This window comes from Hypanus sabinus, chromosome 20, assembly GCF_030144855.1.
Source record: "Hypanus sabinus isolate sHypSab1 chromosome 20, sHypSab1.hap1, whole genome shotgun sequence".
In the NCBI taxonomy this organism is placed as follows: Eukaryota; Metazoa; Chordata; class Chondrichthyes; order Myliobatiformes; family Dasyatidae; genus Hypanus; species Hypanus sabinus.
The window spans coordinates 19,501,342-19,789,699 of NC_082725.1; the positions used below are offsets into that span (position 1 = coordinate 19,501,342).

General features: G+C 41.3%; 3 protein-coding genes and 1 long non-coding RNA gene across 8 annotated transcripts; 3 read left to right on the forward strand and 1 right to left on the reverse strand.

Annotated features, from left to right (window-relative positions):
* Positions 1–257: 257 nt before the first annotated feature.
* Positions 258–77,659, forward strand: LOC132378349 (phosphatidylinositol-3-phosphatase SAC1-B-like). Of its 2 annotated transcripts, XM_059945186.1 has the most exons (21): positions 258–358; positions 19,790–19,887; positions 24,503–24,577; positions 26,492–26,619; positions 28,759–28,908; positions 29,911–29,970; positions 36,993–37,026; positions 43,127–43,228; positions 44,162–44,247; positions 45,882–45,968; positions 47,669–47,719; positions 47,939–48,007; positions 48,097–48,176; positions 56,289–56,387; positions 56,542–56,680; positions 58,249–58,318; positions 58,749–58,821; positions 62,058–62,151; positions 69,641–69,733; positions 74,549–74,606; positions 76,190–77,659. In XM_059945186.1, the coding sequence occupies exons 1-21, from the start codon at positions 327–329 to the stop codon at positions 76,324–76,326; spliced, it is 1,815 nt and encodes a 604-aa protein (XP_059801169.1). In that variant the 5' UTR covers positions 258–326; the 3' UTR covers positions 76,327–77,659. The 2 variants fall into 2 exon arrangements, with proteins under 2 accessions (XP_059801169.1, XP_059801170.1); XM_059945187.1 differs by lacking the exon at positions 47,669–47,719 and having other exon boundaries at positions 259–358.
* Positions 77,660–81,919: 4,260 nt separating this feature from the next.
* On the forward strand, positions 81,920–95,615 carry snrpd1 (small nuclear ribonucleoprotein D1 polypeptide). Its single transcript, XM_059945189.1, has 4 exons — positions 81,920–82,003; positions 91,931–92,007; positions 93,843–94,034; positions 95,435–95,615. Exons 1-4 carry the CDS (start codon positions 81,990–81,992, stop codon positions 95,509–95,511), a joined length of 360 nt encoding a protein of 119 aa, XP_059801172.1. The 5' UTR covers positions 81,920–81,989; the 3' UTR covers positions 95,512–95,615.
* Positions 95,616–120,149: 24,534 nt separating this feature from the next.
* LOC132378351 (sodium- and chloride-dependent transporter XTRP3-like) lies at positions 120,150–171,538 on the reverse strand. Of its 2 annotated transcripts, XM_059945191.1 has the most exons (12): positions 171,232–171,369; positions 161,391–161,513; positions 159,364–159,504; positions 159,187–159,278; positions 156,967–157,194; positions 155,513–155,623; positions 152,336–152,577; positions 143,933–144,095; positions 139,930–140,137; positions 138,144–138,303; positions 127,338–127,503; positions 120,150–120,338 (listed from the first exon to the last, which is right to left on the reverse strand). In XM_059945191.1, exons 3-12 carry the CDS (start codon positions 159,476–159,478, stop codon positions 120,198–120,200), a joined length of 1,626 nt encoding a protein of 541 aa, XP_059801174.1. In that variant the 5' UTR covers positions 159,479–159,504; positions 161,391–161,513; positions 171,232–171,369; the 3' UTR covers positions 120,150–120,197. The 2 variants fall into 2 exon arrangements, with proteins under 2 accessions (XP_059801174.1, XP_059801173.1); XM_059945190.1 differs by lacking the exon at positions 161,391–161,513 and having other exon boundaries at positions 171,232–171,538.
* Positions 171,539–172,732: 1,194 nt separating this feature from the next.
* On the forward strand, positions 172,733–214,862 carry LOC132378356 (uncharacterized). Of its 3 annotated transcripts, XR_009506993.1 has the most exons (5): positions 172,733–172,855; positions 180,744–180,871; positions 186,485–186,556; positions 204,236–204,486; positions 209,028–209,062. It is a non-coding gene; the product is annotated as an uncharacterized LOC132378356 (long non-coding RNA). The 3 variants fall into 3 exon arrangements; XR_009506994.1 differs by lacking the exons at positions 204,236–204,486; positions 209,028–209,062 and adding an exon at positions 214,555–214,862; XR_009506992.1 differs by lacking the exon at positions 209,028–209,062 and having other exon boundaries at positions 204,236–208,993.
* The last annotated feature ends 73,496 nt before the right edge of the window (positions 214,863–288,358 follow it).

The following is a 288,358-nucleotide window of genomic DNA, read 5'->3' on the forward strand; positions in this document are numbered from 1 at the left end:
AACACATTCGCCTTCACGTTTTGCCAGCTCTGAAAGAGGGTTTGGGGGCCACCGTTTCCACCTTCGATCTGCTGTGGGCAAACCAGAATTAGTTTTGGATTTCCTGCAATGGCAGATTTTGTTCCAAAATGCATTAGCAACCAAAAAGGCTGCATTAACAACCAGCAGCGGGTGGAGGTAGACATCTTCTCGCCTACTTGCACCTGGGCGGAGAGTGCAGCCTCCCCGTCGCCTGGCGTCCTCCGTCCAGCCGGCACGACGTGCCACGTCATCGCGTCACGGCGCCAAGGAGGTCAGAGGTCGAGGCCGGAGGCGGAAACAGCAAGATGGCCGTCGCCGCGTATGAGAGTTTGAAGCTGTGAGTGAGGGACGAGAATGGTATCGATCCACTGGCAAGGGAGGGGAGGGCAGGGGAGCGGAGGCAATGAGAAGGAAGGGAGAGTGCTGGTGGGAGGTGAAGAGGGGAGGGAGGGGTAAGGGGAAGAAGGGAGTGGAGCAGAGAGAATGGGATGGGAGGAGTAGGATACAGGGAGGAGCGGAGAAGGGTAGGGTGGGAAGTGTGTCGGAGGGGGCTGAGGGAAGGATGGGCACAGCTTTGGCATTATGGGGAGGGAGGGTTCGGTGTATTGGTGAGTCACGGACACCTTGAGGAGGGGCACGAGAATGGGGCAAAACGACCATTTGCGAGGGAGAGCTGGATACTCAAGTGAGTGATGGGAGACAATCCACTCAACAGGTCAGGGTGGTGGGAGGGTTGGTGGTGCGTATATACGCAACTGGGAGAGATGTGAGAGGATCTGAGGGATGCACATTGTGCAGATGAGAGGAATTGGCATTACCTGAGTGGGTGGGGAAGTGAACTGTCAACACCTGGTAGTGGGGAAGGAATGGATTGTAGTCACCTGGATAGAGGGTGAGGGAGTGAGTTCTGGACACCGCAAATGTTTTAGAAAATTGCGAGGAGGATGATGGTTGAAATGGGTTGGAGTGTGCAACAAATATGCTGGAGGATGAGGGGTGTCAGACGTAGAGAGGGAGAAGTGGAATCTTTTAGAGTGGGTTATGGAGATTCACACCAGAGTGAAGGGTGACATGGTGTGGAGGGATAGGACTCGGAAAGCAAAGTTGGCATTATTGGAGGAAGAAGAGTTAGTTATTCTCCACTCCTCAGTTAAGTGGAAGAATCAATGCTGATTATAGGGACTTAATCTGCTGAGTTCATTTCATAGATTGAAGCATGCTGTGTTTGGGGAAAGGTATATTTCATCCCTTCCTCGTCCCTGGAGTACAAAAGTGAAAAGGAATGGCAATCCCTCATTGTTGAGAAGTCTTGTTTCCTTGTGAAAATGGAGCGGGAGTTAGGGCTGGCTTACATTTTGCAATAGTTCTGAAATGCTAGTTTTAACTCCTAGTTTATGAAGCAGCAACATGGAGTTGGAAAAGCTATGTTGAATGATTGGAGCATGTTAATGCAGTTTGCTTTGTTTAATAACAAGACATGTTCATTCAGTCTCTTTATACTTCTGTATTGCATGGGATTTTGGCAAATCTCTGCTCTAAGTTAGTTCATCTAATTTATTCTTCAGCCTTAAGCATTTTTGGTTAAGAAATTGTTAATAATTGGAGCAGTGTTGCACCAACTCATAGTAATAATAATACCTATGTTGCACCAATACGTAGTGATAAAGGTTCTGGTATTGCATCAGTGCTCAGTGTTCAGATAACAACTTAGGGATTTGCTGAGAGTCATTTTTTCCCCCTGTTGACATTCAAAGTGTTAAGAAATAGGTTAAAAGGTTGGCACAACACCAGGGGCTGAAGGGCCTGTAAGGTGCTGTAATGTTCTATGTAAATACTGACCAATAAACTTCAGGATGATGGATCAAAGTTTACCGAGGCCAAATGATTTTCCAAATTGTAATGATATTTTGACAAACTGTAATGATTGTTAAAAAATTGTTTGAGGTTATTTTATATCTACAGCTGTAATTTGATATCTTTGACAGACATTAAGACAGCCTGTAGGTTCAGGATCGTGTACTAATTGAAAATCCACATGACAGTAATATTCCTTCCTATGTTGCAGTTACCTGCCAAATGATAAGGTGACAGACTTGTTCACAGTGCCAATTCCAAGTGCAGCCTGACCAGTGTCTTATAAAACCTCAATATTATCCCCTTGAAATGAATGGCAATAGTGCATTTGTCTTTACCACGGACTCAACCTGTGAATTAACCTTCTGGGGATCTTGCATGAGGACTCCTAAGTCCCTCTGTACCTCTAATGTCTGAATTTTCTCCCCATTTTCATAATAGTCCACACTTTTGTTCCCTTTACCAAAATGCATTATCGTACATTTCTCTACAGTGCATGCCATCTGCTATTTTTTGCCCATTCTTCCATTTTTCCAAGTCCTTTTGCAATTGCATTGTTTCCTCAGGATTACCTACCCCTCTACCTATCTTTGAGCTATCTGCAGACTTTACCACAAAGCCAACAATTGACAGACAATGTGAAAAGTAGCGATCCCAATACTGACCTCTGAGGAACACCACTAGTCACTAGCAACCAACCTGAAAAGGCCCCCTTTATTCCCCTTCACTGCCACCTGCTTGTCAGCCATTCCTCTATCCATGCCAGTATCTTTCCTTAATGCCATGGGATTTTATCTTGTTAAGCAGCCTCATATGTGGCACCTTATCAAATGTTTTCTGAAAATCAAAGTAAATGTCATCCACTGCCTCTCCTTTGTCCACCTGCTTGTCATTTCCTTGAAGAACTCTAACAACTTAGTCAGGCAAGATTTCCCTTTACAAAAACCATGCTGACTTTAACTTTATCATTAGTCTCCAAGTATCCCGAAACCTCATTCTTAATAATGGACTCCAGCACTTTGCCAACCACTGCAGTTAGGATAACTGGCCTATAATTTACATTTTTTTGCCTTCCTCCCTTCTTAAAGAGTGGAGTGACATTTCCAATTTTCCAGTCCTCCAGGACCATGCCAGAATCATGTGATTCTTGAAGGATCATGACTAACGCATAAGTTATCTCTTGAGCATCCTCTCTCAGGACTCTGGGACGTAGTCCATCTGGTCCAGGTGACTTATCCACCTCAAGACCTTTGAGGTTGCCTAGCACTTTTTCCTTTGTAACAGCAATGACACTCACTCCTGCTCCCTGATACTCATGGACCTCTGGCATACAGCTAGTGTCTTCCACAGTGAGACAGATGCAAAGATGTAAATGACAAAAACTTTTAGTATCCTGCTTTATATTATTGGCTAGTTTGCCTTCATATTTAATCATTTCCCTTCTTATGGCTTTATTGGTTGCCTTTTGTTGGATTTTTAAAAAAACTTCCCATTCATCTGACTTCCCACTCACTCTTGCTACATTATATGTCCTTTCCTTGGCTTTTATGCAGTCCTTAACCTCTTTTGTCAGCCACGGTTGCCTCCCCCTGCCATTTGAGAACTACTACTTCTGTGTGACATATCTATCCTCGGCCTTGTCAACTATTCCCAGAAATTTTAGCCACCTCTTTTCTGATATCATCCCCGTCAGTATCCTGCTCTGGTCCACCTGGGCAAGCTCCTCTCTCATGCCTCTGTAATTTCCTTTATTACATTGTGATACTGATACATGTGACTTATACTTCTCCCTCTCAAATTGCAGTATGAATTCAATTATATTATGATCATTGCTTCCTAAGGTTTCCTTTACTTTCTCTCTAATAAAGTCTGGATTATTACACAATACCCAGTCTAAAATAGCCTTTTGCCGAGTAGGCTCAACCACAGGCTGCTCTAAAAAGCCATCTTTTAGGCATCCACAAATTCCCTCTTCTGCAATCTGACACCAACCTGATTTGCCCAATCCTCTTGCATATTGAAGTCCCTCAAAACAATTGTGACATTACCCCTCTTGCATGCCCTTTCCAGCTCCCTTTGCAATCTCAACCCTGCATCTTGGGTACTATTTCGAGGTCTATATAGGAATCCCATAATGGTTTTTTAACCTGGCCGTTTCTTGACTCCACCCATAAAGATTTGACATTCTCTGATCTTATGTCACCTCTTTCTAAAGAACTAATTCCATCTCTTACCAACAGAGCCACACCACTGCCTATGTGTTCTTGCCTGTCCTTTTGATATAAAGTATATCCTTTGATGCTAAGCTCCCAACTATGACCTTCTTTCAGCCACAACTCAGTGATGCCCACAAAGTCATACTGACCAATCTCTAATTGCTCACCCACTTTATTCGGAATACTACGTGCATTTAAATACAGCATTTTCAGTCCTGCATTCTTCACTTTTTAAAATTTTGTCTCTGTGGTGCAGTTTAACTCGTCGCACTGTCTGCATTTGTGTGCAGTCATTGAATTGAATTAACTTTATTTCTTACATCCTTCGTATCAGTTCAGTTCATTTTCAGTTTATTGTCATTTAGAAACCACAAATGCAATGCATTTAAAAAATGTGACAGCGTTCTCCAGAATGATATCACAAAAGCACACGACAAAACAGTCTACACCAGAAAATCCACATAACGTTTGGTAATCACCAAATCCAGAGTCCAGAGAGGCTGCTGTGCATTAATATTGCGCTACCATCTGAGCGCATTCCCCATAAATGAGCTCCAAACCCACCAGACCAAACAAGACTACCCAGACACATATACATGAAGAGTAAAAATCTTTACATTACGTCTCCGTCTATATGTGCAATATGCAATTTATAGTAATTTATAATAAATAGTATGTACAACTGGACAGTCAATATAGCATAGAAATACAATTGTATCAATCAGTCTGATGGCCTGATGAAAGAAGGCCATCCCTACTCTTCTCAGTAGGCTGTCTCATTATTATTTGAGATTAGGCCCAATCAGTGTAGTGTCGTCAGCAAATTTAATTAGCAGATTGGAGCTGTGGGTGATGACTCAGTCATGGGTATACAGAGAGTAAAGGAGGGGGCTTAGGACACAGCCCTGAGGGACACCTGTGTTGAGAGGCAGAGGTGATGGGACCCATTCTTACCTCCTGCCGGTGATCTGACAGGAAGTCCTGAATCCAGCTACACATCCTTTCTTACATTCATATTACACCCATCATAAATCTGCTGGCTCATGCTCAGCTCTATCATGCTTGTTCTTATCCTCCTGCCATATTAGTTCAAACCACTCCCAATAGCTCTAGCAAGCCTGCCCAGAAGGATATTGGTCCCCCTTGGATTCAACTGCAATCTGTCCCTTCTGCCCCAGAAAAGGTCCCAATTATCCCGAAATCTAAATCCCTACTTCCTGCTCCAATTTTTCAGTTACACATTTATCTGCCACCTCATTCTATTCCTATCCTCACTGTTGCGTGTGGCACATGTAGCAATCCCGAGATCACTATCCTTGAGGTCCTGCTTCTCAACTAGCTTCCTAACTCCCTGTATTCTATTTTCATGACCTCCTTCCTTTTTCTACCTGTGTCGTTGGTACCGATATACTGCTCTGACGCTGACCACATCGACAATGACAGCTCTGCTAGATGGTACCTCTTTTATGGAGACTGGGATTTTCAAGCTCCGCTCTGGACCTGCGTGGGAGAATTTCTACTGTGTCTGCGCCACTGTCCAACCAAAATTTATATTTGAATGCACATAGTATATGGAATAAGGTAGATGATCTTCTTGTACAATTAAAAATTGACATGTATAACGTTGTGGACATCAATGAGTCGTGGCTGAAAGAAGGTCATAATTGGGAGCTTAACATCCAAGGACATACTGTCGTGGTTTCTCGTGCCCCAGAAATGACCAAGAGACGCAGAAGATTCTTCAAGAAGGGTTAAACTTTAATTTGCAAATCAAAGCTGAGACAGTCATTGAGCTGGTCGCTGATTGCCCACCGATCCCGCCCCCCCCCCCCCCCCCCCCCCGACACAGCATTTTTTATAGCAATCTCCTGGTCCAGTTTGTACCACAGGTAAGTCCCATTGACTTAATTATGTTCTAATCTACATCTCTTAGCTACCTCTCATTAACACACCATTGTCTTCTACATTCTTAAGATTTCATTCTCCTACTAAATAGCAAGTTTGCATTCTTAATACTTTATTCTCCTGCTAAACTGGGTACATGCATAGCAAATAACAAGTTTCAAAGCTGACTACATCTCTTTAGCTACCTCTCATTAACACACCATTGTCTTTTACATTCCTAGGATTTCATTTTAGTTACATGCATAGCAAGCTGACTACATAGTTTTGGTTACACAGCAAATAATAAAACTTTTTTTATACTCCAATAATACCTGGTATTGAAAAGACAGGCACATAGGCAGAGGGTGTGGGATAGCTCTGTTGGTTAAAAAAAAACATGAAATCATATCCTTTGAAAGGTCGGAGAATAGGATCGGAGGATGGAGAATGTTTGTAGGTCGAGGTAGGAAACTGTAAAGGTAAAAAGACCCTGATGGGTTATATACAGGCCTTCAAATTACAACAGGAGATAGAATAGGCATGTAAAAAATGCAATGTTATATTAGTGATGGGAGATTTCAATATGCAGGTAGATTGGGAATAACAGGTTGGTGCTGGATCCCAAAAGATGTAATTTGTACAATGCCTATAGGATGGCGTTTTGGAACTACTTGTGGTTGAGCTCACTAGGGAGTGTTGTGTAATGAACCAGATTTGATTAGGGAGTTTAAGTTAAAGGAACCCTTAGTTATCAAAATATGATAGAATTCACCCTGCAGTTTGAAAGGAAGAAGATAAAGTCAGATGTATCAGTATTACCATGGAGTAAAGGGAATTACAGAGGCATGAGAGAGGAGCTGGTCAAAGTTGATTGGAAGGGGACTGCAGCAGCATGATGGCTGAGCTGCAATGGCTGGAGTTTCTGGGGCAATTCAGAAGGCACAGAATAGATACATCCCAAAGGAGAAGTATTCTAAAGGGAGGTTGAGGCAACCATGCTGACAAGGGAAGTCAAAGACAACATACAAGGAAAAGAGAGAGCAATAATACAGCAAAAATTAGTGGGACGTTAGAGAATTGGTAAGCTTTTAAAATCCAACAGAAGGCAACTAAAAAAGCCATAAGGAGAGAAAAGATGAAATTTGAAGGTAAGCTAGATAATAATATCAAAGTGACTATCAGAATTTTTTCAAATATATAAAGAGTAAAAGAGAGGCAAGAGTGGATATCAGACCAGTGGAAAATTATGCTGGAGAGGTAACAATGGGAGGACAAGGAAATGATGGATGAACTTTTTTGTGTAGGTCTCCTTTGTTGAAGACACTAGCTATATGCCAGGAAGTCGCGACTGTCGGGGGCGGAAGTAAGTGTTGTTGCAATTACTAAGGAGAATGAGCTTGGGAAGCTGAAAGGTCTGAAGGTAGATAAACCACCTGGACCAGGGTTCTGAAAGAGGTAGCTAAAGAGAACCATTGGTAATGATCTTTCAAGAATCACTATATTCTAGAGTGGTTCTGGAGGTCTGGAAAATTGCAAATGTCTCTCCATTCTTTAAGAAGGAGGGGAGGCAGAGAAATGGAGATTAGTCTGACCTCTGTTTGGGAAGATGTTAGAGTTCATTATTAAGGATGGGGTTTCGGGCTACTTGAAGGTACACGATAAAATCAGCCAGTGTCAGCATGGTTTCCTTTAGACGAAATCTTGTCTGACAAATCTTTTAGAATTCTTTGAGGAAGTAACAGGCTACACAGATAAAGAAGGTGTTGCTTACTTAGATTTTCAGAAGGCCTTTGACAAGTTGCTGCACATGAGACTGCTTAACAAAATAAAAGCCCCGTGCTATTACAGGAAAGTTATTAGCATGGATAGAAGATGGACTGACAGGCAGGAGGAAGAGTGGGAATAAAGGCAGCCTATTCTGCTTTGTTGCCAGTGACCAGTGGTATTCCACGGGGACCTGTGTTGAGACCACTTCTTTTCAGGTTATATGTCAATGATTTGGATGTCGGAATTGATGGCTTTGTGGCCAAATTTACAGATGATTAGAAGGTAGGTGGAGGGGCAGATCCCGTTGAGGAAGCAGGAAGTCTGCAAAGGGACTTGGACGTATTGGGGAATGGGCAACAAAGTAGCAGATGGAATATAGTGTAGTGAAGTGTAAGGTCATGATGCACTTTGGTAGAAGGAATAAAGGGGTAACTTTTCATTTGGGGAGAAAATTCAAAAATCATTTCAGATTCAGGGACACAAAAGTATATCCAACAGGTTACACTGCAAAGGGACTTGGAAGTCCTTGTGCAGGTTTAGTCGGTCTCAAGGAAGGCAACTGCAATGTTAGCATTCATTTTGAAAGGACTAGAATATAAGAGCAAGGATATAATGCTGAGGCTTTTAAGACATTGATCATACCTCATGGAGTATTTTGAGCAGTTTTGGACCCTTTGTCTTAGAAAATATGTAATAGCATTGGAGAGGGTTCAGAGGAGATTCACGAGAATGATTCCAGGAATGAAAGGATTAACATATGAGGAGAATTTGATTGCTCTGAGCCTGTACTCACTGGAGTTTATAAGAATGAGGGCGGGGGGTGGTGTTCTTATAGAGACCTATTGAATATTGAAAGGTCTGGATAGAATGGATGTGAGTAGGATGTTTCCTATAGTGGATGAGTCTAATACCAGAGGGCACTGCCTCAGAATAGAGGGACATCCATTTAGTACAGATGAAAAGGATTTTCTTTAGCTAGAGTGTAAGTATTCTGTGGAATTCATTGCCACAGACGACTGGAGGCCAAGTCATTGAGTATATTTAAAGTGGAGGTTGATGGGTTCTAGGGCATCAAAGATTATGGGAGAAGGCAGGAGAATGCAATTGAGAGGGATAATAAATCAGCCGTGTTGGAATGGTGGAGCTGACTCGATGGGTTGGATGACCTAATTCTGCTCCTATTTCTAATGGGTCACAAGCAGAAATTCTGATATGGATCAGTCGATAAATCTATGGTGATAAACTTACGGTGTAGGCATGCCTCCTTCATTATTTAGTTTTGAATGGCTAAGTAATCTAACCCTGCTACTACATTCAAATATATAACTTACAGCAGGAGCACGTTCAGTGATGCTCTCTGGCTTCTCTGTAAAGCTATCCTCACAGAAGTTACATAAGGAAGATAACTGTAGATTTCAGGGACACAAAGTATATCCAACAGGCTACACTGTGTAATAAGATCTGGTGTACCTCCAAAGAGCCTTCTTATTTAGTATTTTTAATGCAAAGTTGAAGTTTAATTTGGAGCACAGTAGCAGTTTGCTAAATTATGGGTGCTGTTTGGACAATTCTGCCCTTCATATAAGGTGCAAGGTTCCATCACTGATCAGACAGCTCATTAGGCAGTCTGGAGTTATTTATAACAATAATCCATTTCAACATTGTAAACCTCCTGTTTTAATCAAAGAATTTGAATAATTTTTAGCCAGCAGCGAGGAATGTATAGATTATAAACTTGTACTGTATTTGACTTTTAGTTAGCAGTAAGAGTTTTCCAAACTTTGAAAAGTTATTATTGAAAAGTCATTTATACTCGTGTTGATATTTGAAGATAATAATCATATAAAAAGCAACTATATCAAAAAAACAAACTTCCAATGTGTATTTTGTTGCATTATCCAGCGAATTTATTGTTCCTATGTAAAATATAACTATTCTTCTGATTGACTGTGACTAATGAGTGTTCCTTCATTTCCAACTGGATTGTCTGAATATTCCTACAAATAAAAATACTTGTGCGTATCCCTGTAAATAATAGTCAAGAAACAACATTTAACCACAAATGTTCATCAATCACTTAACTAGTGCAGGTCTTATTAGATATTACATCACAGCTAAGTGAAAAATGCCAGTGATGCTCTTTTTGATGTTTATTTCAGTCATTCACTTGCCTAATACGCTATGCATCTTCTCAGCCTGGTTATCAGTCTGCAGGATGCATGTTTCTCCGTTATGAAAACTGCTTCCTCGTAATCTTGTTACCTCCCTGCCTGTGAGGCATTTCTATTCAGTGGTTCCTCAAACTCTATATTTTTGTTTTTGAAGACTTTAGCTCTGAGATAGCTGCAACTTCTTAATCCTTACCTTGAAAAGGCATAGCTGTCTTTGTCTCCATCAGTACTATATAGGTACTGGTTGTTGGGAATGTAGTGTACTAAATCTGATAGCTTGTGGATATAATATCATAAATAAATACAAATACTTTCCACACCTTTTAAAATTTAAATTTAAGATTATAGTGTATGGTTAGTAAGGATGCTGTGCTAGCTTTCAATCATTGACCTTGTGAGTACATGATAAGAATTTGCCAACAGTTTCCAGATATTTTATTTCTATGTAAAGAATGAAGAGAACTTACATTGTCTTTTATATGATAGAGACACATAGTTGCTTTTTTATGATACTGATACAGTTCAAATGATTCATAAGTATGTGTATTTATATATATATATATGTGTGTATGTGTATGTATGTGTGCACACGCGCACACACACAGTCAGCTGAGGTTACACTTAAAGTTTTCAAACCATTATAGGATTGGTTGTGTTAAGGTTATATGAAGAGAATCTACTTTTACTGGTTAGGAAGAGTGTAAAGACTAAAAATTGGAAGTAAGCCAGGAATGAAATTAGATAATTTTTCAACATGCAGAAGATGGTGGAACTTTGAAATTCTCTCCTTGAACATTTTTAAGAGATATGGGACTAAATGAAGTACAAGTCGGCCTTCTATAATCTGGTACCATTGGGACCTGAGGAGTGCTGGATTAGTGAAAATGCCGAATTACAGAAGGATTACATTAAGCAATAGCTAACTGCTTCATCATACTTTTTTTTTGTTTTTTTTTTATTGAAGGACTGAAACAATACAGAATACGTAATGCATTACATTTTCCTCCATTTTGCTTTTATTTCTTATCCCTAAACAAAACTCCCCTCACCCGCCCTCCCCGAGCATACCATTGCAGCTAATGTATTTACAATACAACACTTCACAAATACAAGTACGGACATTTCACAGCCATACTCCAACACTCCTTCAAGACGAAGGCCCACACACATCCACAACACGTCAGATGATCCAGAATACACTCATCTTACAATTCATCAACCACCCTGTGAGGTAAACCATATGTGTGTTAAAAGGGGGCAAATTCCTAAGTACAATCAAATGCCCTCAACTAGTAGGTAATTCCTTAAGACTTCCAAAATATGACAAGAAAGGTCCCCATTTTGAATAGAACTTTTTCACAGACCCCCTCAGAGTAAATTTAATCTTTTCTAGTTTCAGAAAAAACATTACATCCTCTAACCAAGCAGCAGCAGATGGGGGAGTGGCGGATTTCCAGACCAGCAAGATTCTCCTATGGGTCAAAAGCGATGTAAATGCAATGATATCCGATTGGTTTGCATTTAAACCCAAAGCATCATCTGCCACACCAAATACAGCTGCAAGCAGGCAAGGTCTCAGTGTCACCCCCAAAACCTCACTGATAATTTTAAAAACCAGTGCCCAATAGCCATCAAGCTGAGGGCAAGACCAATATGCAAGCACTAAACGTCAAAATGCACCTTTAAAATATCATGTAAATCAGTACAAGTTAGATAATAATGAAACAGAAATATTAGATGAGTAGCAAGTGAAATTTTAATATAGTAATATACTGTACAGGCACAGATAAAATAAAGAGTACAGGTAGATGTATAGGAATTAACTTAAACAGAACAGTTGAGTACTTTTGCTTCTAAAGTGAGATGCTTAATATACCTTCAGGCAAAGTTACATATCTGCAAGTGTGGGGTCGTCAGGATCATCAACATCTTCATCTTGAAAAATGAGTGAAGCATCAGGAACTGGTGCTGAAACTGGTACAACAGTTTCTTCAAAAACCGTTGATGATGGTGGCAGCACATCTGGGTGAGCAGAAGCAGAAGTCGGAGAAAGGAAGTTTTCTATACGAAACATTTCATGTGATCGCCAGGTGGCCAGGGATTTGGTGCTGGCTTCTCTCTTCACTTGCACTTACTGAGGGAATCCTCATTAGTTTCTTTTCCTCCGCTTAGTAATGTGCTTAAATTCAGTGGGTCGCCACATCCGATCTGAGGTCGTAGGCAGAAGAGAATGGATCACAGGCCGGGCGACGCCGGAGGGTAGTGCGCTACTGCCGGCAGGTGGGCGAGAAGGCGAACCGACTTAGCGTGTGCCAGCTCACCCTCCGCTGGCAGGTGAGACGGGCAGGGGCTGGGCGGTCGCGCTTCATGCAAATTATATTAATAAATGCAGGAAACAAGCACGAATCGCCTGCCTGTGCTTACAAGAGCGCGCCAACATGTGAACAGAACTAGCACGACCAAAACAATGCGCAGCAGATTGGTAGGGTGGCCCGGGAAATTTTAAATTACAGTTGCGTGGAAAATTTGAAATCAGTGCCGGATTATTGAAGGAACTGGATTACAGGTAGTCGGATTAGTGAAGGTCAACCTGTATATTGCATTAAAACACAGAGGACCCATGATCTCATTGCTTGATAAAATAGAAGAGCTAATTGTTCTGCTCATGTGCTCTGAAAATGATTGCGCCAAGTTGTGCTCTACACACCAGAAAATACAGCTAAGTAGTAGAAATGGAGAGCTGGATGTTTTCCAGAAGGGAAACTGACTCACCAGTGATGTTGTTGTGTGAGTGACCTGCTTGATGCAAATACGTGTTGAAGGTTGGCAGATGACTAAGTTTCTTGCAGCTGCTTGGAAAGCATTTGTTGCTAAAGAGCTTTATAGTTGCCAGGATCATCCCTCTTTGGAAATAGGTTCTGAGTTTGGTTGTACATGTCTGCTGTAGATTTTATGAAGAAAAGCAGTTTTTGGCTACAAGCATCTTTAACTCCAACCCTGCACAAGACTCCAGCTGTGGCCACAGAAGTAACAGTAGAGGGTAGTTGCTAATGGAGATTGGGCTTGTTTTCATTGGACCAGAGATGGGTTAACTTTTGAGGGGCCTTGTCAGAATATGCAGAAAGGAGTTTTATCATTTATCCAAGAATTCAGAAACCAGAGCTTTTATAATAATAGCTTATTTATAGAGAACTTTTCATATAGAGAATATGGTTCAAAGCATCTTACAATAGCATAAAGTAAAGACATGAAAAAAGACAAAATAAAAGTAAACCTGGAATTAAAAGGCAAAAAGATGTTAAAAGCAAGGATAAATACAGTGGATTCGGGTTAATTGGGCAGTCAGTTAAATAGGACAGCCGCTTATTTGAAACAACTCTTAAAGAGCAAAAACATTGAAAATAGCCGGGATTCCCTTTCTTTATTTGGGACACCATACCGCTTAATTGGCACTGGAAGCTTGTTGCCGGACAGTTTCTAACTAGCGTTACACATGTGCATTCGTTATCAGAGAATATATGCAGTATATAACCTGAAATACTAGTCTTCATAGACATCCACAAAAACAGAACTCCAAAAGAATGAATGACAGAAACACGTTGAAACCCCAAAACCGCCTCTACCCTCTCCTGCACAAGCAGCACCAAGCATCAACACATCAGACTCCCCCGCCCGTTTCAGCAAAAAGCATCAGCACCCACAATGCAACAGCAAGACACTCAGAGAGACCATGATCTGCAGTCAGCAAAAACTATTGCTTAGTTTGACTTGCCGCAGGCACTCCCTCTCATGAACAAGGCACACAGATATAGCACCTATTTTCACAGTGATAGGGGAGACTAGGATATTACGTTCAGCCGCCTCACTTTTCCATACATCTGCTGCAGTGAAATCCTGCTGTTCCATCTCCTGCGATGCCTAAGTCAGTAGCTCAAGCCTGGAATCAGTTGTCTACAGAGCCACACTCTGGAGGTGCCATCTTCCAAGCTGAGCCTGGAGAATGTCGGAAAACGGACAGCTGACGAGCTCCAAGAATGGGAAAAAGATGCAGTTTGTATGCCACTTGCAGATCAGGACCTCATTAGAACCCCAACCACCTTGAATAGGTAAACGAGTCATTGAAGAGAGGCATTTAAGCTGCTTCTGCAGATGAGCTCAAAGAGGCAGCCACTTTGTGCCACTTGCATGGCCGTTAGACACTGCACTGTGCTTATGGCGAGCAGTATTTAAATACCGCCAGTCACATGTGTTTGTGTTTAAGAAAGAATGATTTTTGACACTGATGGTTGGCGAGAAATAAGCTGTAAGACGGTTCAGAACTGTTTTGTTCACTGCATTTTCAGGAATTCAGGTTTGGAGATGTCAGAAACAGCCAGGAGTTAAAATGAAACAATTGAACTATGAAGAATTTGGTGGTATCAACAATCAGCTTGAATGTTACAATGAAAGTAATGATTTGGAAGATGCAATTGTCGAAAGCATTATTTGAAGGCAGTCCATTACCTACACTAGATGTCTGCACTGATTTTGTTCATTTACAGTCAATCAAAAGAATGCAACAGTGTACCCTGGACTGAATTCTTCAGTCGACAACTATTCAAAACTAATACACGCCTTTATAGTACTCTAGTAGTATTGGTAGTATTCTAATTTGTTCTGTATTTCATTTAAATATATAATCTGTTACTCAGTTAAGCAGTAGTTTGTATTTTTATACCTTTTATGAAACTTTGGCTAATTGGGTCAGCCACTTAATTGTGCCAAGATGTTCTGGTCCTGATATGTATCAGTTAAACAGAATCCACTGTAAATAGTTTACAAGTGATGTTTAAAAGTGTCAGCTGAGTTTATAGTTTTCTGTTGTAGGTTTAGGCATTGAATTCCACAGCTTACGAGCGTAGTTCAGAAAACCTAACCTGCCAACTTTCTTTGTGAGGTTATTTAAATTTAAGAAGAGAGCGCAAGCAGGATTATGAAATGAAAGTGATTCTGTGACGTACTCCGGTCCCAGACCATTAAGAGCTTTAAAAACAAGTAAGAGAACTTTTAAATCAATTCTAAAAGATACAGTAAGCCAATGAAGAGTAGTTAGGGTGGGAGTGATATGCTCCCTCATCATGGTTTTAAGTGAAAAGTTTGGTGGCAGTGTTCTGACTGAATTAAAGCTTGTCATTGGATTGCTTTGGAAGGCCAGGAAAAAGTACATTGCAAAGGTCTAGTCTATCCGATGCAAAGGCGCGAAATAGTTCTTCAGCTTCATTATGTGACAGAAACGGGCGTATGCTTGCAATATTTCTTAAGTGTAGAAATGCTGCTCTGATCACTTTCTGTATGTGGGACTTACGGCTGAAGGATTTGAAAGTGGCAGGAGTTTGGAACTCATTGGCTGAAAAAGATAACAGAGGCAGAAGCCCTCAGTATATTTGACAAGTGCCTTGCTGAGTGCTTGAAGAGATGTCCTGTTTGGTCACGTATCAAGTGCTGAAAGGTGGAATTAGTAAGATGACTTTTTCACTATTGTGGACGTGATAAGGTCGATGGAGTCCTGGCTCGTGTATTGTTCCAGTTACAACACTGTTCTTAACAATCAGGCAAAGCTGACAGACACTATATGTCTAATAAAGTCTGATATAATTATCTGTGCCTTTAACTTCTCAAGGACAGAATATAGCACAAAGCGTTGGGTTGCAATAGCCTAACCAAAGAGATGAGCCCTCCATGGAATGCTGATATTATTAATCAGTTGCATGAACTGTGTTGGGAAGGTGTCCTGCCAATTGTGGCATGGTAGCATACTGGTTAGCAGCACACTTTACAATGCCTGTGTTCCAAGTTCAATTCTCACCACTGTCTGTAGGGAGTTTGTATGTTCTCCCTGTTGGTGTCCTCCCGTTGCTCTGGATTCTTCCCACATTCTAAGGATGTGTGGGTTTGCTATATTGGCACTGGAAGCATGGCAACACTTGCGAGCTGCCCCCAGCACATCCTTGGCGTAAATGACACGTGTCATTGCATGTTTCAATATACATGTGACAAATAAAGCTAATCTTTCCTTCTTTCAATTTGCAAATGTTTTGTGCCTTTAGTGAGCTTAACAAACAATGGAGTACAAAACTGGTAAATGCAACGTCATCCACTTTGGAAGGAAAAATGGAAGATTAGATTACTATATAAATGGTGAAACATTCAAAAATAAAATTATAAAAAGGATAGATAAGGTAGAGGCAGGAAAGTTGTTAATACTGATGACTGTGATTAGAACTAGGAGGCATAGCCTCAAAACTCGGGAATAGATTTAAAACAGAGATGAGGAGAAACTGCTTTTCCCAAAGTGTAATGAATCTGTGGAATTCTCTGCTCAGAGAAGCAGTAGAGTACCTCATTAAATACACATAGATTTTTGCATGGAAGCAAAAGTAAATGTTATGGGGAAAAGTAGGTAGGTTGAGTTTAGTCCACAACCAGATCAGCTATAATATGGCAGCGTTGACTCAAGGCTAGGTGGCCTACTCCTGCTCCTGTTTCAAATGTTCTTTTGTTCACAAAGGGAGGAAGTTTGATGCTGGTGAAGAGCAATGGCAGAAATAACAAGAGCATACAGTTTGGAGTGTTGGCAGCAGATGAACTGAGATAGGGGCATATTATGAAGGTAGAGCTAGGGCATCTTACAGCTGGCACAGGTATGTGCTTGGGCATTTCCTGGGATCAAATAAGATTCAATTACCCTAGATTAGTGTTTTTCTCTGATTATTGCATGGGTCTGTGCCATGGAACGTCAGCAAGTAATTCATTATATAAAAGGGAGTCTCAATAGGTAGTATCTTTTTAGCTTATGCAATTTGGAAGAGATACTCTTTAATTGACTTTGGCACTTGGATCACCTTTTTTCCCTCTAAAGTAGCAGATCTACTGAACCTGGCATTCCAAGAGGATCTTCAAAGTACAGTATTTAATTGGTTGCAGTCCACATGAGTACTCATGTGAACTGTGATGCACATACTGATTCATCACTTCTCAGGTGGAGTGTGTGTTTGAAATGCAAGTGAAACAAAGGCCTAGATGGGGATTGTGTAATTGATAAAAGCTGGTAATGAATTTGAAAGGAGAAAGTCTGTTGGTGACTATTAATTTTTAATATATGAGAAGGTATTTTACCTTTTTTTCTCCTTACTAAACAGCTTCGGGCTTGGTAGGGGTTAGATTCTTTTTGTTGTAATAAATTAGTATATTTCAATGTAACTATTGATTAACTTACATGAATATGGGGTAATGAGATTGTTCTTGTGATCAGATATAATGTAATTCGTAGTTCTTTTTATCTTTTTTGACCTTTTATATATGCTTTCTTTTGTACTCTGTATTCTTTTATGTAAAAAAAAATTTGGAAAGAAAGGAAAAAGTCTTTGCTATAATCTTCACTGCTGAAGGATTCTCTGCATTCTGGTCTCTGTAACACAGGAAAGATCTGATGCCATTGTAAAAACACAGGAGATGCACAGGGATGTTGACAGGACTGGAGAATTGTAGCAGTGGGGAAACATTGGATAAGTTAAAGTTGTTTTCATTGGAAGAAAGGATAATGAAAGGAAACCTATCTGTGATTTATGACATTGGGGTGATTTGGTAGAGTTATACAGTACTGAGCAAAAATCTTAGCCGTCCTAGATTTTTTACATGAATTTTGATTTAGTTCTTTTTTTTTGTCTTCTGTGTCAGTAGAAAAGAGCAAATTTTAGATTTCCAAACATTCAATTTCCAAAAAAAATTACATGTGACAGAGAAATTATTGTATTTGATAAAGGAAGTAACATATTAAGTAAAAGACCACTTTTCAATATATAAGAAAAACTTGACTACTTTGTAGGTAATGATTAAACAAAGAAAACAAACCAATGCAGATAATCAATGACATAATAAGTTGAATTGAACTAAACTGATTAACTGATTAACAGGTGTAGAAGGAATCAAACTGGCCAAAGGATAACCAAACTAAAAGGTGAGGGTGTGGCAGATGTGACACTTTTAACATTCAAACATCAATTCTTACACCATGGCAAGTGTGGGCAAAGCAATAGACATAAGGTGGTTGTCCTGCATCAGTAAGATCTCTCCCAAGCAGAAATTCAAGATGTGCTGTCCAAGCTCTTCTAAAGAAGTACAAAGAAATGGGCAAAGTTGAGGATCAGAAACTCAGTGGTTGGCCATGAGTGTAGCAGTTGAGAGAAATATCAAACTGACATTTAGAACCATAGAACACTACAGCACAGTACAGGCCCTTCAGTCCTCCATGTTGTGCCGAACCATATAATCCTTAAAAAAAAAGTACTAAACTCACACTACCCCATAACCCTCCATTTTTCTTTCATCCATGTGCCTGTCCAAGAGGCTCTTAAATACCCCTAATGTTTTAGCCTCCACCACCATCCCTGGCAAGTCATTCCAGGCACTCACAACCCTCTGTGTAAAAAAAAACTTACCTCTGATGTCTCCCCTAAACTTCCCTCCCTTAATTTTGTACATATGCCCTCTGGTGTTTGCTGTTGGTGCCTTGGGAAACAGTTACTGACTATCCACCCTATCTATGCCTCTCATAATCTTGTAGAAATTTAGATTTCTTCTAAATCAGAATTAGTCCAGTACTGCTATCACCTCTGAACTCATAGAAACCACTGGAACCCAATTATATCCTTCTACAGTCTGGAGAATACTTGTCAGAAGTGGTCTTCAGGGAAAAGTTGCTGCCAAAAAGCCATTCCTTCAAAGTGGAAACAGAGCCAAGAGTCACAAGGACTGGGGTGCTGAACAATGGCAGCAAGTGTTCCAGGCTGAGAAGTCAAAATTTTAAATTTTTGGCTCAAATAGGAGGCAGTTTGTCCATGGAAGAGTTGGAAAGCGCTACATGGATGAGTATCTGCAGCTAACAGTGAAGCACGGTGGAGGTTTTGTGCAGGTTTGGGGCTGTATTCTGCAAAAGGAGTTGGAATCTTCAATGCTGAGAAGTACAGACGGATTCTCGTCCATCACATAATACCATCAGGGAAGCATCTGATTGGTCCCAAATTAATTCTGCAGCAGGACAATGAGCCCAAACACATTCCACCCCAACGGCTGAGCTGAACTTTAATGAGGCTGTCTGGGATTACCTGGAGAGAGAAAAGCAAGTGAGACAGCCAAAGTCTGCAGAAGAATTATGGCAAGTTCTCCAAGATGCTTAGAACAACCTACCAGCCAACTTTTTTTTTAATATAAAACTACACAACTGTGTACTTAAGAGAATTGAAGCAGCTTTAAAGGCAAATAGTGGTCACACCAAATATTGATTCGATTTAGATTTTTTTTTAATTTACTGCTCCTAATAGTAAACTTTTTGATATTTAGAAACTTTTCATTTCACTATTGTTGAAAGCATCTTTGCTATACAAAATGCTCTTTTGCCTTGTGCCTAAAACTTTTGCACGGTACTGTATTAAATGCTATTCTTTGGCCAAAGCTTCACACACCAAGGTGTATGGATTTAAATTAATTAATTGAGTGATGGGAGGAAGATGAGGAAAATATTTTCACTGAGAGGATAATCTGGGGTCACTCTCTGATAGGGTGATGGGAAACATCACATGTAGTCAGCACTTGAATCTGTACATGAAATACTTGAAATTCATAGTCATGGATCTAACAGTGGATGGTAGAATTAGTCAAGGCATTCTTTTTAGACTAGCAGAGAAATGATAGCCTTGTATGCCATGAAATTTCTATGATTCTGTCCTCATTTATCTTCATTCCATGGTCATCCATAATCTGTTGCTTGCAGAGTACTTTTTTGGCAATTAGATTAAGCTTTGATATTTTCTCATGTAGTTTTCAAAATTAATTTTTAAGGCACACAACTCCGGAAAAGTTCTACTTTGAGGCTTGTGATGATGGATCCAATGATGTTCTCATGATCGACCGGGTCTCTAATGAAATCACCCTTGGAGGTAAGACCTGCATTTGAAGCAAGGTACTAATTAACTTTTTGGCCAGCAAAAACATTTTAAAATGGAATTTAATATAGTCAAGTTGCTAGAAGTAGGTGCATGTAATTATAACAGGGCTTGACAGGGTCAACGTAAAGAGGAAGGGCCTGACGAAGGGTCTCGGCCCGAAACGTCGACAGCGCTTCTCCTTATAGATGCTGCCTGGCCTGCTGTGTTCTACCAGCATTTTGTGTGTGTTGTTTGAATTTCCAGCATCTGCAGATTTCCTCGTGTTTGCTCAGTGCAGAGAGGGCTGTTTTCTGGCTGTGGAGGCAAGGAGTAATGGTTGCAGTCTCAGAATAAATGATTTAGAAGTGATATATTAAGAGTGATAGCTAGAATGTGGTGAGTCTCTGATAATGTGTACTCTGTGTGGTTATGGAAGATTAGTCACTGAGATCATTAAGAAATAAATACATTTATGGTTATCAAGGGTTAAAGCGATCAGTGGATAGCCCAGAAGAATGGACTAGAAGATCAGATAAAACCGGAAATTAAAGCATGTGTAAGGGATAGGCATTTGGTTTTGTACGAATCTATTATGTTTATGGGGAATTACGAGTGAACAAGAAAGGATGACGAAAAGGACGTGAAATAGTGGAGACTTGTGGAGGGGTACACTGATATTCTGAGACAAGACTATCTTCTTGTTGGGACTCTGGAACAAAGTTCCTAGGGGCGATGTTGTCCCACCTTTTGAGCCTGAGTACAAATCCGGCTTTAAAAGCTGGTGGGCGTGGACTGGTCAGTAATAAACAGGCTCTGCTATTGATACAGGTGTATCACTTAGAACTATGTTGCCACATTATACTGGATTGTCATTTAAAATATCAGTATTTAGTTTCGATTGTATATCTGACCTTTCTGAATTAGATTGATAGGTGTAAAGTTATCTTCTGTTTATGTCCTCTAGTTCCATGTCATGCAGATAGAAGAGACTGTGTACTCTGTACATCAGAACTAATTCAAGTTCAAGTTCAAATTTATTGTCTTTTCGAGTATTTTTTTTTATTGAGATACAGTGTGGACTAGGCCCTTCCTGCCCTTTGAGCCACAGTGCCCAGCAATCGCCCAATTTAATCCCAGTTTAATCACAGGATAACTTGCAATGAACAATTAACCTATAAAACTACAGTCTTTGGACTGTAGGAGGAAACCGGAGCACCCGGAGGAAATCCACACAGTTACGGGGAGAACGTACAAATTCCTTACAGGCAGCTGCAGGAGTTGAACCCTGGTCGCTGGTACTGTAAAGCATTGTGCTAACCACTACGCTACCCTGCCATCCAGTAGCACAATACATTACACACATGTCAAACGTAAATTACATGAGCAAATCTGCAGATGCTGGAAATTCAAACAACAACACACACAAAATGCTGGTAGAACACAGCAGGCTAGGCAGCATCTATAGGGAGAAGCGATGTCGACGTTTCGGGCCGAGACCCTTTGTCAGGACTAACCGAAAGGAAAGATAGTAAGAGATTTGAAAGTAGTGGGGGGAGGGGGAAATGCGAAATGATAGGAGAAGACCGGAAGGGGTGGGATGAAGCTAAGAGCTGGAAAGGTGATTGGCGAAAGTGATACAGAGCTGGAGAAGGGAAAGGATCATGGGACGGGAGGCCTCAGGAGAAAGAAAGGAGCGGGGGAGCACCAGAGGGAGATGGAGAACAGGCAAACAACTAAATATGTCAGGGATGGGGTAAGAAGGGGAGGAGGGGCATAAACGGAAGTTAGAGAAGTCAATGTTCATGCCATCAGGTTGGAGGCTACCCAGCCAGTATATAAGGTGTTGTTCCTCCAACCTGAGTTTGGATTCATTTTGACAGTAGAGGAGGCCATGGATAGACATATCAGAATGGGAATGGGATGTCGAATTAAAATGTGTGGCCACTGGGAGATCCTGCTTTTTCTGGCGGACTGAGCGTAGGTGTTCAGCGAAATGGTCTCCCAGTCTGCGTCGGGTCTCACCAATATATAAAAGGCCACACCGGGAGCACCGGATGCAGTATACCACACCAGCCGACTCACAGGTGAAGTGTCGCCTCACCTGGAAGGACTGTCTGGGGCCCTGAATGGTGGTGAGGGAGGAAGTGTAAGGGCAGGTGTAGCACTTGTTCCGTTTACAAGGATAAGTGCCAGGAGGGAGATCGGTGGGAAGGGATGAGGGGGACGAGTGGACAAGGGAGTCGCGTAGGGAGCGATCCCTGCGAAAAGCAGAAAGGGGGGGAGGGAAAAATGTGTTTGGTAGTGGGATCCCGTTGGAGGTGGCGGAAGTTACGGAGAATTATATGTTGGACCTGGAGGCTGGTGGGGTGGTAGGTAAGGACAAGGGGAACCCTATCCCGAGTGGGGTGGTGGGTGGATGGGGTGCGGGCAGATGTGCGGGAAATGGGAGTGATGCATTTGAGAGCAGAGTTGATGGTGGACGAAGGGAAGCCCCTTTGTTTAAAAAAGGAAGACATCTCCTTCGTCCTGGAATGAAAAGCCTCATCCTGAGAGCAGATGCGGCGGAGACAGAGGAATTGTGAGAAGGGAATAGCCTTTTTGCAAGAGACAGGGTGGGAAGAGGAATAGTCCAGGTAGCTGTGAGAGTCTGTAGGCTTATAGTAGATATCAGTAGATAGGCCGTCTCCAGAGATGGAGACAGAAAGATCAAGAAAGAGGAGGGAGGTGTCAGAAATGGACCAGGTAAATTTGAGGGCAGGGTGAAAGTTGGAGGCAAAGTTAATGAAGTCGACAAGCTCAGCACGTGTGCAAGAGGCAGTGCCAATGCAGTCGTCGATGTAGCAAAGGAAAAGAGGGGGATGGATACCGGTATAGCCTTGGAACATGGACTGTTCCACAAAGCCAACAAAAAGGCAGGCATAACTGGGACCCATACGGGTGCCCATGACTACACCCTTGGTTTGGAGGAAGTGGGAGGAGCCAAAGGAGAAATTATTGAGAGTAAGAACTAATTCCGCTAGACGGAGGAGAGTGGTGGTAGAGGGGATTTGGTTAGGTCTGGAATCCAAACAAAACCGAAGAGCTTCGAGACCATCTCGGTGGGGGATGGAGGTGTATAGGGACTGGACATCCATGGTGAAAATAAGACGGAGGGGGCCAGGGAACTTAAAATCATTTAAAAAATTCAAAGCATGAGAAGTGTCATGAACAAAGGTGGGAAGAGATTGAACAAGGGGGGATAAGACAGTGTCAAGGTATGCAGAAATGAGTTCAGTGGGGCAGGAGCAAGTTGAGACAATAGGTCTACCTGGACAGGCAGGTTTGTGGATCTTGGGTAGGAGGTAGAAACGGGAAGTGCGGGGTGTGGGAACTGTGTGGTTGGTGGCAGTGGATGGGAGATCCCCAGAGCTAATAAGGTTGGTGATGGTATAGGAGACAATGGCCTGGTGCTCCTCAGTGGGGTCATGATCAAAGGGTAAATAAGAGGAGGTATCAGAGAGTTGTCGCTGTGCGTCGGCCAGGTAGAGGTCGGTACGCCAGACAACAACAGCTCCCCCTTATCAGCAGGTTTTATAGAGGTTGGGAAGAGGTATAGAAGGAGCGGAGAGCAGAGCGTTCAAAAGGAGTGAGGTTGGAATTGGAACAGGGTGTGGTGAAGTCAAGACGGTTGATGTCCTGTCGGCAATTAACAATAAAGAGATCCAGAGCAGATAGAAGACTAGAGCGGGGTGTCCATAAATTATGTGAACTTAAATTATCTTAATTATATATATTCTGGCATTTTTATATTAGAGGGTCATTATTTCTTGAATTACTCCCTGTTTGGGATTTCATGTTGATAAATACTTTCCAAATTTGCTGAATTTTATACAGAGAGGATTCCCTGGGAGAAATTAGGCTGCATAATTTGATCTGCTAATCTGTGTTTCAGATGCTGATTCTGCTCAAAACTGCAGGGAATTTTCTCTAATTGACATCATGTCCACTAGCTTGTTTGTAATTAATGAAGGAATTTTTTTGTTCGCTACACACACACATGTGCATTTCTATCACTAAACATCAGATCTTGCCATAAATTATCCATCATTATCTTTTAGTGTGGATATAAAATTAGATGCTTAGGGCATTTTTTTTAAATTTAAGAAAGCTGAGTGGTTGGAGTACCTACTTTTTATTGGTTTTAAAATCTTAGTAATATGTTAATTATAATCTTTCTGATTGTATGCTTGTTCCTTTTCCAAACCCATCCGATTACTTTCACCACAGAAGTAGGTCATGCAGTCTTCGTGCTTGTCTCGGTCCACTCTGTTCCTTCATCCCTTAATTCTCCTTTCTTTCAACCTTCCATCCTTCACTTTTGACCTAATCTCTGCTGTGGTTACTAAGTCCTGTAGTATGGCCTTGTCAGATATTTCTCTTGCTTGCTATTCCAAATCTTTTAAATATTTTCTTAAAAATTGTGACTCCCTTAATGATCTAAAATATTGCAATTGCTTTTCAAAGAAAGACATCCTTAGCATTCAAATACTGTGTTGGGCTTTATTCTGCATTTTGTATAACACTTTATATGTCTAATATTGAAATCCAAACTATTTAATGTATTTTTCCTTGTTATATTTTTCCTCAGTTAAGAAAGATGTCCCACCCTCTGCAGTTACCAGATCAGTCTATGGAATCATGGGAACAATTCGTCTGGTGGCAGGTGCGTGGTTTTTAGAAGTAAGATAAGTATTTTCAAATTTTAGTTAGCTTGAACATTAATCCTGGCATTGATTTCATTTATTGTTGCTGTAGACCTAAATACTGCTATTGTGAGATAAAATTACTATTTTCGGATTACTAAGCAGAAAGGTCAAGGAAAGGTTAAATGGATTGGCAGGGAATTGGGTCTTGAGAGTGAAGTTAGTGAGAAGATAGGGGTACATACAGCAACCAAAGAATGTAAGCTGGCAATCAGCATTGCCGCGATTACAGTAAAATGACAGATGGGATCACTGCTTTAAATTGCATTGATTTCATGCATGTAGCTTAACAGGTAAGACAGACAAACTGAGGGTGTGGATTGCCTCAAGAGACTGGGATATTGTGGCAATAGTAGAAATGTGGCTGAACCAAAGGCTGGACTGACAACTAAATATTCCAGGACACTGATGCTTTTGGCATGAAAGAAGACCAGGTGAGAATGAGGTATTACCTTTTTGAATCTCTTGGAATATTTTAAAGAGGCAACTAAGGGGATAAGTGAAGGTTGGATTGTGAAAATAGGAACTTCAGAAAGGCCTTAGACAAGGTCCTGCATTGCAAGTGATCTGGAGGGTTAGGTCATGTAGAATTCGGAGAGCTAGCAAGGTGATGAAGGACCTTGGACTGCAACATGATTTTTTTTTGTGCTACATTGTGAGCATAATTAATAATGCTTTCAAGAATATTTCTGTCTGAATGTGTGATAAGGTTTTATATTTTGAAATGCACAAAGAACATTTTGTGCAATAATGAAGTTGTTGGCTATTTGGCAAGTTAAGCTATTGCAACCATTGAAAAGAATTTGACAGTTTTTACATTGTCTGAAATTTAGGAAAGCAGTTCATACTACCAAGTTAATGTATCATTTTCACTTATTACTTTTAAAGAAAGAAATCACTAATTCGTTATCATGAATGTCTACTGGCAAAACTTGCAGAATTCTGACATCTAAGATCATTAAACCTTGCATTAATTATTTTTACTTCAAATGTTGGTTGTTTTCCCAGAGAATTAAATTCACAACATGATAAGGTTGGCAGTCATAGTCTTTTATCCAAGGTTGAAGAGTCCAAAACTAGTGGGCAAAGATGCAAGATGATTGCTGTCCTGATGAAGGGGTCTCAGCCTGAAACATGGACTGTTTATTCCCCTCCATAGATGCTGCCTGATTTGCTGAGTTCCTCCAGCATTTTGTGTGTGTTGTCTATGATCAGATCATTTGTTTTTCTGATTGAGGGATAACATTGGCCAGAAGCAATTGCTGCTCTTTAAAGTTGTGCCACAAGTATAAGAAGAAATGTTTATGAAACGAAATAAATTTTGTATCCTTTGTGAATAAAACATTTAACTATTGTTAAAATCACAAGCAATTTAATTATGCCAGTAAGAAGGGATGTGCAATTCCAATGACTCAAACATTTCCATAATATTTGCATTAATTACCAGATTGAAAAAGTTAGTGTGACGGGGCAGGAGGAGAAGGGTGAGCTCACTGATTTGTGAGGTTTACTTGTCTCCACCCTGAACTAAGGTTGTGGCCTGCAACCAGCAGGCTTCTGAATCGGCTGCAATAATGCCTTGCTGTGGTTTTACTTTAATGAACTTCAGTTCACGTACATTGATAATAAATGTATTTTAAACTTAAAAGAAAGCAAAATTAGGGGAAAAAAAGTTTCTGGATTAAGTTGTTCCTACTTAATCTACATGGGTGACAACTTTCGTGTCTTGGTTTAGTCGATTCACCTGGAGATGCTGGGATTATTGGGTCTTTAAGCCTAACATTTTGAAAATGTGTAGAAACCTAAGGTTGGTCGGGATCTATTGTAGTTAGCACTACTGTGTCTGATAAAATCCTTTATCACTCTTCCTACAGGCATGTACCTTATTGTCATTACCAAAAAACATAAAGTTGGGGAGTTGTTCAGTCATTCTATCTGGAAAGCAACGGAATTCGATATAATTTCGTACAAGAAGACAGTGTTGCACCTAACGGAAACACAGGTAATAGACACAAGTAATAATCATAAAGCAAAACTTGCAGATGCTGTAAATCATTAATAGAAACAGAAATTGTTAGCAATTCTCTGCAACAACACACACAAAATGCTGGTGGAACACAGCAGGCCAGGCAGCATCTATAGGGAGAAGAGCTGTCGACGTTTCGGGCCGAGACCCTTAGTCAGGACTAACCGAAAGGAAAGATAGTAAGAGATTTGAAAGTAGTGGGAGGAGGGGGAAATGCGAAATGATAGGAGAAGACCAGAGGGGGTGGGATGAAGCTAAGAGCTGGAAAGGTGAATGGCGAAAGTGATACAGAGCTGGAGAAGGGAAAGGATCATGGGACGGGAGGCCTCAGGAGAAAGAAAGGAGTGGGGGGGGAGCACCAGAGGGAGATGGAGAACAGGCAAAGAGTGATGGGCAGAGAGAGAAAAAAAAAGGAGGGGAGGGAAAATAAATAAATCAGGGATGGGGTAAAAAAGGGAGGAGGGGTATTAACGGAAGTTAGAGAAATCAGTGTTCACGCCATCAGGTTGGAGGCTACCCAGATGGAATATAAGGTGGTGTTCCTCCAACCTGAGTGTGGCTTCATCTTGACAGTAGAGGAGGTCGTGGATAGACATATCAGAATGGGAATGGGACGTGGAATTAAAATGTGTGGCCACTGGGAGATCCTGCTTTCTCTGGTGGACTGAGCGTAGGTGTTCAGCGAAATGGTCTCCCAGTCTGCATCGGACACCCATTTGCGTTTAGATTAGATTAATCTTAGACAAATGTTTTCAGCTTTTAATGCAATGTAGTACATCCCCACTGCATGTAAGTACCCTTTACCATCACTGAAATCTTCCCCTAACTCCTGTAAAGCAGGGCTTTTATCCATGAAGGTCTAGTTGTTTACGTGCATTAAAAAAAATCTCTACTTGTTTTTGTCTGGGAGATAATATCATTGATCATTAACCTTTCAATATGGTGTAATCACATAATTGACACCAGGCGATTTAGTTAACTACTCGCCTTCATCTGGCTCAGGAACTGTTGCTACTTCAAATTTTGAAAGCACATAAAACTAATGTCACATACTTAAGTCAGAAAATATTTTTCCCAAATACACATTTCTGTTAATTAGCATTTAGAAATACTGGCCGCAAAACAACATGTTACGTAAGCAGTGAAGGCTGCAATTAATTGTTCATTCTAAAGTGTATGTTGTTTTTGTATTTAATAGGAAGAATTATCTATTCATCATTAATATTTCTGTTGCATCTGTCTCCTTCTTGATACAAAATACAAGACTGTTCTGGAGTTCACAAAATCCAGCAATGCATTTACCAGACATTTGGGATGTGGAAGAAATTGGAAGGTTGTATGACCTATCCAATTTCCCACACGCTACCACCAAACAGCAACTCATCAAGCTTCCTTTCATGTGGTACTTTTCTAACTGATGTGCAAATGTTGGGAAGTACCCAATTTTTCAATACATGCAGAACTTGTTTTAAAATTGCCTGTCTTCTGATGGTGTTCACAGCTACACTGAGCTTCTACAAACCTGTCTTCCTTTAGTTTATTTGAAAAGTATTGTATTGTTCTGCCCAGAGAGCACACAATTCAAGACGATAGTTGATACTGTAATACTTCGCGGTTCCTAACTTGTTGAAGGAATGAAATTGTTTCATTTTCACTCCCTGTTGTTTCTGGCATCTCCAAGCCCGAAGGCTTGAAACTGCAAAGCAGAACAGTTCTGAATTGCCTCGCTGCTTATTTCTCGCCAACTTTCAGTGCCAAAAATCACTATTTTTTGACGACAAGCACACACAACTGACACTGTTTCAAAACCGTACATTTTAAGCACAATGTAGAACCTGACAGCCATGCAAGTGCATATGACTGACGCTAGTTAGAAAGTATTCAGCAACAGTCTCCTTCCCAAATTGAGCATCATAGTGTCTCAAATAAATTAAGGGAATCCCAGCTATTTTCTTGATTAGCTTTTGGTATCTTAAATAAGTGGCTGCCCCAATTAACTGAAATCCACTGTACTTATTCACTAATTTCATGTCTTGCTTTTTATATTTAGCACCCGCACAATAATAATGTTGGAAAATGTTTATCAGAAACTATTATTTTGTTTTTATTCAACAGATGCTAGATAACAAGACTTTCTTGACGATGCTTAACAATGTGCTTAATACTGATGGATTTTACTTCTCTACAACCTATGACCTGACTCATACATTGCAACGCTTGGCCAACACCAGTCCAGAGTTTCAAGAGATGACTCTGCTGGAAAGGGTAAGGTTGATTCAGGGTAGGAGGATCAAAAACAGGAAGCCATATTTGTGCAGTCTCCTCCAGTTTTGCTTTCTGTAGTATGAAGTTCACATTACACACTGGCGCTATATGTTCCACTGCAAAAGCAATCAAATGTGAAATATTCATCCTGGATCTTTTCAATCCTGGGCTTTCGTATTTTATAGCAAATCCACCAAATTTCTTAATTGTTTTGCAGAAGTAAATTCTTGTGCTCATTAATTTTCAGTATATTTCCTTCCACATGTAAGGCCCAAGCATTGAGTTTTTCATTTTGGACACTGGTTATAAGGACCCAAGTGCAGTATTTTTAGCATTCAGTCCACAGAAATAAAAGGTATCATAATGGACACGCATAGTTCTGAACTAAATATCGGCACAAAGGTCAACGGATAATAATGGCAAGTACAAAATCCAAATAAAAAAGGTTGTTTTAACTGTGTCAATCTGAAGGTTTGATTAAACTAGTGTATATTGGATTGTGAAAATTTAGATAGTTCGACAGTAACTACAGTAATGCCGCTTTAAGACTTATAGCAAAGCTCCAAATTAAGAATAATGTCAGCTTTGCCATACCTTGTGTCTGCAGGGTGGTAGCTTTGAGAATGTGGGAGGAGGAACAGTTTGTCAATATTGCCAACAGCATAATTGCTTTGCTTGTTTGAATGCCAGACTTTAACTAACATTAACACTAACAGATAAAGCATCCCACTATGCTTGTGTGTTGGTTGGCCTTATGCAGCTGAATGTGTTTCCCTATAATGCTGGTTGGCACCATCAAGTAGTTTTCGTTTAAATCATTATCTCTTAGCATGGGAGTTATTCTGCATATGTTTCATCAGGAAAGATAAAGACAGATAAATCCGTTATGTTAATTGCATGTTTCAGTTTGCACCACCAAGCTGCATTTATTTAATTAAGTGGTGTCAGTTGCATGGATATGTTTACCTTAAATTTGTGTTTACAATGCCATTATCCTCATAGGCAGATCAGCGCTTTGTATGGAATGGGTACCTCCTGCGGGAATTTGCTGCGCAGCCAGAGGTAAGTTCTTTGGTAGGGTTTGAGAGAAGAGGAGGCTGGTTATTCATTGCTGATGGTAGCATGTGTACCTCTAGCCACACTGGTTCACTTTCACTTTTGCATTCAATTCCACTAATGAACTTACTCAACAATACACTGCTCAAGTCAGCAATCTTGACCAAAAAACATTTTATTAATTGTTGGCTAATTCTGATTTGGAATTTAAATTAAGGGCAAGAATGACTTTCTCCATTCCAGTTCTGTAGGTTCTGACATGGCTACAGGAAGTTCTTGATGGGGTAGCTGAGTGAGAAATGGTGGGTTCCTTCTCCTTATGTTGGGTTTCTGTGTGCTGGTGCTTAAAGGGCTCAGATCTCAGTGCCATCATAACTGATGCTCATGTTTTCCTATGAGATCTGTGAAATGTTACAGCTTTTCAAGAAGGTTTGGAGAACATTCTTACACAATTTCTTCTGGCCACTGGATCTTACACTTGGGGGGGAAAAATTGTCTGCTTGAAAACTTGAGTGTCAGGTCTTAGCTTGGGAGAGGATTTTATATTGATTTATTTATCCTACCAATGGATTTATGAGGTAGTATTGGAGAATACTTTATAATACTTTGAGGTGCCTGTCTCAGAATTGAATGGTAGGACAAGGATCACTGCCAGCTGGTTGGTAATGAGCTTTGGGCTGAGTTTGAGATCTTGATCTTCAAGTACCCTTTTCTTCCGACGGTAAGAGGTTGTGCTGACTTAACTGATAGCAATAGTGAATCTTACCATCGGTCTGTCTGCATTGAGAAGCAGCATGTAAAATCTGAGAAGTGCTTCATATTTTCCAGACATGTTGTTAGAGAGTGGTGATTACTGACCGTTTTTTGCAAATATTTTGTGTAAGACCACTTTCTAAAGTATTTGATGATGATTTAGAGCTTTTATTGTGGCCATGTGCAAGTATAACCTGCGTTCTGCATCTTGAGACTTATGTTGAGCTGACGTTGGTTCCCGAACTGTTTCCCAGTTGTCCTGTAAGTTAACTTCGCTCCCATTCGTTGGTAAAGACGTGCAACACTGCTACCAGTCACTTGGAGAAAAGTATCAGGCAATGACATGGCTTTGCTTGACACAGACCGTAATAAGATTGGATCTGCTTTTAATCCATTACTAACCATTGCAACAGCTCTGAGGATCTCTGGCATTCCACCTCTTTTACATATATACATGGTAAGATGAAGTGACTGAAGTTCAACTGCCAACTTGTGGAGCTTCAGATCTAATTTTAAGCTGGCATAATGGCCTCTTCATGGCATGTTGGCCTTTGGCAGCAATGAAATTAGACCTGATTACAGTGCCTTGTAAAAGGGTTCAGCCCCAAACCCTTTGTTCACATGCATGACTATTATAATCAGGGATTTTGATCAATTTAACTGAAAATTTTTATCTGTGAATCACATGCTGTGTTTTCCACAGTAGAACCCCAAAAAAAAGGGAAATCTGTGAAGTATGAAAAACTGAAATGTCAGCAGTTCAGAAGTATTCATCCCCTTTGCTCAGTATTTAGTTAAGCCACCACTCACAGCTATTACAGCCAGCAATCTTTTTGGTTTTTAACTTCTATTAGCTTTGTACAATGTGATGGAGCAAGATTTGCCTCTTCCTCCTTGCAAAATAGCAGGTAAGTTGGGGAGTGGTGGTGGACAGCAGTAAAGGACAAGACTCTGGCCACTCAAGGACATCAGTTTTCTTCATTTGAGGCCATTCCTTGGTCGCTTTGTCAGTGTGCTTTCGGTCATTGTCCTGCTGAAAGAATAGCTTCCTCCACAGTTTAAGCTTCCTGGCAAAGGCCAGCAGATTTTTATCCAGGATCTCTCTGTATTTAGCAGCATTCATTTTCCCGTTAGTCCTGACCATATTTCCAGTCCCTGCTGCTGAAAAACATCCCTTTAGCATAATGCTACCTCCACCACACTTTACAGTAGGGATGATGTTACCTGGCTGATGTACTGTATTAGATTCACTCCACTCTTACTGCTTAGTGTTGAGGCTAGAAAGTTCCATTTTAGTCTTACCCTACCGTAAGATCTTCTTCCACGTATTTACAGTATCTTGTAAGTGATTCTTTGCAAAGTCTTTATGGGCAAGGATATGTTTTTTTTTAGCCAGGGCTTCTTCCTTGCCGCTCTTCCATAAATACGGTCCTTAAGAGACTGTGGACCCATGAACTTCATCTCCAGTTGCAGCCTCTGGCTTCTGCAGCTCACTCAGAGTGACTGTTGACATCGTAGTACCTTTCTTACAAGTGCAATTCTTCAGCAACTGCATTTAGAGGGGTGGCTTGACTTAGGCAGTGTGACTGTGGTTTCTTATTTTTCCCACCTGTTCCACAATGGACTGCACTGAGCTCCAAGGTATGTTCAGTGCCTTTGAGATGGTCTTGTGCTGTTCCCGCTTCTCTATTGTCATTTCCACAACTTATCTTGAATGCTCTTTGGTCTTCATTTTGGTTTGGTTTGGCCTGTTGAAAATCTACCGTACTGTTGGACATTATAGAGAGAAGGGATACTTATTCAGGTGATCCTCCAATTTTCTGCATCAAAAAATTTGGTGAATTGGTTAGGTAACATACAGTATTGTGCCTGAGGAATGTTAGTTTAGTAATTACAAGAGGTTGAATACTTTTTCAGTCTCAATTTTGATTTTAAATTTTTATTAAATTGACAGGCTTTGGAATTTTTCTTTTGATTTGACATAATACACAATGTTTTGCAGATTAGCTCAAAATTCTACTTTAACATACTTTAAATGTAGAAAATGGGCAGTGAAATGTGAAAATTGTTGTGACTGAATACTTTTTCCAAGGCATAAATTTGTTTTAGGATGAAGTCAGACATTCACAATAAGGGGTGTGGTCATGGCTAACAGATGCTTGGGATGTCCTTCAGCTGACTGCACCTTTGTTCTCTAAATTCACTTCCAATCTTGGCTCTCAATGAACACCTTTGAGTTTTTGAGCTGGGGTTATATCTTTGATAGTGCTGAAGAATCCACACATGTCCCAGCATCATTGACTTTATTGAAGTTATTCCCTTCTTTCAGTTCCTCTGTCTCTATCACTGTAAACTCAGGTTAGAAGAGCAACACCTCATATTCCATCTGGGTAGCCTCCAATAGATATGAACGTCTATATCTCTAACTTCTGATAATTTCTCCCCCTTTCCTTCTCTCTTTTTCCATTCTGGTTATACTCTCAATTTCCATTTTCCATTCTGATTATCCTCCCACCCCTTCTCTCTTCTCATTTGCCCATCACATTTCACTGGTTTCCCTCCTTTCTATTCTGAAATAGTACACTGTCCTCTCCTGTTAGATCCCTTCTTCTTTAACCTTTTACTTTCTCCACTTATCCCCTCTCAGCTCCCTTCATTCCCTTTCTCTCCCACCTTCCCTGTCACCTGTTCACCTATCACCTGCCAGCTTGTACTCCTTCCCAGCCCCACCTCCTTATTCCAGCTTCTGCTCCCTTTCCAGTCTTGATAAAGTGTTTCAACCCAAATTGTTGATTGTTTATTCCCCTCCATAGATGCCTACTGAGTTCCTCTAGCATTTTGTGTGTGTTGTACAAGATCAACAGTATTTGCAGAATCTTTTGTGTTTTGTGATTGAATTGTCAGGCTCTTTCTGCCCACCATCTCATTCTTTTGGGTCACTTTTTTTCTTCTTTGGACCTTTGCCTTCAACTGCCTATAAAACTATTTCTTTTCCCTTTGACTAGGGTGGAGATTCCAATCCAAGAATTCCTTCTTCTGGAGTTAATTAAACCCTGGATCCCCTGGTCACTCTCATCACACCAAACCTAGTGCAACACACACAAAGTGCTGGAGGAACTCAGCATGTCAGGTAGCATCTATGGAAAGGAATAACAAATCAATGTTTTGGGCTGAGTCTCTAGTGTTTTCTGCTAATGGCTCTTTACAAATGCTAATTTTAGTGGACTCTTGAGTTAGTCTTAATACTATTGGCACTCATAGATTGTGCTAGTTGAGTGTTGTCAGGTGCCTACGAGATACTGTTTGAGAAGGTGAACTTATAGACACATTTAGTATTGATTTTGCTATGGCAATACTTCTGTAGCTGCTGCTCTTTTGGGATCCAGAATGTTGAAAGTAACAGATTAAATTAGGCATGGTCAGTTCTACAGTCATTGGTACTTCTTTTGATGTCAGTAATGTAGACATCATATTGTGCCTTTTCTGACCCTAACAGGTTGCCAGGGAGGATCAGTTTAGTTCTCTCTGGGTTGTGGGAAAAGCTTTCTGAAGATCAGAAAAGTGCTCCTTGGCCTCATTTGTAGCTCACATGCTGAAAATTGCAATGTCATGGTTAGAGTGAACTGGAAGATCAGGGGCATTCATGTATACTGCATAGGGCGTCCTAGAGAACATGGAATAACTGACTTTTACTGACTGATCCCCTTCTCATGAAGGCAATAATCCTGTTTCGTCTTGTCTTTCTGAGAAAAAGGGGAGTGCAGTACCAATGGGTATAAGTAGGGATGAGAGAGGGTAATATGAGGCACCATCTGCAAGAGCACCTATGTCTGAGGCACGTTGTGGTGTGCATGCAAGAGAAAACAGAACAAATGTTCTGGTACCTGCTTGTGTGTGCAATTACATTCGGTGGCCACTTTATTGGGTATTCCTGTGCATCTGCTGGTTACTGCAAATGGCTAATCAGCCAATCATGTGGCAGCAACTCAGTGCATAAATGCATGTAGACATGGTCAGGAGGTTCAGTTGTTGTTCATCAGATTGCGGAAGAAGCGTGATCAAAGTGACGTTAACTGTGGACAGCGGAATGGAGTGGTTTGATTATCTCAGAAACTGCTGATCTCCTGAGGTGTTCATGCAAAACAGTCTCCAGAGTTCACCGAGGATGGTGTGAAATACAAAAAAAATATATAACTAGTGGCAGATCTGTGGTGAAAATGCCTTGTTGTTGAGAGAGGTCAGCAGAGAATGGCGAGACGATTTCAAACTGAGAGGAAGGGAGCAATAACTCAGATAACCACATGTTACAACAGTGGTGCACAGAAGGGCATCTCTGAATTTTGAAGTGGATGGACTATAGCAGCAGAAGACCACGGACATACAGAAATACACTCAGAGGCCACTTTATTCGGTGCTTTGTGTACATGATAAAGTGGTTACTGATTGCAGACGTGTGCCTTTGTCCTTGCAGCTGAGCTTGTCACCAAACCACCTGGATACCTTTGCCATTGGATCGAGGCCTCACAGTGTGAAATCTGCTTTTCCACAAGTCACACGTGTAATCAATGTGCAATAGTTGTTCCACAAGTCACATACAGGAGAAGTTCACTGAATATGAAGCTTGGGATCTTGAATCTCAGGACTTTAATGGACAGTCCCACCAACCAATAATGTCAATTCTGAACAATGCTCTAACATCAGAACCTCACTTCAACGGTTCCATTAAAGATCAAAGAATGTATACAGTATATAACCTGAAATTTTTACTCTCCACAGACATCCACGAAACAGAAGAAAAGACCCAAAGAATGAATGACAGGAAAGCACTAGCACCCCAAAACTCTCCCCTCCCACACACAAGCAGCAGCCAAGTATCAATCCTCCCCACTCCCCCCCCTCTCATCTACCTCAGCAAAAGCATCACCCCACCCCCCACCAACACCCAGCATGCAAGCAAAAGCAAAGCCCCCAAAGAGACCATGATCGCTTTGCCAGGGTCAGGAACGTCTCGGATCGCATCTACAAGATTTTGGAAGGGGAGGGAGAGCTAGGTTGTTGGATGTATTTAAGGCAGAAATTGATAGGTTCTTGATTGGCCACGGTTTCAAAGGTTACGGGTGAGGACCGAGGAATGGGGCTGAGGAGGGGAAAAAGTATCGGCCATGATTGAATGGTGGAGCAGACTCGAGACAATGGCCTAATTCTGCTCCTGTGTTTTCTGGTGATATGGTCATATCTAGAGTCAATCAGAAACTACTGTTCATCCCAACAGTTCGACATGCCACAGGTTCTCTCTGTCTCACTAACAAGGGAGGGAGAGGTATTATTCCTACCACAGCAAGAACAGAGACCACAGCTCGCTGTTTCGATGTTACAGTCTGTAGCATCATTTTATTTCGAGTTTCTCTGACTTGAGAATCAGTAGCAAACTCTCTCTAACCATTGAGAGAGAGAGAGCCATTGCTCGAGTGCAGAGGCCTCTGACAGCAGCACCTGCTGTCTCGATGTTCCGATCTCCTGCAACGCTTCAGTTAGTGACACCAGCAAGGAATTGGGATTGTCTACAAGGACACACCCCAAAGGCGCACGACTTCCAGGCTGCTCCTGGAGTATTGAAAAAGCTAGGCCACTCGGTGAGCTCTGAGAGTGGGAACCCACTGCTGTGAAGAACCACAATTTGAGTGCAGGTATAGATAATGGACTCTGACAGGACCCCAGCCACCTTGAAAAGGAAATAAGAAGCATTAGAGAGAAGAATTTAAACTGTTTTGCAGGTGGACTGGGAGAAGTTGCCCTCTTGCGTCAACTTTAGCTCCTCTACTTTGACATCAACATCATTGTCCTGAGACAAATAAGTCAAGGATGAGGCTAATATGTGCTCTTAGTTGGGAAAAAGGAAAGCTCAATATTATTTTGAATACAATTTTTAATATTTAACTTTAGAACTTTTGCTAATGCTGACATCTATGACCAATTCCAAATTGCCATCAAATTGAGATAGTTAAGAATTAAGCCTGATAGATTTGAGTTGCATGTAGTACAGACTGGAAGATGTTGTTGAAACAGCTGGGTTTTCACATTGATCTGGTTGCTTCCTGGTCATATTGGCCTTTCATTTCAGTTCTGATTATTTGAACTTATTCTGCAACTATGTCTTGCAATTTATACACGTATTTGTGGATAATGGTGAAACAGTGGTATTGTATTCATAATGTTATGCCAAGTCACATGGTGTTAATATTGCATTGACTTATTTTTTTTTATCTGTCCGACAGCTTCACAGGTTTGCTGTGCCAGTGATTCATGGGTGTATCCTTTCCTAGAAATGGATTGGTAGCAATAGCTACTGCAAGTGACTAAAGTGTATCTAATTGATTGATGTGAATGAAACATTTGCACAGGTAATGGAAGTTGGCTTTTACAGAATTCACAAATCGTTACCAAAAATTGGTATCTCAAAATTTGTATGAAAAGGAAACAGTAACTAAATACTACTTTTTTTTCCAGCTTGTATTTCTTATCCCATGTGCGGATGACCCAGCTTTGTGCTATGGAGAGCTTTGTCAAAATATAACACCACCCCCCCCCCATTCCTCCCCATCACGTGACCTTTATTACTTCCCATGGAAGAGAATTTCACACTGAAGAAATTTCTCTCCGCAAGCTTAAAATTTTTGCCCAAACTTTTGAGGCTGTGACTCCATGTTCTTAACATCTCAGATATTCTTGTTAGTAATGTGATACACCCTTCTTTAACAAACATTTGTGACATTACAAAAATATTGTGATTGCTATAAAACCTTTCATGATGGCACTGTAACCAGAATACTGTCTTTGTTTGATTTTCTGAATGATGGCTAGTGTTCATTCTTGTATTAACTTTTAGAAGTCTAATTCTGACAGATTAAAATTACTTGTTTTCTTGACCTTATTATCCTTGCTATCCTAGTTGCTTCCTGCTTGCAATCACTATTACTGTTGACCATATCAGTAAGCATTCGTAGCTCCCAATTTGGAATTGCAATTGCAACTTATGCAGTTGTGGACTTCAGAATAGGTAAGATGAGGGAACACAAGCCAATTCTCTTACAGGATCAGAAGTGGAGAGAGTGAGCAATTTCAAGTTTGTGCGTGTCCATATCTCTGAGGTTCTGAGCTGGTGCCAACATACAGCTATAATGAAGGCAAACAACAGCTATATTTTATTTATCACCTAAAATACTCAAAACCTTCCACAGATGTACCTTGGGAGAGCATTCTGACTGGCTGCATCTCCATCTGGTATGGGGGAGGCGGGGTGGGCTACTGCACAGTTTTGACGTAAGCTGCAGAGATTCTTAAAATTAGTCAGCTCCATCATGGGCGCTAGCCTCCATAATATCCAAGACAAATTCTAGGAGTAGTGCCTCAGAATGCTGACGTCCATCATTGAAGAGCACCACCACACAGGACATGCCCTGTTCGCAATGTTACCATCAAGAAGGAGATCCAGAAGCCTGAAGGCACACAGAGATTCAGGGACAGCCTCTTCCTCTCTGCCATCCAATTCCTAAATGGACATTGACCCATGGACACCACTTCACTGCTTTTCAAAATTTCTGTTTTTGCACTACTTAATTTAATTGTTTAGTAGGCATATATGTGCTTTAATTCGGTTTTTCTCTCTATATTTATCATGTATTGCATTGTATGCTGCCACAAAGTTAACTAATTTCACAACATATGCCAGCGATATCAAACCTGATTCTGATTCTTATTAACAACACACACAAAATACTGGAGGAGTTCAGCAGGCCAGGCAGCATCTATGGAAAGGAGTACAGTCAACATTTCAGGCCAAGACCCTTCCTCGGTACTGGAGGGAGAAAAAGATGAGGAGTCAATGTTAGAAGGGTGGGAGGAGAGGAAGAAATACAAGGTGATAAGTGAAACTGGGAGGGGAGGGTTTAATTAATAGATTGGTGAAAGAGATACAGGGCTGGAGAAAGAGGAATCTAAAAGGAGAGGACAGAAGGCCATGGAAGAAAGAAAAGGAAGAGGAACACCAGAGACTGCTGGCAGGTAGATAAGGTGAAAGAGTGAAAAGAGGCTGGGGTATGGTGAAAGGGGTGGGCGCTAGCCACTACCGTAAGTTCGAGAAATCGATGTTCATGCCTTCAGGTTGTAGGCTACCCTGATGGAATATAAGGTGTTGCTCTTCCAACCCTTGCATGGCTTTATCGCGACAGTAGTGGAGGCTATGGATTGACATGTCAGAATGGGAATAGGATAAGATGGGTGGCCACTGGGAGATCCCGCTTTTTCTGGTGGATGGAGTATAGGTGCTTGGCGGATAGGTCTCCCAGTCTATGTTGGGTCTCACTGATACACTGAGGCCATACCGGGAACACTAGATATAGTAGATGATCCCAACAGACTCACAAGTGAAGTGTCGCCTCACCTGGAAGGTCTGTTTGGAACTCTGAATAGTAGTGAGCGAAGAGTGTAACACTCGTTTTGCTTGCAGGGATAAGTGTCGGGAGGGACGAATGGACAAGGGAGTCATGAAAGCAGCAAGTGGGGGGGGAAGGGAAACATGTGCCTATGGTGGGATCCTGTTGGAAATGGTGGAAGTTATGGAGAATTATGTGCAGGACTCAGAGCCTGGTGGTGGTAGATGAGGACAAGAGGAAATCTATTCTTGGTGGAGTGGCGGGAGGATGAGTTGAGGGCAGATGTGTGAAATGGAAGAGATGCTGTTGGGAGTGGAGGAGGAGAAGCCACTTTCTTTGAAGAAGGAGGACATCTCCTTCATTCTGGAATGAAAAGCCTCATCCTGAGAGCAGACAGAGCGGAGACGAAGGAATTGAGAGAACGGGATGGCATTTTTACCAGTAACGGTGGGAGGAGGTATAGTCGAAGGAGCTGTGAGAGTCTGTGAGTTTATGAGACATCAGTAGATAAGCTGTCTCCAGAAATAAGAGACAGAGAGATCGAGAAAGGGGAGGGAGGTGTCGGAAATGGACCAGGTAAATTTGAGTGCAATGTGGAAGTTGGAGGCAAAGTTGATGAAGTCAACGAGGTTGGCATGGGTGCAGGACACAGTAGCAATGCAGTCATTGATGTAGCATAGGAAAAGTGGGCGAGTGACACCAGTGTAGGCTTGTAACATAGATTGTACCACGTAGCCAACAAAAAGACAGGCATAGCTGGGACCCATGCGAGTACCCATGGCTACCCCTTTTATTTGAAGGAAGTGGGAGGAACAAAAGGGAGAAATTATTGAGAGTGTGGACAAGTTTTGCCAGATGGAGAAGAATTGGTTGGGTGTGGTGTCCAGAAAGAAACGGAGAGCTATGAGGCCTTTCTGGTGAAGGATGGAGGTGTATGGGGATTGGACATCCATGCTGAAAATAAGATGTTCAGGGCTATGGAACTTGAAATCATTGAAAAGTTCCAGAGCATGTGAAGTGTTACGGATGTAGCTATGAAGGGACTGAACCAGGGGGGATAAAACAGAGTTGAGATATGCAGATATGAGTTCAGTGGGGCAGGAAGGAACAAGCTGAAACAATGGGTCTACCTGGACAAACAATTTTTGTAGATCTTGGGTAGGAGGTCCAAGGTGCAGGAACTATGAGGTTGGTGGCAGTGGATGGGAGATCCCCAGAATTAATAAGGCCAGTGATGGTGTGGGGAACAGTGGCCTTGTGCTCCTTAGTGGGGTCCTGTTCAAGGGGTATATAAGAGGAGGTATCTGACAGTTGTCACCTGACCTCTGCAAAGTAGACATCAGTACGCCAACTACGACAGCACCCCCTTTAAATGCGGTTTTAATGATGAGGTTAGGATTAGTGCTGAGGGAGTGGAGAGCAGAGCATTCGGAAGGAGTGAAGTTGGAATTAGAGAGAGGAGTGGTAAAGTCGAGAAGGTTGATGTCTGGTTGGCAGTTAGCAGTGCAAAGATCCAGAGCAGGCAGAAGACCAGAGCGGTGTGTCCAGGAAGAGGAATGTTGAAGACAGGAGAAGGGGTCATCGGTGCAGGGTGGAGAGTCCTTGCCAACGAACTAGGCCTGGAGATGGAGACGGTGGAAGAATCAGTGTGGAGCTTTGATTCTGATCATAATGGCTATCAATAGAAGGACTTCATGTACTTGAAGAACTCAAATTCTTTTGAGTTCCTCTAGATGCATTATGGGCATCATTCTATTTCTACCATAGAACCATAGAACATTACAGCACAGAAACAGGCCTTTTGGCCCTTCTTCACTGTGCTGAACTATTTTTCTGCCTTGTCCCACTGACCTGCACCTGGCCCATATCCCTCCGTACACCTCTCATCCATGTACTGTCCAAGTTTTTCTTAAATGTTAAAAGTGAGCCTGCATTTACAACTTCATCGGCAGCTCATTCCACACTCCCATCACTCTGTGTGAAGAAGCCCCCCCTGATGTTCCCTTTAAATTTTTCCCCCCTTTACCCTTAACCCATGTTGTCTGATTTTTTTTTCCCTTAGCCTCAGTGGAAAAAGCCTGCTTGCATTCACTCTATCTATATCCATCATAATTTTATATACCTCTATCAAATCTCCCCTCATTCTTCTACGTTCCAGGGAATAATGTCCTAACCTATTCAACCTTTCACTGTAACTCAGTTTCTGAAGTCCCGGCAACATCCTTGTAAACCTTCTCTGCACTCTTTCAACCTTATTAATATCCTTCCTGTAATTCGGTGACCAAAACTGCACACAATACTCCAACTTCAGCATCATTAATGCCTTATACAACCTCAGCATTACATTCCAACTCTTATACTCAATACTTTGACTTATAAAGGCCAATGTACCTAAAGCTCTCTTTACTACCCTATCTACCTGTGATGCCACTTTTAGGGACTTTTGTACCTGTATTCCTGTTCTACTGCACTCCTCAGTGCCCTACCATTTGCCTTGTATGTTCTACCTTGGTTTTTCCTTCCAAAGTGCAATACCTCACACTTGTCTGTATTAAAATCCATCTACCGTTTTTCAGCCCATTTTCCCAGCTGATCCAGATCCCTCCGCAAGCTTTGAAAACCTTCCTCACTGTCCACTACACCTCCAAATCTTCGTATCATCAGCAAATTTGCTGATCCAATTTACCACATTATCATCCAGATCATTGATATAGATGACGAATAACAATGGACCCAGCACTGATCCCTGTGGCACACCGCTACTCACAGTCCTCCACTCAGAGAGCAATCCTCCACTAACATTCTCTGACTTCTCCCATTGAGCCAATGTCTAATCCAGTTCGTTACCACCTCAGACATAGCTCCCATTTTTTTAAGAATTGAAGATAATACAATTGCACTTTGTATTTATATTTGACTTTTCCGTGTGATTTTTGAAATATCATTCAAAGTTACAGTTTTTGATCTGGTGTCACTGAAAATTGTGTAAGTGCTGTATACTACATTTCACAGTTTAAAGCAAGACAGACAATGAGTTAGATCAATTTGAGTGGTTTTCTTCAGCTATAGAACATTTATTAAAATATAGTTATTGATTGATAGTTCCATGTAATATCTGCAATGGTGCAATTGTCTTTCAATAATTATAATCAAATCAGAAATCAGATTTTCAGTAAAGTGATAAATCTGCTGTTCATAACTAAACAAACTTGTAAACCTCCTTATCGATAAAATAAACAATTTTTCATATTCTACATGTTACTCCTGAGATTTAATTGGTTATTTAACATTTAAAAAGAAAATAGATTTATTTTTAATACATCCAAAATGACCTTTTAACACTGGAGCATCTCAATTACTCCATACAAAAGAAGGCAAAACTGATATTCTCCAAATCAAATAAAATACACTCTTCAAGCATTTTTTCCTTTTGATAGTGAATAACAAAAACAGTGCATCAGATCAGTATAAGAAAGAGTAGTGGGACCTTTGCCCTTCCAACTTGTGTAACCTGTCCTCTCCTAAATGCTGATATCCTCTTGATGCAGGTGCTTGTCATGGCTTCATGGTAAAGTTTGATTTTGATGCTGATGCTATAACATGCCCACTCCTGGCTGCCCTGTTGGGTATTGATATCTGTTTCCAGTTGGAGTCCTGATAGCGATCCCAAGATAAAATGCATTCAGTGCTCTATTGCCACTTTAAACTATCTAATTTTTATATACTGCGGTGTTGTCCCAGTTATTTGACATTTTGTTTCAAGGTGAGTCATTTGTAGGAAGCCACATGCTTCACAGTGGAAAATCTTAATAGAATGTTCTTAATGTTTTTCCCTTAAACTATCTTGCATAAGCTATGAGATAGCTTTAAAATTAACTGCACAATGTTTTATCATGCTGTTGTTATTCCTTCTAAAAGTGGAAATTTTATTGTTCTTTTTAAGTTAAGCATCCTTAACCATTCACCTCTTACCTCAGTCATTATTGTGAAATGTTGTAGTATAAATGGGAAATACTTTGACTGGACGCTTCTCTCCAGAAGAAGCTGTTTCAGAGCTGGGGTTCGATATTACGTTAGAGGTAAGTGGACAGATTGTGTCCTGAACTAGTCAGCCAATGAACTTTCTGCTCTGCGTGTGTGTGTGTGTGTGTGTGTGTGTGTGTGTGTGTTTGTGTGTATATATATCTATTTGTATATGATTTTTTTTTAGAAAATTTTGGTTACTAAGGTAAAATATAAAGTTAATTTTGAGACCATTGAGTGGGCACAGAGAAAATACAAAGTTGATCCCTAAGTTTTAAACCATTGTAACAATTGGAAAAACTATGCATATTTTGCATAATGAAATTGATGAGAGAAGAATATCTGGGGAGCTTAGGCAAGACTGTATGATGAAATTTAGAAGCACTATGTGACAGTAGAACCATGTAATTGAAATGGGCTCCTGTGAGAAAGCTGGTAAAACTTGATTTGGATGTGAAGCCAAGAAAACAAAGTTTGATCAAAATAATCTTAAGGATAGACTTATAAAAGAAAATCATCAAGCCGGATGAAGTAACTTGAATCCAATATTTCACAAGTAATGGTAGTTAATTTCAATAGTGACGCTGGTTTCCTTTGGTTGTACATTGTTTTATTTTCCTGAATTGTCATGGTGCAGCATTTGGCCTTTCTCATGCATTTCTTAAAGATTTTAACTAATTGAGGATGTCTGTGCTACAAAGTATTGGTATGGTAGGGTGCTTTGCTACATTCCAGCAGGATATACAGTAAGTTTCCATCAGTTAGTTATCAATTAATTGCCGACAGTTGACTATTTTCAAAGGCCTGTGGGTTAGGTGTGTTTGAAGTAAGTGTAGGAAAAATGCAAGGAGTTGCGTTGCAGAAAACAAAATTTAGTAGTTGAATCTTCCACATGCAAGTTCTAATTTTATTTCAGTGACTTGACTATAGTTCACCTAGGATTTCTTTTAAATTTCTAAGCTTCATGTTTTTAAAATTTTTTTAATTAGGTATTGACTCTGAGGGGCATGCTGCAAACTTTGTGGAGACAGAGCAAATCATCCAGTACAATGGTTATAAGGCATCGTTTGTACAAGTGAGTGATTTCTACTGCATTGTACTAGTCATACAACAACTTGCATTTTTACAGCATTTGTGAGTAAACATCCATTCACTTCCCAAATGGAAGTGAACAAAGAAATGTATAATGAAGCATGGGTAAAGTGAACAACCAGCCTCTTAGGAAACTTTTACTTTGGAAGGGCAAAGTAATAGGAGTGAGAAATTCAAGGGATTGCAGGCACTGTAACTAAAGACCGTTCCATAAAGAGTCAGGCAATGTTGGCATTTATAAGCCAAATTTTAGAGATGAAATCCAAAGGCACTCAAACATTACCAGTATTATGAAAAGTGATATGAAAGCAGATGATTAAAACTTAACAGAGAAGCTGGTTTTAACAGTGGGTTTTTCCCTCCAACCTTCTTTCTGCACAAAGATTATGGCCTAGAGCAGGGGTTCCCAACCTTTTATTATGCTATAGATCCCCAGCATTAACCAAGGGGTCTGTGGACCCTAGTTTCAGAACTCCTGGGTGTGGACAAAGAGAATTTCCAAACTGAGGGGATGGAGGCTTATCGAGGAGGGGTGAAGTAGGTTATAGAGGTGAGGAAGTATTGCAGCAATGAAGGAAATTAAATACCAGCATAAGTGATTATGAATTGGATGTGTTGAGACTGGGATCCAATGTAGGTTCATGTGCCTATAGCTAATATATAGCAAGACTTAGAATAGAGTCAGATATTGGCAGTGGCATTTGAGATAATCTATGGTTTGTGGATGTTATCCAGCTGTACATTAGAATAATTCTGAAGGTGATAAAAGCATGAATGATAGTAGCAATCAGAAGTGATGTTCCTGAGTAACAATATGTGGGTTGGGCAGTTTATTCTTGGAGAACTTACTGTCTAATGTGGCAGTACATTGGTTATATAATTTGAGTTTGTAACAGAGGCTCAGAGGGCTAATGAGTTGTAGTACTTTAGATATTTCCATTGTGCCATTATTGCATCTCGGGAATTTGGTTTCTGCTCTGGCACTGACTGACATACATTTATTCTTGCTCTGGCAGTGCCTCAATTTTTAACCTTTGTTTATATTTCCTCTAAATTTGACCTGCTGCATATCTCAGAGTTTTACTTTTCCCCTTGTTTAAAGTGTTGGCAGCTGTTCCTTCAGCTCCCTTCACTCTGGAATTCCATTGCTAAAACATTATCTTTCTTTCTGTCTTTCGATAACACACTGCTTAATACCTGTCTCTTTGTTTGGACTTTGTTTCACTTGCCCCAAAATCTTCATATGCAATTTGGAGTCAAGTTTTCTCTCTATTGATAGTGAAGAACTGTGATTTTTTTTTTAAATTTCAAAGAGTATATGAATATAAATGAATTAAGGGAATAAAAGAGTATTTTATTCCCTTTTGAAGACTTGCTCTGAATGGAGATCAAGTAAATCTTGTCCAAGGAAAGCACCTTCATTTAATGAAAAAAAAGGGTTGAAATGCAAGGATGATGGAAAAATAAGGATAAAACCATATATTTGGAATTCTTATCACAGTTTTAATAACTTGCATATTCGTAACTAATCTGCTAAAAATTGTTCTAGAAGTCTGATTAACTGAGAAAGATGATTCTTGATTATTATCTGCTATTAAATGTACTTCTGCTTTCCAGACACGAGGTTCGATCCCCTTCTTCTGGTCTCAGAGGCCTAACTTGAGGTACAAACCAAAACCGCAGATTAGTAAATCCATGAACCATGTGAGTACATTTCAAATATAATGAAGTGTTTCATTAATTTCTGCCCTGCAGTAAGTGAGCTGTTCTACTGTGATATATGTGCAGTTTTATGTTGTATGAAAGCTTTTTTTCAGGGATGATTTAATGTATATTTTACTAGATGGAATTACACATAATTGGTGACTTAAGTCTATTGATTTGCATGAGAAGACAGTAAATTTGTGTAGTTGAACAAAATTCTTGAAGTAAGAAAGTCTGCAGTTAGCATGTATTCTGAAGATAATCCTTTGTCGGTTTTTCAATTATGCTCAGGGAACCTAGCTCCATCTATACCACCCCCAATTCCTTCCTTGCTTGACCGTTCTACTATTGTAAGTTGCCACAATGTTGGTCCAATGTTATTGCTTGATGAGACCTGATTTATTCCAAGTAAATCCTGGGGAGGCTGCAACAAATTGTATTCTCCAGCCACCAACTATTTCTCTAACCACACACTCGCACTGTCAATTTTCTGAGTTCAGAACTAGGCTGTTCAAAGCCTTGCTCATTATTTGAGCTTGAGAGGGCTTTACACATTTCTGGCCTGCCTGCCTCTTTCCACTATTCATTAAAAAAAATCGCAGTCCCCCCCTCCCACCCCATCCACTCACACTCTTCGCAGCCCCATGTTTGTTGACCTGCAAAATTTTTAAACAAAACCTCAATTTAAAACTTATCACCACTGCCATCTAGCCCAATGGGCAAACCTCCACAGGCCTGTGTGTACTTGCTTTTTACCCCCTGCTGTTTAATAAAGAACTGCCAGCAAAGTCAGCTCTTGTCATTTACTCACCTGCTGTCTATTATCCTGCCCTGCCTCTGGATGCAATAATGAGAGCACAGGCAAATCTCAGGCGTGCTGAGCTGAGAAATCAGATGCTCTTTGCATCTGTTTCACGACTGGCCCATTTGAAATGGTTACTAAATTAGATTGAATGGATAGAAGAGGTTTATCTTTTATTTTACTTGATCTTAGTGCTTTTAGTTCATTAAAGTGCCTTTAAATAATTTTGATTTTCATTGTTTTGAATGAATTTTAAATATCTACAATAATTAGGAATGTTTAAAACCAGTTCAGCAGTCTTTGAGAGCAGCAAACTTTCAAAATGCCATTCAGATGATCTGTGGTGGTGGTGGGACTCAGGATACAGTACCTGAGGTCTAGTTTGCTGGTTGTACTGCCACAGTAGAAATGCCTGGAGTTTGTGATGCCACAATTACTACGTCGGCTGAAAGAAATAATTGATTGTAAACGCAAAATGCAGTCTGGATCAAGCATGATCCAACTTATTTTCTTCAGCTCTACAACCCTCTAACACACCTGATTTAATTCTCATCCATGAATATAAATCAGCCACCACAGGTATCTGTGCCTTCAGCTTTTGAGGCCCAATGAAGCTTTAAAACCTTGACACCCACCCTAATATCTTGTGTGGCTTAGTATCAATATTTCCATGATACCTGTATAGAAATGGAAATTGCTGTTGTATGTCAGTGTCAGTTAAGCTCTTGTGTGTATAAGAATGGTGAATATTTTACTTTGAATTCAGTAAAGTTTTCACATAGTGTTTTTCCCTAAGTCTCAGTCTAATACAGCCATGATACTTGTAATCTTTGTTAAGTATTAGAAATAGGGAAAATGATTTGTTTTGGCTCAGAAATTGGCATTTTCATCCCTCCAGGAATGTTTGTCTAACAGTACAGTACTTGGGCAGCAAATTGCGCTCCGTGCGGTAAGTGTAGAAGTTTGCAGAACGTGTCAGTGTGCCGCATCAAATTGCTTGTCCTGTTAACAATCACTGCAGTCATAGAGAACAGTTCTAGAGCATTAGTGCACTACCTAGATCATTGGGATGTTTTGATGCATTAAAAAGTGCTCTAAAGTTGTGATGTTTTTAACTGGATTTATCATTAAAGAGGATAATAAGCATTTTATTTGTTTTTCGTTGCAGATGGATGGCTTTCAAAGGCATTTTGATTCCCAACTTATTAGCTATGGGAAGCAAGTGATAATAAATTTGGTATGTATTTGCTTTTATTTAATATATCTATACTAAAATACTAACTTTGATAAAGTTCTAAAGCTTTGTTTTTATTAATTTTTTAACAGGTTGATCAGAAAGGCCCTGAAAAATCTCTTGAGCAGGTTTTTGCCAAAATGGCAGCAAGCTTGGGGAATGGAATGGTTAAGTACGTTTCCATAATATTTTCAGAACTGAGCACCTCCTAGCTTTTATGCATACATTTTATTTGAAAAATGTGGCTTACTTGATTTACAAATTCCTCTTTCTCGTGTGCCCATTTACTGTATAGGAAGGAAAACACTTCAACAGAAAGTGCTGCTATTCTTGCAAAAGGGAAGTGGAGCAAGCATTTGGGTTTGAAGTAAATTTATTATCAAAGTACATCTGATGAGACCTCTGCCAGTTAGGGTCAATGATCGATGTTGCGTCCTAGCTTTCTAGATATGCAAGCCTGAGCAGTACAATATGGAGAGCAAGCTGTTACCCATGAAGCAAGCTGCCCCTCTCCAAGCACCTGATGAATCCAAAGGAATGGCAGAGGTTGCTACAGCTTGATACCAGCAGCATTGCAGGAGTTGCCAGTCTGTATTGAACTCAACGTAGGACTGCCTCAGGGACTCCAGCTCAAGATTTTTCCCTCTCGGTTTACTCCCGAAGCCACAAGACAGTGAAGGTTTGAGATCAGAGTTTTCCTTCTAGATGAGCTGCCAACCATGGCTGATGAAGCACGTCTGCCCAAATCGACTGGTTTTAAGACGCCAGTAACCTGCCTTTGCCCCTTTTGTCAGTAAAAATGGTTCTGCTCAGCTTAGTAGCTAAGCTACATGTGAAGGCCAGGAGCAGGACTTGGTTGTCGGAGGGTATTTGAGCCGCATGTTATTGGGAGCATTTATTAGATGGGGGGGTTCATCCCCACTACCACCCCCCCCCCCAGCTGTAACAGTCTTAAGGAATCATATGTAGTAAAGTAGATTTATATCACCGTATTTTACCGTAAGATTTTTTTTGTAGGCATTCACAGTAAATACAAAGAAACACAATAGAATCAATGAAAAACTATACACAAGCCAATGTGTATAGACAAATAGCCAATGTGCAACACACAACAAATTGTGATGTACACCAAAAACCAAAATAATAATAATAGATAAATAAGTAATAAATATTATTGAGAACATGCAGAGGCCTAGAGAGTGAGTCCATAGGTTGTGGAAGCAGTTCAGTGTTGGAGTGAGTGAAGTGAGTTCAGAAGTCTCATGGTTGAGGGTAATAACTGTTCCTGAACCTGTTGGTGTGGGACCTAAGATTCCTGTCTTATCATGCCTCAACACATTTTGTAATTAGTGATTTCTGTATGCAGTGACATGCTGCAGAAATGTACAGTGATGCTAGAAAGTGTGTGAACCTTGTAGAATTTTTTTACAGTATTTTTGCATAAATATGATCTAAAATGTGATCAGATCTTCATGCAAGTCCTAAAACTAGATAGAGAACCCGATTAAACAAATAACACAAAAAACATACCTTTTCATTTATTTATTGGGAAAAATAATGCAATATTGCATGTATTTGTTGGAAAGAGTATGTGAACCTTTGCTTTCAATAACTGGTGTGACCCATTCGTACAGCAATAAGTCCAACCAAATGTTTCCGATAATTGTTGATCAGTCCTGCACAGCAGCTTAGAGGAATTTTAGGCCATTCCTCCTTACAAAACTGCTTCAACTCTGGGATGCTAGTGGGCTTCTTTGCATGAACTGCTTGCTTCAGGTCCTTCCACAACATCCTTGTAGGATTAAGGTCAGGACTTTGACTCAGTCATTCCAAAATGTGAAATTTCTTCTGCTTTAACCATTCTTCAGTAGACTGACTTGTGTGTTTAGAGTTGTTGTCTTGCTGCATGACCCACTTTCTCTTGAGCTTCAGTTCACAAATGGATGTCCCCAACACTTTCCTGTGGAATTTGCTGGTACAATTTAGAATTCATAGTTCCATTAATGATAGCAAGCCTTCCTGGTCCTGAGGCAGCAAAGCAAACCCAAACCATGACACTGCCACCATCATGTTTCACAGATGGGATGAGATTCTTATGCTGGAACATAGTGTTTGCTTTTAGCCAAACATAGCGCTTCTCATTTAAGCCAAAATCTGTCCACAGAACATTCCTTCAGTAGCCTTCTGGCTTATCCATGTGATCTTCAGCAAAGTTCTTCTTGAGGAATAGTGGCTTTTTCCTTTCAATCCTGTCACGTACACAACTGTCGTTCAGTGTTTGCCTGATGGTAGACTCATGAACACTGACATTAGCTGCTGCAAGGGAGGCTTGTAGCTCCTCAGATGTTTCCCTGGGGTTCTTTCTGACCTCCTGGAATATTGCATGCCTTGCTCTTGGAGTGACTGTGTGTTGGTGGAGCCCAAATCTTTAGAAATGGTTTTGTATCCAACCTGGTGAACATCAGCAACTTTTTTTCTGAGGTCCTCAGCAATCTCCCTTGATCGGGGCATGGCACTCTTTCAGAAACCTGTGTGGTGAAGATCAGATTTTTAGTGAAGACCCAGGTTTATGTTCTTTAAATAGGGCAGGGCCTCTCACACTCACATTGAAACACCTAATTTCCCCTTTAAATGAACTGAAAATCCTAGAGGTTCACATCACTATTTCCAACAAATATATAATATTGGATTGTAGCGCCTCTTTTCCTAGCGTATCCGAACCGACTCACAATTAGATAGCCTACGGGGGTTTGCGAGCACAGAGCTTTGGAACCTCTTCGCCATGGGGGGCCGGTTGACAGAGGCTTAAAAGTGAGGCTGAAGTTTTCGAATAAAGTTTTTCCTTCGACTGCAGTTACCGACTCCGTGTCGTAATTCTAGCGCTGCTTGTAGCACACCGCTACAATTGGTGACCCCGACGGTCCAAACGATTTTTGGACCAGAAATGACCGACGCCGCCTCTGTTCATGCGGTTTCATTGAAACTGCCGGGTTTCTGGACACAGCGCCCGGACCTATGGTTCCAGCAAGCCGAAGCCCAATTCCACGTTCGCCGGATCACCTCAGAAGACACCCGCTACTACTACGTGGTGGGCTCCCTCGACCAGGACACAGCTGCCCAGGTCGCGGAGTTCGTACAGTCGCCCCCGGCAGACGGCAAGTACACGGAATTCAAAGCCCTGCTCCTCAGGACTTTCGGACTCTCACGGCGCGAGCGGGCTGCCCGTTTACTGCACCTGGACGGCTTGGGCGACAGACCTCCATCGGCTTTAATGAATGAGATGTTGTCTCTGGCCGAGGGACACACAGGCCTCATGTTTGAGCAGGCATTCCTGGAGCAGCTGCCCGAGGACATACGCCTGCTGCTGTCCGACGCGGATTTCAGTGACCCCCGGAAGGTGGCAGCCCGGGCGGACTTGCTGTGGAACGCCAAAAAGGTGAGCGGGGCGTCCATCGCACAGATCTCCCAGCCACGCTCCCGGCAGCAAACCAGTCCAGGCCCGGCCGCAGAGCCCACTAACCCCCGGCCCAATGACCACTGGTGCTTCTACCACCAGCAGTGGGGCGCAGAAGCCCGCCGTTGCTGCCCGCCCTGCAAGTTCCCGGGAAACGCCAGGGCCAGCCGCCGCTGATGGCTACGGCGGCTGGCCATCGGGATAGCCTCCTGTATGTGTGGGATAGCAGGTCGGGACGCCGGTTTTTGGTCGATACTGGGGCTGAGGTCAGCGTTTTACCTCCGATGAGTTACGACACCCGCAGCAGGGCACCGGGTCCCCCCCTGAGGGCCGTGAATGGCAGCACAGTAAGGACCTATGGCACCCGTCAGGTGCAGCTACAGTTCGGCCCCAGCCAGTTCACGTGGGACTTCACACTGGCCGCCGTAGCCCAACCGCTTCTGGGTGCGGATTTTTTGCGAGCTCACAGCCTGCTGGTTGACCTGCCCAGGAAGAGACTGGTACACGCCGAGACCTTTCAGACGTTCTCCCTGGGCGCGGCCCAGTTGCCAGCCCCTCACCTCGGCTCCATCACGCTGTCCGACAACGATTTCACCAGGGTCCTGGCGGAGTTCCCATCGGTTCTGGCACCGCAGTTCACAGCAGCCATGCCCAGGCACGGCGTACAGCACCACATCCCGACACAGGGACCACCCCTCCATGCCCGTGCTCGGCGGCTTCCCCCGGACAAGCTCCGACTGGCGAAGGAGGAGTTCCAGAGAATGGAGGAATTGGGGATCATCTGGCGGTCCGACAGCCCCTGGGCTTCCCCCCTGCACATGGTGCCCAAAGCGACGGGGGGCTGGAGACCGTGCGGCGACTACCGCAGGCTGAACGAGGCTACCACACCGGACCGCTACCCTGTGCCGCACATTCAGGACTTTGCGGCAAACCTGCACGGCGCCCGGATCTTCTCCAAGGTCGACCTTGTCCGAGGGTACCATCAAATCCCGATGCATCCTGACGACGTCCCCAAAACGGCTCTCATCACCCCGTTTGGCCTCTTCGAGTTCCTCCGCATGCCGTTCGGCCTGAAGAATGCCGCACAGACGTTCCAGCGGTTAATGGACGCGGTGGGACAGGACCTGGACTTCGCGTTCATCTATTTGGATGACATCCTCATAGCCAGCGGCAGTCGTCAGGAGCATCTGTCCCACCTCCGTCAACTCTGCGCCCGACTGAGTGAGTACGGTCTTACAATCAACCCTGCCAAATGCCAGTTCGGACTTGATACCATTGACTTCCTGGGCCACCGGATTACTAAAGACGGGGCAACCCCTCTGCCCGCTAAGGTAGATGCGGTCCGCCACTTCCCCCGACCCACCACGATCAAAGGCCTTCAGGAATTCGTAGGTATGGTCAATTTCTACCGCCGCTTCCTCCCTTCAGCTGCCCGGATCATGCGCCCCCTGTTCGCCCTGATGTCGGGTCCGAGCAAGAACATTACCTGGGACGAGGAGTCCGCCGCCGCTTTCGTTCAAACGAAGGAAGCTTTGGCTGACGCCGCAATGCTAGTACATCCCAGAATGGACGCCCCTACCGCCCTCACAGTGGACGCATCAAACACGGCAGTCGGTGGGGTGCTGGAGCAGCTCATCGCAGGTCGCTGGCAACCCCTGGCGTTTTTCAGCAAACACCTGCGGCCACCCGAGCTCAAGTACAGTGCTTTTGACCGGGAACTGTTGGCGCTCTACCTGGCAATCCGGCATTTCAGGTACTTCCTAGAAGGCCGGCCCTTCACCGCGTTCACGGACCACAAACCGCTTACCTTTGCGTTTACGAAAGCATCTGACCCCTGGTCATCCCGCCAGCAACGCCACCTGTCCTACATCTCTGAATACACAACGGATGTCCGGCACGTCTCGGGTAAGGACAATGTCGTGGCGGATGCACTCTCTCGCCCTACCGTTCATGCCCTTTCCCCAGGGGTAGACTTTGAGGCACTGGCAGAGGCACAGCAGGTAGATGAGGAGATTCCGAGTTACAGGACTGCAGTCTCTGGTTTGCAGCTCCAGGACTTCCCCGTGGGCCCAGGTGAGAGGACCCTACTCTGTGACGTCGCCACCGACCGGCCCCGTCCGGTCGTCCCCGCAGCCTGGCGGCGACGTGTTTTCGACTCCATTCATAACTTGGCGCATCCCTCCATCCAGACAACTGTCCGGCTGGTTTCCAGCAGGTTCGTTTGGCACGGTCTCCGCAAACAGGTCAGTGAATGGGCCAGAACGTGCATGCACTGCCAGACGGCCAAGGTTCAGCGGCACACCAAAGCCCCACCGCAGCAGTTCCATCCCGCCCACCGGCGTTTCGACCACATTCATGTGGATATCGTGGGCCCCCTGCCAGTGTCGTGCGGAGCGCGTTACCTCCTGACTATCGTGGACCGGTTCACAAGATGGCCAGAGGCGGTCCCGCTCACCGACACCACCTCCGAATCTTGCGCCCGAGCCCTGCTCGCCACCTGGATATCCCGCTTTGGTGTACCAGCCCACATTACCTCCGACAGAGGCGCCCAGTTCACCTCCAGCCTGTGGTCAGCTATGGCCAGCCTTTTGGGGACTCAGCTGCACCACACCACTGCCTACCACCCACAGTCGAACGGGCTAGTGGAGCGTTTCCACCGTCACCTGAAGTCGGCCCTCATGGCCCGCCTGCGAGGGGCCAACTGGGCGGACGAGCTTCCCTGGGTCCTTCTCGGCATCCGCACAGCGCCCAAGGACGACCTGCACGCCTCGTCGGCCGAGTTGGTATACGGCGCGCCCCTGGCCGTCCCCGGGGAGTTCCTACCAGCCCCGAGGGGGCAAGAGGAAGAACCCGCTGCAGTCCTGGGCAGACTTCGCGAGAAGCTCGGTAACCTGGCCCCCATACCCACGTCACAGCATGGGCGGCACCCGACCTGCGTACCCAAAGACCTACGGAACTGTAAGTTTGTGTTTGTACGAAGGGGCGGGCATCGGCCGCCGCTGCAGCGGCCATACGAGGGGCCGTTTACGGTGCTCCGGAACAACGGGTCCACGTTCGTGCTGGACGTTGGGGGGAAGGAGGAGGTTTTCACGGTGGACCGCCTCAAGCCGGCCCATGTGGACCTGGCGCAACCGGCCGAGTTTCCGGCGCCTCGGCGCAGAGGCCGACCTCCCAAGCAGGTTCTGGCCCAGGCTGTGGACATTGGGGGGTGTATCGCCGGTTCTGGGGGGGGGTTATGTAGCGCCTCTTTTCCTAGCGTATCCGAACCGACTCACAATTAGATAGCCTACGGGGGTTTGCGAGCACAGAGCTTTGGAACCTCTTCGCCATGGGGGGCCGGTTGACAGAGGCTTAAAAGTGAGGCTGAAGTTTTTGAATAAAGTTTTTCCTTCGACTGCAGTTACCGACTCCGTGTCGTAATTCTAGCGCTGCTTGTAGCACACCGCTACAGGATCATTTATCTCTCTATATAAATAAGTGAACAAATATAATGATTTTTCTGTTATTTATTTAATTGTGATACTTTATCTAGTTTTAGGACACATGAAGATCTGATCACATTTTAGGTCATATTTATGTGGAAATAGAGAAAATTCTTCAGGGATCACAAACTTCCTAGCAGTGCTATATATGACAACCTTGTGCTCATTGACAGCATTGAAATCATGCCCATTTACTGTGCCATTGATGTTGGTAGTGAGGGAGATATATTGGGTAGAACAGAAGAATTTCCTATTTATAAAAAAGACAAACCATTTCTAATGTTCCATTTATGGCCTCTGGTCAGCTGAATGTACATTTCAACCATATTTGCAGTATATTCAGTGTTGTGATGAAGAAGTGGCAGCCAGTTCAAGCTCTATAATTCCCACAGTTACTAACAACAACCAGCAAATTGGCTGACACACAAATATTTTATTGGCATTTTTGAAGATATTCATCACTGTTCAGTAAAGAATTCTCAGTTTAAATCTATTTATTCGTGATCACAATCTGTGCAGAAACATACTGTTTCTGTAGCCTTGAAGTGTTATTCAATTTAATTTAATCCAGTGAATATTCAATTAGTCATCACTCTATAAAATTGTGACATTATATCCTGCATACCTTTTCTCTTGGGCTGTTCCTCAAAGCTGAACCCTTTAGTGCCCAGGATTAGCTTGTCTTGCTCTACCATTTGGTTTTGTCTGAATGAATCAAAAGCTAGGGATTGAAGTCCCACTCCATGAACATAATCCCAGAATATCCAGGATTCACATCCATTGCATTTCTGGGTATGTGGTGCATTACCTGGTTCCCTATATTTTAGATGAGATGTTAAACCAAGACCTCCTCTGCCCTCTCAGATCGACTTCAAAGATCCAATCTCAGAATTTCAAAGCACAGTGAAATTTCCTAACCTAACTGGGAAATGTACTGCTGTATTTCCATCATTAAATTGCTGGAACAATCTACCTGCAGTACCATAGGAGTATCTTCACAAGGAGGATTGCAGCAGTTCAAGAAGATGCCATGCCACCATCTTGAAGTATCAGAGATGTGCGTTAAATATTGATTTTTTTGCTAACATTGTTCACAGTTTAAAGAGTTAAATATAAAAAAGGGCAGCCTGATCCACATCTGCTGTTCCACGCAGAAAAATGAATATTGAAGGTAACTTACTGCTTTGTTTTTAAGATGAAGAAATTAAGCAATAATATCTCTAAAAGGCTATTTTGAAAAAATTAAATGTATCAGAAAATCTTGAGGTACACTTTGTATTCTCAATTGTTCTTTCTTATTTTAATCTCTTTATTATGTCTACTAATAACTTTAATGTTATGCCTGCAGATACTGTGCATTTGATTTCCACAAAGAATGCAGCCACATGAGATGGGATCGACTTCAGATTCTTTTGGATCGGGTGGCAGATCAACAGGATGAATTTGGGTAGGTAGTTTGCCTAATTATTTAAAGAAAGAACCTTTGCTGTTCATTAATATTAAAGTTGGATATTTGGTAGTTATAGAGAAGTCTTGATTATTTCCAGTTACCTGATGTTGTAAAAAAATTTGCTTGCTTCTGCTTTGTTTGTTTGCAACAGTTATTTCTTGGTGGATTCTGATGGGAAGATGGTCTTGCAGCAGGATGGAACTTTCAGGACCAATTGCATTGACTGCTTGGATCGAACGAATGTTGTGCAAAGTTTGGTAGCACGTCGTTCTCTTCAGTCACAGCTTCAGGTTAGAAGTTCTTTAAAAGTTGTTTAATGTTGATTTAACATTCAGATGCTTTTAACTCAGAAAGAGCAGCATGTAGCTTCAACTTGTATTAATGCAATGTCTACAAATTAGCCAAAATATCCAAAAAAAAAGTGTTGTTAAATTGAATTTTACTCTGAGTCACGGGTCAAAATGAATTCAACCAATCTTTGATTTTAACCAAAGGTAGTACCTAATAATATGCATCATAAAAGAGTTGTTTATTTTGGTCAGCTCTTGAATAGGAGAGAGACCAGGCACTGTATGATGTATCACCTTGAAAGCATATGTTTGCAGAGCAGAGAAAACTTTTGCAAACTTCAGTGATTGTAATATCAAGGTAGCAAATGGCAAAAGGGTACTAAATGCAAACACACAAAATTGCTGGATTTCCAGCATCTGCAGATTTCCTCTTGTAGATGGTAGTAAATTATTGATTTCTTATTATTTATTTTGGAAAGGAATTTGGAGATGAAAACTTATAGTCGTCTGCACTGTTAGGATTTGAGTTTGCCTGGTACCGCCAAAGATCAAATCTGCGGTGCATATTTATGCTGGGGATGCATGAAATTGCTACTTAAAATGAAGATTTTGAAGATTTGCTTTATTCGGCACATGTACATTGAAATGCATCATTTGCATAAATGACCAACTCAGCTTGAGGATATGCTTGAGACATCCTGCAAGAGTTGCAATACTTCCGGTGCCAATATAGTATGCTCACAGCTTACTAATCTGTACATCTTTGGAATGTAGGAGGAAACCAGAGCACCCAGCGGCAATCTACACGGTCACAGAGATAACATACAAAACAGTTTTCAAACTTTGTTTCTTGATTTCAGTGCCCATTCTCACCTCCCATCAGTTTAGTATTTTGCTCTTATAAAGGGGGAGGTGCAAAGTAAAAACAAAAATGTTAAACTGAATTATTTCAGAAATAAGGTGGAAAAACTAAAAGCATATTTGCATCCTGTCTTGTTGAGGAGTTAGCCTCCACAGAAGAAGTAATTGTATTCTTGGTGACAAGATGCTGTTGGGGCTAGTCACACCGTGTCACGGTTTTATCTGTACAATAACCAAAGGCCTGACTGGTTCAAGCTGACAGTAAATCAAATAACCGCGCGTTACAACAGTGATGTGCAGAAGAGCATCTCAGAATGTACAACATGCCAAACCTTGAAGTGGGTGGGCTACAGCAACAGAAGACCACACCAGGTTCCACTCCTGTACCTAATAAAATGGTCAGTGAGTATATATTCATCCTTTCGTAAAAACTAAAACTGCTCTCAGTGCTCTTGAGTATATGCATACTAAGCTCTGTATGATGATAAACAAGGGAAAATCTGCAGATGCTGGAAATCCAAGCAACACACTGAAAATGCTGAAGGAACTGAGCAGGTCAAGCAGAATCAATGTAAGAGTAAACAGTCAATGTTTATGTAATGATGCCAAGATTTCAATACTCCATAGTCCTATTCCTCTGCAATATCAAGAACAAGCCCAAAACTCATACATTAAATTATTAAAATAATTCTTTCTGTTGTGTTTAGAGGCTTGGTGTTCTTCATGTTGGCCAAAGAATTGATGAGCAAGCAGAATTTGAAAAGATTTATAAAAATGGTGAGTTTGTTTATTTTGTTGAAAAGTTTTCATATGAAAGAGTGGGCTTCTCCAGTTTTGACCCGTGTGCACCCCATATGATGGCTGAATTCTCCGATTTCACCAATAAGAGCAGGATACTTATGATGGAGGAAGGGAGAGTTCTTATTTGTTATTCAAGACTTTGAACAAGGTGGATATTGGGTGTAAATAGAGTGGGAATGGCTGTGATGCTTGGGCAGTATTTATGAATACTGCCCAATTAGACCACAACTCAAAAATGTCCAAAAGGACTATTAGATGAAATACATGCATTTTGAATGTGAGGGATTGCAGTAGAGAAATGTAAGGCAGACAATCTAGCTGAAAGTGAAACTAGTCTTTGTTATTTTACTGAACACTGAAATTAATACTTTTGCTAAAGTTTAACAGTAATTTGATTTGTCCATAGCATGGGCAGATAATGCGAATGCATGTGCCAAACAGTATGCTGGAACTGGGGCCTTAAAGACTGACTTTACAAGGTAATAATCTTTGAGATTAAGTATGATTACTGTAGTAAGTTTATCCAGTTTTTTTCTCTGGCGTGAAACAGAAAAAAGGCAACTTTTCATGATTTGAAAAAAAAAACTGATTTTGATTATATTTATTGGTGTTCTGAAATTTCTCTGTTGTATCTAGTTTTATATATTATTATAGTATTATAGAAAAACTTCTGTATAGTAACTGTTCCAGATGGCATTTTCATTCTGCACTTTAGGAAGAGAAATGTAAATAATCACAGTTTAATATCAAGTTCAAATATAAGCAAGCCAGAAATAAGATCGAAGAAGGCTTTCGACTTGAATGGTGCCGCATGTGTTTAAACAACAGCTAACGTGTGTAGTGCCTTTCGCACAGCAGAGCATCCCAGGGCAGTTCACAAGATTTTTGTCAAAGATCATTTTGCCACTAAATAGCAGATAAGCTTCTAAGTTCAAAGTAAAATTTATTATCAGAGTATATATATGTCATCACATACAACCTTGAGTTGCTTTTTTTGCTGGCATACATAGCAAATCTATAAAACAGTACCTATAAAACTGTAAACAAACTGTGCAAATGCAGATATAAACAAATAGCAAAAAATAATGAGCATGGAATAACAACATAACATTCATCAATATAACCGAGCCGTTAAATGAGTGTCGCTATCCCCTTTTGTTCAAGAGACTGATTGTTACGGACTAGTAACTGTTCTTAAACCTGGTGATGTGAGTGGTGAAGCATCTGTACCTTCTGCCTGATGGCAGCAGCGAGCAAAGAGTATGGCCTTTGATGATGGATGCTGCTTTTCTACGGGAACGTTTCATGTAGATGCACTCAATGGTTGGGAGGGTTTAACCTGTGATGTACTGGACCGAACCCACTACCTTTTGTAGGATTTTCCACTCAAAGGCATTGGTGTCCCCATACCAGGCCATAATGCAGCCAGTCAGCACACTTTCCACCACAGATCTACAGCAGTTTGCAAAGTTTTTTGACGACATGCTGAACCTCCGCAGACTCCTGAGAATGTAGAGGGGCTGTTGTGCTTTCTTCGCAATAATATTCATATGATGGGTCCAGGATAGATCATCTGAGATAATGACACCCAGGAATTTAAAGTTGCCGACCTTCTCCACCTCTGATCCTCCGGTGATTATGGCTGATAGACCTCTGATATCTCTCTCTTGACGTCTGCAATCAGTTCCTTGGTCTTATTGACACTGAGAGGTGGTTGTTACTGCACCACTCAGTCATGGTTTCAATCTCTCTCCTGTATGGTGATTCATCACCCCCTTTGATACAGCCCGTAACAGTGCTGTCATCAGCAAACTTGGATATGGTGTTGGAGCTGTACTTAGCCACACAATCATCGATGTAAAGTGAGCTAGCAGGGGGCTAAGTACACATCCCTGCAGCACTCCTGTGCTGATGGAGATTGTGAAGGAGATGTTTTTGCCAATCTGAACTGACTGGGGTCTATAAGAGAGGAAATCCAGGATCCAATTGCCCAGGTCTTGGAGTTTACTGATTAGTTTTTGGAGGGTGATGGTATTAAATTCCGAGCTGTAATCAATAAAGAGCGTCCTGATGTATGCATCTTTGCTGTCTAGCTGTTCCAGGGTTGTGTGAAGAGCCAACGAGATAGCATCTGCTGTAGACCTGTTGCTTCAGTAGCCGAATTGGAGCAGATCCAAGTTATCACTTAAGCAGGAGCTGATGTGCTTCAAAACAAACCTCTCAAAACACTTCATCAGTGTGGATGTAAGTGTCACTGGGCTATAGTCATTTGGACAGGTTACCATGCTTTTCTTGGACACTGGTACGATTGAAGCCTACTTGAAGAAGGTGGGTGCCACACACTGCTGGAGCGAAAGGTTGAAGATATCGGTGAATACATCAGCCACATGGTCGGCACAAGTGTTCAGTACTCAGTCAGGTACTCCTCCGGACTGATGCTTTCTTTGGATTCACTCGCTTGAAGGCAGCATGTATGTCATCTTCGGGTACTGAGATCAAAGGATCATTGGGAGATATGCCTTGCACGGTGGTTCCCCTCTGTTCTGGAGATCAACGCGCGTATTGAAGGCATTGAAAGCACAGAAGGCGACAAGGCTCTGTTGTCCCCTTGTTCAAACAAGTAGGTTTTAAAGGAGCATATTAAAGAAGAAAAGAGGACTAGTGAAGGAATTTGAGAGATGAAGGGATTTTGCCACAGTGCAGTGAAATGTCGATGAGGAGAAAATTAAAACTGAATGGATCTCAGAAGGCTCTAGTGCTAGAGGAGGCTGCAGGGACTGGGATAATGATAATCTCACAGCTCCTGTATTCATTTTTACAGTTGTTTTTGCTGCTTGTAAGCATTAAACCTCCTGAAGTGCAGCAATACATTAACTTCAGCCCTCAACATTGCTGCCAGCCTCTGGGCAATGGAGTACCTCCTAAATTCTCTACTTGATGGTTGTTGAATTGTATCTATTTACACTACCCCCCTATTCTGGAATTGCCTAGATATATAAACAAATCACACCATTTTGCTCCTGTGGAACCTCAATACTGTGTGTATCAAAATAACCGGGCAAAACTTGCACGTTATTAGAATGGCTGCCAATGGGGAAAATTGGAAATGATCTTTATCTCAGTGTTTTGGATGGTTCATCCCATTGTAAAAGTTGTGATTGCTGGGTGATAGTACTGATGGTTATGCCCTTGCCAGCTTTAAATTGCTCTGAAGTTCAGTCCCTTTTATGTTTTATCTCTATTTCCTTGCAAGGTTCTCCATCCATTATTTACACATGTTTAAACATTATTAAACATTCTTTCGTCTTTTAAGCAGTATATGCCATTGTGTAAATTATTATATTGCTAACAGCCATAACTCTTTTAGTGTACTTTTAGGCAATATATGCTATTGTGTAAATTATTATATTACTAACACCCATAACTCTTTTAGTGTACTTTGCCTTCTGCTGCAAGGAAACATTTCTCTTTATTTGCTAACACAATGTTACATATTTATCACCGTTATCAAATCTAATTTTAAGCTTCTCTCCCAATTACTGAAATCACTTGGAAAAGTAACATTATCTTCTCCGAATTTAAAATGTAAAAAGTTGCCACCTACTAGATTCTTAGCCCTTTTTGAAATTTACCGGCTGCTCATTAACTGCTCATACAACTTCAACTTAAGTACCTACCATTGTTTTAATGGGCTTCATTTGTATGTTTTCTTTAGGACAGGGAAAAGAACTAAATGGGGTCTTGTAATGGATGGATGGAATTCAATGATAAGATATTACAAGAATAATTTTTCTGATGGATTTAGACAGGTAAGGCATTATTCTGCATGACTTTCCCATGGATCTTGATTAACAATACTTGTGCATTCCTATCCAGGTTTTTGTGCACTTCTGTTTTTGTAAGCAACAATGTGGCAAAGATTAGATGAACTCAAATTTCTGTGGGTGCTTCATGTTTCATCTTGATAGAAAAAGACAAACACTTTTTATGAAGTCAAAAATGAACCTGTATAATAGTTGATGCCGCTCCCTACGTTTCTCTTAAAGTTGTCATGTGATGAAAGTCAGCTTGTACAGGAGAGTAAGGAGATAATCGATCAGGGGACGTAGTCTTAAGTTGCCGGAGGTGACTAGCTGGGTGACTGTCAGGAGAAATGGAAATGTGAATAGGCAGTTAGTGCAGAGCACCCTGTGGCCATTCCGCTCAATAATAAGTATGCCATTTTGGATACTGTTGTGGGGGATGACCTGCCGGGGAATGCCGTGTGGAGACCAGGTTACTGGCACTGAGCGTGGGTTGTGGTGCAGAGGGAAAGAGGGAAAAGAGGGAGTGGTAATGATAGGGGACTCAATAGTCCGAGGAACAGACAGAGGATTCAGTGGACGTGAACGGGACACCCAAATGGTATGTTGTCTCCCAAGTGCCAGGGTCAGAGATGTCTTGGTTCGCGTCCACAGCAGTTTGGAGGGGGGAGGGAGAGCAGCCAGATGTCTTGGTATGTATTGGTACCAATAACATTGGAAGAGAAAGGGAAGAGATCCTGAAAAGAGAACTTAGAGACCTAGGCAGAAAAATGAGAATCAAGACCTCTGGGGTAGTAATTTCTGGATTGCTGCCTCTGCCTGTGTCACACACCAGTGAGTAGAAACAGGATGATTTGGCAGATTAGTGCCTGGCTTCAGGTCTTGGATCATTGGGGTCTCTTCTGGGGGAGGTATGACCTGTACAAAAGTGAGTGGTTGCACCTGAAATGGAGGGGGAACCAATATTCTTGCACACAAGTTTGTTAGAGTTGTTAGGAAGGGTTTAAATTAATTTGGCAGGGGGATGGGAACCGAAGTGAAGGGACTTAGGATAGGACAGATGGTGAAAAAGCAAATTTAGCATGCAGTCAGACTGTCAGGAGGGGCAAGCAGATGATCGAACAAAGTTGCAGCCAGCAGGGTGAGTATCAGTGCAATAGGGATGCAGAATTAAAAAGGGCAACACATACAGTGCTCAAAGTGTTATATCTCAGTGCACGGAGTATAAGAAATAAGGTGGATGATCTTGTACTATTACAGATTGAGAGGTATAATGTTGTGGCCATCACTGAATCGTAGCTAAAGGATGGTTGTAGTTGGGACCTGAATGTCCAAGGTTACACATTGTATCAGAGGGATAGGAAGGTAGGCAGAAGTGGTGGTGTGGCTCTGCTGGTAAAGAATGGCATCAAGTCATTAAAAAGATGTGACATAGGATTGAAAGATGTTAAATCCTTGTGGGTTGAGTTAAGAAACTGCAGGGGTAAAAGCACCCTAATGGCAGTTATATACAGGCCTTCCAACAGAATTTGGAATGTGGACCACAGATTAGAATGGGAAATAGAAAAGGCATGTCAGTAGGACAAAGTTATGATAGTCATGGGAGATTTCAACCTGCAGGTCAATTCGGAAAATCAGGTTGGTAATGGATCTCAAGGGAGTGAGTTTGTTGGATGTATATGAGATGGCTATGTGAGCAGTTTGTCATTGAGCCTATTAGGGGTTCAGCTATACTGGATTGGGTGTTATGTAATGAACTGGAGGTGATTAGGGAGCCTGAGGTAAAAGAACTCAGAGGAGTTGGTGATCACAATATGACTGAGTTCAACTTGAAATTTGATAGGGTGAAAGTAAAGTCTGACATAGCAGTATCGTAGTGGAGCAAAGGAAATTACTACAGCAGTATGAGGGAGGAATTGGCCAAAGTAAATTGGAAGGAGATGCTGGCAGGGATGATAGCAGAGCAGCAATGGCATTAGTTTCTGGGAAAAACGAGGAAGGTGCAGGATAGATGTATTCCAAAAAGGAGGAAATACTCAAATCAAGTCAAAGCTAATGTAAAAGAAACAAAGAGGGCATACAACAAAGCAAAAATTAGCAGGAAGATAAAGGATTGGGAAGCTTTTAAAAACCTTCAGAGAGCAACTAAAAGAATCATTAGGAGGGAAGTGATGACATATGAAAGCAGGCTAGGATGAGAAGTGAGTGGATTTACTATTACAAGGGAGAAGGTGCTCAAAAAGCTGAAAGACCTAAGCGTACTTAAGTCATCCAGACCAGATGAATTGCACCTTAGGGTTCTGAAAGAGGTAGCGGTAGAGATGGTGGAGGCATTAGATATCATCTTTCAAAAATCATTGGACTGGTGCCAGAGGACTAGAAAGTTGGAGTCTTTAAGAAAGGAGGAAGGGAGTAGAAAGGAAAATATAGACCAGTTAGCCTGACCTCAGTAGTTGGGAAGATGTGGGAGTCAGTTGTTAAGGATAAGGTTATCAAGTATTTGGTGACACAAAACAAGATAGGACTAAGTCAAAATGGTTTCCTTCAGGAAATATCTTGCCTGATGAACCTTTTGGATTTCTTTGAGGAGATTCCAAGTAGGATTGATAAAGGGGATGCAGTGGATGTTACATATTTGAACTTTCAGAAGGCCTTTGACAAGGTGCCACACGTGAGGCTGCTTACCAAGTTAAGAGCCCATGGTATTACAAGAAAATTACTGGCATGGTTTAGAGCATTGGCTGATTGGTAGGAGGCAGTGAGTTGGAATAAAAGGATCTTTTTCTGGTTGGCTGTCGGTGGCTTAGTGGTGTTCCACAGTGGTCGGTGTTACGACTGCTTCTTTTTATGTTGTATATCAGTGATTTAGACGATGGAATAGATGGCTCTGTTCCCACGTTTGTGGATGATATGAAAGTTGGTGGAGGGGCAGATGGGTTGACGAAGCAGGAAGGCTACAGAAGGACTTAGACAGATCTGGAAAATGGGCAAGTAAGTGGTAAATGAAATACAACGTTGGAAAGTAAATGGTCATGTACTTTGATAGCAGAAATAAATGTGCAGACTATTTTCTAAGCAGGGAGAAAATCCGGAAATCTGAGGTGCAAAGGGATTTGGGAGTCCTTGTGCAGAACACCCTAAAGGTTAACTTGCAGGTGAATGTGTGGTGAGGAAGGCAAATGCAATGTTACATTCATTTCAAGAGGTCTCAAATACAAGATGTGTTGGCTGAGGCTTTATAAGGCACTGGTGAGGCCTCACCTTGAGCATTCTGAACAGTTTTGGGCTCTTCATCTAAGAAAAGATGTGCTGGCATTGAAAACAGTTCAGAGGAGATTGCTCAAGGATGATTCTGGGAATGAAATGATAAGCATACAAGGAACTGGGTCTGTATTCACTGGAATTTAGAAGGATGAGGGAAGATTTCATTGAAACCTGTCGACTGTTGAAAGGGCTAGACCAGTGGTTCCCAACCTTTTTTTGGCCGTGCCCCACCTAATCACCTCTAAAATCCTGATGCCCCCTGTGGTGATATATAATTCTTATTATTCAAAAAGTGAACTCCTATTCATCTGGAGGAAGCCTAAAAGACCATTAACTTGCTTTAAACAAGCTTCCAAAGAACATGGCATTCATGAAAGAGAAAAAGAAAAGAACCAAAGGACTGTTAGAGTTCTGAGGAAGAAATTACTAAGAAATTGCAAACAAAAGAACATTAAGTGATATTAAAATAATAATAATAAATAAATAAAACAATGCCGATTCGTTTCTACAGCATACAAAGACAGATACACTGTTTAAAAGAGATGACGCAATGTACACACCTTCACACCACCAAGAACAGAAAGCTACTGCAAAAAGCAGCATTGGCGCGACCTCGTACGAGTTTCTTACGCGTTTAGACTTGTTCATTCGTTCCTTCCTACATCAGTCAATTCATTAATTTAATTATGAAAGCCATTTGATAGTTGTAATGATGGTGATACACTATATATACAGTACATACGCAATTACACATGTACATACACACAAATATTTTTATGTATGCGTACTGTATATACACATATGTATTAACTCGCACACACATTCATACTCACACAGACTTACTAGAAAAAATTCACTGTTAATAACTCATTCTCAAATTGCCCCCCTTAAAAATCAAATTACCCCCCTGTGGGGTGTACGCCCCACGTTGGGAACCACTGGGCTAGACAGAGTAGGTGTGGAAACAATGTTTCCCTTGGTGTGGGAGTCTAGAACAAGAGGGCACAGTCTCAGGATAGAGGAATGTCCATTTAAAACAGAGTTGCTGAGAAATTTATTTAGCTGGAGGGTGGTGTGTTTGTGGAATTTGTTACCACAGGCAGCTGTGGAGGCTGTGTTGTTGGGTGTATTTAAAGCAGAGCTTGATAGGTTCTTGATTGGATATGGTATCAAAGGTTCTAGAGAGAAGGCCAGGGAGTGGGGCTGAGGAGGGATAGAAAGGATCAGCTATGATTGAATGGTGGAGCAGACTTGATGGGCCAAATGGCTTATTTCTGCTCCTGTACCTTATTGTCTTATGGTCTACGTCCATTGTGCCAGTAGATGTTGAGAATCTAGACTGTGAATCTAGAGCAGCTCTTCAGCCACTGGATGGAGGCAGCAGAGGAAAGACCCTGGTGAAGATTATCCCAGCAGAATGCAGGGAATCAAGCCTGGGAATAGCACCTCTGTAGCTACTGCAGTCTGATTTTCTTTTCTTTTCCTGCATCTGGTTCAGGTTACCGTGTCTTTGAGGATGCTTAAAGGATGTGAGATCAAGTTGAGAAATTGTGACTGAAGTTGCTCTCTGCCAGATTTTTGAACTTCATTGGGGATATTGTTGATTCCAGAGACCATATTGTTTTTAATTTGGTGTTTAGCTTTTGTGTATTCTTCATCAGGTTGTGGTGGCAAGGCAAGGGTGGATAGTTTGCTGCATGATACAGTCAAGGACACTATGTCATAATTCCAGCCAGTGTCATCTGCCTTTTGTTCTTGGCTGTCAATAGAATGAGTCAATAGGATGTTTGGGACATGAGTTTGTTAGTGTTGAAGAATCCAGATGTCAGAGCAGTCAGTAAGTTGCTAGATCACCTGTCCCCTTTCCACCATGATCAGTTGTTTTCTGTTGAACTTTAGCCTTCAAGTGCCTGCTTCTTTTCCTTTGAGGCACGGTGGAGTTTACAAACCAAGAATGCCTTGTTGATGATTAATACGCTATTCTGATCAAATCCCTGGTGTGTTTTGTCAAGAAGCCAAGGAGGTTCAATGGTACTTTGGGCATACCACTCATCCTGTTGGTCGGGGCTGAACAGGTAATATGTGAGGTGTTGTCATTTTGGGTTTCTTGAGTCATTAAGTATTGACCTTCTTGCAGCAATATTTCTGTTGTTGCAATTGCTTTAGACCTGGATTGATAGAGAACAGAGTGGATTAGGCAGTGACTGATTCATGGTGTGGTCACACTACATCCTTTTATCTCTCATTCAGATAATGATGTAATCTTATGTATCTGGAAAAGGTGTTGCCATGAAGTTTTGTATTTTACTCTCTGATGAAATAGTATCGATTATGGTAGTGGTCCCTGCCTTGATGACCCTGCAGCTGATCTAAGGGCACTGAGGTTTGGCAGGCATCAAGCCAAGCAGGAAACATCTTCCTATAAATCTCATTGACAGCATGAGGGTAAAGTCCATCTTTTTCAGCATTCTGAATCATCACTTTGAGTAACCACTTCTACTTTTAATGCCACTATTGAAGTTAAAGCACCATTGTTCCGGGTCCAAGCTTTGTTTATATATTGATGATATCACACTGATACCATTGAAAGGCATAGTTTATTCAATAGAGCTGATGCAAATCATATACAGATCAAGAGTTAAAACTGTAACCTTGTAGAGCTTAACTCATTCCTCACTTGAAGTTCAGGGTTGCAATAGAATAGAGGCTATCTGACAGGTTACCCATGTCTTTCTGGATCAATATCATTTTCTTCCAGCCCTCCTCCTATCTGCATGGTGAGTGCTTTTTTGTCCTAATATGAGTCTGTTTTTGTTTTGTGCCTTTAATGTTCAACCAAAGCTGTTTGATTTTAAGTAACACTAACTGGCAGTTCCAATGAATAATAACAGCCCCTCAGTTGTAATGTTTCATTCTTAATCATCAAGAAAAAATTTTCACCCATTACTTTCTACCAACATTGGATTTCTTTATTCTAATCTTCTTCCCATCTTTCTGATCCAAATGATTGAGTCAAGAATTGAGTTCAAATCTCAATTCAGTGACATGAGCACATTAGCCTATTCTGACATTTGAGGACAGTGTTGAGAAACTGCTGTATTATGGAGGTTACAGTTTTACATATGAACTATTAGACCAAGGAGGATGTATGACCAAGTCTCATTTCTAAAGAATAAGGAAGATAGCATAAGACAACAGACAGCACAAAAAAACTGGAATGCATTTTCTTCATTATTTGAATGACTATTATACTGGCTGTAATAAAAGTGGAAATTATTAGGAATACTTAGCAGATCAAACAACATTTGTGAACAGAGAACCAAAAGCTAATATTTCAGGTCAAAGATCTTACCTGTGAACTGTTTCTTTCTCCATGCATTCTATCTCATCTCAATATACACTAAATGCTGGAGGAACTCGGTGCAGCATCTATGGAGGAAAATGAACAGTCAATGCTTCAGGCCAAATCTTGAACTGTGACTCCATTATACGAGGGGTGATTGATAAGTTCGTGGTCTATGGTAGAAGGAGATGAGTTACTAACTTCAAACTTTCTGCATAATCACTCAAAGAGTTGAACTGCATGTGCATATAACGAGAGCTGTATAACTCATCTCCTTCTACCTTAGGCCATGAACTTATCAATCACCCATGCTGTGTACACTTTCTGGAGGTCCAAGATCCGTATGCTCCATGACCACTGGACTGAGTGTGTAAATGTAGGAGGGACTATGTTGAAAAATAAATGTGTTAGGTTTTCTAAAATTAGCTCCTTCTACATTAGGCCACAAACTTATCAATCACCCCTGGTAATTCTACATCATCTGTTGTATATTTCCTGCATTTTCTCCTTTTATTTTAGATCACCTGGAGCTTGCTGTATGATGAGGTAAACTCTTGACCTCACAATCTATCTCATCATGCCTGCACATTATTGACTACCTGCACTGCACATTCTCTGTAACTATCACTTCTGTAATTGCTTCTCCTTTGTACTGCTTCGATGTACTGATTGGATGAAATGATCTGGTTGGATGGCATTCAAAACAAAATCTTTCGTTGTAACTCAGCACATGTGACAATAGTAAACCAATTTACTGATTTTTATTTTTATTTCACATGAAATGTGCCTCGGTATGCAGAATGAGAAATAAAATATGCTATATGGAACTCCTTTTTGAAGAAATCCAGTTTCTGTTTGCTAATGCCTATATATTTACGCCTCTTCTAGGATTCAATAGATCTGTTTCTTGGAAACTATGTTGTGGATGAGGCAGATACTTTGGCATTTTTACATGATCCGAAAGAGTGGAGGTTTCTAGCGGTGAGTTTGGAATAGCTGTGAATTTTTAAAAATACCTCTTCTAAGACACATAAAAACTGTAATTTTGTAAAAACTTTTTACATTGTTTAATAATGTTTTTGTTTTTAAAACATTTTTTAAAGTACTATTAATATTATTTTATGCTACTTTGGTTAGGCAATGTCCATCCCTTACACAACTTAACACAAAGTTTAAAAAAAAAATTTCACCACATTACTGACTGGGAACTTTTGTGTGAATTAGCTGCTAATTATAAGACCATAAGATAAAGGAGCTGATGTAGGCCATTCAGCCCATCGAGTCTGCTCTGCCATTCAATCATGTGCTGATCCAAATCTTCCAGTCATCCCTTCTCCCCATACCCTCCTGCCTTCTCCCCGTACCCTTTAATGCCCTGGCTAATCAAGAACCTATCTATCTCTGCCTTAAATGCACCCAATGACTTGGCCACCGCAGCCGCTTGTGGTTACAAATTGCACAGACTTACCACCCACTGACTAAAGTAATTTCTCCGCATCTCTGTTCTAAATGGATGTCCTCCAATCCTGAAGTCATGCCCTCTTGTCCTAGACACCCATACCATGAGAAATAAATTTGCCATATCTAATCTGTTCAGGCCTTTTAACATTCTGAATGTTTCTATGATTCCCTCCTCGTTCTCCTGAACTCCGGGGACTATAGCTCAAGAGTTGCCAGTCGTTCCTCATACAGTAACCCTTTCATTCCTGGAATCATTCTCTTGAACCTTCTGAACCCTCTCCAATGTCAGTATTTCCTTTCTATAATAAGGAGCCCAGAACTGCACACAATATTCCAAGTGTGGTCTCGCGAGTGCCTTATAGAGCCTGAACATCACATCCCTGCTCTTATATTTCACACCTCTAGAAATGAATGCCAGCATTGCATTCGCCTTCTTCACCACCGACTCAACCTGGAGGTTAACCTTTATGGTATCCTGCATAAGGACTCCCAAGTTCCTTTGCATCTCTGCATTTTGAATTCTCTCCCCATCTAAATAATAGTATGCCCGTTTATTTCTTCCACCAAAGTGCATGACCATACACTTTCCAACATATTATTTCATTTACCACTTCTTTGTCCATTCCCCTAAACTATCTAAGTCTTTCTACAGGCTCTCTGTTTCCTCAGCCAATACCTGCTTCTCAACTTATCTTTGTATCATCGGCAAATTTAGCCACAGGTCCAGTAATCCCATAGTCCAAATCATTGACATACTTTGTAAAAAGCAGTGGTCCCAATACCGACCCCTGTGGAACTCCACTGGTAACAGGCAGGCAGCCAGCCAAAATAGGATTCCTTTATTCCCACTCTTTATTTTCTGACAATCAGCCAATGCTCCACCTGTGTTAGTAACTCCCTTGAAATTCAATGGGCTCTTATTTTGTTAAGCAGCCTCATGTGCGGCACCTTGTCAAAGGCCTCCTGAAAATCCAAGTACACCACGTCTACTGCATCTCCTTTGTCTACCCTGCTTGTAATTTCCTTTTAAAAATTGCAGTACGTTTGTCAGGCAGGATTTTCATTTCAGGAAACCTTGCTGGCTTTAGCCTATCTTGTCATGGTCCTCCAGGTACTCCATAATCTCATCCCCAGCAATCGATTCCAATAACTTCCCAACCACTGATGTTAGGCCAACAGGTCTATAGTTTCCTTTCTGCTGCCTCTCACCCTTAATTATCCTCCATTTGCAACAGTGTATATAAAGTGTTCTTGGATATTCTGAAAGGAACATAAAATACCATATAAATGTCTGTTTATTTCATAAGACATAGAAGTAGAATTAGACTATTTGGTAGATAGAATCTGCTCCACCATTCTATCATGGCTGATATATTTTCCCTCTCACACCCATCCTCCTGCCTTCTCCCTATAACCTTTGACACCTTTATTATTAAGTACCCATCGGAGTACTATTGAAGATTTGTAAAGTAGGCAGGAAAGAGCTTAGGAAGGGATTTAGGTGGCTAGAAGGGGGCACGAGAAGGTCTTGGCAGTAGGATTAAGGAAGATCTGAAGGCGTTCTACACATAAGTGAAGAACAGGATGACTAGAGTGAAGTTAGACTATCTAGAAATAAAGATAAAGGGAGAAAATAAGTGCCTTGAGGCCCTTAATGAATATTTGCTTCACTGCTCACCAAGGAGAGGGACTTTAATGAATATGAATTCAGTATAGAATGGACTGATATGTGTAGTCAGCTTAGAACAAGCTAATGTGCTGGGGCAGGTTGAAGTTAAGAAAGAGGTAGTCTTGAAGATTTGGAAAAACATTAGGATAAATAAGTGCCTGGGTCAGACAGGATACACCCCAGGCTTCTTCAGGAAGTGAGGGACAACATTGCTGAGGCATTGATGATGATCTTTGCATCCTCCTTTGCCATAGTAGTAGCACCAGAGGATTGGAGAAAGAGAAATGATGTTCCTTTGTTCTTAAAAGGTAATGGAAATAATACTGGTAATTATAGACTGGTAAGTCTTGAGGCTTTGTTGGGCAAACTAATCGAGAGGATTCCTAGGAACAGCATTTATGAACAGTTGGAGAAGAATAGTTTTATTAGCAAGAGTCAGCATGGCTTTGTGAGGGGCAGATTCTGCCTTATGAGCCTGATTGAGTTTTTCATGGAGGTGACAAAATACCATGGTAGCATAGTGGTTAGTGTGATGCTATCACAACTTGGAGCATCAGAGTTAAATTCTGACGCCATCTGTAAGGAGTTTGTATGTTTTCCTTGTCACCACGTGGGTTTTCTTCAGGTGCTCTGGTTTCCCCCCGCGTTCTAAAGATGTACCAGTTGGTAGATTAATTCGTCATTGTAAATTGTCCTGTAATTAGGCTAGGGTTAAATCAGTGGTTTGCTGGGCAGTGTGGCTTGTAGGGCTGGTTGGGCCTGTTCTGTGCTCTATCTCTAAATAAATAAAATTTTAAAAAGTGGTGTTGATGGATTTTAGCAAGGTGTTTGACAAGGTTCCCCATAGTAGGCTCATCCGGAAAGTTATGATGCGTGGGATTCACAGAAATTTGGCTGCATGGATTGAGAATTGGCTTGACCATAAAAGGAAAAGGTAGTAGTAGATGGAGCGTATACTGCCTGGAGGTTGGTGACTGGTGATGTTCTGCGGAGATCTGTTCTGGAAAGCCTTCTCTTTATGATCTTTATGAACGACGTAGATGAGGAAATGGAAAGGTGGGCTAGTAAGTTTCCAGATGACATGAAGGGTCATGTCATGGATGGTGTGGAAGTTGCAGGTTACAATGAGATACAGACGATGCAGAGCTGGGCTAAGAAGTGGCAGAAGGAATTCTATTTAGAAAAGTGTGAAGTGTAACACTTTGGAAGATTGAACCTGAAGATGGAGTACAAGGGCAATGGCAGGATTCTTAGCAGTGTGGAGAAACAGAAGCATCCTGAGCTCCATGGCACAGGTCTCTCAAAGTTACCACCCAAGTTGAGAGGATGGTTAAGGAGGCATTTGGCATGTTGGCCTTCATTAGTTGGCAGAATTGAGCTCGAGCTATGAGATAATGTTGCAGCTCTAGAAAACTCTGGTGTCACCTCAATGTAGGAAGGATGTGGAAGCTTTAAAGAGGATGCAGAGGAGGTTTACCAGGACGTTGTGTGGATTAGAGACACGTCTTATGAAGAAAGGACTTTTCTCTTTGAAATGAAGGAGGATGAGAGGTGTATAAAATTATGGCATAGAGTAGCAAAGCTTCTTCTCTTTCCCAAGGCAGCAATGGCTATTGTCAGAGGACATCTGTTTAAAGTGAATGAAGGAACTTTTAGGGGCGATTTTTGAGGTAGAATTTTAGATTGAGAGTGTTAGGTGTTTGGAATGTACTGCTAAGAGTGTTGGTTGAGTCTGATACATTTGGGATATTTAAAAGATTCTTAGGCACTTGGATATCCAGAAAAATGGAGGGCTAGGAGGAAAGATTAGATTGATATGGAGTAGGCTTATATAGGTCAGCACAATGCTATGGGCTGAAGGGCCTGCATTGTGCTAGACTGTTCTGTGTTCCACTCAGTGCTCTTAAAATGCCATTTTGTAAAGGCAATTTACTCAAATCATATTATGCATTAATGAGAGACTATCTTGTATATCGTGCTGAATTGCTCAGGTTCCAACCCACAAGCCAAATTTGCCTTCCCATGCACGGAGCCACTTTCCAGTTGTGAATAGCTAGGTGACCTCGTATTACTTCAAATTGTCTTGCAGCGAGAATTGGGTCACCAAGCCTTGGATAACGGATCCTTAGGTCTGACTTCCAAAACAACCTGGTAACCTGAAGAAAACATACTACTGTCAATGCCTCTGACTTTCTAAAAACTATCTTAATAGACTTAATTACATTGTTTAATAATTTTTGTTTTAAAAGCATCTTAAAAGTGCTATAAAAACATTAAGAGAGTAAAATGAGTAAACCACTTATTCCATTATGAGTTGTGTCATCAGCCCCTTACAAATGAAGAGAATTTCACTCCTCCTTCCAGTCATCCAGATACAAAGCTGATGAGCCAGATGAAAAGCGCATCCAACCATTGTACTCTCCTGAGTAGAATGTGAGGTTGAAAGTCTGGAATTGGACCTGCAGCTCATCTTCAACTTCCATATTTCATGCACATACGCTGGAGAAAGCTCCAGGGCAAAAGTTGTAAAGCTAGCAATTCTCTAGGGAACCGAGATTAGATATAAGTTATGCTCTAGCTCATTGTATATTTAGCATTCTTACTTATGCAAAAGTACCCCTGAAACAATTTTCTGTGTTAAATGTGCTTTTGTATTTCTTGCACAGTTGCCTATAATCATGATTGTGGCTTTCTCGATGTGCATCATCTGCCTACTTATGGCAGGTAAGTAAAGTAGTGAAATTGGACAAATAATTATGGTCAAAGATATGACTTAGTGATTCAGCTTCAATTAAAATATATTTAGGTGCATATCCAAATAGTATTGAAACTAGGTCTGAAATGTGGAAAATACAAGCAAGATTCAACAGGATAGGCAGCACATGTAATAGAGAATTATACTTAATTGCCACTTTGAGGTACCTCCCATATCCCATCTACTTCTAGGTTCAACTTGAAGTGTATTCAGTGATGCCCTTCTGTACACCACTGTTGTAATACAGTTTTCACCCACTATCCAAAGGTAGAGCATTCCTATGAAACTGTTTGTAAGCCGAAATGTCGTAAAGCGGAGAAGCAATTACCATTAATTTATATGGGGAAATTTTTGAGCGTTCCCAGACCCAAAAAATAACCTACCAAATCAAATCAAATAACACATAAAACCTAAAATAAGACAAACATATAGTAAAAACAGGGATGAAATGATAAATATACAGCTTATATACAGTAGAAATATTGTATGTACGGTGTAGTTTCACTTATCAAAATCTGGAAGACAGCGAGCCAAAATCGATTTGGAGAAAAAAGATCGGCACGTACATGCATACAACTGCCCGTACAAGGCTTCGCAGTCATGGTAGTCTTTCTCGGGGCAAACACACGTATAAAACAGGTGCCTTTTATTCGTAAAAGCGAAAATCCTCTTTGGTTAGCGAAAACAGGTACTAATGTAGGTCTTTCATAACAGCAAGCTGTCGTAAAGCGAATGTTCGAAAAACGGGGGCCACCTGTATGTATTTATTTGAGTTACTGTTGTCTTCCTGTCAGCTGTAACCAGTCTACCTTTCTCCTCTAGTCTTTCATTAGCAAGGTGTTTTTACCCATAGAATACCGCTCACTGGATTTTTTTTTGGTTTTTCATACCATTCTTTGTAAATCTAGAGGCAGTTATGTGTGAAAATCCCAGGAGGTCAGCAGTTTCTGAGATACTGGCATCAATGATCAAAGTCAATTAGATCACGTCTCTTCCCATTCTGGTGTTTGGTCTGAACAGAAACGAAACCTCTTAACTCTGTCTTTATGGAATGAGTTGCTGCCACATAATTAGCTGATTTGCAGTAACAAGCAGATGTACAGGTGTTCCTAATAAAGTGGCCACTGAGTGCAGTTAGGGTTTTGGGTGGTTGACAAGATTTTATGGTTAGCTGCTTCATTAGTTATGGCTTCATCAGTGTAGTGCCATTCCCATGTGTAGTTGATGTGAAGAAGAATGCAATATAATGCACGTTACAAAGTAGCACCGTGTTGAGTGCTGGACTTTGTAGTTCAATAATCAGATCTGCAGACAGCAGATTAAGAGTTACCACACTCCTCCATTTTGAATTTTAGTTAATTCCAATTTTGCCTTGGATTCAACATTATTTCCATTGTTAGAGTAGTTTTGGACATTTAATTAAATAGCTCTGCAATTGTAAATTTAGTCTTTAGCATCCTTGATCACTTTCTATTCACTACTAAAGTCTGTTGCTGCTGTTTCAATTATCACAACTTAATACTTGTAATTTTATTCATTGAACCTGATGTAGGTGACACCTGGACAGAAACCTTGGCTTATGTGCTCTTTTGGGGAAGTGCTAGCTTTGGGACTGCTGCTATCATCTTCTTCAATGGCAAAGAGTTTGTTGATGCACCGAAGCTGGTTCAGAAAGAGAAGATGGACTGAATGTGTACCTGTGGAAAGCAGCTTAGCCACCAAGATTCTGTGCAAATGTGGAGGATCTTCTAACCTGCTTTCCACGCACCAGGCCCTGCAGGGTGATTTTTAAATAAGACATTTGACTGGAACCAGCAGTCACGATCTGCGGTCTGAGTTGGATCGTTCAGCCTTAACTGTTATAAACTTACTCTTCCTTTTGGCATTCTGAATGAAAATCAGAAACCATGTTAAAAATTCCAATAATTGTGATCTTCCTGCCCTAGCATCCAGAAACAGAATCAGCACTGGTGTTTTATACAGGGTATTAGTTCAAATGCAACAGTGCTCTGATCTTTCTTCCATACAGCTTGTTGGCATAATTCATGAACCATATTGGTGAAATAACATACCTGCAGATATAAGTTGTTGCTTCTGGATTTCGAGTCGATTAATTCGATGTTTTGTATAAAAGTCTGCATATCAACTTGGCAAATAACCTCCTTTTGATCAATTCAAAGCTGCTGCTTCCCAACATTGAGCAAATATCTATCTGCAACAAGTGTATCTTCTATTCAGGGGCTGTAATTTATATGCAAAGATGTACAGCAAACTTTAGATGACTATGAAATTTATATTATGTTACAGAATTGATTATATCTTCAGTTGTCTGTTATTGCTGTTTTCCTTAATTGCAATATACTTGCATCGTAATTGAATGTGTGAATCTGCCCTCCAATGAAAAAGAAAACCTAGCTAGGTAGAAGATACCCTTTATATGCATTTACTTTATCATTTCCTACATAATGAATTACAATAATCTTTAAATAACATATTTAAGAAACTGACGAAATATTCATATTGAAATGGCTTATGTTGTCACAGCTATCACAAAAATAATGCAGTCAGATTCACCTTTGCCCCTCAATCGGTGCCTAGTCTCTGTTCATGTCATTTTTAATGCTCTTCAGTACATACTGTATGTTAACTGTTAATGCTATGAACTGTTTTTAATGTGCATCTTTATTGCAGATGTCCAAAAAGTATCAGAAGCTGCAGTGGAGCAGCCAGTTTGCGGAATGCCCTTAAATTTTTGTGCAATCATTGAAGTAGATGATGATTCAATCAATGTATATTGCAAGTTAAAAGCAAGTATTCACTATTAGGAACTGAATTATCAAATTGATGTGAGGAATCATTCCCATGACTCACCCTAGTTTTATGAGTAGGGATGGTATATTGCTATTTATATGTGTAACTCTATTTGGTTTACTAACCATTTTCCATTCCATTGTCACCCTCTTCTGTGTTTGTGTTTCTTTCAGAGTAATGAATAAAGACTAAATAAGAGTTAAGATTTCCATTATATCTTTCAGGTTTATCATTAATATGTATCTGAGCTCTGCTTAATTTGATGTGCTTGTACAGAGGTCCTGACGGTTGACTGGTTGTGTGCATAAAGATTTTGAAAGTGACATGATAGAGAGAGAAAATGCCGAATGTGTCAACTAGGGTTTCTTAAAGGGTTTATTGACGTAATCGTCAATAATTTCTTTCCTCTCACAGAAGCTACACGATCTGCTGAGTTCTGGCACATTGTCTGTTGTTTAGGATTCACACTGAAGTTAGTCCCATTTGCCTGCATATCTGTATACTTGTGCAAGTGCCTTTTAAATGTTGTTAATGTGCCTGGCTCAACTACTTACTCCAGCAACTCAATCCTGCTGTGTTAGAAAAATTGTTCCTCAGGTCCCTATTAGATCTCTTCCCCTGAAAGCAAATGTGGCCTCACCAACACCTTGTACAACTGCAGCATATTTAAAGTGATAGTCAGGAGGTAGAGGGAGATGTAAGAATAAAAACATTCTTTTGCAAGGAGTTGTTTGTTGTTTTGTATGGCAAGTGTTTTTCTCTTCACACTTCTCAATTGTTTTTTGTCAAGCCACTCCTCCAGCTCATGGCTGCATCAATGGACCGTGGCAAAGCCATCTTAAATCTGGTGAGAGGGCATGTTTGGACCAGGTGGATGACGTCCTGGGTTTGGGCAGCACAGGGGCAGGTTGGGGTTTGCCGGGTGCCCCATCAGTGTAGGTGTTTGCAGTGCTTTGGTTTGTCAACTTCTGAGTCTGTTTGCAGCTGTCCAGTTTTTTTCTGGTAGCTATAATAAAGCCTGGGAGGAGTGTCAATCAGATCTTTGCTGGGAGCACAGGGCATGTTGGTGTGCCAGTATTGGTGCCATTCTGTGTGTTCATCATAGGAGTTGAGCTTTCTCAAGTTGTAGAAATGTTTGCGGGATTTGAATCAGGACGTCAGAGGAGCATTTTTGGTGAGTTTATGAACTGGAATGCTGTTGAGCATAAATTGGATACACTTGTCGGATTCTGCTGAAGCTGCTCTTCTGCAGATCTGTAGGGGTGCTATTCCACTCATTGTTGGGAGCCATTGGACAGGTGTGGATTTTAGGGCTCCTGAGATTATTCTCATGGAAGTATGGAGCTGTATATTGATGATCTTTGTGTGAGCACTTCTCTCCCAGTTGCACAATATTTAGTGACTGAGAGACATAGTTCTAGGCTTGATGTTTGTAGGACTGACTGGTTAGTACTCCATTTGACTCCTGCTCTCTTACTGATCATTGCAAGCAGTGGTAATGATCTGCTGCTTGCTTTATGTAAGTTGTAGAAATTGGCTTTCAAAGGGGAATTGTAAATCAACACAAAAATTAATGTGCATAGCTGTTGAAAGCTTGGGTGTTGGAACATAATAGAACACTTCTACAAATAGCTAGCACTGTTTTGTTGGACTGAATGGTCTCCTGTGCTGAAATAATTATATTGTAATAGTATTAATCATCCTTTTGTAAATATCGATAAACATTGAGAGTACTATTTTGAAAAAAAAGGTACCAAGATGTTAAAGATCTTGCTGGTAGTATAATTAAGGCCCAATTAGGTGGAACATTTTCCTATTCTTTCTTCAACTCTGCAAGATATTGTTCAGTAGCTCTTTATCCACAGTGATGAAGTGTTTTGATAGATTGGTGATGAAACATTTCAACTCCTGCCTGAGAAGTGACTTTAATCTGTTCCAATTTGCTTACTGGAGCAACAGATCTATAACAGATGCCATCTCATTGGCTCTTCTCTCAACCCTAGAATGTTTGGACAGCAAAGGTGTATACATCAGGATGTTCTTTTAATCAACTGTAGCTGAGCACTCAATAAGTTTCAATACTTCCTTGTGCTATTGGATCCTCAATTTCCTCACTTGTAGACCCTAGTGAGTTTGGATTTATCAACAATATCTCCACGATCTCCGTGCACCACAGAGCTGTGTGCTTAGACCTCTGCTCTACTTGTTTCACACTTATGACTGTAACTAAGTACAGCTTCAATGCCGTATTCAAGTTTGCTGAGAACACCATTGTCAAAGGCTGAATCAAAGGTGGTGATGAATCAGCATATAGGAGGTAGATTGAAAATCTGGCTGAGTGGTGCCATAACAACAACCTCTTACTCAATGTCAACAAGACCAAGGAGTTGATTATTGACTTCAGCCAGTCCTCATTGGAGGATCAGAGGTGGCGAGGGTCAGCAACTTTAAATACTTCAGTGTTATTATTTTGAAAGACCTGTTCTGGGCCAGCACATAAGTGAAATTATGAAGAAGTTATGGCAGCACTTCAGGAGTTTAGATTCCGCATGACATATTGAACTTTGACAAACTTCTATAGTTGTGTAGTGGAGAGTATATTGACTGGCTGCATCACAGCCTGGTATGGAAACACTAATGCCCTTGAATGGAAAATCCTACAAAAAGTAGTAGATGTGGCCCAGTAAGATCTCCTCACCATTGAGCACTTATACACAAACTGTTGTTGCAGGAAAGCAGCATCCATCATCAGGGTCCCCCACCACCCAGGGCAGGCTGTTTTCTCATTGCTGCTTACAGAAGTTACAGAGCCTCAGGACTCTCACCCACCAAGTTCAGGAACAGTTATTATCCCTTGACCATCAGGCTCTCGACAAAGGACTTTCAAGGACTCTCCATCTCATGTTCTGGATATTTATTGCTTATTTATTTATTTTTTATTATTTATTTTTGTATTTGCACAGTTTGTTGTCTTTTGCACACTGGTTGATCTCCAAGTTGGTATGGTATTTCATTGATCCTATTATGGTTACTATTCTATTGTGGATTTATTGAATATGCCCACAAGAAAATGAATCTCAGGGTTGTATATGGTGACATATATGTACTTTGATAATAAATTTACTTTGAACTTTGAAGTTAATCTCCATGTGCCTATCATATTATAGGTACCAATTTTGTTTCTATTGCTGTATAGGCTATTAATCGCAAATACTAATTGCTCTGAGTGAAAATAGTTTTGCTTTGCATCCCATTGACCCTTAACATTCTATCACAATGATTGGCATTGTGTTCACTATAATGTGGGAGTAACAAAGAAAGTTATTGCTGATCAATCTCTGGTGACAACTAAAAGGAATAGAACCTGCTGAGTTGTGTCCCACCATCTGGATCACATAGGAAAGGTGCTTAAGATAGGTGTCATTGAACTGAAAAATAATGACAAGTTGCAAGGGATGATCTTGTATTAGTGAACAGCATATGTAGGTGATGATTTGATTAAACAAAATTACATCATTTTTATAACAATGGTAAGATTCGATCATGCATTCTATGAAAAATGTATATAGATGTGGTTCTATAAAATCTTCCATGTCCACTGGTAGGATAAACAAAGCAATCTCAATGTCTTCGCCCAGGCCAGCAGCCCCAGCATTAGGCCATAAGCATTGGCCCTGACCAACACCAGATTCCCAAGTCAACCATTCCCCAAGCATAAGCCATGGCAAAAGGTTACCAAATGTGAATAGAGAAAGCACTTCAAGAATGTTCTCATAGATTCCATTAGGAAATGAATTATTCTCACAAGAGACCTGCACTACTGCTCAGAATGGAAAGGCGCTCTAAACCTCAGGACTCTTTGGGAGCATTGAAAATGGCAGGAGGGCAGCATCTCCTGTTAACCCATGGTCCTGATGCATGAAGCACTTTCTACCCCAAGTATGGCAGAGACGGAGATGTACAGTGGGGAAGGACTGCTGAGAGCCACAATTAACTCATAACTTGTAAACATGATCAATTGCAATCAACTTTTTTAATTGGTCCCCCAAAGAACTACATCAAAACGTTTATTATTGTTGTAATCATGGCCCGTCTATGGGTTGCTGCTGGTGAGTACTCATATTTATGTCGATTCATTAGATTTTAAAAGGTCTGGGAGCAGAACGTAATTATTTGAACCAGACTTTCCTTCCTGGCATGTTTCAACTGGGAAGCAAAAACTGCAGATGTCGGACATCTGAAATAAAAGCACAAATTGCGAGAGACTTAGCAGGTCAGGTAAGAACCTGTGTTGATAAATTCATTCTTGATCACACATTTTTATTCCAATTTTTAAAATTCAATTTTAAACAAGCACGTTTGCTCTTAGTTTAGATTAACTGTTAGCTGCGTTCTCTCCGCCAATACAGTACTATTAGCACGACTGGTGGAACAAGCCTTATGTCGGCATCGTTGCACATGCGCCGTGCTGCAAGTAACCTGCCGGCAACCGCGCATGTGCCGTGGTGAGGCAGGCCGCACCGTTTTCCATTGCCAGAATCATGAAGCTGGTTCGGTAAGCTGAATGGCGGGAACTCAGGGATTAGCAGCCCAAGCAGTGGCTTCTGCCCCAATGAAGGGAGAAACTTGGGCGGCGGGGAAGAAATTGGAGGGGAGTTGGTTTGTTTGACGGGAGATTGTGACTGTTGCCAGCGCGGGTTATCTGAGGCCTGCGGCCTGAGTCGCATGCGGTGGAAACTGGGGGCCGAGCAGGGCGGGCGAATCAGGACGGTGGCAGCGGCATTCTCCTTTCACGCCGCTCTAGTTAATATTTTGGGTATGGACAGAAGCCCGAGAGCCGATCGGTTCTACATGGATAGCGTAACTGGCCTATATCCACCAATTATGCATTGTCCTGAAAGTAGCGAAAACGGTCCTAGGGTGTCCTCAAAGAAAGCTCGACTTTGAGCCATGTTATGCGATGTCGGACCTGATGGTCGTAAAAAAAAAGAAAAGGCCATGCGAGCCTGCTCCATCATTCAGCAAGATCGTGGCTAATCTAGTATTGTGGACTCAGTTTTCCTGAATCGTCTCTGTAACAATTAGATTAAAATACGTCTGGCTCAGTCTTGATTATATTCAACATTTGGTCTTCTCTGAGCTGCCACCAATAAAAGTATATTCCTCCATAAATTAAACCATAGTTGTAATTGATGTTGCCTTGACAATCCCCTGAACAGTCCCCCTTGCAATAAAAAGCCTTAAGTACCTGCGAGCTCATTTAAACAGCTTTCTGTAATCTCGATTCATTTAAATAATATTCTGCTTTTCTATTTCTTTTACTAATAAGAATAGCCTCACATTTTCTTATTTGTATTTCAACGGCCAATGCCATGTCCATGTTGGTGAGGAATGATATTCAGTCCCTTGCGAGGGGGGACATAGAATCTGGGGATGTAGAGCCAGTATGGATAGAACTGAGAAATTCTAAGGGTAGAAAGACCCTAATGGGAGTTATCTACAGGCCCCCAAACAACAGTCTGGATGTAGGGTGTAAGTTGAATGAAGAGTTAAAATTGGCATGTTGCAAAGGTAATGATACAGTTGTCATGGGGGATTTCAACCTGCAGGTAGACTGAGAGAATCAGAATTGTACTGGACCCCAAGAAAGGAAGTTTGTGGAGTGCCTCCGAGATGGATTCTTAGAATAGCTTGTACTGGAGCCTACCAGGGAGAAGGCAATCCTAGATTTAGTGTTGTGCAATGAACCGGATTTGATCAGGGTCCTTGAGGTAAAGGAACTATTAGGAGGTAGTGACCATAATATGATCTGTTTTAACCTACAATTGAGAAGGAGAAGGGAAAATTGGATGTGTCAGTATTACAGTTGAACAAAGGGAACTATGGAGCTATGAGGGAGAAGCTGGCCAAAGTTCAATGGAACAATACCCTAGCAGGGAAGACAGTGGAACAAAAATGGCAGGTATTTCTGGGAATAATGCTGAAGGTGCAGGATCGGTTCATTCCAAAGAGGAAGAAAGATCCTAAGGGGAGTAAGGGGTGGCTGTGGCTGACGAGGGAAGTAAAGGGCAGTATAAAAATAAAAGAGAAGAAGTATAACATAGAAAAGATGAGCGGGAAACCAGACGACTGGGAAGCTTTTAAAGAGCAACAGAAGATAACAAAAAAGGCAATACGCCAGGAAAAAATGAGGTACGAAGGTAAACTAGCCAAGAATATAAAGAAGGATAGTAAAAGCTTCTTTAGGTATGTGAATAGCAAAAAAATAGTTAAGACCAAAATTGAGCCATTGAAAACAGAAACGGGTGAATTTATTATGGGGAACAAGGAAATGGCAGATGAGTTGAACCGGTACTTCACTAGGGAAGACACAAACAATCTCCCAGATGTAATAGTGGCCAAAGGAGCTAGGGTAAAGGATGAACTGAAGGAAATTTATATTAGGCAAGAAACGGTGTTGGATAGACTGTTGAGTCTGAAGGCTGTTAAGTCCGCGGGACCTGATGGTCTGTATCCCAGGGTACTTAAAGAGGTGGCTCTAGAAATCGTGGATGCATTGGTAATCATTTTCCAATGTTCTATAGATTCAGGAACAGTTCCTGCTGATTGGAGGGTGGCTAATGTTGTCCTACTTTTCAAGAAAGGAGGGAGAGAGAAAACAGGGATTTATAGACCGGTTAGCCTGACGTCAGTGGTGGGGAAGATTCTGGAGTCAATTATAAAAGAGGAAATTACAACACATTTGGATAGCAGTAGAAGACTCAGTCCAAGTCAGCACGGATTTATGAAGGGAAAATCATGCTTGACTAATCTTCTGGAGTTTTTGAGGATGTAACTATGAAAATTGACAAGGGAGAGCCAGTGGATGTAGTGTACCTGGACTTCCAGAAAGCTTTTGATAAAGTCCCACATAGGAGATTAGTGGGCAAAATTAGGGCACATGGTATTGGGGGCAGAGTACTGACATGGATTGAAAATTGGCTGGCTGACAGGAAACAGAGTAGTGATTAACGGGTCCCTTTCGGAATGACAGGCTGTGACCAGTGGGGTACCGCAAGGTTCGGTGCTGGGACCACAGCTGTTTACAATATACATTAATGATTTAGATGAAGGGATTAAAAGTAACATTAGGAAATTTGCTGATGACACTGGGTGGCAGTGTGAAATGTCAGGAGGATGTTATGAAAATGCAGGGTGACTTGGACAGGTTGGGTGAGTGGGCAAATGTATGGGAGATGCAGTTTAATGTGGATAAATGTGAGGTTATCCACTTTGGCAAGAACAGGAAGGCAGATTACTATCTAAATGCAGTCAAGTTAGGAAAAGGGGAAGTACAATGAGATCTCGGTGTTCTTGAACATCAGTCAATGAAAGCAAGTATGCAGGTACAGCGGGCAGTGAAGAAAGCTAATGGCATGCTGGCTTTTATAACAAGAGGAATTGAGTATAGGAGTAAAGAGGTCCTTCTTCAGCTGTACAGGGCCCTGGTGAGACCCCATCTGGAGTACTGTGTGCAGTTTTGGTCTCCAAATTTGAGGAAGGACATTCTTGCTGTTGAGGGAGTGCAGCGTAGGTTCACAAGGTTAATTCCCGGAATGGCGGGACTGTCATATGTTGAAAGATTGGAGTGACTGGGCTTGTATACACTGGAATTTAGAAGGATGAGAGGGGATCTGATTGAAACATGTAAGATTATTAAGGGATTGGACACACTGGAGGCAGGAAGCATGTTCCTGCTGATGGGTGAGTCCAGAACTAGAAGCCATAGTTTAAGAATAAGGGGTAGGCCGTTTAGAACAGAGATGCGGAAAAGCTTTTTCACCCAGAGAGTGGTGGATCTGTGGAATGCTCTGCCCCAGAAGGCAGTGGAGGCCAAGTCTCTGGATGCATTCAAGAGAGAGAGAGATAGAGCTCTTAATTGATAGTGGGGTCAAGGGATATGGGGAGAGGGCAGGAACGGGGTACTGATTGTGTATGATCAGCCATGATCACAGTGAATGGCGGTGCTGGCCAGAAGGGCAGAATGGCCTACTCCTGCACCTACTGTCTATTGTCCATTCATTTTGCTTATTTGTATTTCTGCAGACTCAAAGTAATTCTCACAACTTACTTACCCAATTATTGTGAAATTCCCAAATTTGTCATGTTACCTAAGCAATCAGTGGAGATTATAGAGTTCCTTGCACTGATCTCTTTGGCACTCCGCAAGTTACAATTTGTCATTTTGAAAATGAGCTATCTACCCTGACTCTTTTGCAGCCAATTGTCATTTTGATCTGCTATGCTCAGTTCCATGAGCTGTACACAAATCTGCAGATGCTGGAAATCCAAGCAACATGCACAAAATGCAGGAGGAACTCAGCAGTCCGGGCAGCATCTATGGAAAAAAAGTACAGTTGGCATTTTGTTTCTGCTGAACGGGTCTTGGCCTAAAACATTGATAGTACTCTTCTGTAAATGCTGGCTGGTCTGCTGAGTTCTTCAGGCATTTTGTGTGTGTTCCATGAACTGGAGTCTGTTACGAAATACTTAGAATATCTTTTAAAAATCCAAGTAAACCATGTTCTGGTTCTCTTTTTTTCCACCCTGCAAAATAGATCTTAAAGGAAGAGGTTTTAAGGAACATCTTAAAAGATGCGTAAAGATTTGTGTGAAGTAGAGACTTGAATTTTGATCCCTTTCACTTAAACTCACAGCTACATCTCACAAACAACAATGGGATAATGACTACATTAATTATATTAGTGATGTTGATTCAAGGAAAATTATTGGTAAGGACACCTGAGATAATTCTCCTGCCCTTCAGGATATGCTTTGACAACTTTTAAGCCAATGAAAACAGCAGACCAGATAATTTCATTCAAATGAACGCATCATTGGTGATTGTTTCCTTTTAAAAATTCATTGATGATAAAACAACAAATTAGAACACTACCAATACTATTTCAGTACTATAAAACTTTATTAGTTCCTATAGTTACCAACGGAGGAATTCATCCAGTGTATGCTGTTGTGTTCTTTTGATTAACTGTAAGTGAACAAAATGAGCACAGACACATATTGCAGATAATGGACTGCCTTCATAAAATACTTCCAATGATTGCATCCTCCAAATCTTCAGATTCATTGTAACATTCAAGATGATTGTCAATACCTTCAAATTTTTCATAGCCCTAACTTGTTGAAATGGTGAAGTTGTTTCATTTTCACTGCTGGCCATTTCTGGTATCTCCATGCCTGAATGCTTGAAACTGCAGTGAGCAAAACAGTTCTGAATTGTTTTACTGTTTTTTACTTGCCAACTATCAGTGACAGAATTTGCTGCTTTTTGAGCCTAAACACACAAGTGACACAATTTAAAAACTGCTTTAAGCATAGTGCAGTGTCTAATGCATGCACAAGTACATGGCAACTGACGTGAGCTGAAAACTATTTGGCAACAGTTTGCTATCCCAATTAAGTGGCCTAGTGTCCTAAATTAACAAATGGAATTCTGGCTCTTGATTAGTTTTTATTCTTTAAAAATTGTCTCAAAAAAGCAGCTGCAATACTTATAAGATGGTCCAATTAACTGGAATCCACTATATTCCACGATTATTCAACATTTATCAGTGGGAATGGTTTCCACATCTTTGTCATTTTAGTAAATCTTATACCTGTTCTAGTGTTCGATAGGTTTCTCACATTGTACTGACAAGAATTACTAGTATTACCTGAACTGAGGCTAAATAATTGCTGCTCTTTGCAAACATCCTGTATAGTCATTTAAAATTATACTAATATTTTCAAAGACCCACAACTCTTTGAAGTTATGTCACTTAGGTTATTTTGCCAGCCCTCATTATTCTGATGAAAATATTTTTTTGTATTTTTTTTTCAGCAGATGGTGTTCTGCCTTTTTGAGCTCATCTGGCTAAATCATTCTGGGGTTACTTACTACCCTTGATGTTACTTACTACATTTGAGTGTTACATTGTCTGCACACTTTGAAGTTAGGGGTGGCATGGTAGAGTAGCAGTTAGCATAATGCCAGTGATAGTCGATTGCAATTCAATTCCTGCTGCTGCCTGTTTGTACATTCTCCTTGTGACTGCATGGTTTTCCTCCAGGTGCTCTAGCTTCATCCTACATTCCCAAGGTGTTTGGTTAGGGTTTAGTCAGATGTGGGCATGCTATGTTGGTACTGCAAGTGTGGTAACAACTGTGGGTAGCCCAGTACAATCTTCACTGATAGGATTTGACACATACGATGCATTTCACTGTATGGTTTGATGTACATATGACAAGTAAAGCTACTGTTTAATCTTATAGTCTTCACTTTAATATCTAGGTCATTCAGCTACATTAAATAGGATGTCTTACAAACTTTTGGTAAACACTATATACTACTTTGACCTTAAGACCATTTGTTCTCCGGTTAGGTCTGTTTTTCGCACTGCCACTGTCCTTTTAATTATTTTTTAAACAATCTGTGTTTCTCTGCCACAAGCTCATAGCCCTTTGACATTTTTTTTTAAAAGCCTTCCATTTAGTTGGAAGTTTGCATGTTTAATTGTTCCATGTCCATTGCCTTATTCAAAGTTGAGGTTCAATTTTATTTACTTAGAGATACAGAGCAGAATAGGCCTTCCAGCCCTATAGGCTGCACCGTCCTGTAACCCACAACAACCCCAGTTTAACCCTCACCTTTTCATGGGACAATTTACAATGACCAATTAACCTGCCTGGTACGTCTTTGTATGGTGGGAGGAAGCTGGACGATCCAGAGAAAACTCTCACATTCCGGGGGAAGACCTACAGAGGATGCCAGGATTGAACTCCGGGCTTCAACATCCCGAGCTGTGATAGCGTCACTCTAACCGCAGTGCTGTTATTGTGCCCATTTAATTTAACAGAAGCACATTTCATTTCATGTTGTCCATGGATGTAGTATAATATTTAATTAGATCTTTCTGAAGAGGAAGGGATTTTAAATGCAGACTTGTCTTTCAGGGTCCTTCACAGCCTATGACGAATGATTGAAGCATATTCACTGCTATAATATTGGAAATTGTAACATTTGTATGCAAGTTGTTTGCAATCAATACAAATAGATGATGACTGAATACACCCTGTCCTTGTTATATGCGGGGGATACGTTCCTCGCAGTCGTGCATAATGTGAATAATTATTTAAAGGGAGAAAATAGGGATGCGTACCAGAGGGCTTCCTAAATATGTTTTATCTGTAATTTATTCACATTTTCATACCAATACAACATTAAAGCAGTACCACAAGGCAGCATTCGTATTATATTTAATCAATTTAAGGTAATATTCAATGTAATAAATCATAGAAAGTTAACATGCTAGGGTGTACAGTTTTCACCAACAGTGGCAGGTGTGTTCGGTCTGGGAGATGAGTGATTGTTTTGGTGTCGGGCAGCTTTACGTGGATAAGGTGGATGGTTGTGGTCGTCAGGATCATACCAAGCACAGCAAGGGGTGAAGGAAGACTCACAGGATGGCAGCAGGAGATGACACCGGTTTGAAGAAAGTGGTGAGGGTTGTTTGCTTGGCAGCATTTTGTTTTTCAGCATAAATTTGCTTGTAGGGAAGAAGGGTTGACGGCAGGGAACGACTGAAATGCTGACTCCGTTATAAACTTGGGTCCATGTCCATCGCGATTTGTGCCAAGTGTTTTGACTTCCACCATTCCCTCACCGTTGGTAAACTCCCAGGATTTTCATAATCGCCTGTTGCTTGCAGCATCTGAGAGATAGTTCGCTGTAAAAAAAAATACACCTTGAATGTGGATCGCACCTTGGTCGAGTGGTTGAATCAGCAATGTTGTGTTAGGCGGCAGGAAACGCACTGTTATGTTAGGATGAATGCTGTCCAAATGTTTAGGATGGGCTGGCGTATTGTCAATCAACAAAAGAACTTTAAAGGCAAGATTCTTTTCCCGGCAGTAGTGTCCCAGAGCTGTGTTATCTTCACCTGATGCCGTGATGTTCATGATTTCCAACTTTTTTTCCAAGTGTTAAATCGGTTCTCTGCTGCTCGGCTGATGGCCCAGGACATCGGACACTTAGGAGGCATAGTTAAGTAGTTCAAGCACAAGATCATTGCACCGTAGGTAAAACCAACAAAAGTTTAAGAGCGCAAGATCGCACATCCACACCTTGCCAAAACCAATGAGAGACTGGCGGGAAAGTGGTCATTCTCATCCCAACATTGAGACTGTGAGGCATGCACACGTGACTTGTATTGGCGGAAAAGCAGAGCTCCTTGCATAACTCTTGAGTTTTGGACGTATAAGGAGACGTTGGTAGAAATAGGTTCCTCTCATAACTGTGAATCCGCATTGTCTGAAGATGCATATAACTAGGATAAGAAGTAATGGCAATGTTAAATTTTGGGTAACTATTGCATTGGTCATACTACTGAATAGCAGAATAATTTGAAATGTCTTATTGAAACTTCCAAGAGCTGCTTTATGTTAATGTGAGCACTAAGTATGTTTGGGCATTTTAATAGCAGATGATAGTGGTTTTAATTTTTTTAAACTATTTACACGTTCAGGACTTTGTTGGTAGGTATGTGGGTTTTAATTGATTATACAGTAGTGAAAGTCCTTCACATTTATCTAATATATATTGGATATCGTGTATGTCCATATATAATATAAAGAACATTACAACTTTGGCCCACAATGTTATTTTGATCTTTTAATCAATACTGGATCAATTTAACTCTTCCCTCCTACATAGCCCTGCATTTTTCTATCAGAGTTGATGTTATAAATGTATCTAATATGTAAGATTTTATAAAATACCTCATCCTTTGAAATACAAAGGATACATTAAAAAAAAACTCTTTAATATATGTTCCTGAATTCTTCTAAATGTCAGCTGTGTAGAAAATTCATGCGTGGCCTGGCAATAATTGAATTAAAAACAAAGTATGATTTGCTTGGGATTGCAAAGGCTGGAATTTTAAATCATATTTAATTTTGCAAAATATGTCAAAGCATTTTATATTTTCTGTTAATGCAACTAGGAAAGAACTTATGAACTGAAGTTACATTCAGAATCAAAATCAAGTTTATTATCGGCTATTGTGAAATTTGTTAACTTAGCAGCAGATCATTGCAATACATAATATAGAATAAAAAATAATAAATAAAGTAAATCAATTACAGTATACATATATTGAATATATTAAATGTACAAAAAACAAATAATATATATTTAAAAAGCAAAGTAGTGTTCAAGGGTTCAGTGTCTATTTAGGAATTGGATAGCAGAGGGGAATTCCTGAATTACTGAGTGTATGCCTTCAGGTTTCTATACCTGCTACCTGATGGTAACAGTGAAAAAAGGGCATGCCCTGGGTGCTGGAGGTCCTTAATAATGGGTGCTGCCTTTCTGAGACACCACTCCTTGAAGATGTCCTGGTTGCTTTATAGGCTAGTACCCAAGATGGAGCCGACTAAATTTACAACCCTCTGCAGCTTCTTTTGGTCCTGTGCAGTAGGCCTCCCCCCCCATACCAGACAATGATGCAGCTTGATGGAATGCTCTCCATGGTATATCTATAGAAGTTTTTGAGTGTATTTGTTGAGATACCAAATCTCTTCAAACTCCTAATGAAATATAGTCACTGTCTTGCCTTCTTTATAACTGCATCGATACAGTGGGACCAGGTTAGGTCCTCAGAAATCTTGACACCCAGGAACTATGAGGATTGGTATGTGTTCCTTCCTCTTACCCTTCCTGAAGTCAACAATCATTTCTTTCGTCTTACTGACGTTGAGTGCCAGGTTGTTGCTGCGACACCACTCCACTAGTTGGCATATCCACTAGTTGGCATATCTCGCTCTTGTCACCATCTGATATTCTACCAACAATGGTTGTATCATCAGCAAATTTATAGATGGTATTTGAGCTATTCCTAGCCACCCAGTCGTGGGTAGAGAGTAGAGCAGTGGACTAAGCTCACACCCCTGAGGTGCACCAGTGTTGATTGTCAGCGAGGAGGATATGTTATCACCAATCCGCACAGATTGTGGTCTTCCAGTTAGGAAGTCAAGGATCCAATTGTAGAGGGAGGTACAAAGGCCCAGGCTCTGCAAGTTCTTAATCAGGATTGTGGGAATGAAGGTATTAAGTGCTGAGTTATAGTCATTCTGACAGGTGTTTGTGTTGTCCAGGTGTTCTGAAGCCGTGTGAAGAGCCTTTGGGATTGCATCTGCCATTGACCTTTTCCAGCGAGGCAAATTGCAATGGGTCCAGGTTCTTGCTGAGGCAAGAGTTCAGTATAGTCATGACCAACCTCTCAAAGCATTTCATCACTGTAGATGTGAGTGCTACCGGGCGATAATCATTCACATAAAATGCACAACACTGTAAAGGAGTTTCATAAAGCCAAATGTATATTTGTGTTTGAAAAGCTGTAGCAATATTCACATTTGGCTCAGTTGTGGATTTTTCTTTGTACAGGTTTTTGATGAAGTTGAGCCATGAGACCGTGACCATTGAGCTGAAGAATGGAACACAGGTGCATGGAACTATCACAGGTAAAGTTACAGAAGCAAAGAAACTTCGATGCTTATTTAAGGCTTGTAACACACAGCTGTGAGTTCATTAAATAAATTCTGGAATAAAAAGTTAAAATGAACAATATGTAAAAAATTGAAATAAAATGTAAAAATGCTAGAAATATGTCAGTTCAGGAGCATTAATATTTATGTATTCTTCCTCTCCAGTTTTGCTCAGCAGTGATCATAAAGAATCAATTGATTCAAGCTCAGTCACAGATAAATTTTAGTGGAAAATTGGATGACAGAATGAGTTTGAATAACTTCGGCTTGGTGGATGAAGTTGGAGTGGGAAGAGAGAAGTTGGTGAAGTGAAATGAAAAAAGGGGAAGATATGATAATTTCTTGAATGTGCCTATTAAAAGCCTTCATGCTATTTATACAAAGAAATGAAAAATTTTCAATTGTTGAATGTTACATTCCACAAGGCAATTAAACTTGCATAAGTTGGCCCATTGCCCACCCACAGCTTCTGAACATGGACATTACAATCAGCCCTCTTTATCTATGGATTTCGCATGCGCGGATTCAACCAACCGCGGATCGGGAAAACCCAGAAGTTCTCTCTGAGCATGTACAGACTATTTTTTCTTGTCATTATTCCCTAAACAATACAGTATAACAACTATTTACATAACATTTACATTGTACTAGGTATTATAAGTAATCTAGAAATGACTTAAAAGTACAGGCAGTCCCCAGTTTATGAATGAGTTCCATTCCTGAGTCCATCTTTGTCGGACTTGAAGTCGGAACAGCTACATCCGATACTATTTAGCGTCAGTTAGTCAAATGTTTTTCTTAGTATATAGTACATATTTTACCTTTTTATGCATCTAAAACACTTTAGAAACATACGTATTTCAATAATTTAACCACTGCATTGCTGAGTAATAATTGTAGCTTTCATCGGGACAGGGCTTTCCATGTGCTCCATTAAAATTGTTCCGATCGTTGACCGACTGTAGTCTAATGCTTTTCCCATGACTGATGGCATTTCACCTCTTTCCAATCGCTTTATTATTTCCACTTTATTTTCAATTGTGATTATTTTCGTGAACAGGAACACTGTGGCTTCAGAGCTGTGCCAGCTCCTAAAATCCACCACATTGAGACAGGTTAAATAATATCCAGGGTTCCACTGGGTCCTAAAGACCACCACACTGAGACAGGTTAAATAAGGGACTTGAGCATCCACGTTTCTTTGTATCTGTGGGGGATCTCTGAACCAATCCCCTGTGGATAAGGAGGGCGGATTGTATTTTAAAGTCATTGTGTTGTTGAATATCCTCAAGTTGGTTCTAGTCTGTTGTTGCTGGTGCTAATGGATAGCTTGCTTCAGAGGACGAAATTGCATTTATAAAGTGTTTTGTATTTTTAGGGTGTTTTAGAATGTTCCGCTTCCCTGTGTTTCCGCAGCATGGCTGCAGTTGATGTTTTTTTTCATTTAATGCAACAGTCACATTAAATAACAATGAGGTAATTAATGTTGGATGGTGTTTGGAGGTGCTGACTAGCCAGTGCATGGAGAAAAGATCCTAGTTCTTTAGAATAGTGCTACAGGATGTGTCACAGTCACATAGTGCCACAGTAATCATAGCCTATTGTTAATGCGACTGCAGGACAGTACCCATAGTAGTGCAGTACTACAGTGGTATGTGCAAGAATAGTGACCATATCAATCGTAATTAGAACGATTTGAAGACAGGTCAACTTAACCCAGAGGAGGAAGCATTTATGTATCAAGTTCACTGAGTGACTAGCCAATTATGTTTGAAAATGCACACAGAATTTCTGTTTGTCTTCAATTCTAGGGGTGGATGTCAGCATGAACACTCACCTGAAAGCGGTGAAGATGACACTGAAGAACAGAGAACCTGTACAGCTTGAGACCCTTAGTATTCGAGGAAACAACATTCGTTACTTTGTTCTCCCAGACAGCTTACCATTGGACACACTTTTAGTGGATGTTGAGCCTAAAGTCAAGTCAAAAAAGAGAGAAGCAGGTATGGGGCTGGCTAAGTGATTAACAGAAATGTTTAGATATAAACAATAAATCAGCTCTTCAATTCCTGTATTTGTAAGCAAACTCCTACTGCTAGAATCTAGCCCAAACCAATGGGTTATTGACCCCTGGTTTTTAGAATCAGCTCTAACTTAAAGCTAATTCTTACTTTTGTCAACAGCATATCGATTTGTAACTGGTATAAAAGACGATATTGCTAAAGCACTCAGGAATGATTTTCTATAATTTATTAAAAACAGTGGCATGCAGTATCTTTGTGGAAAGCTAGATCAGTTATCTGAAATGGTTGTAAGAGATACCTGTATGAATGGTGAAATCAGCAGATTAATATTTTGCATTGCATATTGTTACACTTTTTGACATTCTGCATAGAGGCACATTAAACTGCATCTCTGCAACAGTGTATAGTGTTTTTAAATTGTGTACACTAGTCTGCAGATAAAAGTTTGAGTTTTGATAGTGTAAGTTGCTGCAAATTTTTCACTTTTTTTTTCCATTGGAGTTCTTTAGCAGAGAACTCCCATCTTAAAAATAAATTTAGGGGTTGTATGCAGGTTGGATGATTACTCATCTTATTCCTAGAGTCCCATGAATAATTTTAACGCATATTACCTCCTACTGCACTTCCCAAAATGAGGCAACGTTTCAAGCAGTTGTAGATTGTTGAAGATAGTTTATTAATTTAATGTGCAACTTACATTTCTGTGATATAATTGGCCTTTGGAACAAATATTTGAATTTCAGTGACCATGTGCTGTAGGTTTTCTAAGTTTCTAACTCATAATCTTAGATCGGAGACCAAGCTAGTTTGCTGTTTAAAATACATGATTTTTAAAAATCATACCATTGCAGACACTGAAACTTTAATGTTTTAAACTTTGTTATAGATTTTACAGTGTGGATGTCATTGTTCCCCTCCACAACTGCCCAAAAAAGTATCTGCCAAATATTTTGGTTCCCAGTTTGCTGTCAACCCGAAGTTTGACTCATTGTTAAATTCACCCCAGAGGCGACCATCAGTCCCATTCTTGATGTCGAGAGCAGTCAGCTTCCTTGTTGTCAACCTTTGGTGGGAGGGTGATTGTTTTCTTTATTATTCAGTATAACAGTTTTGTAAATGAAAAGCTTATCTTTTGTAATTACCAAAATTTACTGTATATATAACACAGAACTCCGTCAAAATGACCATTGCATTGATATGCATTCTTATAACTGGAAACTGGAAGGCATCACCAAGCTTTGATTTTCAGTAATAAATTCTGCTCAGATTCCTGCACATGTACAACTATACATGTGCTGGTGGGTTAGTGCTTCCCTATTTTTTAATAATGACAACTTTCTTTATTTTAGCTAACCTTGGCTCTTGTGTTTTAATTTCAGTTGCCGGCCGAGGGCGAGGGAGAGGCCGAGGCCGGGGAAGAGGTCGTGGTAGAGGGAGAGGTGGACCAAGACGATGATGATCTTTTCCAACTTGAGGCGGTTGCAGTTGATGTTTGTAAAAGTTTTGTCTACTCAAGAATTTTTGCATTATTTCTGTTTTTAATAAAGCCAGTTCACATCATTTTGTTTTCCACTGTTTTGTTGAAATGATGGTATAATTAAAATAAGGCAAAAGAAAAATGCATCCCTTTTATATTTTTACATGCCGATTTGGTATTGATCTGTCTGTGAGTAATAAAATGAATGTTAAGATTAAGTCACACAATTATTACAATGATTATCTATACTCTTGTTGACAGATTTCACTGTGTGATTTTTTTTAAGCATAAGATTATTCAGAGATTTCCCCATCTTGGTGGAGTATACAGTCGACCCTCCTTATCCATGGGCGATTGGTTCTGGGACCCCTGCAGATACCAAAAAACATGGATACTCAAGTCCCTTATTTAACCTGTCGGTGCGGTGGTCTTTAGGACCCAGCGGAACCCTGGACCTTTTTTAACCTGTCTCAATGCAGTGGATTTTAGGACCCGGCGCAGCTCTGAATCCGCAGTGTTTCTGTTCACGAAAATAATCACGATCACGATTGAAAATAAAGTGGAAGTAATAAAGCGATTGGAAAGAGATGAAACGCCATCGGTCATTGGAAAAGCGTTAGTCTACGATCGGAACAATTTTAATGGAGCATGTAAAAGGCCCTACCCCGATGAAAGCTACAGTTATTACTAAGCAGCGCAGTTGTTTAATTATTGAAATACGTACGTTTCTTCAGTGTTTCATATGCATAGAAAGGTAAAATATATACTGAGACAAACGTTTGACTAACAGACGCTAAATTATACCAGATTTATCTGTTCTGACTTAAAATCCAACTTAAAGACAGGCTCAAGAACGGAACTTGGTCGTAACCCGGGGTCTGCCTGTACTTTTAAATCATCTCTGCATTACTTATAATACCTAATACAATGTAAATGCTATGTAAATACTTGTTACACTGTATTGTTTAGGGAATAATGACAAGAAAAAATAGTCTGTACATGCTCAATCAATGAGTGCTGGAGAGAGAACTTCCGGGTTTTCCCAATCCACGGTTGGTTGAATCCGCGCATGCGAAATCCACAGATAAGGAATTCTTGTCCTCCAATAGACCCATGTTCACTTTGGCCACTCTTTTCAACTCTATATAATTATAAAGGTTTTACTATCCATTGGTTTTTATATCTTGTGCCAGTTTATTTTCATAATCTTTCTTCCCTTTCTTTATTGCTAGCTTAGTGTTTATTGCTTTTTAAAATTTTCCTAATCTGTTTTCTCACTGCTCTTGATGACTTTGTACGCATGAGCTTTTAGTTTGATGCCTTCCTTAATTTCCTTAGTTATCCTTGGCTGGCTCTCCCCACCCTTCCTGTCCTTGCTTTTAATTGGAGTACACATCTGTTGAGCACTGTGAAAAATCTCTTTGAACCATATAGCCTGTGTTCCCAGTCTACCTTATTTAACTCCTCCTTCATCCTGTTGTGGTCTCCCTTGTTTAGGCATAGTACACTGGTTTGAGATTGAACTATTGCACCCTCCATTTATATGAGAAAATCATTGATCACTTTTGCCAAGAGGATCCCTAACTACAAGATTGCTAATTTTACCTGTCTCATTGCACAGGACCAGATACAAGATGGCATGTTCCCTAGTAGGTTCACTAACATGCTGTTCAAGAAAGCTATCGCATATTCATTCTTTGAAGTCCTCAAGACTGCCTTGACCAACTTGGTTCACTCATTACGTGTACAAGTCCCCCACTGGGCCATGGGTTTGGGGTCATTGTCCTGCTGCAAAATGAAGTTGGGACTGATGAGATGCCTCCCTGATGGTACTGCCTGATGGATGAGACTCGATACTTCTCCACATTGATGATTCCATTAATTCTGAGCAGATCACCAACTCCTTTTGCAGGAATGCAGGGAACCTCCACCGTTCCTCACTGTTGGTTGCAGAAATGGTTAGGTCTGGAATCAAAAAAAAAATTGAAGAGCTTTGAGACCATCTCGGTGGGGGATGGAGGTATATAGGGACTGGACGTCCATGGTGAAAATAAGACGGTGGGGGCCAGGGAACTTAAAATCATTGAAAAAATTCAAAGCATGAGAAGTGTCACAAACATAGGTGGGAAGAGATTGAACAAGGGGGGGGATAAGACAGTGTCAAGGTATGCAGAAATGAGTTCAGCGGGGCAGGAGCAAGCTGAGACAATAGGTCTACCTGGACAGGCAGGTTTGTGGATCTTGGGTAGGAGGTAGAAATGGGAAGTGCAGGGTGTGGGAACTATGAGGTTGGTGGCAGTGGATGGGAGATCAACTTCACCACACCGTGTTCCAAATCCAACTTCAGTCCTTCCGAACACTCTGCTCTCCATACCAATCCCAACCTCACTGTAAAACCTGCTGATAAGGAGGGAGCTGTTGTTGTCTGGCGTACTGACCTGTACCTGGCTGAGGCACTGCGACAACTCTCTGATACCTCCTCTTATTTACCCCTTGATCATAACCCCACTAAGGAGCACCAGGCCATTGTCTCCTATACCATCACCAACCTTATCAGCTCTGGGGATCTCCCATCCACTGCCACCAACCTCTTAGTTCCCACACCCCGCACTTCCTGTTTCTACCTCCTACCCAAGATCCACAAACCTGCCTGTCCAGGTAGACCTATTGTCTCAGCTTGCTCCTGCCCCACTAAACTCATTTCTGCATACCTTGACACTGTCTTATCCCCCCCCTCCTGTTCAATCTCTTCCCACCTATGTTCATGACGCTTCTCATGCTTTGAATTTTTTTAATGATTTTAAGTTCCCTGGCCCCCACCGTCTTATTTTCACCATGGACGTCCAGTCCCTATATACCTCCATCCCCACCGAGATGGTCTCGAAGCTCTATGATTTTTTTTTTGGATTCCAGACCTAACCAATTCCCCTCTACCACCACTCTCCTCCATCTAGCGGAATTAGTTCTTACTCTCAATAATTTCTCCTTTGGCTCCTCCCACTTCCTCCAAACCAAGGGTGTAGCCATGGGCACCCGTATGGGTCCCAGTTATGCCTGCCTTTTTGTTGGCTTTGTGGAACAGTCCATGTTCGAAGTCTATACGGGTATCCATCCCCCTCTTTTCCTTCGCTACATCGACGACTGCATTGGTGCTGCCTCCTGCACGCATGCTGAGCTTGTCGACTTCATTAATTTTGCCTCCAACTTTCACCCTGCCCTCAAATTTACTGGTCCATTTCCAACACCTCCCTCCCCTTTCTTGATCTGGAGACGGCCTATCTACTGATATCTACTATAAGCCTACAGACTCTCACAGCTACCTGGACTATTCCTCTTCCCACCCTGTCTCTTGCAAAAATGCCATCTCCTCACAATTCCTCCATCTCCGCTGCATCTGCTGTCAGGATGAGGCTTTTCATTCCAGGACGAAGGAGATGTCTTCCTTTTTTAAACAAATGGGCTTCCCTTCGTCCACCATCAACTCTGCTCTCAAACGCATCTCTCCCATTTCCCGCACATCTGCCCTCACCCCATCCACCCGCCACCTCACTCAGGATAGGGTTCCCCTTGTCCTTACCTACCACCCCGCCAGCCTCCAGGTCCAACGCATAATTCTCCGTAACTTCCACCACCTCCAACGGGATCCCACTACCAAGCACATTTTTCCCTCCCCCCCACCCCTTTCTGCTTTTTGCAGGGATCGCTCCCTACATGACTCCCTTGTCCACTTGTTCCCCCCATCCCTTCCCACCAATCTCCCTCCTGGCACTTACCCTTGTAAACGGAACAAGTGCTACACCTGCCCTTACACTTCTTCCCTCACCACCATTCAGGGCCCCAGACAGTCCTTCCAGGTGAGGCAACACTTCACCTGTGAGTTGGCTGGTGTGGTATACTGTGTGGCCTTTTATATATTGGTGAGACCCGACACAGACTGGGAGACAGTTCGCGGAACACCTATGCTCGGTCCGCCAGAAAGCAGGACCTCCCAGTGGCCACACATTTTAATTCCACATCCCATTCCCATTCTGATATGTCTATCCATGGCCTCCTCTATTGTCAAAATGAATCCAAACTCAGGTTGGAGGAACAACACCTTATGTACCAGCTGGGTAGCCTGCAACCTGATGGCATGAACATTGACTTCCGTTAATGCCCCTCCTCCCCTTCTTACCCCATCCCTGACATATTTAGTCATTTGCCTGTTCTCCATCTCCCTCTGGAGTTCCCCCCACCTCCTTCCTTTCTCCTGAGGCCTCCTGTTCCATGATCCTTTCCCTTTTCCAGCTCTGTATCACTTTCGCCAATCACCTTTCCAGCTCTTAGCTTCATCCCACCCCCTCCAGTCTTCTATCATTTTGCATTCCCCCTCCCCCCACTACTTTCAAGTCTCTTACTATCTTTCCTTTCGGTTAGTCCTGATGAAGGGTCTTGGCCCGAAACGTCGGCAGCGCTTCTCCCTATAGATGCTGCCTGGCCTGCTGTGTTCCACCAGCATTTTGTGTGTGTGTTGTTTGCATTTCCAGCATCTGCAGATTTCCTTGTGTTTACTTGATATGTTACTTTCTTTAATGAAATACCAACATTTTTCTTTAATTTGTTAGAAAATAAGTGCTTGGAAATTTAGTATCTACTCTTTTCTACTGACTCAATAATGGAGTAGACAAAAATTAAATATCCTAACAAAATTTAAATTTTAAAAAATCTAGGGTGCCTAAGACTTTTGCACAGTACTGTACATTGATGCTATTAACAAAACCAAAGATCAATGTGACTGTTGTGAAGAAAGTAAAAGCTAATTAGGGTTGTTAACTTACAAGCTTAACAAGAACCACAAATTAACTTTCCGTATTTGCACCGGCTGAGTTAATAGGTTGTGGGATTTACCAAACAAATAAATATTTACTTGTGTTTATTAGTGGGGGACTAATCTTCACATAATCTGTTAAGCAGCATTTTCTGTAGATAATAGCAAATCTTAATTGATATCTATGAACATAGTTGCTGCCTGATTTGCTATGTGTTCAAATATAAAATATATTGTTTTATACAAAAGGAACCAATGTTCAATGCAGACCCTCCAGAATGTTCTACTCCATCTTGTATAAATCAACTTGAGCCATGGTATACAGATTACTATTTGACAGATAATCTGAATCTCAACATTGTTCTTCAAAGCAATGCAAACAATTTCAAGTAAAATCGCTGAAGGATTGCCTACATTTAAGTTATATCATCATTGTGAGATAAGATCATTCTGTTGCATGCATTTTCGAATAGACTCCCATAACATCAAGGCTGCACTGACCCTTCGAGGACCACGGCAGTCAGTCCAGATTTCCAGACTTTCTCCATGTTATATAATTTATTCTTTGTAGTATAAATTTATTTCTTCCTTGAAGCTCTTCACCCACTTGTATCAGGCAGAACACTCCAACTCCTAGCCATTTGATCCACAGAGATTTTCCTCCATTTCTCTAGTATTTCAAAACTGCCATCAGGCATTGTAGATGGTTTCTGTTCATACTCTCTTGAGCCACTCTTGGCATTTTTTCCTATGAAAGTTCAGGTTATTTTTCTCCATGTAACATGGAAGTTATTTTTCATCCTTTGAGCCATTTTATTAATTGCCATTTTAATTATGCCGTTCTCACTGAATTGTGGTGCCTATAATGGGACAATACTCTTCTCACTGAGACTGAGCAACTGCAGACGATATTTATGGCTCTGAAGCCACTCTGTATCAAGGTTCAATCCTGCTGCTGTCAAGGATTTTGTACGTCTTCCTGTCACAGCGTAGGTTCCCTCCGGGTACTCCAGTTTCTTCCCACATTCCAAAAACATAGGGGTTAGTAGATTAGTTATTCGCATGGGCAGTGTGGGCTGGAAGGGCCTGTTACTGTGCTGTATCACGAGAACAGCTATTGAAGACTACAAAAATGGTAAAATGTTCTCACTTCTTGATCAGTTTAGTCAGTTTTCTGGCTATAAACTTAATTTACATAAGAGTGAACTTTTCCCAATCAATAAAGAAGCACAAGAATTAGCATTTCGTGACCTCCCTTTTAAAGTAGTTCATAATCAATTTACTTATCTTGGGATTACAGTTACAAGGAAGTTGAAAGATCTTTTCTGTGAAAATTTTGCCAATGTTTTATATACTACAAAACAGAGTCTGTCACAATGGTCACCTCTATGTATGTCCTTGGTAGGTGATATTAATGTTGTTAAAATGTATGTTCTCCCTAAATTTTGATATTTATTTAAATCAATCCCAATTTTTATTCCTAAAACTTTTTTTGATTCCTTAGACTCTATTATTTTGTCATATCTGTGGAAGAATAAGCGTTCCAGAATTATTAAAGTTTATCTTCAAAAATCTAAAAAAGAGGGTGGTATGGCCTTACCTAACTTTTGTTTATATTATTGGGCAGCTAATATATGTTGTGCTACCTTTTGGTCTTTTTTCCATAGCCAACCCGAGTGCCCTAGCTGGGTGGCAATGGAGTTGAGCTCCACTAAGGATTTATCTATTTCTGCACTTCTTGGCTCTGTACTCCCTAGTAGTTTGTCTAGAGTCTAGACTAATTGTTAATCCCCTTGTTAGACACAATTTGCGAATATGGGCTCAGTTTAGGAAATTTTATGGTTTCTATGGTTTTTCCTTTTCTAGTCCTATCTTACATAATCACCTTTTCTTACCTACTATGTATGATTCAACATTCCATGATTGGTATAGGAAGGGCATTAGACACTTTGAAGATCTTTTTATCGATAATCGCCTTGCATCTTTTCAACAGCTTTCTGCTAAGTTCAATCTGCCTAATGCCCATTTTTTTAGATATCTCCAAATTAGACACTTTATTAATCCTTTAATTCCTAACTTCCCTGAAATGCCTGAGAAAAATGTTATGGATTTATTTCTTTCTATTAATCCACTGGGTAAAGGTTTAATATCATTTATTTGTGATAAATTAGCATTCTTACGGCGTGCCCCGTGGATAAAATTAGAATGGCTTGGGAGCATGATTTAAATATCTCTTTATCTGATGAGATTTGGGACTTGATTCTCAAATCGGTTAATTCAACCTCTCTTTGTGCTCGCCATTGTCTTTTACAGTTTAAGATTGTTCATAGAGCCCATATGTATAAATCTAAATTATCTCGATTTTACCCCAATATTAGTCCTTTTTGTGATAAATGCAAGAGGGGCGAGGCCTCTCTTATTCATATGTACTGGTCCTGTCTTAGCTTAGAGAAATTTTGGAAATTTGTCTTCATAACTTTATCCTATATTCTGAATCACCACTTTGAACCTAACCCTTTAATTGCTCTGTTTGGTTTTTTGGGACAGACAGATATACGTTTGAGTTCAACTAAGTGTCAAATATTATCTTTTGCTTCTCTCCTGGCTAGACCTCCTGGCTCCATATACGTTTGAGTTCAACTAAGTGTCAAATATTATCTTTTGCTTCTCTCCTGGCTAGACCTCCTGGCTCCATCCTCCTTAGATGGAGAGATGTTGCCCCGCCCACGCATGCTCAATGGGTTAACGATATCATGTCCTGTTTAGACCTTGAAAAAATTCATTATTCAGTTCTTAATTCGGATATAAAGTTCCATAAGGTCTGGGGACCTTTTATTGAGTACTTTCATAACCTTCCTCTTAATTAAGGTTTTTCTTGTGGTCCCTTGCTTTCAGCTCTTTTTTTTGGTAGTAGGCATTATTATCTTTTGTTTTCAAATGTATTTACAGTTTTGGGGGTTTGAATGTCCTGATTTATATTCTCTGTATTGTGTTGTTGTTGGTCTGGAGTTTTTTGTTGCGGGGCTTGGGGAGGATACTAACTTTACATGACTTCAATTTGGGTGCTTTCTCAATTATCTTTTTTTGTACTATATTATTGTATGTTTTCTTCATTTTGGTTTGGGGTTTTTTCTTATCTGTGGTGTAGTGTTGTAGAAAATGCATAAAAAACCCAATAAAAATTGTAAAATCTTGCAAGAGATTCAGCAGTTTATCTTAGTCCCCTTTATAATAAGCTTACAATGTTTTAGCTCTATTAGAGTGAATTAATCTCTATAAATCTAGAATGAAAATTGTTTTCTTTTATTCAGAGATACAGTGAAACCTAGCAACCCACCCATTTAACCCTAGCTTAATCGCAGGACAATTTACAATGACCAACTAACCTACTAGCCAGAATGTTTTTGGACTGTGTGAGGAAACCAGAGTACCTGAAGGAAACCCACCCGGTCGTGGGGAGAACATACAAACTCCTTTCACACAGCGCCGAAATTGAGCTCCAAGTTCCATCCTGAGGTGTAAGTGTCGCACAGTCCGCTATGCTGCCATAAGAACATAATGTATAGGAGCAAAATTAAGCCATTTAGCCCATCAAGTCTGCTTCAACATTTCATCAAGGCTGATGCATTTCCCTCTCAGCCCCTATCTCCTGCCTTCTTCCTGTATCCCTTCATGCCATGACTAATCAAGAGTCTATCAACCTCAGCCTCAAATATACCCTATATACTTGGCCTCCACAGCCCATCCCACTAAATTTTGCTATATTACATCCCCTCTCTTTGGCTTTTATGTTGGCTCTGTCTTCTCTTGTCAGTCACAATTCCTTTTGGAATTTTTCTTACAAAGCAAAACCTAACATCATGAATGGCAGTGATGCTTCGCTCCCAGACAAGCTCAACGTCTTTTATACTCATTTTGAAATGGAGAATGAAGCTACAGTTATTCCTGCAGCACCCAGTGGCCCTGTGATCTCTGTCTCAGAGGAAGATGTCAGGCTGTCTTTCAAGAGGGTAAATCCTCTCAAGGTGACAGGCCCCCGTGGAGTACATGATAGGGCTCTGAAAACCTGTGCTAATTAACTGGGGGGGGGGGGGGGGGATGCTTGAAGACACTTTCAATCTCCTATTGCTACAGTCAGAAGTTCCCATCTGCTTTAAAAGGACAACAATTTTATCAGTGTCCTAGAAGAGCTGTGAGAGCGACCTTAATGATTATCATCCAGTAGCACTCACATCTAAAATGATGAAGTGCTTTGAGAGTTGGTTATGGCTAGAATTAATTCCTGTCTCAGCAAGGATGTGAACCCAATGAGGTTTGCCTATTGCCACAATAGGTCTAGTTAGCATGTGATCTTATTGGCTCTTCATGCAGCCTTGGATCACCTAGAAAATACAACTGCCTATGCTGGTATGCTGTTTACTGACTGAAACTTAGCATTTTGAACCATCAGCTTTGATCAAAAATCTCCAGAACTTGGGCCTCTATAACTCCCTCTGCAAATGGATCCTCAGCTTCCTAACCGGAAGACCACAATCTGTGCACATCAGAAATAGCACCTCCACCTCCCTGATAATGAACACTTGTGCACCTCACGATTCTGTGATTATCCAACTGCACTACTCTATGCCCATGACTGTGTGGCTAGGCATAGCTCAAATGCTATCGATAAATTTGTTAACAGTACAACTATTGCTGGCAGAATTTCAGATGATGATGACAAAGTGTACAGGAGCGAAATATATCAGCTAGTTGAGTGATGTTGCAGCAGCAGCATTGCACACAATGTCAGTAACACCAAAGAACTGACTTCAGAAAGGGTGAGACAAAGAAACACACACCAGTCCTCGTAGAGGGATCAGAAGTGGCAAGAGTGAGCAATTTCAAGTTCCTGGGTGTTAATGTCTCTGAGGATCTAACCTGGACCCAAACACATCAATGCAGCTAGGAAGAACACACAACAGGGTCTATATTTCATTACAGGTTTGAGAAGATTTGATATGACACGAAAAACACCCACGAGTTTCTACAGATATATCATGGAGAGCATTCTAACTGGCTGCATCACGGACTCATATCAGGGGGAAGGGTTGGGGCTACTGAGATAAGCTGCAGAGAGTTGTAAACTTGGCTCCATCATGGGCACCACCCTCCGTAGTATCCAGAACACCTTCAAGGTGTGATGCCTCAAAAAGGTGACGTCCATCATTAAAACCGCCCGCCACCCAGGTCATGCCTTGCTCTCATTGTTACCATCAGGAAGGGGGTAAAAAAGCAGGAAGGCACACACTCAGCGTTTTACCCTCTGCCATCTGTTTTCTGAATGGATGTTGAACCCATGAACACTGTGCAGTGGTTAACACAATGCTTTATAGTACAGGGGACCCAGGTTCAACTCCCATCACTGCCTGCAAGGAAGTTGTACGTTCTCCTTGTGACCGTGTGGGTTTCCTCCGGATGCTCCCATTTTCTCCCACAGTTCAAAGGTGTACCGTCTGGTATGTTAATTGGTCATAGTAAATTGTCCCATGATTAGGCTAGCATTTAATTGAGAAATTGCTGGGCAGCTTGGCTGAAAAGGCTGGAAGGGCCTACTCTAGGTTGTATGTCAATAAATAAATATACTTACTGTAATTTATATGACATATACCAATAATATTAAGACTTACTTTGACACTGATTTTTTTCTTGGTACCCTTTTATTTTAGACTTTCAGCTTGTGCAGTTTTTAAATTTTGCTTTTCTGGAGGTTAACTTTGTCTAACTTTGTTTAATAGGCATTGATTTGGATTTGAATATGTAATGCAGGACAGGTGCAGTGACCACTGATGGAAGGAATGGCAGTGATTTGCAGCCCAATGGATTTATCTTGGTGAAAATGTTCTGCACAAGCTGCTGGTCATTTGAATGTTTTGTTAACTGTGCAGCCCAGAAAGGAGTAGCAGCCACAACTGTTTAAGAAGTCTGCGTCAGGAGTGGAGCTGTTCGGGTACTGTGAGGCCCAGCAATAGACAACAGGAAGCAAGATCTAGTGGAATGCTCACCTTGAGAAGAGCTGTGTTGAGGCGTGAACTGCTTCTGTTGAGCCTTTGATGAAACTTTGACAGACAAGGTAAGGCAAGGAAGGATTTTTTTTCCCCTTTTTCCTTGAGTTGGTAAAAAGGGCAGAGCTGGCAGTCACTGAAGTTGTATGCTGCTCTTGTGTGTTACAAAAGATAAGATGGAAAATAAAGGATGAGGTGAGAATTGGGTAGAAGGTTGAACAGCAGGACCTCAGGCATTGTAATATCTGGAATACTCCCGTTGCATATGCTTGTGAGGATAGAAATAGGGTACTGTGGACGACAGTGGAGCTGGTGCAGAAGGGGAGGAATTAAGATTCTTGGACCACTTGGATTTCTTCAGGGGCAGAGGTGACGTTTACAAGAGTGTGGGTTGAACCTGAGCTGAGGGCGACCAATGTCTTGGTGGGGAGATTTGCTCGTGCTGCTTGGGAGGATTTGAAATGGCCCGGCAGTGGGGTGGGACCCAACATAATATTGTGACAGAAAGGAAAGCTGAAGGCAAATATCAAAAGTTAAGGGAGCAACTTCAGAAGGACAGGATACGAAAGAGGTTACAATTGAACCCAGTGCATAGATAGGTATGTAGAACTGAGATACTGTAGTTATTACAGAAACATAATTGAGGGATTGGCAGGACTGGCAGTGAAATGATTCATGGTACAGAATCAGGCATTTTAGGGGTGGGCATAAAGGAAAGGGAATTGCATCTTTGATAAAGGAGAACATTACAGCAGTACTTAGGGTGTTTGTGGGTGGTTGTCAATGAGGCTACATGGGTGGAACTCAGAAATAAGAAGTGGTGATCACTTTGATAGGGATTGTATATAGCCCCCTCCTCAAATAGTCAATGGGAATCAGAGGGGGAAATAGACAGACAGATCCTAAGTAGCAGCAATAATAGGGTTGTAATAGGTAACTTTAACTCCCTAGTATTGACTGGGATTGCTATACTTCTTGGGGATTAGAAGAGGCAGAAAAAAAGTACAGAAAAATCTTCTCAAGCAAAATGGAGATTGCTACCTAATGAGAAAGGGGGCCAACACTCTATTTCTTCTGAGGGAATGAGGCTGGGCAAGTGACTGAATGACTGAAGTGGAATAGGGAGAACTCAGAGCCAGCGTGTTCTTGTTAGAAGAAAGACTGGTAGGACTAGGGTTGACAGGGGAAATCCTATTTGTCAAGGGATATTGAGGTTTTGGTCACAAAAAAGGAGGCATATGTCAGGTTTAGGCAGCTAGGGTTAACTGAATCCCTTGAGTATTAGTGATGCAGCCATACACTGAAGTGGAAAATTAGAAAGGTAAAAAGAGGATGTGAGATGGCTTTAGCAGATAAAGTAAAGAAGAACCTTAAGGGATTCTAAGTTAAGAAACTGCAAGGGTAAAAGGACCCTTATGGCAGTTATATATAGGCCTCCCAACAGTAGTTGGGATGTGGACCACGGATCACAAAGGGAAATAGAAAAGATGTGTCAAAAGGGTAATGTTATGATAGTCATAGGAGATTTGAACATGCAGGTCCATTGGGAAAATTAGGTTGGGAATGGATCTCAAGAGAGTGAGCTTGCTGTATGCCTAATGAAAATGAACCCTTAGGAGACAGTGATCACAATATCATTGAGTTCAACTTGAAATTTGATAGGAAAAGTATAAAGTCTGACATGGCAGTATTTCAGTGGAGCAAAGGAAAAGAGAGTGGTGTGAGAGAGGAGCTTGCCAAAGTAAATTGGAAGGAAATGCTGGCAGGGATGACAGCAGAGCAGCAATGGTGTGAGTTTCTGGGGGAAAACGAGGAAGGTGTAGGATAGATGTATTCCAAAAACAAAGAAATACTCAAATGGCAAAATAGTGCGACCGTGGCTGACAAGAGATATAAGTAAAACCAAAAGGGAGAGCATACAACTGTTACGTACCCTGTAACTAGGTGTCTGACCAGCAGAGAAAGAAGAATCCATTGGAGTCTGGTGGTACCAAACTAAAGGTGTTTAGTAGTAAACTACACAATACAATATCAAAAATGCAAATATACATATAAAACAAGTTAGCAGTAATAAACCTAAAAGTGTAGGAATAATAATAATCAATAATAAATAAGCTCTATTGATGTCTAGGGGTAAATGAATTGTCATAGGAAAGTATAGAGTTCAGTTCATAAATGCTGAAGTAGTTATGGTTGTTGTATTGAAATCATTGGAGTGAGAGAACGAGCGAAAGGTAACAGCTACAGCAGCCAAACCTTTTTTGTGGCTTTCTTAATCCATCATATCGTTGTGGTCATTCAGTTATGACCACTCTGTTCTTCAGCTAGACCATTCTTCTGTGGTGGACTCGTCACTCTGGCATGAGTGGACACACACACAAGTCCCCACCAGCCCTGCTGTAACACTGTGAGCTTTCCTGACCGATCTCCTGATTTGGTCTCCGAAGCCCCCACCTTTCCTGTAGGTTCCCAATACTCAGTCAGTGATCACTGGCGTGTCTGAAGGGTGTCTCTCCAGACCTGTCTTTTTATCCCCACTCACGGGGTCTCAGCTATCCATCAACTCTGAATGACCGTGTCCATCAAATCAGGCCACTCCTGCTGTCTCCTGAGGAATGTTAACGAGCAAAGTACAGTCCTTGTAGTAGAAGGTAAATAATCCTTGTAGAAGTCATAATACAGCAAATCAACAGTTTCTCTCTCCTCTCTTATCTGTAGCAGATGTTTTTGCCTGGGCTTTATCTCCCTCTCTCTCAATAGTAGCATAACAACAGCAATAGTTCGTAGTTCTCAGGAGGGGGGTTGGGAATGGTTAACTCTGCACCCCATTGTCAATCAGGTCTGTTCTTCACTCATAACACAACAAAGCAAAAATTAGTGGGAAGACAAAGGATTGGGAAGCTTTTAAAAACCTATAAAGAACAACTAAAATAATTATTAGGAGGGAAAATATGAAAGCAAACTAGCAAACAATATCAAAGTTGGAGAAATATGTTTTTTCAGGTATGTAAAAATAAATAAATAAACAAATAAATAGATAGGAGAGATGAGAGTGGATATAGGACAGCTAGAAAATGAAGCTGGAGAAATAATAATGGGAACAAGGAGATGGTTGATGAACTAAATGAGTATTTTTGTGTCTGTCTTCACTACGGAAGACAAGGGCAGTATGCCAGATGTTGAAGGATGTGAGGGAAGAGACGTGAGTGCGGTTACTATTACAAGGGAGAAGGAGCTCAAAAACTGAAAGACCCAAGGTTTCATAAGTCACCATAACCAGGTGAAATGCACCCTAGGGTTCTGAAAGAGGTAGTGATTGTAGAGGCATTAGTAATCAACTTTCAAAAATCATTGGACTCTGGCATTGTGCTAGAGGACTCAAAATTTGCAAATGTCACTCCACTCTTTAAGAAAGGATGAAGACAGAAAGGAAATTATAGACCAGTTAGCCTGACTTCAGAGATTGGGAAGATGTTGGAGTCAATTGTTAAGGATGAGGCTATGGAGTACTTGGTGACACAGGACAAGGTAGGTCAAAGTCAGCATAGATTCCTTAAGGGAAAATCTTACCTGACGAACCTGTTGGATTTCTTTGAGGATATTACAAGTAGGATAGATAAAAAGAATGTAGTGGATGTTGTATATTAGGACTTAGTAAGAGGCAGTGAGTGGGAATAAAAGGATCTGTTTCTGTTTGGTTGCCAGTGACTAATGGAGTTTCACAAGGGTTGGTGTTGGGACCGCTTCTTTCTATGCTGTGTATCAATGATTTTGATGATGGAATCAATGGCTTTGTTGCCAAGTTTGCAGGTGATATGAAGATTGGTGGAGGGACAGGTAGTGTTGAGGAAACAGGAAGAATGCAGGAGGACTTAGACAGATTATGATAATAGGCAAGAAAGTGGCAAATGAAATACAATGTCGGTGAATGCATGGTCATCCACTTTGGTAGTAGAAATAAATGTGCAGAATATGTTCTAAATGGGGAGAAAATCCAATAATTTGAGATGCAAAGGGATTTGGGAGTCCTTGTGCAGAGCACCCTAAAGGTTAACTTGCAGGTTGAGTCAGTGGTGAGGAAGACAAATGCCATGTCAGCATTCATTTCAAGAGGTCTTGAATATAAGACCAGAGTTGTGATGCTGAGGCTTTAATAAAGCGCTGATGAGGGCTCATCTTGAGTATTGTGAACAGTTTTGGGCTCCTCATCTAAAAAAGATGTGCTGGCATTGGAGAGGGTTCAGAGGAAGTACACAAGGATGATTTTGGGAATGAAAGGGTTATCATATGAGGAAAGTTTGATGGCTCTGGATCTGTACTTGCATTTAGAAGTATGAGGAAGAATCTCATTGAAACCTTTCGAATGTTGTAAGATCTAGACAGAGTAGATGTGTAAAGGATGTTTCTGATGGTGGAAGAGTCCAGGAGAGGAGGGGACAGCCTCAGGACAGAGGAGCATCCATTTAGAACAGAGATGGGGAGGAATTTCTTTAGCCATAGGGTGGTGAATTTGTGGAATTTATTGCCACAGGCAGCTGTGGAGGCCAGGTTGTTGAGTATACTTAAGGCGGAGCTTGATAGGTTCTTGACTGGCCATGGCATCAAAGAACATCAGTACAAGAGGAACGGCTTTGAACTAAGGGGAGGGAAGTTCAAGGGGGATATTAGAGGAAGGTTTTTTACTCAGAGAGTCATTGATGCATGGAATGCACTGCCCGAGTCGGTGGTGGAGGCAGATACACTAGTGAAGTTTAAAAAACTACTAGACAGGTATATGGAGGAATTTAAGTTGGGGGTTATATGGGAGCCAGGGTTTGAGGGTCGGCACAACATTGTGGGCTGAAGGGCCTGTAATGTGCTGTACTATTTTATGTTCTATAATATGGGAAGAAGACCAGGGAGTGGGGCTGACAAGGGGGGAAAAGGATCAGCCATGATTGAATGGTGGAGCACACTTTATGGGCTAAATGACCTAATTCTGCTCCTATGTCTATGGCCTCACGGTCAATATTAAGAGCAAAAAGGTAACTAGGGAGAGAATAAGAACACCTAAGCTTCAATGTACAGTAGTCATCTTTGAGTGGAATAACATTGGTGAGGTCTTAAGTGAATATTTTTCATCTATTTACTATAGCCAAGGTCAGCAAAATTAGGGAATTCAGGGGAGAGAATAGTGATGTCTTGAAACACAAAAGGTGCTGATGGATTTAAAGAGCATAAAGGTGGACAGATTGGTGGCCGTTTCTCTCTGTGGATGACCTTTGTTCCAATGGTACTATGTGTTCTTAGCTCTGTGTCAGTGAGTTGATGGACACGAGCCTTTTTAAAAATGTATTCATTTGCGGGATGTGGGTGTCATTAGCTAAGCCAGCATTTATTGCCCCTGAGAAGGTGGTGAACGGCCTTCTTGCATTGTTGCAGTCCCTGAGGTGTAAGTACACCCGTGGTGCTGTTAGGGAGAGAATTCCGTGATACTGACCCAGTGACAATGAACGAACGGTGGTATGTTTCCAAGTCAGGATGGTGAGTGGCTTGGAGGGGGATTTCCAAGTGGGGGTTTTCTCAGCTATCTGCTGTTTAAGCAAAACATTTTTGGAGGAGTGCATGTGCATTGTAATTTCCAATCAACATGATTTACATAATGATGTACTACAGCACAGCATCAACCAGCCCCATCACCTAGAAAGGCACCAGAGAGATTTTTCTTTGCCTTTATGTTGACAGAGTCATCGTCTCTGAAGAAAGGACAACTTTCACAATTAGATTTTTCATAACCTAACTTTTTCGCAATTAGATTGTGAAAGAAGAGGAAACCCTGCTGAATCAGAACCAGGTTTATTACGCCGCATGTGACATGAAATTTGTTAACTTAGCAGCAGCTGTTCAATACAATATATAATCTAGCAGAGAGAAAGAAAATAAAAAAATAAATAAACAGATCAATTACATATGTTGAATAGATTTTGAAAAAGTGCAAAAACAGAAATACCGCATATTAAAAAAAGTGAGGTAGTGTCCAAAGATTCAATGTCCACTTAGGAATCAGATGGCAGAGGGGAAGAAGCTGTTCCTGAATCACTGAGTGTGTGCCTGCAGGCTCCTGTACCTCCTTCCTGATGGTAACAGTGAGAAAAGGGTGTGCCCTGGTTGCCGGAGGTCCTTAATAATGGATGCTGCATTTCTGAGACACCGCTCCCTAAAGATCTCCTGGGTACTTTGTAGGCTAGTACCCAAGATGGAGCTTCGGACCGGGTTAGATCCTCTCCACTAGTTGGGATATCTCACTCCTGTATGCCCTCTCGTCACCACCTGAGATTCTACCAACAGTGGTTGTATCATCAGCAAATTTATAGATGATATTTGAGCTATGCCTACCCACACAGTCATAGAGAGTAGAGCAGTGGGCGAAGTGTGCACCAGTGTTGATCGTCAGGGAGGAGAATATGTTATCACCAATCTGCTCAGATTGTTGTCTTCCAGTTAGGAAGTCGAGGATCCAATTGCAGAGGGAGGTTCAGAGGCCCAGGTTCTTCAACTTCTCAATCAGGATTGTGGGAATGATGGTATTAAATGCTGAGCTATAGGTGATGAACAGCATCCTGTCATTAGTGTTTGTGTTGTCCAGGTGGAGTCCAGCTGTGTGAAGAGCCATGGAGACTGCATTTGCCATTCACCTATTGTGGTGATAGACAAATTGCAGTGGGCCCAGGTCCTTGCTGAGGCAGGAGTTCAGCCTAGTCATGACCAGCCTCTCAAAGCATTTCATCACTGTCGATGTGAGTGCTACCTGGCAATAGTTATTAAGGCAGCCCACATTATTCTTCTTAAGCACTGGTATAAATGTTGCCTTTTTGAAGCAAGTGGGAACTTCTGCCCATAGCAGTGAGAGGTTGAAAATGTCCTTGAATATTTCTGCTAGTTGGTTGGCACAGGTTTTCAGAGCCTTACCAGGTACTCCATCTGGACCTTCTGCCTTGCGAGAGTTCACTCTCTTTAAAGACAGTCTAACATCGGCCTCTGAGACGGACAGTCCAGTCCAAAGCAGTCCTGCAGGTGCTCCTGTGCTTCCCTTGTCCATACCTTCTTGTCCTCACTGCTGGTGCTGCAGTCTTCACATTCTGTCTATACTCGGGGAGTGGAAGTACAGTCAGGTGATCAGACTTCCCCAAGTGAGGGCATGGAATAGCACGGTAGGCATTCTTGATGGTGGTGTAACAATGGTCCAGAATGTTGCTTCCTCTGGTATTGCAAGTGATTTGTTGATGGAAATTGCTTAGTGATTTTTTTTTTCAGATGGCCTGGTTAAAATCTCCCAAAACAATGGTGAAGGCGTTAGGGTGCACTGTTTTGTTCACATGGAAAATGATCCAATGACAAATGGTTTGGTGAGAAAGCAACTTGCGGAAGCTGGTGTGGATCTTATTAAATTAAACATCCCTAGGCTTGGTCCTGTCTTCAGCCTGCTAAGTCTGAGTTCCTTCTTTTCAGACCGTCATTTTGCGTTTTGACTCAGAGTAGTGTATCTATTCTGGGAGTCTGGTGTTGGGGGTACAACTAGTTTTGGATACCTATCACAGCAACTTGAGCATAATCAACATACACAAAATGCTGGTGGAATGCAGCAGGCCAGGCAGCATCTATAAGGAGAAGCACTGTCAACGTTTCGGGCCGAGACCCTTCGTTAGGACTTGAGTATAATTGTCACCTCAATGCTGGTGGTGTTAGCCCAAGGGTAGATGCAGATATTTTATTTATGCTGCCAGTGTACAGCATTGGAGATGCCTCTCCACTGCTTTGAGTTACCTGCTGAAAGCAGACCCTGGCTCAGAGGAACTCAGGAGGGTAAGGATCACTGCTTTGTTCTGCACTTGACGTTGTGATCTTCAAACATACTTCCTGTCAGAATGCCAGAGTCTCAATGGTGCACTGAATGTGATGCTGGATTTTATGTCTGACACCTGACTTCATTCATTGGTGGCCCCTGAGCTACTGGAGGTAGCTTATGTTTTTGTCTTTGATTGTTCGCTGCTATCTTATACGAGGGGTGATTGATAAGTTCAAGGCCTAAGGTGGAAGGAGTCAATTTTAGAAAACCTTGCACATTTATTTTTCAACACAGTCTCCTCCCACATGTACACTCCTAGACCAGCAGTCGTGGAGCATATGGATCCCTTCTTTCTAGAAGTGGTCCACAGCATGGGGTGATTGGTAAGTTTGTGGCTTAATGTAGAAGGAGATGAGTTACACAGCTCTCGTTACATGCACGTGCAAGTCAACTCTTTGAGTGATTATGCAGAAAGTTTGCAGTTGATAACTCATCTCCTTTTACCTTAGGCCATGAACTCATCAATCACCCCTGCTGTGGACCACTTCTGGAGGTCCAAGACGCCGACTTCTACAAAGAAGGGATCCATATGCTCCACGGCCGCTGGACTAAGTGTGTAAATGTAGGAAAAATAAATGTGCTAGGTTTTCTAAAATTGACTCCTTCTACCTTAGGCCACAAACTTATCAATCACCCCTCGTATAATGACAGTAGGTTGGCAGCAGGTTTTGTTTTGTTAATGTTCAGTGTGTTCTCATTGATGTCAAAGACTCAAGCTTCAAAGTACCTTGAAATTTGTTTGCTTACAGAAACACGAAAGAACTCAAATAAAAAAAAAGGCCAACACCCAACATGCAATAGAAAGGGAAAAAAACACAATTCATGCAAACACTGAAGCCAGCAACAACATTCTGAACCAAACTGAGCATTCAGATCTGAACCCTCGAGCAGCTCAGTGTAGGCCCAAGACGTCGCTTATCAGTTCGTTATATTAGTGGGCAAGGAGCACTGCAGCCAGTAGTCTTCACAAGTTCAGTGACATGGAGAGAGGAGTGACCGTCATGGAGAGCAATTCAGTCAAAGAGCTGATGACTTGGATGTTGAGTTCTGAACACAAGCTATGTAAGTGCTATCTGCATCCCCTAATTCAAAGGTTGAAGTATTGACCTGTAGGAGGAAACTGGAGGTCAATGAGCCTGTGTTTATTAGGGGATCAGAAGTGGAGAGGGTCATCAACTTTAAATTCCTTGGTGTTAACAATTCGGAAGACCTGTCCTAGGCCCAGCATGTATTACAAAGAAGGCATAGCAGTGCCTCTGCTTCCTGAAGGTTTGTGAATATTTGGCATGACAGCTGAAACATTGACACATTTCTATAGATGTGTGGTGGAGAGAATATTGACTGGTTGCATCACGGGCTGGTATGGAAACACCAAAGCCCTTGAATGGAAAATTCTACCAACAGTAGATACCATCATGGCTAAAGCCCTCCTCACCACTGAGCACATCTACATGGAGTGTTCTTGCAGGAAAGCAGCATCTATCATCAGGGACCCCCACTATCCAGGTCATGCTCTCTCCTTGCTGCCTCCATCAGAAGATGGTACAGGAACTTCAGGACTCACACCACCAGGTTCAGGAACAGTTATTTCCTCTCAACCACCAGTCTCCAGAATTAGTGGAGATAATTTCACTCATTTTCACTCACCCCATCACTGAACTGTTGCCACAACTTTTGGAATCACTTTCAAGGACTCTTCATCGCATATTTTTGATATTTAATGCTTATATAGTTGTTATTATTATTATTTTGTTTTATTTTCTTTTTGTGTTTGCAGTTTGATGTCTTTTACCCATTGGTTGTCTATCCTGTTGGGTGCAGTCTTTCATTGATTCAATTATGGATTTTGGATTTACTGAGTATGCCCACAATAAAAACAAACCTCAGGGTTGTATGTAGTGACCTATATGTACTTTGATTAAGAAATTAACTTTGAACTTTGAAGTTGGTGTGATTTTGGTTCCAGAGCAGAGACAGTCTACTAGGAACCTCCTGTATCTAATAAAGTGGCCCTTAGTGTATGTTCATGGTCTTTGGCCTCTGTAGCCCAACCACTTCATGGTTCAATGTGTTTTACATTCAGATTCTCTTCTGCATGCAGCTGTTGTAATGCATAATTATTTTAATTATAATTAAATTATAATTTAAATTATAATTTGTGTCAGCTTGAACCAGTCTGGCCATTCTCCTCTGGCTTTTCTCATTAACAAGATGTTTTTGCCCACAGAACTGCCACTCACTGGATGTTTTGTTTTTGTTTATTGAACCATTCTCAATAGACTTTCGAGAGTTGTCCATGGAAATAAGACCATAAGACATAGGAGCAGAATTAGACCCTTTGGCCCAACATGTCTACTCTGCCATTTCAACATGGCTGTTCCATTTTCCTCTCACCCCCGATCTCCTGCCTTCTCCCCATATCCCTTCATGTTCTGACAAATCAAGAATCTATCAACCTCTGCCTTAAATATTTGTAAAACACTGGGCCACAACAGCTGCCTGTTGCAATGGATTCCAGATTTATCTCTCTCTGGCTAAAGAAATTCCTCCTCATCTCTGTTCTAAAAAGACACCCATGTATTCTGAGTCTGTGTCCTCTTGGTCTTAGACTCTCCCACCATAGAAACATCCTTTCCACATCCAGTCCATCAAAACCTTTCACTAAATGAAAGGTTTCAATTAGATCACCCCTCGTTCTTCTGAATTCTTGTGAGAACAGGCCCAGAACCATCAAATGCTCTTTACATGACAAGTCATTCAATCCTGGAATTATTTTTGTGAACTTCCTTTGAACTCTCTCCAGTGTTTGCACATCCTTTCAAATATAAGTGGCCCCAAAATGCTCACAATACTCCAGATGAGGCCTCAACAATTCTTTATAAAGCCTCAGCATGACATCCTGTCTTTTATATTCCAGCCCTCCTGAAATGAATGCTCACATTTCATTTGCCTTCCTCACCACAGGTATTAACCTGCAAATTAACCTTTAAGGAATCCTGCACAAGGCTGCCAAGTCCCTTTGCAACCCAGATTTCTGAATTTTCTACATGGTTATTTCATCTACCAATGTGCATGACCATACACTTCCTGACACTGTAATCCATCTGCCACTTCATTGTCCATTCACCTAATCTAACTTCTTCTGTAGAATCTCTACTTCCTCAAAACTACCTGTCCCTATAAATCCATCAATTCCGTCATTGATATACAATCTAAAATAATCAGTCCCCACACAGATCCCTGTGGAACACTACTAGACACCGCAAGCTCATTAGAATTGACTCCTTTTTTCCCCATTCTTTTACTCCTGCCAATCAGCCACTGTTTTATCCATGCTAGTATCTTTCCTGTAATTCTTGTTAAGTTGCCTTGTACAGCACCTTGTCAAAGGCCTTCTGAAAATCCAAGTACACAACATCCACCAATTCTCCTTTGTCTATCCTGCTTGTCATTTCTTCAAAGAGTTCCAACAGATTATTCAGGCAAGATTTTACTTTAAGGAAACCATGCTAACTTTGGCCTATTTTATCATGTGCCTGAAACTACATCCTTAGCAATCAACTTCCCAACTACTGAAGTCTGACTAACTGGCCTACTATTTCCTTTCTTCTGTCTCCCCTCTTGAAGAGTGGAGTGAGATTTACAGTTATCCTCTCTCTAGAACCATGCCAGAATCCATTGATTCTTGAAAGACCATTACTAATGCCTCCACAATCCCTTCAGCCACACCTTTCAGAAAACTGCAATATAGGCCATCTGGTCCACATGATTTATCTACCTTCAGACCTTTCAGTTTCCCCAAGTATCTTCTCCATATTAATGGCAACTTCACACACTACCGCCAACTGACACTCTTGAACTTCTGGCATAATGCTAGCATCTTCCATGATGAAGACTGATGCAAAATATTTATTCAGTTTACCTGTTATTTCCTCCCTCCACCGCCCCCCCCCCCCCATTTCTACCTCTCCAGCGATATTTTCCAAACCATTCTGTCTGGCATCCATGGTCAAAGTCACTTAGTTCACATCTCTTCCCCATTCTGATGTTGGTCTGAACAACTGGACCTCTTGACCTTGTCTGCATGCTTTTTTGCATTGAGTTACTGCCATATCATTGTCTGGTTAGACATTTGCATTAATGTACAGGTGTACTTGATAAAGTGGCCACTTTAACAGTTTACCATCTGTCCTGTAGATCAGTTCAATTCCAGGGTGAAGTTCATTGAAGGGGAGTTGCAGCACTGCTGTGAGAAACATTGAGCAATGACACAACTTCCCCTACGCCAAGACTAAATCTGAAGTGACCTATGATCCTGTAAGATGGAGACATTTTTGTGAGCAATAAAAGTTGAAGTAAACACTGCACAGTCATGCTTGATAGAGTTAACAGCTTTTATTTATAGCAAAAATATTCATATATGGTGTTGGATGCTTCGCTCTGCATTTTTTCTTGAGTTGATATTTGGTGGAGATCAGGTGCATTGCTCCTTTAACTGGATGGATTCTGCTCTGTGATTCAGACACCCTTTGGCTGCTGGACAGAGGTTGTTGATGAGTTTGCTGACAGTGGCTTTCCCACTGGTAGACAACAGGGAGATCCTTTTGTATTGCAACTGGATTTTTCTCCTTTCTTGTTTGCGAGAAGCTGATGGAGATAACTGAGCAGATTAGGCTGGTCTTTCTGACGAACGTTGGTTCCCTCCTTGTCAGAGTTCCTTCTTTTACGATCCTGATGACCGAAGTCGCCGAGGCATTTGTTTGCCTCCTTTCCCCCCGCCCCCTCCGTCAAGAGCTAGTGTAGAAATCTGCCTTGGCCTTATCTGTAGCTTCTACATTGAGTGTTATGTGTTGATAGCAACAGTATTGCTGGGCCCTTGTTTGTGTGAATCCATGATTAAGGTGCCATTCAATTTTTCCATGTGGTAATCATTGAGACTACCTCATTCTTGAGGCAAAGTCCATGCCAACAAAGACAGTATTATCTTTTGATTTGGCCTGGGTCTCTATAGTTGAGAAAGCTTGGGCCGATTTTCCTCTCACCGCCCCAAACCCCGTTGCCTCCAAGTTCCACCTGTGAATCTCACATGCTTCTGTGAAAATTGGGAAGTCAGTTTCTACTTAACTTAGGGAAGCTCACTTCAAGTCTAACTGGTTGCAAAAACTAGGTTAAAATATCTAGATTAAATTTTGAACTGAGCAAAACTGATCACTCACACCAAGTGGTTAAGTATTGATTATAAACTTCTGATTGTTGTTTTATGAGTAAACCCTCTGTGGTTTTGTCACTCCTATCTCTGTATGTGCACACAGCACTGCAAAGCACCATAGTCAGTGCTCCAAATACGGCCTCTTGCTCATTTAGGAATTTATTTGCTCCATGGTCATTCCTTCCTTTAGGGATCAAGCCCTGGAATTTCCTCCTTGTCCCTACCTACCATTTCATGCTTTAAACTCCTCCTTAAATCCTAGCTCTTTAATCTTGCATCTCCTCTTTGTGACTCAATGTTATTTTTGTTTAATAATATTCCTGTAAAGGGCCCAGGATATTTTAAAATATTAAAAAGATTTTTTTTGAGTAGAAACTACAGTAGTAAACAGGCAACCCAACACATGGAAAATTTCAGAGTTGCCTATCTTGTCAAGATCACAAATGCAGTTGAATAACAATGCAGAACTTGCATTTATGACCATCCCAAGAAAACAATGCTTTCTTTCTAAAATTTCACAGTCCATCTTATACCAACAATGTAATTTCCCAAATATTAAAATATGCAGATATAACTTTAAAATCATTTTAGAATAAGCAACTAATTGATATTTGCTCCATAGAACTTTCCAATGACCAATGCCACTATTTACAGTAAATGATGGTTTGAAATGGATACTTTTTTATAAAAAAAAAGTTTTAATATGTTCAATTAACTTTTTAACTATAGTAGGCTTCTGCTTTGCAGTTTCTTCTTGATATATACAATTGTTGCCATCACAGGAATACAGCTTATCGAAATAGCCACAAGGAGTCCAATTACAGCCAAGGCATAAGTCGGATATTCCATCTTCACTGATTTACCCTGGAAAAAATAATATCACAACAATTGAAATAAGGGCCTCAAAAACCAACATCAAAGAAAAACACAAACTTGTTCCCAGTGCAAAAATTATTACTGTAATTCCACAGCCTTCAGTGCCACAAAATGTTTCTTCCAAATGTCTGCATTTCTGGTGATTACATGATAGGAATTGGGTAATATCTGCTGATAGGGCACAGAGGAGATTCATAAGGATGCTACCAGTACAAAATAAATTAGCTATGAGGGCAAACTGGCTACCCTAAAGATTCATAAACACACAGAGCACAGAAATTGGCCCTTTGGCCTATCACATTCATACTGACCACTAGTTCCATCTACCGACACTTGCGTCTTGGTGATTCATGTGCTTGTCTAGGTGCATCTTGGGTGTTATTTGATTACCTACCTCCACCATTTTCTTATGCAGATTGCAACCAACTTGTTGAAAAAAAAAACTCTCTTCCGATCCCCTCTAAATCTGTCTCGCACTAAACCTATATCCTCTGGTTTATACACCTCTCCCACATGGATACTGATTTTACCTCAACCCCCATCTATGCCTCTCATAGTTTCATATTCCTCTTTCTGGTCCCTTCTCAGCCGCCTCTGCTCCCAGGAAAATAAGTCTCACTAAAGGCTTTGTGGCCAAGTTTGCAGATGATGTGAAGATAGCTGGAGGGTCAGGCAGTGCTGAGGAAGCCGGATGTCTGCCGAAGTCAGATTGGGAGAATAGGCAGATGGAATATGGTGCAGGGAAATGATCAGTTATGCACTTTGGCACAAGGAATAAGGTGTGGGCTATTTTCTAAATGGGGAGAAAATTCAAAAATTAGAGGTGCAGAGGGTCTTGGGAGTCTTTGTGCAGGATTCCCTAAAGGTTAGCTTGCGGGTTGGGTCAGTGGTAAGGAAGGCAAATGAAATGTTAGGATTCACTTTGAGAGGACTGGCATAAAAAGCAAGGAAGTAATCTTAGGTTTTAGTGAAGTATTGGTTAAACTACATTTGGAGCATTGTGAGCAGTTTTATGCCACTTATCTAAGAAAAGATGTGCTGGCATTGGAAGGGGTCCAGAGGAGGTTCACGAGAATGATCCCAGGAATTAGGAGGTTAACATATGAGGAGCTTTTGATGGTTCTGGGCCTGTACTCACTGGTGTTGAGAAGAATGTGATCCTCTTTGAAACCTGTCACATATTGAAAGGTCAGGATAGAGTAGGTATTCAGAGGATATTTCCAATAGTGGTGGAGTCTAGGAGCAGAGGGTGTAGCCTCAGAATTGAGAGACATTCATTTAGAACAGAGATGAAGAAAATTTTCTTTAACCAATGGGAGGTGAACCTGTGGAATTCGTTGCCACAGATGGATGTGCAAGCCAAGTTACTTGGTATATTTAAGGAGGACGTTGATAGTTCTCGATTAATCAGGACATCAATTGTTATGGGAAGAAAGCAGGAGAATGGGATTGAGAGGAATTAATCAAAATTTTGAGTCTGTCAAAGAAAGAGCAAAACCCTTTCAGCAATATGAAAAAATGCTAATGAATAAATAAAATAAATTAGTATTAGTGAAAAAAACAGAAATTAATGAGCCTGAAGACTGAAAAAAATCCCAGTGACCTAATGATCTTCATCTCATAGTTTTGAGAGAGGGGGAGGGGGAGACAGGGAAGGAGAGGGGGAGCTATGAAGGTAGTTTTTCAGAAAGCTTTCAATAAGGTCCTGCAGAAAAGATAGATGATAGATATCAAATGGAATTATAATATAAGAGCATAGAGTGAGAGTTGGATGACAGAGTAGGAATAGACAAGTGATTAAGAATAAATGTGTTCTTCTGTGACTAGTGGGTTACCACAAGGACTCCTGTGTGGTCCCTATGATTCAAAAGTCTTTATTAACAATTTAGCCAAGTGTAAAATCTCCATGATTGCTGATAACACAAAACTAGGGAATGTGAATGATGACCTGGATGCAAAGGCAAGGTAGATGAGCTAAGTGAGTGAACAAGACTATGGGAGATGAAGTATAATATGGGAAAAAATGCATAGTTATATTCAGGAGAAGCAGAAATGCTAAATATTTTTAAACGGTGCAGGATTGAGACATGTTAGTATTCAAAGGGAATTAAGTGTCCTCCTTTTGCAAGTCAATGAAATCTAATGTGCAAGGGGTAAATAGGAAGGCAAAAGATGATGTTTGTTTTTATTGCCAGAGGGTTTTGAGATGAGAGCACTGATATTCAACCATAATTATATGAGGCCTTGCTGGAGTACTGTGGATAAATTTGGTCTCCTTACCCAAACAAATGTTGAACTATAAAATAAGTACAGCAAAGGTTCACCAGACTGTTTGCTGGGATGACAGGCCTGTCATGAAAAGGGATTGAATAAGCTGTTTGTTAAAATTCTTGAAGAACTTGCCAGGACAAATAATAGAAGAATGTTCCCTGGGTTGAGGAGTCTGGAACCAAGCATTCCAGTCTCAAAATAGGTCATTTAGGACTACTAAAGAGTGGTGAATCTTTAGAATTCTCTCAGTCAGAGAACTGTAAAGGGCTTAGCCATGGAAGTTTTATGTGTTATTTTTCAGGATCAGCAAGGCTCGTATTATTGTCAGTGCTGCACTGTCCTTGGAGCTATCTTCAAGAATTGCTACAATCCTTCTACTCTTGGCTAGGGAGTTCCAGGATTCAGACCAAGCACTGTGCTGCTATACACCCAAGTTTGTTAGTGTGCAACTTGGAGTGGAGCCTATAGATGGCAGTGTTATCGTGCTGCCCATGTCCTCCTTGATGGGAGAGACCAAAAGTTTAGCTGATACCACTAGAAATGTCTGGGCGAGTAAATGCAATGCGTTTATGATTGACACATCCTGCAGCCAATGTGTGTTGGTGGTGGAGGGAATGGATGTTTTGGGTGGTGACAGGGGTGCCAATCAAATGGGCAGCTTTATCACTTGGACAATGCCAAACTTCTTGAGAACTAATGGATCCGCACTCATCCAGGCAAGTGATGAACATATCACAATGTTCTTGCAAAACCTTGTGGTTTTGCCTTGGAAAGACTTCGGGAGTCAAGAATCAAGTTGGTATCCAGCCTTTAATCTGCTCTTGTCGTCATGGAATTTATGTGATTGGTTATTTGATTGCTTGTTGACGGTGACTCTGAGAATGTTGAAAGTCAGGTTCTTAGCAATAGCAATGCCATTAATGGTGAGTAGTTAAGACTTTTTTGTTGGGAAACAGTCATTGGTTTTAATTTTTCTAATACAGATGTTACTTGGTAATTATCAGACCACTGCCTGGCCTTCTGAGATCCTCCAGCATTTTGTGTGTGTTGCTTGGATCTCCAGCATCTGCAGATTTTCTTCTGCTTGAAAATGTTCTTTAAGTTTTGCTGCGTGCAGGCATGGACTGGTTCCCTTACTGAGTTTGAATTTGCAAATAACATTGTACAGTCCCCAGTGGTCTCCATTTCTGATTTTATGATGGAAAGAAGGTCATTGATGAAGCACCTGAAGACAGCAGGGCTGAGGACATTCTATACACCAGTCTAAACATTTCATTCCCTCCCCTCCCCAGTGGATGGTGGATATTACATGTACTATCTATAAAATGCATTGCAGTTGTAAAGAGGTTCTACAGTGATGTTCTGGGGCTGGGATGATTGACTTCCAACTGTCACACTGTAACAACCTATAGTTTAGCTGAAGTTTGGCTTGATGTACTTCGTTGTCGGAACTGGATCATTAGATGGGCTGAAGGAATCTGCATCTGAGCTGTAGTGCTCCAAGTATTTACTGTGGGGTGGAATCAAGGACACTCATGTGAGGAAACAGTCTTGGCTGAGGAGGTCCTGGTAGAGTTCCTTCCAGTGAGTGCAGATTGTCTCTCTATCCTCTGTAAACTTTCTTCTGTGCATGCTTTGTTAGATCACTTTGGTACATCTCTGGTTATTGTGTGAGGGGAAAGGGAGGATGTCAAAGTTGTTGAACGGTGTGGAGATTTCAGGTGATAATTAACTAGGCAGATGATAAACAGTACTCATTGTCTACTCACGGAGGCTACATGAGAAACCAATTGGAGTCAAACTAGTCCTGTCAAATATTGAATACTGATGAGGAAAGTCAACAACATGAGATAACTAGTACTGCATATATCAAGAGGATTGAAAGAGTACAAAGAAAATTTACAATGTTGCCAGGACTTGAGGACCTGAGGTAAAGAGAAAGATTGAATATGTTAGGACATTTTTCCCCCTGGAGAATTGGTGAATGAAGAGAGGTTTGATAGAGGCATGTAAAATTAAGAGGAAGATAGGTAGGGTGTGGCGCGTGGCCAAGTGGTTAGGGTGTTCGACTAGCGACCTGAAGGTTGTGAGTTCGAGCCCAGCCCGTATGTCCTTGAGCAAGGCACTTAACCCAGCTGAAAAATGGGTACCGGCAAAAAAAAAATGCTGTGGTTCAACCTCATGATATGCACTCTGCATTTGTAGGGAGAGCAGTGAGAAGATGAAGATGCAAGTATTTAACACTTCTCCATGCCTCTCAGTGATTCATAAAGTTAGAATAAGAATCCACACATTGATCATAATACTCTGTTCTGAAGTTGCTGCATTGATGAAGGATTCCTTCACTTCTGTCCAAGGCAATGAGTCGAGGAGCAAAACGGCCCAGATACAGGCCACTCAGCCCAACTGGCCCCTGTTGACCATGGTGCCCACCCAGTTAGTCCCAATTACTGTGTATGCCCCATATCCCCCTAATCCCCTTCCCTCCACGTGCTTCTTAAATGATACTACTGTACCTGCCCCAACCATTTCTTTTGGCAGCTTTTTCCACATACTCACTGTCCTCTGTGTTGAAATGTTGCCCCTCAGGTCCCTTCTAAATCTTTTCCCTCTCACCCAAAATCTATGCCCCCTAATTTTTGATTCCTCCACCTTGTGGAAAATACTGTTACCATACACCTTATCCACTCCTGTCATAAATTTTATATATTTCTATGAGATCACCCCTCATTCTCCTATATTTCAAAGAATAAAAATCTACCTTGGCAACACTCCCTATATCTCAGATTCTCTAGTACAGGCAACATCGTAAATCTTTTCTCCACTTTTCCACATCTTTTCTGCATCATCTTTCCTATAATAGAATGAGCAAAATGGTATACTGATCTCCAAGTGCAGCCTCACCAAGACAACTGCAATATAATGTCAACTGCTGTACTCACTGCCGTGACTAATGAAGACCACCATGTCTACCTGTGATGTTGCTTTCAAATGAACTTCTACCCCCCAGTCTCTCTGTTCCAATATACTCCTTAATGCCTGACCATTCATTGTACAAGTCCCATGCTGGTCTGACTTCCAAAACTCATCACCTCATACTTGTCAGTTTTGGAATCCTTTTACCGCTCCTTGGTCCACTTCCCTAACCGATCAAGATCCCCTCACAATCTACGATAACCTTCTTCACCAAAAGATACATCTCCTAAATTGGTGTCAACCACCAAATTACTGATCAAGCCTTGTGGATCCAAGTAATTCATACGAATAATGAATAACAAGAATCCCTTGGCACGTGACTAGTCATTGGCCTCTATTCCGAGAAACGATCTTCAATCATCACCCTCTCCTTCTTATCTTGGAGCTAAAATTGACTCCACCTTACTAGCTCTCTGAATTCTTGGGATCTAAATTTCCAGACTAGACCACCATGGGGGACCTTGTCAAAGGCCAAGGAGACAACATCCACTGCCCAACTCTCGTCTACCTTTTGATTACTTCTTCAAAAAAGGTTCACCGAGCATAACCTTCCATGCACAAAGCTATTCTGGTTCTTCCTAATCGGATTCTGTCTAAATGCTGGTAGATCTTGTCACTCCGAATCTGCCCCTCCCCCCTCAGTAACTTCCCCACCACTGATATCAGGGTAACCCTGACACCAGGGTGCGGTAATGTCATTCAGTTCACTGCATTACTGCTGCTTATAAATACATGGGATTCTGCAGATGCTGGAACTCCAGAGCAACACTCACAAGATGCTGGTAGAACTCAACAGGTCAGGCAGCATCCATGAAAATGAATAAACAGTCGACGTTTAGGGCCAAGACCCTTCAACAGGGCTGGAAAGGAAGGGGGAAGATGCCAGAACAAGAAGGGGGTGGGGAGGGGAAGGAGTACAAGCTAGAAGGTGATAGATGAAGGAAAGTGAGTAGAGGAGGGATATGAAGAAAGGAGCAGGGAGATGATAGGTAGAAAAGGTAAAATGCTGGAGAAGGAATCTGATAGGGGAGGAGAATGGAGGATGGAGGAAGGGAAGGAGGTGGGTTACCAGGGGCAACAGGCAGGTGATGTAAGAAGGGAGCCAGAGTGAGGAATTGAAGAAAAGGGAAGGAGGAATGTGACCAGAAGTTAGAGAAACTATCTATTACTGTTTATAAATAATGTGAAGTTATGTGCCACGTCATAGGACCCAAGTGATCATAGCCTTTTCATGAACATGATCGTTCTTGGCAAATTTTTCTACGTAAGTGGTTTGCTGTTGCTTTCTTCTGGGCGGTGTCTTTACAAGACAGATGAACCCCAAACCCCCCCAAAGCCATTATCAATACTGCCTGGCGTCAGTGGTCACAGAACCTGGACTTGCTTTTAGCACCAGCTGCTCATACCGCTCCCATAGCTTTTCATAACTCTAATCGGGAGGGTGGGGGGGGGGTGGTGGGCAGTAGGGCTAAGCAGGTGCTACACCTTGCCAAGGGCTAGCAGAGGGAAGGAGTACCTTACACCTTCTTTGGTGGAGACGCATTTAAGTGGTTGCAAATATAGGTAGTTGCATTAAGCACTTGCACTCTGCGCTCACCATACAGGGTGGTGGGGAACCTCATCAGTGAGGACACATCAGTAAGACAGTAGACCCTACTTTGCTGAGCTTGAAGTATACAAGGCAAATGGGTGTTATTAAATGTGTGGCCACAGGTAAATCAAGTCAGATTGTGCACATACCTTGGATGCATCCCACGCAGTGTATGTTAACGTTCCAGTTGTGGAGTAATCAACAATATAAAATATCAGAAGGCTCACAATTAAAACAGGGCTTATGACCACCCAGGTAATTATCCAGTACCAGTTTGGTTTTCGTCCCATCATCATTTTAATCTCATTCCGGAACCTGTAACAGACAACTTTCTCATTAGTTGTTATTCGGTATCATCAAAAAAATGCTTGCAATTGTAATCAATTCTGTGAAAGAGCCTTTTATGGTGCCCTTCTAGGCCAGATTTCCATGAAGTTCTCTGGAAATGTTGCTATTGTGCTAGTATAGAGAACAAAACAGCAGCCAATCTGATCACAGTGAGATTTCAGAAGCAAGAATCAGGTTCTAACAATGCCTTCCAATACTAGCGACCCGGGTTCAATTCCCAGCACTGTCTGTAGGAGTTTGTGTGCTCTCCCTGGGACCCTGGGGTTTTCCTCCCACAGTCCAAAGATATACCAGTTGGTAGGCTAATTGGTCGTTGTAGCTTGTCACCTATTAGACTAGGGTTAAATTGGGGGGGTTACTGGGTGGCGTGCTTGATAGGCCGGAAGGCTGTTGCTCAAAAAATACAAAAATAAATTATCTGTTCCTTGTGATGCTTCCTCATGGGTAAATATTTATCATAACACTGGGGAGAATACTTTTAACTCTGAAGAGTGTAACTAGATCTTTTATGTGTGCTTGAGAAAACAGAATGCTCTTGGTTTAAAGCTTTATTCTAAATATGGCATTTCCAGCAGTGCTTTACTCTCTCTGTGCTGTATGGGACTGTCGAGTTCAAATTCAAGTTTAATTATCATTCAACCATGAATAAAGCCAAACAAAGCAGCACTAACAGTCATACACAGCACAAGGCATATTGTGCACATATAAAATAGCAAGCAAGCATAGTGTTACACACGAAAAACAAAAAAATATAGTTAAAGTCCTGGAATGATATGTCCTGTAAATTGATGGTGCATGGACATTATTGGGAAGAACAAGCAGCTCAATTGTGGTGCTTGAGTTTATGCCTCTGGAGTGGGGGCATTGCTGGTGAATACATAGCACAAAATGTATAATGAATAGATATAAAATGTCTGACAGTATTATTGTGTCTGTTTGTTAAATTACTGAATGGTCTCTTATTCCCACACAAACCCACTTCCATATACAATGGATTCTGAATAATTGGGTCATCGGTTTAGCAGCTCAGTCACTTATTTAGGACAACACTTTAGGAACAAAAACAATTTGAGAAAATAGCCGTGATTCCCTTCACTTATCTGGGACACTGCCATTTAACTGGGGCAGGAGAATGTTGCTGAACATTTTCTAACTAGCATCAGTCATGTGCGAATCGTATAGCTGTTAGACACTATATCATGCTTACAGCAAACAATTTTAAATAACTTCACTTGCGTATGTCTATGTTCATAGAGCAGTGATTTTTGTCACTGATAGTTGGTCGGTAATGAACAGTAAGACAATTCCAAACTGCTTTGCTCACCGCGGTTTGAAGTATTCAGGCTTGGAGATGCCAGAAGTGGCTGGGAGTGAAAATGTAACAATTTTACTACTTCAACACTTCAACTACTTCAACTATAATACGAAGAATTTGAAGGTATCGACATCATCTTGAATGTTACAATGAAAATGAAGATTTATGAGGATGCAAGCATAAAAAGCATTGTATGAAAGCAGTCCACTTTCCGCACCAGGTGTCTGTGCTGATTTTGATCATTTATAGTCACTCAAAAGAACACAGCACTGTACACTGAATTCCTTTACTGATAACTATTAGGAACTAACATTTATCAATGGAAGAATTTTTTTAGTATTATTGATAGTACATAGAACACAGAAATTTACAGCACATTACAGACCTTTCAGCCCACAATGTTGTGCTGACCATTTAATGTACTCTAGATACTGCCTAGAATTTCCCTAGCGCATAGCCCTCTATTTTTCCAAGCTCCTTGTACCTATCTAAGAGGCTCTTAAAAGACTAACGTAGCTGCTTCCACCACCAATGCCGGCAGTGCATTCCATACACCCACCACTCTCCGTGTGGAAAACTTACCCCTGACATCCCATCAGTACCTTTTTCCAAGCACCTTAAAAACTATGCTCCCTCATATTAGCCATTTCAGCCCTGGGGAAAAGCCTCTGACTATCCACACAACCAATGCCCCTCATCACCTTATATGCTCTATCAGGTCACCTCTCATCCTCCATCGCTCCAAGGAGAAAAGGCCAAGTTCACTCAACCTTACTGGCCTCTGTAATTTCCTGGGTTATCTCTACTCTCTTTCTTGAACAAGGGAACAACATTTGCAACCCTCCAATCCTCTGGTATTTTTCCCATCCCTATTGATGATGCAAAGATGAGCAAGGGGCTCAGCAATCTCCTCCCTCACTTCCCACAGTAGCCTGAGGTACATCTCATCTGGTCCTGGTGACTTATCTAACTTAATGCTTTTCAAAAGCTCCAGCACATCCTCCTCCTTAATGTCTATATGCTCAAGTGTTTCAGGCTGCTGCAAGTCATCCCCACAACTGCCAAGCTCTTTTTCCCTGGTGAATACAGAAGCAGAGTATTCATTAAGTACCTCCACTACCTCCTCTGACTCCATGCACACGTTTCCACTATTGCACCTGATTGGTCCTATTATCACACGGCTCATCCTCTTGCTCTTCACATACTTGTAGAATGCCTTGGGGTTTCCCTTAATCCTGCTCACCAAGGCCATCTCATGGGCCCTTCTGACTCTCCTAATTCCATTCTTAAGCTCCTTCCTAGCAACCATGTAATTTTCTAGAGCTCTAACAGTACCTAGTTTCTTGAACCTTTTGCAAGCTTTTCTTAACTAGATTTTCTACAGGTTTTGTACACCATGGTTCTTTAACTTTAAAGGTGAACATGCATACAGCTAGTAACTACAAAAGGCAAATCACACAACACAGAAAGCAGAACTCAACAATGTTGCTCAGTTTATAACAACAAAATTTCTCCCAGGTGTGTGTTCATCACCTCAACTCTTCACTCCTCATTGCTGTGAGTCACCTCAATACACCGCCTTGAGCAATCCTCTCCCTGACTCAATGAAACATACTTATGTAGAACTCCATGCAAATGTTCCCTGAACGTTTCCCTGAGAACATATGCTCCCAATTTCTGCTCCTAAGTTCCTGCCTAATAGCATCACATTTTCCCCTACCTCAATCAAATGCTTACTCAAATTGTCTGGTTGAATCCGTCTCCAGTGCTATGGTGAAGGATATTGAGTTGTGGTCACTACCTCCAAAATGCGCTCCCACTGAGAGATCTGACACCTGACCAGGTTCATTTCCCAATACAAGTACAGCCTCTCCTCAAGTTGGCTTATCTACATTTTTTTGCATCAGGAAACCTTCCTGAACCCACCTAACAAACTCCAGCCCATCTAAACCCCTTTGTGCTAAGGAGATGCCAATCAATATTAGGAAACAATAACTCTATTATTATTGCGCCATTCCAGAACCTGCCTCCCTATCTGCTTCTCAATACCCCGTTACTATTGGGGGAGGGGGGGTCTATATATACATCCACTGTAGAGTCATTGCCCCCTTCCTGTTTCTGACTTCCACCCACATAGATGCAGTAGACAATCGTTCCAAGACTTCCTCCTTTTCTGCAGCTGTGATACTATCCCTAAATAGCAATGCCACGTCGCACCTCTTTTGCCTCCCTCTCTGTTCTTTTGAAATATTTAAAGCCTGGCACACTCAGCAGCCAATCCTGCTCCTGAGACATCCAAGTCTCTGTAATGGCCACAACGTCACAGTTCCACGTATTGATCCACGCTCTAAGTTCATTTGCCTTGTTTCTGATACTCCTTGCATTAAAGTAGACGCATCTCAAACTATCAGGCTGGGTGTACCTTTGCTCAAACATCTGCCTATCCTTCCTCACGAACTCTGTACAAGCTGTCTCTATTTGTGCTCCAAACTCCTCATCCTCTGCCTCTGCAAATCTAGTTCAAACCCTCCCCAACAGCATTAGCAAACCTCCTCGCCAGGATATTGATCCTGCTCAGACTCAAGTGCAACCCGTCCTTTATATACAGGTCACACCTGCCCCAGAAGAGGTCCCAGTGATCCAAAAATCTGAATTCCTGCCCCCTGCTCCAATCTTTCAGCCACACCTACATCTGTTATCTTCCCCTCCAACAGTACTCAGAATCAGTACTTATTGTTAAGGGAGCAGTCACGGGGTGCTCTCCACTACCTGATGCCCTCCCTTCACTCTCCTGACGTTCACCCACATATCTGTCTCCTGTAGCCCAGGGGTGACTTCCTGTCTATCACCTCCTCACTCTCCCTAACAAGCTGAAGGTCATCGAGCTGCAGCTCCAGTTCCTTCTCTTGGTCTCCAGGGAGCCACAGCTGGTACAGATGTGGCCATCAGGGAGGCTGGTAGTCTCCCGGACATCCCACATCTGACACCCAGAAGAGAAAACTGGCCTCACAGTCTCACCCACTATTCTAATGCGCCGAGCCCCACGAAATGCTCCTTTTTTTAAACTTTTCTCCACGACCTGAGCAAAGCTCTTTCTCTCTCTCCTCTTTGAATTGACTGGTCCACTGCTAATGACAATGTTCTAATTTATTCTGTATTTCATTGAAATATATAACTTGTTACTCAGTTAAACGGTAGTTTATCTTTTTAACTATTTCTATAAAAGTTCAGCTAATTGGAGCAGCTGCTTAATTGGGCCAAAATGTACTGGTCCGAATATGTCCCCATTAACCAGAATCCACTGTATATGGCAAATTATAAATGCAAAAAAACACTTAATCATTAACTTTATCAATTCATTTGAAAGCAGTTTCTTTGAAATACCAACAGAAAGGCTGTCTGAGTCTTTCAGTTTCTAGGCACAGGGTAGCACCACTGCAACAGGGAAACATTTCTTATAACATCCCTTATCAATATCTCTCATAATTCTGTACATCGCTGATATGCCCCCCCCCATCCCACCCCGGACAAACCCAGCTCACATAGTCTCTCCTTAACTGAAATGGTCCATCCCAGGAAACTGTTATCTTCTCTGCACACTTTTCAGAGCAATGGTACATACAATATTCCAGACGTGGCATCACTAAGGTTTACAAACGCTGTACCAAGACGTAGATGCATATATATTCTTTCCCTCAGTTTATTTATTTTTTTATTTATTGAGATACAGCATGGAATAAGCCCTTCCAGCTGCATTGCCCAGCAACCTCCAACTTAATCACAGGACAATTTCCAATGACTAATCAGCCGCTCCGTATTTGGCCTGTGGGAAGGCAGGTGGGGGAATGCACAGACTCCTCACAGATGATGCCGAAATCGAACTTTGAACCCTGATCCTCCGAGCTATAATAGTGCCGTACTACCTGCTACTCAATCGTGGCGCCTGTATCCCACAAGCAAGCACCCCATTGCCTACATCATTCCACATCTACCTATGCAGCCACCACCAGGGATCTTTTGACTTGTATTTACTTTGTTCCTCAATACCAGCAGAGTCTATGACCAGATAGCACAGCTTCAGAACAGGAGGACTCCACTTTGAAATAGAGATTTCTTTAGCTTGAAGGCAATGAATCTGTGGAATTCATTATTGTAGATGGGTGTGGAGGCAAAGCCATTATGTTTATTTGAAGCAGAGGTTGATAAATTCATTGGAGGTGGTAATCTGTAGCCTGAAAGCAAAAAATATAAATTTCTCCTTCTGGAGAACAATTCCCCTCACCCCCAATGTTCTTCTTTTTCCCCACTGACTTTTTACCTCTTCTCACTTGCCTAATACTTCCCTCTAAGTCCCTTGTTCCTTCCTTTTCTCCTATAGGCCACTCTACTCTCCAATCAGATTATTTTGTCTCCAGCTTTGTCCTTTCCGACCATCTGGGGTTCACCTATCACCTTCCTGCTAGCCCCTTTCCCCTCTCCCCCCCCCCCCCACTTTTTAAATATTCTGGCATCTTCCCCCCTTCCTTCTCAGTCCTGAAGAAGGGTCTCAGCTTGAAACAGCGACTGTATACTCTTTTCTATAGATGCCGAGTTGCTACAGCATTATGTGTACGTTTCTCTGTACTTCCAGCAGCTGCAGACTTTCTCATGCTTGTTGATAAATTCTTGATTAGAATGGCAAGATTCAAGTTTTAAGTTTATTCATCACGTGTATGTCAACACAGTGGAATGCATCACTTGCATAAACAACCAACACACCCAAGGGTGTGCTGGGAACAGCCCACATATTCCAGTGCCAACAATGCTTGGCTGAGCCACACAGAACTCAAAAAGTAACAGCAGCAGAGTCGAGCCCCGCTCTTCCTTCCCCCGTCCGATCTCCAACTCCAGGTCTGACACCCAACATCAGACCACAGATGTCTCGCGTTCCCGTCGCCGGTCCAGAGCCAAGACTTAAGACTCTGGCCCGACTTCTAATCCCTGCTCTTAGACCCTATCCTGACCCCCTATGTCCCCAAAACCATCAAAACAAACCATTAAAAATCAAGCAAATAAATTAAAAACAACTAAATTGTAGCTCAGCAACTTGGTGTCGAAGGTTATGGAGAGAATGCAGGATTGAAAGAGAAAATAAATCAGTCAGGATTGAATGACGGAGCAGAATTGAAGCATTGAATGGCCTAATTTTGCTCCCTTGTCTTACCCTCTTGGGCTCTTTCACAGTATATGTTGATCACTTATTGGACCCCCCCTCCTCAAAATGCATCACCTCATAGTTATCAGGATTTAAATCTACCCTACATTGCTCTGTCCAAGTTATCAGCTGATCAATATTAATTCTTCAGCCCAAGACCACTGTTCCCACCATTATCTACAACAGCACTATGATTCCAAAATGGACACTACCTCACTTTTCCATTGATTTAAAAATAAGCAAAACAGAAATAAGATAACTATTAAACCTATATGCATATACTCACTGTAACTGATTTACTTATTTTTTGCTTTCTATATGATCATGCATTGAATTGTACTGCTGCTGCTAAGTTAACAAGTTTCATGACATATGCCGGTGATAACGAACCTGATTCTGATTCACCACTGTTGGGAACATCACCTGCTTCGTTCATTCATATCTGAGTTGTTAACATACATAACAAATAGCAAGAGTCACAGCACCCAACCCTGACATACAGCACTGATAACAATCTTCCAGTCAGAAAGCCCTCCACCGTAACCTGCTGTTTCTGATAATCAAATTAACTTTGGATCTTTTGTTCCAATTCATCTCATGGGCTTTTTGAGCCCGAGAGCTGTACATATATTTTCATGGAAAGAGACAGCTGTTCAGTGAAGTAATACAGAAGTACTTAGGTGTTTTGGCACAGTGAGCACAAAAGTTTTCAGGTAGCTTCAGCAAGTAATTTAGAAGGCAAATAGCATGTTGGATTTTACTGTAAAGAGGTTGGAATTCAAAAATAGGAAAAAATTTTAAAATTACAAAGGCTGTTTGTGAGATCGTACTTGAAGTACTGTGTCAAGGCTTCGTCCTCTTACCTAAAAAGGGATTAGCAGCTTTACAGACCGTCTAAAAGAAATACCACAGGCTAACTTCTAGGATGAGAGGATGGTCCTGTCAAGGGAAGCTGGAGGTTGGAATTTAGGAGTGATCTTATTGAAACATTTAAGATTCTCGGGGCAGGTGTTGCTTGACAGGGTAGGTATTGGAATGTTTTCACTCGCAGAAAAATCTCATATGAGGGGAGATAAGGGGATGGTGATGCAGAGGGTGGTACATCTCTGGAGTTGTGGAGGTTACAGGTAGGTAAGATTTTGTAAGATCAATTGATTGGGGGATTTATAGACCTGGCACAGAGAAGGAGATAGGCCAGCGTGGATATGCTCTGATTATATTAAAGAGGGGGTTGTTGGTTTACTCGTTTCCTGTGTTCTTGTGAGAGCAGAGTCTCGGGGGAGCAATGTAGATGTTTTTTAAACAGCATTGGTCCTACTGGAATAAAATACTCCTGTAATATACTGTCTGAAAAAACTAAAAGGATGAGATTTATAGCCAACGGCTGAACTAGGAACAGTGCGGTAGAAATTAGCTTTTCTGTAAAGGAAAAACTTACGATCAGTCAATTATTTACTTCTTTTTGATTATCATTTGCCCTTTATGATCTACTTCTTTATGATTATTATAGCCACATAAAGATGAAATGATTAATTTTAAAAAATCACATTTCATAGACAGCACTGCATAACATAGTCAGGACCCTCAGACTAAGTTCTAAAATATTATAAAAGCCTTGGTTAGTGTTGATATCTAGTTTGCAAAAGATCATGAGTATGCTTTTTTGTGAATTTTTTTAAAGCCTTTTCCATTCCATTCCTTGCTGGAAATGCAAACTCTGGCAGAAGTAAGATTACATTCCGCCTAGCGAGCTATCAGAGAAAGATCATAACTTGACAAACTGCCAGAGGAATGGCTCAAGCAAGTGCAGTAAAGGAGAGGCAGTACTTTTCCATTCTGACCGTTTTTTTAAAAAAAAACATTTCAATGGCTGGCGAGGGAAATAAAAGGGACTCCTTTATGCAGCTTGTGGGTGGGGTGAGGTTTGGAGCGGTTTGAGTTGAGATTGTGTAATCTACATGTGAGGGTCTGTACAGGAAGTGGCGCGCAGTTAATTTCAGCTTTGCATGTGGACTTTAGTTTGTCTCTGAGACTGATGAGTGTCAAGAAAAGACAACCACCGAGATTAAACATTAAAAAGGGGAGTTACAAAGTTCTTCAAGGACAAGCAAAATAATAAGTAATCTTATTGTAATAATAGTTCTAAATTTATCTTCTGTTAATCTAACAAATGAAGCATCCAGGGAATGCACATTCTGCAACGTATGGGAATTTCTGCTGACTCACCACAAGGAGGACAGCAGCGGGGGCAAGAATGGTTTGCTTCAATTTGAGCACTGGGTTTTGGAGCCCGAACAAGAACTGAGGTCACAGTGATTAACCTTTGAGTTTGTAGCTGACATCATTTGGGAAGTGATCACACTCAAGAGAGTGTAGGCAGAGAAGCAATGAGTGACAAATGGGAAAAAAAAGGCCGTTCAGGAGGTGTCTAAGGGCATTTTATACTCCCGTATTCATTTCTGAGTACTGACGGGGAACAGGTTTCCCTTGGGGACTTCAGCCAAGGGTGCAACCTCAGACCATGGAAAAGAAGGGAAAAATCAATATGGTTGTCAGGATTCTATCGTTAGAAGAACAGGCAAGTGTTGCTGGAGTTAATGAAGTTATTCATCAGGACTCTTTGCCTCCCGACTCACAGGGATAAAGACATCACTGAGCGAATGGGGTAAAATGGACAACCAGATGTTGTGGTCCATATGTAGTGCTGGGGGGGGATGAGATCCTGCAGGAAGATTGTACGGAGTTGGGAAAGAAATTAGAAGCAGGACTTCAAAGATAATAACCTTCAGACTGCTCCTTGTACCATTGAGGATAGAAAGTAAGATAGCACAGATTCCATCAATGAGGCCTCCGTCGGACTGGGTCGACGAAGGCTGTTGTGTTCTGGCTGTCTGGATACACAAGCCTGGGCAAGCTGTTCACAGATAAATACAAAATGTGGTTTCGGGTGGAGAAATTTAGGCTCCTGGGCACCTGGACCAGTTCTTGAGGAGGGAGGGAGAGGGAGAAGGAGAGAGAGTGAGGGGGAGGGAGTGGAGAGAGAGAGTGAGGGAGGGGGAGGGGTGGGGGTGGGAGAAAGGGAGAAGGGGAGGGGGAGCGGTGGGAGAGAGACAGTGTGAGGGGAGGGAGAGAGGGTGAGGGGGTGGGAGAGGAAGGGGTGGGGTGGAAGAGGGAGAGGGAGGGGTGAGGGTTGAGAGAGAGGAACTGGGTGGTGAGGTTTGAGGGGGGAGGGTTGGGAGAGTAGGGGGGTGGGCTGGGAGAGTAGGGGTGAGGGTTGAGAGAGGGGGGGCAAAGCAAGACATAAAACGGGGCCAGGTATTCAAATGTGAGATTTACTCAACATGGTTGCTCGGATGCATATCCAAATATCAACACTTTGTCTATTTGTTCTCTGCAGTGTGTAATGTACTGAGCACTACAACAAGAAACATACAAGCTTGACCTTTCATTCCTGCGGCTCTGTCTTTGTTTTACAGATGCAATAATAGCATTCTTTGATAACATTAAGTTGGTCCAAATAGTGACCATGGCTTTAAGTCCAGAGACTGTTCTGGTTCCACTCCATAAAACAAGAATCATGCTCCACTGCAGTGCTGAGGGAATACTGCCCTGTCAGAGATCTTTTGTTAAGACTTTGAAGATCTAAAAGGCACAACAGCAAGGAAGAGTGGAAGAGTTTGCCTCATTTTTCTGGTCCAAACTTATCACTTCAATAGAATATGTGGTTATTAACATGTTGCTATTTGTGGGAGCTTGCTGTGTGCAATATTGGCTACAATGTTGGCTACATTGCAACTGGCATTGTGTTTCAAAAATATTTAATGTGTAATATTTTAGATATGTAGGTATATTCTTTAGTTAATTTTCCTTTACTGATCTCTAAACGCGAATGGAAATGTCAATAGTGTAGCCTTAAACAAAAACAGTAGGGAAATTCCAGGCAATTTCTGGAGTGGGTTACATGGTCAGCACAACATTGTGGGCCGAAGGGCCTGTAATGCGCTGTAGATTTCTATGTTTCCTCGTTTTATCTCTACGTGGATCTCATTCTGAAGAAGATATGCCATTGATCGGGAAAAAAAAGATTAATGTACTTGCCTTCTTATTCCGTAGACGTAACAGACTCCAACGACTTCAATCAGAACGATTATTAAAAGTGCCAGCGTTGCTGCATAGTCATTGAATATAACAAACCAATAATTGCCTGCTTCAGTGGTGAAAATGATCCCTATAATACAAGCTAAAAGGCACGTGATACCTACAAAATATAAGAAAGGCAGGACTTAGTGCATGATAATCAAAAGCATAACAGAGAACACATTTACCCCAGCCTGATATATCATGGCTTTTATCTACGGTACGTAAATCAACAGTTTCAGTTATTGTAAAACTCTATTTAACACCCTCTTTCACTGTTAATGATCCGAATTATAAAATAAATTCAGTTAAAAAGCTTGCCAACCTTAAGAGCTTCTTTCATGTCTATCACATGTGTATTGTGGGGAGAAGTGCCTTGATACTTCACTTGAAAATTTTAAGATAAATAGCTTATGCTGAGCTGCATGAGGAGACATTAGGACAAACAGCTGAAAGCTTGGTCAAACAGATAGGTTTAAAATTGCTGTTGGGTTCCACAACAAATGAGAGAAGCACCATCACTGTGAGTGGGAGCTTACCACATGCAAAATGGTTGTCATGTTTTCTCCATTGCTCATGACAATGTTTCCAAAATATCCAATTGGCTATAAAGCTCTTTGAAATTCCTGACAGATATTTTTTATTGGCTTTATTTGAGCTTGTGAGGGTTAATAGCTGGACTTTTTTTACAGTGTGAAAGAACATTGAGATCTTGGGATTTCTATTACATAGATCCCCTAAAGCTGGAGTGCAAGTTGATAGGGTGGTTAAGAAGGCATATGGTGTGTTGGCTTTCATTCCTCAGGAGATTGAGCTAACAGACCGACAAGTAATGTTTCAGCTCTATCAAACTCTGATTAGATCACACTAGGAGTATTGTGCTTAGTTTAGATCACCTCATTCGATAAGGTGCAGAGATTTACCACAACACTGCTTGAATTAGAAAGCATGTTTTATGAGGATAGGTTGAGAGAGCTAGGAATCTTCTCTTTAGAAAGGAGGTGGATAAGAGGTGAGCTGAATGAGGCACAGATAGAGAGTGGACAACCAGGGTGGATGTGGCTAATAAGAGGGGAAATTACTTTAAAGTGATTGAGGGAAATTAGAGTGGGGATATTTTTTTACAGAGATTGGTAGGTGCATGGAATGTGCTGCCGGAGTGGTGGTAGAGCCAGGTACATTAGGGACATTTATAAGATTCTTAGATAGTACAGGGATGAAAGAAAAATGGAGGGCTATGCGGGAGTGAAGTGTTGCATTGACCTTGGAGTAGGTTAAAGGGTTGGCACAACATCGTGAGCCAAAAGGCCTGAACTGTGTTGAACTGCTCTATGTTCTATGTAAATGTTTCTACACAGATTGTAGCAGGCATAGAAGGTTGGCAAGATCGTGCTGAAGATTTTTTAAAACATGTTTTGCCAACATCAGGAACTTTTGCTACAATTTACGTTTCGTAGATTGAACAACTAGTATTGAGAAAGTTAATTTAAAGTCAACAACCTTGTCACTGTAACACTCTGGCTTACCTTGAACATAATGCAGAAAGGATTATTCATCAAATCCCAGTCAAGAGACTTAAGCACGTAAAGCTAGACAAGCATTCTTTTGAAATACTGAGGGAGTGCTCAACTGTTGGAGACGCCATCTTTGCATTAGATATAAATCAAAGAAGCTTTGCTCTTTTTGGGGCTAATAAAGGGTTGTGACACCATATAAAAATAAAGAGGGTGATCAGATCACGGCTTACCTATCATGACCTCCCTTGGAAGGTACTTTGAAATGATCTTCATGTCGCTGAGCGGTGTGATGACCCCTGCCATGTTTCCCAACATGCTGCCAATTCCCAGCATCAAGACCATCAAAAAGAACAATATCGACCAGATCTGTGATGGTCCTGGCATGCTCACAATGGCTTCAGTGAAGACTATAAATATAAGCCCTGTACCTTCAGCAGCCTAGTAAATGAAAGGATAAAATTCCATTAGAAAACAGAGCACTGGAAAGAATCAAAGAATTGCAGAACGATGGATTAAAGTAACAGGCTATCCTGCCTATTATGCCTGTACAGTATCAGAAATGGCTTCCTTTCTAATTTTGTTTTTTTTGCCCACTAGCTAAGTATTCTAATGGGTGTAACAAATTAGGGAGTTGCAAATCATCTTGAAAAGGCACGGTGAAAAGCTAAAAGTTGCAGACTAAAGAGACTGCATATACTGGAACCTAGAGCAACAACCAATTTGTTGAAGGAACTGAATGGGCTGAGCATCATCTGTGGGGGCAAAAGAGCTGTTGATGTTTTGGGTCAAAACTCTGTAGCAGGTCTAGAAGTTGCAGGTTACATTGGTATCAAAGACAAGGGTAGGGAAAAGGAATGAGGTTCTCTGAAGTAGGGTTTCTGCCTGAAATGTCAAATGTTTATTTATTTTCCATAGATGCAGCTTGGCCTACTGAGTTCCTCCAGCCTTTTGTGTGTGCTACTTTGGATCTCCAGTACCTTCAGAATTTCTCATGTCTGTCATTATAGGAAGGCTGTAGAAGCTTTAGAGAAGGTAACTGAGCTTGGACTTATTCTCTGTGGAGAGGAGGAGGATGAGAGGTGACTTGATAGAGGTGTATAAGATGATGAGAAGCATTGATAGAATGATCAGTCAGCACCTTTTTCCACAGGGCAACAAGGGCTAATACGAGAGAGCGTAATTTTAAGGTGGTTGGAGGGAAGTATAGCCGATGTCAGAGGTGTTTGTTTTATATTACACAGAGATGGATAAGTGAATTAAGTGCCCTGTCGGGGTAATGGTAAAGATGGATACATTAGGGACATTTAAAAGACTCTTTGATAAGCACAAGGAAGAAAGAAAAATGGAGGGTTAAGTGGGCAGAAAAACGTAGGTTAAACAACACAACATTATGGGGTGAAGGGCCTGTACAATGCTGGTACTGCTCTGTGCGCTGTTTATCTCAGGATTACTCCCAGTGCTGCTTACTAATAAGTACAAGAATAGGAGGGCAGTACAACTGAATGCATGGCTGGAAGAATGGTGCACGAGGGAAAAGGAGGGCTTCAGATATCCGCCGCACTGGGACTGTTTCTGGGGCAGATGAAAAGTGAAAATTGGATGCGTAGGACTGGAAGGAATATTCCCACAGGGTTGGGTTGCATGTGCAACTGTGGACATTTAAACTACCTTGGCTGGAGGATGAGATCCTCAATGGAGGGAAACAAAACAGGAAGTGGAAGGTGCAAAAGTTGTAAGTGAAATAATTAGCAGAAAAAATGTAAATAGTAAAAGGGAGATCAAAGTGTGGAAAATGGTTCAAATGGCAAAATTAATAAATGCTCTTAGGTTTTTTAACAAGGTAACAATTAATGACATGACTGGTAATATATTGCCATTGCAGAAATGTGACAGTGGAAAGTCAAAGAAAAGACTATTCAGGGATATTTAACTTCTAGGAAGGAAAAGCAACGGAAAATTAAATAGGGGTAGCATTGTCAATAAGAGATAAAACTAGCACAATAATGAGAAATGAACTGAGTCAGCAAAGCATGACTCAATTTAGAATCAATTCGAGCCATGCAAAAAAACAGGAAAGAGCAGGAAACACGTGGGGATGTACTGGACACTGAAAATCGGGCAGAAGTCAAGAAATTAGAACAATGTGTAATAATGGTAATGCAGTAGACTTTAATCTACATATACACTGTAGATGGGAGTGATAAAATGGAGGACAAACTTACTTATTTCTTTATTTAGAGAGAGAGCAGGGAGCAAGCCCTTTCGGCCCACCAAGCTGCACCACCCTGCAACCCACCCGTTTAATTCTAGCCGAAGCATAGGACAATTTACCACAACCAATTTAACTTATTACCTGGCACGTCTTTGGACTCTGGGAGGAAGTCGAGCACCCGGAGGAAGTCCGCATGCACGTGGGAAGAATGTACAAACTTCCTTACAGAGGAATAGTGTTGCACTAACTGTTCCACTACCATGGCTCATGGAAAGTACCTAAGTTTCCAGATTAATATATTGAAGAATACACCAGTGAGAAGGCTATTTAAGTCTGATTTGTGCAATAAGATTACATCATGGCATTATTGTAAAGGGTCCTTTAGTGAAGTGTACCCATAATACGATAGAAATTTACATCGCACTTGAGAGTGGTGGACTTCAGTCTGTAACTATGGTCTTAAATCTCAACTAAGAAAGCTACAACGATATGGGGAGAAAGTTATTATTTGTTGTTTGGAAAAATAGATTTAAAGTTATTTTGGTGGTCAGCCAATGGGTAATATTTAAATAAATAATGCAATAACTTGGAGGAAAAAACAATATTCTATTAAGAAAAACCTCTGTTATAAAAATTGAGCATGTGGAATGTTGCAGATCAGCCTTTGAATGCCACTGTCGCCTGACTGCTTAAAGAACAATATTTCTTGATGGTACACTTTCCTAGTATTTCGGGTTAGCTACAAACCTTCAAGGGTTTACCAACTCAATACATAACTTTTTCAGAAAACAGATAGATGTGTGTAGAGTTAGCGGCCAAGTAGGGAAGCATGGTGGAATTCTTCCTACCGTTTTCCTAATATAGGAGAGTTGTACTGAACTCCTACCTAACTCAACTGGTGCTACATTGAATGGTGTCAAGTGTGGCTGCTTGGATGCCTTAACTGCTGAAGGATACAAAAACTTCTAGCAGGATATGCATGAAATGAGGGAAAATGAGACAAGCTCAAGTAGACAACTTAGCTGGCATGGATGAGCGGGGTTGAGGGGTCTGTTCCAGTACTGTATAACTCTATGATTCAATGATTGAGTAACACTGAAGCGGTAAGCTGTCAAGAAATCCAACTGCCCTTGGCAGAGCAGCAATGAAGGATTTAGAGAAGATATTTGGGAACAAGCATCTATCTCTACAACTCGTAGACCTCACATAGAACAAACAAATAGCTCAAACCAAATTTCTCTCTGGAGGCTCAAATGACAAGACTCCACCTATCATACTTTGGGCATGATGCAAAGAAACAGCTCCCTAGAAAAGGATATAATGCTCAGCAAGGTGGAAGGAGAACGGAAGGAGGAAGGCCACCATGCAGAGTACAGACACAATAAGGACAGCAATGAACATAACGTTAGCTACAATGAGCCGCATTGTGTGAGGATCAAAACTCGTTTAGGGCAAACATTCATAGAGTCGGCATGAGTTGCCAAAATACAACTCGACGGCACTTCACAACAGCATGACTGTATATATGTAGCTTTCCAATAGTTGCATAAACTTGTCTTTCTGTTATTAAGCTTCCCTGTACCAACAGTCGAAGGTCTCCCTATACAGGTACATTTAAAATTGTGCAGTTTCATTTACTGTTACCTGATTCACATCTCAAACTACATGTCTACAGTAGCTACTTTCATGATGGATTCAAACGTGTACACATATCCCAGGAGAACAGTGGAATAGCAATGTAGTCTTACAGCTCCAGAAGCCTGGGTTTGACTCTGACCTTTTGTGTTTGTGTGGAGTTTGCACATTCTCTCTGTGACTTTGTGGGTATCCTCTAGTTGCTCCAGTTTCTTCCACAATGCAAAGATGTGTTGGTAGGGTAACTGGCTACTAAGAAATGTGATTTCACTAGCTTTAAAAAGTATACGGTTATAGCAACAGCATGGCACTGAGCAATTATCCCATGGTGGAGCAGGCTTAGAGGGATGAGTGGTCTAATCTGGCTCCTATTCTTTAATTCTTACCGTATCTAAATTAGATTGCAGATCACAGACTTCAATTTGTGAGGAAATGCTGGCAAATGTGTCCGGTGCTGTTGAATTCAGGTGTGTTATCCATTTGCTGAGTGTGTCTGGAGTTATTGCCGTCTCCTCCAGATCAAAAGTATTACTTAATAGAAGAATTGTCCTGCAATTAGAGCAACAATACTTAAGGTTCAAAAGTTGAGCATCCAAGTGATCGTTTCAAAATTACTGGAGTAGAACAATAACCAGCCACAATTACTCAACAGGAATGCAATGTCAAAGCCAAGGCAGAGCTAATGCCTTTTATGACTGTCCTTGAATAGATAAATCTCAAAGCGACCTCTTGATAACAAAGCTGTAACTGATTTTATCATGATTATGCACAACTGTACAACTGATCTTTTAGCCTCCTCCCTACACTCTTTGTAGACTGTCTGCAGCTCAGTGGCCAGTAGTCTTGCCTTTGGGTGAACTTGAGTTCCCCTCCAGGCTACATGGGTTGAGGACGTCCTACATTGCTGAAGATGCCAGCATGAGATGCTAAACAAATGGTTTGTCTACACTCTCAGGTGGATACAAGTTGGTCACATTATTCACAGAATGCAGCCATTGTCTGGCGCTCTGGAAAACACCTCTTTTCACAGTGATGCTGGTTTGCATTTTTGTTTTCCTAGGACCTTTCCACACCCCACCACCCCAAACTCCATTCTGATATGGCAACATCCATCTAACCGTGCCTTCAGACGAGTCTCAGCTCCAGACTCAAAGGAAACGGTAGATGCTGGAAATCTGGATCAACACACATAAAACACTGGAGGAACTCAGCAGGTCCGGCATCATCCATGGAAGAAAACTACCAGTCAACATTTCAGGCAGGACCCTTCATCAGGATTCTTCATTAGGAGCTGATGAAGTCCTGTTGAAGGGACATCGTCCTAAAGCGTCAATTGTTCATTTTCATCTATAGATGCTACCTGATCTGCTGAGACCCTCCAGCATTTTGTGTGTGGAGCTCCAGACTCCTAGTTCAACTCCAAATCGTGCACCACCCACCCGCTGATCTCCAAGAATCACCTTTACGTGTACTCTTCAAGGCTTTGATATCAACCCTGCTGCCTTCCATTAAAGACATGTGAATTTTATTTCTTCACGGGATACAGGCATCACTGAGCATCATGAAATGTATCTAAACTGAAGAGGAAATTAAAAGTCAAATTGGTGAGTTAATAGTCATATATGGGTTAGCTCAGATTGGAAATGCAGATTTGCTTTCCTGAGGTCCATAAAGTAACCCAACAGGATTTTTTCACCAATACACTCATTTCATGTTTACCATGACTACAACTAACTTCTTACTTAAAAAAAATCCATTTTTATTTAATTACTTGAATTTACATTCCCAGTTGCCACAGAGGTCTCTGGATCAACATCCAAAACTCCAGTTGCAGGTCCAGCATATTAACTACTACACTTTCAGGCCTTTATCTGATCAATATTACATGCTTCTGTGGGAAAACGTAAGAAATAGAAGCAGAAATAAGTCATTTGCCCAGTGAGCCTGTTTCAACATTCAATAAGATGAAGGCTAATCCAATACTTCAAATCCATTTTCTCACCCAATTATCATATTCCTTAATTCTCTTGGTGTCCAAAGAATCCTATGGATCTTAGCATTGAAAATACTCAGTTATAGACATTTATGGCTGGTAAGACAGTAGGCTCAAAATATTCACAATATAATAAAGAAATGTTGTCTTATCTTGGTCATAAACAGCTAAACTGTTATTTTGAGATTATACCACCCACTTTAGCCACAGGAAGCAACCTTTTATCATCCAACATTTCAGACCCTCCCAGAATCCTGTATGTTTCAAAATATTCATTGGAAATTTGAACCAGGTTTGCTCAATATCAGCTCAAAGGATAAACCTTTCAATGCTGAACTTAGTCCAGTGAATTTACCTTGTGGCGTGTGCATATTTACTATCATGTTTCCTATTGCTACAGTAACTCACTTCATAAGCATGCTGGAGTATCCATAAATTGAACTGAAAGGGGGTACATACAAGTCTTTAATTTTTTTTAACCTTTAAAAATATTGATGAATAAAGATGGGCCAATTACAGTGGTGTATACTGTACCCTGCAAAGTCGGACAAGCTGGTCTGTGTTAGTATTTATTTCTCTCAGACCTCCTTATTAAACATGAATAATATCATGTGTCCTTTTTCCCTCAGTATTCTGCAGTTTGGCACTAGGCCACATAACATTTGAACATAGGCATAAAATATCTGGAGAAGGGAACTAATTAGCCAATTCTGTTATGGGCTTCAATATTTCTGTTTTTATTTTCCCTTTAGATCTGCACAGCTTAAGGCAGAAAAAACAAGGCTAATTTGCCTTAGTTCATTTTCACTTTAATCACCAGGGCAGGTTGGAAAGCAAAATCTTTGACAGCCATTCACAACTAATTTTGTATGGGAACACCATGGTTCTCCTTCATCTGTAGAGTTGTAGAACACTATGCTCCGAAGCAGGCCCTTTGACCTATCTTGTCCATGCTGAACCATTAATCCGCTAGTCCCCGTGACCTGTACCTGAACCAGGCCCTCCAAACCCCTTTCATTCATGTACTGATCCAAATTTCTCTTAAGCGTTGAAATCAAATATGCATCTAGCACTTCCACTGGCAGCTCGTTCCACACTTAGAGTGAAGCTCCCCCTCATATTCCCTTTAAGCATTTCACCTTTAACCCATGACCCTGAGCAATTTTGGGAACCTTACCTAGGAAAGGATGTACTGACAACAGAGAGCTTACAGAGGACATTTGATCCTGGAGTGACAGGGTTAACATATGAGGAATTGTCAATGTCTCCGGACTGGAGATTAAAAAGAATGAGAGGGGGTAGTCTCATTGAAACCTATCAAATATTGAAAAGCCCAGAAAGAGTGGATGTGGAGGTAATGATTCTCATACTGCAGGAATATAGGACCAGAGTGCATAGCCTCACAATGGAAGGATGACCTTTTAGAACAGAGATGAGGAAGAACTTCTTTATCCAGTGGATGGCAGATCTGCGGAATTCATTGCCACACATGGTTGTGGAGGCTAAGTGATTGGTTATATTTAAAGTGGAACTTGATAGGTTCTTAATTAGCAAAGGCATCAAATGTTATGAGGAAAAGGCAGGCAATTATTGTTGAAAAGGATAAGTCAGCTTTGATGGAATGGCGGAGTATCTCGATGGGCTAAATGGCTCCTATGTTTTCTTATTTAAATTTACTCCATATAACTTTGGGACAGTACAAATCCAAGAAGGTGACATTGGCCCTTGAGTTTGTAGATACCCTCCACCTCTTCCGAGTCCTTGCCCTTCCAGCTCTTCACGTATTTATCCCCTTCCTTTTTTAAGGTTACGTTGAATCTGTTTTCAAGCAACTTCTAAAACCTAATAATTTAATATTTTTTTTTACCTATACTTGATTTCCACAGGTTAGGACCGTGTTCTTCTCCTGAGAAACGTTCATAACCGGAGCAGTTTTGTAAATAAGAAATTAATAAAAATGGTGTTTGGGAGAGGATCACGGAAACCACTGTGATGGAAGAATGCGCAGTTGTGGGAAGCCAACCTTGCAGGCTCATTGGAGGGGACAAGTCGAAACAGTGCTCTTGGCTCCACTCAGCACGGATGCTACAGATTGGGGTTGAGAGGGCTGGGGTGGGGGGGGGGGGTGTGGGAAGGGAAGGTACCTAGAAATGTCCCATTTTCCCACAGCAGAGATGTCTGTAATTCTGTAGCAGCTGGCACATCCGTCTTGATGGTCTCCCAAATGCTTTGTTCATACTCTCAGTGGCCACCTTATTAGGCATTCCTGACCCCGATAAATAGGGCTCTGAGTGTACGATCGTGATCTTCAGCTGCTGCAGCCCGTCCACTTCAAGGTTCAGTGTGGTATCACTTCAGAGTTGTTCTGCACACAACTGTTGTAACATGATTATTTGAGTTACTGTCACCTTCCTGTCAGTTTGAACCATTATAGCCTTTTCCTCTGGCCTTTCTTGTTAACAAGGCATTTTTGCCTTCAGAACTTTCACTAACTGGATGTTTTCTTTTTTATTTTGTTTGTTTCTGTGGTGTTCTCTGTAAATTCTAGAGACTGTTGTGTATGAAAATTCCAGGGGATCAGCAGTTTCTGAGAAACTCAAGCGACCCTGTCTGGTACCAACAATCACTCCACGGTCAAAGTCACTTTGATCGTATTTATTCCCCAGTCTTGTGTTTGGTCTGAATAACAATTGAGCTTTTGGCCATGTCTGCTTGCTTTTATTTAATGAGTTGCTGGCTATGTAATTTGCTGATTTGACAGTTGCATTAATGAGCTGGTGTACAGATGTACTCATAAAGTAAATATACCACTTGTCCATAAGTTGGGCAGTCGTGGCTAGGGGAAGATCAATCTGGAACTGCCTTTTTTTAGTCCAGATCTATCCCTCAGTCCTGCAAATCAAATGTGGAGTGTTATGCAGCAGTTTTTAAGTTCACAAAATGTACCAAGCCACTTCACTGGAGTGCTGTCAAACAAAAATAGACACTAGACCTTGTAAAGGAATATCAAGTTAGATAAGTAACATCTTGTTAAAGAACATCCTAAGGAAAGAAAGAAGGCAAAATGTTTTCAGTTACAACTAAGCTGGGGTGGTGTAAAATATTCGTAACTTAGACTTGGTCAAAGCCTTCATGATTTGGAATTTTTCCTCTTTTGTGTCACTTTACCCTTTATGTCAAATGCATCATGTATTTAAACAACACAGCACCGACAATGTTCAGAAGATAAGAAGACTGACATTGGCCAGACCGAAACTGATGGTGCCAACTCCCTCCCCTTTGGAGTGCTAACGAACCAATAGGGATCTTCTGCAGCAAATTCTGCTGAACAGAATCACAATAATGTAGCAGAGGATACTATTACGTGCAAGCGACTGTGCCAGCTCTTTCTAAATGCAATACAGTTAATCCCATCCCTTTATATTCTCCATTGCAATTTATGTTAGGCACTCTCAATGCAGTGAAAGTTAATCTTATGTCATTATAGAACCTCTAGTTTCTATTCAAGGTCACTTGGTTCCACAGAATTAAAATGACTGTATTCTAATCCATTGCAATTATTTTATAGTTTATCGAGCATAACTGTTAAAAACAATTGTTCTTAAGACAGTCAACTTGGTTACTGCTATTAAACAACAAAAATAATGTTTTTAAAATAAACAGGCTGAAAGTCTGTTCGTAATAGTGGCCTTTTTTATCTTTGGACTTTATACATGGTTCACATGGAGAAAATGCTATTTACTGGCCATCTATTGTTGCTCTGAGAAGGGTTTGGCAGGCTCTCTCCTGATACAATATTTGTGACCTACTAGTTATAAAAGAATTGAAGCGTGTGACTGAGTAATAAGTTCTGATGCTGTATGAATTGGATGAAACTGATAATCTTTTATAAATGTAAAAGGCCAGAACTCTGGATGGCTAATTGAGTAAGACATCCCCATTTCCACAGGTTTCGCAAGGAACAAAGAAATCTGCAATTTTATCATCCTGTCATTATAATTTTTGGTGGGAGAGTGGCTGTTTAAAAGTGGGACAGTCTCTCTAATGGAATAAAATCTCTGGTTATCTCTACTGATGTAAACTGCTGCATGCCTACAACTTGCCAAGATATCTTTAAATACTGACGCTCGATCATCTCTGAATTTAATTGCTCTAACATTGGCAGCCTTCAGCTGTCAAGGTTGAAGCGCAAGCATGTTGTCCTTAAATCTTTTCACCTTGCTTTACTCACTTTTAACTTTTAATGAACATTCTTGAGAAGTGCCTGAGGACATTTAATTAAGTTAGAGAATGTTATTATTAGCGGAGTGGAGTATCACACAGAAATTCTCCGCGAGGATTAAAACACTGGAAACACTCAGAACGTCAGGCAGTATCTGTGGAAAGAGCCACAAAGTTAACACTTCACGTCCAAGACCCTTCATCGGGTCTTTGAACTGAAACATGAACTCAGTCTGTCTTTCCACAGATGCAGCCTGACCTGTTGAGTAATTTTAGCACTTCAAACACAAGGAAGTCTACAGATGCTGAAAATCCAAAGCAACACACACAAAATAATGGAGGAACTCAGCAGGCCAGTCAGCATCTATGGAGAAGAATAAGAGTAAATTCATCCATCCTCACTGATCTCCCACCTGGTACTCAACTTTGCAAACGGAAAGTGCCAAATCTGCCCCTATACCTCAGCCCTCACTACCATTCAGGGCCCCAAACAGTCTTTAGGTGAGGTGACATCCCAATTGGAGTAATCTACTGTATTCGGTGCTCCTGGTGTGGCTTCCATTATATCATTGAGACCCGACATAGATTGGGAGACCGCTTCATCTAGCCATTTAAAATAAATAAATAAATAAATAAATAAATAAAATGAATCGGGATTTCCTGGTGGCTACCCTTTTCCATTCTACTTCCCATTCCCATCCTGACATGCCAGTCCATGGCCTCCTCTACTGCCGCGATGAGGCCACACTCCGGTTGGAGGAGCAACACTTTTTATTCTGTGTGGGTAGCCTCCAAATCAATGGCATGAACATCGATTTCTCTAGCTTCTGGTATCTGCCTCCTCCCCTTCGCCATTCCCCATTCCTGTTTCCCTCTCTCAGCTTATCTCTTTACTTGCCCATCACCTCCCTATGGAGCTCCTCCTCCTTCCCATTCTTCCATGGTCTTCTATCCCTTCCTATCAGATTCCCCCTTCTTCAGACCTTTATCTTTTTCACAAATCAAGTTCCCAGCTCTTCACTTCTCCCCTTCCCCAGTTTCACCCATCACCTTATATTTCTTCCTCCCCCCCCCCGTCTTAGTCTGACTCCTTCCCCATTTGTTTCTAATCCTGATGAAACATCTCGGCCTGAAACATTGATTGTTTGCTCTTTTCCACAGATGCTGCCAGGCCTGCTGAATTCCTCCAGCATTTTCTAAGTGTTACTTTTAGCATTTTCTGTTTTTATTCCAAACTTTCAGTATCTGCAGCTTTCTGTTTTGATTTTTCTTCCTACTTCAGGACTTCCTGCCTGCATTGCTCAGAGTCATCAGCCTAATACTGGAGTAGGGTATATCAAGTAACATGGGATGCACTGCTCTTCAAAAAGGTGAAGCAGGTTCTACTATTCAATCTATAGAGGAAAAAGAAATTTGAAAAAAAAGTGTTCTGAACCCAACACTGGACCTGTGTAGCCTCTTTCTCAACTGATAAGCAAGGATGGAAAGACGCACTGGCCTTATTAAATTAGCTTCACTGAGGCCTCATCACCATGGTTTTAGGCCCGAATTAGTTGGAAACAAAGGTGTGGAAATCATTGATGATGTAGCCTCAACTGCTGAGGTCATGTCACCATGATTTCAGGCCAGTGTTTCTCATTAATTTATGTATTCACAGACCAAAATTTCCTGGATTTTATAGATTGCAAGCTTCTGGAAGGCTGGGGAAGTCTTCCCTACTGTTCCTCAACCAACGCCATTAAAACAGATGACCTGGCTGTTGCTGGTTTGCTGTTTGTGAAAGCTTGCTGTGAAATATACTAAAAAAAAGACTGGTGCATTTTTCATATCAGAGCAGTGACAAAACTTCAATATGCATTTAATTAACTGTAAAACATTTTGGAGGTTTGAAAATTGCCAAATGAATAGACAAATCTTTCCCAATAAGGAAATTAAAAAGGGAAGGATGTTATGTGCCAGTGGTCCATCATTGCTCTCCATGACATTTCATAACAATGGAAAATGCTGCAATGCATTGTATCTTTGCAATTATGACTGCAAAGAGACAAAATGCAACATTAGAGTATGTGAGATGCGAGACAAGTCCTCTAATATATTTACATAACTTGCAGGCACTGAAATATTAATGGATATTGTTGATGATACTAAATACATTTTAGGCAAAAGTTTTATTGCTTTCACTTAAGTGAACTGGGCATTTAAAAAAAACTTTCCAAATTGACACCTAGATCTTTCTAGTGACTTTAACAAGGGGTTGGGTTGGGGGAATGAAAGGGCAAGTCAATTAGGCCTTACAGTTATCGCCCATTTAATCTAGGCTGGCGGAAACGTAGGTTAAGTAACGCAATTACTTACGGTGATACAAGTGTCTTTTGACCATCACTCCTGTTCAGCAAGTAAGCAGAGACAGTGAGAAAGTATGTAAGAAAAAAAATGTGTAAAATGTGCATAACATACTTCAGGGATGTACATAAATAAGAAAATGATAGATAAAAAAAAGAAATAACCTTCAAGAAAGGTTGGGAGAGAAAGAACTAGTGCAGGAATTCAGATTCTCCCTGTAAAACACTCTTACCTTTCAATACAGCTTTCATAATTATATGTAGCTTTGAAACCATATATGGCAAAAGTGACAACGCTGGCAAATATGGATGTCAGACTGTTAATTAAAGCAATGATTACTGCTTGTTTCTCACAGTTGTTGCTTTTCTCATTGAAACTGGCAAACGCAATCAGGCTCCCAAATCCCAGGCCGAGTGAGTAGAAGATCTGTGTGGCTGCATCTATCCATGACTTTGGGTCCATCAGCTGTTCAATCTGAGAATGAAGCACAGTCAGGTTCAGTGAGCGGAGCATATTATGATGATCAAAAACTAGGCTGAATCCCTAAGCCTGCTTTGAAAGCTAATAGTTCAAAGAAAAAAATGTAGACAGAATAAAATTAAAATTGATCTTAAGTAGATTTCTTTTTAATAAATATACCCAAAGTAAGGAAAACAGAAAATACTGGAAACACTCGGTAGCACCTGTGGAAAGGGAAATTAAAAAGTGTTAATGTTTCAGCTAGGGACCCTTTCACCTTTCTAAAATGTTGTAAAAGGGTCTTTGGATTGAAATGGTAACTCTTCTTTCCTTTCCACAGATGCTGCCTGAACTAATAGGTGTTTCCAGCATTTCCTGTTTTTATTTCAGATTTCTAGCATCTGCACTCCTCTCATATATATAAAAAGAATTACGAGGTAGTTAATAAATCTTTAATAGCAGAATAAATTAGTCCAGAATTTATTCCAATTTGATTTCTAGCATTGGCCGATAATATTAATCATTTGTTTAGTAAGGAATAAAATACCTGGATCAAGGTTGTTGACCTGATGCTTTGTACTTCTCTCTGATTATGACAAGATCAAATTCTAAATGTTTTATCAAAAGGGGGCCTCTTTGGAATTAACTTTCCGTAATAGTAGCAGTTATTATATGAATGAATTGAATGCATTAGGCAAGATCTCTAGATATTGGTCAGACAATAGACATTGACTGTTTAGTCTTTGTTGCCATTTTCTGTCTGCTAACTAATCTTCAGTCTGTGCCAGCATATTACCCCTAATTCTGGACAGCCAAAGTTCATAATCTCACACGTGGCATCTCACTGAAGTGGAAGTCCAGAAACATCATCAATTGACTTACTTTTATTATTCTGCTGTTTACATCAGAACTTTGAGCTTTACATCCTCAAAATTTCTAACAGATTTGTTGAATACTCTTTCCCTTCAAAGATGTATTTTTATTCTATCCAGTCCGAACTTCTTTTTCCATTGCCCCACTGTTAGCACTTTCTTAATAACTACTTCCCCATTTTGTTCTTTACTACTGCCAGGCCCACAGTTCCCCATTTTCTGTTGCTCTTTTCTCAAATAGCGGCATTACATTTGCTACCTTCTGATCTTTGGAGCAATTATAGTATCAATAAAATTTTGGAAAATGGCAACTCATGTATCCACCATCAAAATAGTCAGTTCCTTCACAATTATGTTGCCATGTTCTGGGAATTATTGCCTTTATGTCCACTAATATATCCAATTATAGCATTTTGCTACTAATTATTCTCAATTTGCAATCTAGTCCGGATCTGTCCTCCCAACTATATTCATAGGCTTTCTGTACCATGATGACAAGCATTTAAAAAAAAATCTCTACCAGCTCCGGATATCCAGATCATTTCTCCTACACCCTTTATACTTCCTGCTCACTTATGCTTTTAATTCCACGTCCCATTCCCAGTCTGATACGTCTATCCATGGCCTCCTCTACTGTCAAAATGAATCCAAACTCAGGTTGGAGGAACAACACCTTATATACCGGCTGGGTAGCCTCCAACCTGATGGCATGAACAGTGACTTCTCTAACTTCCGTTAATGCCCCTCCTCCCCTTCTTACCCCATCCCTGACATATTTAGTTGTTTGCCTGATCTCCATCTCCTTCTGGTGCGCCCCCGCCCCTTTCTTTCTCCTGAGGCCTCCCGTCCCATGATCCTTTCCCTTCTCCAGCTCTGTATCACTTCCGCCAATCACCTTTCCAGCTCTTAGCTTCATCCCACCCCCTCCGATCTTATCCTATCATTTCGCATTTCCCCCTCCCCCAACTACTTTCAAACCTCTTACTATCTTTCCTTGCGGTTAGTCCCGACGAAGGGTCTCGGCCCGAAACGTCGACAGCGCTTCTCCCTGTAGATGATGACTGACCTGCTGTGTTCTACCAGCATTTTGTGTGTGTTGTTTGAATTTCCAGCATCTGCAGATTTCCTCGTGTTTGCACTTATACTTTTATTTTACTTTTGCTTTCCTTATCAATGTCTCAGTTCTCATACAAATTACTGGTATGTTTTCGGTCCTCAAACTCGCTACATTTTTTGCAATGCCATCAGCTTTTTCCTTTGATCTTACACAATCTTTAGCTTCTCTAGTACAACAAGATAGTTTCTTAACCTCACAATTTAGCAGGGTGTGGGCTTGTATCTTATTGTTCACCAGATTTGCACTTTCCTTGTAGCTGTTGCACTTAATTACTGCTTAACCCTGAACTAGCTCAATGTATTTAATCTGATTAAGCTTTTCACTGTACCGCAGTATAAGTGACAATAATAAATATCTACCAATTGAAATTGTCTAAGGTTTTTGTATGCTAAAGGGGTACATGCTACTTGTAAATTACGCATTAAGTTAGCCACTGCTCACTTGCTCTGCCCTCAATCCATTTAATGTTTCCCTCATTTGCCACAGCCACTCATGCTTCATTCATTAGTATCTTGCTTAATACAGATTTAACTGTCTGCTTTCCAGTTTAAGTACAATCTTATTAGAAATTCTATCATATTATGTTCACTTCTCCCAGAAGGCTCATCAACTACTCTATCATTAATTCTTCTTCACTGCACAATGATAGATATAAAATCATTCATTTATTCATTGGTTCTTCAATGCTCTGATCTAGGAAATCAAATCCCATATACTCTATTATGTGTCAATCTCATTTGCTGAACAGTGAGCTACGTGCATTGCAGCCTAGTCTAGTGTAAAGTCATGGTTGAATGTCTAATTTGGCCCATTGCATAGGACAAAGGGATAAAGCCTCTGCTCTTCTTCCAGATGGTATGACGGAATTTTTGTTCACCTAGGAGTCTAAGAGTTAATAAGATTGTCATCTCCATATGCAACCTTATGTAAATTTATTTTCAACAATTCTGTAAGATTGTACCTTTGGAGTGAACATATATATAAGACCATTTGTTGCTCCATGTAGTGTCAATCCTCGTATTAGATATATAAGTAGCACTGCATACGGAAAGCAGGCCGTTACATAGACCACCTATGTCAAGGAAAAATATATTAGTACCAGTCTTTCACAATCACAGTTAGTGTTTTATTAACCTCTATTTAGCATAAAATGTTTCATCTTTCCAATGTTCCATTTTTCTTTGAAAGTTTACTTTGAAAGTTCTTGGATGAACAAAAATTCAGGATGATATTCAAATATTGCTTTAACCTTCATTCTGCTGCACAGTGTGGGTGCTGCTGTAGTATTACTGGTTCACCATGACAGACCCTCCTTCATGGGGCAGACACACTGGCAAATGTCTCTATATTAAAAGACAAGACCAAGTTTAGAGACTATGTGGCAATTAGAGTTAAGGTACTAGTGGTAACTTGCCAAAGTTGCCATGGAGACACCAGGAATGAATGCGAATCTCCCAGGGGTATGTAAAACAGTGTAATTGTTATTTTGCTTCAAAACTTTGGTTGATTGGTTATAAGGATATTGAAGATCGGGGAAAATATTTTTTAACAGACAGCCTAAGAATCATTCCACTGAATAACCCAAGTGGTTGTTCATTCAAAAAATCTGGAGAAGTGCCAGAAGAATGGGCTCTTATTATTAATTTCTGACATAGGTCTTGGTAGCAGCCATTTGCTACCTATCCTGAAGTGTCCATGAATAGTAGATATTGAACCCCTTTCTGAAACTATTGCACTTTGAATGGTAAAGTTACCCTTTAGCACACTGATTTTGACACAGTATCAGTGAAGAAATAGTGAACTTCATACAGGTCAGGATGGTGTGTTAGTTGGTTGGGAACTTGAACGTGATTATATTCCAATGCCTGGTCCTTTCTAGTGGTAGAGATCGTAGGTCTGGGAGATGTTGCTGAGTTAGTCAAAGTGAGAAATTGTAACAATTTATGGATTGTCATTACACTATGCCATTGGTGGAAGCAAAAAATAATTATAATTGAAAATGGAAGCCAGTCAAGTAGACTGTGTTGTCCTGGATGATGACAAGTCTCTTGAACATTTTAAGAGTTGAACTCATGCAAGTAAGATGTGGTACCCTTTACTCTCTGGACTTGTGACTTATGACTTGCAACTTGAGAACCAGGAACTTCATCACTTCACTCATGACAGGATAAATGGCTAGTTCAGTTACGTTTCCAGTCAATAGCGATTTTCATTGGGGAATTTGAGCATCAATAATAGAAAGAGAGAAACAAAATGTTTGGAAGGGAGTGATATTGGTTGAAGAATGTGCTTGAAGATTAAAAACTACAAGAATTTTGGCAACAGGAAAAACAGAACATTTCTAGAATTAAAAGAAATATTTTAAATATTCTAGATTATTTATTGATTAGAGTAAAAATATTCAGCAATAATTACCTTGCCAGTAGATTCGGTGCCTCGAATTATGCAGACATAGACTATAAGCCATGATAGTATAAGACACAGAAGCATTCCCCAGTGGATAATTCCAGTATCATCGATTGTTGGAGAGATATTTAATGTCTTTCTGTACCAGAAGTATTCAGTGGCAGAACTTTTTGCACATTCCTCAATAAATCCAGTCTTGTTTCTGTTTAGTGGGCAGCTAGACCAAGGTAAGGGATTCTGCAAATGGATGAATTAAAACAAATCCTAATTCTTAACACGTGAATAACTCTAACAAAGCTTCTGCAGATGTACTGCTGTAACTATCCTGGGGTGGTTGGGCCATAGTCTGGGATGCAATTCAAATGTACAAGAATGTAAGAGGTTGCAGAGAGTTGCCCAATGCATCACAAGGATGTCCTCTCCCACTTTGGGTAGTATCTACAGGAGGCACCGTCAAGAAGGCAACATCCATCATCAAAAATCCCACCATCTTCTCAAAGCTACCACTGGGCAGGTGGCACCAACAGATTCAAGAATAGTCATTTCATTTTAACTACATGGTTCTTGAACCAACCAGTACGACCTCATTCACTATAGCTTAGTAACACTGTGGCCACTCAGATTAAAGTGTGTTCTTGTAAAAAAAATAATTTCCCTGTTTATGTTTTCTTGTGAATGTTGTTTGCAGGATACTACGTACCTGTGATGCTGCTGCTAGTGAGATTCTCATTGGACTGACCGATTCAAGTACTTGCACATATAACAATAAACTCAACTTTGACTTTAAATAACGAAAGCAAAGTGAATTCTCCTGGACTTTCATTCTTTTAATTCATAGCAGTGCTTTTTAGGCAGATCATAAATTCATCATTATTGATTGGACAATAGAGCCAGGACCTGATTCATTGTAAACGTTCATGCAAACAGTCCGAGACAGCCTCAGGGAGAGATGAGAGGGAATTCCCCTCGTGAAGTGTAGTGGAAGCTGGAACATCAAAGACAGTGAGAGCAGCTGTTGGAGGGCTCTACGCTTGGTAATCAATTTGTCAATTCTTGAGTTGGAGAACTTGAAATTAAAAGCAATGCTTCATATTGACTGTAACATTGAAATAGTGACTGTTGTCTCCCGTCGTTATGGAAGGAGCACTATTTGTCTCTCCCTTGTTAGTGAGAGAGAGAGAGCCTGTGGGATGTTGGAAGGGTTGAAGTGAACAGTCAGTGTTTGATGTACTATACACCATGGTCTCTCTTTGGGGGCTTGGTGAGCGGTGGAAATGCTGATGCTTTATGTTAGAATAAGTGAAGGGAGAGGATTGATGCTGCTTGCGTGTGGGAGGGGAACAGGGTGCTTTTATGTCTTTTTTCTGTCATTCATTCTTTGAAAGTTTTCTTCTGTGTTGAGGATGTCTGCGGACAGTAAGAATTTCAGGTTGTATATCCTATACATTCTCTGATATTAAATGCAACTACCGAAATTGCGAAGTGTTATGGCAATTACAAAGGCACTTCAACCTGGATTCGCAGCTGCTTACAGTTATTTTGGTGGCTATTAGGAATGGAACTTTGCTTAAGTTTTGGCTTCAAGTTCAGATTCTATGGTTAATATGAAGTCAAGCCTGTTGCCCATTATTATCAGTAAACAGACAGAAGGTATTAGTAATACTATCTTTAGATTTGGTAATAACAGAATAATTTTTTGTGAAATGTAGCACTTTGGATAAAAAAAAGATGAGGGCATTTTTTTTAAAGAAGTATTTCAGAAGTCCTGTTAAATGCAGCAGAACATGTTAAGGTTAAGGAAATTACACTTTTTTTAAACTGAACAATTTATGTATCCAGGTACCTTGGAAGGAGACTTCCAGGTGTTTTCAGATACCTTATTGTCCTCGTACAGTGTACTTGAGGGTGTGAGAGTTACTTCTGAGTCAGCTTTGGCAAGTAAGTAACTGCAACTATGATGCTAAAGAAATGAATTATTAGGGTGGAAAACATAATGAAATCAAGTGAGTTACTTAAATCTGGATGACGATAAGCTTCTTGGGTGTTGCAAAATTGCATTTATCTATTCAAGTGGAATGCAGTCCTTTGTGTTCCCAACTTACTGTACAAGTGGCAGAAAGGATGCCAGGAAATACCTAACTTCTGATGTGCTCTTGTAATCACAGTATTCATGCAGGTGATTCAGTTAAGGGTATGATTAGATTTCAACACGATTTCAACTCTTCTCACCTCAAATGAATGAAATAGATACCAAAGGCTCCAGGAATTGATGGCATTGTAATACACAGAGACAAGGAATGATATAATAAGACTTCCTGCACCTGTTGATGGGAGAAAGAACAGTTGACTCAACAAGTTCGACAAGTTTCCTTCTTGGATTAACTTTCAGGATAGAAAACTACATACCAACACCAATCAAAAATGGGTTTACTGCTTTCCAAGCACCAATGCTGCCTTTCCTCATCAGTTGCCCTACTGAAAGCTCAAGATAAAACAAGGGGAGTCCTTCCAGAATTAACATTATGACATAAGGAATTAAGAATCCACCTGAAAGAGAAAAAATATTTGTGGAATACATTAAAACCCATGGCACACAGTTCCAACTATCACTTAACTTATACGCTGCTTCACTTTTCTTTTCCTTTAAGAGTTTATTTCCTTCCGTGAAGAAGGTGACTTCAAGGTAAAACATTTTATCTCTTCATATGAATTCAAATTGCAAATCTTAACAGTGTCTTTCATGAATAAGGCATCCAGAGTCACAAGCGATTTTCTCAAATATACAGACACCATTGTTCAGAAAGAAGTGGAATACAACACTTTAATAAGACCATAAGACAGAGGAGCAGAATGAAGCAGTCCATCGATCCTGCTCCTCTATTCCACCCACCATGGCTGATTCAATATCCTTCTCAACCCCATTATCCTGCCTCCTCCATGTAACTTTTGCCACCCTTACTAATTAAGAAGCTGTAATGTATGAAACTATTTCTTTTAGAGCAATGACCACGTATTGATCTGTTGTCTACACATGCACATTGTTCTCTCTCTCTGCAATGTGAATACACCAGTTAAAGCCATCTTCCGCTTGTGAGCTTTCATTCCATTGATACGTAGTTATGCAGTGACACAAACTTGAATGTCAGAAAATATTATGAAATGCACCAACAGTTACAGTACGATTACAGGATGAAACTGTGAGAGTTAAACAGTAACATGGAGGCTAATAAAGGTGTGAGTACAGTGCACAGTAACAAAGGCTTCAATTGGGAAAGTTGATGAATTTGATAAGGCTAATGAAGGCTGGGAGTTGTATATAGAGAGGGCTGAGCTGTAGTGTAATGTGACAACATGGAGGAGCAGAAGAAAGTCCCTGCACTTCTTAGCTTAATAGACCCAAGAATGTACAGTCTTAAGAATGCAACTTAGTAACCCCTGAAAAGCCAGCAAGAAATACATTAGATGAAATTGTTGCAATTTTTCAAAAAACACTTGAGCCCTAAACCTCTGGTAAAAGCTGAGAGATTTTGATTTTACAAAAGGAACCAAAAGATGAAAGCATTTCTGAATACATTGCAGGACTGTGCAAACTTTCCCAGTACTGGGACTTTACAGCTGGACTTTCTGATACATTAATGAACAGACTTGTGTGTGGCATGCATAGTCCAAACACTCAAAAGAGGCTACTGTCCTAAAGAGACCTAACCTTAGAATTGTCATTGACCGTTGTAATATTGTTAGACTACAGCAAAGGATGCAGCAGAACTATAGAAAAGGAGGTTATAATGTAAAATGCACAAAATGTCCCTGAATGGTGCAAAAAGCCAAAGATGTTATAGATCTGACAAATCCTCCCATGATGCAAATGACTGTTGGTTCAAAGAAAAAGTCTTCAGAAAGTGTCAGAGACAAGGTCATATTGAGAGACTGTGCAAGGCAGACAAAAGGTGCAATCCAGTGAAAAGTTTCAAACACAAAACTAAGCAAATGCATAAAGTTACCGAATGTAAAACAGAATCAGACAACATAGAGTTGGACAAAAATGAACTGTCATGACTAGAACTGCACAGTATAACTGAAGCAGATAACAAAATCATCTGGATCATGATAGATGTGTCCAGTGTAAAACTGAAAATGGAGCCGGATACAGGGTCAGTTTTGCCCATAATTCCAGAGACTGACCACGTCTGACTGTTTTCTAAGGTACCATTGGAGAAGACCTCAGTGATGGAAAAGACTTACACAGGTGAATAAATGTCTCCCGAAAGCAAACCTAAAGTAAGTGTGATGCGTGGAGATTTATGTATTGAAAAGTGGAGGGTCAGCACTTTCTGAATGTGAATGGTTGAGAAAGATCCAACTAGACTGGTATGCAATCAAAAGTTCTCAGAGCGACATGAACAGGTAAAGGCAGCCCAAATGGCGGTACTTACCAGAGACGGGCAGAGCTGTTTAATGCTAATGAGAAGGTGTTTACTTTACTTTATTGTCACCAAACAATTGATACTAGAGCGTACAATCATCACAGCGATATTTGATTCTGTGCTTCATGCTCCCTAAAGTACAAATCGAAGTAAATATAATAAAAATTTAAATTATAAATCATAATTAGAAAATAGAAAAGGGAAAGTAAGGTAGGGCAAGTCAGGTCCGGATATTTGGAAGGTACGGCCCAGATCCGGGTCAGGATCTTTTGAGAAGGGAATAGATAAATAGATCAAAATAAATAAATAAATCGAAAGGCTTGGCTAAAAGCTGTTCGGGATGCCAAAAAGTTTAAAATGCACCTTGACAGGCACAATAACACTCAGGGGAGTAGCCATCTTCACTATGGCAAAGAGCACCTATTGACTTTGCCGGGCCAGTCATGGACTCCATGTTTCTGATTGCTGTGGATGCTCATTCAAAGTGGTCAGAGGATTTACCAATGAAGTCATCCACCTCAGCAAAGCCTGTCTCCGCTCTGAGGACTATCTTGGCCAGAAATGGCTTCCCAGAACAAACTGTAAGTGACAACGGACCACAATGCATGTCAGAAGAATTCCAGCTGATCATGAAGAAAAATGCCATCAGACATTTAAAGTAAGCTCCTTGCCACCCAACAATGAATGGGTTAGATGAAAGGATTATCCCAACCTTTAAGAAGTCCATTAAAATGTAGGATAAGGGGCATGTTTCTCTACTGCACAAGGCATACAACTTCCTTTTTGTGTATTGGAACTCTGTTCATGCAATGGCAAATCAAACACCTGCAATGCTGCTCATGAGCAGGAATCTGAGATCTTGCATAGACATCCTGAAACCAGACCTATAGAGGGAAGTGCAGAATAAACAGTTCAGCCAGTTACCAAATGAATCAAAGAGCTTTGAGGTTGTACAGGAAGTCCTAGTGCATGATTACCGAGAAGACAAGTGGACACTGGGTAGGATAGCTGTAAGGACTGGACCACTGACGTACACAGTGGGTGTTGGAGATCACACATGGATATGTCATGGATATGGACCAGATACTGGATACTCAACCAAAAAAGCACACCTGAGTCGGCTGCATCCAACAAGACGGACACATTAGTCACCGGACTTGACTCTCAGTTATGATATCACTGACAGCAACATGACACTGGAAACTGAGAATGTTGTATCAGGCAAGATACCTGTCAAACCTGATGCCACTCACTCCACAGGACCAGAAGCACTATTCTGAAAGAAACAGAGCACCACCCAGAAGACTGAATCTACTGAACTGTGAAGTTAGTTATGGAATGTTATTGTCAAAGCATGTTTATTTGGAATATGGGTTTATGAAAAGGAAATTGAATGTTTCCTTCATACAGTGGCATATGAAAGTTTGCACACCCTGGTCAAAATTTCTGATACTGTGAATAGTTAAGAGAGTAGAAGATGAACTGATCTTCAAAACACATAAAGTTAAAGATGACATTTTAACATTTTTAACATTTTAAGCACAATCAGTGTATTATTTTTGTTTTGTACAACTTTAGAGTGTAAAAAAAAGAAGCACCATGCAAAAGTTTGGGCACCCCGAGAGATTTGAGCTCTCAGATAACTTTTACCAAGGTCTCAGACCTTAATTAGCTTGTTAGGGCTATGGCTTGTTCACAGTCATCGTTAGGAAAGACCAGGTGATGCAAATTTCAAAGCTTTATAATACCTTGACTCCTCAAACCTTGTCCCAACAATCAGCAGCCATGGGCTCCTCTAAGCAGCTGCCTAGCACTCTGAAAATTAAAATAAATGGTGCCCACAAAGCAGGAGAAGGCTATAAGAAGATAGCAAAGAGTTTTCAGGTAGCCATTTCCTCAGATTGTAATGTAATTAAGAAATACCAGTTTAACAGGAACGGTGGAAGTCAAGCTGAGGTCTGGAAGACCAAGAAAACTTTTTGTGAGAACTGCTCGTAGGATCGCTGGAAAGGCCAATCAAAACCCCCGTTTGACTGCAAAAGACCTTCGGGAAGATTTAGCAGACTCTGGAGTGGTCGTGCACTGTTCTACTGTGTAGCGACACCTGCACAAATATTAACTTCATGGAAGAGTCATTAGAAGAAAACCTTTCCTGCATCCTCACCACAAAATTCAGCATCAGAAGTCTGCAAAGGAACATCTAAACAAGCCTGATGCATTTTGGAAACAAGTCCTGTGGACTAATGAAGTTAAAATAGAACTTCTTGGCTGCAATGAGCAAAGGTATGTTTGGAGAAAAAAGGGTGCAGAATATTATGAAAAGAGCACCCCTCCAACTGTTAAGCACGGGGGTGGATCAATCATGCTTTGGGCTTGTGTTGCAGCCAGTGGCACGGGAAACATTTCACTGGTAGAGGGAAGAACGAATTCAATTAAATACCAGCAAATTCTGAAAGCAAACCGCACACCGCCTGTAAAAAAGCTGAAGATGAAAAGAGGATGGCTTCTACAACAGGATAATGATTCTAAACACCTCAAAATCCACAATGGACTACCTCAAGAGGTGCAAGCTGAACGTTTTGCCATGGCCCTCACAGTCCCCCGACCTAAATATCATCAAAAATCTGTGGTTAGACCTCAAAAGAGCAATGTATGCAAGACGGCTCAAGAATCTCACAGAACTAGAAACCTTTTGTAAGGAAGAATGGGCGAAAAGCCCCCAAACAAGAATTGAAAGACTCTTAGCTGGCTACAGAAAGCGTTTACAAGCTGTGATACTTGCCAAACGGGGTGTTACTAAGTACTGACCATGCAGGGTGCCCAAACTTTTGCTTCGGGCCCTTTTCCTTTTTTTTATTTTGAAATTGTAAAAGATGGAAATAAAAAATAGTCTTGCTTAAAATATTAAAGAAATGTGTCATCTTTAACTTTATGCCTTTTGGAAATCAGGTCATCGTTTACTCATTTAGCCATTCACAGTAACAGAAAATCTGACCGGGGTGCCAAACTTTTGCATGCCACTGTATACAGCTTTATATTGAATTAATCTAAAAGGGGGAGGAAGCATAATGTATGGATATGCATTTTTTGGAGCAATGAACTCCCCCCCCCCCCCACCCCCCCAGCACTATGTATTGACCTGATGTTTGTGCGTGTACTGTTGTTTATGCATTGTTTTCTTTCTTTCGCTGCAATCTCCAGTGTGTGTACTTTTATTTAATGATGTGTAGTTGCACACAGACACAACAGAACCTATGAACCTGTTTTAAATATATCCAACAACTTGGCCTCTACAGTCATCTATGGAAATAAATTCCACAGATTCACCACACCCTGGCTAAAGAAATTCCATCCAATGAGGTCAATTTGCATGTTAAGAGCATTTGGAAAAGCAGCTTAGCTGGCTCTACTGTTCAGTTATACCAGTTCTAATCCTCATGTTCTTTTACGACCATAAGATATAGGAGAATTAGGCCATTTGGCCCATCAAGTCTGATCCTTTTTTTCCCCCCTCTCTTCAGCCCCGCTTTCCAGCATTCTCCCTATAACCTTTGATGCTGTGTCCAATCAAGAACCTATTATGCTCAGCCTTAAATACACCCAACAACCTGGCCTCCACAGCTGCATGTGGTAACAAATTCCACACATTCACCACCATCTGGCTGCAGAAATTTCTCTGCATCTGTTTTAAATGGATATCCCTCTATTCTGAGGCTGTGCCCTCTTGTCCTAGATTCCCCCACCATGGGAGACATCCTTTCCATATCTACACTTCTAGGCCTTTCTACTTTCGAAAGGTTTCAATGAATCCCTCCCCCCCCCAATCCTTCTAAATTCCAGTGAGTACAGACTCAAGAGTTACCAAATGTTTCTCGTATGATAACCCTTTCATTCCCAGAATCATACTTGTAAACCTCCTATGAACTACCTCCAATGCCAACGTATCGTTTCCTCAATGAGGAGCCCAAAACTGTTCATAATACTCAAGGTGAGGCCTCACCAGTGCCTTATCATATACTTCAGTATCACATCTCTGCTTTTGTATTCTCGACCTCTTGAACTGAATGCTAATATTGCATTTGCCTTCCTCACCACCAACTCAACCTGTAAGTTAACCTTTAGGTTGTTCAGCACAAGGTCTCGCAAGTCCCTTTGCATCTCAGAATTTTGGATCTTTCTCCCCATTTAGAAAATAGTTTGCACATTTAATTTTACTACCAAAATGCATCACCGTGTATTTTCCAACATTGTACTTCATTTGGCACTTTATTGCTGATTCTCCTAATCTGTCCAAGTCCTTCTGCATCCTACCTGTTTCCTCAACACTGCCCCTCCACCATCTGCAACACTGCCCCTCCACCATCTGCAAACCTGGCAACAAAGCCATCAATTACATCATCTAAATCATTTACATACAACATAAAAAGTAGCAGTCCCAACACTGCTCCCTGCATAACACCACTAGTCATTGGCAGTCAACCAGAAAAGGATTCTTTTATTCCTACTTGCATCCTCCTACCAATCAGTCAATGCTCTAATCATGCCAGTAACTTGCCTCTAATACCATGGGCTCTTAACTTGGTAAGCAGCCTCATGCGTGGCACCTTCTCAAAGGCCTTCTGAAAATCCAAAAATACAACATCCACTGTATTGCCTTTATCTACCCTACTTGTAATCTCCTCAAAGGAGTCCAACTGGTTTGTTAGGCAGGATTTCCCATTAAGGAAACCACACTGACTTTGTTTTATCTTGTCCTGTGTCACCAAGTACCTAATAACCTCACCCTTAAAAATCGACTCCACCGTCTTCCCAACCACTGAGGTCAGGCTAGCTTGTCTGTAATTTATTTTCTGCTGCCTTCCTCCTGTCTTAAAGAGCGAAGTGACATTTGCAATTTTCCAGTCCTCTGGCACCATGCCAGAGTCCAATAATTTTTGAAAGATCATTACTAATGCCTCCACAACCTCTCTCATTAACTCTTTCAGAACTCTAGAGTGCAGTTAATCTGGTCCAGGTAAATTACGTACCTTAAGGCTTTTAGCTTTTGGAGCACCTTCTCCCTTGTAATAGTAACTGCATGCACTTATCTTTCCTCACACCCTTCAAAATCTGGCACACTGCTAGTATCTTCCACAGTGAAGACTGATGCAAAATACTCATTTAGTTCATCTGCCATCTCTTGTTTCTCTGCCCATCTCTTGTTCATCTGCCCTTGTTTCTCTGGCCTCATTTTCTAGTGGTCCTCTATCTATCTCTTCTCTCTTTTATTTTCTTTACATACTTGAAAAGGCTTTTACTATCCACTTTGATATTGTTTGCTAGCTTGCTTTTATATTTCATCTTTTCCCTCCTAATGATTCTTTTATTTGCTCTCTGTAGATTTTTTAAAAGCTAGCTTAGTTAATTTTTGCTTTGTTGTGTGCCTTCTCTTTTGCTTTGACATTCATTTTGACTTCCTTTGTCAGCCACAGTTGTACTATTTCGCCATTTGAGTACTTCTTCATTTTTGGATTACATCTACCCTGCACCTTCCTCATTTTTTGCTAGAAACTCACGCCATTGCTGCTCTGTTGTCATCCTTGCCAGCAGCTCCTTCCAATTTACTTTGGCCAACTCCTCTCTCATACCACTGCAATTTCCGTTAGTTACTCCACTGAAATACTGCTACATCAGATTTTACTTTGTCCCTTTTTGTTCCTTTGTTCCTTTAACAGTCCAAAAATATCTGTTACTCCTGAAAAACCTAGATACTGTGCATCCACAGCTCTCGGGGCACACAGTCCCAAAGATCCCTCTTCATATCAATACTAAGTGGTTGATGCATTACAAGAGAATCAGCTCTGGTTCAAGAATTTTCATGTGAAAAACCCATATTTTAACATGGAATTATAGTCATTGAACATGATAGCAGATAAACAGACCCTTTGGCCCATCTAGTCAATGCCAAACCATTTATCTGCCTCGTCCCAATGATCTGCATCTGGACCATAGCCCTCCATACCCCTCCCATCAAAGTACCTATCCAAATTTCCCTTAAATATTGAATTAAAACCACATCCAGCACTTTCACTGATAGCTTGCTCCTCAGTCTCACCACCATCTGAGTGAAGAAATTCCCCCTCATATTCTCCTTAAACATTTCACCCTTAACTCATGACCTCTAGTTCCAGTCATCCTCACCTCAGTGGGGAAAAAAAACCTGCCTGCATTTACCCAATCTATACCCTTCATAATTTTGTATACCTCTTATCAAATCTCCCCTCATTCTTCCATGCTCTAAGGAATAAAGACCTAACTGATTCAACCTTTCCCCATAACTCAGATCCTCAGCCCCTGGCAACATCCTTGTAAATTTTCTCCGCATTCTTTCAATCTTTTATGTTACCAAAACTGCACACATACCCCAAATTAGGTCTCGCCAAATCTTATACAACTTCAATACAACATTCCAAATCCTGTTCTCAATGTTTTATTTAGGAAGCCAATGTGACAGAAGCTTTCTTTACAAACCAATCTATCTGTGACACCAATTTCAAGGAATTAATGGATCTGTATTCCCAGATTCCACCCCCCCCCCCCCCGTTCTACCACACACTTCAGTGCCCCACCGCTCACCGTGTCAGTCCTACTCTGGTTTGTCCTCCCAAACTGCAACACCTCACTGAGAGAATGAAAATCTCTCTGCCATTTTTTCAGCCCACATTTCCTGCTGGTCTAGATATTGCTGCATGATCTAATTCTTCCTTTCTGTCCACTACACCCCCAGCATTGTGTCATCCAGAAATATGCCGATCCAGTTTACCACATTATCATCCAGATCATTAATATAGAAAACAAACAACAATGGACCCAGTGCCGATCCTTATGGCATACCCACTAGACACAGGCTTCCATCAAACAAGCAACCACCTACCACCACTCCCGTGCTTTTCCTATGCTGTCAGGCTCATTGGCCTTTAATTTACTGGCTAGTTCTTATAAACCTTTTCTATATAATAGAACATCAGCTATCGTCCAGTCCTCCGGCACCTCACCTGCTAGGGCCCCTGCAATTTCTCTGCTAGCCTCCCACAGGGTTTGAGAGAGCACCTGATCAGGCCCTGGGGATTTATCCACCCTAATTTTCATCAAAAAAGCAAACATTTCCTCCTCTGTGATCAGTATATTATCTGTAACCTCATTGCTGCATTACCTCACTTCTATAGACTCTGTGTCCATCTCCTGAGTAAATACAGATGCAAAAAAATCAGTTTGATCTCCCCCATCTCTTTTGGCCCCGTTCATGGATGACCACTCTGATCTTCCAGAGGACCAATTTTGTCCCTCGCTATCCTTAATAAATCTCCTTCATTCTATTCTATAATTTAATAAGATTACCTCACACACATAAATTTCTTAACTTCCCCCTTCATTTGTCAAATCCCCGCAGCCCCTTAATCAATATATGAAGTTTGACTACGAGCTGGACTGAGCTCCGTGCAGCAAGCTGGCAAGATAATCTCATTTTATATTTAGTATAGTCCCTATTGATGTTAGCTGAATTCTCTTGAAAGATAAATGTACTGACTCATCAAACGTGTTCCCAACACTGTTGCCTCAGATTTTTGGGAACTGGTGCTGGGAGAGAAAGCTATTAGAAAATAATATTTCTCCCGTCCAGGAAAAAAAAAGTTGATCCTTACTTCTAATGATAAAACAATAAAATTATTTAAAATTAACCATTTTGGGGAAGTCCAGTGGATTAGTTCTTTATATACTCCCTCAGCTGACATTTGAATATGAAATCAGTAGCGTTTTTGAGGCTTTTCAATATACAAGATCAGAGAATTGTAAAAAACCCCAGTTACATTGCACAATATACAAACTCTAAGAATTAATTTGTTCTCACAATTACTATTTAGATATTAACAAATTGCCCATTACCTTGAAGCCATTTGAGATTTATATCTTATTAGTTATGCCTGACAGGAGTAGTGGAGCCCTGAAGTAAATATTATACAGCTGTCAGCGAAAGTTGACAAATTACATTATAGAGAAACACCCATATGTAAAGGAGTAACTTCTGAAATGTCCTAAACATTCTTAGGTCTATTATATAAACAGTATGTTATCAGTTGGTCTTTAAAAAAAGGGACATTTTTGGCAGATTAGTTCTCTACATTGCCAAGTTCCCCTCTTTGAATTTCAAAACCTTTACTTATACTCCTCTGTAATAACATGTTCAGAGATGTATAAAAAAGAACATGGTGGACATCAATAACTCTAAATTTGACTCGTTTCCTGTGGAGAAATAATAGCAGAAAGTGACTTCTTTTCAACTTCTGATATTGAAGAAGCTCTCTGGAAATTATAACTGCATTGGAGAAAGTCACCTTTAGTCACCAGTGCCAAAGGTTTACAAGACATTATCAATTATTTATGAGCTGCTTTTAGAACGGCACCTCGGAGAACAGGCCTTTTAGCCATGATGTTTTGCCAACTGGTTAACATACTTTCACCCTTCCCTCCCACATAGTTCTCCATTTTACTTTCATCCATGTGCCTAAGAAACTCTTAAATGACTCAAAAGTATCTACCTCTGCCACCAGTTCTGGCAGTGCAATCCACACACCTCTCTATGTAAAAAACCCTCGCTGGACATTCCACTTGTAGCTTGCTCCAATCACCATAAAATCCTGCCCCCCCCCCCCCCCCTCATGTTAGCTACTTCCTCCCTGGGAAGAAGTCACTGGCTATCCACTTTTATTATCTATCAAGTTTCCCCTCATCCTACCTTCCCTCCAAAGAGAAACGCCCTAGCTCACTCAATCTATCCTCGTAAGACATGTTCTAATCCAGGCAGCATTCTGGTAAATTATCTGTGCACTCCATCTAAAACTTCCACATTCTTCCTATAATGAGGTGATCAGAAATGAACACAATACTCCAAGTGTGGTCTAACCAGGGTTTTATTGAGCTTAAACATTACCCCGTGGCTCTTGAATTGAATTCCTTCAACTAATAAAGGCCAACAGACCATACCTCTTCTGAACCACACTATCAACTTTCTCTGTAACTTCTCTGTAATGGACATCAATACAACATAGGTCTTCTTAACTGTCCTGTTGTTCTTCACTCATTTTTCAGGCAATGGAACTGAATCAGATGAACAAAACTTGTGGTTGACATTGTCTTCTGATTTATGCAACTGACCTCCAGGGCTACAGATAGCAGGACTTTGATGTTTGAAGGTTGTGAAGATCCTTACCCTAACCCAAAATTCAGAAAGGATAGAGTTAAAAAAAACTAAGCGACTTCAAAAGTTCCCTCCATTTTTGTTCCACTTTGGCAGAATTGTCGAAGTCAACCTTAGACTTGAAATCGGCCCTCTGAGACACGTCATTACCTCACTTATACATTAACTTACAGCTTTCAGCAATATTATTATGCGTTTTAGAAGTTAACGTGGTATTTTAGAGTTCCAACAATGACTAGATTACGTTTTTTTATACGTACAGCGTTCTTCATGCAAAGCATTTTACAAATTCACCCCAGCACACAAATGGAATTTTCCATCACTTGTTTTATAGACTCAAGCTAAATTTCAAATAGTCAAATCCAAACTGAAACCACTTTTGTGTTCGGAAATGAACGTGCTAAGGACAAGAAATGATTGCTTTGGATTTCACTTCTGTGAACGCTCAGTCCTTCTCTATAAACCAGCCGCCGAGAGTCGGCAGGCTTACAAGCTGAGGAAAAGATCTATTTTGAGATTTCCCTCCCCACTGATGCCCGTTAATTTGAGCAATCGATCGAGTTCGCCTACTTGACAGGGATGGATTCTCGGGATATAAACAAAGCAGCAACTCACCTCCACCGTGCATCTGACAGAGGTAAGGGAATCGCCAAACGTTCCCTAGCCCCACCGCAAACGAAATGCAGGCGAACACGAACTGCAAGGGATTGTCCCACGAAGGTCTTGTGTCTTCCATGTTGGAGAACGTGGAATCGTTTCAGCTGCGAGATGTTTTAAACGTATTACTGACCCGGTGATAAGTTGTTGAGGAACTGTCCAGGAATCTGGCACTGGTAAAATCATATGTTTAATTTTTAATCCTATTAACCATGACGTTACGGCAAATAGTTAACAAAGAGAAATGAGTCTCCTACGGATGTGTTGTGTAAGATATCTACCCACAACATTTATTTTCGCAGAGAGCTTACCAGCTATTGGTCAGAATTGTAAACGGAGGATGGACAAGTTTTCGCAGTTTATAAATTTGCATTCGGGTGCCGTAAATCGACTGATGTTCACAGGAAGTTATGAAAAAAGGAAGCTTGTAGCAGAGAACAGTTAACCAGCTAATCTGCAAAAGCAATCCACCAAACACACTGACTTTGAGCCACAGAGTCATAGAACACTGCAAAACGGAACAGGCCCTTCGGCCCATTTAGTCTATGCCGAATCGTTAATATTCCTAGTCTCTTCGACCGCACCGGGACCATACCCCTCCCAATCATATATCTATCCAATTTTATGTTGAAATCAAATCTACGTCCACCACTTGCGCGAACAGCTCATTCCACACTCTCACTACCCTCTGAATAAAGCAGTTCCCCCCTTAAACATTTTACGCGGGTTCAATTCCCGCTGCCGCCTGTATGGAGTTTGATCTTCCGTGACTATGTGGGGTTTCTCCCCACAGTCCAAAGACTTACCGGTTAACTGGTTGTAATTTGTCTGGCGATTAGAATCGGATTAAATCAAGGGATTACTGTGCGGCGTGGTTTGAAGGGTGGGAAGGGCCTATGCCGCGCTTTATCTCAATAAATAAAATAAAATGTCGAAACGACGGGCAGGAAGGCAGCGAGGACACGGTGGCACTGTACGGGGAAAAAATGAAATAAAATCATCAGAAAGCGGTGACATGGGACTGCAAGGTTTAGAATCATTAGAGCTGGGAAACTACAAGGGTAAAAAGACCCTGATGAGAGTAATATACAGACCCCAAAACAGATTACAAATTACACCGGGAGACAGAAAATAAACGCCAAAAAGGCAATAGTCATGGGAGATTTTAATATGCATGTAGATTCGGAAAATCGGGTTTGTGCTGGAACCCAAGGGAAATTTGTAGAACGCCTGTGAGATGGCGTTTTAGAGCAGTTTGTGGTTGAGACCACTAGGGGATCAACTATTCTGGATTGGGCGTTGTGCAGCGAACTGGAATTTATTAGAGAGCTTAAGGTAAAGGTCACTTAGGGTGTATCAGTGATTATAATATGGTAGAATTCACTCTGAAATTTATTACAGAGTATTACGGAGTATTACAGTGGAGTGAAGGGAATTACAGAGGCATGAGAGAGGAGCTGGCCAGAATTGTTTTAGAAGGGAACATTGGAAGGGAAGACAGCAGGGTGGCAAAGGCTGGAATTTCTAGGAGCAACTTGGAAGGTGCTGGATCGAAACATCCCAAAGATGAAGTACTCTAAAGGTAGGATGATGTGCCATGGCTGACAAAGGAAGTCAAAGCCAACATAAAAGCCAAAGAGAGGGCATATAATAGAGCAAAAATGAGAGGGTAGTTAGAGGATTGGAAGCTCTTAAAATCCAATAGATGATAACTACAAAAAGACATTAAGAAGGTTAAGATGGAATACAAAAGTAAGCTAGCCAGTAATGTTAAAGCATATACAGTTTCTTCAGAAATATAAATATAAAGAGTGCTACCTTTTACATTATATGTCAATGATTTGGATGATGGAATTGCTGGTTTTGTAGCCAAGTTTAGGGGCAATACAAAGATCAGTAGAGGAGCAGGTACTTTTGAGGAGGTGGAGAGGCAACAGAAGGTATTTGGGTAGATTAGGAGAATGGACAGAGAAGTGGCAGATGTAATACAGTGTCAGGAAATATATGGTCATGCACTTTGGTACAAGAAATAAAAGCATAGACTATTTTCTAAATATCCAATCTCTAACCAATCTCTCCTCAATATTCTACGTTCTAGGGAATAAAGTCCTAACCTTTCCTGATAACTTAGGTCCTTATGTCCCAGCAACATCTTTGTAAATTTTCCCTGTGCTCTTTCAATCTTATTCACATATTTTCTGCTACATAGGTGACCAAAACTACTCACAATACTCCAAATTAGGCCTTAGCAACATCTTGTACAATTTCAACAAAACATCCCGATTACTATACACAATACATTGATTTTTGAAGACCGATGTGCCAAAAGCATTCTTTAGGACCCTGTCTACCAGTGATGACACCTTCAAGGAATTATGGATCTGCTTTTCCAGATCCCTCTGTTCTACCACAATCCTCAGAGTCCCACTGCTCACCATGTAAGACCTACGCTGGTTGGTTCTCCCAAAGTGCAACACCTCACACTCATCTGCATTAAATTCCATCTGCTATTTCTCACTCCATTTTTTTCTGCTGGTCAATATCCCCCTGCGAGCTTTGATAGTATTCTTTGTTGTCCACTACACCCCCACCATCTGCAAATTTGCTGTTCCGGCTTACTTTATTATCATTCAGGTCATTGCTATAGGTGACAAACAACAACAGGCCCAGCACCAATCCCTGCAGCACTCCACTAGTCATAGGCCTCCAGTTACCGAGGTAACCATCTACTACCACTCTCTGGTTTCTCCTGCGGAGCCAATGTCTATTCTAGTTTACTACCTTATCTTGAATGCCATGTGACTAAAGCTTCTTGACCAAATTGCCAAGCAGGACCTTGTCAAAGGCCTTGCTAAAGTCCATGTGGACAACATCCACTGCTTTGCCTTCATCAACTTTCCTGGCAACTTCCTCAAACAATTCTGTAAGTTTGGTTGTACCCTACCTACCACACACAAAGCAATGTTGATTATCCCTAATCAGTCCCTGTTTATTCAAATACTTATATACTGTATCTGGCCACTTAGAATACCTTCCAATAACTTTCCCACTACTGATATAAGCTTACAATGGATCACCAGCTTACAATGGATCTGAGGGAAAACCTAGTCAGGCCTTGAGGATTGATCCACTCCAATTTGTTTCAAGACAGCAAACAACTCCTCCTCTGTCCGTTACCTCGTTGCTGCCTTGCTTCCCTTCTATAGACTCTGTGTCCATCTCCCGAGTATATACAGATGCAAGAAATCCATTTAAGATCTCCCCTATCTCTTTCAGCTCCACCTGTAGATGATCACTCTGATCTTCCAGAGGACCAATTTTATCCCTTGCTATCCTTTTGCTCTTAATATATCTGTAGATGCCCTTAGGATTCTCCTTCACCTTGACTCCTAGAGCAACTTAACACCCTCTTTTAGGCTACATCCACACTAGACCGGATAATTTTGAAAACGCCAGTTTCACGTAGAAACGATAGGCGTCCACACTATACGTTTTTGAAAATATCTCTATCCACACTGAAGCGGAGATTTCGGCGAATCTCCTCCTCCTGCGCATGCGCAGGACACATCTACCGAAAACAAGCGACATGTTTGGTGTCGAATCTCGCCGTAAAAGTGCGCGTTTGTGTAGTTACAGACTAGAAAAACTTCAACTGATGGACAGCTGTTGGCTTTCGCGCAGGAGAACTTAAAAGTAAAAAAAAACAAATACTGGAGCGTACGGAGGCAACCGACAGAGTTCACGGACAGATTGACTCGGCTGATGACGAACATTGAAAAACTGACTAACTCTGTTAGGAGCTGGATAGATATCTGATGGATAGGGGAATCAAGGGATATGGGGACAAGGCAGGGACTGGGTATTGATAGTGAATGATCAGCCATGATCTCAGAATGGCGGTGCAGACTCGAGGGGCCGAATGGTCTACTTCTACACCTATTGTCTATTGTCTATTAATAGAGCACCTTGTTAAATGTATAAAACATGTCTGCATCAGTGTTATCCTGTATTTCCATACAATGTTACATTTGGCTGTTACATATCTATTGTCAGAGAAGTACTTGCATAAATAGGTAAAACGACCTTCATCTGAGCAAGGACAGAAAACAGCAAAGTGAGTACAGTATACTTATTTATTCAGTAAGTTATGGGTCAAAGTATTTGCTGAGTACATTTCTAACTCTTCTGGCTTCAGTCTCATTGCCGTCTGTTCTGAAATTGTTAGGATGCGTTCAAGAAAACAATGAAATAGCGCGCTGCCATCTGATAGCGTTTTCAAAAGTCTCCGGTTACCCCGTCCACACTGATCTGCCTGAGCAGCGTTTCCAAAATACCCACCCTGAAAAGCATTTCTGAAAAGCTCCAGTTTCAGGGAATGAAAACGCTGTTGTAGTGTGGACGGAGGGTAAAAACGAAGAGAAAAAGCTTCGGTTACAGATTTATCCGGTTTAGTGTGGATGTAGCCTGATTTCCTTCTTCTCTTGCCTTTCTTTTTTAAAATATTTTTTTATTCAATTTTTTAAGATAATTACATAGAAAAGAATAGTGGAAAAATGACATGTATATATATGTATCAGCCCACCCCCCCCTCCCCTTACCCTTTGCCCCCTTAACATCCCTATCTTGCCTTTCTTAAACTACATTAGCACCTCATTTGTTTGTAGCTGCTATGCACTTCCTTCTTTTTCTTAACCAGAGCCTCAGGCGATGTGCACACTAGACTGGATAAATCCGTAACCAAAGCTTTTTCTCTTTGTTTTGAGCCCCTGTCCACACTAAAATAGCATTTCCCTCCCCGGAAAACAGAGCTTTTCTAAAACGCTTCCAGAGTGGGTACATTTGAAAACACCGGATTGGCCAGAGCAGTGTGGACGGGGTAACCGGAGAAATCTAAAAACGCTGTCGTGACGTGCCGGAACAGATGGTGACGGCAGCGCGCCACTTCATTGTTTTCTTGAACGCAACCTAACGATTTCAGAACAGATGGCAACGAGACTGAAGCCAGAAGAGTTAAAAATGTACTCACCAAATACTCTGACCCATAACTTACTGAATAAATATACTCACTTTGCCCTGTTTTCTGTCCTTGCTTGTATGAAGGTGGTTTACCTATTTATGCAAGTATTTCTCTGACAATAGATGTGTAACAGCCTAATGTAACATTGTATGGAAATACAAGATAATAGTGATGCAGACATGTTTTATACATTTAAGAAGGGTCTTTATTAATGCAACAGAGTTAGTCAGTTTTACAATGTTCGTCGTCAGCTGGGTCATACTGTCCGTGAACTCCCTGTTGGTTGTCTCCTTACGCTCTAGTGTTTTTTTATATATAGTTTTAGGTTCTCCTGCGTGAGAGCCAACAGCTGTCCGTCGTTTAAGTTTTTCTAGTCTGTAACTTTCTGGTCAGGAAGGCGTCCGCTCCTGCCCCAACAGGCGGTGTTCCTTGCCCCATCTAAAACCGTATCTGCGCTTCGGACTTCAGCCTCAGAAGTCATATGCCTGCCCACAGATGTTAACTGCGCCACACATTCGTCTTCCTTGGACTTCGAGAGACTACTACCAATACCAGTCTGTAACTGCACAAACACGCACCAAGTCTTTCACGGCGAGATTCGACACCAAACATGTCGCTTGTTTTGGGTAGATGTGTCCTATGCATGCGCAGTAGGAGGAGATTCGCCAAAATATCTGTTTTAATGTAGACAGAAGTATTTTCAGAATCTCTTAATGTGGATGCCTATCACTTTTACGCAAAACCGGCGTTTTCAAAATTATCCGGTCTAGTGTGGATGTAGTCTCAATATCCTTGGAGGCCAAGATTCCATAAACCTGTTATCCTTGCCTTTTATTCAGACAGGAACATACAAACTCGGTGCTCTCAAAATTTCATGTTTGAGGGCTTCACCCTTACCAAATACTCCTCTGCCAGAGGCTAACCTGCGTCAATCAAAATTTGCTAGATCTGTTTCTCATAAAAATTGGCCTTTCTTCAATTAAGATCTCAGGATGAGCTGAGCGAGGGGGAAGTGAGTTTGAGAGATGTGCCCTGCAAAATCGACACACTTGGAGTTGGAGCCCTGCTGGTTGGAGTGAACGATTTGGAGGGGAGAAGACAGGACAGAGGAGTTCCGATGCCTGTCCAGCTGGCCCGGGTGCAACGGTGGGTTGTTTTTAAACCCGAGCCAATTTGGAGAGGTCGAGAACAGCATCTTTGGCAGCGAAATCCAGGTGCAAAGCAAATTGCTGGGTGGCGTGTTCTAGGCCCGGAGCAACTTGCTGCAGCGAGGCCCTGGTCCTAATGTGAGGCGTAACACGTGGTTAGGGCAATCTAAATGACAGCGACGCTTGTTTGAAAGGAGAGCGTCGTGGCCATTCCGGTTCATTTCAGTGGCTTAAAATCAGTGGTTTCTCGCAGGTCGGTGACGCTGGTATAAAAGTACAGAAGGGACTAGCGAGGCAGCCATTGTTGGGAGTAGGCCAGTGGTGAGGGTAGGAGTGTCAGGCTTTGGCTTGAAAGAGGCTTTGACTCGGCTTAAGTTTCTTTTAAGTTTCCCTTTTTTTTTCTCTTACTGTACCTAGTGCTGTAAGTGGCTGTTGTGCGTTCTTCATGCCAGATTTTGGAGTCCTGGGAGACTCAGAGTCTCCCTGGGTCTACATTTGTGTGAAGTGCATCCAGCTGTAGCTCCTTGAGGACCGTGTTAGGGATCTGGAGCAGCAGCTGGATGACTATTTGGCTTGTTCAGGAGAGTGAGGAGATATTCAATTAGAGTTACAGGGAAGTAGTCACTCTGAAGTTGCAGGAGGCGAGTAGCTGGGCGATTATCAGGAGAAATGGAAATGTGACTAGATAGTTCTCCTCAATAATAAATATACTGTATTGGATCCTGTTGTGGGGGGTGACCTCCCAGGGGAATGCCATGGAGACCAGGTTCCTGGCACTGAGCATGGGTCCGTGGTGCAGAAGGGAAAGAGGGAGAAGAGGGGAGTGAAAGTTATAGGGGACTCAGTGGTTGGGGGACAGGAGATTCTGTGGACATGAACGGGACACCCGAATGGTATGTTGCCTCCCAGATACCAGGGTCAGGGACACCTCGGACTGTATCCACAACATTTTGGAAGGGGGAGGTAGAGCAGCCAGATGTCTTGGTACATGTTGATACCAGTGACAAAAGAAGGAAAAGCATAGAGGTCCTGAAAAGAGAATTTAGAGAGTTAGGCAGAAAATTGAGAAGTAGAACCTCCACGATAGTAATTTATGGATTGCTGCCTGGGCCACACACTAGTGAGTGTAGAAACAGGATGATTTGGCAGACAAATGCATGTCTGAGAAGGTGGTACAGGAGGTAGGGCATCAGGCTCTTGGATCATTGGGATCACTTCTGCCGGAGGTATGATCTGTTCAAAACTGATGTGTTGCTGCATATGTGGCTGCTTACCAAGTTGAGAGCTCATGGCATTACAGGTAAGTTACTGGTGTGGTTAGGGCATTGGCTGATCGGTAGGAGGCAGCGAGTGGGAATAAAAGGATCCATTTCTGGTTGGCTGCTAGTGACTAGCGGTATTCTACAGGGTCAGTGTTGGGACCACTTCTTTTTCTGCTGTTTATCAATGATTCAGATGATGGAATAGATGGCTTTGTTGCCAGATTTTCAGATAATACGAAGATTGTTGGAGGGCAGGTAGTGTTGAGGAAAGAAGTAGGCTGCAGAAAGACTTTGATAGATTAGGAGAATGGACAAGAAAGTGGCAAATGAAATACAACGTTGGAAAATGCATGGTCATGCACTTCAGTAGTAGAAATAAATACACAGATTCTTTTCTAAACACGGAGAAAGTCTAAAGGTCTGAGATGCAAAGGGACTTGGGAGAACACGCTCAAGGTTAACTTGCAGGAAGAGTCGGTGTTGAGGAGGGCAAATGCAGTGCTAGCATTAATTTCAAGAGTCTAGAATGCAAGAGCAGGGATGTGATGCTGAGGCTTTTTAAGGCACTGGTGAGGCCTCATCTTGAGTATTGTGTACAGTTTGGGGCTCCTCTTTTAAGAGAATATGTGCTGACATTGGAGAGGGTTCAGAGGAGGTTCACAAGGATGATACCAGGAATGATAGGGTTATCAGATGAGGAACGTTTGATGGTTCTGGGTTTTGTGCTTGCTCGCATTTGGAAGGATGTGGGGGAATCTCATTGGAACCTTTTGAATGTTGGAAGACCTAGACTTGGTAGATGTGGAAAGGATGTTTCCCATGGTAGGGGAGTCTAGGACAAGAGGTCACAGCCTCAAGATAGAGAGGCATCCATTTAAAACGGAGATGCAGCGGAATTTCTTTAGTCAAAGGATGATGAATTTGTGGAATTTGTTGCTGCAGGTGGCTGTGGAGGCCAGGTCATTGAGTATATTTAAGGAAGAGCCTGATAGGTGCTTGATTGGACATGGCATCAAAGGTCATGGGGAGAAGGCCAGGGAATAGGTCTGAGGAGAGGAAAAAAGGATCAGGCATAATTGATTGGCGGAGCAGACTCCATGGGCCAGATACCCTAATTCTGCTCCTATGTTTTGTGGTCTTATTGTCTAAGGATCAAGAGCTGATCTGACCAGGGGTTGGAGATGAGCCAGGACCAACCTCTCTAGAGTCTTCATGATGTGTGCGGTCAAGGCCACTCAAGGGTCAGGGTAGTCATTCGAGACTTCCTGTTGGCCCATCTTGGGTACGGGTTGCACACATGATGTTTTCCACACAGTTGGGACCCTTTCTAGCCTGTGACTCAGATTGAAAATACTGGAGAACGCTACATCATTGCTCAGCACACTTCTTCTGGATGCTGGGGTTCACACCATCCGGTCCCAACGCTTTGCCGTGACTGGATTTCCCCAGAGCCTTTCTCACCTGCTCATTAGTGAAGGTGAGTTCTTGATGACTGGGGAATAGGTGGAAGGTAGGGCTGGGGGAAGTGAAAATCGGGACAACAGCAGTTGGTATGTGGAGGTGTGGATGGTAGGTGCAGGGCAAGGAGGGGATATAGACAATGGGTTGTTCATCCATGTGTTGAACTGGTGATGGGAAGAAGGAGGAGAGGAGGCATTGGTGCTGAGGGAGCATGGGATGCCTCCGCACCTGGACTGGTGTGCTGAGGGTGGTGTAAACACGAGGGCAATTATCAAATCAGTTGAAGAATTGGTTTAACTCATTAGCCCATTCACGACTCCATTCCAAGCTAGGCTGAATGAATTGTATAGGGTGATATTTAATTCTGTTACTATTTTATTTGTGCATTTCGATGAGATTTTCTTTGCAAAATAGACTATTGCCATAGAATGCTAATAGGCCTGAAAATGAACTGAAAGTAAAAAAAATTTGCAAATGCTAGAAAACGGAAATAAAAACAGAAAATGCTGCAACAAACTCTGGCAGCAGTTATTGTAAAAGATTTATGGCTTGATGGTTATTGCTTTCCCATTTCTCTTGCAGGTTAAGTAAAGATTATGATAATTTCCCATGAGGTCTGGGGTCATGGCAGACCCAATAATTCAGCGTGGGAAAAAGTTTGCTAAAGTTTGTAATATTCCCTCATGATCATGTGATCCCTTATTTTTATGGTATGGTGATATTTGAAATTTCTGAAATTATTTGTTAGAAATGTTGAAACATTTCAAAAGTAAATTTGTACTTTTAAATCTGCAAGTAAAATAGGTTGATCTAAATAAATATCCTTGCAATTGGGATATATTATGTGGAATTTTATTTTTCTGGGAAGGTTTACAATTTTATATATAGTGCATATTGTTTTTTTAATCCTTCATTCCCCTCAGCATTTCTGAACACTTTAATCAGGTAATGATAGAACTGTTAATATTTCTTTAGTGATGCCAAGACTCACCCCTGGACAGTACAGCATCAGTGCTGTCAGTGTTTTGCCACGTGTCCCAGCATCATAAGACCATAAGATATAGGAGCAGAATTTGACAAGGCATTTGACAAGGTCCCCCACGAGAAACTCATCCAGAAAGTCATGAGCCATGTGATCACTGGAACCTTGGCTGTTTGGGTAAAAAATTGGCTTCCAGGAAGAAAGCAGAGGGTAGTAGTGGAAGGAAAGTTTTCTGTCTGGAGGTCGGTGACTAGCGGAGTGCTGCAAGGATCTGTCCTGGGACCCCTGCTCTTTGTGATTTTTATAAATGACCGGAATGAAGAGGCAGAAGGATAGGTGGGTAAATTTGTGGATGACTCGAAGATTGGAGGAGTTGTGGATGGAGCTGTAGGTTGTCGAAGGTTACAAGAGGATATAGACAGGATGCAGAGTTGGGCAGAATATTGGCAGATGGAGTTCAATCTGGATAAGAACAAAGAACAATACAGCATGTTACAGGCCATTTGGCCCACAATGTTGTGCCAACCCTTAAACCCTGCTTCCCATATAACCCTCCACCTTAAATTCCTCCAGTAAGTGTGAGGTGATGCATCTTGGAAGGACAAACCAGAAGGCTGAGTACAGGATTAATGGTCATTTACTTAAGAGTGTGGATGAACAGAGGGATCTTGGGGTTCCAATCCATACACCCCTCCAGGTCGCTACACAGGTTGATAGGATAGTTAAGAAGGCCTATGGGATGCTAGGCTTCATTAACAGGGGGATTGAGTTCAAGAGTAGAGAGTTCATGTTGCAACTCTACAAATCTCTGGTGAGACCACACTTAGAGTATTGTGTTCAATTCTGGTCACCTCATTATACGAAGGATGTGGAAGTTATGGAGAGGGTGCAGAGGAGATTTAACAGGATGTTGCCTGGATTGGAAAACGAGTCTTATGATGCAAGATTAGCAGAGCTGGGACTTTTCTCTTTGGAGCGTAGAAGAATGAGAGGGGACTTGATGGAGGTCTACAAGATTATGAGAGGCATAGATAGGGTGGATAGCCAGCACCTGTTTCCCAGGGCATGAATAGCAACACCAGAGAGCATATGTACAAAGTTAAGGGAGGGAAGTTTAGGGGAGACATCAGGGGTAAGTTTTTTTACACAGAAGTTTGTGGGTGCCTGGAATGACTTGCCAGGGATGGTGGTGGAGGCTAAAACATTAGGGGCATTTAAGAGCCTCGTGGACAGGCACATGGATTAAAGAAAAATGGAGAGTTATGGGGTAGTGTGTGTTTAGTACTTTTTTTTAAAGGAATATATGGGTTGGCTCAACATTGAGGGCTGAAGGTCCTGTACTGTGCTGTAGTATTCTAGTGTCTAGAATTAAGCCATTTGGCCTATCAAGTCAGTACTATTTTTCCTCTCAGCCCCAATCTCATGCCTTCTTCCTGTATTCCTTCATACCCTGACTAACCAAGAATCATAGAAACATAGAAAACCTACAGCACAATACAGGCCCTTCGGCCCACAAAGTTGTGTCGAACATGTTCCTACCTTAGAAATTACTAGGCTTTCCTATAGCCCTCTATCTTACTAAGCTCCATGTACCTATCTAAAAATCTCTTAAAAGATCCTAACGTATCCACCTCCACCATCATTGCCGGCAGCCTATTCCACGCACTTACCACTCTCTGAGTAAAAAATTTACCCCTAATGTCTCCTCTGTACCTACTTCCCAGTACCTTAAAGCTGTGTCATCTTGTGGCAACCATTTAAGCCCTGGGAAAAAGCTTCTGACTATCCACACGATAATTGCCTCTCATCATCTTATACACCTCTATCAGGTCACCTCTCATCCTCCTTCGTTCCAAGGAGAAAAGGCCAAGTTCACTCAACCTATTCTCATAGGGAATCCTCCCCAATCCAGGCAACATTCTTATAAATCTTCTCTGCACCCTTTCGATGGCTTCCATATCCTTCCTGTAATGAGGCGACCAGAACTGAGGACAGTAGTCCAAATGGGGTCTGACCAGGGTCCTATATAGCTGCAACATTACCTCTTGGCTCCTAAATTCAATTCCACAATTGGTGAAGGCACTGTACACTGTACACCTTCTAAACCACAGAGTCAACCTGCGCAGCTGCTTTGAGCATCCTATGGACTCGGACCCCAAGATCCCTCTGATCCTCCACACTGCCAAGAGTCTAACCATTAATACTATATTCTGCCATTATACTTGACCTACCAAAATGAACCACTTCACACTTATCTGGGTTGACTCCATCTGTCACTTCTCAGCCCAGTTTTGCATCTTATCAATGTCCCGTTGTAACCTCTGACAGCCCTTCACACTATCCAGAACACCCCCATCAGCTGTGTCATCAGCAAATTTACTAACCCATCCCTCCACTTCCTCATCCAGGTCATTTATAAAAATCGCAAAGAGTAAGGGTCCCAGAACAGATCCCTGAGGCACCCCACTGGTGACCGACCTCCATGCAGAATATGACCCTTCTACAACCACTCTTTGCCTTCTGTGGGCAAGCCAGTTCTGGATCCACAAAGCAATGTCCCCTTGGATCCCATGCCTCCTTACTTTCTCAATAAGCCTTGCATGAGATAGCTTATCAAATGCCTTGCTGAAATCCATATACACTACATCTATTGCTCTTCCTACATCAATATGTTTAGTCACATCCTCAAAAAATTCAATCAGGCTTGTAAGGCACGACCTGCCCTTGACAAAGCCATGCTGACTACTCCTAATCATATTATAATGAAGCTATCAACCTCTGCTTTAACTAATGACTTAGTTTCACAGCTGCTTGTAGCAACAAATTCAACAGATTCACCACTCCCTGGCTAAAGAAATTCCTCCTCTTCTCCGTTCTAAAAGGCCCTCTATTCTGAGGCTGTGTCCTCTGGTCTTAGACTCTCCCACCGTAGGAAACATCCTCTCCACATCCACTTTGTGAAGGCGGTTCACCATTTGCTAGGTTCCAATAAGGTCACCCCTCATTCTTCTGAATTGTAGTGAATACTGGCCCAGAGCCATCAAATGTTCTTCATACTACAAGCTTATCAGTCCCAGAATCTTTCTCGTGAACCTTCTTTGAACTCGCACAATACTCCTAGTGAAGTCTCACCATTACTTTATAAAACCTCAGCATTACATCCTTGCTTTTATATTCTGATCCTCTTGAAGTGAATGATAACATTGCATTTGCCTTCCAAAACCACCGACTTAAACCCTTTAGGGAATCCTGTACAAGGACTCCTAAGTCCCTTTGCACCTCAGATTTATTAATTTTCTCTCCACTTAGAAAACAGTCTACAGTTTTACTTCTCCTTCCAAAGTGCATGACCATATACTTCTCAACACTGCATTGCATCTGCCATTTCTTAGCCTATTTGCCTAATCTAAGTCCTTCTGTAGCTTCTCTACTTCCACAAAACTTCCTGCCCCTCCACCTATCTTCAAACTTAGCCAGAAAGTCATCAATTCCGTCATCCAAATCATTGACGTATAATGGATAAAGAAGCATTCACAACACTAACCCCTGTGGAACCCCACTAGTCACCAGCAGCTAGCCAGAAAAGACTCCCTTTATTCCCACACTTTACCTCTTGCCAATCAGCCATGCCCTATCCCTGCTGGTAAAGGATGCCTTTAAAATACGTCCATGGTGACCTCACTGCAGTGAGTACGTGAGCCACATTGCTTCAAGATGAGATCACAGGGGACTATAGAGGGGGCGGGAACGTCACAATGAGAGGTGGTTCAGGTGAGTTCGTGCTGGCTCGAGTGGTGCCACTTGGCCAGGTGGGGCAGGAACTTGTCTCTGTCTGCATCTGTAACTTTGTCACCTTGTAATTCTTCCTTTTCAATGGGATTGAGGTTAAGTATGATGTAATTTATAAAAAGATGAATAGTCAGATCTTCTTCACTTCATAATGAATATTCTGCCAACTTATCCAATGATAGATATTGATAACTAACTTCGTCTCATGGTGAATACCTATATCAAACACTGGTTAGTGCATGAGAGATTTACAGATGTCTCTACTAATGTTTCTAAACGTACAATACTTGCTTTAGGTGGTTTTGTCCACTATATCTTGCATACTTAATTTCTGGGATAACGTGTTTATTGCAGTAGTTTTTCTAAATGATCATTTACAATTGATAAGAGAATTAGCCATAGAGTTTTTAAACCTGATCCTTAGTCTCCAAGCTTTGGTGATTCATGTGCTTGTCTTGACACTCCTTAAATGTTGTAACATTTCAGGTCTCAGCACTTATACTGATAATGTGTGGTGGGTTATAACTTCACCTGCATTCTCTGATTTCATGTAATGATTTTGCTTTCTTACACACCTAAAATGAATTGGGATTTTCCTAAATTTTGTCCATCCGTGTTATTTTTTGTCCATGTTTTGCCTTCCTAATTTCATTTCTATGTACCCAACCCCTGCACAGAAGGTCTATAGGTTTCCATAGGCTTCCTTTTTTACCCCAATCCTTGAAATCCATAGTTCCTTGGATGTTGTCCTTGCCTTTCCCTTTATGAGAAAATGTTGATCCTGAAGTCACATTGCTATTTGTCCCTGGAGACTTACACAACAGAGCAGGTTAAAAGGCAGACAAAAATCTATTAGCCAGTTCTGATACCTGTGTAACTGAGAGAAGTTTAATTTCATTTCTGCTTTTTTTGTGCCGGGTTTTGTATTTCTGTGATACAAAGAAAATTATTTGACCTCAAAACTAAGAGGAAGAGACAGGGAACAGCGTGCAACATGATATTTTATGGAAAAGAGAGAAAATTTTACTGTATTATCATGACACCTCTACAACAGCTTAAAACATTTTCTTCTTGTGTAACATGCAAATAACATCCTGATATTAAAATCCATACCTACAGCAGCAGTCCAGAACTAAATCAAAATCTACCTGTAGAGTTATTTCCAGAATATATTTCAGTTGGAATACTTTGAACTGGTAAGGCTAATTTAGGGATTGACCTGTCATTGATATTAATGAATTCCAGTGAAACCGAAACAAAATCATTTCACCAAGAGCATTTTGAATTTCAATGATACCCTGCATTTTGAAATTGCAAATTGCACCTTCCAAACTTTGTCAGTTTCGACCTGAATCTCCATTGTATTTCTTCAGGAGATCAGCATTAAAGAAGGTCTTGAAATTGTTAATCATATACTGTCATTTGATCTGTTTGGAATGTAAGTCTCTTTTGCATCGGTATTAGCTAAACTCTGGGCTTGTGAACGTTGCGTGATAGAAAATTATTAACCTGCTGCACTTATGACAATTATTTGTCTTAATCTGTCCTTAAGGGCAGGATCTGCTGTAAGATCTTGAAGACGATTCAACAGCAATGTGAAAGATGACTGTCAAGAAGTAATAAAGTAAGTTCATATTCCTCCATGGTATGCTAATCGTTTGCCTTCCATTTTCACTGGACAACAAAGATTTTGCTTCCTGAATAGTCTTGGGCGTATCTTATGGATTTTGGACTGCTAATCATGAAAATCGCTGTTAAGTTTCCTGTTTTTAAAAAAATGGCCTACATTTGTTATTTCAATTCATAATTTAAGTCAGAATAACTCATGCCAAGATTAAGGAAGACAATTGTGTTGATACACAAATCAAACAGGTCATCAATGATGCAATTAGAAGAATTTCTTGTGGGACTGGAGAAAATCGCAGGGAAGGCATTCAAGGATGTTGATTTTTTTCTCGGCAACTACAGAGCACCAAACTACGTGTAGCTGGTTGATAACATGCTTGAAGCATACAGAACTACAAAGTGCAACATGTCACAAAAGATTCATTTTCTGCATTCCCATTTAGACTCCTTCCCTGCAAATCTCGACACTGTCAGGTATGAGGCTTGTGAAAGGTTTCACCAGGACATTGTGGTCATGGAGAAACAGTATCAGGGCAACTGGAATCCATCAATGCTGGCTGATTATAGTTGGATACTTAAGTGAGAAGCCGCAGACACTGAATACAAATGAAAATCATCAACAAAACATTTTTATCTTATTAGAACTAAATAAGGATGGATAAAACTGGTTCAAATTTAGGAAAGTGTGAATTTCTTGGATTTCTTTTTCCATTTTATCATCCCTAAGTTGTTGCAATAATAATTAGAACCATTATAAATAAAGGATGCTGATAAAGTATGCTGGATATTTGAAGACACCAACAGGCAGAGTGAAAATCCATTTGTTATACGAAACCTTCACTGAAAGACCTGAATGAATATCTGATTAGGTTCAGGACCAAGGATTATAAGCACTGAAAGAGATGACAGGGAAGTGTTTGGAATAAGAACATTTTGTTTTTAGTTTGACACAATTGTTTATACTCATGCTTTAGATCTTGAAAACCACATGAGAACCCCGAGGAAGTTATCTGGCCTGACAAATACTCTGTTGCATCATTGGACCTATATTTTGCATAAAGCCTTAGGTCAACCCTCCTATAAGTAAAATGACACATAACATTATTTGAAGAAAAGGGTTGGTTCCAGGACTAATAATAATAATAATAATAATAATAATAATAATAAAATATAGATGATGGTGGATCAATGTCCTAAAATAATTAGTTACAATGTTGTAAAGTGGGAAGGTGTGCAGCCAATTTATGATATGGCCAGATGTATGTGGATGGAGTTCAATGAGGGAAGATATTATACCAGAATATCAATGTAAACTCTCCTGCTATCCTTTGCAATATTGCTGTGTGATATTTTATATATAAAAAATAAAGCGGATGCTACCTTATCTTAAGCTGCTATAAAATGCAGTGTAGGCTGGATTATTGTGCTACAGTATTTAAATTTACCAACTGACAGGAAAATCTTGGGAGTTTCAAGGTATAGTAAAATGGAAAATCATATTTTGGTTGAAGAATATTGAAAATATAGAGAGAAAATATCTTTTTCATATTGCATAAAGTGTAAAAAGGAAGCAGCACTCCTTGAGCCAAACTCCTTTCTGATGAAGACAACATCATGTGATATCATAATGTGCTGATATAGAAAATGCCTCGTGTTTATCTTCATCTCCTGCACACCTTCGGGCCCAAGGATAATTTGGTTCCACAGCATGTTCTGGGTTCTCAGGTGACAGATGAAGCTAATATAGAAAATGTGAACTCTTCCATAAATGGGACAGTGGTGTCTTATAGGCCAGGTGGATGGAGAATTTTTGAGGTGGCTTTTGTATGACCCTGATGCATGGATTCAGTTTTTGAATCACATTTCAAATATTTCTTCTCTACTTTGAAGAGACTTGGGCTAGAAATTCCAAAATTCAATGGTTTTTTTCCATTTTTGTTCAAAAAGGCTTTGGATCATCTTTGAGTCTTTTTCTCTGAACGGGAAACTCAGACCATGTTATATAGTCTGTTGAAATTTCACTAGGCCTTAAGCTGGGCCTTCTAATTTCTCTGCAAATATTTAATGAATAGGAACAAGAGATAAAAATTGACCCCAAAGTTTTACTGGCAACAGCTGTGGCAGAGGATATTTGAAGTGACAAAGTAGTGAGCAGCTCAGATAGATAAAATATTAGTGAATGACAGTGCTGTATTTGGAATTTATAGTTTATTGTGTTGGTTTTCACAAAGTCTTGTAATTTTGTTTTTAAGAGGAAACCATTCAACAATACAGTCTGGGAACAGAGCTAAATGAAGGGAATAGACTAGAGATAACTGAAAAGCTGTGTGTTGTACTTCTGTTGAATAACCAGAAGCTGGTGAGGTAGTATCACAATTGAATTATTGTTGCTTCCACATTCTGTTAATTTCCACTGAACAGCTGATGAGTCTCTCTCATTTTCATTTAATAGAAAGAAGAGAACAAAAGGCTGTTGTGTCTTGACGCCAACCTTGAGAAATGGGCTGGTTGTCAACTTGCTCAATTTTTATTCTGTCAAAGATTTAATCTCACTTTTTACATGCATTAAAATATACATCCGCCAGATTTACAAACTTGTTCTCTGCTCCACGTTGTCAAATATAGAACTATGCAAAAGTCTTAGGTACCCTAGCACTATATACACACACATATATATGTGCCTAAGACTTTTGAACAGTTCTGTACACTTAGTTTTTTTTTATTCATGCACAGGTTTAGAATATCTATCAGCAAGGCCAGTATTTTTATTCTTTTGTAATTATTCTTGAGAAAATGGTGAACCATCTTTGTGGGCTGAAGGGCCTGAATTGTGCTGTCGGTTTTCTATCTCTTTCTGAACAATTTTATCTACTTGGTAAAGGGATTTGCATGCAGTGACAATAAAAAGAATGGCAAGATACACATCAAGACAATGTGTGACGTGAAGGGAGATCTACCAAGGGTGGCAGTCCCATGTGTCTGGAGCCTTTGATCCACATTATAATAGTCATAGGTTGGGTGGACCTCTGAGAAGGACCACTAACTTGCCGTGGCTTGGAGGCTCATGTGCCACAGTGAGCTACATTGAATGGACTCAGGGCTTTATGCTTTGGCTCTTAGTACGTTCACCTATGGCAAACAGATCTAAGAGTGGTCCACTGGCCCTCTAGGTTTGGAGGTTCAGCTCAGGGCGAACAACCCTGACTGGTCAAAAAAAAATTGTTTCGGAAACAGCAATGAATAATCCTTCTACATCTGAATTCAATGGTAATCCTGAGCCTCCACCCAAGACTTGCATGACTGACCCAGTTAAAACCGAGAGGAAGCTACTGGCATGATGAATGGTACTCTGAACACCACCAGAGATAAAGAATCTTTCTTGCTGCCTAAACACCAGTGGTGTAATGGGCTGGAAGTAAGTAAGGTTGGGTGGAGCTTTCAAAATCAGCTGAGCAGAAAGTTCACTGTATTTTGCTGATGGCTCAGAAATGAAGCCATGGAGACAATGAAGTGTCTATGGTGGAGAAAGGGATATCAACTATCTGGGTTGCTTTATTCTGAATAGTTTTGTATTTCTTGGGTGTTACTGAGCTGTACACTCTATGACCACATTATTAGGCACATCTGTACACCTGCTCATTAATGCAAACATCGAATCAGCTGATCATGTGGCAGCAGCTCAATACATAAAAGCATGCAGACATGGTCAAGAGGTTCAATTGGTGTTCAAAGCAAACATCAGAATTGGGATGAAATGTGGTCTGAGTGACTTTGATCGTGGAATGCTTGTTGGTGCCAGAGGGTGTGGGTTGAGTAGCTCACAAACCGTTGATCTCCTGAGATTTTTACACCCAACAGTCCCTAGAGCTGGGACTTGTGGGTGAAAATGCCTTGTTAATGAGAGAGGACAGAGAATCACCAGATTGGTTCAAGCAGACAGGAAGGCAACAGTAACTTAAATATCCATGCATCACAGAAGTGGTGTGTAGAAGGGCATCTCTAAACACACAACACATTGAACCTTGAAGTGGATGGACGACAGCAGCACAATACCATGAACGTACATTCAGTGGCCACTTTATTAATTACAGGAGGTACCTAATAAAGTGGCAACTAATTGTGTGCTTCTAAGCACAGATCTGTTATGTGAAGGCAAGAGTTATTTCAGTTTGGAATAAGGTTCTGAGCGGAATGAAACATGATGCAGTAATCTATGAACATTCTGTTGAATAGAATAGTGATTGCATGGCTGATACTTCATACAACAGTTCCTTTTGATGTTCAGCCTGCTACTTTGAATTTTGAACAATTAGCATTATTAATCAGATCAAAATCATTGTAAATAATGGATTGCTTCTCCCAGAAAATATTTTACTTGAACACCCACTCACTTTCCGTGCCCGCCTTGATGATGCCTGTCTTCCTCGGCGCCTTCCTCGATCGCTCAGTTGGCCTGGAAAACCACCAGCAAAATGCAGCTCACAGGCCCCAGTAGTAGCAGAACCACATCTGAAAGAAAAAGAAGTGAAAGAAGCGGTTTTGTGAACCGTCTGGAGGATGTCGCCCTTGGTCGGGTTGTTCTTTCACCATCTTCCTTCAAGTTCACATCTCCATGTCTTAATTTCAATTCCATTTGAAAGGCGTGTAAGGCTTTCTAGTTTTCTCCTTCCTCATCTCTTTGTTCCCTTGACCCTTTCTGTTACTTGCATGGCATGACAGGGCTGTGTTGGAACTCTTATATATACTGTAGCTCAACAAACTCAACCTCATACTGGACAAATCAATCTGCTTGTTTGTCACCCCATTCAGCAGGCTGAATGCTTGATTTCCCTACTGGTGCACAAGGCGGGAGGCCATTCTATCTACTACATATGCCACATCAACTCAGCAAGGCTGCCTTGACAACACTTTCCAAACTTGCAGACACAATTACATAGAAGGACACGGGCAGTGGGTGTGTAGGAATGCCACCACCATCAAGAAGCCCTCTACATCTGCAGCACCTTTTCTTGGAAATAGATCACTGTTGCTTCTCTGTTGTAGGCGGCGCAGCACATAGCAACAGCGGCCTTTCGGATCTGATGCTACTTTAATTTAGTTTTTTAATTTAATTTTAAGGTACAATTAGGGTTTAGGGCAATGGATAACAGAGTGACTGTCTACCATCGCCAGGTGCTGCTACAATACAGAGATCGCCCAAAAACGAACCTTCATGAAAATCTGCTGGTTAGATTGCGCGACCTCGGCTTGCTGAGGGAATCGGGCCTGCAGTCCTCGGAGTCGCCTGATGCCGGTGGCCGGAGTTGGGGACGTCGTAAGCGGTGTGCACGGAAGCAGAAGTGAGGCGAGCGGGCAGGAGTCCGTGCCAGGAAAAAAAGTGAACTCGAGCTGGCCGGCTTTCCCATCCATTCTGCTGTCCAATTGACATTAAATTGGACTACATCTGCGGCAACAAAATACTTGACAGGAGTACAGAAACGGACAGATTCCCGGATGCCGCCATTCAGCTGTTTATTTATGTAACAGATTTTCCCCCAAGCCGCCATTGGACTACCAACCTACTGCCCTCTGCTGTGCCTATTGTCTTGTTTATTATCTATTGTAATGCCTGCACTGTTCTGTGTACTTATGCAGCCCTGGGTAGGTCTGTAGTCTAATGTAGTTTTTGTGTTGGTTTACGTAGTTCAGTGTAGTTTTTGTATTGTTCATGTAGCACCATGGTCCTGAAAAACATTGTCTCATCTTTACTGTGTACTGTACCAGCAGTTATGGTTGAAATAACAATGAAAAGTGACTTGACTTGACTTGACTATTACTGGGCTAGAATCCTTGAACGTTACCCACAGCAACTGAGGAGCAGCTATACCTGAAGGACAGCAATAGTTCAAGTAGGGATGATGAGGAATGATCACGTACTTTCTCAGGAAACACACATCCTGTATATACGTAAATGAAATCAAGACAGGTCCACACTGGATTAGTACTAGTGAGCCAGGAATGGTGTCATCTTCCATTTCAAATTCTCTGTGACTAACATTGATACTGGAAATACTAAATGTGCAACTTGAGAACCTTATTACTTTGAGTATTAAAGATTATTGATTTATTTCCAAGTGAATTTAACTCAATTGTAGGATATTGAGGCAAAGAGTAATTAGGAGCTGAAAACAGTACTTTGGTTCAGTTTATTTGAACCAAACTTTCAGATGTCGGAGGGTACTGTAAAGATTAACTTACTTATTTTAAATTTGTTCTCAGAAGTTAATTCATCTATTGATAAAATACTGATCAAAATATGTATATCAATAATGATTGCATACATTCCGAGAACTTCACTCAGGCGACTCAAAGAACAGCTGATGAATCATAACATAATAAAATCTGGCTTCACTGAAGAAAGACATTTCATGCACAATGTCTTTGCTATCCCTTTGAAACACCAATCCAATTAGCTACACAATCCGACCTTTGTTATTTAAAAAAAGTCCTGCTCTAAATGTGACCATTGCAATTCATTCAATCATCACTTTAGGCAGTGATTTCCAGATGAATAGAAGTTGCTGGATTAAAATATTTCTTCACCTTCTCTGTCCCATTAACTTTAAATCTGTGCTCTCTGGTTATGGCCATCTGCCACTGGAAATGATCTAATGCTTACGATAACATTACGTAAGTTTAAGCACCTGCATTAAACTTTGCCTAAACTTGTCTCCTCATTGAGTTAATCATCCCATGGGTGGAAGGAGTGGAGACAGTCCATGAGGGGACGAGGCTGAAGGACCCAGACCTGGCAGTTGAGTGTAAGGAAGCCGGCTGAAAGACCCTCATCGACCCCGAGGAAGTAGGATGCTGGCACATTGACGACAAAGTTACTCCGTGATATGGCAGTGACTGGAGCAAGGCTCAGGAGGGCCACCAGAGATGTGGCTGAATAGGCAGAAAAAGGGCAGCTTCGGGCTGTGGCTAAGAAGAAAGGGCAGGAATTGGGGGACCAACCAACCCCTTGGAAGTTGCAGAGGGTGGCAGATAGACGTTCCTGCCACTGCTCCGCCACCAGGAGATGTATCAGGTCCAAGGAAGTGAAACATCAATGAACGGTTGTTCCTGACTGATGATCATGCAGCTGGCCTGAGGGCACTGTTGGAGGGGTGGCAGGCAGCAATGCTAAACAAGAAACATCTTCCTCTAAATCCCATTCCACTCCAAAGAAAGCAGTTTAATTTCTCTGCAGAACTGATTAAATGAATTAAATATGTCAACAAAGGTATAATGGATCTAATTGAAAATTGCTACCTTTATCAGCTACAAGGACTGTTGATATGAAATTTCAAAGTTTTCCTGGTAGACAATATAATGTTAGAAAACAAAAGTGAAGGATTATATGGAAGGTGTAATAATTAAAAGAATAAAAGGCTAGCAAGGGAGAGAGTAGGTTCCCTTAGAGATCCTCAGGGCCATCTATCTGGATGTTGTTTTTTTGAACCTCTGATATGATTATGCATGGTAGGCTGGTCTGGAAGATTTGGTCCCATGGAATTTGGAGATAATTAGGTGGATTCAAATTTAGCTCAGAGGTAGGAAGCAGAGGGTGGTGGTTAAAGATTGTTTCTCGGAATGGGAGTCAACGACCAGAGCTGTGGTGCAGAGGCTGGTGTTGGGACCCTTGTTAGTCGTTATTTACGTAAGTGATTTGGATGTGGCTGTACAAGGCTTGGTCAGTAAGTTTGTAGATGACACAAAATTCTGCCGCAGGCTCTCAGCCTGACTGTACTTTTATCCATAAATGCTGCCTGGCCTGCTGAGATCACACAGCATTTTGTGTTTGTGTTGCTGACAAAATTGGGAGGTGGTATTGATAGTGAAGAAAGTCATCATAGATTAGTTAGTGAAGTGGGCTGAAGAGTGGCAAATGGATTTCCATATAAATAGTGTGATGTGGTGTAATTTGGAAAGTCAAACTAGAGAAGGATTTGTACTATGACTGGTAGGACACTACTGAGTGTAAGGGAAAGAAGGAACTGACGAGTACAAAGGCATTGTTCATTGAAAGCAGCGTCACAGGTAGACAGTACACGGGCCTTCCATCAGTCAGGGCAATGATTATAGAAGCTGTAACATAACATTGCAGTTGTATAAATTATTGGGTGAGGCTGCTCTTGGAGTTTTGTTTACCCTGTTATAGGAAACATGTGGTTACACTGAAAATGGTGCAGAGAAGATTTACAAAGATGTCACCAGGTTCTGAGTTATAGGGAGGTGTTGGCCAATTTAGGTCTTCATTCCTTGGAATGCAGGAAAATGGGAAGTACATTATAAGACTATAAGACCATAAGACATAGGAGCAGAATTAGGCCATTCAGCCCATCGAGTCTGGTCCACCATTCCATCCTGGGTAATCCTGGATCCCACTCAATCCCATACATCTGCCGTTTCACCATATTCTTTGATGCCCTGACCAATCAGGAAACTATCAACTTTCACTTTAAATATACCCATGGACTTGGCCTCCACTGTAATCTGCGGCAAAGAATTTCACAGATTCACTTTTCTCTGGCTAAAAATTCATTCTTACCTCTGTTCTAAAAGGTCACCTTTTAATTTTGAGGCTGTGTTCCCTAGTTCTGGGTACACTGAACATCCTCTCCATATCTGCCCTGTCTAGTCCTTTCAACATTTGGTGGGTTTCAATGAGAACACCCAACAGTCTTCTAAATTCCAGTGAGTACAGGCCCAAAGCTGCCAAATGCTCCTTGTATGTTAACAACTTTGTTCCTGGAATCATCCTGTGAACCTCCTCTGGACTCTCTCCAATGACTACACATCCTTTCTAAGATATGGGACCCAAGACTATTGACAATACTCCAAGTGCAGCCTGACTAGTGTCTTACAAAGCAACAGCATTATCTCCTTGTTTTTATATTCTATTCCCCTTGAAATAAATGCCAACATTGCATTTGCCTTCATTACCACAGACTCAACCTGTAAATTAACCTTCTGGGAGTCTTTCACAAGGACTCCTGTGTCCCTCTGCACCTCTGATGATTAAATTTTCTCCCCATTTAGATAATAGTCTACACTATTGTTTCTTTTACCAAAATGCATTACATACATTTCCTGACACTGTACTTCATTCGCCAATTTTTTGCCCATTCTTCCAATTTGTCTAAGTCCTGCTGCAATCACATTGCTTCCTTAGCACTACCTACCCATTCCACCTATCCTTATATCATCCACTAACTTTGCCACAAAGCCATCAATGCCACTATCTAAATCATTGACAAACAATGTGAAAAGTAGTGGTCCTAATATTGACTTTTGAGGAAAACCAGTAATCGCTGACAGCCAACCAGAAAAGGCCTTGTTTATTCTCAGTTGCTGCCTCCTGCCTGTCAGCCATTCCTCTATTCATGCCAGTATCCTTCATGTAACGCTGTAGGATTTTATCTTGTTAAGTAGCCTCATGTGTGGTAAGTTATCAAATGCCTTCTGCAAATCCAAGTAAATGACATCCACTACCTCTCCTTTGCCCATCCTGCTTGTTATTTCCTTGAAGAACTCCAACAGATTCATTAGGCAAGATTTGTCTTAACAGAAACCATGCTGACTTTGACTTATTTTATCATTAATCTCCAAGTACTTTGAGATTTACACTATCTGCTGCATCCACAAAGCTAACAGCATTGTGAAGGACCCCACGCACCCCTCATATAAACTCTTCTCCCTCCTGCCATCTGACAAAAGGTACCGAAGCTCTCACGACCAGACTGTAACAGTTCCTTCCCCAAGCCATTAGACTCCTCAATTCCCAAAGTCTAAACACACACACACACACACCACTCCCTTTGTAATTTTTGCTCATTTCTTTCTCAATTCCAGCTTAAACATTGTTTACATTTACATTATTTATTATTATATTGTAATTTGCCCTACTGTTTTGTGCACTTTATGTAGTCCCGTGTAGGTCTGAAGTCTAATGTTGATTTGTGTTGCTCATGTAGTCTAGTTTTGTGTTGTTTCATGTAGCACCATGGTCTTGGAGGAACATTGTTTTGTTTTTACTGTGTACTGTATCAGCAGTTATGGTTGAAATAACAATAAAAGCGACTTGACTTGATCTTAAAACCTCATCCTTAATAATAGATTCAAAACATTTTCCTGACCACTGAGGTTAGGCTAACTGCCCTATAATTTCCTTTCTTTTGCCTTCCTCCCTACTTCCGTCTCTACTTCCTGAGGAGACTGAGATCCTTTAACATCTGCCGGACGATGCTGAGGATGTTCTACGAGTCCGTGGTGGCCAGTGCTATCATGTTTGCTGTTGTGTGCTGGGGCAGCAGGCTGAGGGTAGCAGACACCAACAGAATCAACAAACTCATTTGTAAGGCCAGTGATGTTGTGGGAGCTGAACTGGACTCTCTGACGGTGGTGTCTGAAAAGACAATGCTGTCCAAGTTGCATGCCATCTTGGACAATGTCTTCCACCCACTCCATAATGTGCTGGTCAGGCACAGGAGTACGTTCAGCCAGAGACTCATTCCACCGAGATGTAACACTGAGCTTCATAGGAAGTCATTCCTGTCTGTGGCCATCAAACTTTACAACTCCTCCCTCAGAGTGTCAGACACCCTGAGCCAATAGACTGGTCCTGGACTTATTTACACTTGGAATAATTTACTTATTATTTAATTATTTATGATTTTATATTGCTATATTCCTACACTATTCTTGGTTGGTGCGACTGTAATGAAACCCAATTTCCCTCGGGATCAATAAAGTATGTCTGTCTAAAGAGTGAAGTGACATTTGCAAACTTCCAGTCCTCCAGGACCATGCCAGAATTAAGTGTTTCTTGAGAGATCATGACTAATGCATCTGTTATCTCTTCATAAACCTCTTTCAGGACTCTGGGATGTAGTCCATTTGGCCTAGATGACATCCACCTTAAGACCTTTGAGGTTGTGTGCATGGTGACATTTTAGTCCATGCATGTATATGTACAGTTTCATTTTTGAAATACGTATTCATGGGTTTTGTTAGACTTCGCAACATGTCTTGGACAGACGATCCATTATGCACATACTCATACACAGTGCTCACTTTATTAAGTGTATGTTCATGGCCTTCTCCTGCTGTAGCCCATCCACTTCAAGATTTGACATATCGTGCATTCAGAGATGCTCTTCTGTTGTCAAGCATGGTTATTTGAGTTACTGTTGTTTTTCTGTCAGCTTGAATCAGTCTGCCCGTTCTCTTTGGACCTCTCTCATTAACAAGGTACTTTCACCCGCAGAACTGCTACTCAATGGATTTTTTTTTGTGTTTGCACCGCTCTCTGAACTCCAGAGGCTGCTGTCTGTGAAAATCCCAGGAGATCTGCAGTTGCTGAGATACCCAGACTGGCACGAACAATCATTCCACAGTCAAAATCACTTAAATCACATTTCTTCCCTATTCTGAACAAACAGCTGAAAAACTGAACCTCTTAACCATGTCTTCATGTTTTTATGCATTGAGTTGCTGCTATATGATTGGCTGATTAGATATGTACATAAACAAGCATGTGTACAGGTGTAACTAATAAAGTATTCGTTGAGTTTACTCTATCCTGTCCTAATTTTATTTTGAAGGCCACGTGATGAATTATAAAAGTTTTGCACTATTTGTTTAGTCATTTTTCACTTAACAACCTAACACTGCTTGAGTTTAGACTGTTCCCACTAATTCCAGTGACGACATCTTGCTGCCAGATTTCCTGCTCTTATAACAGGACAAGTGACTCATCGGAGTGAGTCATGTTGTCTCTAGTTGGGAACTGGATCTTCCGTATAAGACTGCAATCTGGAAGCTAAATTTTCTAGCTCCAGTCCTCTTCACGTACTGAACCCAATCTAAATGAAAATCATGGGTACGGACTCAGTACTTTGAAAATTTTCTCCATAAGGAAGGTTAAAACATACCAAATTGATATCTGATAACTGATTTCTTTCTGTGTATTGTGAGTGTCAGGATAGACAAGAAAACTTTGTTTCAAAGGAAGAACAAATTGGAGAAGCCAGGGAGTATAGTGGAGTTCTTAGTGTTTAGCTGGATTATGATATAGAACGTAGAATAGTACAGCACATTACAGGTCCATCGGCCCACAATGTTGTGCCAACAGTCAAACCCTGCCTCACATATAACCCCCCACCTTAAATTCCTCCATATACCTGTCTAGTAGTCTCTTAAATTTCACTAGTGTATCTGCCTCCACCACTGACTCAGGCAGTGCATTCCACGCACCAACCACTCTCTGAGTGAAAAACCTTCCTCTACTATCCCCCTTGAACTTCCCTCCCTTTACCTTAAAGCCATGTCCTCTTGTATTGAGCAGCGGTGCCCTGGGGAAGAGGCACTGGCTGTCCACTCTGTCTATTCATCTTGGCATATTTAAAGCTGATGATTAAAATGCCCTGGCCAATCCTTATCGTTAAACCAATCTCATCAAAAGGATAATCATATTATGACCATATTGTTGTTTCTGAGAGGTTACTCAAAGTTCAAAGTAAATATATTATCACTGTATATATACAGTATATTACCATAAACAGCCCTGAGATTTGTTTTCTTGTGGGCATACTCAATAAATCCAGGAGCTCTTTTGCTACTTTAAAGCAATGACTATTGAATGCTCTTCAATTGATTTAAAGTGGTTCAACATCCCAATGTACAGAATCTGGTTAAATACAACAATATACAAACGTTTGTACATGGATCAAATGAAGAATGATGATTATCTGTTGAAACCCACCCTACTGAACTGTTTTTTTTACTTATTCCTGGACTGTGAAGGAAGATAGCATGATGATAATGCTATTATTTGTCATTCAAAGCTCTCATTTGGATTTTAACAGTTTTTCTGTAGCGTAATGTTAATTATTATCACATATCTTATGACATTCCAATTGAGGACTAGATCATAAGACATAGGAGCAAAATTAGGCCATTCAGCTCACAAGCCTGCTCCACCATTCTATCATGGCTGATCCCGGATTCCACTCAATCCCAAACACCTGCCTTCTTGACATATTCTTTGATGCCCTGACCAATCAGGAAACTATCAACTTCCATTTTAAAGATACACATGGACTTGGCTTCCATCGCAGTCGATGGCAGAGCATCCCACAGGTTCACTACTCTCTGGCTAAAAAAAAAAATTCCTCCTTCCCTCTGTTCTAAAAAGTCACCCTTCAGTTTTGAGGCTGCGTCCTTTAGTTCTGGATACCTCAGCCAAAGGAAACATCCTTTCCACATTTGGTAGGTTTCAATGAGATCCCCATGCATTCTTCTTAGTTCCACTGAGTACAGGCCCAAAGCTGCCAAATGTTTCTCATATGTCAACACCTTCATTCCTGGAATCATCCTTGTGAACCTCCTCTGGACTCTCTCCAATGAAAACACATCCTTTCTGAGATATGGGGCCCAAAACTGTTGAATATTCTCCCAGGTGCAACCTGACTAGTGCCTTATAAAGCTTCAGCATTGTTTCCTTGCTTTGACATTCTATTCTCCTTGAAATAAATGCCAACATTGCATTTGCCTTCATTACCACAGACTCAACCTGTAAATTAACCTTCTGGGAGCCTTGCACAAGGACTCCTGTGCCCCTCTGCACCTCTGATGATTGAATTTTCTCCTCATTTAGATAATAGCTCACACTATTGTTTCTTTTACCAAAATGCATTGTCATACATTTCTCATCACTGTACTCCATCTGCCACTTTTTTGCCCATTCTTCCAATTTGTCTAAGTCCTGCTGCAATCGCATTGCTTCCTCAACATTACCTACTCTGCCACCTATCTTCAGATCATCCACTTACTTTGCCACCAAGCCATCAATTCCATTATCTAAATCATTGTCAAACAATGTGAAAAGTAGTGGTCCCAGTATTGACTTCTGAAGAAAACCACTCATCGCTGGCAACCAACCAGAAAAAGCTCCCTTTATTCCCATTCGCTGCCTCTTCCCTGTCAGCCATTCCTCTATTCCTGCCAGTATCTTTCCTGTAACACTATAGGATTTTATCTTGTTAAGCAGCCTCACGTGTGATACCTTATTGAATGCCTTCTGAAAATCCAAGTAAATGACATCCACTACCTCTCCTTTGTCCATCCTGCTAATACTTCCTTGAAGAACTCCAACAGATTTCACAAGTAAGATTTGTCTTAACAGAAACCATGCTGACTTTGACTTATTTTATCATTAGTCTCCAAGTACCCAAAACCTCATCCTTAATAATGCACTCCAGCACTTTCCCACCCACTGAGGTTAGGCTAACTAGCCTATAATTTCCTTTCTTTTGACTTCCTCCCTTCTTAAAGAGTGGAGTGACATTTACAATCTTCCAGTCCTCCGGGACCATATTGGAATCAAGTAATTCTTGAAAGATCATGAACAATGCATCTGTTATCTCTTCAGCAACCTCTCTCAGGACTTTGGGATGTAGTTCATCTGGTCCAGATGACTTATCCAACTCAAGACCTTTGAGTATGCCTAGCACTTTTTCCCTTTGTAATAACAACGGCACTCACTCTTGCTCCCTGACACTGACAGACCTCTGGCACACTGCTAGTGTACAGTATTCCACAGTGAAGAGTGATGCAAAGTACTCATTACATTCATCTGCTATATCTTTATCCCCCATTACTACCCCACCAGCACCATTTTCCAGTGGCCCAATATCAACTCTTGTCTCCCTTTTACTCTTCATATAATTGAAAAAAACTTTTGGTATACTTCTTTATACTATTGGCAAGTTTGCCCTTATAGCTTTTTTAGATGCCTTTTGTTGGACTTTGAAAGCTTCAAATCATCCAACTTTCCACTCACTTTTGCTACCTTTTATGTCCTTTCCTTGGCTTTTATGCAGACCTTAACTTCCCTTGTCAGCCATGGTTGCCTACACCCGCCATTTGAGAACATCTTCTGTTGGACATATCTATCCTGTGCCCTGTGAACTATTCACAGAAACGTCAACCATCTCTGCTCTGCTGTCATCCCAGCCAGTATCCTCCTCCAATCCATCTGCACAAGCTCCCCTCACACGCCTCTGTAATTCCCTTTATTACATTGCGACATTGACACATGTGACTTGTGCTTCTCCCTCTCAAACTGCAGTATGAATTCAATCATATTATCATCACTGCCTCCTAAGGGTTCCTTTATGTCAAGCTCTCTAATAAGATCTGGGTTATTACACCTCACCCAATCAATCTAAGATAGCCTTTCTCCTAATAGGTTCAAGCTCAAGCTGCTCTATAAAGCCAGCTCATAGGCATTCAACAAATTCCATCTCTTGTGATCTGAGACATGGGGTTGAGTGGGATCCAGGTTTGCCCATGATGGAATGGTGGAGCAGACTTGATGGACTGATTGACCTAATTCTGCTCCTATGTCTTGTGGTCATATGGACACTAACCTGATTTCCCCAATCCCCTTGCATATTGAGGTCCCCCATTACAATTGTGACATTACTCTTATAACATGCCTTTTCCATCTCCCTTTGTAATCTCAGCCCCACATCTTGGCCACTATTTGGAGCCAAATATATGATTCCCATAATGGATTTTTAAAAATCCTTGCAGTTTCTTTACTCCACCCACAAAGATTCAACCTTCTCTGACCCTGTGTCTCCTCTTTCTAAAGATGAAATTCCATCTCTTCGCAACAGAGCTACACCACCGCCAATGCCTTCCTGCCTGTCCTTTTGATACAAAGTATATCCTTTGATGTTAAGTTCCCAACTATGGCCTTCTTTCTGTCATGACTCAGTGATGGCCACATCATCATACTGACCAAACCCTAATGGCACCACGTGTTCTTCCACATTATTCCAAATACTACATGCATTGAAATACAGCACCTTCAATCCTGCATTCTTTATCCTTTTGAGTTTGCCTCTGTGGTACAATTTAACTCTTTGCTCTATCTGCAGTTGTACCCAATCATCGCCTTGTCCTTTCTTACGTTCATGTTACACCCATCACTATGTGTAAACCTTCTGGGTCATCCTCAGCTCTATCCCCTGCCATAGTAGTTTAAAACATGTGCAACAGCTCTAATAAACCTTCCAGCAAGAATATTGGATTCAAGAGCCACCATCCCTTTTGTACAGGTCACACCTGCCCCAGAAGAAGTCCCAATTACCCAGAAATCTGAATCTCTGCTGAATCTCTGAATCTCCTCAGACACGCATTTAAGACCATAAGACCATAAGATATAGGAACAAAAATAGGTAATTCGGCTCACTGTGTCTGCTCCGCCATTCAATCATGGGTTGATCCAATTTTTCCAGCCATCCCCACTCCCCTGCCTTCTCCCATACCCTTCGATGCCCTGGCTAATCAAGGACCCATCTATCTCTACCTTAAATACACCCAGTGACTTGGCCTCAACAGCCGCTCGTGGCAACAAATTCCACAGATTTCCCACCCTCTGACTAAAGTAATTTCTCTGCATCTCAGTTCTAAAACGACGTCCTTCAACCCTGAATTCATGCCTTCTTGTCCGAGAATCCCCTACCATGGGAAATAACTTTGCCATATTTAATCTGCTCAGGCCTTTTAACATTCGGAATGTTTCTATGATATCCCCCCTCATTCTCCTGAACACCGGGGAATACAGCTCAAGAGCTGCCAGACTTCCCTCACAAGTTAACCCTTTCATTCCTGGAATCACTCTCATGAATCTTCTCTGAACTCTCTCCACTGTCAGGATATCCTTTCTAAAACAAGGAGCCCAAAACTGCACACAATACTCCAAGTGTGGTCTCACGAGTGCTTTATAGAACCTCAACATCACAGCCCATTTATCTGCAACCTCGTTCTATTCCTATTGTTACTGTCGCATGGCACAGGCAGCAATCCTGAGATTACTGCCTTTGAGGTCCTGCTTCTAAATCCCTGTATTCTGTCTTCAGGATCTCTTCCCTTTTCTACCTATGTTGTTGGTACCAATATGTACTAAAACCTCTGGCAGCCCACCCTCCTTTGTGAGGATTTTGTGAATGCATTCAGAAACATCGAGGACCCTGGCACCTGGGAGGCAAACTAACCATCCATGTTTCTTTCTCTTGTCCTCAGAACTGCCTATCTGTCCCCCTAACTATAGAGTCCTGTATTACTGCTGCCATCCTCTTCAGTTCACTACCGTTCTGAGACCAGACTCAGGGACGGGACCACAGGGGTGCTCTCCACTATCCGACGTTCTCCCTTCCCTCTCCAGATAGTCAGCTATTTATCTGTCTCCTGTAGCCTTGGGGTGACTACCTCCCTGTAGATCCCGTCTATCACCTCTTCACTTTCCCTAAAAAGCCGAAGGTCATTGAGCTGCAGCTTCAGTTCCTTAACACGGTCTCTAAGGAGCTGCATTTCGATGCACCTGGCGCAGGTGTGGCCACTGGGGAGGGTGGTAGTCTCCTGGAAATCCCACATCTGATACCTAGAACAGAACCCTGGCCCTGTAGATATAACCTCTATTCTCTCATTTGAAGACTATTTGAAGTTTTGTCACTTTTGTAATATGGGAACCATGGAAACCACCCCAAACTGGAATGGCATAATAATCCCAGTGATTTGTGTTTGTTGATATGAATTCAGATATGAGGAATAACTTATTTTTGCTTCTCATTGCTACCATCAGGAAGGAGGCATAGGATCGTGAAGACACACACTGAACGATTCAGGAACTGCTTCTCCCCCTCTACCATTCGAATTCTGAATGGACATTGAACATATGAACACTATCTCACCACTTTTTTATTTTTATTTTTGCACTAATTTAATTTAACTCTTTAATATATATATATACTTCATGAAATTCGTGTTTTATCCATTACTATATATTTCATTGTACTGCTGCTGCAAAGACAACAAATTTCACGACATAGGCAGGTGATACTGAATGCGATTCTGATTATGAAACAGAATTAAAGTTTTTTTCTTAAATTTCCTTGTGATAAATGTATCGTTTTAAATATATAGCTCACAAAGATAGTTAAGGATATTTTTTGTCCTTTCAAGGATGTGTTCTTGGATCGATGTATGAGAAGAGCTTTTCTTTTTGCCTCCATAGATCAGATAGCATCCTGTTGAGTATTTGCAATATCTTGTTCTTGTTGTGGCAAAGCTTGTGTTTGCCATTTAATCTTGAAAGCTGGCACCTCTAGCGATGTAGAGGCTTCTCAGCATGGCAGTAAGACATCAACCTTGAGTTTTGTGCAAATGTCATAGAAGTGGGCGCTTGAACTTGTAGCCTTCTGGCTGAAAGGCAAGAATGTTACCAACTAATCCTTAGCTGACCTTGCAAGCCTGTAGTCACATAAAGATGAGCTGTTAAAAACCATGCGTTCTTTTATTTTCTCCACCAACATTAATGAATAGATTGTTCTTTTTGCAACAACAACGATAACAATCCAACAACCTTCGTGGCTATTTCAGTGCTAGAACTTAATTTTCAATTCAGGCTTTGACAAGGAAAATCAGAGAACCTGAAGCAAAAGAACCACATTTGAACCATTAAATGGATTAATTTTATAATTTGTTATCATATAATTTTTGTCTATGTAATGGATCTTTTTAATAGTTAAGCATTAAGGGAAAACTCCTTTTGCAAATTCAAAATCAGTTTGAATAATTTGTTTTAAATGTAAAATTAACAGAGAAAGGAGCAAAGCAATTGCCTGAGTACCAGTGGGCAGTGAGGAACTATTAGCTCTGCTTTGGTCTCCACTCTTACCTCTTCTCTTCCCCTCACCTGATGCCCCTCCACCTTGGTTTCTCCTCTCTTAGAGCTTCCCTTTTTCTCACCTGCCTATCACCTCCCACTGTTGCCTCTTATCCTTCCCTTTCTCCCATGATCCACTCTCCTCTCCAATCAGATTCCTTCTTCTTCAACCCTTAACCTATTCCACCTATCACCTCTCAGCTTACCACTTCATCCCTCCTCCCCCACTCAAATGCATCCCCTTCACCTGGTTTCACCTATTATCTTTCAGTTTGTCTGCCTTCCCCTCACCTCACCTTCTTATTCTGACCTCTTCCCCCTTCCCTTCCAGTCCTGGTAAAGGGTCTCGGTGCAAAACATTGGCTCTTTATTCCTCTCCATAAATGATTCCTGGCCTGCTGAATTCCTCCAGCATTTTGTGTGTGCCTCAGCTCAGCCTCCAGTTTCCATACGTTGATGTATATGTAAAAGGTTCACGTCGAAATAATGCTTCAGTTTTAGAATCATCACTCAGATCCGTCTTGTCTCAGTAATTTCCTTCATACCCCTTTTACCTGGCTTCTTAACCCTTCTTATATATTTTCTCTGTTTTCATGGTTTTGCCATAATTTGCTTATCCCTCTCCATCTTCCATTACATTCTTGAAAATTTTCTTCTCTTTTTGTAAAAGGTTTCGATCTAATACTCTAACATCAACTTCTGTTGCCCGATCAAAAAAATGTCACTAATACGCCATTGGGACTTTTTACGACATTGAAGATTCCCTATAAATGGCAGCTGCCACTGTCTTCTCAGTGTTTTGTTTATGCTGCCATTAGTTCTTATTAGAATATTGTTTACATCCCTTCCCTATAATCTCCACTTGGGTATACCATCCAAATGAGGTATTTACTGTCTAATGACTTACTTTCCATTAGTTGCTGACTCTCTCTCTAAATATTGATAATTTTTCATCCTTGAATATTAACACACCTGCCTTATTTTCAATAAGTATGTCAATTTATGGTACTGGAGTTTTAATTTCATAGCATTTTCATATGCATGCCTTTTGTTGTGGTTGTTGATGCTGTTTCTATTATTCCTATGCTGCTCTCACATGGGAGGAGTTCACATACTGCACAAGCAGTGTTATCAATAAAGTTCATTTGAATAACCTGCAGGCTGGCCTCAGGTATGTGCTCTGCACTCTCTCAATATCAAACACAACACCTTTGCTCTCAAGTCTTTTTCTTAGGGGTCTGAAATCCTTTCTACACTACATATCCTTTTTGATAGCCGACTGATTCAGATGCACTTTGACCCAACGTTCCATCTTATTCCTGACCCTAGTTGCAGCACCAATGTTAAAATGAAATAGAATTTTCTCTTTCCTGTATCAGATGTAGATTTATTACACTAATCCCTTCATTCCCATGCTAATTAGCATTTGGCGGTTGTTGTAATTCTGAGATTGTTGTCCTCAGGATCATGCTTTTTAATCTGGTCACATGTTCCTTTCAGGTGGTCAGGGATATCTGGTGTGGATTTTCAAAGGAGTGCATTTTCTGTTTGTATTTTACAAATCTAGAAACGGTAGTGTTTTCCTTTCATGATTTCACATACTGAATCTCCTTTTTCATTTGTACTTCCTCCAACCTGTCCACTTCGTTCATTTACTTGTTGCATTACTTTCGCCTTTCACCTGCTGCATTTGTTCTCTTTGACATTTAATCCCTCCTGTCTTTAATGGACCTTCCCCATTTTCTCTCACCTGCCTTTCCCCTGTTTCTGTTTTAAAAGCTTGTTTACATTTCCTGGTTCTGATGAAAGCTGATAGATCCAAAATGTTATTTCTAATCTACTAATTATAACCAGTTCTTTCAGTTTGGGGTTGTAGAAACACCTTCATACTTTACAAACTGGAGTTTTTATGGAGGGATGGCTTAAAGTAACAGCGAGGCTGACGTATATTAACATAATTACAAAGTTATAGAAGACATCAGGACATTGAACCCATGAACACTACCTCACTGCTTTTTTAAAATTTCTATTTTTGCATTAATTATTTAATTTAACTATTTAATATACATATATACTTACTGTAATTCACAGTTTTTTCAATATTTACCATGTATTGCATTGTACTAGAGCTTAAAATTTAACAAATTTTGCGACATATGCTGGTGATATTGATTCTGAATTGATTTACGGTCACCAGAAACAAGCCATTGATCTGGTTAACTGATGTCTGAGAGGCAGGAGACAAAAAAAGTACATAAACTAGGTAGATAGTCAATGGTAGGATGTGATGAGTCCTACCTTGCTGGGATCTGCTTTGGAAGTGCAAGTTTAAACCATATTTATAGCAACAACAGTGATGGAATATATAATGTAATGGATGGAATGTATAAAGACATTCATAGGATAGTAAATAATATGAAACCAATATATTTCAAATTAGTAGATTTGTTTACCCTGCTGATATGCAGCATAATACACCCATATCCAAGAGGGGAAAGTTGTGATAAATTGATTTCATTGTCGACAAATGTGAAGTTTTAGAAAGGATGTAAAATTCTTTCGGATAGGGCATATATGAATGTAGCAAATTGTTGTATAAAACAATCTTTTGATCCTTTCTTATAAGAACTGTATTAAATACGGTAGTTTCTGAGCTTCACTGCACCAGAGGCAGTTTCTCCTCATTTACCCTGCTAAAGATCATCACAGAAAACTTTTATTACTTCCATTCTCACTGAAACAGTTATAGATCTTTAGGTGTTTCTGCATTGAATGAATTTCTTCAGCACTGTCTCCAAAGCTACAGAGTTCTTTCAAAGTTCAGTGCCCAAATTGAACACAATGATTCATCTGAGGCTTAATCAGTGTCCATATGGCCTGATAAAGATGGAAACAATTGGTACCTTTTTTGATTTAAACTATGATTATTTATAATAAACCTTACCTTGGCAACAAGTGACAATACACCCTATTAAGTGCTCAATGCTGTGACTACCTCCTGTATCTCTCCAATGGCAAAAGCAATTCAGACCTTTCTTCTATGAATGATAATTAATGTAAAATATGGGAGGTTTGAGCTGAAAAATAATAATTCTGCAAATGCCACTTGTTCTGACAAATGCCGGAGAAACTGGGGTGGAATGGGATGGGGTAGAGTGTTCTGAATGGAGGTGGCAGTTATTAATAATTGCCTTCACTTCTCCTTCATTCTCTGAAATGCAATAAGATGAGTGATTAGGGTTAAAATCTACTTGACACATTCAATGCAAAATTCACATTCACTCCAAATGCAGTGCTGAGGAATATTATAGGAGATGCTAGTGTACTGCTTTAAGGAAGAACAGATGAATTATTTGTGTTTGTTGAAACCAATATAGTTCTTCATCAGACAACATTATTTGAAGAGATTTCCTGACAATTTTTATAATGTTTAGAGCATGCTGTATGTAAATTTGTCATTGTGATATCCATGTGCAGTAATGACTAAAATGAAGTACTTCATTGGCAGTGAAGCACTTTGGGATATACAGGTACAGATGTAAACTATGTTATATAAATGCAAAACTTTTCTGTAGTTGCTTACTAAAAAGATAGGCACTCTGATTAAAAATATTCTATGATAAACTCATATTCACTGTTTTAGTCAAACGTTAATTTATTGCCCTTATACATATGAAGGAAAATTATTGATGCAATACCTTTCTTTCAGACATCAACATTATAAAATACAACCTGATTGTGCTCATTCATGAGGTAATTTGGTTAGTGTTTGGCAAATGATTTTGAGTGGAAATACGGAGAAACTGAATACTAGAATGCTGAGATCTTGCACAGAAACTGCAGACCTGGCTCCATAAAATCTAAATGCATTTAGTGACTTTGTTTTCAGTCAAACCATACGATAGAAGCTTTGTGGATAACAGTAGTTGAACTAGCATTTTAAAGTTATGCTCACTGATACAAGATAAGAAAATTACTATGTAGAAATACTCTGGTCTAATGTGTATGATGGAGATAATTATAATTAAAATCCAATATTTGGGATAGGTAATACTAGTTTTTGTGTTTTGGTTAAACCTGTTTAAGATTTTCAAAAACTCTTTGATACCTACCCAAAGAATCTCTTGATAGGATCATTAAAGTAAAATCAAGGTTTTCAATTCTTGATTTACTGTTTTTGTCTTATCCTGTTCTTTGAGCTCAAGAATCAAATCTATTTGCTGTTAAGTAAGAGTCGTAAAAATTTACTGGTCATAAGTTATACAGTGGGACATTAAAACAGTGATCAGAAATTCTCCTGTCTGTTATTTTATTGGACATTTGTTGAGCAATCTTTTCTTCCTGTAAAGAGGAATTTCAGACCAACTGATGAAACACTAATATAGCAGAAGTTTATGATGTCTTGGCTGGACCTGTGTTGCTTCTCTTCAACTATCTGCCTCTCTTCACTCTTAACGGTTGGGAGCAATGTTTAGAGTACCCCAACCCCCGCTACTCTTTAACTTTAGATTTTACATCTTCTCAACTCACTACTCATCTAGAATGCATCCAAAGGTGAGCAGCTATCAGGTTGACTGGAGATGATGCTGAATTGCTAAGTGGTATTTCAAATACATAGAAAATACATTGGATAGGGTACAAAGAGTGACAAGAATAACATGTGGGTAATAAGCTGACTTGAAGGTGGGTCTTAGTTATAAATGATTAATGGTTTTGCTGTTATGTCCTTGTGAAATGTAAGACCATAAGACATAGGAGCAGAATTAGGCCATTTGGCCCATCGAGTCTACTCCACCATTCAATCATGGCTGATCCTTTTTACCCCTCCTCAAACCCATTTCTCAGCCTTCTCCCCATAACCTTTGATGCCATAGCTAATCAAGAACCTATCAATCTCCTCCTAGCCTCTACAGCTGCCTGTGTTTACAAATTCCACAATTTCACCACCCACCCACTGGCTAAAAATTTTTTTCCATAATCTCTGTTTTAAGTGGACACCCCTCTCTCCTGAGGCTGTGCCCTCTTGTCCCAGACTCCCCCACCATGGGAAGCATAATTTCCACACCTACTCCGTCTTGGACTTTCAACATTCAAAAGATCTCAATGAGATTCCCCCCCCCCCCACCCCACCCCACCCATCCTTCTAAATTCCAGTGAGTACTGGCTCAGAGCTATCAAATGTTCTCCATATGATAACCATTTCATTCCCGGAATCAACCTTGTGAACTTCCTCTGAACACTCTCCAATGCCAGCACATCTTTTAGGAGCCCAATAAGGGGCCCAAAACTGTTCACAATACTCAAGGTGAGTCCACAACAGTGCTGTATAAAGCCTCTGCATCATATCTCTGCTCTTATAATCTAGACTTCTTGAAATGAATGCTAACATTGCATTTGCCTTCCTCATCACCGACTCAACCTACAAGTTAACCTTTAGGGTGTTCTGCACAAGGACTCCTAAGTCCCCTTGCATATCAGATTTTTTTGATTTTCTCCCCATTTAGAAAATAGTCTGCTCATTTATATCTTCTACCAAAGTGCATGACCATGCATTTTCTAAAATAGTATTTCATTTGCCACTTTCTTGTCCATTCTCCTAAACTAAGTCCTTCTGTAGCCTTCCTGATTCCTCACCAATACCTGCCCCTCCAATCTTTGTATCATCTGCAAACCTGGCAACAAAACCATCTATTCCATCATCTAAATCATTGTTATAAAGAATAAGAAGAAATGGTCTCCACACCGACCCTTGCAGAACACTACTAGTCACTGGTAGCCAAACAGAAAAGAACCTTTTTATTCTCACTCGCTGCCTCCTACCAAGCAGCCAATGCTTTGACCATGCCATTGACTTTCCAGTATTACCATGGGCTCTTAACTTGGTAAGCAGCCTCATGTGAGGCATCTTGTCAAAGGCCTTCAGAAACCCTCAAAGAATTCCAAAATGTTCATCAGGCAAGATTTTCCGTAAAGGAAACCATGCTGACTTTCTGTTATAACTGTATTCAACTGCCATCAAGGTCCTTTTACCCTTGCAGTTTCTTAACTGAGCCCAAAAGGATTCAACATCTTCTGATCCTATTTCACACCTTTCTACTGATTTGTTGTCATTCTTTACAAGCAGAGCCATGCCAGCCCCTCTGCCTACCTTCTTATCCCTCCGATACACTGTATAACCTCGGAGAGTCAGCTCCTAATTACAACCATCCTTCAGCTATCATTCTGTCATCTGCAAAATTTGCTGATCCTGTTTACCACGTTATGATTCAGATCATTGATATAAATGGAAAACACCAACAGGCCCAACACTGAATCCTGTGGCACTCTACCAGTCACAGTCCTCCAGTCAGAGAGGCAACCATCTACTACCATTCTCTGGCTTCTTCTGCAAAGCTAGTGTTGAATCCAATTCACCGCCTCATCTCGAATGCCAAGTGACTGAACCTTCTTGACTACCCTCTCATGCAGGACTTTGTTGAAGGTCTTACTAGAGTCCATCTACTTCAACATCTACTTCATCTCCTCCATCAGCTTTCCTGGTAGCCCCCTTAAAAAACTCTAAGATTGGTTAGAAATGAGCTTCCATGCACAGAGCCATGTTGACTATCCCTAATCAGGCCTTGTCTCTCCATGACTATCCCCAACCTGTCTATCCAGAGTTTAATGGTTGATAGGTTCTTAATTAGTAAGGGTGTTAAAGGAGAAGACTGGACAATGTTGAGGGAGGGAAGTAAATCAGCCAGAGCAGACTTGATGGACCAAGTGGACTTATTTAGCTGTCTCAGTTGGACTTATAAGATATCTTGGCACTTTTGTGAAGAAGCTCAGGAGAATCTGGCCAATACCCAGTCCTCACTCAATATCATTATAACAGATCATCTGTTATTTATACCATTCCCATTGGTGGGGTTTGTCATGTTCAAAAGCATTACAACAGTGGTCATACCTAAAATGCTGCTCATTGCCTTTAAAATGATTTTCAACATTCTACAAGGACCATGAGAGGTGCAATATAGACAATAGACAATAGACAATAGGTGCAGAAGTAGACCATTCGGCCCCTCGAGTCTGCACCGCCATTCTGAGATCATGGCTGATCATTCACTATCAATACCCAGTCCCTGCCTTGTCCCAATATCCCTTGATTCCCCTATCCATCAGATATCTATCCAGCTCCTTAAAAGCATCCAGAGAATTGGCCTCCACCGTCTTCCGAGGTAGTGCATTCCACACCTCCACAACTCTCTGGGAGAAGAAGCTCTTCCTCAACTCTGTTTTAAATAACTGACCTCTTATTCTCAATCCATGCCCTCTGGTACTGGACTCTCCCAACATCTGGAACATATTTCCTGCCTCAATCCTATCAAATCCTTTAATTATCTTAAACGTTTCAATCAGATCCCCTCTCAATCTCCTCAATTCCAGCGTGTACAAGCCAAATCTCTCCAATCTCTCTGCGTAAGACAGCCCTGCCATCCCAGGAATCAACCTAGTGAATCTACGCTGCACTTCCTCAATTGCCAGAATGTCCTTCCTTAAACCTGGAGACCAAAACTGTACACAATATTCCAGGTGTGGTCTCACCAGGGCCCTGTACAAATGCAAAAGAACATCCTTGCTCTTGTATTCAATTCCCCTTGTAACAAAGGCCAACATTCCATTTGCCCTCTTCACTGCCTGTTGCACTTGCTCATTCACCTTCATTGACTGGTGAACTAGGACTCCTAGGTCTCTTTGCATTTCTCCCTTACCTAACTCGACACCATTCAGACAATACTCTGCCCTCTTGTTCCTGCTTCCAAAGTGGATAACTTCACATTTATTCACATTGAATGACATCTGCCAAGTATCTGCCCACTCACTCAGCCTATCCAAGTCTCCCTGTATTCTCCTAACGTCCTCTTCGCATGTCACACTGCCACCCAGTTTAGTATCGTCAGCAAACTTGCTGATATAGTTTTCAATGCCCTCATCTAAATCATTGACATAAATCGTAAAGAGCTGTGGTCCCAATACAGAGCCCTGTGGTACCCCACTAGTCACCTCCAGCCAGTCTGAGAAACACCCATTCACTGCTACCCTTTGCTTTCTATCTGCCAACCAGTTTTCTATCCATGTTGAAACCCTGCACCCAATGCCATGAGCTCTGATTTTACTCACCAATCTCCTATGTGGCACCTTATCGAATGCCTTCTGAAAATCTAGGTACACAACATCTACTGGCTTACCCTCATCTAACATCCTTGTTACACCCTCAAAAAACTCCAACAGATTAGTCAAGCATGATTTGCCCTTGGTAAATCCATGCTGGCTCGGCCTAATCCTATTTCTGCCATCTAGATGTGCCACTATTTCATCCTTAATAATGGACTCAAGCATCTTCCCCACGACTGACGTTAGTTCTCCGTTTTCTCCTTCCCTCCCTTCTTAAAAAGTGGGACAACATTAGCCACTCTCCAATCTTCAGGAACTGATCCTGAATCTAAGGAACATTGGAAAATGATTACCAATGCATCCGCAATTTCCTGAGCCACTATATAAATAGAAGTCCCTGGTTCCTTAAGAGTTTTTGATATCCTAAGCTAAAAATAGAAAATGTTTGGCTCCAGTCTCACTTATAATCAAACTAAAACACACAATGCAGCTTTATTTTGGCCCAGTCCTAGATTGAGTGGCACTGTGGTGCAGCTGGTACTCAGATCTTCTGTGACCCAGGGTTCATTCTGCTCTCCAGTGCTGCCTACCTTCTCCCTGTCATCATGTGGATTTCGTTTTGGCTCTCTGCTTTCCTCCCACACCTGGAAAAGCCACTGACCGCCAGATTAATCGGCCACTGTAAATCATTCATAGTGTTAACTGATCGGTAGGGATGTGGGAGGTTAGGGTGCCTCATTGCCAACATGCACTTGGTGATCTGAAGGTCTTGTTTTTGTGCTGAATCTGTCTGTCTTAATAAATGTAGCAATTTAGCTAAATCCATGTAATTGTTTCATTGAACAAGCTGGTACGTGCTTCACATAAGTGGATCTTTTATTTAGTTGAGGGATTAAATGTGGGTTTGGACTGAAAGGAGTAACTTGAAAGGAATGACGAATAAGGGAAGGAGATGAACAAATAATAAAGACAAAAGAAGCTGAAATCCCTGAAAGAGCCCAGAAGGAAGTTTATTAAAGATTCGAAGATTCAAAGTATATTTATTATCAAAGAATACAACCTTGAGACTTGTCTGCTTACAGGCAGCTACAAAGCAAGAAACCTGAAAGGACCCGGTTGGAAAAGGAACGAAGAGCAACACCCAGTGTGCAGAGAAAGAAAATAACCGCAAATCATGCAAGCAAAGAAGTGAACAAAGAGGTATTCTGACCCAAACTGAGTCATTATATCTAAATCCCTGGAGCAGACCCAAAGCCTCGGTTTCAGCTCATCATATTAACAGACATTTCACCCTGCAAAAACTCACTTCAGGGAGGTAGCACCCCCCTGCCCCCCCCAATCAAACTCCAAGGGTGTATGTAATACTTTGTTTAGTGATTTTGTCTCATCTGTAAACCAAGTTGAGTATATGCAAAAAATGTGACATTAAAATATGTACTTATATATTATCATGGAGTCTTTTTTTTATTCTATTACACCTTTAAGCAAGTCTACAGGGAGTTTGGGCTCATCATGTTGGACATCAATCGAGTAGCTCCTTAGCAGCTAGCCAGCTGGTTTAAATAACGTTAGCTATGCTAATGAATGAATGACACCTGTTAAACTCACCTCAACATGTCTTTTACAGTCATTTAGCCCACCATGGGCAGTAGAAAAGTCACTGTTGCAAACAGAAATTGCAACAAAATGCTTCGGGCCTAGGCTTTACCCCCGGTGATTCACTCTGTGCCTAGATCTCGGTGCCCAGCCCAAAATTGTTCTGAGCCTCTCCAAATCTGCTCGCCACTTAGAGCGATCCAACCTCACACTGCGATTAGTTGGACTGGTATCAAAACTCCTCTGCCTCGACGACTCCTCTCTGAATCGCTCACTCCAACTCCATCTGAATCAATTTTGCAACGCAGTAGCACAGTTCATTCCTTGAATTTGCTTCTCCTTCGCTTGCCCCTTCATTGTTGGCAGTGATAGTTTACCACAATTTACTTCAGAAAAGGTGTTATTAATAATGTTTTACTTCAACTCCTTGTCTTTCAAACTACCAGTCTGCTGTGGCTTTGCCTTCAGTAGCGCCATCTTTAAACATCTTAAATACACTTCCATCAAAATGTTGGGTACTGGATGATAAAACCTATGCCTCGTCACTAACTGTTCCTTAGTCAACAGCCATGCCACATATTCTGTGTTTATAAAAAAGACAGCTCCTGTTTCTTGACTATAAGGAGTAACAGCTGAAACTTGCGATTGAGGTGTTGAGATGTTGAGGTTGATGTATCAGAAGTAAAACTTTAACATTTAACATTTTTCACTTTTTTTTGTGTCGTGCTTCGTTGTGCAGTTAATGTACAGAACAGTTCTTTATCCAGTATTCAGGCTTAATTGACTGGAGGAAAGATTTGTAGAATAGTTATAAGAAAGCCATTTGCACAGTTGAAAACAGAAGATTGTTAACGCTGGCAATTTGAAAGTAAAAGTTCGTTATACCCAACAGGCAAGGCAACGTCTATGGAAAGAGAGATCCCTGATCCTTCGTGGGAACAGGAAAATAGAGGAAACAATTGTGTTTAAAGTTGTAAGGGGATTGTTGTGACTGTGAACAAAGTCACCTGAGAGACACTGAAACTGGTGGATATAAAAGTTTTTATTCAACAAAAAATGCAGGCATCATACTTGAGACACTCTTGGAAGAAGAGTCCTCATAAGCTCAAAGTACATCACATTTTATACCTTTAAGATCAATGGTAACTCAGTACAGTTTCAACGGTTACAATGACATTGTTTACTTCAATATGTTGGGTTGACAATGTTCCATTTAAGTTACATATAATTTTCAAACATCTAAATCTTCACACCAACACTCCAGACACCCTAAATGAATGTTAATCACCATTGTCTTTCTAGCTGCTTTCATGCATATGCAGACATCTCAGGTGAATGGGTGTTCCCTGGTTTACAATCAACCCCAGTCTGCAGCTCCAGGAAAGCCATTGTTCAGAGCTGCATTTTAAATTCAATCTACAGTCCAAATTCAGATCTGAAAACAGCTTGCTGTTGAAATTAATATTTGCTATATACCTTAACTCCAGAATACACTCTAACAGGGATAAATGGTGGAGGTAACAAAGGGAATGTCTGTTTATAGAGTGGTGACCATGGTTGTCCAGGTGACACAGTTAGTTCTGGCGTCATTCACATTGTCACGTGTCTGTTGGATTATAAATAGGGGGAAGTGAATTCAGACCATTGGAAGGAGGAAAAATACCAACAGCATCATTGCTGGAACTGAGCTCCAGAGCAGAGAAACTGCAAGAAATCTGAAATAAAAGAAAATGCTAGAAATGGTCAGCGACTAAGTTTATGGAGTGAGGGAAACGGAGTTAATGCTGAGTTGAATGATCTAGCATCAGAACTACCGAGTTCTGATGCAAGTATCCAAAAGTGCTAGTCAAACACTGTAGTTCTCTGGAGTCAATATTGAAATGAGCAATGTGCTGTGATGGAAGAAATAGCACCACTGCACATGAAAGAAGCAAGCTGGAGAGATCTGTAACAATGCCATACAGAGAGAAATTTATAGCCCATTATTAGAAAAGTAAAGATTATTGGCGGAAAAAATTAGGTGAACAAATGTAGGAATCCAAGGGAGAAGTTCCAAATAAATACAAATGCAGACTTGCTTTTACTTTTACAATTTATTCTATCCAGTGATTTTCCATTAACTTTTGGTACAAGTTTTGAATAAATCTTTTAACTTCAGCCAACTTTTGTTCAGTTGCTACACACACAAAACAAAACACAAAACTCTCACTGTGTTAACAGAAAAAAGCTACCATTCCCATGTCTGCACTTGAAAATTGAACAACTTTTTCCATTTCTAATACTTAATTGCTGACAGTTAAACAGCTGCTTGACCGATGGCAAATAAGGTTCAAATTATGAATGCTTAAAGCACCACATATATTGCTATTTTGATTTCTTTTATCCACAATGGTTAATGGAAACTAAACCATGTCTTCTGTAAGACCATCGCTTGTAAGGAATCTTTCTAACATTTAAGAACATTTGGATGCAAGGGACTTTCCATTTGTAAAATGTTGCCACCATGAACATTTAAGTGACCCAACCCAACATAATTTAAACTTTCTACCTCAATTCATTGCTTTCTTTAAAGTGGAATACAATCCGTTGTACATAACTACAAAATGGCTCATGAGCCGACTGAGTTTTTAACAAATAGTGCTCAGTGCAGATCATTGCACACTGCATTTAGTCTTAGTGCAAGCATGCATATTTTTGTTTCCTTTAATTTTTCACAGGATGTGGGTATACTTAATAATCCAATAGGCTTGTTCATTGCAAGTTACCCTTGAACTGGAATGAAAAAAAACAGGAAATGCTAGAACTATGCAGCATGTCAGATAGAGTTCATCAAAAGAAGAAGTTATTTCCTGAAGTGGGGACTCTGTTTCTTTTCTGCAGAAGGTGCCGGACCCGTTGAATTTCTCTAGCTATTTATTTCAATCAAATACTTCAAAATGTTCATCTTTGACTGTAGAGATGTTTGGAATATTCTGAGGCTATTAAAGGTAGTACAGAAATTTGTCTTTTTCTTTACAACACTAAAATAGTTCACCCTTTCCATTATTCCACATTGGTATCGTGTTTGTTCATTATGTGCCATGTTTTATAATATGGACAATTGTGGTCTTTCCATGACCATGATTATTCTTGGCAAATTTTTCTACAGAAGTGGTTTGCCATTGCCTTCTTCTGGGCAGTGTCTTTACAAGATGGGTGACCCCAGCCATTATCAACATGCTTCAGAGATTGTCTGACTGGCGTCAGTGTTTGCATAACCAGGACTTGTGATATGCACCAGCTGCTCAAACAACCATCACTTGTTCACATGGCTCCACGTGACCCTGATCAGGAAGCTAAGCATGTGCTACACCTCGCCCAACAGTCCACCTGCAGGTTAGCTGAGGGCAAGAGTGCCTTATATTGCCTTTGGTAGAAAGGTATCTCTGCCACTTCTCTACCCAACATTGGTATCTACATGAGATTTTCTCCCAAGTAATTGCACTGAGGTTTAGCCAGTGGCAATTATGTCTGAATTGTTCACTGTTCCAGCATAGAAACTTTATAGAGCAGCTGATCTTATCTCAGTTTCATGTTTCAGATACTGGGTAATCATTGAATGGTAAGATCCTGAGATGGTGATAGTTGATTTGACTGGCTTATTTTATTGTAGCACTAGACCGATAATTCACAATCAAGATCTCAGAGCCATGGTGTTCACCAAGGACTGTGTAATTTTTTTTTCAATATGCTTGCACTAAAGATGTAATCTTTCTTTTCTCTGAAAGCTATGATGCATCAAACAATGTAATTTAATTGTTGTTTCCCCAAATGGCTGCAATAAAAGGCTAAGATGAATTTAATTGTGTGTCATAGAGTAATTATTTCAATTCACAGGCTCCAGCTTTAGTTTCATCATTTGTGATGTTATCTGATTCTCCTAAGTAGGGGTACATCCTGGTAAACATATTTGAATATTTAAAAAACAAAATTGCTTTCTACTCCATCTAATTAACTTGATGCTTATATTCCCTGCTGTGTTATGTTAGGCATTAATTGGTGCTGAGTTTTAGATAGAGCGTTTTAGATCTTTACTCTTTATCAAATCATTGCATGCTTAGGATCTTATGGTAAGAGCACCTCAGTCCATCTCTGACATCAGACAAATCTGCTCATTGGCCTCAGAAAGATCTCATTCTTGCTTTAATTACATCCATCTGTGATCATTCCAATGCAATCTTGTCAGCCTCCCTTCCCCACTAAGTAAATGTGACCATCACAAAAATTCTGTTTGCTCTTTCCTATCTTGCACCAAATCCCATCACCTAGGTATGCTTGTCCAGTGTTAGCTCCCGGTCTAACAAGATATCAGTTTTAAATTTACCTAATTATTTATTTTTGCAGTGTTTATGTCTCGCACTCTATTACTGCTGCAAAACTACACATTTCACGACATAACAAGTGATAGTAAACCTGATCTTGTTTCTGTTTCCCACATTGTAACAGTGACAAATCCAAAACACTTCATGATTATCAGGAACTTCAGGGCATCCTGAAAAACATGTGAAAAGCATTTTGCAAATTTGACTTTTTTTCTTTTAATTATACAAAACTTCTTGTTTGAAGTGAAGCTAGTTAGCCTTCAAAATTCTTTATTTGAGGAGTTGCAAGAATTTGTGTTGTTGGAATGTGCATGTGCATGTGCACATTCCTCACTTGAATGGAAAAAAACCCTGAACCATGAGACAAGAGATGCTTGCTGTTTGGATGACTTTCATTCCAATGATATTCAGCTTTGTTATTCTGATGAATTAATGCATGAAGCTTGCACATCGTTGTGTCATAATGTCATGACTGTGGGATCAGTTACAAGTACTGTAACTTTCCACTGTTCGCTTGCCTTCCATAAGGTTTAATTATTTAAAGGAGCACTGTCACAGTAATTCCAAATACACAGATGCTTCTTGGAAGAACACTTGATTATTCTTGGGGCTTTAAATATTAATCTTTAAACATTTAGAACTACACTGCACCTTCCTAAATACGTGATTTCTTTAAGCATAAAGTGGAAAAAATCTGTCTTTCATCTCACACCAATTTATCCTGGTAACCAATGTCTGCTGATCATATGCACCTTTTCAATTTTGATTCCATTGCCTCAATAGGGAGTTAATGGAACTGGTCAAAATATTCTCTCGTGCAATTAAGATTAGTATCAAAAGCGGCTTCTATTTACTCCAGGCATATTACAATATTATTCTCTTTAAAAAAACATTAAAGTCTTATGTTCGCCACAATGGAAATGTAGATGAGTGGACACACTTTATTTGACACTTTTGCTCTGAATTCATAAAAAATTAATAAAGTGCAGAGCATAGCTCCTGCTTATTGTACCTTTAAAGTCTGACTAAACTCAAACTCACTGCACTTTGCTGTTTTTCATATGAATGCTTTTCATGTTTTTCGGCATCCCAACATAAGAACTTCATTACTAAAGCAAAAAAAAGGCAAATGCTGGAAATTTGTACAAGTGTAAAATGTTAACAATAATCATCAGGTCAGGCATTGTATATGGTGAACAAAGTGGAATCAGTGTCTCAGTCTGACAACTTTCATCAGAACTAGGACAGGTAGAGAAAAACAAATTCTAACATGCAGAGTCACGGGTTCTAAGAACAATTTCTAACATGAATATTTACTGTAGCATGCAAATAAAGCGGGAAGAATGGAGAGGAGAACCAGTTTGTAATAGGATAATAGTCACTTGAAATGAAGTGACATTATGAGGTAAATTATGATCATAATGGATGGGACCAGTTATGAAACCAAAAGACAGTCCACAGGTCATATACACTCAGTGTTTGTTCATGGTCTTCTGCTGATGTAGCCCATCCGCTTCAATGTTCAACATGTTGCACATCCAGAGATGCTCTTCTGCAAACCATTGTTGTAACATGCGGTTATTTGAATTACTGTCACCTTCCTATTAGCTTGAACCAATCTGGCCATTCTCCTTTGACCTCTCTCATTAACGAACACAGAACTGCCACTCATTGGATTTTTGATTTTTGTTTTTTGCACCATTCGGTATAAAGTGGAGAGGCTGTTGTGTGTGAAAATCCCAGGAGATCAGAAGTTTCTGAGATGGACTCGTCTGGCAACAACAATTATTCCACGGTTATAGTCACTTAGATCACATTTGTTCCCAAATTCTGATGTTTGGTCTGAACTGCAAATGAAGCTTTTGACCATGTTTGCATGCTTTTATGCATTGAGTTGCTGCTACGTGATTGGCTGATCAGATGTTGATTGATTGATGTTAATAGGAAGAAATAACAATAAGACCATAAGATATAGGAGCAAAATGAGGCCATTTGGCCCATTGAGTCTGTTCCACCATTTCATCAGGACTGGTCCATTTCCCTCTCCGCCCCAGTCTCCTCTCCACATCCCTTCATGCCCTGACTAATCTAGAATCTATCAGCCTCTATCTTAAATGTACTGTGCACAATGATTTGGCCTTCACAGCTACCTGTGGCAATGAATTCCACAGATTTACCACTTTCTGGCTAAAGAAGTTCCTTCTCATCTTTCTAAATGGATGCCCCTCCATTCTGAGGCTGTGTCCTCTGGTCTTAGACTCCCTCACTATAGGAAACATGCTTTCCACATCCACTCTGCCGAGACCTTTCAACATACGATGGGTTTCAATGAGATCCTCTCTCATTCTTCTAAATCCCAGTGAGTACAGTCCCAGAGCCATCAAATGCTCCTTGTATATTAAGTCTTTCAATCGCAGAATAATTTTTGTGAATCTCCTTTGAACCGTCTCCAATGCCAGCAAATCCTTTCTCAAATAAGGGGCCCAAAACTGCTCACAATACTCCAAGCGAGGCCAAGTTTATTTCACTAAGTTGATTAATTTTTTTTATGTGTGCTGGTTTAATTTAGTTTTTAGAGATAATGAACAGTATTCTGAAATTGCTTGGTTGACTTCGAATGTTTGCGAATTACATAAGTGTTCACAATATTTTTTAACCGGCAGCCTTGACAACTGATGGGTTTGACGAGGTCCTTCAGTAGAGAAGGCAATCTTGAGGGCAGAAACTGCCAATTGAACTTTTACTGCATTGGTCATGCACTTTGGGAGAAAGGAATGAAGATGTAGGCTATTTTGAAATAGGTAGTGAACTCAGAAATCAGGGATGCAAGTAGATTTGGGTGTCCTAGTGGAGGATTCCCTGAAGGTTAATCTGCAGCTTGAGTTGGTAGTAGGAAGGTACTGCAAGTGCAGTGTTAACATTCATCTCGAGAGGACTATAGAAACAAGGATATAATCCCAAGTCTTTATAAGGTGTTGTTTAGACTCCATTTCTTGTATTGAGAGCAGTTTTGTGCCCCATAGCTACGAAAGGATATGGTAGCATTGGAGAGGGTCCAAGGAAGTTCACGAGAATGATGGCAGGAAAGAGGTCAATATATGAGAAGCATTTGATGACTCTCAACTGTACTTGCTGGAGTTAGAACAGTGGGGGGGGGGGGATCTCATTGAAAACTAATATTGAAAGGCCAAGTGGATGTTCAGTGAATGTTTCCATTAGTGGGAGAGTCAAGATCCACAGGCAAGATAGGAGGATGTACCTTTAGAACAGAGAGGAATTTCTTTAACCATGGGGAGGTGAATCTGTGGAATTCATTGTCGTAGGCAGCTGTAGAAGCCAAGTCACTGAGTAAATTTAAACTGGAGGTTTATAGGTTTTTGATTAGTAAGGGTGTCAATGGTTATGGGGAGAAGGCAAAAGAATGGGACTAAGGGAGAAAATAAATCAACCATGACTGAATGGTGGAGCAACTCGATGGGCAGTATTGATTAATTCTGCTTGAAGGTAGGTAAGTCACCTGGACCAGATGGTGTACACCCCAGGGTTCTGAAAGAGGTGGCTGAAGGGCGTTTAGTAATGATCTTCCAAGAATGACTAGATTCTAGAATGGTTCTGGAAGACTGGAAAATTACAAATGTTCCTCCACTCTTCAAGAAGGGAGAGAGGCAAAAAAAAGGAAATTACAGGGCAGTTAGTCTGACTGCAGTGGTTTGGAAGATTCTGGTGTCGATTCTTAAGGGTAAGGTGTGGGTACTTGGAGGCACATGATAAAATAGGCCGTAGTCAGCATGATTTCCTCAAGGGAAATTTGTGCCTGACAAATCTGTTGGAATTCTTTGAAGAAATAACAAGCAGGATGGACAAAGGAGAATTGGTAGATGTTGAGTCATTGGATTTTCAGAAGGCCTCTGACAAGCTGCCACACATGAGGCTGCTTAACAAGCTACGAGCCCATGGTATTACAGAAAAGATTCTAGCATGGATGAAGCAGTGGCTGATTGGCAGAAGGCAAAGAGCGGGAATAAAGTGAGCTTGTTTTGGTTGGCTGCTGGTGACTAGTGGTGTTCCACAGGGCTCTGTGTTGGTACCAGTTCTTTGTCAATGATTTGGATGATGGAATTGATGGCTTTGTTGCAAAGTTTGCAGATGATATGAAAACAGGTGGAGGTCGTTTTGAGGAAGTAGAAAGGCTACAAAAGGACTTGTACAGATAATGAGAATGGGCAAAGAAGGAATACAGTGTCAGGAAGTGTATGGGCAAGCACTTTGGTACAGGAAATGAAAGGGTTGAATACTTTCTAAGTGGAGAGAAAATACAAAAAACGGACTTGGAGTGTTTACGTAAGGTTCACTAAAGGTAAATTTCCAGGTAGAGTTTGTGGTGAAGAAGGCAAATGCAATGTTCACATTCATTTCAAAAGGATTAGAATATAAAAGCAAGGACGTAATATTGAGAATTTATAAAGCACTGGTGAGGCCTCACTTGGAGTATTGTAGGCAGTTTTGGGCCCCATTTCTTAGAAAAGATTTGCTGACTCTGAAGCAGGTTCAAAGGAAGTTCATGAAAATGGCTTGTCGTATGAAAAGTGTTTAATGGCTCTAGGCCTGTATTCACTAGAATTGAGAAGAATGAGGGATGACCTAATTGAAACCTTTCGATTGGTGATGGGCCTTGATCAAGTGATGTGGAGGTGATATTTCCTACGGTGGGAGAGTCTAAGACCAGAGGACACAGCCTCAGAAAAGAGGGGTGCCCATTTAGAACAGCAGTGAGGAGGAATTTCTTTAGCCAGAGAGTGGTGAATCTGTGGAATTCTTTGCACAGGCAGCTGTGGAGGCCAAGTCTTTTTGTACAGTGTATGTAAGGCTGAGATTGATAGATTTTTGATTGGTCAGGGCATGAAGGATATAGAGTGCGGGGGGGGAAGGCAAGAGATTGGGGCTGAGAGGAAAGTTGGATCAGCCATGATGAAGTGGGAGAGCAGACTCGAAAGGTCAAATGGCCTAATTCTGCTCCTATACCTTATGGTCTTGTGGGTTGTTCTAATCAACTGATAGCATGCTTCCTGGCAGAAGGTAGTTTGAAGATGAGGTTGCAAGGAGTTTACATTAGGACATGAAAATAACAAACTGGGCACAGGAAAGAAAATTAAGTTATGGGCAGTTTTTGCCACAGATCCACAAACCCTTAAGGATACGAAGTTATAAAAGTCCCACCAAAGCACTGTAAAAACATTGATCCGGGTTTAGACAGACCTCTAAAAAGGGAAGTGTCAGTGCATTAGCTTATTTGTGCACCTCAGCCTTTATTCTTTCAGACTATTGTTTTGAATTTAGTGTAATTTCCTTTTTAATGTCCAGGGGTTTGCCCTCTTTCTCTCTAACAGCTCCAGATTCAAGATTCAAGTCCACTTATAATCAAAGAATGTATAAATTATACAACCTTGAGACTTGCTTGCTCAACTGGTAGCCAGAAAGTAAGAAACCTGAAAGAACCAAATTAAAGAAAAAAAAGAATAAAAATAAAAATAATAGACCAACACTCGATGTGCAAGAGAGAAAAAAAATACAAATATGCAAACAATTGAATCGCACAACAACATTCCAAACCAAAATTGAGCCCTCAGGTCTGAACCGCAGAGCAGCCCAGACTAGGCCCAAAGCCTTACTTATCAGTTCATCATATTAGTGGGCATGGAGCAGAGCAACCGGGCCTGTCTTCATAGCCTCAGTGCCATGGAGAGAGGAGTGACATCATAGAGTGCGAGCAAAATTGGCTCTTACCCTGGATTCCGACAACCTGTCTTTTTAGACTCTCTGGGCAGGTGTTTAAATTGACCAAACAATGGACAGTGAAAGACCCCGGTGCCCTGGAGAGAGGAGAGATCATTGCCGAGAGCCAGTGAAATTGGCTCTCGCCTCTGATCTGAGCAGGTATTTAAAATGTCTAAACAGTGAATCATACCTCGTACTAGGACTAGGCTGTAGCGAACAACTTCGGGCCTAGACCATGCTGCCCAGACCTTTTGAAATGAAAGCTAACATGGCATTTGCTTTTCTCACCACCAACTCAAGGTGTTAACCTTCAGGGTGTTTTGCACAAGGACTCCCAAATACCTCTGCATCTCAGATTTTTATATTTTCTCCCTGTTTAGAAAATAGTCTGCACATTTATTTCTACTATCAAAGTGCATGACCATTCATTTTCCAACGTAGTATTTAACTTGCCATTTCCTTGCCCATTCTCCTAATCTGTCTAAGTCATTCTGCAGCATATGTATTTCCTCAATACCACCTGCCCTCCATCAATCTTTGTATCTTCTGCAAACTTGGCAACTAAGTCATCTAATCCATCATCTAAATCATTTACATACAGCATAAGAAGAAATGGTTCCAACACCAACCCATGTGAAACACCACTGGCAGCCAACCAGAAAAGGATCCTTTTATTCCCACTCGCTGCCTGTTACTAATCAGCCAATGCTCTAACCATGTTAGTAACTTTCCTGTAATAACATGGACTCTTAACTTGGTAAGCAGGCTCATGTGTGGCACCTTATCAAAGACCTTCTGATAGTCCAGATATACTACATCCACTGCATCCTCTTTATCTATCCTACTTGTAATTTGTTCAAAGAGTTCCAAAGGTTAGTCAAGCAGGATTTTACCTGAAGGAAACCATGCTGACTTTGTACTATCTTGTTCCTTGTCACCAAGCACTACATCACCTCATCCTTTTCAAATCTTTTTATTATATTTTTCAAAAATAATACAAGTACATGGAAGTAACAACACTTACAATGCCTCAAGGAAAAACATTTTTTAATGTGTTGTCACTCATTCTTAACAAGTGACTGTAACATCTTCCCAACCACTGAGATCAGGCTAAATGGTCTATGGTTTCCTTTCTGCTGCCCTCTTCCTTTCTTGAAGAGTGGAGTGACATTTGCAATTTTTCTGTCCTCTGGCACCATGCCAGAGTCCAATGATTTCTGAAATATAATTTCTAATGCCACCACAATCTCTAATGCTACCTCTTTCAGAACCCTGGGATGCAGTTCATCTGGTCCGGGTGACTGATGTACCTTTAGGTCTTTCAGCTTTTTGAGCACCTTCTCTCTTGTAATAGTAACTGCATCCACTTCTCTTCCTTCACACACTACAACATCAGGCATACTGCTAGTGTCTTCCACAGTGAAGACTGATGCAAAATACTCATTTAGTTCATCAGCCATCTCCTTACCTAACGTTATTATTTCTCCTGCCTCATTTTCTAGCGGTCCTATATCCACTCTCATTTCTCTTTTATTTTTAACATACTTGAAAAAGCTCTTACTATCCACTTTGATATTATTTGCTAGCTTGCTTTCATATTTCATCTTTTCCCTTATAATGATTCTTTTATTTGCTCTCTGTAGGTTTTTAAAAACTTTCCAATCCTCTATATTCCCACTGATTTTTGCTTTGTTGTATGTCCTTTCTTTTGCTTTTACAATAGCTTTGACTTCCCTTGTAAGCCATAGTTGTACTGTTTTACCATTTGAGTATTTCTTCATTTTTAGAATACATGTGTCCTGCACCTTCCTCAATTTTCCCAGAAATGCACGCCATTGCTGCCCTGCCAGCAGCTCCTTCTAATTTACTTTGGCCAACTCCTCTCTCATCCCACTGTAATTTCCCTTACTACACTGAAATACTGCTACATCAGACTTTACTTTCTCCCTACCAAATTTCAAGTTCATCACATATCCTCCATTAGTACATCACAAATGACTACATCTTATTGACAAAAACTTTCTTTTTGTTTAAGATAATTGCAATTATCATGCAGTTACCAAACTGATCGACCGAACTGATTAAATATTATTGGATTAGTGGGTTTATGAAAATGTGTTTCACTCGTATACTCAGTGGCCACATTATTGGGTACACTTTACACCTGCTTGTTGGCGCAAAGATCTAATCAGCCAATTACATGGCAGCAGCTCAATGCATAAAAGCTTGGTGACATGGTCAACTGGGTAAGTTGTTCAGAGCAAACATCAGAATGGGGAAGAAGTGTGAGCTAAGTGACTTTGGTCATGGAATGATGGCTGCCAGGGTGGTTTCAGATGGAAACTGTTAACCTGTTGGGATTTTCACACACGTCGGTCTCTGGAGTTTGCATAGAATGGTGAGAAAAACAAAAACACCCTGAGAAGTCAGACTGGTTCAAGCGGACAGGAAGGTGACAGTAACTCAAAAATCCAAGCGTTACAACAGTGGTGTACAGAAGAGCATCTCTGGATGCACAATGCATTGAACGTTGAAGTGGGCAGGCTACAGCAGCAGAAGACCACAACCATACTCTCATTGGCCACAAGAGATACCTAATATGGTGGCCACAAAGTATAAGTGTTGGGAATAATGTTTAAGTTACTATTGGTGATCAGAACAATTGGATGAATGTTTTTCACGATCTTCCTCATGTAATAGCAAAACCAATTTTTTAGTGCCTGAATAACATTATGACTTGATCATATCTTATATCCAAGATAATACATTCACATTGGAAAACTAGATAGATCATGTTCATATTAAATGGCACTTGTATGATGTCATTGACAGATATATGTAAGTTCCTATTGTAACTTACAGTTTGAAGACCATAAGTCACAGGAGCTGAATTAGGCCATTCAGCCCATCGAGTCTGCTCAGTTATTTGACCATGGCTGGTTTATTTTCCCTCTCAACCCTATCTCCTACATCCTCTGTGTAACTTTTGACGTCCTTACTAATCAAGAACCCATCAACCTCTACATTAAGTATACCCAATGACTTGACCTCAGAGATATCTGTGCCATTGAACTTCACAGAATCACTGCCCTTGAGCTTTAGAAATTCCTTCTCACCTCTGTTTTAAAGGGATGTCCTTCTATTCTGAGGAGATACACTCTGGTCCTAGATTCTCCGAGCAATGGAAACATCCACTCCACATCCACTCTGTCTGGGCCTTTCAATATTTTGTAGGTTTCAGAGACCCTCCCTCATTCTCTAATCTCAAGTGTGTACAAGCCCAGAGCCACTAAATGCTCCTCAGACAGTAAGCCTTTCATTCCCAGGAATATTCTCACAAACCTCCTCTGGATCTTCTCCAATATAAACATTTCCTATTGTGGATACGGGTCCCAAAACTGCACGCAATACTTCAACTGAGGTCTGACCGAAGCTATATAAAGCCTCTGCACTACAGGTGCAAAACTCTTACGGTGGTAAGATCTGTATCAGTGTTGCTCTGTCTGGGATTGGAGTTAATGGAAGTTAGTCCTGAGAGGATTCTCTAGTCCTCAAGGAAGTCCTCTCTTTATTGCCATTTTCTATCTCTTCTGCCCCTACCAATTGCAGCAAAACCCTCAGAATATGGAGAGTGCAGGATAGGATGAGGAAGAAAAATGTCTTCTCTTTCTAGTAATACAGAGAATTGCTATGTCAGTTTTGGTGAAAAGTTGGGGTTATCAGTAGCACTTCCCACAAAGTTCCTTGAGGCTTGTTAAATCTGTATTAGAGGCATTTTGTAACACAACCAGGAGCACAGAGACGGCTGATTGTGGAAGACACCATATGTCTCACAAGCCAACTTTCCCTAGAGCACAGCAGTCACAGTCATGTGCCGTTATATCCTTGTCATGTGCACATGTGCAATGAAAACCTTACTTCTAGTGTCATCATAGGACAATAGCATTATATAATCAGCATTCACAAAAACATATATTAAACTTTGCAAGAAACGTCAATTGGAACAACAGAGTCCATTTTAGTGCTGCTAAACTCTAATGATTATGGTTTGCCAGTTGGTCAAGTGATGACTGTGGAATGGAAATTGCTGCTGTGAGGTTGGTGGTTGCTTTGTGGTTGTGACAGCCACCAGGTTCAAGAGCAGCTATTTTATATTTAGATATTCCTTTTAGACACAGTGTTGGTGTCTAGTTTTCCATTTGAGAGTTTTAGTTAATGCCCTGTTTGGCCTAGTGTTTATTTTCTTTTCCCTTAAAATACCATCTGCATTAAAGTCTCTGACCGATCGACCTGCTTCAGTGTCTCTCTCTCTCTCTGCACTTGGGCCATATTCGAATGTACTGACAATCGCCATGGGAGTTCAAGCTTCCATACCTCAAAAAGATGGCATAGCCTTGATGGTGGGATCTTTCTTGAGGCCTTGGTGGTGAGGAATGTGCCTATGGTATCTGGGCAGAGTCCACTACTCTCTGCGGCTTCTAAGAGCCAAAGGATCATAGAAAAGCACAGCACAGAAACAGGCCCTTTGGCCCATCTAGTCCACACCAAACCATTTAAACTCCCATTGACCTGCACTGGGACCATAGTCCCTCATTCTATATACCTACCCAACTTCTCTCAAACGTTGAACTTGCATTGGCAGCTCATCCCATACTCCCACGATCCACTGAGCAAAGAGGTTTCCCCTCATGTTCCATTTAAATCTTTCACCTTTCATCCTTAACCCATGACCTCTTGTGGTAGTCCCACCCAAACTTGTGTTCTTGTGCATTTGAAATGATGAATGATGAATGTAAGACCCCAGGTGTAACCAGCACATCTGCACAAGTTCTGTTAAGACTGTTAAGTAACAAACTGAACCTCCTTAACTTCCGAACTAAGTAAAGACACTGGTGTGCTCTCCTTATGATTGCATCTATGTGCTGAGCGCAGGACGAGTCAGATGATAAGGTCACACCTAGAAATTTAAAGCTGGTGAACTCATCCCTGACCGAGTCACCCCAACCACAAACTGTTCCAGCTGCTGCCATCCAGGAAGCGGTACCGCAGCATAAAAGCCAGGACCAACAGGCTCCCAGACAGATTCTTCCACCAGGCCATCAGACTGATTAATTTGTGCTGACATAACTGTATTTCTATGTTATATTGTTGGATATACTGTTTATTATAAATTACTATAAAAATTCCACATTGCACATTTAGATGGAGACATAACGTAAAGATTTTCACTGCTCATGTACTCCTTAGGTAATAAAGTGAATTCAATTCATTGGTCCCTAGAGTCGAATGGCACATGTTCACCCTCCGTCCTGAAGTCAACAAAGAACTCTTTGACTTTGGTGACATTACGCAAGTGGTTGCCTTTGTGGCACCACTCAGTCAGCTGACCTATCATGACTACCTGTGATTTATTCAACAAAAGTAGTGCTGTTAGCAAATTTCAAGATCACACTGGAGCTGTGCTTTGCCACACAGTCGTGTGTGTATGGGAGAGCAGAGCAGGGAGCTAGCCAGACAGCCTTGTTGTTGGTCAGTGGGGAGATATTGTTAAGAATTCTCACTGACTGAGGTCTGAGGAAATTGAGTATCCAATAGCATCTCTTCTTCCTTAAAAGTTTGTGTAGGTTCGGCATGTCATCTAAAACTTTGATAAACATCTGTAAATGCACAGTGGAGGGTATATCCCGACTGGTATGGAAACACCAATGGCCATAAATGGAAAAGCTAACAAAAGATAATGGATACAGGAAAAGCCCTCTCCACCATTGAACGCATTTACAAGGAGCACTGCCACAAGGAAGCAACATCCATCATCAAGGACCTCCCACAATCCAGGCCATGCGCTCTTCTCACTGCTGCCATTGGGAAGGACATGCACACCACCGGGTCTAGGAACAGTTATTGCCTTTCAACTAATCTCAAAATTAGTATTTTGCATGAGTCTTTCTGTGGAAGGCACTAGCACTGTGCCAGATGTTGAAGGGTGTGAGGGAGAAGAAGTGAGTGCAGGTACTGTTATAAGGGAGAAGATGAACAAAAAGCTGAAAGACTTGAGGGTACATAAGTCACCCGGCCAAATGAACTGCACCCTAGGATTCTGAAAGAGATAGCGGTAGAGATTGTGGTGGCATTAGAAATGATCTTTCAAAAATCATTGGACTCTGGCATGGTGCCAGAGGACTGGAAAATTGCAAACGTTAGTCCATTCTTTAAGAAAGGAGGGAGGTAGCAGAAAGGGAACTATAGGCCAATTAGTCTGACCTCAGTGGTTGGGAAGATTTTGCAATCAATTGCTAGTCACGAGGTTATGAAGTACTTGGTGACACAGAACAAGATAGGACAAAGTCAGTCTGGTCTCCTTAAGGAAAAATCTTGCCTGATGAACCTGTTGGAATTCTTTGAGGAGATTAGGAATTAGGAAAGTTGAAAGGGATGCAGTAGTTGTTGTATATTAGGACTTTTAGAAGGCCTTTGTCAAGGTGCCACTCATGAGGCTGCTTACCAACTTAAAAGCCCATGGTATTACTGGAGAGTGGTAATAGAGCATAGATAGAGCATTGGCTAATTGGTAGGAGGCAGCAAGTGGGAATAAAAGGATTCAAAAATTCAAAAGTCTCAGAAGCAAAGGGATTTGGGAGTCCTTGTGCAGGCCACCTTAAACATTAACTTGCAGGAAGAGTCAGTGGTGAGGAAGGCAAATGCAATGTTAGCATTCATTTCAAGAGGTCTAGAATACAGGAGTAGGGTTGTGATGCTGAGGCTTTATAAGACATTGGTGAGTCTCACCTTGGGTGTTGTGAACAGCTTTGGGCTTCTCAACTATGAAAAGATGTGCTGAGGTTGGGGAGAGTTCAGAGGAGGTTCACAAGAATGATTCCAGGAATGAAAGGGTTATCATACGAGGAAAGCTTGATAGCTCTGGGTCTGTATTCATTGGAATTTAGAAGGATGATGGGGATCTCATTGAAATCTTTTGAATGTTGTAAGGCCTAGACATGGTAGATGTAGACAGGATGTTTGCCATAGTGGGGGAGTCTAGGATATGAGGGCACAGCCTCAAGATAGAGGGGCACCCATTTAGAAGAGAGATGCAGGGAAATTTCTTTAGCCAGAGGTGAACTTGTGGAATTTGTTACTACATATAGCGGTGAGGGCCAGGTTGTTGGGTTTATTTAGGGCAGAGTTGGATAGGATAGGTTCTTGACTGGACACAGCATTGAAGGTTACGAGCAGAAGGCCGGGAAGTGGGGCTGAGGAGGGGAGAAAAAAGATCAGCCATGAATGAATGAATGGAGGAGCAGATTGGATGAGCCAAATGGCCTAATTTTGCTGCTATTATATGGACTCACATTCAGAGACTCTGCAATTCATGCCCTCATTTATTTATTTATTTATTTATCTATCCAATGATTTATTATCATTTTTTTTGTATTTGTACATTTGCTGCTTGATTTAGTGTGTCTTTGATTGATTCTATTGCGTTTCTTTGTATCTACTGTGAATGCCTGCAAGAAAATGAATCTCAGGGGAGTCTATGGTGACGTGTATGCACTTTGATAATAAATTACGTTGGTGTTCGAGTGCTTGAGGGAAGTAAAGAGACCCAAGTCTTGAATTTTGATGATGAGATTGGATGGGAGGATTATGTTGAATGCTGAGCTGCAGTCGATGAGCAGCAGCCTTGTCAGCAGTCAGAGAACATATAAACTCTTCTTGTCCAGATGGTTCGGAGCAGGCTGAAAAACAGAAAAAAATGTGTCTGCTGTTGACTCATTTTGGCTGCAGGCAAATTGAGGCAGGCCCAGGTCAGCCCTGAGGCAGGAGTTGATTCGTGCCAAAACCAATCTTTCCACGTACTTTATTACAGTTGATGTTCGTCACTAAGGTAGGTCACCATGCTCCTCTTGGGCACGACCACAATAGATGCCTTTTTGAAACAGTTAGGAACATCAGACCGCAGAAGTGAAAGACTGAATCAGTCCATTAATACTCCAGCTAATTGGTCTGCACAGATCTTTAGTACTTTGCTAGATAAGGCATCTGGACCAGACACCTTTTGTGGGATAGACTACTCGAAGGATGCCCATACTTTGAGACTATAAGGCCATCAGGAGATATGGGTGCTCGTGTGGATGTGTCATGTATCATAGGGTGTGCATAAAGATATTGAATTCATCCGTGTGATGTGTCACTGCTGCTCCACCACCCGATCTTGCCTTGTAGGGAGTCGTATTGTGCAAGCTTTGCCTTAACTGTTAAGCATGCATCTATGATTCTAGTTTAGTCCGAAATTGCCTCCTTGTGCTTACAGTCACTTTCCGGAGGTCATACTTGACTTTCTTTTTGGGGGAGCAAGCATGACAACATTAGAATTAAAATTATGTTTATCTTGACATACAGGTGAAGAAGTTGTACCTTCTGGAGAAATAATGCTTTCAATTGTCATTGTGTGGAGAATGATCAGAGATCTTGGAGGTATGTCTTTTGCATAATAGCATATGTATTTTGCATGTAAATAACATGATCCTTGAAGGTTCAACCCATTTGTGCCGAATAACAATGCATGGGAATAAATACTGACCAGGAGACTGGGGAAATAACTCCCCTGATTTTCCTTGAAATAGAAAAAGCCTTCTTATTTCAAATGCTTGTGTAGGCACTTCTTAAAAATTGTGGAAGTCTCTGATTGTCTCTCTCTCAAGAACATGACAGAAATAAATTATCTGTGTTACCAGAATACAGTGAGGTTTATATTATGGAAACTCGCTCTATGACAGGCACAGTGTAATTGGGCAGACTGGTCATTGGGCCAGAAGGCCCAGTTACCATTCAGTATCTCTAAATAAAAAGTAACTGAAACCCATTTAGTCGACGAGACCTTTATCTCTGTACTGATATCAGCACTTAACTGGGTTTGGACTTTATTAATATTGGCACAGGTAGGGAGATACGGTGAATTTATTTTCTTGCACACTGTTCATGCAGGTCAAATCATTACACAGTGTATTGAGGAAGATCAAGGTAAAACAATAATAATGCAGAATAAAGTGCAACAGCTGTAGACAAAGTTCAATGCATGTAAATACCAAAGTACAAGATCATAATGAGGTGTATTAAGAGATCAAGAGTCCATTTCTTTGTACTAAAATTACATTTTAGTCTCATTTGCCTGCATTGTTTTCCACTGTAGCTTTTGGCATCCTTATCAAATTATTTTTAAATGATTTCCCATGGTAATTAATCCCATATTGTGGTAATCTTCTGAGCAAACCATTCCAGTGATATTTCTCAATGTTTGAGTCCATATCGTTGTCAATTAGAAATGATCTCACTGATCATCTAAAGGATTTGAAAGAGATGAGCAGGATGTATGAGGGATTTTTTTTTTAATGATTGAATAAACCTGAACAAAGGACCATTTTTTTAGACAAAGCAGTTTAACTACTTTGGTTTGAGATTAATAAATTTCTTGGAGGCTGAACTGTGAAATCCTCTAATTGTTTGGACATGTACTCAAGGCAGAAGTTGCTCAGTTTTGTACACTAGTGTAATCAAAGGTTTATAGAGATATTGTAGGAAAGTGGAGTTGATGCAAAGGATCAAGTATGCTTATACTTCGTATTGGAGTAGACCCAAATGGCCTGATGGCCTATTTCTGCTCCTACTTCTTAAAATTATTAACTAATTGCATCCAACTCTATCGTGCCTGATTGTTTATTAGTTATTTCCTTAAATTGAATCATGTTAGTTGTTGCTTGGAAAGCATACCACAAAATATGGTTTTGTGCCCTAATGTTGACTCCTTGTTCCTTTCCATGAAGGCTGCCTGACCTGCTGAGCACTTTGCATGGGTTACCCTGGATTCCCAGCAGCTGCAAATTCTCTTGTGGTTATACCATAAAATTAATGGATTTCCTTCTTTAAAAAAAAGTGACACCCCAAAGTGAAATCAATGCTTTAATAACTATCGTCTGGTAGTACTTACGTCTACAGTGATGAAGTGAGGTTGGTGACCAAACATATCAACTCCTACCTGAGTAGCCACTTGGATCCACCTCAATATGCTTACCATTGCCACTGGTCAAGAGTAGATGCCACTTCACTGGGTCTTCACTCAACCTAGAACATCTAGACAGTGAAGATGCAAACATCTGGATATTCTTTATTGATGACAGCTCTGTATTTATTGCTGTCATCACCTCAAAATTCATAAATAAGATTCAAAACCTTGGCCTCAAAACCTCCTTGTGCAACTGGATCTTTGATTTTCTCACTCACAGATCCCAGTTGGTTCAGATTGGGAACAGTGTCTTCAAATCACCATCAGCGCAGGTGCATGACAAGGTGGTGTGCTTAACCCTCCTCTCTTCTTGCTAAATACTGTGAGACTAAGTACAGCTCTGGTGGCAATCCAATATAAGATTGCTGACAACACCATTGTTGTTGGCTGAATTAAAGGTGGTGACAAATCTTCATATAGGAGGGAGTTTGAAAATCTAGCTGAATGGTGCCACAACATTACCTTCTCACTCAATATCAGCAAAACCAAAGAACTGAATATTGACAACAAGAGATACATGAGCCAGTCCTCATCATGGGGTCGGGGTGGAGAGGGACAGCAATTTTAAAATCCTGGGTAATATAATTTCAGAGGGTCTGACTTGGGTCCACACGTAATTGCCATTACAAAGAAGGCACAGCAGCACTTCTACTTTCTGAGAAATTTGAGAAGATTTGGCACTTTATCTAAAATTTTGACGAACTTGTATAGATGTGCAGTGGAGAGTACATTGAGTGGTTGCATCACAGCCGAATATGAAAGTACCAATGCCCTTGAATGGAAAATAGTGGGCACAGCCCAGTCCATCATGGGTAAAGCACGAAGATGAGAAAATCTGCAGATGCTGGAAATCCAAGCAACACACACAAAATGCTCGAGGAACTCAGCAGGCCAGGCGGCACCTATGGAAAATAGTAAACAGTCAACATTTTGGGCCGAGACCCTTCATCAGAGCTCCCGGCCCGAAACGTTGACTGTTTGCTCTACTCTATAGATGCTGCATTACCTGCAGAGTTCCTCCAGCACTTTGTGTGTGCTGTTTGGGCAAAGCACCCCACACCATTGAGCGCATCTTTGAGGAGCGCTGTCACAGGAAAGCAGCATCCATCATCAAGGGCTCCTACTATCCAGACCATGCTCACTTTTCACACTGCCATCAAGAAGGAGGTACAGGAGCCTTGGTTCCCATGGCACTAGGTTCAGCAAGTTATTTCCCCTCAACCACCAGTCTCTTAAACTGGAGGGGGGGGGGAATAACTTAATTTAATTCCACACCCCATCATTGAACTGCTCCCAAAAGCTATGGACTTACCTTCCTTCAAGGACTGTACAGCTTATGTTCTTGATATTTATTGTTTATTATTATTTTGTTTTTTCTCTCTGTTTGTGTGTGTGTATATATATATATATATATAAATACACACTTTGATAATAAATTTACTTTGAACCTTAATATGTACCAAGTACTGAGGGGCAAAAGTTTAGGGGTAACACGAGGGGGCACTTCTTTACTCAGAGAGTGGTAGCTGTGTGGAACAAGCTTCCAGTAGAAGTGGTAGAGGCAGGTTCGATTTTGCCATTTAAAAAAAAATTGGATAGGTATATGGACAGGAAAGGAATGGAGGGTTATGGGCTGAGTGCAGGTAGGTGAGACTAGGTGAGAGTAAATGTTCGGCACAGACTAGAAGGGCTGAGATGGCCTGTTTCCGTGCTGTAATTGTTATATGGTTATACGGTTACTAGTAAAAATTCTGTAAAAATGATTAACATTCTTAATAAGTGTATCATGTGGTGCACATCTATTATAGGTAAAATATTCTCTCTGAATCATGATTACCTCAATACTTGGAAATAGATAAGTCACAGGTGATCAAAAATCTATTTCCTTAAAGATAGAATTACTGGCCTTAATTCAGGAAAATTAAATGAGTTTGGTCCGCTCTTGGGAAAACTTCCTTTCTATGACTAAGGGGATAAACGCTAATCATAATTTCTGCTTGTATTTGAGGGCTTGTGCTGTGGATTCTGCCCAGCAGTTTCCACATGTAGAGCCAGAGAATATGCCGTGGAGTGTTTGTGTTAACCTTCCCTGTCACCATTGGCCTGGGTGGTACCGTTTCTCATTCTGGTTACTGAAGTCGAACCTAATTGAAGTTCAAATTCAGGTTTAGTTGTTAGTCAACCATGCATGAATACCCATGAGAGCAGCCAAACGAAATATACTTCCCCAAGGACAAAGTGCAAAACACAGTACCAACAGACACACACGAGCTGAGAGGCTGAATGTCTTCTACGCCTGATTTAATGCGCAGGATAGAGTGCTGGCGAGGGGAGCAGACACTCCCCTCCCCCCAGGGGAGCAGACACTCCATTAGGCCTCCATTAGCTGAGGGGAGGAAGACCCTGGCCAGAGACAACCCACACAAAGCTGAGGGGCCCGATAATACACCAGGCCATGTTCTGAAGTCTGTGCAGCCCAGCTGACTGAGGTGTTGACAAATATATTTAACACCTCCCTGGAACAATTCATTGTCTCTTCAGTTTTCAAGGTGGCAACGATCATTCCACTGTCAAAGAAGGTGACACTTTTGTCCGGTGGCATTAACCACAACCATTATGAAATGCTTTGAGCGGCTGGTCACGGAGCACATTAAAGCCTTTCCAGTTCACTTATCATTCAAATTAATTCACTGATGATGCAACAGCCTCTGCCCTCCACTCTGTCCTGTCCCACCTGGAAAACTGGGTCTCATATGCCAGACTGCTGTTTATAGACTTTAGTTCAACGTTCAACACCCCAGAAACTGATGATGAAACTATCCTCACAGAGCCTCAACACCTCCCTCTGCAATTGGATACTGGACTTACTAACAGTAAGGCCACAGTCAGTCCGAGCGGGCGGCAACATCTCTAGTCCCATCACACTGAGGACTGGCGCTCCCCATGGCTGTGCGCTCAGCCTGCCACTGTTCACACTGCTGGTACACGACTGTGTTGCAGGTTTCAACTCAAGCCGTGTCATCAAGTTTGAGGATGACACAACAGTGGTTGGTCTTATTAGGAACAATGACGAGACGCAGTAGAGAGAGGAAGTGGAACTAAGCCTCAATGTGGAAAAGACAAAGGAAATCTTTGTGGACTTCAGGAACGTGCAGACAAACCATCCCTCTCTGCGAATACATGGCTCCTCTGTACAGAGAGTTTAGTGCACCAAGTTCCTGGGAGTTCACATCACAGATGATGTCATTTGATCCCTTAATATCACCTCACTGCACAAAAAAGGCACAGTACTTGTAGTGTTCTCGCTCGGGTGTAATGGAACGCTGAACTAAACACCGAGATAAACCGTAGTCAATGAAAACAGGGTCGCAGTAAGATTAACCATTTACTGTTCACTCTTCCTCATTAACGTATGGTGAAAACTGTTGATAAAACAATACAAGATTTGTACAGCATTTGTTTCCTTCTTGATATTACATTTACATCGTAAATACTTGCAAAGGTAAAACTACAACAACTACATTACATTAAAGTGCAGCATACAGTCAGAATCTATCTACGCCATTGACTGCTTTAAATACACTTCAACACAAACTATCCGCAACTCTTTAACTAACGAAAACATATACCTTATCGACCATCATTACTTTTAACAGAATCGGCGTTAACATTTTAATTCAACATATCGATTATCTCATGACTTACGGCGTTGCCTCACTATGTTTCTAGTGCGTGGAAAGACAACTTTTCTTGCGCTGGACTTGCACATGTCAGCCCCCACCTTCCGGTTTCTCCAAACCGGTATTTTCCCACAGGACGCGGCGAAACCGGATGTGACGTCATGCATGCCGCGATATATCACAGACAATGAATTTACTTTAAACAATCCTAACTTTAACTAGAATGCTAACAAATGACTTACTAAAGCGAAAATATTATAAACTAAATAACTGCCATAAAGGCAACACACTCCCCGCTTGACCTTCTTAAGGTCACAATGAACATAATACAAACTTCAGTCTCTAAATCAGTCCTTAGGTAGAAGTAGAATGACTTCTGTAACTGGCCTTTGGTAAATTTTCACATCACCTTCGTCGGTAGTTTTCAACTCAACCTTCCTGACATGTCCATCCCTGCTAGGGAATGTAGCAGTGATTCTCGCCATTGGCCAGCAGTTGTGGGCTATTTGCTTGTCCCTGAGCAGGACTAAATCTCCCACTTGAAGATTCCTGCAGGGTTCTGTCCACTTTTGTCTGTGTTGTAACAAAGGTAGATATTCCTGTCTCCAACGAGACCAGAACCAATTTGCCAGAGCCTGGACCTGTCTCCATTACTTTAAGTACAAATCCTTATCAGAGAAGTCCCCTGGTGGAGGGGGAGCTGCTGCCTCCTGCGTAAGGAGCGTTGATGGCGAAAGTATGAAGGGGTTTTCCGGGTCGGAAGACACAGATCGGAGTGGTCGTGCATTTATAATGGCTGTGACCTCTGCCATTAGTGTGCACAGTACCTCGTGGGTCAATCGGGTGCTTTGCTGCATCTCAGGTTTCCTTCTCAGAGTTTTTTGCAAGAGGGTGAACCCCTTGACTGCCTGCTCTTTGTTGCTTGGCAAGCACTGGCGTGGTTCTCTGAAAGGCAGTGGGGCGACCCCATTATTTGCTTCATCTCTGAAGACCTTGGTGTCCTTTGTTTTTAAGGAAATGGCATCTTGAGCTGATTGAGCAAGTTTATTATCATGCTCAGTTTGAGCGAAGACTGACTGACCCAGCGTCTCGTCAGTTACTTTACGTTTGTTAAAGCCTTGTCGTGCTTCCTTAATACACGTGACACTTATGCGGGGTTGAAAAATTGACTGGCGGCCACTCTCTAGCACATTGGTCTTGAGTGTGTTAACCGTCGGTTTGTGTACATTGCCAGGGCACACCTCTCCTATCACCACCTAGCCTAGATCCAGGCGTTGCGCAAAGGGGGCGTCGTGTGGTCCATTGACCTGCTGCCTAACCTTGTGCACCCGAAGAACATCTCTTCCTAATAGCAGGAGTATTTCTGCTGTTGGATCCAGTTCTGGGATGTGTTTGGCAATGTGGTGGAGATGTGGTTGGTGTAGCACCGCACTTGGCATTGGGATCTCAGTGCGGTTATTCAAAATTTCATTGCACTCTAAGAGTGGAGGGAGACAGATGACGACTTTACCATCCAGAGACTCGATCTGGATGCCTTCTGCCTTCCTTCCATGAGTTTCCATGTTGCCTGAGCAAGTTCTAAGGTAGTATGGGAACTGCTCACTCTTAATGTTGAACAAGTTAAAGAACTCTGTACTGACTAGTGAACGATTGCTCTGATCGTCCAGAATTACATAGGCTTTGATGGCCTTGTCTTTGGCTCCCTTAGGGTACACCTTAGTGAGGCAGATCTTTGAACAAGAACGGCTTGACTGAGCTTGACCGCAAACGTCTGTACAGCTCGAGCTGACAACAGTTGTCCTGGAGTGAGCCTCTCCCTCCCCGCCGTCCTGTTGTGAGCGTGAAGGAGCGTTGTCGGTTTGCGGTATCGGGCCCGGATGCATGGCCCCATTGTGATTAGTGTTATTACATTCTGGACACTTCACGGCGATTGTACACTCTCTAGCAAAGTGAGAGGTCGAGGAACAGCATTTAAAACATATTCTTTTCTCCTTGAGAAGGGCCATCCTCTCTTCAAGGGGTTTTTCCCTAAATGTTCTGCATTTTCTGAGGGGGTCGGGTTTGTTATGCAATGGACAATTCTTGCTAGGGTCGTGGTTGGTTGTAAAGGCTTCAGTCTTAAGCACTGAGACGGGTTTATTAATGTCAAAATTATTCGAAGAGGATTTATCTGGCTTGGTGTAAATTGTACTGCTTCCTGGACCCATGATGCTAGGGTCGTTTCACTTCTTCGCCTCCTTGCACACAAACCTAGTGAAATACTCAAAGGGAGGAAATCGACCATTGTGGTCTTCTTTGTACTCTGAGGCAACAGATGCCCACCTGTCCTGCAGCCCAAATAGAAGTTTGTCCACGATTTGTCTAATCCCGGATGAAGTATCTAGGTATACTAGACCAGTTGAGTAGCCATCTTCTTTGGCACCTTGAATCTTCATGGGTAAATCTCCGAGCTCCCTTAACTTAATGTGGTCCTTGGCTGACACCTTAGGAAAATTTTCCAGACATCGGTATAGTGCCGCTTCAATAATTTCGGGGGCTGCATAGCCCACCCGAAGTCTCTCCCATGCTTTGCTTAAGGCTAGCTCGGGGTTGTTGAGGTACACTGAAAGTATGCGTCTCACCTGTTCGCATGATTCTTTTCCCAGCCATTTTGCCATAAGATCCAACTCTTGGGTTGCTCTGAGCTGGACTCCGTGGATAGCATTGGTGAATGTGGAGTACCATGCACGGTAATTTTCAGGTTTATCGTCGAACTGGTATAGTCCTGAAGTGATGAGATCTCGTCGTGCTAAATACTGTGCCAGGGGTTCAATTGCAAGTGGCATGCGGGCTGGGGAAATATGTCGGCGGGTATATGACCGAGGGCGTACCTCTGTTATGGACTTTGCTGTTCTAAATTCAGCCTTTGCCTCTCTTCTCGGCAAATCTGGTACGTTTGGTGTTGAGAAGTATTTGTCATCAGCCCTTTCGTTCTTGAATTCATCGCGGAGTTGCAAGGGTAAATTGTCTTCCTCTGGATGTGATGCAATCAGGCCTCTCTGAGGCTCCTCATGACGTGGGGCGTTATCGTATAAGTATGGAGAGGAAGAACGAATCTTCCAGTCTATTTGAGATTGGACATAGTCGCTTGTGTGTTCCAATCAAACTAAATAACTGCCATAAAGGCAACACAGTACTGCTTCCAATTCCTAAGACGATTGAGGAAATCAAGGCTCCCCTTCCATCTTACCTGTGTTTCACAGGAGCACCATGGAGAGCATCCTGACAAGTTGCATCTCTATCTGGTATGGGAGCAATTGAGCATCAGACCTGAAGTCCCTACAAAGGACTATGCTGAGGGGATCATAGGGATCTCCCTAACATCCGTTAAGGATATTTATCAAGAGCGCTGTGTTTGCAGGACCCTTGGTAATATGAACGATCCCACCCATCCATCCAGCGTCCTCTATGGCTTTCTACCATCAGATAGGAGACTGTGATGCATCAAAACAAAAATAATCAGGATGAGAAACAAGCCAATAGGCTTTTGAACTCCCAGCCGCATTGTATTCGAAGTGTCACTGGTTGGTCTGTTCTGTTCTGATTTAATATTAATGCACTTCAGTTTGTTATCTATGTGTGATTCATCTGTGATTCTCCTTCCTGCCATTTGGGAAAAAGGCACCGAAGCATTCGGGCTCTCACGACCAGACTATGTAACAGTTTCTTCCCCCAAGCTATCAGACTCCTCAATACCCAGAGCCTGGACTGACACCAACTTACGGCCCTATTATCCTGTTTATTATTTATTGTGATGCCTGCACTGTTTTGTGCACTTTATGCAGTCCTGGCTAGGTCTGTAGTCTAGTGTAGCTTTCCCTGTGTTGTTTTTTACGTAGTTCAGTCTAGTTTTTGTACTGTGTCATGTAACACCATGGTCCTGAAAAAACATTGTCTCATTTTTACTGTGTACTGTACCAGCAGTTATGGTCGAAATGACAATAAAAAGTGACTTGACATGACTTGACTTGAGATCTTATCCTTACCTTTATAAGTTATCATGTGTTACGTGCTTTACACCTTGGTTAGAAGAAACATTGTCTTGTTTCTATAATACATTATATATGTGTATGTAGTTAAATGACAATAAACCTCACTTATCACTTGTCAATACAGATTTAAAGGTGACACTTACAGAAAGTGCAACAAAGTAGGACTCATACAAGGAGCATGTCAGGCAGACAAAAACAAATGGACTGCAGGGGGAAAAGAAAAAGATAAAAGGTTAAGTTACAGTTTCAAAAAGAGCACTAATCTGTATGCGCTTGATTAAAAAATAGTGATGATGATGACAATGATACAGGTCTGTGTAGTCTTAAAATTTAAAATGTGAAAACTAACAATAGACAAGAAGCATGGCTTACACCTGGAGTGAACGACAAATTAATTAAAGTAGAATTGGGACTAGCTCGGCTGTTTCAGTCATTCCACAAAATGAGTTTGAATGGTTTCAAGATACTGAGTGAAGCCTGCAGATATCCAAATAAGAACTTCTACTGGAGCAAAGATAACTTCTGTAGGAATGATATTTGTGTCAGTGAGATACAACAACCAACAAGCTGCATTGGGCCTGTATGTGGTAAAAACAGGAGGGCCAACATTGTGGGGGCTTGACTGGCTGAGAACTACAAGTTGATTGGAGATCCAATCACAATTTGCATGCCACATCCACTGTAAAGGGTTAACTGAAGATGAATAAAGACAGGATCTGGATGATGCCACAGCTGTCTCCATGGTCTCCACCATGAACCATTGCCGGAAGAAACCTGCTTCTCAGAAGAGTCGTGTAAATGACAAGAGCAGTGGTCCAACTACAACAGTTTTTGTAGGCAACATGTTTGAGAAAGACAAGGCTCCATAAGACCATCAGAGATAGGAGCAGAATTCGGCCAATTGGCCTATTGAGTCTGCTCTGTTATTCCATCATGGCTCCTCTCAACCCCATCCACCTGCCTTCTCCATGTAACCGCTTTAAATATACCCAATGATTTAGTAACCACAGCCATCTGTGGCGAAGAATTCCAAGGTTTCACCACCCTCTGGCTAAATAAATCCCCTCATCACTTTTCTACAGGGATGTCAAACTAATACCAATTCAGATCAGAGTTATTGTTTCAGTGATAGTGATTCAGATAAAAATAAAGACTGATACAGCAGAGATAACAAATCCCTATTGTAATAAAATTTTTAAATCCTCATGATAGAGCATGCAGATCTTTAGATATCATTGGCAGTTCAGTGTTGCCTTGTTTTTGTGCTCAAGTCACTGGATGGCATTGGCACCGATAGCTCATTGACTCAGAGGAACGTTTTTCATCCTCTAAGCCAAAGCTTTATCAATACAGCAAATGTTGATTTGCTGACTTTATTGATAAACAAAGCAATAAAGTTTGGATTACTGTACTCTTGCTCCTCCTTATCTCTATTACCATCTTCCACCCCCTGTCTATTGTTGCTATAAACCACATTGCCTAGTTTCCTGGACAATGTTTATTGCTCACTGAATAGTTGCAACTCGAGTCATTATTGTATTGCTATTTGTGGAAATTCCTACAAGCAAATTGGTTGCTATCTTTCCATATAACCATATAACAATCACAGCACGGAAACAGGCCATCTCGGCCCTCCTAGTCCGTGCCAAACTCTTAATCTCACCTAGTCCCACCTACCCGCACTCAGCCCATAACCCTCCACTCCTTTCCTGTCCATATAACTATCCAATTTTACCTTAAATGACGCAACTGAACTGGCCTCTACTACTTCTACAGGAAGCTCATTCCACACAGCTATCACTCTCTGAGTAAAGAAATACTCCCTCGTGTTTCCCTTAAACTTCTGCCCCCTAACTCTCAAATCATGTCCTCTCGTCTGAATCTCCCCTACTCTCAATGGAAACAGCCTATTCACGTCAACTCTATCTATCCCTCTCAAAATTTTAAATACCTCGATCAAATCCCCCCTCAATCTTCTACGCTCCAATGAATAGAGACCTAACTTGTTCAACCTTTCTCTGTAACTTAAGTGCTGAAACCCAGGTAACATCCTAGTAAATCGTCTCTGCACTCTCTCTAATTTATTGATATCTTTCCTATAATTCGGTGACCAGAACTGCACACAATATTCCAAATTTGGCCTTACCAATGCCTTGTACAATTTTAACATTACATCCCAACTTCTGTACTCAATGCTTTGATTTATAAAGGCCAGTGTTCCAAAAGCCTTCTTCACCACCCTATCTACATGAGACTCCACCTTCAGGGAACTATGCACTGTTATTCCTAGATCTCTCTGTTCCTCTGCATTCCTCAATGCCCTACCATTTACCCTGTATGTTCTATTTGGATTATTCCTGCCAAAATGTAGAACCACACACTTCTCAGCATTAAACTCCATCTGCCAACGTTCTGCCCATTCTTCTAACTGGCATAAATCTCCCTGCAAGCTTTGAAAACCCACCTCATTATCCACAACACCTCCTACCTTAGTATCATCGGCATACTTACTAATCCAATTTACCACCCCATCATCCAGATCATTTATGTATATTACAAACAACATTGGGCCCAAAACAGATCCCTGAGGCACCCCGCTAGTCACCGGCCTCCATCCCGATAAACAATTATCCACCACTACTCTCTGGCATCTCCCATCTAGCCACTGTTGAATCCATTTTATTACTCCAGCATTAATACCTAACGACTGAACCTTCTTAACTAACCTTCCATGTGGAACTTTGTCAAAGGCTTTGCTGAAGTCCATATAGACTACATCCACTGCCTTACCCTCGTCAACATTCCTCGTAACTTCTTCAAAAAATTCAATAAGGTTTGTCAAACATGACCTTCCACGCACAAATCCATGCTGGCTACTCCTAATCAGAACCTGTCTCTCCAGATAATTATTAATACTATCTCTGAGAATACTTTCCATTAATTTACCCACCACTGATGTGGGTAATTTCACATCAGTGGTACTTTCCATTAATTTACCCACCACTGATGTGGGTAATTTCCTTCAACAAATACTGATTTTTATTGCCTATAAAGAGCTTTAGGATATTCTGAAACGGGTGTGAAATGTAAACTTCTCCTTTCTGCTCCCTTGTCCTTCTCAGTGGAAGACACAACTGATATGTAGCACAGAGTCTGAGTGGCCAGAGCTTATTCAGGAATCCTGTTAGCAGCAAGGGAAGAGATGGCACTTTGTTCGAAGTGTACCAACAATCATCAATAAGCTGTCACTTCAAGGTATATCACAGTGATTGAGAAACTAGTTCATGTTGCACTGAAGGTTAAAGATTAGCTTTATTTGTCACATGTACTGTCTATACATTGAAGCAGAGTAAAATGGGTGCATCACTGTCTGGTACAGAGGGGCCACTGCACAGAACCTGAAATAGCTGCAGAACATTGTAAACTCTGCCAGCTCCATCATGGGCTGTCGCCTCCCCAGCATCCTGGACACCTCTAAAAGGTGATATCTCATTAAGGACCCTCACCACCCAGGACATGCCCTCTTCTCATTCCTGCCATCAAGGAGGAGTTACAGAAGCCTGAAGATACACAATTAATATTTCAGGAACAACTTCTTCCTCTCTGTTATCAGATTTCAGAATCGACAATGAACCCATGAACGCAACCTCATTATTTTTCCCACTCTTTTTGCACTATTATTTAATTGAATTTTCTTTCAGAGATATGTACACTTCTATTGTAATTTATAGTTTTTATAATTAAATATTTCAACTTACTGTTGCTGCAAAACAACCAATTTCACAATATATGCAAATATGATATTAAACCTGATTCTGAAAGGCACCGTTGGTATTAACGACCAACACAGTCCAAGGATGTGCTGAGGGCAGCCTACAAGGGTCAGCATGCTCCAGTGCCAACATCTTACTAAACTCTTCCTAACCATCCATCTTTGGAACGTAGGAGGGAACTGGAGCACTTGGAGGAAAGCCACCGAGTCGCTGGGAGAATGCCCAAACTCCTTGCAGACAGTGGCAAGAATTGAACCTTGATTTATACCTTCAGCAAATGCAGTACCAATCTCTAATTAAAGATACCAAAAAACTTGCAACATCACAAACAAATACATTCTGATTAACATGCATAGCCATTTTCTTGGGGCATATTTTTGTTTAACATCTCATAGTATGAGTGAAAACAGGATTAGTGGAGCAATTAATGAACTCCCGGGATATCTGCGGAGGAAAGATTTGAGGGCAGCACAGTAGTATAGCGGAGAGCATAACACGATGTCACAACCACGGATTCGGCAGCGCAGCAGATGCGGCAATTGTGCTCATGAATGTGCATGTACCAGCTAATTATTATTTCACTGTGATAGCATTTAGCTCTGTTTGTTCCGTCGTAGTGCTTGTTGAGACTTGAACCCAGCACTGCAACGCCTTGCTGCCTGCTTGCATTTGGCCTTGCTTGAGAAATTGGACCGTTGAGTCAATTGACTCTGAAGACGAGTGGTACTTGTTTTATGTTTAGTTATTCCTTTCAGCCGCAGGTTAGGCTTTGTTTTCCATTTGAGAGCTTTAGTTAACGTCCCCGTTTGGCCTAGCATTTATTTTCTTTTCCTTCTAACACTGTTCGCATTAGTGTCTGTGAACCATCGACCTGCTTCAGCGTCTCTTGCTCCGCACTCGGGCCATATCCGAACCCAGTGACACAGTATTACAGCACCACTGATCTGGATTCAGTTTTGCTGCTCTCTGTAAGGAGTTTGTACGTTCTTCCCATGACTACAAGGGTTTCCTCCAGGTGCTCTGTTTTCCTCCCACATTTCAAGCAAGAATATGGCAGATAAAATATAATGAGGAAAAATATGACAAATTCTGGACCTGGTGGTGTGCTCATGTATCTCCTGCCTGAAGGCAGCAGCCAGAAGACAGCATGGTCTGGGATTGTGGGGATACGTGATGTGGCAATGGACCATGTAGAACCATAGAACCACAGAACATTACAGCACAGAAACAGGTCTTTTGGCCCTTCTTGGCTGTGCCGAACCGTTTTTCTGCCTAGTCCCACTGACCTGCACCTGGACCATATCCCTCCATACACCTCTCATCCATGTACCTGTCCAAGTTTTTCTTAAATGTTAAAAGTGAGCCCGCATTTACAACTTCATCTGGGAGCTCATTCCGTACTCCCACCACTCTCTGTGTGAAGAAGCTCCCCCCCCCAATGTTTCCTTTAAACTTTTCCCCCTTCACCCTTAACCCATGTCCTCTGGCTTTTTCCTCCCCTAGCCTCAGTGGAAAAAGCCTGCTTGCATTCACTCTATCTATACCCATCATAATTTTATATACCTCTATCAAATCTGCCCTCATTCTTCTACGCTCCAGGGAATAAAGTCCTAACCTATTCAACCTTTCTCTGTAACTTAGTTTCTCAAGTCCCAGTAACATCCCTGTAAACCTTCACTGCACTCTTTCATAGAACATAAAATAGTACAGCACATTACAGGCTCTTTGGCCCACAATGTTGTGCTGACCCTCAAACCCTGCCTCCCATATAACCCCCCACCTTAAATTCCTCCATATACCTGTCTAGTAGTCTCTTAAACTTCACTAGTTTATCTGCCTCCACCACTGACTCAGGCAGTGCATTCCATGCACCAACCACTCTCTGAGTGAAAAACCTTCCTCTACTATCCCCCTTGAACTTCCCTTCTCTTACCTTAAAGCCATTCCTCTTGTACTGAGCAGTGGTGCCCTGGGGAAGCGGTGCTGGCTGTCCACTCTGTCTATTTCTCTTAATATTTTGTACACCTCTAACATGTCTCCTCTCATCCTCCTTCTCCCCAAAGAGTAAAGCCCTAGCTCCCTTAGCCTCTGATCATAATCCATACTCTCTAAACCAGGTAGCATCCTGGTAAATCTCCTCTGTACCCTTTCCAATGCTTCCACATACTTCCTATAGTGAGGCAACCAGAACCGGACACAATACTCCAAGTGTGGCCTAACTAGAGTTTTATAGAGCTGCATCATTACATCGCATCTCTTAAACTCTATCCCTCGACTTATGAAAGCTAACACCCCATAAACTTTCTTAACTACCCTAACTACCTGTGAGACAACTTACAGGGATCTGTGGACATGTACCCCCAGATCCCTCTGCTCCTCCACACTACCAAGTATCCTGCCATTCACTTTGTACTCTGCCTTGGAGTTTGTCCTTCCAAAGTGTGCCAGCTCACACTTCTCCAGGTTGAACTCCATCTGCCACTTCTCAGCCCACTTCTACATCCTATCAATGATTCTCTGCAATCTTCAACAATCCTCTACACTATCTACAACACCACCAACCTTTGTGTCGTCTGCAAACTTGCCAACCCACCCCTCTACCCCCACATCCAGGTCATTAATAAAAATCACAAAAAGTAGAGGTCCCAGAACAGATCCCTGTGGGACACCACTAGTCACAACCATCCAATCTGAATGTACTCCCTCCACCACGACCCCCTGCCTTCTGCAGGCAAGCCAATTCTGAATCCAACTGGCCAAACTTCCCTGGATCCCATACCTTCTGACTTTCTGAATAAGCCTACCGTGTGGAACCTTGTCAAATGCCTTACTAAAATCCATGCATTTCACATTCACTGCACTACCCTCATCTATATGCCTGGTCACCTCCTCAAAGAACTCTATCAGGCTTCTTAGACATGATCTGCCCTCCACAAAGCCATGCTGACTGTCCCTGATCAGACCATGATTCTCTAAATGCCCATAGATCCTATCTCTAAGGATCTTTTCCAACGGCTTTCCCACCACAGATGTAAGGCTCACTGGTCTATAATTACACGGACTATTCCTACTACCTTTTTTAAACAAGGGGACAACATTCGTCTCCCTCCAATCCTTCGGTACCATTCCCGTGGACAACGAGGACATAAAGATCCTAGTCAGAGGCTCAGCAATCTCTTCCCTCCCTCGTGGAGCACCTGAAGAATATTCCATCAGGCCCCGGGGACTTCTCCATCCTAATGTATTTTAATAACTCCAACACCTCCTCTCCCTTAATATCAACATGCTCCAGAACATCAAACTCACTCATGTTGTCCTCACCGTCATCAAGTTCCCTCTCATTGGTGAATACCGAAGAGAAGTATTCATTGAGGACCTCGCTCACTTCCACAGCCTCCAGGCACATCTTCCCACTTTTATCTCTAATCGTTCCTACCTTCACTCCTGTCATCCTTTTGTTCTTCACATAATTGAAGAATGCCTTGGGGTTTTCCTTTACCCTACTCACCAAGGCCTTCTCATACCTCCTTCTTGCTCTTTTCAGCCCCTTCTTAAGTTCCTTTCTTGCTACCCTAAATTCCTCAAAGGACCCATCTGATCCTTGCTTCCTAAACCGCATGTATGCTGCCTTCTTCCACCTGACTAGATTTTCCACCTCACATGGTTCCTTCACCCTACCATTCTTTATCTTCCTTACCGGGACAAATTTATCCCTAACATCTTGCAAGAGATCCTTAAACATCGACCACATGTCCATAGTATATTTCCCTGCAAAAACATCATCCCAGTTCACGTCCGCAAGTTCTTGCCTTATAGCCTCATAATTTTCCCTTCCACAATTAAAAATTTTCCTGTCATCCCTGATTCTATCCTTTTCCATGATATTGCTAAAGGTCAGGGAGCGGTGATCACTGTCCCCCAGATGCTCATCCACTGACAGATCTGTGACCTGACCCGGTTCGTTTCCTAATACTAGATCTAGTATGGCATTCTCCCTATTCGCCCTGTCAACATACTGTGACAGGAATCCATCCTGGACACACTTAACAAACTCTGCCCCATCTAAATCTTTGGAACTAATCAAGTGCCAATCAATATTAGGGAAGTTAAAGTCACCCATGATAACAACCCTGTTATTTTTGCACCTTTCCAAAATCTGCCTCCCAATCTGCTCCTCAGTATCTCTGCTGCTACCAGGGGGCCTATAGAATACCCCCCAGTAGAGTAACTGCTCCATTCCTGTTCCTGACTTCCACCCATACTGACTCAAAAGAGGATCCTGCTACATTACCCACCCTTTCTGTAGCTGTAATAGTATCCCTGACCAGTAATGCCACCCCTCCTCCCCTCCCCCCCCCCATCCCTTTTAAAGCACTGAAATCCAGGAATATTGAGAATCCATTCCTGCCCTGGTGCCAGCCAAGCCTCTGTAATGGCTACTACATCATAATTCCATGTATGTATCCAAGCTCTCAGTTCATCCCCTTTGTTCCTGATTTGTTTAATGCTTCTTGCATTGAAGTACACACATTTTAGCCCTTCTACCTTACTACCTTTACACCCTTTATTCTGCTGCTCTTTCCTCAAAGCCTCTCTTTATGTTAGATCTGGCTTTACTCCATACACTTCTTTCACTGCTCTATCGCTCCGGGTCCCATCCCCCTTGCAAATTAGTTTCAACCTTATTAATATCCTTCCTGTAATTTGGTGACCAAAACTGCACACAATACTCCAAATTCGCCCTCACCAATGCCTTATACAACTTCACCATAACATTCCAACTCTTATACTCAATACTTTGATTTATAAAGGCCAATGTACCAAAAGCTCTCTTTACTACTTGTGACGCCACTTTTAGGGAATTTTGTATCTGTATTCCCAGATCCCTCTGTTCTACTGCACTCCTCAGTGCCCTACCATTTACCTTGTATGTTCTACCTTGGTTTGTCCTTCCAAAGTGCAATACCTCACATTTGTCCATCTGCCATTTTTCAGCACGTTTTCCCAGCTGATCCAGATCCCTCTGCAAGCTTTGAAAACTTTCCTCACTGTCCACTACACCTCCAGTGTTTGTATCATCAGTAAGTATTCACATTATCATCCAGATCATTGATATAGATGACAAATAACAATGTACCCAGCACTGATCCCTGTGGCACACCACTACTCACAGTCCTCCACTCAGAGAGCAATCCTCCACTAACATTCTCTGACTTCTCCCATTGAGCCAATGTCTAATCCAATTTACTACCTCACCATGTATACCTAGCGACTGAATCTTCCTAACTAATCTCCCATGTGGGACCTTGTCAAAGGCCTTACTGAAGTCCATGTAGACAAGATCCACTGCCTTCCCTTCATCCACTTTCCTGGGAACCTCCTCAAAAAACTCTAATAGATTTGTTAAACATGACCTACCACGCACAAAGCCGTGTTGACTCTCCCTAATAAGTCCCTGTCTATCCAAATACTTGTAGATCCTATCTCTTAGTATTCCTTCTAATAATTTACCTACACAGACGTCAAATTTACTGACCTATAATTTCCTTGATTATTTTTGGAGCCTTTCTTAAACAATGGGACAACATGATCTATCCTCCAATCCTCCAGCACCTCACCCGTAGATACCAACATTTTAGATATATCTGCCAGGGCACCTGCAATTTCAATACTAGTCTCCTTCAAGGTCCGAGGGAATACCCTGTCAGGTCCTGGGGATTTATCTACTCTGATTTGCCTCAAGATAGCAAGCACCTCCTCCACTTCAATCTATATAGTTTACATGACCTCACTTTTTGTTTGCCTCATTTCCATTGACTCCATGCCAGTTTCCTTAGTAAATACAGATGCAAAAAACCCATCTGAGATCTCCCCCATTTCTTTTGGTTCCATACGTAGCCAAAAACCCTGATCTTCAAGAGGACCAATTTTATCCCTTACTATCCTTTTGCTCTTAATATACCTGTAGAAGCTCTTTGGGTTATCCTCCACCTTGACTGTCAAAGCTACCACATGTCTTCTTTTAGATCTCCTGATTTCTTTCTTAAGTGTTTTTTTGCACTTTTTATACTCCCCAAGTACCTTATTTGCTCCCTGTTTCCTATAAATGTCATATATCTCTCTCTTCTTCTTTAACAGATTTGCAATATCCCTGGAGAATAAAGTACCTTATTCTTATTCCCTTTGCTTTTAATCCTGACAGGAACATACAAACTCTGCACTCTCAAAATTTCTCCTTTGAAGGCCTTCCACTTATCAATGACATCCTTGTCAGAGAACAACCTGTCCCAATCCATGCTTTTTAGATCCTTTCTAATTTCTTCAAATTTGGCCTTTTTCCAGTTTAGAACCTCAACCCGAGGACCAGATCTATCTTTATCCATGACCAAGATGAAACTAATGTGTTATGATCACTGGAACCAAAGTGTTCCCCTACACACACTTCCGTCACCTGTTCTAACTCGTTTCCTAATAGAAGATCTAATATTGCATCCTCTGTAGTTGGTACCTCTATATATTGATTTAGAAAACTTTCCTGAACACATTTTACAAACTCTAACCCGTCTAGACCTTTAAGAGTATGTGAGTCCCAATTAATATGTGGAAAATTAAAATCCCCTACTATCACAATTTTATGTTTCCTGCAGTAGTCTGCTATCTCTCTGCAGATTTGCTCCTCCAATTCCCACTGACTATTGGGTGGTCTATAATACAACCCCATTAATGTGGTCATTTCTTTCCTGCTTCTCAGCTCCACCCATATAGCCTCGGTAGACAAGCCCTCTAATCTGTCCTGCCTGAGCATTGCTGTAACATTTTCCCTGACAATCAATGCAACCCCCCACCCTTCATTCCTTACCTCTATTATGTCTGAAACATCGGAACCCTGGAACATTAAGCTGCCAGTCCTGCCCCTCCATAAGTTTCACTAATGGCTACAATGTCATAATTCCTCGTGTCAATCTATGCCCTCAGCTCATCAGCCTTCCCCACAATACGCCTCACATTGAAATAGACACAACTCAGAAGATTATTACCACCACACACAACCCTGTAGATGTGATAAAGATGTCAATACTCAGAGGGACTTTGTAAATCATTAAAAGTTAACATGGGCAGCAAACAGTTAGGAAGGCAAATAACATGCCGTCTTTTCTTGCAAATACATAGACCCTAAACGTGACTATAGCTATAATATTGTGTATAGATGTGGACAAAGCAAGAGGTAGAAGGAGTACTACAGTGATTTCTGGGACAGGGGATTGTCCTGTCAGGAGGGTTGAAGCAGAATGGGCCAATAGTAGCTTGATTTAAAGAAGTGAATGGTGACCTTCTCCCTGGTAGAGGTTGTGGGCTTGGGAGGTGCTGTCAGAGTAACCCAAGCATTTTATTGATGATAGAGAGTGGCATAGAGAATAAAAGTTTCAAAGTTCAAAGTTCAAAGTAAAATTTATTGTTAGAGTAGAGTATATATAACTCTTGTTTTGCAGGCTTACTCAGCAAATCTATAGAACTGTAACTTTAAACAGGGTCAATTGACAACAAACTGTGCAAATGCAGATATAAATAAATAGCAATAAATAACAAGCATGAAATGACAAGATAAAAGAATCCTTAAATGAATGCAGTTATCTCCCTTTTCTCAAGACCCTGATGGTTGAGGGGTTCGTGAACCCGGTGTTGCAAGTGCTGAGGCACCCGTACCTCCCACCTAATGGCAGCAGTGGCTGGGTGCTTCTACTGCTGTTCTACGGCAATTTTCATGTAGATGTCCTCAGTGGCTGGGAGGGATTTACTCATGATGTTCTGGGCAAAAATCATAGGATTTTCCACTCAAAGGCACTGGTGTTCCCATACCTGGCTGTAATGCGGCCAGTCAGCAGGTAGTGCATGAGTCATCTGCCAAATGAGCTGTTTGTTGTGGATCCTGTTGAGCCTCTTGAGAGATGTAATTACTGAAATACCCAAGCAAGTGAAGAGTATTCAATCATGCATCTGATCTGTACTTTACAGCTGGTAAAATGGGTCTGGGATGTCAGGAAGTGAATCATGCAGTCCATTTGCTGACCTGCTCTTATGGCCATGATGATTCTAGAGTGATCGAGGGGGATTTGATGAGGGCAGCGCTGCTGAATGTCAGGAGTGGTTGATTAACTCTCTGTTGTTGGTGATCAATTTTTGTGCTGCAAATTTACTTACCACTTATCTATTCGATCCTAAAAGTTGTCATGATCTTATAGATTCCTGCAAGGAACTGGTTGATTTACTGAAGAGTTATGAAGGAAATTGAACACTGCACGATCATCAGTGAATGTTTGTGTTTTTGAGCATACACTGGAAGGGAGGTCACGCATGAAACTGATGAAGGTAATTGATGTGACGATACTATCCTGCATTGAGGTCCTGGCTCAAGGGTGATTGACCTCCAGCAACCTGTGTGCAATATACCGCATGATTACAACCACTGGAATGCTTTTTCCTAGATGCCCTTGATTTCAGTTTTCCAAAGATACCTTGATAACGGACAGTAAAATGCTGCCCTGATGTCAAAAGCCGTAACTTTTATTTCAATCTGGAAATCAGCTTTTTTTTCAGTTCATGTTTGAAACAAGAATGGGGCAAAACAGTCCCAGTGAAATCCGAACAGAGCTTTGATGATGGGTTAATGGATGAACTGTTGTCACTGACACCTTCCTCCATTTTGCTAATACTTGTTAGCTGATTGGACTGTGGTTTGCTTGACTGAATTTCTTCTCTTTTTTTTGTGAAATGCATATTCATGTGCACTTTTTCACACTGTTGGGTAGATGTAACTGTATCGGAACAGATTGACTAGAGGAACAGCCAGTTCTGGAATCCTGAGAACTTGTGTTTTCAGAGTTTTTATTGCACAATTTGTCTTCTTTTGCACATTGGTTGTTTGTTAGTCTTTGTTTATGTATAGTTTTTCATAAATTTGATTGCTTTTTTAAAAAAAATCCTCTCAATACCTGCAGGAAAATGGATTTCAGTGTAGTAAATGGTGACATATCGTACATTCTTTGATAATAAACTTACTTTGACTTTGGAACGCAGATCCTCTGTACTGCATCTGGGGTATTGTTAAGTGCTTTGTCTTTCTGTATCCTGTTCACTGAGCCTTTTCTAGATTTCACATGAAGTGGATTGAATCGCCTGAATATTGATTTCTGTAATGGTTTGGTATCTTGGTAAGAAGTCAAGATACATTATTTATTTGATACTTCTGGGAGAATGTGCCCGCAAATTCTTCAGCCTCTTTAACTGTTGGATAATGTCATTGATAAGGGTGAGGACATCCTTGGAAAATCCTTCTCTCATTAGTGGTTTAATTGATGATTTAATGGAGGTTTGATTGGAGTCATTAGTTTTGTGATTGCTTAGCTCTGGCATTTCCATGTTGATTTTTTCATATCTGGGCACATTTGCTGCTGTTCCTGGCATGCCTCTTATTTCTCATTGAACTTGATTTGATATACTGGTTTGATGGTAATGATAGCTGGAGGGTTCTCTGAGATGTGGTAACCAGAAGCTCCTAACATTAACACACACAAAATGCTGGTGGAACACAGCAGGCTAGGCAGCATCTATAGGGAGAAGCACTGTCGACGTATCGGGCTGAGACCCTTCGTCAGGACTAACTGAAAGGAAAGATAGTAAGAGATTTGAAAGTAGTGGGGGGAGGAGGAAAGGTGTAAATACAGTAGGTGATCGCAATGAGAATGGGATTTCTATGTCGTATGTGGATTTGCAGAGGAAATATAACTTTGTAGATAAAGGGAATTTCTGGGAGTATTCACAAATAAGACATTGTGTTCGTAGCATATTCAAGAATGGAGGCCACGAAGTCCTGATGAAGGGTCTCGGCCCGAACCGTCGACAGCGCTTCTCCCTATAGATGCTGCCTGGCCTGCTGCGTTCCACCAGCATTTTGTGTGTGTTGTTTGAATTTCCAGCATCTGCAGATTTCCTTGTGTTAGCTCCTAACATTGATATCCTGCACTCTTATGATAACAGAATGGAAAACAGAAAAATTAAACACGAGGAAATCTGCAGATGCTGGAAATTCAAGCATTCTTCTCCCTATAGATGCTGCCTGGCCCACAGAAAAATTAGTGTTTTTAATCTGGGCTTTACTTTGACTATCACTGTGAATGTACCACTTTTCGTTCAGAATAGAAATCTCAGATCATTAGGTCCCTCTTTAAGTTTAGTTTTTTTACGGTGTTATTGCAACATGTTTGCAAGTCGAAGTTTTCACATTCATTGAGAGTTTTGAAGAAATCTGCATGCTCATGGATGAATTTCAATGATAAATGCAAACTAAAGCAAATGCCCCTATTGTGAGCCAGTATAACTCATAGGATCAACTGTCTCTAATCAAATTACACTCAGAAATATTTCAATATCATGTAACAATAAAAATATTTCAAAATATAATCATGTGGTTGTTATTCTATGTCTACATGAAACATTGCTTTCTTATTTTCTGCACAACTTGATACTTATTGAGAGCACAACCTTTGTACACTGTACCAATTTCTCTCTCTCTCTCTCTCTCTCTCTCTCTCTCTCTCACTCAATGGTGAGGCAGAATTTGCTGCTAATTTTTGAGTGGGGGAACTCGAAATAAAGCAATGCTGCAGACTGTAACATTGAAATGGTGATCTGCTAGCCTCCACTCTCGCTGTGGGAGGAGCGATATCTCTCTCTCCCTTGTTGCTGAGACAGAGAGAGCCTGTGGGATGTGGAACTGTTGGGATGAACAGCGGCTTTTTGATGGATTCTAAGTCATGGTCTCTTTGGGGGTTTTGCTATTGCTTGCATGGTGGGAAGTGGGGGGAAGATTGATGCTTTCTGCTGGAACGAGTGGGGGGAAGATTGATGTTTTCTGCTGGAATGAGTGGGGGGAAGATTGATGCTTTCTGCTGGAACGAGTGGGGGAAGATTGATGTTTTCTGCTGGAACGGGTGGGGGGAAGATTGATGCTTTCTGCTGGAACGAGTGGGGGGAAGATTGATGCTTTCTGCTGGAACGAGTGGGGGAAGATTGATGCTTTCTGCTGGAACGAGTGGGGGAAGATTGATGCTTTCTGCTGGAACGAGTGGGGGAAGATTGATGCTTTCTGCTGGAACAAGTGGGGGAAGATTGATGCTTTCTGCTGGAACGGGTGGGGGAAGATTGATGCTTTCTGCTGGAACGAGTGGGGGGAAGATTGATGCTTTCTGCTGGAACAAGTGGGGGAAGATTGATGCTTTCTGCTGGAATGAGTGGGGGAAGATTGATGCTTTCTGCTGGAACAAGTGGGGGAAGATTGATGCTTTCTGCTGGAACGGGTGGGGGAAGATTGATGCTTTCTGCTGGAACGAGTGGGGGGAAGATTGATGCTTTCTGCTGGAACAAGTGGGGGAAGATTGATGCTTTCTGCTGGAATGAGTGGGGGAAGATTGATGCTTTCTGCTGGAACAAGTGGGGGAAGATTGATGCTTTCTGCTGGAACGAGTGGGGGGAAGATTGATGCTTTCTGCTGGAACGAGTGGGGGAAGATTGATGCTTTCTGCTGGAACAAGTGGGGGAAGATTGATGCTTTCTGCTGAAACGAGTGGGGGGAAGATTGATGCTTTCTGCTGGAATGAGTGGGGGGTGCTGATGCTTTCTGCTGGAACGAGTGGGGGAAGATTGATGCTTTCTGCTGGAACGAGTGGGGGGAAGATTGATGCTTTCTGCTGGAACGGGTGGGGGAAGATTGATGCTTTCTGCTGGAACGGGTGGGGGAAGATTGATGCTTTCTGCTGGAACAAGTGGGGGAAGATTGATGCTTTCTGCTGGAACGAATGGGGGGAAGATTGATGCTTTCTGCTGGAACGAGTGGGGGAAGATTGATGCTTTCTGCTGGAACGAGGGGGGAAGATTGATGCTTTCTGCTGGAATGAGTGGGGGGAAGATTGATGCTTTCTGCTGGAACGAGTGGGGGAAGATTGATGCTTTCTGCTGGAACGAGAGGGGGAAGATTGATGCTTTCTGCTGGAACGAGTGGGGGAAGATTGATGCTTTCTGCTGGAACGGGTGGAGGGGGGGAGATTGATGCTTTCTGCTGGAACGAGTGGAGGGGGGGAGATTGATGCTTTCTACTGGAACAAGTGGGGGAAGATTGATGCTTTCTGCTGGAACGGGTGGAGGGGGGGAGATTGATGCTTTCTACTGGAACGAGAGGGGGAAGATTGATGCTTTCTGCTGGAACGGGTGGAGGGGGGGAGATTGATGCTTTGCTGTTGCATGTGGAAGAGGTGTGGGGGTATTTGGGGTTCCAATATTCTTCTGTCATCCATTCTTTGGGATTTTTCTGTTGTCCTGTGGATGCCCGTGAAGATTAAGAATTTCGCGTTGTATACGATATACATTCTCTGATATGAAATAGAACCAATGAACATTGAAAGATGAATTTACATAAGCATTCTGCCACTATCTGATGTTGCCTTTGGAATCCAGAACAAAATTTTGTTTTGCTGTAATGTGTGTGTGGCTTATGTGAATAATGTACAAAAACACGCTGAATCGCAAATGAGAAAATATTGTTGATTATTAGTGTGATGCTCCTCTTGTATGAAGCAAGAAAATAGCATTTTATGGGATTTGGAACATGCCAACATGCTGTCTATTTGACAGTGAATGAGTTAAAAATGCAGGCTGATGGCAAGAGTACTGCGGTGTCAAAGGCACCATCTTGAAGAAGAGATGTTCAAAGGAGGCATCCTTTTTACTCTTTCAGGTCAAAGATCCCAAGGAAGGATGGGGAAAGAGAACCTGAGATTGTAATGAGTAGCACAGCAGCATCAGGCAAGCCTCAGACTTCAAAGCCGAGTGGTGAAATTATCTCGGGTAACTTGTTCAATATTTAATCCCTTAATCTACACCATTAGAAATGACTACAAGCTATCTTTATGTTATAAATACTTGCCATATGAACAGCTCCTACAAATGAATTAACTACCATAACATTATTATGTTTAAAAGTCTGGTGTACATCAAGTAGCACAGCTGATATATTCATTCATTTTCTCTCTCTCCCTCCCTCTCTCTCTATATCTCTATCTCTCTCTCCCTCTCTCACCGTCTCTCTCTCTCTGTGTCTCTGTATCTCACTGTCTGTCTGTCTGTCTGTCTGTCTCTTTCTTAATTTTTTCCTAGTGTGGAAATGGCTAATATGAGGAAGTATAAATTTAAGATTCTCAGAGGAAAGTATAGGGTGGATGCTGGAAGTATGTTTTTTTACACAGAGAGTAGTGAATGGATGGAACTCCCTGCCGGAGTATTTGTTGCAAGAGGCATGTAGGGGCATATGGGCATTTAAGTGACTGGATGGTAACAAAACGGAGGACTATGCAGGAGGGAAAGGTTAAGTTGATCATAAGTAGGCTAAAATGTTGGCACAACACCAAGAGCTGAAAGGTGATTTATGCTCACTCTCTCTCTCTCTCTCTCTCTCTCTCTCTCTCTTTTCTCTACTTTAGTAAAAGTTCTTTCTTGTCAATCTCATCAATTTTCACTGCCATTTAGGGCAGTATTGTGGAGAAATGCTTACTACATTGAGTAACGTTTGTGTATTTTCCAACCTAGTCAACACAAGGCTGTTTCTAAAACAGGATCCTATTCATTACCTGGGGCAGCCTGCCTTGGCTTGTTATCAATGTGAAATGTTCTAGTTTGCTCTGCACAGCTGATGGCCACATTTCCAATGTCACTATAATGACACCATGTCGTTTTTGGTAAGTATGTATTTTGAGGTGTAATGTGCAACCTTTATTTCTATTCATATAGATACTAACTTATACCCTGATGTTCCTAAGTCGAAAGATGTCTGGGCACCTAGATGTGTGATTTTGTTTTGACATGTATCACTTGTCTGCTTCACTAAGGAATTCAAGAAGTAAACTTGTATTTTGGACAACTAAGATGGAATAAATTAAGCATAGGATGTCTGTTGTTATTGTCACCCCCTCAGGGTGTGTGAGGGAATAGATCGAGTTAGGAGAGCGGAAGGAAAAGAATAATTACTCTCCCATCCTGTAAAAACTTCCCCAGCCCAGAATTCTCTGCATATCCAGTGGGACCAGGATTGTCCCTGACTTCCATCAGTTACACTCATGTTTCATGTTTTTTCTGTCCACAGTGGTGTGCAGGTCCTCCCCAGGTTATAGACACCTGACCTATGTACTACCTGTGCTTATGAAGAAGCATTTGGGAGGGTGGATGCATGGATTAGCTGGCTGTTGCAGTGCTGCAGACATCGCCTGCGATGTGAGAAAGTGGTCTGCAGTCGCATTTTGATTTCAGAACTGGAATCAAAGTCCAAATTTTTGCACACTGGTTGAACGTCTAAGTTGGTGTGATCCTTCAATGATTCTGTTATGGTTATTATTCTATTATAGATTTATTGAGTTTGCCCACAAGAAAATGAATCTCAGGATTGTATATACTGACATATATGTACTTTGTTAATAAATTTACATTGAACTTTGAACTTTGAAATGCAAACATATGTCCTGTATGGTTGAGAAGACTGTCTGTCACATTATGGGTCAGCTGGATAGATTGCACAACTTGTAATGTAGACTATCAACTGTTCATGAAATCTATCTTCATGTAGCCTCAATACCAGCCATACATTTCCCTCAGAGACAGCTATGTAAATACTAACACTGATAGAGAAGGTTAAGAAATAATTAAAGGTTTATAAATGATGAAGGATTCTGATAATACCAGAAAAAGACATTACCTTTCAAATTTCTACACTTGGATTCTAGAACATTCCATCTAAATTTATTGCGATGCAAGAGACTGCTGGATCCTGGAGTAACAAATAATCTGCTGGAGGAACTCAGTGGGTAGAGCAATATTTGTGGAAGAAAAGGAATTGCTGACTTGTGTCAGGCCCTAATGCAGTGCGTAGAATAGAAACATAGAAAACCCAAAGCACAATACAGGCCCTTCGGCCCACAATGCCGTGCTGAACATGCACTTACTTTAGAAATTGCCTAGGGTTACTCATAGCCCTCTTTTTATCTAAGCTCCACGTACCTATCCAGGAGTCTCTTAAAAGACCCTATCGTATCCACCTCCACCACCGTCGCCAGCAGCCCATTCCAAGCACTGACCAATCTCTGCATAAAAAACTTAACCCTGACATCTCCTCTGCACCTACTTCCAAGCCACCTTAAAACTGTGCCCTCTCGTGCTAGCCATTTCAGCCCTGGGAAAAAGCCTCTGACTATCCACACAATCAATTCCCCTTATCTTATGCAAAACTTATTTGTTCTATTCACATAAGCAGGAGAGTATCTTTCAGTACAGTTGAGGTTAGTTGGGAAACAAAATGAAGTGGCAAAGAGAAGAGCTCATGAATGAAAGTTACTGGCAAAAAAAATCAAGTGACATGCAGAAAAGATACTTTGCAAAATAATTGTAAACAGAAGAGATTCTGCAGATGTTTGAAACCTCGAGGAACACTTGCAAAATGCTGGAGGAACAAAGCCGGTCAGGTAGCAGCTATGGAGAAGAATAAACTGTCAACACCCTTCATCATTGCAAAATAGTGGTAGGTTCTGCAATATCCTGCTGGGGTGGAGACAGTTTTGTTGATCAAAAAGGTACTGAATAAGTAGTTAAAAAGGGAGAGAATTGCAGATCAAGGGAAGAGGGCAGTAGATTTGAATTTGGATTGTTCTTAGACCATGAGGCCTTAAGAACATGAGACATAGGAATGAAATTGGGCCATTTGGCCCATTGAGTCTGCTCTGCCATTTTATCATGGCTGATCCAATTTTCCTCTGTCCCAATCTCCTGCCTTCTCCCCAAATCCCTTCATGCATTAACCAATCAAGAATCTAAATATACATATTTAAGGCAATGGATTCCACAGAACCCCTGGCTAAAGAAATTCCTTCTCATTGCCATTCTAAATGGATACCCCTCTATTTCAGCACATCCTTTCTAAGATAAGGGGCCCAAACCTGCACGTAATACTCCAAGTGAAGCCTCATTGGTGCTTTATGAAGTTACATCTTTGCTTTTATATTCTAGTCCTCTTGAAATGAATACCAACATCTCATTTGCCTTCCTCACCATATACTCAGCTGGTAAATTAATGTTTAGGGAATCCTGCACAGGGACACCTAAATCCCTATGCACCTCAGTTTTTTTAAATTATATTTTCTCTCCATTTAGAAAATAGTCAACCCTTTCACTTCTTCTATCAAAGTGCTCGACCATACTCTTCCCAACACCATATTCCATTTGCCATTTCTTTGCCCATTCTTCTAATTTGTCTAAGTCCTACTGTAGCCTCTCTACTTCCTCAACACTACCTGTCCCTACACCTGTCTTCATATCATATGCAAACATTTCAACAAAACCATCAATTTCATCATCCAGATTATTGACATATTACATAAAAGGAATCAATTCCAACACAGACCTCCATGGAACACCAATAGTCACTGGCAGCCAGCCAGAAAAGGCTCCCTTTATTCCCACTCTTTGCCTCCTGCCAGTCAGTCACTGCTTTACCCATGTTAGAATCTGTCCTGTAATACCTTGGGCTTGTTAAGCAGCCTCATGTGTGGCATCTTGTCAAAGGCTTCCTGAAAATCCAAGTACACAACATCAACCGATTCTCTTTTGTCTATCCTGCTTGTTACTTCCTCAAAGAATTTCAACAGATTTGTCAGGTGAGAGTTTCTGTTGAGGAAACCTTGCTGACGATGGCCTTTTTTAAAACCATATTCCTCTGGGTACTCTGGAACTTCTTTCTTAATAATCAACTGCAACGTCTTCTCAACTACTGAGGTCAGACTAACTGACCTATAGTTTTCTTTCATCTGACTTTCTCTGTTCTTGAAAAGTGAGGTGATGTTTGCAATTTTTCCAGTCTTCTGGAACCATTCCAGAATCTAGTGATTCTTGAAGGATCATTACTAATGCCTCCATAATCTCTTCAGCCACCTCTTTCAGAACTCTGGGGTGTACACCATCTGGTCCAGGTGACCTATCTACATTCAGTCCTTCCAGTTTCCCAGGAAACTTCTCTCTAGTTAAGTTAACTTCACGCACTTCATGCCCCCTGACACCCGGAACTTCCACCATACCACTTGTGTCTTCCATAGCGAAGGCTGATGCAAAGTACTTATTCAGTTCCTCCACCATTTTGTAGTCCCCAATTATTACCATTCCACCATTGTTTTCCAGCGGTCTGGTATCCACTGTGATTAGCGATTTGATACAACGTGTTCCTGCGTAGACTCAGTAGTCTGAATGGGCAAATTCTGAACTGTAACATTGCTTTGCTTCTGTGGTATGATTGCTTTCAATATGAGGCAAAATGTGGACAATTAATATTTAATTATTAACTGAGTGAGTGGGTCAAACATACCATATGAAATATAATGTGGAAACAATGCTGTGCAATATTGGAAAAGAGTATTTTTTAAATGGTGGGAAATTGGGCTGATTTTCAAAAGGATTTAAGTGTCTATGTGTGTAGCTCATTAATACCCAACACGGTAGGTAAGAAGGCAAATAATATGTTGTTTTCTCCTCCTATCCCCAGATCAGTTTGTACCCTATCCATATGCATTCACAGATGCTGCTTGACCTGCTGAATTCCCCTTTCAGTTTGATTCTTGCTTTTCTATTAGAAGTCTCTTGATTAGTAAGGGTGGCAAATGTTATGGGGAAGTGGCAGAACAATAGGATTAAAAGGGAAAACAAATCTGCGTTATTAAATAGCAGAGCAGATCTGATGGGCTGAATGGCCTAATTTTGCTCCTATGGTCTTATGGTCATTCTTTGAATTAGCGATTGAGAGATCGGCATTGTTGTTGGCTGGGAGTCACTTGAAAAAGACACGTCTCTATAAGATCATAAGGAGGAGAATTAGGCCATTTGGCTGATTCAGTCTGCTCCACCATTTCATCATGACTGAACCATTTTCCCTCTCAGCCCCATTCTCCTCCCTTCTCCCTGTAAACTTTCACACCCTGACTAATCAAGAACCTATCAGCTTCTGCCTCAAACTGACCCAATGACTTGGCCTTGACATAGGCCTGTAGCAATGTATTCTGCAGACACAACACACTCTGGCTAAAGAAATTGCTCCTCACCCCCATTCTTATTGGACATCCCTCTATTCTGAAGCTGTGCCTGCTTGTCCTGGACTTCCCTACCATAGGAAACATCCACTCTATCTAGGCCTTTCAACATTTGATAGTTTTTCATGAGATCCCCACATTCTTCTAATCCTTTCATTCTCAGCATCATTCTTGGGAACTGCCTCTGAACCCTCTCCAGTGTCAGCACATCTTTTCCTAGATTAGTGGCCCAAATATGCTCACAATACTCCAAATGATGTTTCACCAGTGTCTTATAAAGTCTCTGCATTACAGCCTTGCTTTTGTATTCTAGTCCTCTCAAAATAAATGCAAACATTGCATTTGCCTTCCTCACCACTGAAGTATCCTGCAAATTAACCTGGATGAGGAATCCCAAGACCCTTTGTACCTCAAATTTTTGAATATTCTGCCTGTTTAGAAAATAGACCACCCCTATTGTTCCTTCTACCAAAGTTCATAACCATACACTTCCTGACACTGTATTCCATCTGCCATTTCTTTTCCCATTCTCCTAATCTGTCTAAGTCCTTCTGCAGCCTCTCTAATTCCTCATACCTGCCTGGTCCTTCAGCTCCTACAGTATCTTTGTATCATCCACAAACTTAGCCACAAAGCCAAAAATTCCATCATCCAAATCATTGACGTATAACATAAAAAGAAATGGCCCCAACGCTGATCTCCCTGGAACACCACTCGTCACTGGCAGCCAACCAGAAAAGGTTGTCACACAGGAAACGTCACCCTGAAAGGGTGTCTGTAATGAACAGTAGACGACCCTGGCAGCCGAAACCTACAGTGTTCACAGACGTCTGACGTTCCGATGCACTGCCACTGTTGAAGCTGCAAGGCGGTCGTAACTTCCTAGTGTTTGTGCCAAAGTGATCATGGTTAATGCACAGACATGGTGTTGTCTGTTTCTTGGCCACGGGTGTGAGTGTATTGGAAGCCCTGCTGACAGGCTTATTGAGGCAGGGAAAGAAGGAAGAACTATGTGTCTCTGACTGGCTGAGTGAGGACTATCAGCCATTTTAGCAAACTCCCTATAGACCTTCACCGATGCATTAGTGAGGGCTTTGCAAATTTGATCAGGCACTTGCTGCATGAAGAGTTCTTTAAAAATAAAACAAGGATGATGATTTCCCAGAAGAGACAGCATGTGGTCCATTAGTTCTGAAGGCATAGCAATGCCTAGACTGGGTAAGGAGAGCAACTGCTTGTTGCTCCTGATAGTCCGAAAGTCAGTAAAAGGAGTTTTCAGTGATCAGTATTTATCGTGCTCAGGTGGGTGTTCAAGCAGACTCACCACTTTTGCTTCTGTGGAGTTGCTGAGCAACACTACTATGTAGTAATATTTGGTGTCGTCCGTGGAGATCTCTCGCAGCGTGTATTGGGCCTTGGCTTGTACAAAACAAGCAACAGCATTTCACTCCCAAAACCCTCGTGGTTTCAAAGCGACTGTGTTGGCTGAATTGATCAATAACTCCAGAATCGTCTGAATTTGGGTCACATTTATAGATTTTTGCATATAAAATGGCATGAGGTTTTTTACGTTTAAGGAAAACTGTAGCAAACTCCTTTATTGCCCTTCAGACACAGAACATAAAGCACGGTAAAAGCGTCACATAGTTATGCCATCACGTCAGACCAGCTTCTTAAACTGAACCCCAACTCAATGTCAATGGTGATGAATTATGTACATTTCCACTGATTACATTTTCTGACAGAGGTAGCCAACTGTTTGGCTCATCTTTGCTAAACACTTTGTTCATGATTCGAAGGAAGACCTCATCTTCAGTGGGAGGTGCCAATTCATCATCATATTCCAAGTGACAGAAAATCAGTTTGCCTAAATCTTGTTGAGCATAGGCAAATGTGTCAGGCTGCTTCATGTGCTTAGCAGCAATCTTCTCTTTCATACAGATTTGACTCACATAGGCTCTGAAATGACTTGGACGCCCATTCTCCAGGACATTAGTCTTAAATGCACTAGCAATGAGCTGATGATCACCATCGAGGCAGACTTCACTCACTATGACCCAGCACAGGTCCAGTCAAGGTGCATCATTACATTGCACTGTTCAATGACCTTGTGTGCAATGATGGTGTGTCTATCAAACAACAGTAGAATTGGCAGAAGAGTCAAGTCGGGGAATTTTGGCAGCTCAGCCCTTAAGATGCGAAGGACCATGTGCGGCTTCAGGAGTTGCGATTTCATCCTTGTTGTCGGAGTATGGTTGCACTAAATGAGTGCTGGCAAGGGTAAGCAGACCTCCCTTCCCATTGACTCCATGGCAAATATATTGGCTTCGAATTGGGCTACTTCTGATGTTCCTGAACATGTCTTTAGAGTATATGAGGAAAAGTAACTTTGAGTACTGAATGTGTCAGAGAATGTTTATTTTGCCAATGCCATAATGTATGATCATCCAAAATCACACAATATATGCCTTTATTTTTGACCGATGTCAAATCTTCCCCTCCTTGGCAAGATTCTTGAGAAAGTCACTTTCAACCAACTCAACAACTTTCTGATTGAGAACAATATTCTAGAAAAGTTTCAGTCAGGTTTTAGAGCAAACCACGGCACGGTAAGGACCCTCACCAAAGCTGTCAGCTCAACACGGATGCCAAGAGTCTCAGTTATAATACTTCCTGAACTAAGTGTTGCCTTTGACACAACTGACCACAACATTCTCCGAGAACCTTGAGAACTGGGTTCTGGTAATGCCCTTAGGTGGTTTCATTCATACATCTTAGTCTTGGATTAAGGAAGCTGGCTTGGTCATCTACTCTTCAACTTATACATGCTCCTCTTAGGAGACATCATTAGAGAATGTGAACTTGATTTGCCACAGTTATGCAGGTGGCACACAATGGTATATCTTGGTTGAACCTTATGATAATAACACCTTAACTTCTGGGATGGCTCCAATAAACAAATGGATGAACAATAATTTCCTAAAACTACTGAAAGTGAACATAAAACTGAAATACTTTTGGTTCATCCTCAAACCAAAGGAGATAAACTTCTTGATAAACTTGCTCCCCTTTTAAAATCAGAACTCGTCTGGGTGTTATCCTTGATTCAGATTTGAATTTTAACTCCCACGTAAAGAATGCAACAGAGTAGCATTTCTATGCTTAAGAAATATTACAAAGGTATGTCTGTTTCTGTAATGATGCTGAAAAACTAATTGGTGCCTTGATACTGAATAGACTAGATTACTACAATGCACTTTTTCCTTGCTTTCCAAAGTAATCTATCGACAAACTTCAAGTCATTCAGAATGCAGCTGCTAGGCTTTTAACCAAAACCAGGATAAGGAAACATATCACTCCAGTACTAGTTATTCTGCTTTAGCTTTCTGTGTCTTTTAGAAATGATTTGATTGTAAGTTTTCTTACTTATTTTTAAAGCTCTTAACAGTCTGGGTCTGGAGTACAGTACATCACAGTATCATTTTTTTAATAATACTTTTTGAGCCCTCAGGTCTTCTCTGACTGTTTCTTAAAGTTAACCAGACTCCCTCAAAAGATAATTGGCAAATAAGGTTTTCTGAACTATGTTTATAAACTGTGGAATTCAATATCTAAACTATGAGAGATATGATCTCAGTTGACACTTTTAAATGCAAGCTCAAAACCTATTTATTTAACCTTGCCTTTAACTAACAACGTTCTGTCTTTTATTTTCATGTTTGCACTTGAATTACATCGATTGTATGGAAAGTGTTCTACAAATAGTTATCGTTATATTCATTTACTCCCAGCTCAAGTTGGTAGAACCCAAGATACAGGTATAGCCAAGCACACTCACTTCTCATTGCTAGAAATGTTCAGACTCTTCTAGTTATGCTTAGTACTGTGCCTTTCTGGAGATTACATAACTATTGCTGTGTAGTCCTAATTGTTTAATGCTATTATGCAGTGACTTTGGGATGATATCAGTTGTAGGTATTACTATTGGGACAATGTGTACCTTGTTTACGTTCCATAATCTTTCAATTTCTTTTAATTCATCATATTTCTGGTGATTTCACTTATTGATTTCTGTATGTTATGTGTGTTTGGAATGGCTGTATCTACTAAGTAAGTTGTTCTCGCTTGTTTATCCTTTGTTATTATATCTGGATGATTATTATGGATTGTCATTTCAGTAACAGTAGATTAGTCATAACATAAGTTGTGGGATTCTTCTTCTTCTTCTTATTATTATTATTAGTATAACATGGTGAGGCTGCATTTGAAGTATTGCATTTGATCTTGGTCTCCTTACTCTGCAAAGGATGTATTTTCCATTGAAGATTCACCAGATCAGTTCCAAATTTGACAAGTTTGTTAAATGAGGTGACATCAAGTAGAGTAGACTTATATTCTGCAGAGTTTAGAGATTACACTGCAACTTCCAAAAGTTAAAGCAGGGTTGACTGGCTGGATGCAGTAAGGCCGTTTCTCTTAGCAAAGGAGTGCAGAGTCAGCGGCCAGGGTTTCACAATAAGGCATAGAGCACAATAAGGTGAGAAAAACTTCTTCATGCAGAGGGTGGTGATCCCAGAATGTTTTACCCTTGAACATTGTGAAGGCTCATTGCATGGGTTATTCAAAACAGATCCATTGATTTCTTGATAGTAAAGGGATCAGAGGATATAGATGTTAAGATGGAAGATCAGCCATGAACTTTATGAATAGTTGTGCTGGCTTGAAGGCCTGAATGTCCTACTCTTCCACTCTAATGGAAAGCTCTGCATTTTGAAGCTCTGTTAATAATGGATTAGACTTGCTGCATTTGCAGCTGCCAGAAAATAACATTTGCCCTTGATGTAAGTTGGGGGGTGAAGGAAAAATCATTACAGGTGCCAAGCTACTTGAAGCTTGGGATGAAGCTTTGACTTTATTAATGTGTGTAAGTTTATTTGCACTGCGGATATATAAATAGCTCCTGGTCTTGGTCAATGGAAGGGATTTTTTTTTAGAAGATTTCCTTGTGTAAGAGGTAAGTACCTCACTCATAGGATTGCTTTATTGCATTATCCTGGAGATCAAATTTATCACTTTCCGAACAATGTCCATGAAATATTTGAATCAAATGCAGTCATCTAGAAGAGACATGGCTCCACATTTGCTTTTTTGCAGGATCTCGTGTAGATAAAGAATGAATGGAGTAACCAGTTTTTTCGTTACTTTGTCCTATTTTTGATTTCTTTTCTCTCTTTTACCACTCTTTCATCTTGCTGCCTCATCATGACAAAGGACAATAACTCCTTTGCAGGTATTTTCAAAATGTGGCTGTGTCGTTTCAGAGTCTGTTCAACCAAAATATATCTGCAGAAGCAAAATGATCAGGTGCATATTCCTTTTCGTGCAGTAATAATAGATCTAATTCTATTGTTGAAGCCCACGATAGACTCCATTGTTTCTCTCCGAAAGAGGCGTTGAGCGAGGTGGAAGTCAACAAAGATGAGAGCGGAGTACGGGCAGGTATTCAGCGGCATCTACCTGCATTTAACTGATCTTCCTCTCCCTCTTGCTAGCTGCTCTCGGAGGAAAGACTTGTGCTCCTTGTTGCAAGGATTGATGGGTGAGGCTCATGGACATGGACACATTTTTGGGAACCTTGAAATTCATGTTGCATGTGTTACTGGATTCTAGCTACTTGCTTTTTGCTGTTTTTCAGTGGTTTGATCAGCTCGATTGATGAGGACTGGGGCTCTTGGGTGTAGACTGGCTCTGTGGCCTGCAGTCAGCTAGCTGAACTGCACTAAACTGAATATTCCTTGACTCCTGGTTTGACAGTGATATCATGTGTGTAGTTCACTTGCTTTTTGCTATTTGTTGTTTTATTTGTGTGTTTGGTGTTTGATGTTTCCTTGTTTTGTGGCTGCCTGCAGTAAGACAAATCTCAGACCTGTACATACTTGATAATAAACGTACTTTGAATTCACCTATCCTCACCTTCATTTAGTGTTCCGATGAGGGCTGATTTAAACTTGAGGAGCAATGCCTCGTCTTCTACTTTAGAACCTCTGGTAGCAGTGTCAAGTTTAACAATTTCAGATAATGACTTTATAATTCCATTACATTCCCACTAGATCCATTACCCCATTACCCCTTTTCTTCCATTAGGAAAATAATATAGGTGCTTCATTGGCATTGGGAAAGAGGTGTGAAATGTACTAAATTACTCTATAAGGAAGGAATGTTTAGCTAGGGTTGCTGCTCTCTGAAACTACTCAGTGCCTGTTAACAGTGAGTCATTGTCTCTGGGCCCAAGTAGGAAAAATACTGCAATAAAACCAAAACTGACGAGCAAAGAGCCTGCAAATGAAAACGGAAATATACATAACAACTTTGTGGTCACCAAAAAGGAACTAACATTTCAATGATCTTTCACAGAAGTAGGAAGAGTTAGAAATCCAACATGTTTTAAGTTGCAGAGAGGGTGGAGTTAACAAGTGAAGATCTGCAATCAGTTGAAGACCATGGAACACTGTTTGAGGCATGTGGTGAGAGAGGGCAATGAAAGCTTTTTGATTGCTGGATGATTTGTTTAGGTGAGATGTGAACAGAAGGAGATGAATGAAAACAGGAGAGAGAAAACAAAAGAGACTGGAAGAACATGACCTGTATGATATAAACTGGAGGTGAAAATTATTGGAGATGTGATAAATCAGAAACAAAATAGAGAATGCTAGAAATGCTTAACAGGTTTGCTCCAACAGTTTGTCTGTGCTATGTTCTATGTCTCCATGCATTTTAGTCCTTTAATGTTTTACAGTTCATGTTACATTAGAATGGTACATTGATTAGATTTGTTTATGATTTTGGTTTTGTTATATAACTCAAGTCTTCAGTTCCACCAGAAAACAGTGCCTATAATCCTACTGCCTACTTGAATGCTCGATGTTTCTCCCTACCTAAACCAAGCATTCAAACCCAACATATTCCTAGCTATTGGGTGCATTTGAAGCATGTCACAGCCAAATAGAGCTCAGAATAAGTTGCATATCCTATGGCAAAACAATGGAAATCTGACCCATGCAAGCGACACTATTTCTCGTTTGCTCTGCCATTCAGTAAGATTGAGATCGATCTCAGCCACAGCGCTATGTATCTTGCCCCGTCTCCCGCCACCAATGTCCAAAAATCCATTTTATTCGTGAATATACTTGATGGCTGAGCACCCAGAGCTTTCTAGAGCAAAGATTTCTAAAGATCTGCAACCTTGTGTCAGTCTTTAGTGACTGACTCCTTTATCCTGGTTTTACGCCCACCCAGCTGAAAGGGAAAACCCATCCATCATCTATCCTGACATACCCCCTCAGAATTGGAGTTATTGCAGTATTTGTGTATCTTCAAGGCAAGGGAATAATTCCTTAAATGAGGAGAGTAAAACTCTGAGCAGAAATATAGGTGTGGACTCCCCCAAACCCTGGAGAGTTTTAGTACTGTTTTCTTTTATTTCTCTTGCAATAAACATTAATACTCCATGGTCTTCTAAATTACTTGTTGTACGTACAAACTAACTTTCTGTGTTTCTTGTATAAGGACACATAGATCATGTAAAAGCAGCATTCATTAACTGCAGACTGTTTAAGCAATATTCTTTCTTATATTCCTACCAAAATGGATACTTGCTTCTTCCCACTTTATAACCCATCTACCATCTTCTTGCCCACTCCTTTAGCTTGTATGCATCCCTTCATTAGATGTTCTGTGCCCTCACCTTTTCCTTTCTTTACAGATGAGGCTTCATAAAACATTGTTCAGACTGAACATGGAGCATTGTGAGCAGTTTTGGGCCCCTTGTTTAAGAAAATATGAGCTGGCATTGGAGAGGGTCTAGAGGAGATTCACAAGAATTATTCAGGGAATGACAGGGTTAACATATGAGGAGTATTTGAAGGCTCTGGACCTGTATTTTGGAGAAGTTTAGTAGAATGAAAGGAGAATCTCATGGAAACCTATTGAATATTGAAAGGCCTAGATGGAGTGGATGTGGAGAAGATGTTTCCTACAGTGGGGAACCTAGGACCAGAAGGTACAGACTCAGAATAGATGGACATCCATTTAGAACAGGGATGAGGGGAGATTTCTTTAGCCAGAGGGTGATGCATCTGTGGAAATCATTGCCACAGACAGCAATGGAGGCCAAACCATTGGGTACAGTATATTTAAAGCGAAGGTTCTTGATTAGTCAGGGCATCAAAGCTTATGGGGAGAAAGAATGAGAAAGGGGTTAAGAGGGATAATAAATAAGCCAGGATGGAATAGCTGATCAGACTCAATAGGCCTGATTCTGCTCCCATATCTTCTGTTTTAACTATTCCTTAAAGAAAGACAGCTCCAGTAAACTGCCAGGATCAGATTTTGTCTCTGGTTGCCTCACATTTTCAAATTCAAGATCAGGTTCAAGTTTATTGTCATTTCAACCTAAACATGTATACCGACAAATGAAGCCCCATTCCTTTGGACCAAGGTGCTCAACACAGTATACATAATCACACACAATCTCCGCAGGAAGTGGAGACACTGCTGTGCTTTCTTGACTAAAGTAGTAGTGTTGAGAGACCAGGTGGGATCATCTTTTAAGTGCACTTCCTGAAACTTGGTGCTCCTAAATTTCTCCATGGAGGAACCATATATGTGCATTGAGGAGTGGTTAACCTGCACATTTCATAAGTCCACAATCACCTCTTTAGTCTTGTCCACATTGAGACTCAAGTTGTGCTCACACCATTATACCAGCCATTCTACCTCCTTTCATCTCCTTGTCCTTGTTGATGAGGTCAACTACTGTTGTTCTCATCAATTGTTTGAACTGGATCAGCAGTGTGAAGAACATTGAAGTAACTATACTTCGGCCAATTAGCTCCATTGCTTTCTTCTATCTGTCCCTGTCTGTCCTTCCTTTCAAACTTACATGACCCACTCTCTACCTTTCCCTTTATTGCTTCACTGATCTGTAGCTCTGATTGACAACCCTGGCCATTCTAGCTTAAACTCTCATCCAAAGTGCCAGCAATCCACTCTGTGATATTGGCTGCATCCCACTTTGGATCCTTCTTGTACAATCAGTTTAATGGGGTTATATTATAGACCAGCAAACTATCTGCTGGAGGAACTCCAATAGATCACGTATCACTCCAGATTCCGGCATCTGCAGTCTCTTGTGTCTCTATTATACCACAGACTTCCCAATAAACACTGACAGGAAGAGGAACAGTAATGCAGATACACTATGGAAAGATATAAAGCAATGTAGTGCAAGTGGGCAACTTCAGTTTCCCAGATATTGCCTGGGACTCCCTTAGAGCCAGAACTTAGATGGGACAGAATTTATTGGAGGCATCATGGAAGGTTTCTTGATATAGCATGGAGATAGTCTAACTAGGGAAGGAGCCACATTAGATTTTGGAAGAGAGCCCGGTGATCTATGTGCCTGAAGTTCTCTCCACCTCCACATCAACTTCTTAGAATGCATGCAACAATACTATGTTCCTAATTCTTGCCTGATTAGAATATAGTATGGGAAATAATCTTGACAGTACAACCTTGGAAATTATGTTTTTAACTTTTTCACTAATTCTCTAAATGCATGGTAGTACAGTGGTTAGCATAATGCCATTACAGTGCAAGCAACTCAGGTTCAATTCCCAATGCTGTCTGTAAGGAGTTAGTATGTTCTCCCTGTGACTGCATGGGTTTCCTCGGGTACTCAGGTTTCCTCCTACATTCCAAAGATGTACGGGTTAGTAGGTTAATTGGTCACATGGGTGTAACTGAGTGGCACAGCCTCATTAGGCTGAGGCAGCCTGTACTATGCTCTATCTGTAAATAATATATATATTTTTTGAAAATTCTCTTTGCAGGACTTCATCTCTCTTCCTACCTTGTTAGTATCAATATGGACCATGGCCTATGGCTGTTCACTCTTCCCTTTCAGCAGGTCCTGTGCTTATTCAGGCTGCCTGTGACCCTGGAACTGGGGAAGGGGATGAGGCAACATGACACGCTTGTCTGTCTATCAGCCACAGAAAATGTCCATCAATTTCTCCGACTATTGAGCCTCCTGTCAGTAATGCTCTCGTAGTCCTTGTATAACAGAGCCAGTTGCGACCTGAGCTCTACGCTATGTCATTTTTCCTGTTTAGTTGAAAAATAGAGAATTTAGAAATAGTTTTGGCTTGGTACAGGTGGGGAGAAGCTTAACAGTTCAAAAGCTGCTGGGAATTGTTTCTTCTTTAGTCTGGAAAGTAGTTGGATGCAGGATGCCTGTCAGCTGGAGAAACAGAGATGCCTGCAGTTCTGTATCTGTTGATCTGGGAAGGAATTGATCAGCCTCTGTAATGGTTTTCTCAGTCTTGAGAAGTTAATAGCAGCTTATGTTCAGATAGACATGAGCTGAAAGGCCTTGGAGAATTCGTCCGCATTGTATAATCAGAAGACTGATAAACAGATCAATTATTCTGTGCCTCTTTGCCTTGGTACAAGATTCCCAAGTACTTCTGCCTAAGGCTGCCTCCCTACTGGAAGGTGGAGGATTCCTCTTGCAGTGTCTGTAGATCCTTTTGAGTTGCTGTCTGCATTAGCAAATGAACAGGCATATGGTTAAAAGCAAAACATTCTTTATTCGAGGCAGTAATTCTCAAGATTAGTATTTAGTACTACAATGTATTAAAGTCATAAAGTCAAAGTCATTAATTGGTATATTAATTCTCAGAAATAGATTTATGTTAGGTCTACTGGTTCCCTTTTTAAATTAAAACCATACAAATCATCAATCATTGACCTTCATGAAATGATATAATCACACCTGACACTGCTGAAGCATCTGCTCCAAGCATAAGTACTGGCAGTGGGTGTTCAGGTCAGGGTCCTAGCAGGGTGGCGAGGTTGTGGAGGTGCCATGTTGCAACAGTTTTGTGGATCTCTTCTCCAGGTAGATCTCGTTTTCGAAGCCTCAACATCATCTCCTCTGATACTTCCTTTTGGTATTATCTCCAATGTTTTCACTTCTGAATTGATTATTTTCAGTCTGTCTTGTTCTATTTTTCCCAAGTTTATGCTGACATTAATATGTTCATGCCTGCTGTGACATCTTTCAGAGGGTTTGTAGAGCTTTATGCTATGCTGCAATGCACCGTTCAGCAAAGCATTCAGCTCAATCAGTATGGAATTCTGTCCATTGATCAAATCTGTAAACAGCATGTGTCTTCTATACAATGAGTTCAGTCCCCGAGCTTGGATGTGCTAATTCCTCTCTCTGTTTCAACTTTGCCAGTCCTAATCAATATCTATTCACCACAGCGTCTTTTGCTTCTCTCATTGTCCATGGGCTCTTGTAACAGCTATTCTGAAATTCCCTGTGGATTGGGTCTCTAGTGTTGATCAAGGAGATCACGGACTATTCCTCTGATTTCCAGAGATGCTTTTACCCTGCTGCCTTCTCCCAGCATGCTGTTTGTTGTTCTGGATTCCAACACATGTAGTCTCTTTGGTCGTCATTCCTTTGATGTATCTGCCTTTGAAGTCTGTGAATAGATCCACTGATCTGAGATGGCCAAGTCATTTTCAAAGTGATGTCTTTGATTTGCCAACTCACAATGGACTGTCTTCCACTGACTCTAAACTCAGAAAGTCTTTCCTGTTGGGCCATCCCTCTAATCAGTTTGTCCCTTTACACTGCTTGGCTGTTTCACAACTAATGGCTGCCTTTGCAGCTGCTGCTTTGATCACCTGGAATTAATCAAGAATTGATCATTGGTTTATTCTTGTCTCAGTTCATTATTGTGATGTTCTCTTGACCTGACAATCTACCTCATTATGGCCTTTACCTTACCGTTTTCCCTCACTGTACTGTCTCTGTAACCAGAACACTTCATTCTGCATTCTGTTATTTCTTTTGCCTTGTACTACCTTGATGCACTGATGTGATGAAATGATCTGTTTGGATGGCAAGTAAAATCGTATTTGACTGTACCTTAATACACTTGACAATAGTAAACCAGCTACCAGTTCTTGAATCATTTCACTCCTTTTAGTGAAGGCATCCCCACAAGGTTATCGGTAGGCAGCCCTAAGAGTTAGACCAGTAACAATCAGTGGTCAGTGATATCTTTCAAATCTTGTAGACAACTTGGTTCAATTTGAGTTAATTCATTCAGACTTAAGGTTGGGAAACAGGTGGAGGTGGGTGGAATGATTATTACTACTCAATAACTATGTTCCAGTCCAACAAAGATCCAGACCAACAATAAAGCTATGTAAAATCTACTTCTTGATGCCCCATGCATGATTTACCAAAGTGATCTGCAGTGTTGCCTGTTGTATCAAGATACACCATACCCAGAGCAATTGAGATAACTAACAGATATAGTTATGGGTAAAACGCAATGGGTACAGCTAGGGGAAACACAAGCAGGCCTTTTCTCTGAGGTTTGTGTGAGACCAGAACTAGAGGTCATGGGTTAAAGATGAAATGTTTAAGGGGAACCTGGCCGGGGGGGGGGGGATTTTTCACTCGGAGGGTAGTGAAACTGTGGAAAAGGCTGCCAGTGCAAGTGGTAGATGTAACTTTGTATTCAACATTTGGATCGGTATTTGGATGGGAGGGGTATGGAGAGCTATTGCCTGAGTGCAGGTCAATGGAACTATGTGGATTAATACATTGGCACTGGCTAGATGGACTGAAGGGCCAGATTCTGTGCTGTAATGTTCTATGATTCTATGAGACAGAAAGGCAACTTTGCTCTTTGCAGCAATCAGAGACACTATTGCAAAATCCATGAGAAACTGAACGTGCTCAAAAGTAACCGGCAACTTGTTGAAAAATTATTGAAGTAATGACACATTTTATTCCACAATTGTCTACTACTGAGTTACTGATCTCAGGCATACTTTCAAAAGAAGCATCTACTAAATTTCAGTAATTCTCTTATGAAGAAAAGGAAATTTGAAAAAAAACCCATTCTAAACAAAGTACCTTCCTTGGTTCTGTTAACAACAAGCACGTGAATCTTGCAAAACTAAATACCTGTGAACACACCCTCGAGATTTCTCCAACTCTCTCTGAACAGTCAAAGAATGGAAACAGTAATACCTGGGAAAAGGAGACTATGTTGGCCAGGTGTTGCTCTTGATCCAGGTTTCACCTCCTTGTTTCCTGTATAAGGCCATCCACATCTACAATGGCTGGTCTCCATAGTAATTGCTAACTACTCCAAAACAGCCTCCATTCATATCCTTTTTCTCACCAGATCTATCTGTTATGTTCTGATTTTGTTAGCTCAGGTTCATCTGGCTGACTTACGTCTGCTTCTCACTGGATCTTGCCCAAAACCTCAAAAAACATGTTGGCGTCTCAGGTAACATCCTTTGTTCTTTCTGAAGCAGCCTAATTTAAAGCAGTTGAGTTAGGCCAGCCAAAATCCGGACTCAAGCTACCTCAGGTTTCACGCTATTATTTCTACAAATCCGCAATTATCACATAACCGAATAAATAGTTTTGTTATGTTTTCTAACTTCAAAATATCAAGTCAAGTCACAAGTCACTTTTTTAATGTCATTTCGACCATAACTGCTGGCACAGTACACAGTAAACACGAGACAACATTTTTCAGGACCAAGGTACTGCATGAAACAATACAAAAACTACACAGAACTACGTAAAACAACACAAAAACTACACTAGACTACAGACCTACCCAGGACTGCATAAAGTGCACAAAACAGTGCAGACATTACAACAGATAATAAACAAGACAATAGGCACAGTAGAGGGCCCTAAGTTGGTGTCAGTCCAGACTCTGGGTATTGAGGAGTCTGGTGGCTTGGGGGTAGAAACTATTACATAGTCTGGTTGTGAGAGCTTGAATGCTTCGGTGCCTTTTCCCAGATGGCAGGAGGGAGAAGAGTTTGTATGAGGGGTGTGTGGGGTCCTTCATAATGCTGTTTGCCTTGCGGATGCAGTGTGTGGTGTAATTGCCTGTAACGGCGGGAAGAGAGACCCCGATGATCCTCTCAGCCGACCTCGCTATCTGCTGCAGGGTCTTACGATCCCAGATGGTGCAATTTCCGAACCAGGTAGTGATGCAGCTGCTCAGGATGCTCTCAATACAACCCCTGTAGAATGTGGTGAGGATGAGGGGTGGGAGATGGACTTTCCTCAGCCTTTGCAGAAAGTAGAGACGCTGCTGGGCTTTCTTTGCTATGGAGCTGGTGTTGAGGGACCAGGTGAGATTCTCCGCCAGGCGAACAACAAGAAATTTGGTGCTCTTAACATCTCTACCGAGGAGCTGTTGGCGTTCAGCGGAGAGTAGTTGCTCCATGCCATCCTGAAGTCAACAACCATCTCTTCTGTTTTGTTCACATTCAGAGACAGGTTGTTGGCTCTGCACCAATCCGTTAACCGCTGCACCTCCTCTCTGTAAGCTGACTCGTCGTTCTTGCTGATGAGACCACCACGGTCGTGTCATCAGTGAACTTGATGATATGGTTTGAGCTGTGTGTTGCAGTACAGTCGTGGGTCAGCAGAGTGAACAGCAGTGGACTGAGCACACAGCCCTGGGGAGCCCCCGTGCTCAGTGTGATGGTATTGGAGATGCTGCTCCCGATCCGGACTGACTGAGGTTTCCCATTCAGGAAGTTTATGATCCAGTTGCAGAGGGAGGTGTTCAGGCCCAGTAGGCTCAGCTTTGCAATCAGTTTCTGAGGAACGATTGTGTTGACTGCTGAACTGATTCAAAGGAAGGCACATGAGTCGGAAGGACGTGGGCCCTTCTTTGCCTTTCACATTTTTTGCAAGGCATGCACAAATTGCAAGGTAGTGTGATGATGTATGTATTTACGTATTTTTACTTATAACCTGTATTGAATTATTTAAAAGAACAATGCTTAATCAAACAAAATATACACAAGATCACTAAAATATTATTGATATATCAAATACACAACATTCCTCCCTGCTTAGCTCTAAACTCCAACTCATACAGAATGCATCTCAACTATATACACAGTATATTATGTAATACAACTACACCAAACAGACATCATAGTAAATTTTAAATTGTCCCACTGAAACCTAAAGATTTAATCACTGCGGAGGCTTACTTTTGTGGGATAACGTTTTTCTGGACAAAGGGGATCACTGCTTGGCGTGTGAAACTCATGACTGTGAGACCATTTTCAGGTTTGAGGCCTGCCCCGTGATACTGTAGGAGTTGCTTCAGACTGCAGAACTGGTATTGACATTTCTAGGCACCTTTCTTCTCCTTTCCTCTCACTGGATATAGTTTGATCCCTTTCTTTTTCTTTCTCATGGTCCTTCTCTCTTTCACACCTTTTTTTTTTCTCATTCACATAGAACCATAGAACATTACAGCACAGAAACAGGCCTTCTGGCCGAACCATTTTTCTGCCTTGCACCACTGTCCTGCACCTGGATCATATCCCTCCATACTCTTCTCATCCGTGTACCTGTCCAAGTTTTTCTTAAATGTTAAAAGTGAGCCTGCATTTACCACTTCATCTGGCAGATCATTTCACACTCCCACCACTCTTTGCATGAAGAGGCCCCCCAATGTTCCCTTTAAACTTTTCCCCCTTCACCCTTAACTCATGTCCTCTGGTTTTTTTCTCCCCTAGCCTCAGTGGAAAAAGCCTGCTTGCATTCACTCTATCTATATCCTTCATCATTTTATATACCTCTATCAAATCTCCCCTCATTCTTCTACGCTCCAGGGAATAAAGTCCTAACCTATTCAACCTTTCTCTGTAACTCAGTTTCTCAAGTCCCAGTAACATCCCTGTAAACCTTCACTGCATTCTTTCAACCTTATTAATATCCTTCCTGTAATTTGGTGACCAAAACTGCAAACGATACTCCAAATACAGCCTCACCAATGCCTTATACAACCTCACCATAACATTCCAACTCTTATACTCAATACTTTGATTTATAAAGGCCAAATGTACCAAAAGCTCTCTTTACTACCTGTGATGCCACTTTTAGGGAATTTTGTATCTGTATTCCCAGATCCCTCTGTTCTACTGCACTCCTCAGTGTCCTACAATTTACCTTGTATGTTCTACCTTGGTTTTTCCTTCCACTACCACTGTCTGACTTCGCCCATTGGGCCAATGTCTAATCCAATTTACTACCTCACCATGTATACCTAATGACTGAATCTTCCTAACTAACCTCCCATGCTTTTCTTTTCCCTTCTCTCCTTTTCTTTCTTCTAGTTTGTGCATCTTGATCTATGGAAAGTCCATTTACTTCACAGGGGTATTCTGATATTAATCATTCTACTGCTCCCTTTACGATCTGATCTCTCCGCTGAGCAGCATCGTCATTCCTTGGTCCAATGTGATTTCCAAACTGAGGTAGGGAGGTTGGCTGCAACGCCTGTTTTTCCTCTGTTGGGTAACAGTACATGGTGTTCCGCATGAAGTTATGGCATTATCCAGTACATTTCTTAATTTGCATTCATGTGGCTTCATTGCAAGAGATGTGGTATACAAATTGTGGGTGGGTCTCCAAATCAAGTTGCAGTCATCTCAGCCACTCACTTCCCCACAATGCCAGCCCTTCTGACTTTACCACAAACAAACTCAATGTAACTTATTGGTTGTTATATTTCACTGTTATGACCGTCATTCCTACAGGAGATATCTTCTCTTCAACATAAGTTCTCAGTTGGAGTTGTCTCTTAGTAAAATGACTGAAACAGCTGAACCAGTGTCTTAACTCCATTGTAATTTATTTGTTGTTCACTTCTGGCATAAACCATATTGCTTGTCTATTGCTAATTTTCACACAGTAAATCTCAGGGGTACACAATCCTGTCACTCTCATCATTATTAGATTTTTCATCAACAGCACGTGGATTATTGCTCTTTTTGAAACTGCAACGAGACTTTTTAGCTTATCTCTTCCCTGAGCAGTGCATTTGATTTTGTCTGCACAACACGCTCTTTGTATGTGTTCTACTTAGCTGCATTTTCTGCAGGTTTTGCCTTTATATTTGCATTTGTTTGGTGCACGGGACAATGGTCACAATGGTCGCACAATTTTTTTGGCCAGCCCAGTTTCTGTTAAGACGATGCAATTTGGTTCATGCTCGTTTTCTTTCTCGACTGCTATTCAGCTGCACCTCTGTCTGCTGATTCCATTGATACAGCAGTTTCCACAGCTCTTTGAAATGTAAGTCGCACTTCAGATGGCAGCCATTTTTGGTATATTTTGGTGTAAGATTCTACAAACTAAACAATCTCTCAGTGCATCATTAAGATCATTATTGAACTGAAAGTGCTCAGATGATCTCTTCAATTCAGCCACGTACACTGAAATCAATTCTTCTTCTTTCTGGTTCCACTTATGAAACTGATGCACCATCAATAACTCACACTGAGACGTAAGGCGAGATATCGGCTTTTATTGACTGGAAGAAGGAGCCAGGAGTGAGTGTCCATCATACTACGTCCTGGAGACTGAGGCCGAGCGTCAGGCCTCAGATCGCCTTTATACAGGGGCCTGTGGAAGGAGCCACAGGAGCAGTCAGCAGGGGGTGTGTCCAGACAGGCACATAGTTCACCACAGAAACCTAAAGCATTCTGCAATCAACAATGGCTTTGGTTCTATGTGTTCCTCTATCAGTTTTACAACAGCAGCAAAGCTCATTTCTGCAAGTTTGGTTAGAGCAATCTAACTTCAATGTGAACTGTACGCCTTTAAACCTAACACACTTTGCAAAATTGGCATGTGCCTTTCATTGGCTATTTAATTTGCTTCAAAATACTCTTCCAATAGCCCAGTATACATGAGCCAATTACACATCGCATAATCAAACTCGCCAATCTTCCCAATATAGCCAGCCATTTCTGACATTTTTAAATGATTATTATTACTCGGTATTCACTCTTTATGAACCTGTGAATTCTTGCATTTTCGGGCTTTAAAAAAGAACTCCATTGTGTTTTGCCTTCCAAAGACTGTCTGTGCCAGTGCCAGTCTGAGCTGGGTTGCCAGGGTTTTTTTTAGAACTTGACCATGCTGCTGCACTTGAACAGGTCAGAACCGGCCTCTGCTTTGTTTTAAAAATACCTCGTCACCAATGTTATGTTTTGTAACTTCAAAACATTGAAGTAATTCAAAGGAAAGACACAGGAGTCTGACGAATGTGAGCCTGATTTCATCTTTTACTTTTGTGCGAGTTTTGTGGTAGCATGATAGATAGATAGATATTTTATTGATCCTAATGGAAATTACAGTAGCATTACTAGTGTACAAATATAAATATTAGAAGAGAAGTAGAAAGAATAAAAAAAGTTGCCACAAACAGTCTAACAGGAGGGGTCATTGTTTTCCAGGCTTTAGGTTGACTCATTATAGAGCCTAATGGCCCTATGAGGATGATATATACAATTAAGGTATTTTTACATATAAACCTCTAATGAATTATTCGAACAAATGAGAATGCTTCGTCAAAAATAAATATGCAAGATTATTCAAATATTATTGAGATATCAAATGCACACCAAGTGTCCAATTTGAAATGATCTCAAGTTTGGCAGGTCATCAGCAGGAAACTCATTGTGCCCACTTTCAATTACCCTGCGTGAGCCATCCCTGAGCAAGAACCAGTTCACCCTACAGTTCACAAAATAGTTGCTACAAGAACGGTCTCACAAAATGGCGCCCTCTATTCCTTCAGAGCTACGGCAGGAGCAAAGCCATTTGATTTGTCTGCTCTCATTGCTCTTGACTCATTCCTGTTAGCTGATTCACAGATTTTAATTATTTCTGGCCAGACTCTCTCTTTATTTTTTTCTGGACAAGCCCAGTGCTCTCCCCCTAGATGGCATCTCTTTTATTTATCAAAGTATTTTTATTAACAAGGAAAAATAGCAGAACATATGTTATAATACACCCACCCATTTTATACCAGTTACAAAAAGAACTCCCACATCCCCAATAAACAAGAACAAATAGAACCAGCCAGACCAGTCAAAAATAGACAAATAGACACAAATATGTATGTGGTATAGATGTAAAGATAGAGCACCTTACACATTCAAATAATTTTTTCAGCATCCATATTTTTGACAAAACTTAAAAAAGGTTGCCAAGTGGGTTAGTGGTTGGTAGTGCCTGTTTTGGAGTGTGGTCCTGGCATGTTTTTGGTGGTCCTGGCATGGATGCTATGTACGCTCCACCCTGATGGGAGTGGGGAAAACAGTCTACGAGCAGAGTGAGTGGGATCCTACATGATGTTACTGGCCCTTCCCCAGCATCCTTCAGTAGAAATGGCTTTGATAGCGGGTAGGCTGCTGCCAGTGATGCATTGGGCGGTTTTCATTAGCTGTTGTAGAGCTTTCTTATTGGCCGCAGTGCAGTTTCCGTACCATGCAGTGTTGCAGCTTATTTGGATGCTCTCTATTGTGCATCCGTAGGAAGATGTGCATTTCCAAACCTCTTCAGACTAGTCAGAGGCTTTGGTGAGCTTTGCTGACTCTGAATAAAGTGTTAAGAGATGGTGAGAGGTCGTGAAAGATGTGCGCTCCCAGGAGTTTGAAACTGTTTGCAGTTTCCACTGCTGTGCTGCCAATATAAAGGGTGTGAGAGCTGCGAGTTCTCCTGAAGTCGATAATATCTCCTTTGTCTTGTTGACATTGAGCAAGAGGTTATTTACCTGGCACCAGGCCTCGAGCTCTTCCACCTCCTCTCTGCAGGTCATCTCATTTCGGTCATGAACTTGACGATATGATTACTTGGGTGAGCAGAGTGTCCAGCAATGGCCTCAGCACACAGCCCGTCTTGAGGATGATGGGGAGGAAGGAAGGAATATTTCTGCATCCTGACTGCCTGAGGTCTGTTGGTTTGGGAGACCAACACCCAGTTGTAGGTCTGTGGTGTACTTAGACCAGGGGTCAGCAACCTTTACCACTGAAAGAGCCACTTGGACCCGTTTCCCACAGAAAAGAAAACACTGGGAGCCGCAAAACCCGTTTGACATTTAAAATGAAATAACACTGCATGCAACGTTTTGTTTTGCCTTTATGCTATGTATAAATAAACTATAATGTGTTGCATTTATGAAATTGATGAACTCCTGCAGAGAAAACGAAATTACATTTCTGCATGCAACAAAAACATTTTGAACTCCGAAAAAAAGACGTTGGGTTGAAGGTTACTTTTAAGTAAAATACTCAACGTCTATTTGAGTCCTTCTTGTATTTATGAAAAACGCCAAACTTAAATTTGCCGCCAGCAGCAAACCAAAAATAACGTCAGCCAGCTGTCAACCTGAAAAATAAAAGGACTATTTCACTGAACAATGAAAACATATGAATATACGTAAAATAATACGCAATTAAAATATTTATCATACTTCTTCAGGTTGACTCACACCTGACAATGCAGTCGTATTCAGTAGGGATGGATCGATGCTTAGGGGAGTGACCGGGAAGGATAATGTGTTTTTTTCCTCTCTGAACTCACAGAAGCGTTTCCCAAACGATGTTTGCATTGCGATGATTGCAGAATGTAAATACTCCGAATTTATCATGTCGTGACATTGTTTGAACTCTCTCAAATTGGGCAAGTGAGACAATGTGCCTTTCTGTAAATCTCTGGCAAGCAACGTCAACTTGCGCTCGAATGCAAAACATCCCCCAACATGTGCAGGGCTGTACGTCCTTACCCCGTTGAAGAGCTGTGTTCAGCGTGTTCAGGTGCGCTGTCATGTCTACCATGAAGTGTAGCTTTTCCAGCCACTCTGGCTGTTCCAGCTCAGGAAAGTTGAGCCCTTTGCTGCCCAGGAAAGTTTTCACTTCTTCCAGACGCGCGACAAAGCGTTTCAGCACCTCCCCTCTGGACAGCCAGCGATAAAAACACGTTGTAGCGGTTGCTACACGCAGTCAGTAAACTGCAGTCAAAGATAGCTTTATTCGAACTAAACAGCCTTGCTTTTAAGCCTCCCTCAACCCGCCCCCCATGGGCGCGGATGCTGCAAAAGACACGTACTCACAAACCCCCGTAGGCTATCTCCCTTAGCCTGAACGCTGGCTAATTGTGAGCCGGTTCGGATGTGTCAGGAAATGGGTCGCCCGCCACAACGTCTTATTTAGATTGTACAAGATCACCATAATCTTCAAATTTAGATTTACATTTCAAAAACTAACAAACTAACATAAAAAACATATTAATTAAATACTGACCATGTAGCGGTGTGCTACACGCAGCGCTAAAATTACGACACGGAGTCGGTAACTGCAGTCGAAGGAAAAAAACTTTATTCGAAATCTTCAGCCTCACTTTTAAGCCTCCCTCAACCTGCCCCCCCCCCCATGGCGCAGAGGCTCCAAAGCTCTGTGCTCGCAAACCCCCGTAGGCTATCTTATTGTGAGTCGGTTCGGATGTGCCAGGAAAAGGGTCGCCACAACCAATTATTTCCCAAAGCAACAGGGAGCCGCAGCACAGCATGTGGCTCCGGAGCCGCGGGTTGCCGACCCCCGACTTAGACTGAGGAATAGGAGCTTGTTCACTAAGGTCTGTTGGACGATAGTGTTGAATGTCGAACAGAAATCTAGAACCAGCATCTTGACTGTGTCCTTGCTTTCTAGGTGTGTCAGGGCATCTGTCTTGGAGCAGTTCTATCTGTGAGCATTTTGATGAGCGTCCAATGTGGCAGGATTTGAGATTTTGATGTTCACCATTACCAGCCATTCAAACACTTCATTAGTGCCACTGAGCAGTAGTCATTTAGTTCTGAAGGTGTTGAGTTCCTTGGAACAGCAGTGATGGTGGCTGATTTGAAGCAGGTAGTTCTTAATGAGAGTCAACATTATGCAAAAGCAATATTTGCTTCTTCGCTCTCCAATTTTTCTGATCTGCCTGTACATGAAATCAGACAGGCATGCATAGACGCGAAAATAAAGGTGGATGAAACATTCAGATTTCTGACTCTTTTCCTGGAAAGCCCATCCTGTTAGTGTCGTAGATTTATACCACACAGAAATGAGCCTTTAACCCTAAAGTGCCCATGCTAATTTTTGTGCCCAGCTACATTTAATCCATCTGGCCACATTAAGCCCCATATCCGCTTATACGTTTTCTATTTCAGTTGCTCCCTTTTGAAAGTGGTTAGTACCGCAGCTGAAGTACAAACTAGAAATGTTCTCTGAACATGTACTAATGTATTATTGAACATTTTCAGACCAATACAGTTATTAAGAAATAATACAGTTACGTCAGTTAGCAATGCTTTCATTTGCACACAGTTAATTAATTAATTTAGAGATACAGTATGGAGTAGGTCCTCCTGGCCCAAAAGTTGCACTGACCAGCAAGCCATCAATTTAACCCTGGCCAAATCACAGGACAATTTGCAATGACCAATTAACCTACCAGCGGGTATGACTTTGGACTGTGGGAGGAAATCAGAGCACCCAGAGGAAACCCATGTAGCCACCAGGGAGTAGGTACAAACTCTTTACGGCTGGTGCTGGTATAGAACTCCGAACTCTGGGACACCCTGAGCTGTAATAGTCTGGCACCAACCCGATGTATTGCAATCTCTTCCTGCAGCATTGATTTCATATTCTACAATAAAGGTTGTTTGAAATTCTGTACTCTTTTGGGGCTGTAATTATGTGATTTTTAAAAATGTAATCGTGTTTGCTTTCCAAGGTATTGTAAATATTTACTTGTTAAACTCAGTGGCGAGGGTACATTGAAAAGTGAGTTTGCTAAGACTCCTTTCCAGTATCTCATTTACTACCTTTACTCTAGTAATAGAATCCCATTAAACATTTAACTGATACTAAAGTGAATCAGGGTAATTTTCTTCAACCAGCGTCCTCTCAGTCTCTGTGTTAGCATCTATTTATTACTGTGCCCACTACACAACTGTTCTCTAACAGATGCTTATTCAATTCTAATGAGGGGGATCGCTCTACCATTTTTTTCACTTTGCTTTTATGTTCAAAGATATAATTATTGTTCATCCATTCACTGAACATTTTTGTCAATGACAAAGTCAACATTTATTAGCCATTTTAGGCTGTCTTTATGAAAATGGCTGTGAGCTACTTGCACCACCACAGTATGTTTGGTGAAAGTGCCCCTACACACCATAAAGTAACACACATTGAGTACCCCTTATTCAAAATGTTTGAGATCAGAAGTGTTTCAGATTTGGATTCTTTGGATTTTGGAACATAATGAGATAGCTTGGACCGCCATTACTTCTGACTCAGAATTTATGTGCCACTGGTAAGCAGTCTTTGTTTTACTCTTGTTCATCACACGTATGTAGGTAACAGTAAAACTTATTGTAATGAAAATATAATGTGCTCAGGGTACCAAAAGCAACACAGCAGCACAACAGAATACCTGAATCAGCTGTTGAACAACAATATGTCA

Bases quoted from the DNA above. Each gene is read 5' to 3' on its own strand.
- LOC132378349 (XM_059945186.1), top strand. From the start codon at position 327: ATGGCCGTCGCCGCGTATGAGAGTTTGAAGCT. The intron at 37,027-43,126 runs GTATCCTTTCCT...CTCTTACCTCAG, and splicing joins TGTGCCAGTGATTCATGGGT to TCATTATTGTGAAATGTTGT. The intron at 48,177-56,288 runs GTACGTTTCCAT...TTATGCCTGCAG, and splicing joins TTGGGGAATGGAATGGTTAA to ATACTGTGCATTTGATTTCC.
- snrpd1 (XM_059945189.1), top strand. The intron at 92,008-93,842 runs GTAAAGTTACAG...CTTCAATTCTAG, and splicing joins GGTGCATGGAACTATCACAG to GGGTGGATGTCAGCATGAAC. The intron at 94,035-95,434 runs GTATGGGGCTGG...TTTTAATTTCAG, and splicing joins GTCAAAAAAGAGAGAAGCAG to TTGCCGGCCGAGGGCGAGGG.
- LOC132378351 (XM_059945190.1), bottom strand. From the start codon at position 171,352: ATGGAAGACACAAGACCTTCGTGGGACAATCCCTTGCAGTTCGTGTTC. The intron at 152,578-155,512 runs GTACAATCTTAC...CTTCATTCTCAG, and splicing joins TATATATGTTCACTCCAAAG to ATTGAACAGCTGATGGACCC. The intron at 138,304-139,929 runs GTAAGCCGTGAT...TATATTTTGTAG, and splicing joins TCCAAGGGAGGTCATGATAG to GTATCACGTGCCTTTTAGCT.